General features: G+C 46.5%; 1 protein-coding gene and 2 long non-coding RNA genes across 3 annotated transcripts in view; all 3 read right to left on the bottom strand.

The window, feature by feature from the left end:
- LOC117005041 overlaps window positions 1-10,705 on the bottom strand; it is a 12,287-nt gene extending 1,582 nt beyond the window's left edge. Inside the window, exons 1-3 of the long non-coding RNA XR_004419750.1 lie at window positions 10,323-10,705; window positions 1,844-1,907; window positions 399-535 (exon numbers count right to left, since the gene is read on the bottom strand). This is a non-coding gene — a long non-coding RNA (uncharacterized LOC117005041). The remainder of the gene's footprint in view (window positions 1-398; window positions 536-1,843; window positions 1,908-10,322) is intronic.
- A 76,339-nt stretch (window positions 10,706-87,044) lies between these two features.
- Window positions 87,045-233,760, bottom strand: LOC117005038 (SET-binding protein-like). The gene is given in 5 exon segments (XM_033076262.1): window positions 87,045-87,435; window positions 90,560-94,004; window positions 202,100-202,550; window positions 202,552-202,749; window positions 233,459-233,760. Coding segments are annotated over 4 exon segments (3,963 nt in total). The 5' UTR covers window positions 202,581-202,749; window positions 233,459-233,760; the 3' UTR covers window positions 87,045-87,397.
- A 45,215-nt stretch (window positions 233,761-278,975) lies between these two features.
- On the bottom strand, window positions 278,976-280,742 carry LOC117005081. Its single transcript, XR_004419766.1, has 3 exons — window positions 280,600-280,742; window positions 279,465-280,356; window positions 278,976-279,248 (listed from the first exon to the last, which is right to left on the bottom strand). It is a non-coding gene; the product is annotated as an uncharacterized LOC117005081 (long non-coding RNA).
- Between the last annotated feature and the right edge of the window lie 7,616 nt (window positions 280,743-288,358).

Here is a 288,358-nt window from a genome sequence, read left to right on the forward strand (position 1 = left end):
CTGCAGCATGATGCAACAGATCCACAGTGTTGCCGGGGACACTGTCAAAATGACCCCCTGTAAGGAAGGCACGTGGGTGTTCCCACTGGGCCCAAAGCGTATATTAATCCACTGGATTCTATACTCTTTGGCATGGTGTGGTGGTGACAAGGGGTAAGATACCTTCGTGTAAGGCAGGGACCCCGAAAAACAGCCCCCAATCACAGAGGGAAGGGTTCCTGGGCAGACCATGCAGTGTGACACATGTGGCAGCGCCGCGGGGTGGGTTACATGTGGTCGTGCATGGGTGCGAGAGGCGGCAATGGCAGCAGTACTGTCTGGCCGGCAGAACAAGCGAGACCGCAGTGGGCGTGGTGGGGAGGGAGCCCTACAAATGTCAGTGTGGTGGCAGGGCTTACCCAGTGCCGGTGGTCACGTGGGAAAAGCGGCACACACGCTGTGCGGTGAAGCAATCCCGGTGGCAAGACCACTGTGTCTCCTTTCTCCCGGCCTGGACGTTGGGGAGCAGGAACTGCCACATTTGTCTATGTTTTTACTGCGGAAAGGGTAGATTAACTGTGCAGATTGCTTTTAACATCATGGGAGTGCAGCTTTCTGCTCAGCAAAAAAAAATGTTTTCCCAGATTAGGGAAATTTTGAGTGGTGGAGATGCTATAGTCTCTAAGAAATGATTAGAACACTTTGCTGTCTTGTTGTTGAAATTTCGGATTTTAACATGAAAAATATAAATTCGGTTTTATTTTGGGATGAAATAGGGGATCTATTAACATTAAAAGTGGAAAATGGGGATGAAACAGTCTCTCTGTTTCTCCCGATATTCTTGCAAATTTGGAAACAATTACGTCAGACAAAGGACAACAGACAACAGCAGCAGAGCCCCCTGGATTCCCTGTCCCTGTTTCCAAAACCCTCTACCCTGGAACTGGGGGAGACCCGTGAGTCACCCCAGGAAACGCAGAGCACCCGACTTGGCTGTAGTTGCTCTGGGCCCCCGAGACCCCCCCAGTACCCCGGTTCTGACAATTTTGCACAGGTTGTCAAACTCCCTTGTACCTCTCTATCCCAACTTTTTTCCCTCAAGAACACTGTTCAGAAAACCCTAAAAGTGACTTCCCTCCCCCTCAGGGATACGACCACATGGCTAACGCTGTAGAGGCTGGGGGTCAGATCCAAGATGGCACTGGCAATGTGGCTTGTACCCTGAGGGTTGCAGACCGTGTGGTTGGGTTCTATTACAGCGGCGGTCACGTGTTAGCGCCTTCATCCCACAATCCCTTCTACTGTCTCATCCCTGCCCCCAAACCATTCGCCACCCATAACCCTTTCCTGCCTTTGGCCAACCCACCCCCTCCTTCCTCCAAGTGCCCACCCTGCATGACATCACTCTGCAACCCTGCCCCCATGTGTTGCAATCCTGGTTCCCATGGTTGCCCCTCTCACCCGAGCGGCCTCGCCCCCTCCCCTGCTCTGTTTTCACATGCCTGCCCCAAAGGTTGCTGGGGAAAAAGAGGTGGGGCAGAAGGGGCCCATCCAAACTGCCACAGCTCCAGGGAAGAGGGTGGAGCCCCTGCAAACTCCAGCGCCAATGGGGATGGGGGTGGGGAGGGCCAGGCTCACAGCCCCTGCTGGAAATCCGGTGTCCCCATGGCAGGGGAGGGTGAACCATCCATCCCAGAACCCCAGGAGGGGCAGGGAACCTTGTGTCTCCCAGAATCCCAGGGGAACAGGGGCCAACCCCATCCCAGACCGCAGGGGTTGGGGGGTGGAATGCTTCCTAGCCCCCAGGGGAGTGGAGGAAAAGGGGAATTCACTGCAAGTCAAAACCAGGAAGAAGAAAACATACCCTTAGCTGCTCCTGTTATTTATCTTGGTAGGAAAAATGGCAAGAGAAGTTAGCAGCCTTTGTCCTAGAAAGATAAAAAAGAAATTCGAAAAGTACAAAGAGAATTTAGCAGAAGAAGTGAAATTTTTAAAGGCATGATGAGAACCACTTTTAATTCAAATGAGCAAGTACCAAACAACATCAAGGAACTTTTCCAATGTCTGTTATGCCCCTCAGAGTATGATCTGTGGAAAAGCATGTGGAAAAGATCTTTGAAGATTCTCCTACAAGAGCTTCAGCAAAACTCTGATGATGCAAAAGATGGTGATGATAATGACATTAAGCACAAACATTTATGTTGTGAAAGGGAATTGGCACTGCCCCAAGAAACAAACTTGAGTGTTATCCAAGTCTGTTTTGGATAATATCTGCAATGTTGCAGAAAAAGCTTTTAACCAATTCCCAACGGTGGAAGTCAAGGTTAGTTATGTTAAGATTAAACAGATTGCCTCCAAGAATTTCTTGCAGTTTGTTGATCGCCTTCGCATGCAAGTAGAAAGGCAGGTGCAAGACCCAGTGGTACAAGCTGGATTGATTAAGGAGATGGCTCAGAGGAATGCTAATGAAGCCTGCCGTAGGGTTATACTTTGCCTTCCCATCCAGGCAGCACCTAACCTAGCACATATGATAGAAGTCTGCTCCAGAAAAGCAGAACTATTAAGTGCACGAGAGAGGAATTCAGGACTGGCGCACCAAAAGACTACGGCAACTGTAACACCAGGAGCAACGAAGCAACCAATGTCACCAGAGCAGTTGCAGCATATCACCTGTTTCCAGTGCAAGAAACCAGGACACTTCGCCAGAGACTGTCCACAAAGCCAGAAACAGAAGAAGATCAACAAACAGATAAAACTGAGTTTAGCGCACGTACCCACCATTAACACAATCACGGGCAAAGATATAAATAGAGTGGGCTCCACACTGACAAATGCCTCTTAAAAACAAAGGGGGAGGATGGGATACAGGGTATGGGGTTGCAGGATAAAAAAAAATGTCAAATGTTCAATTAACAAAGTTTGGTAGCATTGTGGTCGTTTTAGGCTTGTGACTACCAAAGGCTTTCATTTCAGGTTAACTGACTAGGCAGTCATGACAGCAGACCTATCAAACAAATTACTGGACGTGATGATATACCACATGGAACTGAACACTGAGTATTTTGTTATTGGGGACACAGTACACACACCCATGGAGACTGAGGTGGCTCCCACAACCTTGAAGGAAAGCATCTCCTGCCTCATTCTTCTGGCACGTTGCTCTCAAAAAACATTTAACCTGGTCGAGGGACAAATCCTCGCCCAGACCATTCCTACCCCAGAGGAGGTCCCAGTAGATGGAAAATCATTTGAAGTCTACTGGGCAGAAGTGGGTGGTGAGGAAAAACCCTCTCTGGCATGCAACCTAACCCATGGATCAGACCGCCTCCATGTGGAGGAGGTACTGGACACAGGGGCAGATGTGACGATCATATCCGAGAGGATGTGGCCATCACACTGGGAATTGCAACCCGTGACTGGAAAAATCCAAGGTGTAGGAGGGATCAAATTGGCAAAGATATCAAAAAGCATTGCGCAAATTGAAGGGTTGGATATAAAATTGGCTAGTGTTCGTCTGTTTGTTACAGATTATAAGTGCCCCCTTGTTGTAACTCTGTACCCAAGATGTATTAAGAATGGTATGTCCCTTAATTCCTGTGACCTCTGTAAATCTATAGACTGTCCCTGTATGCCCCTCTGTTATCTAATTGGCAGGAAGCCAAGTTTCCTTGTCCCCCTCTTTCCTGACCCTAGAAAAGACCCTAGACTTTGGCAAACTTCCTCTTTGCCCTCTGGAAGCCATGAAGAAATAAACCAAGGAAACCCCTGGGAGAAAGAACCTCTTTGTATCTTTTCTCCTGTTTATGTTATCCATCCCAGGCTTGCCTTGCTACAGAATTGCCAGGGAGCAGGGAAGCCTCGGATGCGGTAGCACCCCCTATGAGGGAGAGACACCATGTTCCAGTTGGGAGTCAAAATGATTTTCCCTAAGACTCCCCAGGATTTTTAGAGTTGGGCACTATGGAGTGCCTGACCCAAAAGTTAACGTGGTTGGATGACGCTCCAACATGGGTAGCACAACAGCCATTGATTAAGGAGAAGTTTAAGGCACTTGAAGAGCTTGTAGAGGAGCAATTGGTTAGAGGTCACATAGAAGAGACTACAAGCCCTTGGAATTCCCCAGTGTTTGGAACAAAGAAACCAGGGAACGATAAGTGGAGGTTGCTCCATGACCTCCGAGAAATAAAAAAAGTGATTCAGGACATGGGATCACCCCAACCTGGGATACCTTCCCCAACTATGCTTCCCCCAAACTGGAAACTGGCTGTCCTAGACATCAAAGACTGTTTCCATCCAAATTCCCTTACACCCAGTGGATGTTCCCCGTTTTGCCTTCTAGGTTCCTACTATTAATCAAGAACCTCCAATGAAGCGCTACCACTAGAAGGTATTCCCACAAGGGATGAAGTGCAGTCCCTCCATCTGTCAGTGGTATGTGACCTCATTGCTGTCCCTGGTGCACACTCAAAGAAGGGAGGCCATCATCTTACACTACATGGATGATGTTCTGGTGTGCGCCCCTGATGACACTATACTCCAACACAAACTTGACCTAGTGGTTAAAGTTTAACCTCTGCTGGATTTCAATTGCAGGATGACAAAGTCTAAAGGGTGCCACCTTGGAAGTATCTGGGCTTGGAAATCCCTGCACGGACCATGGTTCCTCAGAAATTGGAAATTACAGTAATTTCACAATTACAAGCCGCACTGATTATAAGCCGCATCTCCGGGTGTCGGCAACATTTCGTTCTTTGTCCATACATAAACCGCACCTGATTATAAGCCACTCTGTCGTTTGCAGCAAGGACCCGCGTGCAACAAAGTTGCCATATAGTAACAGAATCCTGGGATCACGGGGTTTACTGGCTCGGCTCGGGTCGTGCGGGCTTGGTCCGCTCGGGGCTGCAAACGGGGCCAGGTGGTTGCGGGGATGGCAGCACTGAACCCCCCTCCTCTCCCCCGGGCTGTGCTGCCTGAAGGAGAGAACCCCCCACCCACCGCGTTGACGGCACGGAACCCGCCTACACCCACCGTGCAACAGAGTAACCAATTTGTAACAATAGCGCAATCCCAGGTTTTACTGGCAGGTGCTCGACTCCGCACCGTGGCTGCACTTCCGGGGTTAGAAATTTCAGAAATTTTTTAAAATATTAGCCACTCCTTAGTGTAAGCCGCATTTCAGGGGTGGGATCAAAATTTTAGTCAAAATGGTGCGGCTTATAATCGTGAAATTACTGTACTTGTAATCCTAAAACCCTAGCAGATCTCCAATCCTTGTGTGGGTCTTTTAACTGGGTCAGGCCCTGGCTAGGCCTCACTAATGAGGACATAGACCTCCTCTTCAATTTATTGAAGGGGGAGAGAGAGAGGATTTCTCCCAGGGAACTGACTCCAGAGGCAAAGGTTGCATTCAAAAAAGTACAGAATGCTTCGACTGAGAGGCAGGCTTATCATTTCCATTTCAAATTGATTGTCCTGGGAAAGCTGCCACACCTGCACGATTTGATATTCCAGTGGATCGAGGGGCAGAGAGATTTGCTCTTAATCATACAGTGGGTCTTCCTCTCCCACCAAAGATCCAAGACCATCACAAAACCACAAGAACTCATAGCTCAGCTGATTCGGAAGGCAAGGATGAGACTGTATGAGCTTTTCATGTATTCACCTTCCGGTCAAACTCTCTGAGGAGAGAAGGATTTCTTGTGAGATGTTGACAAAGGAGATGTTTGAGCACTTGCTCCAGAGCTATGTCAACCTCCAATTATCTTGGGACAGCTACAGTGGACAAATATCAGTCCATTCCCCATCTCACAAACTGTTCAATGAGGAATTCCACTTCATTCCTCATGAGAAGAGGAGCCGGAGACACCTCAAAACTCTAACAGTGTTCACGGACGCGTCCAGGGCTTCCCACAATTCGGTGATGACTTGGAGAAATCCACAGACTCAGCATTGGGAAGCTGATACTGAGTTTGTGGAGGGATCGCCCCAAGTAGCAGAACTGGCCACAGTGGTAAGAGCTTTTGAGAAGTTCTCAGAGCCAATTAACTTGGTAACTGACTCAGCCTATGTAGCGGGGGTAGTGTCCAGGGCAGAGCAGGCAGTGCTCAAAGACATCGACAATGAGCTACTCTTCAGGTTACTTTCAAAACTAATTTATTTAGTTTCCCATAGAGAACATCCATTTTATGTGATGCATATGAGGTCACACACTGATTTTCCAGGTGAAGTCAAAGAAGGGAATCATCAGGTAGCCCCAGCTGAAAAAGCACGCCTCCCTGACATCTTCCAACAGGCAATGCTGAGCCACCAACAATACCATCAACATGTGCCAGGTCTGATCCATCAGTTCCAGATAACACGGAGTCAAGCTCAGACCATTGTGGCCACCTGTCCCAGTTGCCAACTCCAGGCCATGCCATCACTGGGTATGGGGTTAACCCCCGAGGACTTGGGAGCTGAGAAGTGTGGCAGACAGACATCACACACATTCCCAGTTTTGGTCACCTCAAATATGTACATGGAAGCATTGACACATATTCCGGTGCAGTTTATGCCTCTGCCCACCCAGGAGAAAGGGCTGTGCATGCCAAACAACACCTAGTGCAAGCCTTTTCAGTACTGGGCATCCCTAGGGAAATCAAGACCGACAATGGCTCAGCGTATACATTCTAGGAATTCCTTGAGGTTTTCCAGCAGTGAGGAGTGGAACATAAAACTGGCATCCCCCAACCTTCCACAGGCTAAGGTTTGATTGAGCGTGCCCATCAGATACTCAGGCAAGTCCTGACTAGACACAGCGGTTCAACAGTGTGGATGTCCCCACAAAAAAACTCTGCAAAGCCATGTTTGCAATTACAGTAATTTCACGATTATAAACCGCACCTCATTACAAATCACACTTCTGAGTTTCGGCAACATTTCGTTCTTTGTCCATATATAAACTGCACCAGATTATAAACCGCCCTTTTGTTCGCAGTGAGGATCCGTGTACAACTTTCCCAAAGTTGCCAATTCGTAACAGAATTGCGGGATCGCAGGTTTTACTGGCTCGGCTCGGGGCTAAGCGGGCACCGCTCAGCTCGGGGCTGCTGCAGGCTCGCACTTCTGGGTTGGTAAATTTCTGAAATTCATTCCTATATTGGCCACTCTGGAGTATAAGCCACACTTCCAGGTTAGGATCAAAATTTTAGCCAAAATGGTGCGGTTTATAATTGTGAAATTACTGTAATTTTCTAAGTTGTTCATTAGAAAATATTCGTCCTCCAGTGGTACGTCGCTTTAACAGCAGCAATCAATTTAAGTTGTTCCAGAGTTCACCGATCTTCATTAGGGACACAGAAACTTTGGAGAGCAAGGTCCCTTATGAACTCACTACTTGGGGGCGTGGCTACGCATACGTATCCAACCCCTCAGGCTCAGGTTGGATACCCCAAAAATGGGTACAGTGATTTCACGAATACAAGTCGCACTGAGTATAAACCACATCTCTGGGTGTTGGCAAATATTTCGTTTTTTGTCCATAAATAAGCCGCACCTGAATATAAACCGCTCTGTCGTTCGCAGCGAGGACCCGTGTGCAACAAAGTTGCCAAATAGTAACGGAACCGCAGCAGGGTGGGGTTTACTGGCTCAGCTCAGGCTGTGCAGGCTCGGCCCGCTAGGGGCTGCTGACGGGGCCAGGTGGCCCAGCTCGGTGGGGCCGCTTGACGGGGTCTCTCAGGGCTGGCTACCGCCTCTGGGGTCGCTCGCCCCGGCCCCATTCCCGACGCGGCGGCGGCGGGCGAGCACGGAACACGCCCCGGTCCCGGCGCGGCGGCAGCGGGCGAGCGCGGAGCACGCCCCGCTCCTGGTGCGGTGGCAGAGAGTGGGGGTGGAGCCCCCCGCCTCCTCCCCGAGCCGTGGGGATGTCAACACAGAGCCCCTTGCCTCTCCCCCGCCTGAAGTAGGGAACTCCCCTGCCTCCCTCCCTCCCCCCACGCTGCCAGCGCTGAGCTGGCCCCACCCGCCACGCAACAGAGTAACCAATTTGTAACAATCGCGAAATCCTGGGTTTTACTGGCAGGCGCTCGACTCGGCACCCTGATTGGCACTTCTGGGGTTGTAAATGTCATAAAATTATTCACATATTAACCGCTCCTGAATATTGGCCGCATTTCCGGTTTGAGAGCAAAATCTAAGTCAAAATGGTGCGGCTTGTATTCGTGAAATTACTGTACAACCTTTTCTCCCATAAAATCCAGCTCCAGCAGAAGGGAATGAGAAGCAAGTAGCTGTTGCTTCAAAAAGAAGACATCACTGGAAAGCAGAGAGAAAAACTTTGTAAGATCTGACTACATTCCTGCAGACTTACTGACTTTTATTATTCTTCAAAATAATTTTTTTTTTAGAGAAAAAACCTATCTCCCACTCAAACTTGCATTGAGCCTTATCCAAATTGTCATCCTGTTTGTGCTGAGTAGTCTGACAGCTGCATGGATCGTCCCTCAGCAACACCAAAACATCTGGGTGACTCTGGCACAGACGCTCCAACAAGAAAATATATGCCTATCCACTGCAGCAGTAAGAGACCCTATGTCCACTTGCCTGGTAGGGGATTCATTTCAGGTTGGAGAATATCCAGCCAATTTTGACACACCTATGCCAAACTGTCACGATCCACACAACCTGAGCAGGGGTTGTGATGGTTCGTTTTACCCCAGGGTGCAAAAAACAAACGAGAGGGGACTAAAGTTTTATTCAGCAACAAACAGCAATCCAGTTTATTAAGTGCCAACAACTTAACTTGCTATAGAGGGGAGAGGGAGAGAGATAAAGGAAACAAAGTAAAAGGGGAGAGAGAGAGAGAGAGAGGATGGGGGGGGATAGCTACCAACATATGGGATGTCGTCCTCTGGTCATCTGTCGATGTCTTCCATCCGTGGGAAGAAAGAGATCTCAAAAGTCTCTTCGGAAAGTACAGTAAATTCACGAATACAAGCCGCACTGAGTATAAGCCGCATCTCTGGGTGTTGGTAAATATTTCGGTTTTTGTCCATAAATAAACCGCACCCGAATATAAGCCGCCCTGTCGTTCGCAGCGAGGACCCGCGTGCAATTAGTAACAGAACCGCGGGAGGGCGGGGTTTACTGTCTGAGCTAAGGTTGTGCAGGCTCGGCCCGCTAGGGGCTGCTGACGGGGCCAGGTGGCCCAGCCTGGTGCTGCAGCTCGGGGCCGGTCACCGCTGCCACTGGGCTCGGTCACCCCGGGTCGGCGCTGCCCCGTGGTGGCAGGCAGGGACGAAGCTTCCCCCGCTCCTACGGCAGTGGCGGCGGGCAGGGACGGAGCTTTCCCGCGCCCGTGGTGCCAGCGGTAGGCGCGGACAAAGCACCCCGCCTCCTCCCCGAGCCGCGGCAATGGCTGCGCGGGGCTCCCGTCAGCTCCCCGAGACGCGGCAATGGCGGCGCGAACAAAGCACCCCGCCTCCTCCCCGAGCCGCGGCAATGGCCGCGTGGGGCTCCCGTCAGCTCCCCGAGCCGCGGCAATGGCGGCACGCACTTCCCCCCCGTCCCCGGGCCGCGGCAATGGCAACGCGCACTTCCCCCCACCTCCCCGGGCCGCGGCAATGGCGGTGCAGGGCCCCCGTCGGCTCCCTGAGCTGCGGCAATGGCGGCGCGCCCCCCCCCGTCCTCCCCGGACCGCAGCAATGGCGGCGCAGGGCCCCCGTCGGCTCCCCGGGCCGCGACAATGGCGGCGGGCCCCCCCCCGTCCTCCCCGGACCGCGGCAATGACAACGTGGCCCCCCCTTCTCCTCCCCAGGCCACGGCAATGGCGGCGCAGGGCCCCCGTCGGCTCCCCAGGTCGCGGCAATGGAGGCAATGGTGGTGCCCCCCCCCCCGTCGGCTCCCCGAGCCGCGACAATGGCGGTGCACCCCCCCGCCCCGTCCTCCCCTGGGCTGCAGCAGAGGAGGGAAGAAGAGAGCTCTCCCGCCTCTCTCCCCGCCCCCCGTGCTGCCTGCAGGGAGCCAGGGCAACACAGTAACACTGTAACAATCGCGGAATGCCGGCTTTTACTGGCAGATGCTTGGCTCGGCGCCCTGGTTGGCACATCTGGGGTTGTAAATGTCAGAAAATTATTCACATATTAGCCGCCCCCGAGTATTAGCCGCACTTCCGGGTTTCCACCAAAATTTTTGTCAAATTGTTGCGGCTTGTATTCGTGAAATTACTGTAATCATTTTATTGCCCGTTTCCAAGGCGACTGGCCTCTGGCTAAAATGTGGGGAGATTTATGGACTATTGTGTGTGGGGCCTGTGACTCTGGGAAGCAGATGCAGAAAGTACGACTCTTCCAACCCCGTACCTGCTTGAACGCAGCGTACTGTGACAGTACAGCAACTCCTGTCCAAAGCGAGTGGTGTGGTCCCAGGGTCCCAGAGTCATTTCGATGGTTGTGAGGCAGATCAGGCAATCTGCAGACCGACCTTTACACCATCCCGTATCTCATGGTCATTGTCAGTAGTGCTTCTTCGTGGTGTTGTTCCGAAGTCTTCAGGACTCGTCCGAGTTGGTAGCATATCCCGGAAAAACAGAGACAGGAAGGTGGACAGAATAGAAAAACAGGAAAAAGATAAGGGAAAGAAAAAGAGAAAAAAGAAAACAAACAAATAATCAATTTTCAATAATTCAATTTTTTCATTACATAGAAACAATCAATTTCTGATTTCAAAGAAAATTATCAATTTCAATTAGAAATATAATAAGACTAAACTAATAAATTTTAAATTAATATTCAAAATATATGACAATCAAAAATAATCAATTTTAATCAATATTAAAAAATGCATTACAAACAAAAAATAAGCAATTTTGATTAATATCAAAAAAGCAAGGTAATTAAAATAAGTAATTTTAATTGAAAACATGTTTTATCTTATTTTTAATAAAACAGTTCCCCTTGTGCCAATAACCATAGGGATGTCAACAGTGACTGATTTGTGTATATCCAATGTAGATGTCAACTTTGTCAACTGTTTCATCATTCTCCAATTCATGATGTAAAGCATTGCTGATAAAACAAACCCAGTCAAAATCAAGAGGACAATGATGGGATGACACAATTTGTTTAGGACATCTGTAGCAGTAGGTGACCACCTAAAGAGAGCATCCCACCACCTGTGTTCAGCAGCTCTTTATACTCTTTCCAGAACATGATGTAATTCTTTCACATTGTGATGAACAGTTATTAAGGTTTTTTGTCCGTTTTTCTTAATCCTTTCCAAAATGTCAATTAAGTCTGGATGAAACAGCAATTGTTTTACCAGAGAGAGGTTCATTCCAATGGGAGTAGGCAATAGATGGGGGATCAGTGTGTAACTGGACTGCAGAAGGTGACGAGAGGTAACTGGGGCTGCAAAAGAAAAATCACATCCTGCAATTTTAGTAAAGTTAGAAACACAAAGATTTCAATGATTTTTAGTACTCAGTACTAAATTCTCTTTGAAAACAATATCACAAACAGTTTTTAAGCATGCACACCCATTGCCTCTATACACCAGTACTGTTTCAGGAATTTCGTTTGGATGAATTTCTAAGTTACAGACATTCTGTTCTGTGTCTAAGCAAATATCTTGAGCTCTGATTGTGTTACTTTCACAGATAAACCCCTGTTGTTCCTGGACAATGCAAGTTTCTAAACTGACAGTTTGCCACTTCCCACCAATTTGACGGGCCCATTCTCTATGCTCGAAAGGATAGAGAACAACTCCGTCGTGATTCAGCCCTAAACTAATGATAGGGAATATTGAATGCACTGAAGCATTGTGTACTGTCAGTACAAACGTTGTGGCTGTGTTTGTGCTGGGGTCATAGGTAAAATTTACCAGGTTCCGCCAGGATTGGAATTCTCTTTCAAAATCAGTGGCACTATCCCAAATTATTTTCCAGAATTCAGTAGGAAAAGTGCATTCCTCACCTTCTCTTATAATTGAGGCAGGAACTGATTGCATCCACAATTGAGCCTGGATACAGCTGAGAACCAGAGAAATGTTATTTTTTGTAGCACCAAGTGCATCAATTATTAATATGTGGACATTCATATTTACCTTTTCCCAATTTGGTAATATGTTTGATAACAACCACTGTTGGGTTCCCAAGACTGTTAGGGATGACTGCAGTGGTTGCCATAATTTAGTTAAATCCCCAGTTGTGGTAACCAATTTATTCATTAGTATTTATGAAACAATACTATTCAAAATTCCCAATCCTGTTCTTTTCTACTTTCCTGAATCCTACCTTAATTTCTTCACCAATTGTTCCAGTTAACACTCTAGCCCAGTCATTCTTGTCCCAACCCCAGTCACTTGCACGGTGTACCTCAGAGTCCTGCAGCACCACGGTCGCTAGGTTTGGGCGACGATCTCTGGGGTAGGGTCCTAGAGTACTGGCGTACCTGATGGTTGCTTCAGACCATGGCCACTCAGCTGAGATTTGACCATGGTGATGTGGTAGGATGCAGAGAAGAACCTGAAGTGTTATCATGGTTTATCTGGTTTTCATGTCCCTAGGTGTTCTTTCTGTGAAAAGTAAACACAACAGAGTCTACCACCAAATGGCAGGAGATTAAAATGACAGAACTATCCAGCGGGTGTTTACAGTAATTTCACGATTACAAGCCGCACCGTTTTGACCAAAATTTTCCTCCCACACCAGAAATGCGGCTTACACTCAGGAGTGGCTAATATGTGAATAATTTTCTGACATTTCCAACCCCGGAAGTGCAAACCGAGTCAGTGCAAACTGCCAAGTCGAGCACCTGCCAGTAAAACCCGGCATTTACGCGATTGTTAAAAATTGGTTACTTTGTTGCGCGGCAGGTGGAAACAGGCTCTGTGCAGGCAGCACGGGGGGGGGGAGGTGGGGGAGCTCCCTCCTACTGGCCCCGCGGCCCAGGGGGGAGGCGAGGGCTCCCTCCTGCTGGCCCCGTGGCTCAGGGAGAGGCGGGGGGCTCCCGTCCACACGTACCACTGCTGCCGGGAGCAGGGGGACTCCATCCCCGCCTCTCACCACTGCCACGGGTGCCAGCGGGCTCCGTGCCCCCCTGACATAGCGGCGCAGTGCCGGGCCGGGGCAAGCGAGCCCAGTGGCGACGGCGGCCGGCCCCGAGCTGCCCCACCAAGCGACAGCGCCGAGCTGGATCACCTGACCCCGTCGGCAGCCCCGAACCCTCACGGCCCGAGCCGAACCAGTAAACCCCACCATCCTGCAATTCTGTTACTATTTGGTAACTTTGTTGCACGTGGGTCCTTGCTGCGAATGTCAGAGCGGCTTATAATTGGGTGCGGCTTGTATATGGACAAAGAACGAAGTATTTACCAACACCTGGAGATGTGGTTTATAGTCAGTGCGGCTTGTAATAGTGAAATTACTGTATTCAAAGTTCCTTTCCCATAGCTTTGGTGGCTACCCATGACTTTTTATTCAGGGGGGTTTTCAGCACTAGTGGTACTTCTACAATAGGGAGATCCACTAGAACTGGTTGCCCAGGGTGGTGTGCTGAATTTTTGGGATCATTTTTTCCCTGCAGCATAGGAATTATGCTTGGGGATTTTGGACAAAAGGCAGTTATTTTGGGACATCCATTTATTCCCCATCTATCATTTATACCTTTTACAGTTTTCCATAACCTCAGATCCTAGTCAGCTTCCTGTGGTTAAGGAGTCATTTCAGGAGACCATTTGTCCTTTTTACAATTCTGTTATCTTGGGGATAGTAAGGGGTGTGAAAAATCCATTTTATTCCCTCATCCTTTGCCCAGTCTTGTACTACTTTAGCAGTGAAATGGGACCCGTTATCAGATTGAATTTCTTGCAGCTTTGGGAAAGTTCCAAACCACTCTTGCAATGCCTTAACATTATTATCTCCTGCAGCTCTTTTGAATGCCTCGACTTGGACTAACCCAGATATTATTTCCACTCCTACCAGCACAAAATTTTTATCACTTGATTTTCTGAAAGGACCAATGTAGTCTACCAGCCAAGTATCCCATAAGACTTTGCCCTTTCTCAAGTGCAGAGGGTCATCTTCCAAAGGATGTCTTTCTAGCCATTTGCAACATTGCTTGCAAGTGGATATGCATATTTTACACATTTCCCTGGTGACACGTCAACCATGGGCAAGAGCTTCTTTGTACAAATGTTTTGCACCTGTGTGTTGTCTTTTTACATGCAGCCATTCTAATAGGTGTTCCCAGTCCTCTGTGATTTGGTCCTTTTTAAGGGGGCTTAATCTGACTAATTAATCAACTGCATTGTTCCAGTCCCCAGCTGGATTACCATCTGTCTGGTGAGAAGCTACCCACCCCACAGAAAAATTCCCTTGACTTGCGATATTTAGAATTTCCTACCACTTTTCCTTTTGCCATACTGGAATTCTTTTAACTTCCCAATCATTCTGTTGCCAAAAAGGAAGCCACTCAGTACATCCCTTAAACACGGCATAGGAGTCAGTATAAATGCACACGGGGGAGGTATTCTGCATTTTGCGTTGGAAAACACTCCAAACAGCTATTAGCTCACCAACCTGAGCACTGCCTTCTCCTTCAGTGATAATCCATTCACCGGAGAAAGTATGGAGAGTGACTGCTCTGTATTTCCACTGCTTTTCCTCTCTTTTAGCAGAAGCATCAGTAAACCAAGAATTTGTTGATTGTTCGGGGGAGAAGGGAGGAGTGATTTTAATCAACGAGATGGGTTTGTCTTGGTTGCTAGCCAAACTCTCAGTCTCTTGTATTGCTAGATTTTTTACAGCTCCTTCTGTCACTGAGGTGTTACAGTAATGCTCTATCTGGGCATACCACTTTCTAACTGTGGCCCTCTGGGCCACCCCATCAGGAGGGGGGGTCCCAGTAGTAACCATTTTAATAACTTTGAAAGGGCCTCGCAAGACAATGGTGTCCTGGTTTAAAGGGACAGTATTGCCAGGAAAAGGAAATTCAGGAACTCTCAGGCAAAAAGGTATGGGTTTGGAATAACAGTTCTTTACTGATATATTTACAAGACAAACAAAAACAGCATCAGTTATATGAAAGGACAAAAAAACAGTGACAGAACAGAATGAAACTCAGTCTCAGTCCCTTTTTCCAGTCACAGATGCCCCTCCTCGTTCGCACCGTCCCGATGGAGCAGGATAGGGCAGCCTCTCAGTCGCGGCTGCTGCAGAAGCAGGGGAGCGAGGCGGCAGTGCCATCCCAGGTGGGAGAAGGGTGAGGAAAACACTCTGCTCACCGTGGGCGTCCTAGTTCTCAGAAGCAGGAAGTTTTAGCAGTCCAAGTCCAAGGAAGCCTGATCCCACGACGGAGAAAGCAACCTCTCTCCCCGAGGTTGGTCTGCAAGCTACCAGTGTCCCCCCATCCACCGAAGGACAAAAGCAGCACTCCACTTTCGGCAATCAAGAAAATCAAGGCCCGCCTAACCATCCTTTTGTCTTGAGCACTTAAACAGCTAAAAGGGGAGCCACCCCAGTTAGCTTAACATAATAATGGGAAAAATTTCTAAACCTCCCCCAGCCCACAACAAATGGATTGCTGTCATGCAATTTTTTCAACTTCTATGAGAACCAAGCTAACCACAAAGAGCCCCTTTTCCCAGGTAGTGTGTCTTTTTTCAGCATCTTTAAAGCCACAGGAATAGAAACCAACAGGTCTAGAAGGGCCTTCTGGGCCCTGTTGCCATATATGTACTGACAATCCCAAGATGGCAAACCCCCACTCTACCTGGAAAGGATCAGTGGGGTGAATAGAACCCAGGACCTGATGAGCTGTAGCTTCAAATATCAGCAATTGTAGTGCTTCTTCCTGTGAAGGAGTCCAATCCCATTTTACCCCTTTCCTCAGAAAATCATAAAGAGGTCTAGCAATTATTGAAAAATCTGGGATATGTTTTCTCCAAAACACTAATAATCCTAAAGCTTGTTGGAGATCTTTCCTGGATTCAGGCATTTTAATCTGATCTAAAGAAGTTAAGGTATCAGGTGGAATACATGTCATACTTCCTTTGCACATAATTCCTAAAAACTTCACGAGAGGGCTTCTGAATTTTCTCTGAGGGGATTTGTAAATATTGGGGGTTGGGGGATTTGTTTAGAAATTTTTCCCATTATTATGTTAAACTGGTCAGGGCGGCTCCCCTTTAGCTGTTAAGTGCTCAAGACAAAGGGATGACTGGGTTGGCCTGATTGCTCGATTGCGGAAGGGGGTTTGTGGGGGTGGGGGGGGGATGGTGGAGTGCTGCTTTGTCCTTCCACGGGTGGGGGGACACTCGCAGCTCGCCGACCCGAACTCAGGGAGAGAGGTTGGTTTTTTTTCCGTGGTGAGATCAGGCCCCTGCACTTCGACTGCGAAAGCTTCCTGCTTCTGAGAACAGCACTGAGAACAAGGACACCCACAGTGAGCAAGTTCTTCCCTCACCCTTCTCCCACCTGGGATGGCACTGCCACCTCGCTCCCCCTGCTTCTGCAGCAACCGCGGCTGAGAGGCTGCCTGCCCTGCTCCATCAGGACTGTGCGGATGAGGAGGGACATCTGTGACTGGAAAAAGGGACTGAGACTGAGTTTCGTTCTGTTGTTGCCTTCTCAAGGCGTGGCGACCTGGTTTGGCCTGGCACGGTGACCCAACCACAGGGCCACTCGGTCCAAATGCTCCTGACACCAATGTGGTGGAAAAACAAATGACGTTTATTGAGGGGTCACAAGGGTTCTTATAGCTTGGGTAGTTAGTGTCACTTCCTCCTGCTTACGTCAGCAAGGTACATCCAGGTACAGGGCAGGGGTCTGGCTGCAGAGGGGGTGTGTCCTAACTGACCGTACAACCTGATATCTTCCGCACGCATGTCCCTAACTCTCTACATTTCCCCCCTCTCTCATGATTAGTAAAAATGTGTAAAAGGTAAATGTTATAAAAAATTTCGTGGGTTAGTAAGATTAGTACATAAAATTATAAGTGTGTTAGTAACAGGAATGCTTCAAAGTAATTGTCGGCGTTTGACAAACATAATGTTAACCGCTTCTAAACGCTTTTTAACAAATAGCACTAATTTGTTTAATATGCAAGGTCCGAAGGTTAGTGTTAGTAAGATCATGGCGAATGGGCTTATTAGGGAAGAAATTAGGGAGGTGAGCCATGGGGACCAGTTGAACTATGACTCAAACTGTCTCGGTTGAGCTTCTTTTCTCTTCGGGTTCGCTGGCATCTTGGGTGGTGCCAGGCTGCTTGATGGTTTCTCCCTCTCTTCAGGTAGTGGGGTGCATGGGTTGTGGGGGTGTCTGATGATCTGGTCCTGCAAATAGAATCTCACAACTTTTGTTAGTTTTACTCTGAAGGTTTGGTTTGATAGATTTGAGTGGACACCGCATACCCTCGCCCCGTGAGCACTAGCTTCTGACTTTGTTCTTATTTCCTTAGTTCATTTTTGCTTTGAATTACCTTAGCTTGGTGAAAATCATGATTGTTGATATTTTACAATTCAATTTTAGTGTTTAATATTTTTCAAGAATTTTCCTTTTACACGATAACTTAGGAGAATCTTCTCCGGATAAGATTCTTCATGTTTATCTCAAAGGAAAAGGTTTTAGCTTTTGCAAGGCTAAATCAACTAGTCCAAATTACTTGATTTCAATTTTAACTCAGAAATATTTGAATGTTACAATTTTCTCCCTTTGTCAGCAAGTTTCAACCTGGCCACAATTGAAACAGACTGAGAGGGTTTTGATAGTAAACATTCTTTTGCTTAGCTAATATTCCAGCCTGGTCAGGGCTGAAACATTAGACTAGGCAAAATATTTTTCTATTATATTTTTAGATTAAACTATTACTCAATTTTAATAAGTGGTAGAAAACTATGCAAGTTTAATTTGACTGTGAAATATTTTTCACTAAACCAATTGTCCTGGTTTAGGGCAAATTTAAAAGAAACAAACAAACCAACCCCCCAAGACTCCTCCCCCACCACTGGGTTCGGGAAAGAACTTCCTCAGAGGAATAAAAGTGGAAAAAACCTGTTTATTAATTAAACAAAACACTCCCAACACGAGAGAGGTAAATTAACAACCCCTGATGACAAACAAAAACTTTTTCACCGGTGTAGGAGGGTGACAAGCTCAGGAAAGTCTCTCCTGTAGGTAGCGTTAGTTTCCGGGCAGGATGACTGCTGCAGGTCTCAGCTTTGCAGGGTTCCCGGTGTCCCTCGGTGATCCAAGTCCGGTCCAAACAGGTTTAAAGAGTGTACAGAAAAGAAAAAAGGAAAAGAACAAAGAACAGTCCACAGAAAGAGATGGGACTGCCTAACTAATAAGCAAAAACAAACTAAAGCTAGCAGAAGCAAGCAAAGCAAGCGGAAGCGGTTGGCATGCGGCGGCAGCAAAGCAGCAAAGCGGCAAGCAGCAGAGCCGAGCCAGCAGAACTAGCCTCCCAAGCACAGACATGGGGGAGGGAAGCCAACTGATAAGTAGACTAAACAAACTTTTACTTAAACAGGACACACGATTGGGGATACAGGCCACCATAACGTCACCCCAGGACACCAATTCACATAATTTCGATTCACTAAACTTATAATGTTAAAGAAAGTAATATTTTAAAGTTTTTCTGGATGGCTAATAACATGTAATGCTAGTGCAATGTATACAAACAACATTAACAAACATTGTGGTGCTAGTTTCGACATCTCGAAACCATTTGTCTTCAGGGTCTTGGAGATGGTTGATACCAGCTGGTCTACCTGTCTCGTTGATGGTGCGGCGATCAGGATGCCGTCCATGTACTGCATGACGGTAGCGGTCGGGTTGCTCTGCCGGACTGGTGCTAGAGCTCGGTCTACTGTGATCTGGCAGATGGCAGGGGAGTTGATCATTCCTTGGGGTAACATTCTCCACTGGAAGCGTAGGTTGGACCGTTGGCTGTTCGGAAAGACGATGGAAAAGGCGAACCGCTCCTTGTCGTCCTCGTGCAGGGGAATAGAAAAGAAACAGTCTTTGATGTCGAGCACTGCACAGGGTTGTCCTTTCGGTATCATCGAGTTCATGGGCAGCAAGGTTTGCACGGGGCCCATAGACTGGATTCTCTTGTTCACTTCTTGCAGGTCGTGCAAGAGACGAAAGCCTTCACCGGATCGGTTAGGTATTACGAAGATTGGGGTGTTCCATGGGCTTGTGGAAGGTTCTATATGATTCTTGTGCAGCTCACGGCCAACTAGCTCAAGGAGGGCAGTCATTCGAGGCTTGGACAAGGGCCACTGCTCGATCCACACCGGATCGACTGATTTCCAGGTTAGTTTGATGGGCAGTGGTGGGTATGCGACAGTGACCCTTAGAATAAATTTGTCACCCTAACGTCCAGCAGGGCTAGGGCATCTCTCCCTAACAAGGGTGGGCAATCCGACATAACGTATGTAATAAGGGTGATAGTCCTTCCTGGTCCTCTCTCGGTGCAGAGTGTTATTGCTATCGGCTGGGTGCTTTTGCGGGCTCGGGACAGTCCTCCAACTCCGCCCGCCATGGGGGCTTCTTCGAGCTTCCATGGAAGAGGCCAGCGTATGTCTGGGATGATGGTGATGTCTGATCCTGTGTCCACCCAAAAGGGAAGGCAGATGGTTGAGTCATCGGAGCTGTTGTGGAGACGACACACTGCCCACACGATCAGCGGGTGTTTGCCCACCTTCACGGCGAAGGCCACCCATGGGTCTCGTTCCCACGCTTTCATGACCAAAGCCACCCAGGGGCCTCGCCCCCAGGGAGCTGTTCTTGGTATTCCTGAGGTGCAGACGGGTTTGATTGAACCATTGGCTGGGCGACGAAGTTGGTCATTTCTTGAGGGGGTGGTGGGCATGGAAGCCCTGTGCCCTATTGGGGGTTGCTGTAGCTGGGCCACTTCGTGTTCCAGGAGGGAGGAGGCTGGGTACGACCCGGCTGCCCCCTCCTCGTTTCTCTGTGTCTTGGGTCTGCATTCCTTAGCTAAATGTCCCTTCTCTCCACAAGCCCAGCATGGTCCTCTAAGATTCCCCTGGTGTGGTGGAGCAGCTGCTGGTGGGTGCCCTGACTGGGGGCAATTTGCTGCCACATGGCCTGCCTGGCCACAATTAAAGCATGCCATAACACTGGTTGTTGCAGTGTGAACTGCTGCTTGGATGGGAGCTAGGTGTTCTTCCTTTGCAACATGTCTGATCATGGCAGCAACATTGGACCCAGGTGGCAGTGATCTTAAAATGTCCTTGGTGGCTGAATTGCATTGCTGGCATAGGTAGTCTGCTAGCACAGGACCCTTCGCCTCCGAGGGTAATGTTGAGGAATCCAGTGCTGCCTGAAGGCGGTCCACAAACTGAGTGAAGCTCTCACTCTCACTCTGCTTTATACTGGACCATGGCAATGGCTTGACTATTACTTTAGAAGCAGCACGGATGACTTCTGGGGCAGCACAGGTTGTTGTCATAACCTCATGGGCCCACAGGCCCTCTGCCTGTGCCTGGGGGGTGATCATAGTGGGGTCTGTGCCCATTAGCCTCTGTATGCTGGAGCCATGCAGTGGATGGTCTGCCCCCGTTACCAGGGCTAGCTGTTTTGCACAATTGTCCTCCCATTCCTGTTTAAAAACGATCATCCCCGCCCCATCGAAAATCAGCCTGCACGTCTGTTTGATATCAAAGGGAAGCATATCATCACCTCCAAAAACGCTATCGATGAGTGTGGAAACCATGGCAGAATTAATTCCCCTGTCCGCGATCGCTTTAACAATTGCCTGCACATCTTTCGGGTTTACCGGCGAGTAGGTTCTTTGATTTCCGCCCGCCCCACCCGCGCGGACCGGGAACACCAGCTTGGCAGACGGAGTCCATTCCGCGCAAGCTATCTTTATTTTCCGCCAGTCTGTAAGCGGGGTTCGATCTTTCTCTGATATCCTCTTAACCCATGCAGGAGCGTCGCAGCTAGTGATCTTATATACCGCCGCTCCCTGTTTGTTAAAGCCCGATTCGGTGTCGGACCAATCCTTCGACCAACTCTCCAGTTCGTCCGAGCTCGAGTCAGAGTCCGAGCCGGAAGTCAACTGGCTGGACGCTTCCAGAGAGCCTAGTCGTTTTCTCGGGCTCCGACCCCGCCCCATCTTGCGGGGGTCGGTCCGTTCCCTCCCCCTGGACTCCCTCCGCCTCCTGTTGGGGGAGGTTCTTGCCCTATAAGGACTTGATTTAAAATGAGCGCTGTGATTGGTCTTGGGCGCCTTCTCAGGGGCCGTCCCTCCGCCCCCCTCGCCCGCGCTTGCGCCGTTTGCCGCTCTCCCGGCATTTCTGCCGCCCGCGTCATAGACACGCGGTCTGGCGCCATTTTCAAACCCATATGGAGGCGGTTTTCCCTTTAATTCCGCGACCGTTTCGGGCTCCGATACTATGTCCGCAACCCGCGCCTCCTCCGCGAGCCCCTGCCAAAACCGCGCGCGTTCCCCCCCCTCCGATGGTGAGTCCGGTAGCAGAGGGGGTTCCGGAGTTCCGGAGTCCCCGCGCTCGACCGGGTCTAAGTCTTCCGCGGTTTGCGTTGCAGCCCCGATCTCCAACAGCGGCGTGGCTAATAAACAAGTCTGCGCGGCTTTCCAGGTCTCCCGCTCCTCCCGAGCTTCTCGCAAAGCCTGCATCACCCTCCCCCACGATTTTAGAGTTTTTCCCGAACCCGAGGACATGGTTTCCTCAGCCAGCACCTTTGTGCACTTATCACATATCTCCGGATGGAGAACGTCCACTGGGCTTTCTATAGCCCCCAGCTTAATCAATCTCAGCACTGCGAGAATAAAATCTTTAAGCTTACATTCAATATTCCACTGACTTACGACCTTCGCGATAGCTTCCATGCTCTTTGCTGGTCCGGAGGCATCCCCCTCACCGCTCTAGCCCAGCTGAGCGGCCGCCGGTGCCTCATCCAGGCGAACCCCGAATTCCGGGCGTAGATTCCTCCCGGGTTTCGGCACCAGATGTTGCCTTCTCAAGGCGTGGCGACCTGGTTTGGCCCGGCACGGTGACCCAACCACAGGGCCACTCGGTCCAAATGCTCCTGACACCAATGTGGTGGAAAAACAAATGGCGTTTATTGAGGGGTCAGAAGGGTTCTTATAGCTTGGGTAGTTAGTGTCACTTCCTCCTGCTTACGTCAGCAAGGTACATCCAGGTACAGGGCAGGGGTCTGGCTGCAGAGGGGGTGTGTCCTAACTGACCGTACAGCCCGATATCTTCCGCACGCATGTCCCTAACTCTCTACATTCTGTTCTGTCACTGGTTTTTTTTCTCATAGCTGATGCTGTTTTTGTTTGTCTTGTAAATATATCAGTAAAGAACTGTTATTCCAAACCCATACCTTCTGCCTGAGAGTTCCCGAATTTCCAAATTATAGTAAACAGGGAGGGAGAGGATTTTCACTATCCATTTTTTTTTTTTTTTTTAAAAAGATTCTCGCCATTTCCTTTTCCTGGCAATACTGTCCCTTTAAACCAGGACAGATCTTGGCGCCCGAACGTAAGGTTCGAGGTTAAGAAATAACAACTCTTCAGTTGCCTGAGATTGTCTTTTTGTGTGCTAGCAACATGTGATCCAGCAACATGTGGTCCAGTTTAATCTGGTTTGGACTGCACATGTTCATACATGTATCTCTCCCATTTGCAAACCCTTACATAAACATGAGCCCTATAACTAAGGTTACTGTGGTTGTTATCCAGTTTGCTTTATGGGTTGATAAGGTGAGGAATTCTTGGATTTTTGACTTCCTTTGGAAGGTGGGTACATGGATTCAGGGATACCACACACTAACTGCATGTTTTTGGGGTTACTTTAATAATGGTACCTACTGTGATGGAATAACACCAGGGGAAATTTTCTCCCAACCCTTCACCCAGATTTTTGGGTCTACCCCACCAGTTTTTGAAGGGTTCAGATTTTCTCTGAATGCTAATGATATCATACAGTGGCTGGTGTTACTGATAGGCTTGTCCTATTTAACATTAAGAGATAAGGGGGGATTGAGCTGGATAACAACCCTGATACCTACTCCAGGAAATAGGGATGGTGATGCAGACATTGACCCTGCCCCAGAGACTAGGGATGTTGCCCCAGAGCTTGACCCTGCCCCACAGCCCACCTCAGAAAGGAACCACCCACAGTGGGTGGGGGTTCTAGTGAAGCAGATGAGTAAGATGAGCCAGATGATGGAAGAGTACCTCTCCCCAGCTGGTGAGAAGCCCTGCCATAAAGGGGGAGAATCCAGTGATGCTGTAGTGGAACCCATAGGTGTTACATCTGCCCAGGGTCCAGCTGAATTGCAAGGGCACTCACAGCCAGCAGCAGTTGCCCATGTAGAAACTAGGAAGTCTAAAATGAAAACAAGACACCTAGACAAAGAGGACCAGAGAGGAGGGCCCTCAAAACCAGCAGGGGAGCCAGAGGTTGAAATCATCACTGAGTCCCTGTCTTATGAAAATCTCCGCAATCTGCAGAAAGATATTGCACGAAGGGACCGGGAGGCTTTGACAACTTGGTTGCTTCGGGTCTGACACCTCATGGGTACAGGTGTGCACTTGGATGGTACAGAGGCAAGAAATTTGGGATCCTTGTCCCAGGACTCAGGTGTGGACCAAATATTCGTAAGGGAGCCAGGCCCACTTCCCCTCTGGGAGCGGCTTTTAATGAGTGTAAGAGAGAGGTTTGTCAACAAAGAAAGAATGCAGGAGCACCATCATAGAATGCATTGGAAGACCCTTGAGGAAGGGATCCAACAACTGAGAGAGGTGGAAGTACTGGAGGTACTTTTTGGGAGGGATGGACAGCATGACAATGACCCTGACAAGGTCAGGTGCACAGGGCACATGCTGTGGAATCTGGCAAACCGAGGGCCATCTCAATATACCACCTTCATTGCAATGATTAATGCTGATGAGCACCGAGAAACAGTGAGCTCTGTTGCTAACAGGCTTAGGGATTTTCACAGTATGATGAATGGCATAGTGCAGGCCCAGGTTTCTTCCATGGTCAAGGATTGCATACAGGCAGGGATAAGGGAGGAGATGAAGGAGGTGAGGGGGATGAGAGGTGACATAAGTGAGATGAGGGAGGAGATCAGGAAGATGAAGGTAGCACCAGTGCAAGCCTCATACCCCAAGGTTACAGCCCAACGCCCCCCAGCTAGTGAAAGAGGGTACACCCCATGAACTGACCTATGGTTTTTTCTGCATGACCATGGGGAAGACATGGGAAAATGGGATGGGAAACCCACTTCTGTCCTGGCAGCACGAGTGTGTCAACTCAGGGAGGGAAATGCTAACCAAGGGAGCTACACTAAAGTGAAGGTAGTCTCAACTTCCTATGACCAAGGTGCTGGGCATTACAGAAGGGAGGATGATCTGTCAGACCCACTTGAAGGAACCTCCACTATGTATGTTCAGGAAAGGAATAATAGCCAGGACTACAGGGGTCCTGCCTCTAGCCAGGGAGAGGCACGAGATAACAGAGTCTATTGGATGGCGTGGATCTGATGGCCTGGCACATCAGAACCACAAGAATATAGGGTATTAGTTGATACTGGTCCACAATGCACCCTAATAGCATCAGAACATGTGGGGGAAGAGCGTGTTTCCATTGTTGGGATGATGTGGGGATCACAGGAATTGACTTTGCTGGAAGCTGAGGTGAGCCTGTCTGAGAAGGAGTGGTAGAAACATCCAATTATAACTGACCCAGAGGCTCCGCGCATTCTAGGCATAGACTTTCTTTGGAGCAGCTATTACAAAGACCCAAAGGGATTAAGGTGGGCTTTTCGAATAGCTGCTGTAGCGGTAGAGGGCATTAAGTAGTTGAACACCTTGCCTGGACTGTCAGAAAACCCATCTGCAGTGGGACTTCTGAAGGTGGAAGAGTAACGAGTTCCAATTGCCACAGCAACAGTGCACCGCCAGCAGTACCGGACGAATCGAGATGCCGTGATCCCCATCCACAAGATGATCCGTGAGCTGGAGAGCCAAGGGGTGGTCAGCAAAACCCACTCACCCTTCAACAGTCCCATCTGGTCCGTGCGTAAGTCTGATGGAGAATGGAGACTGACTGTGGACTATCGTGTGTTGAACGAAGCAACTCCACCACTGAGTGCTGCCGTGCCGGACATGCTAGAACTCCAGTACGAGTTGGAGTCTAAGGCAGCAAGGTGGTATGCCACCAGTGACATTGCCAACGCATTTCTCTCCATTCCTCGGGCAGTAGAGTGCAGGCCTCAGTTTGCGTTAACATGGAGGGGTGTGCAGTACACCTGGAATCGTCTGCCCCAGGGGTGGAAACACAACCCCACCATCTGCCATGGACTGATCCAGGTTGCACTGGAAAAGGGTGAAGCGCCAGAACACCTTCAATACATCAATGACATCATTGTGTGGGGGAACACGGCAGTGGAGGTATTTGAGAAAGGAGAAAAGATCATACAGATTCTGCTGAGAACCGGCTTTGCCATTAAAAAGAGCAAAGTCAAAGGACCTGCCCGAGAGATCCAGTTCCAGGGAGTAAAGTGGCAAGATGGACGGTACCAGATCCCCACTGAGGTCATCAATAAGATCACCGCGATGTCTCCACCAACCCACAAGAAGGAAACACAAGCTTTCCTAGGTGCCATAGGCTTTTGGAGAATGCACATTCCCGAGTACAGTCAGATTGTGAACCCTCTCTACCTGGTCACCCGTAAGAAGAATGATTTCCCCTGGGGTGCTGAGTAGCAGCAACAAGCCTTTGCCCAGATCAAGCAGGAGATGGCTCATGCGGTAGCCCTTGGCCCAGTCAGGATGGGACCAGAGGTGAAGAATGTGCTTTACACTGCAACCGGGAACCATGGCTTGTCCTGGAGCCTTTGGCAGAAGGTGCCTGGGGAGACTCGAGGCCGACCTCTGGGATTCTGGAACCGGAGCTACAGAGGGTCTGAAACCAACTACACTCCCACAGAGAAGGAGATCATGGTTGCCTATGAGGGAGTCCAAGCTGCCTCAGAGGTGATTGGGACGGAAGCACAACTCCTTCTGGCACCCTGACTACCAGTGCTGGGGTGGATGTTCAAAGGAAAGGTTTCCTCTACCCACCACACCACCGACACCACATGGAGCAAGTGGATTGCCCTCATCATGCAACGCGCCCGCATTGGAAACCTGAATTGCCCTGGGATTTTGGAGATAATTACAAACTGGTCAGAAGGTGAAAATTTTGGTCTCGCCGATGACGAGGAGCAAGAACAACTGAGCCGGGTTGAGGAAGCCCCATCGTATAACCAACTGCCAGCAGATGAAACATGCTACGCTCTTTTCACCGACGGCTCCTGCCGCATCGGGAGGATGTACCGGAAAAGGAAAGCAGTCGTACGGAGCCCCAAACAACAGGTTGCACAAGCTACCGAAGGAGAAGGTGGATCAAGTCAACTTTCTGAACTCTGAGTTGTTCAGCTAACCCTGGTCATTGCTGAAAGAGAGAAGTGGCCAAAGCTCTCCCTTTATACTGACTCGTGGATGGTAGCCAATGCTTTGTGGGGTTGGTTGGAAAGGTGGAAAAAAAGGTAAACTGGCAACGTAGGGGAAAACCAATCTGGGCTGCTGATGAGTGGAAAGACCTTGCCAGCCAGGTAGAGAAATTACCTGTGAAAGTTCATCATGTGGATACCCATGTCCCCAAGATTCGGGTTAATGAGGAACACTGACACAACGAGCAGGTAGATCAGACCTCAAAGATAGAGGTGTCAAAAAAAGACTTGGATTGGCAACACAAGGGAGAATTGTTCCTTGCTCGATGGGCCCATGATGCCTCAGGTCATCAGGGCAGAGATGCCACGTATAAGTGGGCACGAGACCGAGGGGTGGATCTAACCATGGACAGTATCTCTCAAGTTATCCATGACTGTGATACGTGTGCTGCCATCAAGCAAGCCAAGCGGGTGAAGCCCCTCTGGTATGGTGAGCGTTGGTCCAAATATAAATACGGGAAGGCCTGGCAGATTAACTACATCACACTGCCTCACACCCACCAAGGCAAGCGCTATGTGCTAACCATGGTGGAAGCCACCACTGGATGGTTGGAGACCTACCCTGTGCCCCACGCCACTGCTTGGAACACCATCCTGGGCCTTGAGAAACAGGTCCTTTGGAGGCATGGTACCCCTGAGAGAATTGAGTCAGACAACGGGACTCATTTCAAGAACAACCTCTTAAACAACTGGGCTAGGGAACATGGCATTGAGTGGGTGTACCATATCCCCTGCCATGCACCAGCAGCTGGGAAGGTCGAACAGTGCAATGGCCTGCTTAAAACCACCTTGAAGGCACTTGGTGGGGGGACTTTCAAGAACTGGGAGAGTAATCTACCAAAGGCCACATGGTTAGTGAATACCCGAGGTTCCACTAACCGAGCAGGCCCTGCCCAATCTGAGCTCTTGGGAACACCAGATGCAGATAAGGTTCCAGTGGTACACATGAGAGGTATGCTAGGGAAAACTGTTTGGGTGAATGTTGTAACCCAGTACCCTACTGCTTTAAGAATGGTATGTCCCTTTAACCCTATAACCCCTGCAAGACCGATGGACTGACCCCTGTGATGGGATTGGCAAGAAACCAAGACTGACCCCTCCCCTTTCCTGACCCTTAAAAACCTGAACCCTCCTTGGGACTTCCTCTTTATCCTCCTTCTCTCCCTCTCTGCCCACATGGAAGCCTGGAATAAAACAGAATAATCATCCCTGGGATTAAGAGCCTTGATATCTCATCTGTTCTACATGATACAGCACCCCAGGCCAGCTCTGCAGGATATTTGGGGAACAGGGCGAGGCTAGGGTGCTGTTTCATCTGGCGCCCGGTCCATGGTGTTTTTTTTAATTAAAACCCACGTGAGAGGCTGTGACCCTTAAAGGGTTAAGAAGTCGACGGGAAACCAACTACCCTGCGGGCGAGACTTGCTTTGTAGTAGATCTAGCTTAAGGGGAGGAAATGGACAAACTCATGCAACCCAAGGGTGAGCGATTTCGTAACAGACTACATAGTACAGTTTTTCAGCTCCTTGGCACTTCGCACAGATTGGTAAGTATAAATTTTCCTCCGTGGGGGGGGATTCTGAGGTGCTTTCTCTGTAACATCGAGGTGCCAGGGGTTGGACTGCACAGCATCCGCCCTGGGGGTTTGGAGCTGTGAACAGTCAGAGACGCTGGTGGGGGTGGCGAAGGCAGCCTTGAAGCAGTTTTCGGCCGTGTGTTAAGTAACACGCCAGGCAGCTGATTTCAAAGTGAGGCGCCACATCACCACAACCAGTCAGTCTCTGTGGGGGAGGTGTCAGCTTTGCCGGCAGCTAGTAACCTTCTTTTGCAGTCTCATCTTACTGTGTTTTAACTGTGCATTGTAGTGAGATATTAGAGTAAATTGCTGTGAAAAAATATGGGTACGCAGCAATCTAGTTTGAAACAGAGCGTGGCTTCACAGATTAGAGAACTTTTAAAGATTGCAAATGTGAATATTACTAACAGAAAACTAGAACGCTTTGCTAAGTGGCTGTCTGTGGAAAAATCTGATCTGAATTTGGAAGATATGAATTCGGTTTTATTTTGGAATGAAATTGGAGATTTATTAACTTTAAAAGTCGAAAATGGGGATGAAAAAGCCTCAATATTCCTCCCAATATTTTTGCAAATTAGAAAACTTTTACTTCTAACAGAAAATAACAACCAGCCACAGCAAACTGCCTCAGAGTTCACCAGTTCTTCTATCTGTCCCTCTTCACCTAAGAAATCTGACTCCCCTGTCTCTCTAACTCAGGCTGAGGTTGCATGCAACTCCCAACATGACACCAGCCACATGGCAATAAACTCTTCTTCTTCCCATAACACCCCTTATCCCTTGCTACCACCCTCAAATCCACCCCTAAACTCATCCTGGCTCCTGGGTTTTCAGGGCTGTTCCTACTCTGTTCAGGTTTCGCGATCCCTTCCCCCAAGCTATCAGGCTAGCACAGAGGGGAGTGGGGGTGGGGGTGAGGGTACTGGTTCTACAGGTTCTACACGACCTCCCTCTGAGATAAGGCCCTCTGCGCTCACACCTCAGGACACTGTCTCTGCAGAGGGACACAATCAACAGATAACACAGCCCAGAGCAGAGGGAGGGGTAGTGCCCATCCCTAAAACCCTGGATCTGGAGACTCAGATTCCGTCTGTGGCTCCTGTCATTTATATGGGTAGGAGAAACGGCAGAAGAACATATCAGCCACTAACATACCAAGATAAAAAGGAAATTTGTAAGGTTCAAAGAGAATTTGGCAGACACAGTGAAATGTTTAAAGGAATTTTAAGAGCAACATTTAGTTCTCATGAGATGGTACCCAATGATATTAAGGATTTATTCAGATGTTTGTTATCCCCTTCTGAATTTGATTTATGGGAAAGTATTTGGAAAAGATCATTAAGGGTGCTTTTGCAGGAACTTCAACAAAGCCCAGAAAGTGCAAAAGATGAGGATAATAATGATATTACACAGGAACACCTAACAGGAGAAGGAGAGTACCAAAGCCCTGATAAACAGACACGCTTATTAACTAAATTTGTTTTGGATAAGATCTCTCTAGCAGCAGAAAAAGCTTTCCATCAATTACCTACTGTTGATGTTACAGGTAGTTATGTTAATATTAAACAGTTTCCTTCAGAAAGTTTCTTGCAGTTTCTGGATCGCCTCCGTGCACAGGTGGAGAGACAAGTCTCGGACCCAAGGGTGCAGGCAGAGCTATTGAAGGAGATGGCTCAGAAAAATGCTAATGAATCATGTCGCAGGGTGATACTTAGTCTTCCCTTCGACCCGCCACCTAGCTTAGCACAGATTATAGAAGCCTGCACCAGAAAAGCAGAACTGTTCAGTGCACCAGAGAGAAATCCAGGGCCAGCACAATCAAGGTCTGCAGCAGCTATGACATCAGGACCAAGGAAGCAACCAGTACCACCACAACAACTGCAGCACATCACCTGCTTCCAGTGCAAGAAAACAGGACACTATGCAAGGGACTGCCCATACAACCAGAAACAGAAGAAGACCAACAAACAAAAAAACTAGGTGTACAGCGCGTACCCGCCATATATATCATAACGCGCAAAGATATAAATACTGCGGGTTCCACACGAGAAATCCCTCTCTCTTTAAAACTAAGGGGGAGGGTGGGACAAATGGTATGGGGATTAATGATAGCATTAATGTTAAATATTCAATTAGCAAGGGTTGGACGCCTTTTGGTCGTCTCAATCTTAAGACCACTAAAGGTGTTTATTTTATGTCAACAGAGTGGACAGCGATTACAGTGGACCTGTCTAGCAATTCACTGGACCTGACATTGTTGCATTTGGAACTGCGCTGTGAGTATTTAGTTATGGGGGACACAGCACACACACCCTTGGAGATGGAGTTACTTCCCATATCCAAGAAGGAAAATGTTTCAGGTTTCGTTCTCTTAGCACGCTGCTCTCAACTACCATATTACCTGAACGAGGGGCAAATCCTCGCCCAGGCCATTCCTGTTCCAAGGGAAATCACAGCAGAAGGAAAATCACCTGAAGTCTATTGGACAGAGGTGGTGGGTGAGGAAAAACCCTCTCTGGCATGCAATCTGACCCATGGTTCAGACCATCTCCATGTGGAGGGGGTGCTGGACACAGGGGCAGATGTGACAATCATACCCAAAAGGATGTGGCCGTCACAATGGGAATTGCAACCCGTGGCAGACAAAATCCAAGGTATAGGAGGAATCAAATTGGCAAAAATATCAAAAAGCATCATGCAAATTGAGGGGCCGGATGGAAAAATAGCTAGTGTCCGTCCGTTTGTTACAGACTATAAGTGCCCCCTGTGGGGAAGAGATACCATGTCTCAGTGGGGAATGAAAATGGTAATCCCCAAAAGTCCTCAGGATTTTTAAAGGCGGCCACTGAGGAGCACCCTGCCCACAAATTGACATGGTTAGATGATTCTCCAATCTGGACAGCTCAGTGGTCGATGAGTAAAGAAAAACTAGGCGCTGGAGGAGCTTGCGGCAGAACAATTGGCAAAAGGACATATAGAAGAAACTACAAGCCCTTGGAATTCCCCGGTATTTGTAAATAAGAAACCAGGGAAGGACAAATGGAGATTGTTACATGATCTCCGGGAAATAAACAAAATTATAGCAGACATGGGATCACTTCAACCAGGGATGCCCTCTCCAACGATACTCCCTCAAAATTGGAAATTGGCAGTTTTAGATATTAAGGACTGTTTCTTTCAAATCCCTTTACACCCAGCAGATGCTCCACGGTTTGCCTTCTCTGTTCCTACCATCAACAGAGAAACCCCAATGAAGCGCTACCACTGGAAGGTACTCCCTCAAGGGATGAAGTGTAGTCCCTTCATATGCCAGTGGTATGTGGCCTCATTGCTGTCCAAAGTGCGTGTTCAGAGAAAGGAAGCTATCATCTTACATTATGTAGATGATTTGCTTGTGTGTGCCCCCGATGACTCTATACTCCAACACACGCTTGACCTAGTGGTTAAGGTTTTAACCTCTGCTGGATTTCAATTGCAGGAGGATAAAGTCCAAAGGATGCCACCTTGGAAGTACCTGGGCCTGGAAATCACTGCAAGGACCATTGTTCCTCAGAAATTGGACATTAATTGTAATCCAAAGACCTTAGCAGATCTCCATTCCTTGTGTGGGTCTTTGAATTGGGTTAGACCCTGGCTAGGCCTCACTAATGAGGACCTAGAGCCCCTTTTCAATTTATTGAAGGGGGAGAGAGAGCTGATTTCTCCCAGGGAACTGACCCCAGAGGCAAAAGCTGCAATCGAAAAGGTACAGAAAGCTCTGGCAGAGAGGCAGACTCATCGCTACAAGCCTGAACTGCCTTTCAAATTCATAATTCTGGGAAAACTACCACACTTACACGGTTTGATATTCCAGTGGATCGAGGGGCAGAGAGATGCGCTCTTAATCATAGAGTGGGTCTTCCTCTCCCACCAAAGATCCAAAACCATCACAAAGCCACAAGAACTCATAGCTCAGCTGATTCATAAGGCAAGGATGAGACTGTATGAGCTGGCAGGTTGTGACTTTACATGTATTCACCTTCCAGTCAAACTCTCGGAGGAGAGAAGGATTTCTCCTGAGATGTTGACAAAGGAGATGTTCGAGCACTTGCTCCAGAGCAATGCCAGTCTCCAGTTGTCTCTGGACAGCTACAGTGGACAAATATCAGTCCATGCCCCGTCTCACAAGCTGTTTAAAGAGGACTTCCACCTCATTCCTCTTGAGAAGAGGAGTCGGAGACCACTCAAAGCTCTCACAGTGTTCACAGACGCTTCTGGGACTTCCCACAAGTTGGTGATGACTTGGAGAAATCCTCAGACTCAGCATTGGGTAGTTGATGTTGAGTTTGTGGAGGAATCGCCTCAGGTATCTTAACTGGCTGAAGTGGTAAGAGCTTTTGAGAAGTTCTCAGAGCCAATCAGCTTATGTAGTGGGGGTAGTGTCCAGGGCGGAGCAGGCAGTGCTCAAAGACATCGACAATGAGCAGCTTTTGCGGTTGCTGTCAAAATTAATCTAATTTCTCATAGAGAACATCCGTTCTATGTGATGCATGTGAGGTCACATACCGATTTGCCAGGTGAGATCGCAGAAGGGAATCGTCATGCAGACTCCCTTGCCACCCCAGCTGAAAAAGCACGCCTCCCAGACATCTTCCAACAGGCAAAGCTGAGCCACCAGCAATACCATCAGAATGTGCCAGGTCTGATCCGTCAGTTCAAGCTAACACGGAGTCAGGCTCGAGCCATTGTGGCCACATGTCCCAACTGCCAGCTCCAGGTCATGCCATCGCTAGGTGCAGGGGTCAACCCCCGAGGCCTTGGCAGTTGTGAGGTATGGCAGGCAGACATCACACACATTCCCAGTTTTGGTCACCTCAAATATGTTCATGTAAGCATTGACACATATTCAGGTGCAGTTTATGCCTCTGCCCATGCAGGAGAAAGAGCTGTGCACGCCAAACAACATCTAGTGCAAGCCTTTTCAGTATTGGGGATCCCTAAGGAAATCAAAACAGATAACGGCCCAGCGTATGTGTCCAAGGAGTTCCTGGAATTTATCCAGCAGTGGGGAGTGGAACATAAGACAGGCATCCCCCACTCCCCCACAGGCCAAGCTGTGATGGAGCGTGCCCACCAGACACTCACGTAGGTCCTGGCTAGACAGAGTAGTTCAACTGTGTGGATGTCACCCCAGCAGAAGCTCTGTAAAGCCCTGTTCACTATCAATTTCTTGAACTGTTCATTTGAAAACATGAATCCTCCTGTGGTTCATCATTTTAACAGTGGTAAGCAGTTCAAGTTTTCTCAGCATCCACCAGTTTTGATTAGGGACCCAGAAACCTGGGAAACCAAAGGTCCCTATGAGCTTGTTACTTGGGGGCGTGGTTATGCTCGCATATCCACTCCCTCAGGCCCTCAGTGGATTCCCCAGAAGTAAGTGAAACCTTTTGTCCCCAAACATCCAGCTCCAGCTAAAGGGAACGAGAAGTAAATGGCCGTTGCTTCAAAAAGAAGACACCGCTGAAAAGAAGAAAGAATATATTCATAGAGGACTACCTTCCAGCATATACCAAGACTTTTAAAATATTTAAAAAATATTTGTTTTTCCTTTTAGAGAATGCCTTCCTTCCACTCAACCCCGTGATGAACCCCATCCAAGTTGTCTTCTTTTTAACACTGAAGAGTCTGGCAGCTGCATGGATCGTCGCTCAACCACGTCAAAACATCTGGTTGACCCTGGCAGAGAGACTCCAACAGGAAAACATTTTTCTGCCCACTGCAGCAACAGAAATCCCTATGTCCACCTGCCTGGTAGGAGTTCCCTTGAAGGCTGGAGAATATTCAGCCAGCTTTGACACACAGATGCCCAATGAACTTCCTGAGTCACACACCATCCAATCACACAACCCTTGTCAGCAGCAAGCTCTAATGAGTAAGCATCCCACAGAGGAGTTACTGCCAAGTTTACCCAAAGCAACTCAGGACCCCCAGGAATTAGATTTTTTGAGTTCCTACCCAGCACAATACTGCATTCATTTTATGGTCCTTCCAAAACATTCTGACACCAAAGAGTTCCACAGCATATGTCAATACAGACAGGAATTCAAGACCAAAAGGTGGTGTAATATTCTAAGTCATATTGCTTCAGACAACCCATCTCAATCAAGTCCCAAGAGCCTCCCTAAGGGATTGTTCTTGATTTGTGGATATCAGGCATGGGCAGGGATCCCTTCTTGGCTATTAGGAGGGCCATGCACCTTTGGGCAGTTGTCCCTGTTGGCACGCAACAAAACCTTAATTAGCTATTTGACTCACAAAAACAAATTGGCTAATAAAATCCAAAAAAGAAGTGCAGACAATTTGGACAGAGATTGTGACTCTGAAATTTTTCGTTGGGCCAAGTCAAAAAGAATTGCTGTATCCCTGTTCCTTCCATGGGTTGCAGTAACCAAAGTTCTGGGTGAATTGGGCCACCTAGAGTGTTGGGTAGCCAAACAGGCAAATTTGACATCCATTGCCATCAGTTCCTTCCTAGAAGACAAGGAAATTACAGTAAATTCACGAATACAAGCCGCACTGAGTATAAGCCGCATCTCTGGGTGTTGGCAAATATTTCGGTTTTTGTCCATAAACAAACTGTACCTGAATATAAGCCGCTCTGTCGTTCACAGCGAGGACCCGCATGCAACAAAGTTACCAAATACTAACAGAACCGCGGCATGGCAGGGGGTTTACTGGCTCAACTAAGGTTGTGCAGGCTCGGCCCGCTAGGGGCTGCTGACGGGGCCAGGTGACCCAGCCCCGCCGCGGCGCTGGCCGGGCACGGAGCACCCCCTGCTCCCGCCACGGTGGCGGAGGGCAGGGGCAGAGCACCCCCCCTCCTCCCCAGACCGCGGCAATGATGGCGCGGGCCCCCGTCGGCTCCCCGGGCCTCGGCAATGACGGCGCAGGGCCCCCGGTGGCTCCCCGGACCGCGGCAATGGCAGCGCATCCCCCCCCCGTCCTCCCCGGGCCGCGGCAATGATGGCGCGGCCCCCCCTCTCCTCCCCGGGCCGCGGCAATGGCGGCGCAGGGCCCCCGTCAGCTCCCCGAACCGCGGCAATGGCGGCGCGCCCCCCCCCCCCCCCCGTCCTCCCTGAGCCGTGGCAATGGCGGCGTGCCCCCCCCCCCGTCTTCCCCGAGTTGCGGCAATGGCGATGCACCCCCCTCCGTCCTCCCTGAGCTGCAGCAATGGCGGGGCAGCCCCCCCCGCTCCTCTCCGAGCCTCGGCAATGGCGGCGCAGGGTCCCCCCGTCTCTCCCCTGGACTGTGGCAGAGGAGGGAAGAAGGAGTTCTCCTGCCTCTCTCCCCGCCCCCCGTGCTGCCTGCAGGGAGCCAGGGCAACAGAGTAACACTGTAACAATTGCGGAATGCCGACTTTTACTGGCAGATGCTTGGCTCGGCACCCTGGTTGGCACATCTGGGGTTGTAAATGTCAGAAAATTATTCACAGATTAGCCACCCCCAACTATTAGCCGCACTTCCGGGTTTCCACCAAAATTTTTGTCAAATTGCTGCGGCTTGTATTCATGAAATTACTGTACTAGGCAGGCCACACTCCAAAACCATGCTGCCTTAGATTTTCTCCTGTATTTCACTATTTTAGATATATTGAAAATGGCAGATTCCTTGTCCCCTGTAAATGTCCTGTGGTTTGATCCCCCTCCCCTTCTGGCCATGATTAGCTGGCAGGGATCCAATTTTTCCCAGTACCCCTCCTTTATCCTAGAAAAGACCTCTGTTCTCTGATCTCGCTTTCTTTGCCCCCCTGCAAATCACGAAGAAATAAACCTGGGAAATCCCCCAGGGGAGAAAAGAGTCTCTTTTTGTTATCTTTTACTCTGTCCATGCTGGGTCAGAGACTTCTTCCTGGGAACTGAGCTAGTCCCATTAGGTTAGGCCATGCAGGAGAATTGAAAGGGAAATGAGCATTAATTGTTACTCCTTCGTCTCCCAAGTCCTGTATAACTGATTTGATCCCTTCTTTGGCACCAGAGCAAAGAGGGTATTTTTTTACATTACTGATTTTGCTGAACGCCAGAGGAGGGGCGACTTGAAGCAGTCTAACTTTAAGGCGTGGTGTACCAAAAGACCAAAGACAACCCTCTTCATCTTCCCACTACCTTCCAGCAAAAAGATTCATTCCTAATAAATTGTTTGGAATATCTCCAATTGCCAATTTGATAAGTAACTGATTCTCCTCTCTGGGCAATAAGATTTTTACAAAAGCAATGTCCATAACTTCTGTGGTTCCTAAAGCATTGAGAACAAAACACCGTTTCCTATTTGGAAAAATTCCACATTTCTGAGCAGTTATACTTGTTAATGCTGAAATTTGGGCTCCAGTGTCAACTACAAAAGTAATAAGTTCCCGTTTAGGACCTACTATTGCTATTATTAATAAATCTCCATTTTCAGGATTTCAGGTGAGTGATCTCAGAAACAAGCAATCACCCCCGCCCCTCTGCCCACCTAAGAGAGATGAAGATTTTAGTTTCTCTGTTTCTGGAGGTTTTTTGGCACCAGTCCCGTAAGTTGAGATGAAGAATGCTTTGGCTCAGCGCCCGGAACCTATGAAGGACAATGCTTTGACTCAGCACCCAGAACCTGTGGAGGAGAATGCTTTGACTCAACGGTAAAATTCTGTAAAACTGGGGGAGCGCTAGGCTGGACAGTAGGATTTGATACAGTGGACATTGGGCATTGCCAATTTAAAACTATTTTTGTCATCTTATGCAGTGGTAAACCATTCATGACTTCTTTGGGGACCCCTTTCTTTGTCCCCACACTCCACCAATATTGTCTGGGAGGGATTTCTTTCACCTTTTCTGATTTAACGTGGGCAGGAGAGTACTATCTGACTCCCTTTGTTTTTTTCTACTTTTTCCTCAGGATACTTTACAGGTTCATATTTTCTACTATAATTTAGTAGTTTTTCTGCAACTTCGCTCCATGTCCAAACTTTATGGTCACTGGCAGGTGAACAACATTGTGAACCTGAAGGCTACTGAAAAGGAGTATTATAGGGAGAAGAGTCAATAGAACTAAGAGGTTTGCTTGCATTCCCCAAAAAACTTATTAAGTCTATCTACAGGGGAAATGGCTGCAATGGTTTCTTGAAGATTTGCTATGGGTTTAAGTGATTCAGGGAGACCACGAATTAAGGGGGTCATAAATTCTGGATTTTACCAGTAATTGCATATGTGATTCAGAGTCAATAATAAATTTTCTTTCATGTATCATTTGCAAGCAGGCAGCTTTTTGGATGTTTTCTAGGAGCTGGTTGGAGGTACCAGTTGAAGCTACAGGGTCTCCTCTTTCCAAGGGGTTAAACCCCCCTGCCCAATAAGTTGCATGCTGAGTTAAGGACCATGGGAAGCATTTATCTCCTGCTGTCAAGAAAACTCCATAGCTCCAGTACCCACTAGTTTCTTGTTCTGATAGTTGAATATGATCTCCCCCAGTGAGAGACACTCGAAATACGTATTCTGTCTCAGACTCATGGGGGAGTCGCTTTTTTAACTTAGCTAACTCAGTAGTGGTGTATGGGGTTTCTTTAGAGGATATATGTGGGTCAGTATCCTCATGATTGAGAAAATTGTATTGTGTTTTATTTACAGGTCTCAATCTAGGGCAACAATATTCTCTACAATTTTTCATCAAAGTTAGTTCCTTTTGAGGATAGATTCGATTAATATGAACAATTTCCTTCTCCTCTGTTTCTTGCGGTGAATCAGTATGTTTTAAAGCATAGATGTGTTCCCTTTTTAGGGCAGATCTTAAAGATCTCATCCCTCAAAATGTGATTGTCACTCCTCTCTTCATTTAATTGTTTTTGTAAAATTTCCACTAAATTTTGTAGAGAGTCAATAACTGTTTCTTCCTGATTCCTTTGTTGAAGGCGAGTTTCTATAGCTGTTGTAAGACAGGCTCCCAAAACTGAGCAGAGAATGGTCTTATTTCTGCCCAGTTTGAATTTTGTCTCATGTTGCAAAGAGTGTATTCTATCAATCACATTTTCTAGATTAAACCAGTTATTGTGTGCCCGCTCTTTCCCCCCTTTTGGATGGTTTGACATTATATTTAGCTAACAAAGTGTAAAATGCAGCTTTATCTTTTGCACTATGATTTTCACTCATTTACGAGAAAGGAATGTAAAGTTACCCTAGGAAACAAATGTCTTGAGTCAAACACACAGCCTTCGCTGTGTTCAGTCTCTTACTTCCCTGGGTGAGAGAAGAAACTTAAGTTACACACACATACTCAGCTGTGCAGGACCCTGTCTTCAGGGAAAGTCAGTATTATACACACACACAAAACTTGCACAGTCACCCCTCAATCTGAGAGGAATAGCACAGGTTGTGCAGCGCCCTTCCTGACTTCAAGGACGGTCAGTATAACACACTCATATATGACCAGCGCAGAACCCCCCCCTTACTTTGGCGGGAAGTTAATATTACACTCAAACAAGAATAGAGAACGAGAACAACACAGTCGTGCCTTTTGCACCCAGAGATCTTTTGTGAATTTCTGAAGACAGAACCCTCAAATTAGTGTAGAGATGTTTTTTCAATTAGGCGTGTGTAGTTTGTGGGAAATCTGAAATGTCCCCCTTGCTTTCTAGGCAAAGCTCACCCCTTTCGAGGTGACCAGTTAGGTGCAGCTGGAGCAAAATGTCCTTCCCCTGTTACAGACTACACACAGCCTAGCAACCCTTCTGTCTGTCAGAAATCCTGCCGACTACGCCATTTGAAATGTCACAATCCGCACAACCTGAACGGGGGTCGTGATGGTTTGTTTGACCCCAGGGTGCAAAAGACAAACGAGAGAGGACTAAAGTTTTATTCAGCAACAAGCAACAATGCAGTTTATTAAGTGCCAACAACTTAGCTTGCTATAGAGGGGAGAGGGAGAGAGATAAAGGAAACAAAGTAAAAGGGGAGAGACAGAGAGAGAGGATGGGGGGGGATAGCTACCAACAGATGGGATGTCATCCTCAGGTCATCCGTCGATGTCTTCCATCCGTGGGGAGAAAGAAATCTCAAAAGTCTCTTCAGATAGTAATCATTTTATTGTCCGTTTCCAAGGCGAGTGGCCTCTGGCCAAAATGTGGGGAGATTTATGGACTATTGTGTGTGGGACCTGTGACTCTGGGAAGCAGATGCAGAAAGTATGGCTCTTCTAGCCCCGTACCTGCTCAAACACAGGGTACTGTGACAGTACAGCACACACACCTGTACACAGTCCCTTGGCAAGCATCCATCTTGGTCAGGCCAGCAACTCCTGTCCAAAGCGAGTGGTGTGGTCCCAGGGTCCCAGAGTCATTTCGATGGTCATGAGGCAGATCAGGCAATCTTCAGACCAACCTTTACACTAACCCAGGTTCCAAGTCACACAACATCCAACAACGCCAAAATCGTCGGCGGTGGTCTGTAATGATTAAGAACCTCATAGAGGAGTGGCTACCAAATTTGCCCAAATCAGCTCAGGAACCCCAAAAATCACAGCTGTTGGGTTCCTCCCTGGCACCATACTGCATTCACTTTACCTTCAGCCTATTATCTAGCACTAAAGCCTTTCACAACATACTGCAATATTGGGAAGAATTCACTGCCAAAAGGTGATTTAATATTCTGAGCCATGTTGCAGCAGACAATCCCTACCATTCAAGTCCCAAAAACCTCCCTAAGGGTCTATTCTAAATTTGCAGAGACCAGGCACGGGCAAGAATCCCTTCTTGACTATTAGGAGGGCCATGTACCTTTGGGCGGTTGTCCCTGTTAGCACCCAATGAAACCTTAATTGGCAAATGGACTCATAAAAACAATTTGACCAACAAAATTCAAAAGAGAAGTGTTGATGATTTTGACTCAAATTGAAATTCTGAAATTTTTCATTGGACCAAGTCAAAAAGGGTTACTGTGTCCCTGCTCCTTCCATGGGTCACAGTAGCCAAAACCCTAGGTGAATTGGGCCACCTAGAGTGCTGGGTGGTCAAACAGGCAAATTTGACATCCATCGCCATCAGCTCCCTCCTAGAAGACGAGGAAATTACCAGGCAGGTCACACTCCAAAATAGTGCAGCCATAGACTTCCTCCTGCTACTGCATGGACACGAGTGACAGGAATTTGAAGGATTTTGTTACATGAACCTGACCTCAAATGCTCCCAACATCCACGCAACCCTCCATGAAATGAATAACTTGATCGGACAAGTGAAGCAAGAATCCTAGGATTGGTTCAGTGGACTGATCAAAGGGTGGGGACTCACGGGGTGGTGGACTTCAATTGTTAAAACAATTCTGTTGCTTTTTTGTTTTTCTTTTTCTTATAGTGTTAACATTTGGAATTCTACGTTGTTTTATTTTCAAAACCATTAACGATCTAATTCCTACTACCTCAGAAGTCAACCACATAGAGTTGGTAAACCAAAAGCAGTCTAACTTGCCCGCAAATCATAATGATGAGTAAATCCATATTCTGAATCAGAATAAATGCAAGGCCTTTCTTTTAACTTTATTAAACAAAAAAGGGGGAGATGTTGTATTGCACTAAGTTATGGGTTTGTATTTTGCACTGAAAATGGTTTGCTCTGTATTCCCCCCTGGGTTTATGGTGTTGGTTCAGCCCTCCCTTTGCCCCTCTCCACTGGCAAAATCTCATTGGTTATGGTTCAGTTTTTCCCCTCCCCTCTGCCTGAGTTTAAAATTCCCTGCCATGCCTTTGTTCCACCTCTCTCTTCTCTGGGAATCCATTCAGTAATAAACTGCTGGACTCTATCCCAGGAAGGGGAGCCTCCTTATCTTTTGCCTTTGTCCATGTGGGTTCTACACTTTCCTCTCGTCCAGAGATAGTCAGAGGGACCGGAGAGAAGAGATCGACCCATAGTCTGATACAACAGGCTACCCTGAGATTAACCCATCCCTCGTGGAGTTGCCTTACTCCAATGGAAATCCCTGTGCGGTTAATTCCCTCGACGCAGAGTTCCTATGCCGAGAGCAAGCATCAGGCTTGCTTCCTGCCCAAAATGGTGATACAGTATTCTAGTGCTGGCAAAAATGCAGGGAAGCCACAATGAAAGAAGGCAACTTGGCAGTTGTTGCTGCCTGCCTAGTTATATATGCACCAAATCAACACCCAGCATACAGAGAGTTAGATTATAAAGTGGTTAAAGAACTGAGGATGCTAGTAAAAGAAAGTGGCATATCGTCCCATCACACCCTAAGCTACCTAGAGTCCATGAGTACCGCATGCGTCCTCATACATGATGAAATTTATCTTAACAGTGAAACAGTTCACATTCTGGCTCACCGATTACCATGAGCTATGTACAACCCAGGTGGAAGTGCTGCAGGACAGAAATCCACCTATTGTCGTTGTGCAGATGACTGGAGAGGGTGCTTTCACAATCCCTACAGTGTAGGCAGGCTACCTGCATGATGTGTATGATATCATCGCTTGCCTAGCTCTGCAAGCACTGTGCTGACTCCCAGGGACAGGTACCGACTCTAACATGTCATTTGATAAGATTCTACACGGTCCAGCAGACTAATTTGTGCAGTTCCTGGACATAATACAAGATGTGCTCTCCCAGGAAGTCGATAATGATGAAACCATAGTTATTCTTTTGTGGCAGCTTACTTTCACAAATACGAAGACTTTAGAAAAGCATTGCTTGCTGTTCGTTGTTGTAACCCAATACCTTACTGTTTTGGGAATGGTATGTCCCTTTAGCCCTGTGACCCCTGCAGGACCGGTGGACTGGCCCCTGCGGTGGGATTGGCTTGAGGCCGGGGCTGACCCCTCCCCTTTCCTGACCCTTAAAAACCTGTGCCCCGGTTTGGAACTTCCTCTCTTTTATCCTACTCTCCCGCTCTGACCACATGGAAGCCTAAGAATAAAGCAGAATACCAACCCTGGGAGATAGAGCCTCTAATATCCTTCTGTTCTACATGAAACAGCATCCAAGGCCAGCTCTGCAGGTAATTAAGGAGCAGGAAGGCCCATAGGGTGCAGTTTCAGTTACCGCCCGGAACGTGGTGCTTTTTAAATTAAAACCCACGTGAGAGGCTGTGACCCTTAGAAGGGTTAGGAAGCCAACGGGAAGTCAACTGCCCTGTGGGCGAAACTTGCTTTCTAGCAGGTCTAGCTTACAGGGGGGGAATCTACAACTCATCCAGCCCAAGGGTGAGTAGATTTCGGAACAGATTACAAAGTACAGTTCTTCAGCTCCTCGGTACTTCGCAGAGAGTGGTAAGTATAAATTTTCCTCCGTGGGGAGGGGGATTTTGAGGTGCTTTCTCTGTAAAATCGAGGTGCGGGGGGCTGGGCTGCACAGTGTCCTCCCTGGGGGTTTTGGAGCTGTATGCAGCCAGAGACACTGGTGGGGGTAGCAAGGCCGCCTTGAAACAGTTTCTGCCGTGTGTACAGTATCACGCCAGACAGCTGATTTCAAAGAGAGGCGTCGTTTTTGCTGCAGCCTGTGATTCTCTGTGGGGGGAGGTGCCAGTTTAGCCGGCAACTAGCAACCTTCTCTTACTGTGTTTTAACTGTGCTTTGTAGTGAGATATTAGAGTAAATTGCTGTGACAAATATGGGTACACAGCAATCTACTTTGCAACAGAGCGTGGCTTCACAAATTAGAGAACTTTTAAAAATTGCAAATGTGATTATTACTAACAGAGAACTACATAGGTTTGCTAGGTGGCTGTCTGTAGAAAAATCAGATCTTAATTTGGAAGATATGAATTCGGTTTTGTTTTGGAATGAAATTGGAGATTTATTAACTTTAAAAGTCGAACATGGAGATAAAAAAGCCTTAATGTTCATCCCTATATTTTTGCAAATTAGAAAACTTTTACTTCAAACAGAAAATAACAGCCAGCCACAGCAAACTGCTTCAGAGTCAACCAGTTCTTGTATCTGTCCCTCTACATGTGTTATTCCCTCTTCACCTAAGAAATCTGACTCCTCTGTCTCTCTAACTCATGCTGACACCCACGTGTCTTTTACTACTGAGGCTGAAAGCAGACCCCAAAATGGCTCCAGCCACATGGCATTAAACTCTTCTTCTTCCCATAATACTCCTTCTCCCTTGATAACACCCTCAGACCTCTCTCCAAACTCATCCTGGCCCCTGAGTATTCAGGGCAATTCTCACTCTATTAAGGTTTTGCCATCCCTTCCCCCAAGCTATCAGGCTAGCACAGAGGGGGGTGGGGGTGGGTGTGGAAGAACTGGTTCTACAGGTTTTACACAACCTCCTTCTAAGATAAGGGCCTTGGCCTCGGCACCGCCCATCACTCAGGACACTGTCCCGGTGGAGGCACATTATCAACAGATAACACAGCCCAGAATACAGCCCATCCCTAAAACCCTCGATCTGGAAACTCAGATACCATCTGTGGCTCCTGTCAGTTATATGGGTAAGAGAAATGGCAGGAGAACATATCAGCCACTACCATACCAAGATAAAAAGGAAATTTGTAAGATTAAAAGAGAATTTGGCAGACACAGTGAAATGTTTAAAGGATTTTTAAGAGCAACATTTAGTTCTCATGAGATGGTACCTAATGATATTAAGGATTTATTCAGATGTTTACTTTCAGCTTCGGAATTTGATTTGTGGGAAAGTATTTGGAAAAGATCTTTAAGAGTACTTTTGCAGGAACTACAACAAAGCCCAGAAAGTGCAAAAGATGAGGATAATAATGATATTACACAGGAACACCTAACAGGAGAAGGAGAGTACCAAAGCCCTGATAAACAGACACGCTTATTAACTAAATTTGTTTTGGATAAGATCTCTCTAGCAGCAGAAAAAGCTTTCCATCAATTACCTACTGTTGATGTTACAGGTAGTTATGTTAATATTAAACAGTTTCCTTCAGAAAGTTTCTTGCAGTTTCTGGATCGCCTCCGTGCACAGGTGGAGAGACAAGTCTCGGACCCAAAGGTGCAGGCAGAGCTACTAAAGGAGATGGCTCAGAAAAATGCTAATGAATCATGTCGCAGGGTGATACTTAGTCTTCCCCTCGACCCACCACCTAGCTTAGCACAGATGATAGAAGCCTGCACCAGAAAAGCAGAACTGTTCAGTGCACCAGAGAGGAATCCAGGACCAGCACACTCACGATCTGCAGCAGCTATGACACCAGGACCAAGGAAGCAGTCGGTACCACCACAGCAGCTGCAGCACATCACCTGCTTCCAGTGCAAGAAAACAGGACACTATGCAAGGGACTGCCCACACAGCCAGAAACAGAAGAAGACCAACAAACAAAAAAACTAGGTGTACAGCGCGTACCCGCCATATATACCATAACGCGCAAAGATATAAATACTGCGGGTTCCACACGGGAAAAAACCTCTCTCTTTAAAACTAAGGGGGAGGACGGGACAAATGGTGTGGGGGTTAATGATAGCATAAATGTTAAATATTCAATTGGCAAGGGTTGGACGCCTTTTGGTCGTCTCAATCTTAAGACCACTAAAGGTGTTTGTTTTATGTCAACAGAGTGGACAGCAATTACAGTGGATCTGTCTAGCACTTCACTGGACCTGACGCTGTTGCATTTGGAACTGCGCTGTGAGTATTTAGTTATGGGGGACACAGCACACACACCTTTGGAGATGGAATTACTTCCATTATCCAAGAAGGAAAATGTCTCAGGTTTCGTTCTCTTAGCACGCTGCTCACAACCACCTTATTACCTGAACGAGGGGCAAATCCTCGCCCAGGCCATTCCTGTTCCAAAGGAAATCACAGCAGAAGGAAAATCACCTGAAGTCTATTGGGCAGAGGTGGTGGGTGAGGAAAAACCCTCTCTGGCATGCAATCTGACCCATGGTTCAGACCATCTCCATGTGGAGGGGGTACTGGACACAGGGGCAGATGTGACGATCATACCCGAAAGGATGTGGCCGTCACAATGGGAATTGCAACCCGTGGCAGGCAAAATCCAAGGTATAGGGGGAATCAAATTGGCAAAAATATCAAAAAGCATCGTGCAAATTGAGGGGCCGGATGGAAAAATAGCTAGTGTCCGTCCGTTTGTTACAGACTATAAGTGCCCCCTGTGGGGAAGAGATACCATGTCTCAGTGGGGAATGAAAATGGTAATTCCCAAAAGTTCTCAGGATTTTTAAAGGCAGCCACTGAGGAGCGCCCTGCCCACAAATTGACATGGTTAGATGATTCTCCAATCTGGACAGCTCAGTGGTCGATGAGTAAAGAAAAACTTAAGGCGCTGGAGGAGCTTGTAGCAGAACAATTGGCAAAAGGACACATAGAAGAAACTACAAGTCCTTGGAATTCCCCGGTATTTGTAATTAAGAAACCAGGGAAGGACAAATGGAGATTGTTACATGATCTCCGGGAAATAAACAAAATTATAGCAGACATGGGATCACTTCAACCAGGGATGCCCTCTCCAACGATACTCCCTCAAAATTGGAAATTGGCAGTTTTAGATATTAAGGACTGTTTCTTTCAAATCCCTTTACACCCAGCAGATGCTCCACGGTTTGCCTTCTCTGTTCCTACCATCAACAGAGAAGCCCCAATGAAGCGCTACCACTGGAAAGTGCTCCCTCAAGGGATGAAGTGTAGTCCTTTCATATGCCAGTGGTATGTGGCCTCATTGCTGTCCCCAGTGCGTGCTCGGAGAAAGGAAGCTATCATCCTATATTATGTAGATGACTTGCTTGTGTGTGCCCCCGATGACTCTATACTCCAACACACGCTTGACCTAGTGGTTAAGGTTTTAACCTCTGCTGGATTTCAATTACAGGAGGATAAAGTCCAAAGGATGCCACCTTGGAAGTACCTGGGCCTGGAAATCACTTCAAGGACCATTGTTCCTCAGAAATTGGACATTAATTGTAACCCAAAGATCTTAGCAGATCTCCATTCCTTGTGTGGGTCTTTGAATTGGGTTAGGCCCTGGCTAGGCCTCACTAATGAGGACCTAGAGCCCCTTTTCAATTTATTGAAGGGGGAGAGAGAGCTGATTTCTCCCAGGGAACTGACTCCAGAGGCAAAAACTGCAATCGAAAAGGTACAGAAAGCTCTGGCAGAGAGGCAGACTCATCGCTACAAGCCTGAACTGCCTTTCAAATTCATAATTCTGGGAAAACTACCACACTTACACGGTTTGATATTCCAATGGATCGAGGGGCAGAGAGATTCGCTCTTAATCATAGCGTGGGTCTTCCTCTCCCACCAAAGATCCAAAACCATCACAAAGCCACAAGAACTCATAGCTCAGCTGATTCATAAGGCAAGGATGAGACTGTATGAGCTGGCAGGTTGTGACTTCACATGTATTCACCTTCCAGTCAAACTCTCTGAGGAGGGAAGGAACTCTCCTGAGAGGCTGACAAAGGAGATGTTCGAGCACTTGCTCCAGAGCAATGCCAGTCTCCAGTTGTCTCTGGACAGCTACAGTGGACAAATATCAGTCCATGCCCCGTCTCACAATCTGTTCAATGAGGAATTCCACCTCATTCCTCGTGAGAAAAAAAGTCGGAGACCACTCAAAGCTCTCACAGTGTTCACAGACGCTTCTGGGGCTTCCCACAAGTTGGTGATGACTTGGAGAAATCCTCAGACTCAGCATTGGGAAGCTGATGTTGAGTTTGTGGAGGGTTCGCCTCAGGTAGCTGAACTGGCTGCAGTGGTAAGAGCTTTTGAGAAGTTCTCAGAGCCAATCAACTTGGTAACAGACTCAGCTTATGTAGTGGGGGTAGTGTCCAGGGCGGAGCAGGCAGTGCTCAAAGACATCGACAATGAGCAGCTTTTCAGGTTGCTGTCAAAACTAATCTATCTGATTTCTCATAGAGAACATCCGTTCTATGTGATGCATGTGAGGTCACACACTGATTTGCCAGGTGAGATCGCAGAAGGGAATCGTCAGGCAGACTCCCTTGCCACCCCAGCAGAACAAGCACGCCTCCCAGACATCTTCCAACAGGCAAAGCTGAGCCACTAGCAATACCATCAGAATGTGCCAGGTCTGATCCGTAAGTTCAAGCTAACACGGAGTCAGGCTCGAGCCATTGTGGCCACATGTCCCAACTGCCAGCTCCAGGCCATGCCATCACTAGGTGCAGGGGTTAACCCCCAAGGCCTTGGCAGCTGTGAGGTGTGGCAGACAGACATCACACACATTCCCAGTTTTGGTTGCCTCAAATATGTTCATGTAAGCATTGACACATATTCAGGTGCGGTTTATGCCTCTGCCCATGCAGGAGAAAGAGCTGTGCATGCCAAACAACACCTAGTGCAAGCTTTTTCAGTATTGGGGATCCCTAAGGAAATCAAAACAGATAATGGCCCAGCGTATGTGTCCAAGGAGTTCCTGGAATTTGTCCAGCAGTGGGGAGTGGAACATAAAACCGGCATCCCCCACTCCCCCACAGGCCAAGCTGTGATTGAGCGTGCACATCAGACGCTCAAGCAGGTTCTGGCTAGACAGAGCAATTCAACTGTGTGGATGTCTCCACAGCAGAAGCTGTGCAAAGCCCTGTTCACTATCAATTTCTTGAACTGTTCATTTGAAAACATGAATCCTCCTGTGGTTCGTCATTTTAACAGTGACAAACAGTTCAAGCTGTCTGAGCATCCACCAGTTTTGATTAGGGATCCAGAAACCTGGGAAACCAAAGGTCCCTATGAGCTTGTTACCTGGGGACGTGGTTATGCGTGCGTAACCACTCCCTCAGGCCCTTAGTGGATTCCCCAGAAATGGGTGAAGCCTTATGTCCCTAAACAACCAGCTCCAGCTGAGGAGGAAGAGAAGCAAGTCGCAGTTGCTTCGAAAAGAAGACGCCGCCGGAGAGGAGAGAGAACTGACACAGAAGACAACCTTCCGGCAGACTCAGAGACTTTTAACACGTTTTAAAATGTTTGTTTTCCTTTTAACAACCTAATACCTTTCTCTCTTCTTTTAAACAAAAAAAGGGTGAGATGTTGTAACCCAATACCTTACTGTTTTGGGAATGGTATGTCCCTTTAGCCCTGTGACCCCTGCAGGACCAGTGGACTGGCCCCTGCGGTGGGATTGGCTTGAGGCCGGGGCTGACCCTTCCCCTTTCCTGACCCTTAAAAACCTGTGCCCCGGTTTGGAACTTCCTCTCTTTTATCCTGCTCTCCCGCTCTGACCACATGGAAGCCTAAGAATAAAGCAGAATACCAACCCTGGGAGATAGAGCCTCTAATATCCTTCTGTTCTACATGAAACAGCATCCAAGGCCAGCTCTGCAGGTAATTAAGGAGCAGGAAGGCCCATAGGGTGCTGTTTCAGTTCGTAACCCTCATATTTGTGATATAGTAGATATGGTTAGAGCATGCCAGAATGTGGGAACTGCCGCTCATAATGCTAACTCTCTGGCAGCGACTTTGACTGCTCACCTTCGGATTTTGGACACGTGGGGCGGGGGGGATGTTTCAAACGCAGTTTGGTGGATCATTTTGAAAAGGATTGCCCTCAACAAAGGGACAGGATAAAAATATCACCTAGATATTTTCCCCAGTGTGGAAAAGGGAGACATTGGGCTACTAACTGCCACTCCCTGTGCCCTGTAAAAGGGAAGACTACACAACCGGGAAACTTCCAGCTGGGGGCGGATCTGCATGCCGTGGAGAATCAAAGAAATGCAAGGCAAAACATTTGGCAAGTGAGCTACTGCCTGCAACTGCAGGCAGTGCAGGGTTGGACCTTGCCTCCAGAGAATCAGTAACGCTTATGACATCTTCAGTACACCTGATTCCTACTGGAGTGTGGGGATCCCTTAGTAATAATATCTATGCCTTGCTAATAGGGTGTTCCTCTGGTACTAAACTGGGGTTTTTTGTGCTAACAGGAGTTGTAAGCTTTTATCTTGTCTCTGGTAGGTGTTTTACCAGGACCTGAGAGTGCTAATATCGATCAACAAACTCCCAGCAGCTTACATTAGCTATCAGAGAGAGACCGGAGGCCCTTGACATGACGCGTTCCACAAGAATTTTTATTTCATGAGAAGGGTTGTTGAGCAGGGATCCCCAGAGACAAAGGGAGACAGTCATATTTATAGGTTCAAAGGGGATTGAAACTACAGACAATAGAAAGTTATATAAAGGGCAGCATCCAATCTAAGTCAAAAGTTCTAAAGGTGAACTGACCAATTACAGTAATTTCACGAATACAAGCCGCACCAATTTGACCAAAATTTTGGTGGAAACCCGGAAGTGCGGCTAATATTCCGGGGCGGCTAATCTATTAACAAAATTCTAAAAGCTGCCAACACGGAAGTGAGAGCCCGCGGCAGCCCCAAGCCAAGCTGGAGCCCGGCCGGCCCCGGCAGAGGTGGGAAAGCCTGGCAGAGGCGGGGCCAGCAGTGTCGGGGGCGGGCGGCAGAGCCTGAGCCAGCAGGGCGGGGGAGCCCGGGAGAACTGGGGCTAGCAGCGCAGGGGAGCATGGCAGAAGCAGGAAGGCCGGCGGGTGGGGCTGCCTGGCAGCGGGGGAAGCCCAGCAGAATCGGGGCCAGCAGCGTCGGGGAGCCCGGCGGTGCGGGGGCCTGCAGTGCCGGCCAGGGCGAGTAAACGCGGCGGCGGTGCAGACGGGAGGGGGCGGCCGGCGAGCCTGGTGGCGGCGGCGGCAGCCCTGCCGGCGGGGCGAGCGAAAGCGGCGCTCGCGAAAGCGCCGCCGCGAGCCGCGAGCCGCGAACCGCGAGCCGCGAACCGCGAGCCGCGAGCCGCGAGCCGCGAACCGCGAGCCGCGAGCCGCGAGCCGCGAGCCGCGAAAGCGCCGCCGCGAGCCGCGAACCGCGAGCCGCGAAAGCGCCGCCGCGAGCCGCGAACCGCGAGCCGCGAACCGCGAGCCGCGAGCCGCGAGCCGCGAGCCGCGAGCCGCGAACCGCGAGCCGCGAACCGCGAGCCGCGAAAGCGCCGCTGCGAGCCGCGAGCCGCGAGCCGCGAGCCGCGAACCGCGAGCCGCGAAAGCGCCACCGCGAGCCGCGAAAGCGCCGCGGCGCGGGCGCGGCGCTCGCGAGGCGCGGCGCGGGGCGAGCGAAAGCGGCAGCGGGGCGGACGGCGAGCCCGGCGGCGGCAGCCCTGCCAGCCGGGCGAGCGAACGCGGCAGCGGGGCGGTGCTGACGGGAGAGGGGGGCCAGCGAGCCCGGCGGCGGCGGCAGCACCACCCGGCCAGCCCCGCCGAGCCGTGGCGCTGAGCTGGGCCACCCGGCCCCGTCGGCAACCATGAGCGGGCCGAGCCTGCCTGGCCCCGCCCCGAGCCAGTAAAGCCCGCTATGCCGCGATCCTCTTACTAATTGGCCAATTTGTGAAAGCTGCGCACGGATTCTCGCGACGAACGAAAGTGCGGCTAATATTCGGGGTGCGGCTTATCTATTGACAAAGACAGCAACATTGTCGAGGCACCGGGGGTGCGGCTTATAATCCGTGCGGCTTGTATTCGTGAAACTACTGTACACTAATTTCTAACCAATTATCTTCCAAAGTGATAGGAGAGTGACCAAATTCTTAAGGAATTCAGTTCAGCCTTGGTATCTAGGAGACCTTATCTTTTAAACTAAATGCCAGGGGCCAGGAGCAGACAATTTGGGGGGAATTGTATCATCCATAAGGAGTTATTGATTTGAATTATGCTATGGACTCCCGTGCCACCCTGCTTTATATCTGCAGGTCAACGTATTATTCCTTTTTCCAACAAAACCCCTAGTGTCAAGGGTAAACGTGGCACAAATAACTTTGGTAGCACAGGTCAGCCACAGTTTTTCTGGACAAGATCTACTAAAACAACTCAACCAATTTTGACACGTAGTATAGATGGCAAAAAATTTAAAGGGCTTGTTGATACTGGAGCTGATATCTCATTAAAAGCAGTGAATGGCCTAGTGATCGGCCCACAATCATCCCCACATCAACCCTAATTGGGATGGGAGGAATGCAGCACCATAGACAGAATGCTCACCTCCGGCTTGTCCTTGGCTCTGATGGGCAAACTGCCCAGATTGCCCCATTTATTGCCTCTATACCATGCACATTATGGGGAAGAGATGTTCTGGGACAATTTGGAACAACCGTGCAAATAGGCTCGACCTCACCAGAAAACCTTTTTCATAGGGACCACTGATCAACCATTCCAAAACCAAATACTGGACATATGTAAGCTCCCATGGCGGACTGAAGACTCTGTGTGGGTTGACCAATGGCCCCTACAAAAGGGATAGCTACTAAATCTCAAACAGTTTGTGGAAGAACAATTGTCCTTAGGCCATATCCGTCCATCTTCTAGCCCCTGGAACACTCCTCTATTCTGTATACCTAAACAAAATGGCAAGTGGCGATTATTGCAGGATTTACAGGCAGTAAATGCAGTGATTGAACCTATGGGTGCTCTGCAACCTGGGCTTCCATCACCAACAGTGATTCTCCTCAATTGGCCCTCAGTTATTTTAGACCTAAAAGAATATTTTTTGCCATCCTTTTACATCCTGATGATGTACCTTGGTTTGCTTTTCCTGCGCCTACCTTGAATCATGCAGAAGCAATGAAGAGATTTCATTGGACAGTGTTGCCACAAGGCATGTGTAACCACCCAGCTATATGCCAAAGGGTAGTTGATCTTGCCCTACAGCCTGTCCATTGTAAAATTCTTGCTGCAACCATATATCATTATATGGATGACATTTTACTTGCAGTTCACAATCAATCCATCTTATGTTCTATTCAGGTAGCTGTCATGCAGGCAAGTCAAAATGCCAGATCAATTGTGGCACCTGAAAAGGTGCAGCATGAGTCCCCGTGGCATTATCTGGGGTGAAGAGTTACTCCATATACCACCAGCCCTCAGCCTTTAAGGTTTTTTGTAAAAGACACCCTAACTTTAAATTAATTACAGTAATTTCACGACCATAAGGCGCACCGGACTATAAGGCGCACCCGCCGGGAGTTGGCAAAATTCGCAACTTTGTAGATCAGATAAGGCGCACCGGACTATAGGGCGCACTTTTTTTTTGCAGCGAGGCTCCGCCCCCAGCTCCCTCCGCGCGGTTGCTGGCCGAGGCCCCGCCTCAACCCGGCAGTCATTGGCCCCCGGGCCCGCCTGTACCTGGCAGGGGCGGTGCCGCGGGGCCCCAGGCCCGCCTGCATCCGGCGGGGCCGGGGCATGGCCGCCACCCCTCCGTGCTGCCTCTCCGGGGCCGGGCTATGGCCGCCGCCCCTCCGTGCTGCCTCTCCGGGGCCGGGCTATGGCCGCCGCCCCTCCGTGCTGCCTCTCCGGGGCCGGGCTATGGCCGCCGCCCCTCCGTGCTGCCTCTCCAGGGCCGGGCTATGGCCGCCGCCCCTCCGTGCTGCCTGCACGGGGCCGGTGGGTGCCTGTGGAGGGGCGGCTCCGCCTGCACGGGGCCCGGGGGGGTGCCTCTGGACGGGCCATCCCGCTTGCACGGGGCCCGGGCGTGCCTCTGGAGGGACGGCTCCGCTTGCACGGGGCCGGGGGGTGCCTCTAGAGGGGCGGCTCCGCCTGCACGGGGCCGGGGCGTGCCTCTGGAGGGGTGGCTCCGCCTGCACAGGGCCCGGGCGTGCCTCTGGAGGGACGGCTCCGCCTCCACGGGGCCGGGGGGTGCTTCTAGAGGGGCCGTCCCGCCTGCACGGGGCCGGGGGGTGCCTCTGGACGGGCCGTCCCGCTTGCACGGGGCCGGGGGGTGCCTCTAGAGGGGCCGTCCCGCTTGCACGGGGCTGGGGGGTGCCTCTAGAGGGGCCGTCCCGCTTGCATGGGGCTGGGGGGTGCCTCTGGAGGGACGGCTCCGCCTGTACGGGGCCGGGGCGTGCCTGTGTAGGGGCGGCTCCGCCTGCACGGGGCCGGGGCGTGCCTCTGGAGGGACGGCTCCGCCTCCACGGGGCCGGGGGGTGCTTCTAGAGGGGCCGTCCCGCCTGCACGGGGCCGGGGGGTGCCTCTGGAGGGGCGGCTCCGCCTCCACGGGGCCGGTGGGTGCCTGTGGAGGGGCGGTTCCACCTGCACGGGGCCGGGGCGTGCCTCTGGAGGGGCGGCTCCGCCTCCACGGGGCTGGAGGGTGCCTGTGGAGGGGCGGCTCCGCCTCCACGGGGCCGGGGGGTGCCTGTGGAGGGGCGGCTCCACCTCCACGGGGCTGGGGGGTGCCTCTGGAGGGACGGTTCCGCCTGCACGGGGCCGGGGGGTGCCTCTGGATGGGCGGCTTCGCCTGCACGGGGCCGGGGGGTGCTTCTAGAGGGGCCGTCCCGCCTGCACGGGGCCGGGGTGTGCCTCTGGAGGGACGGCTCCGCCTGCACGGGGCCGGGGCGTGCCTCTGGAGGGACGGCTCCGCCTGCACGGGGCTGGGGCGTGCCTCTGGAGGGGCGGCTCCGCCTCCACAGGGCCGGGGCGTGCCCGCCCCTGCTCCGCCCCACCTCCACCTGGCAGCCATGGCCCTGCCGGCTCCCCCCGTGGCTCGCAGCTCGCACTTCCGGGTAGGCAATTTTTTTGAACTTTGTCCATCAGATAAGGCGCACCGGACTATAAGGCGCACTTCCGGGTTCCAGGGAAAATTTTAGTCAAAAGGGTGCGCCTTATAGTCGTGAAATTACTGTACATAATTTGCTAGGTTCTTTGAATTGTCTGTGTCCTGTTTTGGGTCTATCTACAGAACTTTTACACCCTTTATTTGACTTACTCGGAGGAAACCTCCAACTGCATTCGCTTCGACAGCTGACCCCAGAACTTAAAGTGCCCTTGCACACTGTGCTCAAGCACTAGAAAATCAACAGAATTGGAGGTGGGACCCTGATAAATCTGTGTACTTTGCCATAATTGCTAGCAAGTTTTAACCTTTTGCTATTCTGTTTCAATGCTTTGTTAATGATAAAGACCCTTTACATGTATTGGAATGGTTACTCTTACCTCACACAGCAACAAAGACTGAGTGGACTGTTAATGATATGTTTTCATATTTAGTTAAGAAAGGCAGAGAGTTACTACTAACTGCTGCAGCATGACCCCTGTCAACGGACCAACTGTTTTTACAGATGCATCCAGCAAAACCAACAAAGCTGCAGTGGTTTAGTGTGGGAGATGACTGTCCAGTGGCATAAGAGGGTATTAATGTTAAAGGACACTTCCATGTAAATTTTAGAATTGGCTACTGTTTGATATGCTTTTCAGTTATTTTCACAGGAACCACTTAAATTCATAACTGATTCCTCATATGCTGCCAATGTTGCATTCAGTTAAGAATCTTCTTATTTAAAGCATGTTAATAACCATCTTTTTTTACAGAGTTGAGAACGTTGTGGACTTTAATTAAGAGCCAGCAGCATGATTTTTATGTGTTATATGTTCACTCCCACACAGGTTTACCTGGCCCTATTGCAGAAGGTAACAACTATGCAGATATCACTGTGATGACAGGTGTGGTACCAAATACTTTTGCACAGGCCCAGTTATCTCACAACTTTTTCCATCAGAATGCTCATTCTCTTTGCAAGCAATTTCAATTTTCCTCCTTACAGTCTCGAGATATCCTGTTGTCTTGTCCCCCCGTCATGGGATTGCTCCTGCTCCTTCAGCAGAAGACACTAACCCCCGAGGTTTAATTGCTAATTCCATTTGGCAAACCGATGTCACTCATATCCCAGAGTTTGGTCGTTTAAAATATTTTAATGTATCTATTGACACCTATTCTCATTTTCTAATGGCAACTGCTCACACTGGAGGGAAGGCCCGTGATGCTATCCAGCATTGGCTCACCTGTTTTGCCATTCTGGGCTTTCCCGACACCACCAAAACAGACAATGGACCTGCCTACACCTCAGACCGAGTTTATAACTTCTTGCAGCAATGGGGTGTGTCTCACAACATGGGCATTCCCCACTCCTCCACAGGGCAAGCTATTGTTGAGTGTGCCCATAGGACTCAAAGGCCATGCTTAAAAAAAAAAAAAGAGGGAGAGTTGGAGTGTCCTCACGATAGACTAGGCAAAATCGGGACAAGATGGGACAGACTGCATGCGAGAGACAGTATTCCTTCAACACAAAGGCTTGTCCAAGACCTCAAGTAATGGTAAAGGACTTAGTAACTGGACAATGGAAAGGACCCCTGGACTTACAGTAATTTCACGACCATAAGACGCACCGGACTATAAGGTGCACCCCCCGGGAGTCGGCAAATTTCGCAACTTTGTAGATCATATAAAGCGCACTGGACTATAAGGTGCACTTTTTTTTGCAGTGAGGAGCCACGCGGCCCGCAACAAAGTAACAAATTACTGGCAGGTGTTCAATTTGCAAACATTTTTCAAAGATTGGTGTAGCCTTTAAACGCAACCCCAGGCGTCCTCCCCGTGCAACGGGCCCCGGCACTCCCGCCCACCCCCAGATCCGTCTGGCACGGATCAAGGTTCCCACCGCGCGGTCGCGCTGCATCCCCATTTGCACCTGGCTGGCAGTGGCAGCGCTTCTCCCCGCTTTCCCGTGGCGGCGGTCGCGCTGCTTCTCTCCACTTCCCCAGGGTTACACTGCTTTTTGCTGCTTTTCGGTGGCTACGCCGGCGGCGGTCATGCCACCTCTGGCCGCCTCTGGCTGCTTTTCCGCTGTGGTACCGGCGGCAGCAGTGGCCGTACCGCCTCTGGTCGCTTATCCGCGGCGGTGCCAGTGGCGGCGTCGGCCGTGCCGCCTCTGGCTGCCTCTGGCCGCTTTTCTGTGGCGGTGCCGGCGGCGGCATAGGCCGTACCACCTCTGGTCACCTCTGACCGCCTCTGGCCGCTTTTCCGCAGCGGTGCCGGCAGCGACCATGCCGTCTCTGGTTGCATTTCCGCGGCCGCAGGGGTGGCACTGCCACCGCCCCCGTTTTCCCCCGGCCACCCGGGCCGTGCCACCGCTGCTCCGATGCCGCTGCCGAGCGGGGTCTGCTCAGGGGTGTTGCAGGCTCGCACTTCTCATTCCCCCCGCGCCCAGAGTGGCGTCGCCCAGCTTCTTGTTCCGCCTGTCCTGGACTGGGGCTGGCGGTAGCTCCCTCCCTCCCCTCGCGGCTCCTGCCATCTGCGGCAGCCTGCTCCTGCCCCTCCCTCGCGACTCGGTGCTCCCGCGGCATCGCCCCAAAAACATGCAGTTAATGTGTGGTATCCCTGAATCCATGTCCCCGCCTTCCAAAGGAAGTCAAAAATCCATTAATTCCTCACCTTATCAACCCATAAAGCAAACTGGATAACAGCCACAGTAGCCTTAGTTATAGGGCCCATGTTTATGTAAGGGTTTGCAAATGGGAGAGATACATGTATGAACACGTGCAGTCCAAACCAGATTAAACTGGACCACATGTTGCTGGACCACATGTTGCTAGCACACAAAAAGACAATCTCAGGCAACTGAAGAACTGTTATTTCTTAACCTCGAGCCTGACATTGGGGCGCCAAGATCTGTCCTGGTTTAAAGGGACAGTATTGCCAGGAAAAGGAAAAGGCGAGAGATTTAGAAAAAAAAAAAAAAAAAAAAAAGGATAGTGAAAATCCCCTCCCTCCCAGTTTACTATAATTTTGAAATTCAGGAACTCTCAGGCAAAAGGTATGGGTTTGGAATAACAGTTCTTTACTGATATATTTACAAGACAAACAAAAACAGCATCAACTATGAGAAAAAAAACAGTGACAGAACAGAACGAAACTCATTCTCAGTCCCTTTTTCCAGTCATAGATGCCCCTCCTCGTCCGCACAGTCCGGATGGAACAGGCAGGCAGCCTCTCAGTCGCGGCTGTTGCAGATGCAGGGGAGCAAGGCACTAGCGCCGTCCCAGGTGGGAGAAGGGTGAGGAAAGAACTTGCTCACCTTGGGCATCCTGGTTCTCAGCATTGTTCTCAGAAGCAGGAAGCTTTAGCAGTCCGAGTCCAGGGGCCTGATCTCACCACGGAGAAAAAAACCAACCTCTCTCCCCGAGTTCGACCGGCGAACTGCGAGTGTCCCCCCCACCTGCCGAAGGACAAAGCAACACTCCACCTTCCGTAATGGAGCCATCGGGTTAGCCCAACTATCCCTTTGTCTTGAGCACTTAATGACTAAAAGGGGAGCCGCCCCGGCCAGCTTAACATAATAATGGGAAAAATTTCTAAAACTCCCCCAACCCACAACAATCTCTGTTTATTTCTTTCTTGTACTGTAATAGAACTTCCTTGTCTCACCCTGCTGGTTGTGCTCCATCTTATTTTCTCCCCTTTCCCAGTGGGAAAGGGAGTGATAGAGTAACTGAGTGGGCACCTAGCACCCAGTCGAGGTCAAACCACTTCAAGCAGTTTGTCTTTTTTTGCAAGAACTTGCTCACCTGACTTAGCTAAACTTCTAATAGATTTTAATATGCTTCTAGTGTGGGAGGAAACGTTAAACACTGCTTACTGTTAGTTAGAATTACATACCCAAATGCCATAACTCTATCCAGAGTTCCCAGGCATCTAGCTGCATTACTATCTGCCACAGCACACTATATCATAAATAAAATCTTCCTTATCTCCTACTTTAGGCATCATATCATGATGCAGTGTAGGAGCCAATGAATGCTGGATTTGAAAAATGCATTCAGTGTTTTAGACTGCGGTGAATTCCTTTAAAATGAGATCAGGCAACAAGCATTAATTTGAGTGCAATATCTTTCATTGCTCTTATTTACTGAGATGTCTCCCTAGATCAAATCAATTACAACAGTGTACTGACAGCAACTGATACTGTTGGAAATTTTATAACTTTCTTACACTCTCTAGTTTTAAGTACAGTAATTTCACGATTATAAACCACACCATTTTGACTAAAGTTTTGGTCCGTACCCAGAAGTGCGTCTTGTATTCCAGAGTGGCTTATATATGAATGATGTTCAGAAATTTTCAAACCTGGAAGTGAGAGTCCGCAGCAACCCTGAGCCGAGCCGGAGTCCACATGGCCCCGGTGATGGGGCAGCGCTGTCGATCTGAGCCCATGATATTTCTCTGTATTTTTCTCGGTGTTTTCACTTTTGTGCGGGTGCGCGGCTCCCCGCCCACCCGCGTGGCCAAGTGGCTGCCCTGCTCTCCGCCCGCCCAAGTGGCTGCCCGGTTGCACGGCTGAGCGACTGTTTAAAGGCAACGCAGATCTGTTGGAAATGCTTGCAAAATGACCACACTATTGTTAATATCTTTTTCCGCTCGTAAATAAAACTTGCAGGGTACGCTGCTGCAGCTATTGTCTGTATCTTTTTTCGCTTGGAAATAATGTTTCCAAGGTCCGCACCTGCCAGTAAATCCCGCGATCCTGCGATTCTGTTACTAATTGGCAACTTTGTGAACGTTTGCTGCAAACGAAAGTGCGGCTTATAATCACGTGCGGCTTATATATTGACAAAGACCTAAACGTTGCTGACACCCAGAAGTGTGGCTTACAATCAGGTGTGACTTATAATCGTGAAATTACTGTAACTTTTAGTCATGGGATTGCTCACCTTTGCCAAGGGGGAGGGAAGTTGAGCTCTGTTGTCAATTTAATCTTTAAACCACCAAAACTTTGAGTCTCCCTGGTCATAGTCTGATAAGTTTCAATAAACAAAAATGGAGTTTGGGAGGTCTGGGATTTTAAAATTCATATGTTGGGAATATCCAGAACATATGGAGGAGATGATAAACACATTACCCCCTGGTAAATTTGGAGACATCCTGTCTGAAAGAAGAATGATAAGGGAACCAAAGAATGGGGACCAAATTAGCATTAAAACTAAGGGATGGAAGAACTGTGTAATGTAGAACCAATGAACAAGAATTTCTTTGTTTTCTATAAATGTATAAATATACAAAAAGTCTTGTGAGGGGCATGTGTAGTTGGAATGATTTTCACTGCACATCCTGCCCAGAATAAACTAGTGCCTGACTCAATAACATCTCAAAGATAGCATTGAAGAGTTTTATTTCTTCCTGAGTTCAGTGACAATATCTGCCTAGAATCTCAGAGAGGCATACCTTTAACAAATGCCTCCGGTTTCTGTATGCCACATCTCTACTGTTCAGCCTGTTCTTCTGGAAATATAGAAGTTAAAGTTTTCCAATGTGCTTGGCTGGGTCAGAAGCTCTTTTGGGCAGGCGTGCACAGGCACACATATTGACTGTCCTGCTAGCAGTAAACTTGACCCCATTGCGTCAAAGGAGATGTGCTATTGTCCTTGGGTGCACTTCTGGAGGGCACCTGTGGAGTGTAAACAACCACTCTGAGATGAGGTGGGAAACTTGTTCAAAGCAGTTTTGAGATTTTGTTAAAAAGTAAAACAGGAAATCTGCAAGAATCTAGATTTAACTCATTTTTTAACTTGTTGCTTTCCCATATGTGTGTGTTTGTTTGTTTTAATAGAAAAAATTATAAATATATGAATGATAAACATTCTGCAACTGACCTTGTACCAGTTTTGGTGTATGCCCAAGGTTTAACTGATGCAGACAAGACTTCAGGCAGCAAAGAGAATCTGGAGTAGTCTGGGGAGTTTTTTGTTTTCTTTTTTAAGCAAACCAAGCAACTCAAAGGGTGTGTGAACTTAACTAAGTGCTCTTTATGACAACTAATTATAACTGGCACAGAAAACAGTGCTGAATATTGCTCCCTTTCCTGCCTAACCTGGTTGAAAGGACAGCTCTGCTATCTGGAGACACTCAGTCCAGCTGCTTGGAGGCAGAGAAAGGACCACTGAGTTGCTTTTGAAATCAGTGAAAAGGACAATATAAACATCAGTGGGGTGAGGAACATCAGCACACTCCTGCCTGACCAACATGTTGTCCCTCACATGCAATGCCGTTATCATTGCTGAGGGCATCTGATGACCTTGTCCCTTCCATCATCAACCTTTCCTCAGGTAAGTGTGAAAACCATAAAAGTTGGATTTACAGTTTTAGTAATGTGGGTCCTCCCCAACCCTGAAAAAGCTATGGTAGAACTATCAAATTGTCTCAGGAGCCCAGAAATGGGAAAGTTATCATTACTGGTCTAATGGCAGAAAAAACTATCAGTAGAAACGCAAACTACTGAGCTTTGTGGTTCATTGCTGATTCACATTCCATGACACAGCTTAGCAAACTCTAGACATGTCCACAACTGTTTCTAGTTCTATATAACACTGTGTTTGAGTCAGATTCTGTGATGAGATATATTGTTGTCATTCACAAGTAACCAAACTAAGACAAGTGAGTTAGTGATAGGTATAATAAAATTGATTGAGCTATATCTTTCAATCACAATCAACCAGACAACTTCTTCACAATTTACTCCCAAATTTTTTAAGCTGCCTATGTGTGCTGCACAAAGCACCAGCAAGACTTTTGCTGCTGCTCCAGCATCACTCCATCATCAGCATTTTGATTTGGTTTTCTGTCATTGTTCTTGAAGATTGAATGTCAACCATTGACCGATGGCTTGATATCTCATTAGCAAATTACTCTGAGCCATCTAATCCTGTTTGTTATAGATAATAACCGAATCAAGCTGAATTAAATAGTAAAACAGCAATTTTTATTTTTGCGACCGAAAATACAGTCCTGGGAAGCCACAAGCGAAAACAAAAGTACCGAGCCCGGGAAATAGGTGCTGGGTGACACACACGCTGATCTGACCTCTATTGCATCAGATCTCCCTGTGTTCACACCGCCATCCCGGGGAGCCCAGCTTTTATACAGTTTTTCTGGCCTGAGGCGAGAGTTTCCTTTGTTTCTGCTGCAGATTCTCATATTTAGATTAAATCCTTTTTCTGGTACTGCCCTGGACAAAGGTCCTTCCTGCGTGTTGATGAAGTTTGTGTCTGCTCCGCATTGTTGTGTAATTTTCCTTGGGAGTGCTTACGGAAGCAGCAGAGGTGATCGGCTGTCTGATATGTGGTACTTAACAGTCTTTTATAGATGATTTTTTCCCGTTTCAGTGTCTCGTAGAGGGGTGCCCCCAACATCCCACAGTCAGATCTTGGCAAGGTAAAGAAAACAGGCTGAATTATCCCCAAAGTACATGACCCCTTCCATGACACACATACCTAATCATGTATCGTAATATCATAACTCATTCACCCGAAAATAAGCCACAAATACTGACTTTTGTTTTCCCCCTACCCACACCGAGCGATTGCATTGTCCACAAGTGGGAAGAGGTGTTTGATTGGCATTTCTCTTCTGGATATAGTGAGCAAATGTCTCTGACTGCCCTTTCCCATGTCTTGCCTTGAGATCATAGCATATCATTTTCTTTCTCCATTTACACTTCACATACTGAGTGTCGTTAAAGGTACAGTACTCCTCCTTTCCTTTATGGGTACAGTTGGCCAGGACAGAGTGAATTGGGGTGCTAATTAGTGGGCATGCCCCACACTGATTGTTACGGCTTTGTGCTGCAGGGCTTGCAGAATTCCTTGGGTATGCGTTAATCGGTGGGAACATGACTAGATTCAGGCTCACCAGGATTCCCCATAGGCATACCTCTCTGTCTCTGCCTACGCCCACTAGTTTGCTGCTAGCGGCTAGGGAAACCATCTTCTTGGCAACAGAGGTATTCTTCAGGGGACCAATGCAAAGTCCGAGCTGCATATTGCCTCTTAAAGACATCCCACCTTGATAATTTTATCGTGTCCGTCCAACAAGGTACCTTATTTGTTCTCCGGCACCCTACTCTTAAAATTTCAGTTCTGCAATTTAGTTTCCCACTAATCCCGTGTTGGTATAAGAGAAACCACTCTATAGAATCTACTTCAACGATATTCAATTCACTGGCAAGTACTAGAATTTGGTCAGCCAGAGACAACCCTTTTCAAAACACTTAGTACAGAGTCCTCTAGGTTGGATCCCTCGTACACAATGTGTAACCCAAATTCCACGATAGATCTGGCACCTGAAATGAACAAAAGGAAAACACCTGCACCCGGAAGCTATACACCGTATTCAATCTAGGTTGCTTATTGGCTTGTTCGGCACAATTTTATCTTGAGGTCTCCAGGGGAGGAAGCCACTTTCCACTTGGGTGTTTCCTCGGTTCTCTCTATCTTTTTCACTCTGGAGGCGTGTGTCCAGCCTTTTTCTGCTGACCGGACTGCTGTGTCTGTGGTTAAAAGGACAAGAAAAGGACCTTCCCAGTGAGGAGAGAGAGAAACCTCTTTCCAGGTTTTAATGAGGATTTGATTTCCCGGCTGTATTTTGTGTATGGCGAACCCCAAAGGAGCATTTTGTGTGACAATTCTCTGTTTTCGCAATTCTTGTAAATTTTTATTTATTGTTATCAAGTAGGATTGTATTTGTTTATTTTTGGATGTTCCACTGGCATCCCATGATCATACGGCATCTCATATAACATTTCAAAAGGAGATAGCCTTGTCTCAGAGTGAGACATTATCTTAATATTTAATAATGTTAAGGGGAGGCATTTTGGCCAGGACATTAATTTTGATAGTTGAGCCTTTAAGGTCTGATTCATTTTCTCAACTTGTTCAGAATTCTGGGGATTCCATGGTGTATGATATTCCTACCGAATTCCTAGGGCTTCAGCCAGTTGTTTAATAACCTTCGAGGTGAAATGTGTTCCTTGGTCTGAGTCTATATAGTTGATTATACCATACCGGGAGATGATTTCTTCCAGAAGAAATTTAGATACTGTCTGGGTTGTAGCCCTCGAGCTTGGGTAAGCTTCTACCCAATGAGTTAGTTTGTCTACTAGTACTAGCAAGAATTTATACCTCCCAACCTTTGGTAATTCAGTGAAATCCACTTGGATTCTTTCAAATGGACGATAGACTATAGGGCTACTACCCCAAATTACCTGTCGTGTCCTGGCTTTGTTAACCTTTTTGCATATCAGGCACCCCTGGACTTCTTGTTTAGCTAATTCATAAATCTCCTTACACCCGAAGAATTTCAGAAATTGTTCTGCCAGAGTCTGTGATCTCCAATGTGTTTGCAAATGTAGTCTTTTTAGAATTTTTCTGGTATAATTCTTAGATATTAGTTTTTTTCCCATCTGGTAATTTCCACTTACCTTCTTCTAATGTACCTCTTACATTTTGTATTCTTTAATCTCTCTTTGGAAGGGACAAGGAGGACATCCCTGAGTTCCGCTTTTCCCGAATTCTGGGGTACTTACAGTTAGTAGTACTGCACTTTTTACTTTCTTATCTGCTAAATTGTTTGTTTTAATGTGAAATTGCATTCCCGTTTGATGTCCCTTCACATGCAAGACCAAGATTGCCTCTGGTTCCCGGACAGCCTCTAAGATATGCTTTATTATTTCTCCATGGACTAGTCCCTGTCCCCAAGTATTTATTAGTTGTTTTACTTCCCAAATTTTTCAAAAGTATGAACTACCCCAAAGGCATATTTTGAGTTTGTAAATATCGTTCCTCTCTTTCCTTTTAATCTTTTTTTTAATGTCTGTAAAACTGCATACAATTCACATGCTTGAGCTGACCAACTCGCATTGAGGGGTTCTGATTTAAATACTTCCCCTGTTTTCCCATCTATGTTTGCATATCCCGATTTTCTCTTCATGAAACTTCTTCTCCACCTCTACACAGACACTCTCTGCTCCCACAGGGACACTCTGCTGCAGCCAGAGTGATCCAAAGGACACTACATCCTCTCCCAGGTCCAAACATCTCATTTCTGATCTCTGCCCCCCCCAGATCCTTTCCTGGGTCATTTTTTTTTACCCTACCAAAATGTACATTTCTTCTCAACTTAAATAGGTTCTCCCCCTCTCTATCAGACACTGCATCCCAGGGCCAGTCACTGTCTTGTTACAGTTTAAACACCGCTCCTCCCCCACCGGTGCTCTCAGCGGCACAGGGTCAGGGCATCCCGCAACCTCGAAGGGACCAGTGATCACTGCCACTCATGCTCGGACGCTGAGTCCTCGCAGCCCTTCAGCCTCCCCCAACCCCCACAGACCACGCTCCCGGACCCGCACCTCTGTGCTCGGTCTGGCTGTTCATTCTCTCACTCATATCTTTGCACACTCTCCCTTCCACCAACCCTGCCGTAACACACAGACACCACTTGCCCCCGCTGCCGCTGTCGATACACCCTCCCGATCGCCTTTACTGCCCGCCCCCCCCCACTCTGGAAGTGGAGGACACAGGGGACTTGCAGCTGCACCTCCCCTTCCCCAAATCTCTATGCAATAATTGATTAATTTTTCTTTAGACTTATTTCTCTTATCGGGACTCCCATCCCAGTGTTCTATTATCCAACCCAGAGGGCTGTCCTTTGTTATTTCGGGCAACTTACCTTTTTTATTTTTTTTTTTTAATCTTTTTCGGTTTCTCCAGGGTTTTTCTGGTGTTTGTTCTTTTTCTGTTCTATTTCTTTTACAAATAAAAATCCCAAGCTACCTTAGTATACCTTTTTTGCCGTGTTTCACGCCGGGACCTTCCGAATCTGAGAAGTATTGAACTGCAGTTTAAACTTTATTTATTTCAATTTTTCCAATCTACTCACCTCACACAGAGAACCGTTCCGTGGAGCTTTTCGAAAGGAGACGAGTTCTCTTTTCCTGGACTTGAACTAGCCCCTGACCGAAAGTTTACCAGTTTTCCAAATCCTAGGAAATGTACCTCCCTCCCGATCCCCCCATGACCGACCCCCAAAACACCCTTAGTTTTAGGCTTGACATGCGAGAAAATGTTTTTACACGTAACGTTCGCTTCCCCCTCAAATGACCACGTCCCTCGCGGGATGGTGGAACTGCGATTTCAGGGTCTGCACTCACTCTGTGATCAGATCACGTCTCACTCGCGCTCAGTCACACCTCACTCAACCACGCAATACTTACGGTTCTTTTTCCTGCGTGGATTCTTCGTGCACGTTGAGTTTTATGAGTGAAACAAAGTTACCGCGGTTATCCGAGAGCTCTGGGCCCATTTCCCCCCTTTTCGATTGTGGTTTCTGGTTTTAGTTCGGGTTCCTGACTGGTTCTGGGGAGTTTCCCAATCCCGCCAGGTTACTGAAGTCAGTGAGGCGCCTCCTGGATGGAAAGCAGGTCCCCCCAAACCCCAAATCAGGATCGCGTCGGGGTCACCAGATTGTTATAGATAATAACCGAATCAAGTTGAATTAAATAGTAAAACAGCAATTTTTATTTTTGCGACCGAAAATACAGTCCTGGGAAGCCACAAGCGAAAACAAAAGTACCGAGCCCGGGAAATCGGTGCTTAGTGACACACACGCTGATCTGACCTCTATTGCATCAGATCTCCCTGTGTTCACACCGCCATCCCGGGGAGCCCAGCTTTTATACAGTTTTTCTGACCTGAGGCGAGAGTTTCCTTTGTTTCTGTTGCAGATTCTCATATTTAGATTAAATCCTTTTTCTGGTACTGCCCTGGACAAAGGTCCTTCCTGCGTGTTGATGAAGTTTGTGTCTGCTCCGCATTGTTGTGTAATTTTCCTTGGGAGTGCTTACGGAAGCAACGGAGGTGATCGACTGTCTGATATGTGGTACTTAACAGTCTTTTATCGATGATCTTTTCCCATCCCTTGTCAAGATCACCGGGCTATGTCTGTTGATATGCTAATTACGGCCTTTGTCTATGGTCCCGGTTTCTTGGTGTTTAAGAGGTTCTTTTTATTTTATTTTATTTTATACAACCTTCTTATATTATGTAACCAGGAATTATACCAACATATATTACACTGCCCTTGCTTGACAATTAACTCTGCATTGCACATACTCGTGAAAACTCCTGAAATCAGCATGCGAAAACTTCGTCAGACTCAGTGCTGCTGCAAAAACCTATGGGGATATATGCCCAGGTGCATGTTTTCATTGACAAATCACTAATGATTCTTATTATGAGTCCTTGGGTCTTTTCAAGTCATTGATGTTGTGTAATATCTCCCCCATGGAGAGTCAAAGATTTCCTTTCCTTTCCCACCCCTCCCCTCAGCCCTTCATCTATAGGGGAATTATTCTGCCTGTATTCTCAGTGAAACCTTAAAACAGGACATTCCTACTTCAGTAATTTCACGACTATAAGGCGCACCCTTGTGACTAAAATTTTCCCTCGAACCCGGAAGTGCACCTTATAGTCTGGTGCGCCTTATCTGATGGACAAAGTTGCAAAATTTGCCAAACTGGAAGTGTGAACTGTGAGCCGTGGGGGGAGCCGGAAGTGCGACGGCAACCGACTGGGGGCGGGCCCGGAGGCCTGCGGCACCGCCCCTGCCTGGTGGAGGTGGGCTAGGGGGCCCGTGGCACCGCCCCTCTCGGGTCCAGGCAGTCCCGGGGGTCCATGGCTACCAGGTGAAGACGGGCTAGGGGGCCCGTGGCACTCCCCTTCCCAGGTCCAGGCAGTCCCGGGGACCCATGACCGCCTGGTCCAGGGGGGCCCGGTGGCTTGTGGCACCGCCCCTGCCGGGTGGAGGAGGGCCCGGGGGTCAATGGCTGCCAGGTTGAGGCGGGGCCTTGGTCAGCAACCACGCGGGGTGAGCTGGGGGCGGGGCCTCACTGCAAAAAAAAAAGTGTGCCTTATAGTCCGGTGCGCCTTATCTGATCTACAAAGATGCAAATTTGGCCGACTCCAGGGGGGTGCGCCTTATAGTCCGATGCGCCTTATGGTTGTGAAATTACTGTACTTTTGTTGTTCAGCATCATAAAAATGGTTGTTTTACTATTTTAATTCGGCTTAATTTGCTTATTGTCTATAACAATAGGACAGGATATAGGTTGCTCTGAGTGCATTATGATTCTTCTCATCAACAGATATCTTGAACTCAGTTTTTCCTATGCCCAGATTTAAGTCACATCGAACAGCAGGTTTATAGCAAAGACACAGTCATTGCTTTGTTCTTCCATGCATCTGAACAGACCTCTTGCCTTGTACCTAGATTATCAGTGCCTTTCAGCAAGAACTGCATGTAGTCCAGAGCTATAGCACACATTTTTCCTTCCAACTCTTCTTAAACCGCCACTTATACAAGTATCTAGGCTGTGCACTGTCAAAATCTTAAACAACCCTCTTCCTCCAAGCTAAGAAAATCTCTATAAATGCTGAAATGAGACTGTTTTGGGCACCCAGCAGGTCAGGCACAGCCACGAGAATTCCAGCTTGTCCCCACTGAAACCACAGATGGGACTTCCCAACCCCATGCTCTCTTTTTGCCTGTAGCAGGTTGAACTTGGTTAAGTGCCAGGTACCCACTCAGTTGCTTTATCACTCCTTTTCCCACTGCAACAAGGGAGAGAATAAGATGGAGCACAACCAGCGGGGTGATATAAGGCAGTTTCATTATAGTACAAGAAATGAGCAGTGATCTGCACGCGCAAAAGCTAAAGAGGGGAAAAAAGTCAGTCTCTCCTTCCCATCAGCAGTGATGTTCGGACACTTCCTGGGAAACAGGGCTTCAGCATGAATAATGGGTCGTCCGGAAGGCAAACACTGAAAACTCACGAATGCCCCCTTCCTCCTGCCTCCCTTAGTTTACATATCTGAGTTGATGTCATATGGCATGGCATGGCATGGCATGGCATGGCATGGCATGGCATGGCATAGAATATCCCTTTGGATAATTTGGGTCAGTTGGTCTGGTTGTGTACCCTCCCAGGATCTTGCCCACTCCTATTCCCTTTGGTGGGGGAAGGAATGTCAGAGGAACAGCACTGCTCAACAGTAGCCAAAACACTGACCTGTTCTCAACATCCCTCCAGCTACTAATGTAAAGCACAGCACCATAAGGATGGTGAACTTTGCCTCAGTCAGACCTAAGAAATGCCTCAATAGATACTTAACTCCAAAAGTCACCCTTACAAACTTCAATAGAGTGATGCCTGTTTTATACCAGGCTGAGACGAGAATCTGGCTGTGATTCTTTATTGCCTTTTAAAGCCAAGACCCCAGGAGAAGCCAACTGTGCCTGACGTGAAGCTACTGCAAAACCAAGGTGGAATCTACACAACTCCATAAGCTAGCAGTGGTCTGAATAAAAATTTCAAACAAGACATTATGGTATTTTCCATAAAGAGCAAAAATAAATAGCTGGGATCCACCAAGTTGCAAAGCAAGAACTGTTTGACTGTTGGACAGAGAGTAAATTAGAAGGCAGAAATCAGGCAGAGTGCTAGGGGGGTTGCAACATTCCCTAAAAGCAAAGGGATCACAGCATTTAATTTGCTTAATTAATCACTGGTCCAAAAGACTTTCTACTGAGCCTCAGGCAAAGCAATAAACATACAATCATTAGGAGAAGGAATAAAAGGCTGGTTAGGTGGTAAATGCTCCAGCTCCATCTCCCTTTCCAACTTCCCTTTCGCTTCTTCTCTCCTTGGTAAGTGCTAAAATTGGAAGTAACACAGTAAAGCAAGCAGCAGCATTAAAACAACAACAACAACAACATCCACTGTATTTCAAATGCCTTAGTCAAAACACTTTCAAGGAAAGCTTTGACTCACTTTCCCCATAATTTTTGCCATCCCTTAAAAGTCTGTTCCTCTGAGAAATGCTGAAGGCATGTCTGAGGTTACAATACAGGATGTGGTAAAAGGTATCTATTCTATCACCATCTGTTGAGGGTGGGGGCAGTGATCCTAATCTCCGTGGGAGATATTCTGCTAATGGACCATCCATCGAAACCAGCTGGGGCATTGTTCTTTATCTTTTCACAACCCATCCTTCCTCCAGGGAGGTATCTTCTGCTAATGACTCATTGAATCCCACTGTGTGACTGATAAAATTACTTCATCCCATTGGAAGTTGCTCCAGCCAGGGGGAAGAGCTCAACATTTTTTACCAAGACAAAACAGAGATTTTGGGACACTAAGGTAACTCCTTTTTTCACTGAACTCCAGAGGGAAATGGGACTCCTCCACATCACCGCTGGACCTCAGGAGGTAAACTGCACCTTCTACAGGACCACTGTTTCAACTGAACCACATCTGTCACTACAAGAGGACTGCAGACATCATTTACAGTAATTTCACGATTACAAGCCGCACTGACTATAAGCCGCATCTCCAGGTGTTGGCAAATACTTTGTTCTTTGTCCATACACAAGCCGCACCCAATTATAAGCCGCTCTGTCGTTCGCAGCGAGGACCCGCGTGGAACAAAGTTGCCAAATAGTAACAGAATCGCGGGATGGCAGAGTTTACCAGTTCGGTTCGGGTCGTGAGGGCTCGGGGCTGTTGACAGGGCCAGGTGGCCCAGCTTAGCACTGCCGCTCAGCGGGGCCACTCGGGACCGGCCACCGCCGCCGCTGGGCTCGCTAGCCCCAGCACGGCGCTGCGCCGTCGCAGGCAGAGGGGCAAGGAGCCCGCCGGCACCCGCAGCGGTGGTGGGAGGCAGGGATGGAGCCCCCAAGCTCCCGCGGCGATGACGGTGGGCACGGGAGCCCCCCGCCTCCCCCTGAGCTGCGGGGTCAGCAGGAGGGAGCCACCCGCCTTCCCCCCGGGCCGTGGGGATGGCAGTACGGAGCCCCCCTGCCTCCCCCGGGCTGCGCTGCCTGAAGGAGGGAGTTCCCCCACCTTCCCCCCCGCCCCCCGCGCTGCCTGCGCGGAGCCCGTTTCCACCCGCGGAGCAAGAGTGTAACCAATTTGTAACAATCACGCAATGCCGGCTTTTACTGACAGGTGCTCGACTCAGCACCTCGGATTGCACTTCTGGTGTTGGAAATGTGAGAAAATTATTCACATATTAGCCGCTCCTGAGTGTAAGCCGCATTTCCGTTGTGGGAGTAAAATTTTAGTCAAAATGGTGCGGCTTGTAATCGTGAAATTACTGTAATCGAACTGCTACAAACACCCTGCCTGACGGGGTGTCAGGTTGTACTCTGACTTTGTCAGGGTTTGGGGTTTGTTGCTTTGTAGTACTGTATTTCTATTTTAATTTCCCTAGTAAAGAACTGTTATTCCTAATTCCCATATCTTTTCCTGAGAGCCGTTTGATTTCAAAATTATAATAATTTGGAAGGAGGGGGGTTTACATTCTCCATTTCAAAGAGAGTTTTCTGCCTTTCTTAGCAGACACCTGTCCTCCAAACCAGGACAGATTTTGGCACCCAACGTGGGAAAAGCCAGGGCATCGAGAGATAAAAGGAATAACAGTTCTTGAGTAACCTAATTTTTTGTGTGCTGATACAGAAACCTCATTAGGTGGCAATATGTTGTCTAGTTTACCCTGCTTTGGGTGGCACGTGGTTGTGGCTGTATTTCTCCCATTTGCAGGCCCTTATCTCAACATGGGCCCTATAACTAAGGTTACTGTGGCTGTTATCCAGTTTGCTTTATGGGTTAATAAGGTGAGGAATTCATGGATTTTTAACTTCCTTTAGAAGGTGGGTACATGGATTCAGGGCTATCACACACTAACTGCATATTTTTGGGGTTACTTTAATAATGGTACCTACTGTGAGGGAATGACACCAGGGGAAATTTTCTCCCAAACCTTCACCCAGATTTTTGGGTCTACCCCACCAGTTCTGGAAGGGTTCAAATCTCCTCTAAACGCTAATAATCTTATACAGTGGCTGGTATTACTCATAGGTTTGTCCTATTTAACATTTAGAGATAAGATGGGGATTGAGCTGGATAACAACCCTGATACCTACTCCAGGAAATAGGGATGGTGCTGCAGACATTGACCCTGCCCCAGAAACTAGGGATGCTGCCCCAGAGCCTGACCCTGCCCCACAGCCCACCTCAGAAAGGAACCACCAGGAGTGGGTAGGGGTTCTAGTAAAGGAGACTGGCCAGATGCTGAAAAAGTACCTTTCCCCAGCTGGTGAGAAACCCTCCCCCTGCCCTAAAAAGGGAGAATCCAATGATGCTGCAGTGGAATCTACTAACGTTACATCAGTCCAGGTTCCAACTAAACCACAAGCACACTCAGAGCCAGCAGCAGTCGACCCTGTGGAGACTAGAAAGTCTAAGGCAAAAACAAAGTACCCAGACAATAAGGATAATAAAGGAGGGCCCTCACAACCAGGAGGGGAACCAGAGGTTGAGATTGTCACTGAGTCCCTGTAGTATGAAAGTCTTCGCAATCAGCGAAAAGACATTGTACGACGGGGCCGTGCGACTTTTACAATTTGGTTACTTTGGGTCTGGGAACTTATCGGTAAAGGTGTGCAACTGGATGGTACTGAGGCAAGGAATTTGGGACCTTTGACCCAGGACTCAGGTGTAGATCAGGAATTCGTAAGAGAGACAGACCCCCTTTCCCTCTGGGAGCGGTTTTTAATGAGTGTGAGAGAGAGGTTTGTCCACAGGGAAAGAATGCAGGAGCACCACCATAGAATGCGCTGGAAGACCCTTGAAGAAGGGATCCAACAACTGATGGAAGTGGCAGTACTGGAGGTAATCTTTGGGAGGGGTGCACAGCATGACAATGATCCTGACAAGGTCAGGTGCTCAAAGCAGATGTTGTGGAATCTGGCAAACCTGGGGTCATCTCAATGCACCACCTTCATTGCAACGATTAATGCCGACAACTGCCAAGAAACAGTGGGTTCTGTTGCTAACAAGCTCAGAAATTTTGAGAGCACGATCAATGGCCCTATGCAGGTTCATGTCTCTGCTGTGGTTAAAGGACTCAAAGAGGAGTTTAAGGAGGAGATGAGAGGGATGTAAGAGGAGATGAGGAAAATCAATGCAGCACCAATGCGAGTCACAGGCCCCAAAGTCGGAACCCAATGCCCCCCAAGCTAGGGAGAGAGGGTACACCCCATGAGCTGATCTGTGGTTCTTTTTATGGACCATGGGGAAGACATGGGAAAATGGGATGGGAAACCCACTTCTGTCCTGGCAGCACGGGTGCGTCAACTCAGGGAAGGAAACACTAACCAAGGGAAGTCTACTAAAATAAAAGTAGTTTCAACCTCCCATGACCAAGGTGCTGAGCATTACAGAAGGGAGGATGATCTGTCAGACCCACTTGAAGGAATCTCTACTATTTATGCCCAGGAAAAGGAAATAATCAGGGCTAGAGGGGCCCTGTGTCTAGCCAGGGAGAGGCATGGGAAAACAGGGTCTATTGGACGGTGTGGATCCTATGGCCTGGCACATCAGAGCCACAAAAACTTAGGGCGTTAGTTGATACTGGCTTACAGTGTACCCTAATACCATCAGGACATGTGGGGGAATAACCTGTTTCCATTGTTGGGATGATGGGGGGATCACAGAAATTGACTTTGCTGGAAGTTGAGGTGAATCTGACTGGGAAGGGGTGGCAGAAACATCCGATTGTAACTGGTCCAGAGGCTCCAACGATTTTAGGCATAGACTTCCTCCGGAGCAGCTATTACAAAGACCCAAAGGAACTCAGGTGGACTTTTGGAATACCTACTGTAGCAGTAGAGGGCATTAAGCAGTTGAACACTTTGCCTGGACTGTCAGAAAACCCTCTGCAATGGAACTCCTGAAGGTGGAAGAGCAACAAGTGCCAACTGCCACCTCAACAGTGCACCACCGGCAGTACCGGACAAATCGAGATGCCGTGATCCCCATCCACAAGATGATCCGTGAGCTGGAGAGCCAAGGGGTGGTCAGCAAAACCCACTCACCCTTCAACAACCCCATCTGGTCTGTGCACAAGTCTGATAGAGAATGGAAATTGACTGTGGACTATTGTGCACTGAATGAAGTGACTATACCGCTGAACACTGCCGTGCCGGACATGCTAGAACTCCAGTATGAGTTGGAGTCCAAGGCATCAAAGTGATATGCCACCATTGACATTGCCAATGCCTTTTTCTCCATTCCTCTAGCAGCAGAGTGCAGGCCTCAGTTTGCTTTCACCTGGAGGGGCGTGCAGTACACCTGGAATCGTCTGCCCCAGGGGTGGAAATATAGCCCCACCATCTGCCATGGACTGATCCAGGCTGTACTGGAAAAGGGTGAAGCTCCAGAGCACCTACAATACATCGATGATATCATTGTGTGGGGCAACATGGCAGTGGAAGTATTTGAGAAAGGAGAAAAGATCATCCAGATTCTGCTGAGAGCTGGCTTTGCCATTATAAAGAGCAAAGTCAAAGGACCTGCCAGAGAGATCCAGTTCCTGGGAGTAAAGTGACAAGATGGACCGCGCCAGATCCCCACTGATGTCATCAATAAGATCACCGTAATGTCTCTACCAACCAGCAAGAAGGAAACACAAGCTTTCCTAGGTGCCATAGGCTTTTGGAGAATGCACATTCCCGAGTACAGTCAGATTGTGAACCCTCTCTACCTGGTCACCCGTAAGAAGAACGATTTCCACTGGGGTGCTGAGCAGTAGCAAGCCTTTGCCCAGATCAAGCAAGAGATCGCTCATGCAGTAACCCTTGGCGCAGTCAGGACGGGACCAGAGGTGAAGAATGTGCTTTACACGGCAGCTGGGAACCATGGCCTGCCCTGGAACCTTTAGCAGAGGGTGCCTGGAGAAACTCGAGGGCGACTTCTGGGATTCTGGAGTTGAAGCTATAGAGGGTCCGAAACCAACTACACTACCACAGAAAAGGAGATCTTGGCTGCCTATGAAGGAATCCAAGCTGCCTCAGACGCGACTGGCACAGAAGCACAACTCCTCCTGGCACCCCGACTACCAGTGTTGAGGTGAATGTTCAAAGGAAAGTTTCCCTCTACCCACCACGCCACCGACACCACATGGACCAAGTGGATTGCCCACATCACACAACGCGCCCGTATTGGAAATCAGAATGGCCCTGGGATTTTGGAGATAATTATGCACTGGCCAGAAGGTGAAAACTTTGGTCTCACTGACGAAGAGGAGCAGGAACAAGTGACCCAGGCTGACAAAACCCCACCGTATAACCAACTGCCAGCAGATGAAACACGCTACCCTCTTTTCACCGACGGTTCCTGCCGCATCATGGGGATGAACCGGAAGTGGAAAGCAGCCATATGGAGCCCCACACTACAGGTTGTACTAGCTACCAATGGAGAAACTGGATCAAGTCAACTTGCCAAAATCAAAGCTGTTCAGTTGGCCTTGGAAATTGCTGAGAAAAGTGGTAAAAGCTCTGCCTTTATACTGACTCTTGGATGGTAGCCAATGCTCTGTGGGATTTCTTGGAAAGGTGGAAAAAGGGTAACTGGCAACATAGGGGAAAACCAATCTGGGCTACTGAAGAGTGGAAAGACCTTGCCACCTGGGTAGAGAAGCTACCTGTGATAGTTTGTTATATGGATACCCATGTCCCAAAGAGTTGAGCTAATGAGGAGCATCGACACAACGAGCAAGTAGATCAGGTCTCAAGGATAGAGGTGTCAAAAATAGACTTAGATTGGCAACACAAGTGAGAATTGTTCCTGGTTCAATGGGCCCATGATGCCTCAGGTCATCAGGGCAAAGACATCACGTGTAAGTGGTCACAAGACTGAGGGGTGGCTGTAACCATGGACAGTATTTCTCAAGTTATCCATGACTGTGATACGTGAGCTACCATCAAGGAGGCCAAGCGGGTGAAACCTCTCTGGCATGGTGGGCGTTGGTCTAAATATAAATACGGGGAGGCCTGGCAGATTGACTACATCACACTGCCTCAAACCCGCCAAGGCAGGCGCTACGTGCTGACCATGGTGGAATCTGCCCCCAGATTGTTGGAGACCTACACTGTGCCTCACGCCACTGCCCGAAACACCATCTTGGGCCTTGAGAAACAGGTCCTTTAGAGGCATGGTACCCCTGAGAGAATTGAGTCAGACAACGGGACCCATTTTAAGAAATGGCTTTATCAACACCTGGGCCCAAGAACATGGCATTGAATGGATATATCATATCCCTTACCATCCACGAGCTGCCGGGAAAGTTGAACGGTGCAATGGCCTGCTTAAGACCACACTGAAAGCACTTGGTGGGGGAACCTTCAAGCATTGTGAAACTATCTTAGCAAAAACCACCTAGATGGTCAACACCTGAGGGTCCATCAGTCGAGTTGGTCCTGCCCAGACTGAACCCTTGCACACAGTGGATGGAGATAAAGTCCATGTAGTACATATGAAAGGTATTTTAGGAAAGACTGTTTGGATTAGTCCCACCACAAGCAAAGACAAAGCCATCTGTGGGATTGTTTTTGCTCAAAGACCTGGTTACACTTGGTAGGTAATGCAGAAAGATTGAGAAACCCATTGTGTACCACAGGGAAACCTAATCTTAAGTGAGAACTGTGTGTAAGGTGTCATTATGCAGATGGTAATAGAATAAGGGGTGGATAATATCTGGGGTTACAATACAGGATGTGATAAAAGGTATCTATTCTATCACCATCTGTTGAGGGTGGGGGCAGTGATCCTAATCTCCGTGGGAGATATTCTGCTAATGGACCATCCATCGAAACCAGCTGAGGCATTGTTCTTTATCTTTTCACAACCCATCCTTCCTCCAGGGAGGTATCTTCTGCTAATGACTCATTGAGTCCCACTGTGTGACTGATAAAATTACTTCATCCCATTGGAAGTTGCTCCAGCCAGGGGGAAGAGCTCAACATTTCTTACCAAGACAAAACAGAGATTTTGGGACACTAAGGTAGCTCCTTTTTCCACTGAACTCCAGAGGGAAACGTGATTCCTTCACATCACCACTGGACCTCCGGAGGGAAACTGCACCTTCTACAGGACCACTGCTTTAACTGAACCACATCTGTCACTACAAGAGGACTGCAACCATCATTTATCGGACTACTACCAACACCCAGACTGACGGGGTGTCAGGTTGTACTCTGTCAGGGTTTGGGGTTTGTTCCTTTGTAGTACTATATTTCTATTTTAATTTCCCTAGTAAAGAACTGTTATTCCTAATTCCCATATCTTTTCCTGAGAGCCGCTTGATTTCAAAATTATAATAATTTGGAAGGAGGGGGGGTTTACATTCTCCATTTCAAAGAGAGGCTTCGGTCTTTCTTAGCAGACACCTTTCCTCCAAACTAGGTCAGGGCAGAATGGAGCAACAGACTTCAGCAATGCTTTTGACACTCTCCCATAATGTCCTAGTAGGTAAACTCAGGAAATGTGGGTTAGATGAATGGACAGCAAGGTGGATCAAGAACTGGCTGAAGGGCAGAGTTCAGAGGGCCATGATCCGGGGAGTAGAATCCAGTTGGAAACCTGTAGTCACTGGCGTTCCCTACGGATCAATACTGGCTCCAACCTTATTCAACTTATCAATGATCTGGACAAAGGAATAGAATGCACACTTAGAAAGTTTGTGAAGATGTGAAACTGAAAGGAATGGCTGATACACCTGAAGGCTGTTCTTCCATTCAGCAGGGCCTTCATAGGCTGGAGTCTTGGATGTAGAGAAACCTAATGATGTTCTACAAGGGCAAGTGTAGGGTCCTGCACCTTGGGAGGAATAACCCCAAGTATCAGTAAGAGATTGGGGACTGACCTACTAGAGAACAGCTCTGCTGAGAAGCACCTGGGAGTCTTGGTGGATGACAAGTTGACTATGAGCTGGCAGTGTGCCCTTGTGACCAGGAGGGCCAATGGTATCTTGGGGAGCATTGAGAAGAGTGTGGCCAGCAAAACAAGGGAGGTGATCCTCTCCCTCTCCTTGGCCCTAGTGAGGCCATATCTGGAGCACTGTGTTCACTTCCAGTTTCCACAGTTCAAGAACAAGAAGGAGCTACTGGAGAGGGTCCAGCAGAGGCCACAAAAATGATGAGGGGCCTGGAGCATTTCTCTTATGAGGAGAGACTGTGGGAGATGGGGAAAAGATGAGAGGATAGGAGAGGAGAGGAGAGGAGAGGAGAGGAGAGGAGAGGAGAGGAGAGGAGAGGAGAGGAGAGGAGAGGAGAGGAGAGGAGAGGAGAGGAGAGGAGAGGAGAGGAGAGGAGAGGAGAGAAGAGAAGAGAAGAGAAGAGAAGAGAAGAGAAGAGAAGAGAAGAGAAGAGAAGAGAAGAGAAGAGAAGAGAAGAGAAGAGAAGAGAAGAGAAGAGAAGAGAAGAGGAGAAGAGGAGATCTCATAAATGCATATAAATATCTCCAAGACAGGTGCCCAGAGGATGGTGACAGACCCTCTTCAGTGGTGCCCAGTGACAGGATGAAGAACAACGACCATAAACTAAAACAGAAGAAGTTTCACCTCAACATGCAGAAGAACTTTACATTGAGGATGGGAGAGCACTAGAACAGGCTGCCCAAGGTGGTGGTGAAGTCTCCCACTCTGGAGACATTCAAAATCCACCTGAACGAGTTCCTGTGTCACCTGCCCTAGGTGACACTGTGTCTTAGTGTTAGTGGTTAATTTTCCTTTCTTTAGTTCCTTCTTTCCTATAGAATTCCCCCCATTACTTGCTAAGAAACATTGACTACTGGGCCCTTACAGGTACTTAAGAAAACAAAGAACTAGCCAAGCTCAGGGAGAAAGAGACCATCTAGTTGCATTTTCTCTCATCTGGGCAGTTTCTCTTCCAGAGACAGACATACCACGAGATTTTGGCCAGGTAAAAGAAGGTTGGGGTAGCTGCTAATGCTCTCGTTCTGTGGCTTCAGAGGAAGATGCTCAGAGCTGCTTTTGCTTAAGCAAAATAATTTGCCATGACCCAGCCCAGAGCTGCTGCTGCTTCTTCTTCTTCTTCTTCTTCTTCTTCTTCTTCTTCTTCTTCTTCTTCTTCTTCTTCTTCTTCTTCTTCTTCTTCTTCTTCTTCTGTGGGGTTTGTCTCTGTTCATGAGAGCAACCACTGAACCAAGACCTTATTATTACCTATCTCACAAAAAGAGGGACCTATCACCATCTACTTGTTTGCCCAAGATCCCAAACTCACCTCTCTCAAAGTTGGGCCACTGCTGCCCCACCCAAGTCGTTTCTCAAGCACTGCTCTAAGTTTCTCTAAGCTGTAGCCCCACACCACCTTGCTCTGCCAGGACATCCCACAGTTCCAGCTACCGCCATGGAGCTCTCTAATACATCTTTTCCACCAGACCGGGATTTTTACTCATTCCTACTGTTCCAGCTGGGTGCTCCTCAGAGTCCTGCAGGGGCACTGGGGTCGACTGCCCCAGGGTTTTGTGAAGCAAAGCCTCTCCTCCATCCTTTCCCATCTTGGCTGAGAAGGCTGTCAAAGGGTCCCTGGTTCTGTTTGTTGTCAATGTCATAATTGTTGTTGTGTATTTGCCTTGTTATACATACTAGTAAAGAAATGTTATTCCTATCCTCATATCTTTGTCTGAGAGTCCCTTAATTTCAAAATTATAATAATTCGGAAGGAGGGGGTTTACATTTTCCATTCCAAGGGAGGTTCCTGCCTTCCCTAGCAGACATCTGTCTTTCAAACCAAGACACTTAGGTTATGACATAAGATGTAACCAAAAGTATGTATTCTATTACCATCTGTTAAAACCAGGTGGGGCAGTGTTCTTTATCTCTTCCATGACCCATCCTCCCTCAAGGGGGATATCTTATGTTAATGGACCATTGAGTCTCACTGCATGACTCATAAAATTACAACATCCCATTGTGAGATACTCCACTCAGGGGGAGAAACCAAATATTCCTACTGGGATATAATCTGATACTTGGAACACCACAAGCAACCTTTTTCCACTGGATTCCCAGAAGAAGACTTGACCCTTCTATACCACCACTGGACCTTCAGAGGAAGACCACACCCTTCTACAGGATCACTGCTTTAACAGAACCACATCTATCACTCCAAGAGGACTGCAGCCACCATTTAATTGACTGCTACCAACACCCTGACTGATGGGGTGTCAGGTTGTATTCTGACTCTGTCAGTGTTTTTGTATTATTTATACTATTGCAATTATTTAAATTTTCCTATTAAGTCGTAGTTCTGACTTGGAGTCTCTCAATAGTTTACTTTCAAACTAGTACACCCCGCCTTGGCAGATGATCTCCAGTGGTCCCTTCCAACCCTAAAAATTCTGTGACTGTGATTCTGTGAACAGTCATGCTAGCTTGGCCTCATCTCTCCAGGTCTGGCATAAGACTTAGTGGAAAATAAGAAGAGTGAAGTCGCCATGTGTAGTCAAAAGGCAATCAAAAGAGACTTCAAGGCCTTGGGATGGTTGGTGAGGGAATCAGGGGTGCAGGTTATTTTTTCCTCTATTCTTCTAGTGGCAGGCAGTGACATTGAAAGGGACAGATAGACACAGTCTATTAATACATGGCTCCATGACTGGTGTCACCACCAAATTTTTTGTTTCTTGGATAATGGGATGGCCTACATGGTACCAGGCTTGCTGAATTCAGATGGAATTCACCTTTCTCAATGGGAGAAGAGGGTCTTTGATCAAGAGCTTACCAGGTTTATTGATAGACCTTTAAACTAGCTATGACAATGTGGTGGTTTGTATTATTTTTTTTTTTTTTTGTAAGGAAGGAAAGGGGGAGGATATCATCAGTTTTAACAGTGATAAAGTGTGGGATGACATGCTGTTCCACTAATATCAGTGGCCAGAGCCAGAAAGAGATGCCCAGAGCCTGGAAAGGTATCACAGGTCAGCAGGAGAGTACCTGAAAGACAGCACAAAGGAATTCCAACCACTCTAGACAGAAGGTCAGCTTCATTGCGGGCCCAGTTTAAATGCTTCTATGTCAATGCACACAACATGGGGAATAAACAGAAAGAATTAGACACATGCACATGCCTTCAGGGCTACAACTTTATTGGCATCATGGAAATGTGGTGGGATGACTCCTATAACTGGAGTGTTGGAATAGAGGGATACAGGCTCTTTAGGAAGGACAGGCAGGGGAGATGAGGAGGTAATGTTGTCTACTATATCAATGACCAACTGAAGTGTATGGAGCTCCACCTGGGGATGGATGAGAAGCCAACTGAGAGCTTATGGGTCAGGATTATAGGGAGGACAGGGGATTTTATAGTGGGGGTCTGCTACAGGCTACCCAATCAGGAAGGCCCTCTACAGACAGATAGGAGTAACCTCACATTCACAAGCCCTGGTCTTCATGGGGGACTTCAACCATCTTGACATCTCTTGGAGGGACAGCACAGCAGGGCACAAGCAATCCAGATTACTGGAATGTGTTGATGACAACTTCCTTCTGAAAGTGATAGAGCAGCCAAAGAGGATAGGTGCTATGCAGGACCTTGTTCTCACCAGAAGGAGGGGCTTGTGGGGAATGTGAAGCTCGAGGGCAGCCTGGGCTGCAGCGACCATGAAGTGGTGGAGTTTGAGATCCTTAGGACAATGAGGAGGACATGAAGAAAGCTCACTACTCTAGACTTCAGGAGAGAAGACTTTGGCCTCTTCAGAGATCTCCTTGGTAGAGTGCCATGTGATTGAGTCCTGAAGGGAAGAGGGGCCCAGGAAAGCTGGATGATATTCAAGGATTGTCTCCACACTCAAGTGCAACGCATCCTTACTAAGACTAAATCATGGAAGAACACCAGGAGACCTGCATGGATGAACAAGGAGTTCCTGGAAAAACTTAAACACAAACAGGTAGCTCACAGACAGTGGAAGTAGGGAAAGGTAGCCCAGGAAGAATACGGAGAAATTGTCTGAAGAGCCAGGGATCTGGTTAGGAAAGCTAAAGCACTGGCAGAAGCAAATCTGGCCAAGGACATCGAAAGCAACAAAAAAAGCTTCTATAGGTACATCAGTGATAAAAGAAAAACTAGGAAAATGTGAGTCCTCTCAGGAAGGATATAGCAGACTTGGTTACCCAGGACATGAAGTCTGAGGTACTCAATTACATTTTTGCCTCAGTCTTCACCAGCAAGTGCTCTGACCACAGCATCCAAGTTGCAGAAGATGAAGGCAGGTATTGGGAAAATGGAAAGCCGCCCACTGTAGGAGAAGACCAGGTTCAAGACCATATAAAGAACCTGAAGATGCACAAGTCCATGGGACTTGATGAGATACATCCAGAAATCCTGAGGGAATTGGATGAGTGTGGATGATACAATTCCCCCAAAGCTGTCTGCCCCAGGCCCCTGGCATGTAGTTTAATAGATAAGGTCTCCTAGATACCAAGGTTGAAGTGAATTCCTTAAGAATTCAGTCACTCTCCTATTACTTTAGAAGGTAATTGGCTAGGAATTAGTTTGTGTAATTGGTTAGTTCACCTTTAGAACTTTTGACTTAGATTGGATGCTGTCCTTTGTATAACTTTCTATTGGTTGTAATTTCAATCCCCTTTGAACCTATAAATATGACTGTCCCCCTTTGTCTCGGGGGATCCCTGCTTGACCACCCTTCTCATGAAATAAAGATTCTTGTAGAACGCTTCATGTAAGGGCTTCCGGTCTTTCTCTGCTGGCTAAGTGAACTGTTGAGAGGTCGCTGATCGATATCAGTACTCTCCAGTCCTGGTAAAAGATCTACCAGAGGCAAGAAAACAGTTCACAGATGAGGAAGTGGCTAAGCCACTATCCATCATAATTGGAAAGTCATGGCAGTCCAGTGAAGTTCCCACTGACTGGAAAAAGGGAATCATAGCCCTCATTTTTAAAAAGGGAAATAAGGAAGACCCAGGGAACTACGGGCCTTTCAGTCTTACCTCAGTGCCTAGAGAAATCATAGAGCAGATTCTCCTGTAAAGTTTGCTAAAGCACATAGAAAATAATGAGGTGATTGGTGACAACCAACAAGGCTTCACTAAAGGCAAATCATGCCTGACAAATTTGGTGACCTTCTACAATGGGGTAAGAGCACTGGTGAGTGATGGAAGGGCAACAGGCATCATGTACCTGGACTTGTGCAAAGCATTTGACATTGTCCTGTATGACATCCTTGTCTCTAAACTGGAGATATATGGATTTGACAGATGGACTACTCTGTGGATAAAGAATTAGCTGGATGGTCTCACTCAAAGAGTTGCAGTCAACAGCTCGATGTCCAGGTGAAGAGCACTGACAAGTGTTCCTCAGAGGTCAGTATTGGGACCAGCACTTTTTAGCGTCTTTCTTGGTGACATGGACAGCGGGATCAAGTGCACCCTCAGAGAGTTTACCAACAACACCAAGCTGTGTGGTGCAGTCAACACACTGGAGGGAAGGGCTGGCATCCAGAGGGACCTTGACAGGTTTGAGAGATGGGACTGTGCAAGCCTCATGAAGTTCAACAAAACCAAGCACAAGGTCCTGCATCTGGGTCAGGGAAATCCCAAGCATAAGTACAGACTTGGCAGAGAATGGATTCAGAACAGCCCTGGGGAGAAAGATTTGAGGGTATTTGTGGATGAGAAGCTCAACATGACCTGGAAGTGTGCACTTGCAGCCCAGAAAGCCAACTGCATCCTGGGATGTGGCAAAAGTAGCGTGACCAGCAGGTCAACGGAAGTGATTCTGCCCCTTCTACTCTGCTCTTGTGAGACCCCACTTGGAATACTGCATCCAGTTCTGGAGTTCTCAGCATAAGAAGGACATGGATCTGTTGGAGAGAGTCCAGAGGACACCATGAAGATGATCAGAAGGCTGGAAAACTTCTCCTATGAAGACAGGCTGAGAGAGTTGGGGTTGTTCAACCTGGAGAAGAGAAGGCTTCGGGGAGACCTTAGAGTACCTTCCACTAACAAAAGAGGACTTACAAGAAGGCTAGAGAGGGACTTTTGACAAAGGTGTGTAGTGATAGGACAAGGGGAATGGCCTAAAGCTGAAGGACGGCAGGTTTAGATTAGATATTGGGAAGAAATTTTTGACTGTATGGGTGGTAAGGCACTGGCACAGATTGCCCAGAGAAATTGTGGATACCCCCATCCCTGGCAGTGCTCAAAGGCCAGGTTGGATGGGACTCTAAGCAACCTGGTCTAGTGGAAGGTGTCTCTGCCCATGGCAGAGGGGTTGGAACTAGATGATCTTTAAGGTCCTTTCCAACCCAAACCATTCTAGGATTCCAGGATTCTATGATTCTAAAACTGTGAAACTGTGGGTGATTAAGGCTTTGTGACTAATAGTCCAGAACTGCATATGCTGTTTCTTAAAAGAAACTCCAAAACCGCCCCCCCCGAAACCAAAACAAAACTCATGGTGACTTTGCCAATATTTCACCATATTTGGTTTTGCCTACAGCAACTCCTGTTTCAAATTGCACTAATGCATTTGGCCTTCTGAGAGCAAATGAACCAGATATTTATTCAGTGTTGTGTGGCAATAGCCCTTTCCAGAAGGAAACTGAGATATGGAGGGTAGTTTTGTCAAGGAAGAAATCTCGTCTGGATAAATGACACTTCTCAGCAGAGCATGGCTATTTATATGTGTGTTTGTACTGACATCAGATAAATGATGTTCATTCATCTGATTGTCACTTCTCCCTTCTTCCAGTATTCCTCCAACTCTCCCTTTGGAAGGTCTAATCACCCAATGTAAGGCTATTAAGAGGAATGTGATGGTTTGAAGGTAAACCAGTGGGAAATTAACCCTCCACACAAATACCTTGCAAGAGATTTTAAGTCAGATAATGCAAAGATTATAATAAATGCAACGATACAGAAAATCTGTCTTAAAACTACAGAGTACAACCTAGCCCCTGTTGGTCGGGGTGGTGGTCACAATCAGATTAAGCAGTGGTTGCAGTGTTGTTCAAGTGATGGTTGTGGTCTTCTTGAAAGCTGTGGTCCTGTGGAAATTTGAGTCCTCCTCTGGATGCCCAGTGGTGGTGTTGGTGGTGGTGTCCCAAGTCCCCAAACCTTGAGATTATATAAGGTGGTGTTCAGGTAGTATCTTCCCCAGGGTGGGCAGTTTCACAGTGGAGTAATGTAATCCTAGGAGTCATAGGATATTTTGGGGAGTTCTTACTGGCTTGGGTCATTACAGTTTCTCATTATGCTGCTGAGCCATTATGACCCATTAACCGAGATGGCCCCCTCAGAGTGGGTGTAACTCTGTTGGTGCTGCCCTAGAGTGAATTGTCATTTGTGAAGATAGAGACACTACTCCACCCTTAACAGTTCATCAAAAGGTGATGTAGATGGTGTTAGAATATATACTTTGGTAATATTCCACATTGTAACACAGGACAAGGAACAAGAGCTCTTTTAAAATAAAGATGTTGGAAAATAACTTTTAAAAATGCACATGCATTTGTACATTTCATAAGTGTGACGCGCATATGTTTGCATGCACGACACAGTGCTAGGAAACAGTCATATGCATTAACATTGCACATTTAACCCCAAGAGGTCCTAAGAGATGCAAAATAAGTCAAAGTTCACAAGACTCACTAATGAATGGTCAGTGATAGTCCAAGTTGGTGCAGTACAGGGAGTGGACTTTTGCTGTGGCCAACCAATGTAGTTGGTGGCACTGCCTCAATGGGACACTTCACTCTTGGTACAGGTTTCTTGTGGCAGGACTGTGTGGCAGGACTTTCCCCCCTACCACAGAAGAACTTTTCTGTTCAGTCCATCAGCTGGCGTGATAGCTCTGGGCATTCTCCCCCTCACATGCATTGGTGAGATAACCCAGGTTGGACATGTCATAGTGAGTTATCTATGGCGCCAGAGGGGTGCAATCCCTAGCTGACAATAAACATCTTGCCTTGAGAACAAGATGTAGGGAGATAAGCTGAAATTTCACTTTACAAGCCATAAAAGCTACACAAAATTTTCACAAAGCAGAAGTCTTCTGCACGCACCATGGAAACGTGCAGGGTTTCTCATCAAAGTTTGGACACATCTTTGTGGTTACTTTCCTGGGAATTGAGTGAAAGGGTTCTATGTGTACTCCACCATCAATTTGGTGGTAAGTTACATTGACTCATAACCTATAGTATTTCTTCACTAGCTGTAATATAGGTACCTTTTATTGTGCACTGTATTTTTAGCTACTAAAAGTTCTTTTTGTTTATCCTGTGTAGTAAATAAGTCTGTATAAAGTATTCTGTCTGGTAATCTTGTGTCTATTCAACAAATAATTTATTTTATAATAGTGCAAATCAGCCATTCTTAAGAACTTGTGAGACTGTGATATATGTTATAAAGTAATTCGTGTTTTGTGAAAGATAAATCATGTTTGTAGAAATAAAGAATTTAATAAAGGAACTTTAGGTATGCTGAGCCCCAGAGAGGAGAAAGATTGCTTCACCGGATTCCAGTGCTACCACAATTAGCAAGTTAATAGAACCAGCCCCAACAGAGGTAACTCGTTATGGGACAGTCCAGGAAACTCCCTTGTCATGAGGACTTGATAATTGCCACCAATCAAGATGACCAGGGTCCTCAGGAGAACCTACATTTCAATATCCAGTTCCAGTAAACCAAAATCTGCACACATCAAAATTCCTCGCTGTGCCAAAACTCTTTTTTTCCAGTCCACTGTGGAGAAAGGAAACTAGATGAATATGGGAGTCCACAGCAAAAACAAAGGGACTTTTGCCCCAGACCAGAAAAACTGTATAAAAGCGGAGTGCCCAAAATGGCATTTGTGAACACAAGGGGATCTGATGCGATAGAGGTCAGATCAACATGTGGGTGCACCCAGCACCGAACCCGGGTTCAGTGTTGTCTTTTTGGTTGTGGCTTCCCAGAACTGTATTTTCGGTTGGAAAAATAAAAATAGTTGTTTTAATATTTTTAATTTGGTTCAATTCGTTTATTACCTATAACAAGACCCATCTGGGGTGCAGGCCACATCAAACAGAGCTACTGCCAGAAATCTGAGTCAAGGGCAGGACTTGTCTAAACTCTCACTCCATTTGTAAGACTGCAACCAGTTCCTCCAGAAAGTAAGAGGGAGAACTCTTCCCTTGATAGCCTGATATTTCTAGATTGTAAAATCATACATAGGCCTTAAGGTTATATGATAGGACTGTTTTCTACCATATGCACGACCACTACATAGCACCAGAGAACACAGAACTTTTAAAAAATGGTTAAATGCTGTTAGAACACAAATAAATTTTAAAAATAGCAACAATTCAATAGCACCTGCACCAGAACACTACATTGAAACAAACTGCAATTCTTGAATGCCTAAGAGCACTAAATGGTTCTCTTGAACCTTGTATCACAGATATCTCCACTGAATGTAGGTGGATTTGCTCCATATTTCATCTCCAGCAACATACAATGAAGTTGCAAACGGTATTACTGAGCATACCAAGATATTCACTCAGTAAAGATAACACTAAAGTTGTGATATAAATCTATTTTCAGCTTTCATCTAAATATTTAGGGTGTCGCCTCTTATCTCTGTTTAATTTTTATATTGTGAAAGATGACAAATATCAAATTAAAAGAGCAATTAAACTATGGAAGTGGTTTCCCAGGACAAAGCTATACCATCTTAAAGGACTTTTTTCTTTTATCTTTTATTTTCTGATTAGTCAATCACTGTTTAACCACCACACAGAAATGTAAGGTGAATTAGCAGAAAGAAGGTCAGGATTATAATGCGAAAGTTTAATTCCCCCCTCAGTGAGAACTGGTCAATGGTTATGGCTAGACTCAAGTGTGGACCTATGTCGGGAATCCCAGTGAAGGTCAAAGGCAGAGAGGATAAAAATCTGCACTGAGATCTTAGACAGTGTCATGGTTTAAAAAGTATAGTAATTTCATTATTACAAGCTGCACCTGATTATAAGCCGCACTTCTGGGTACCGGCAATGTTTAGGTCTTTGTTCACATATAAACCGCACCGGATTATAAGCCGCACTTTCGTTTGTAGCGAACTTTCACAAAGTTGCCAATTAGTAACAGAATCGCGGCATCGCGGGGTTTACTGGCAGGTGCCGACCTTGGAAACGTTATTTCCAAGCAAAAATAGATACAGACAAGAGCTGCGGCAGTGTACCCTGCAAGTTTTATTTACAAGCGGAAAATGACACAAACAATAGTGTGGTCATTTTGCAAGCATTTCCAACAGATCCACGTTGCCTTTAAACAGTCACTTGGTTGTGCGGGCAGGCAGGTGGGCGACCAAGCTCCGAGCGGGGCAACTCATCTGCGCGAGTCTGGTCACACCACTCATCCGCGCCAGCACGGCCAGCCGCACAGCCGCACAAGACTGAAAACACCGAAAAAAATACAGAGAAATATCACGCACTTTGATCAAACTTTTAAACAGCTTCATTTTTCATTCACCAGTCGCTTCATCAGCGGTTTCATCTTCCATGAAACCTTTGAACTCTTTGTCCTCCGTATTGGAAATCAGCAGTTGGGCTATGGAGGCATCCAGCAAACCCAAACCCCCATTGCCTGTATCTTCACCGTCAAGAGTCATCAGTTTCGGTACTCTCGATGGCATTGCTGGTCAGTCCAGGAACGATGTCGACCATCGCGAACCCTTAGATCATAGTTTTGGCTGTTACTTTACCCCAGGCATCCAGTATCCACTGGCAGACAGTAGCATAACTTGTTCGGTGCAGCCTCCCGGTGTTCGTGTAGGAATGTTCTCCTTCAACCATCCAGTTTTCCCACATAAGTCGCAGTTTCACCTTGAAGGAACGAATAATGCTTATGTCCAGTGGTTGCACTTCTTTGGTCAAACCACCCGGTATTACAGTAAGCTCTGAGTTCATCTTTTTCACCATGGCTTTCATACTTTCGGTTTTGTGCGTACACATGGAATCGAAAATCAGCAGTGCCGGTAACTGATTAAAGAACCTATCCGGTCTACGAGCATAAACTTCCATTAGCCAAGTCCTCATTATCTGTTCATCCATCCAGCCTTTTGGATTCACTGCAACAACTATTCCCTTTGGAAATTTGTCTTTAGGCAACATTTTTCTATTAAAGATTGCCAGTGGGGGGTAATTTCTGCCCATTTGGCGAAATGCCAAGGACGACTGTAAATGATGTCTTTTAGTTCCCCGTGGTTCTTATCGGAACAGTCGATGTTCCGGTTTGCTCCACGGTTCACGTCAGCGGCGTATCGAATATCAGGAGGACTTCGTCCATGTTGATTATGCAATGTGGCTGTATATTTTTTTCAGAGATCTTACTTTTTCAGTAACTCCGGAAGGTGGTTAAGTTTTCCTCGTAGTCCATTGGCAACTGTTGAGACATCGTCATTCTTGTACGGATAGAGAGCTGCCGTCGTTTCATGAAACGGGAGCACCAAGATGGTCCTGCTTTAAATTCTTCGATATGCAATTAATTTGCAATCGCTTTGGCTTGTATCTGAATGGTAACAATGGATAAACTTCGACCACCTGCTCTTTGCTCAGAAATCCAGCGGTGAAGTCTGTCTTCCAGCCCTGGCCACCTTGCTTTTCTGCCTCGGAAACTCTTCTTTGTCTTTTTTGTAAGATGAAGTTTGTCTTCCTGCTGTCTCCATCTGCATACCATGGATTCATTAATTTTGAATTGTTTAGTTGCAGAATATTCCCACATTCTTTTGCATAGTCGATTGCTTTCAATTTAAACTCGACGTCGTACGCTAGTCTCCTCTCCGTAGCCATGCCGAGGTAATTCACCCCAATAACACCCCTCACCCTGCCCGTAATGCCGTCATCCATAGGCAGGCAATAAGCTGTTCTCTGATTGGTTCATCATCGGAACAATGGGAAATCATCTATTTCAACCCATTTTTGCTCGGGACAGGACTGGCACGGTACAAGGTAAGGGCAGACCTCAGATTTTCCTTCATATATTGACCGCTCCAGATTACTAGCCGCACTTCCAGGTTGGGACTGAAACTTTAGTCAAAATGATGCGGCTAATAATCGTGAAATTACTGTATTTTTAAAAGTTTAAACAGTAAATCTGATGGAGTTCTTACTGCAAGTTCTACCACACCATCTTATGTTTTTATCGGCATGGACAATAAACTGAAGGAAAATAATATGAAATGGTCTTTTTTTTATTAATTATATTTCCAAGTAAGCCTGATGGGGATCATGCCTCTACTTTGGAAAAATACTTTTGGGTTCAGCAGTGCTGAGAATTTTGACAATTTGTTGCATCTAAGTGAAATATATTAAATTGGAAGTAAATGTTTAGCAAACATCTGTTCAAAATGCAAAAAGGTTACAAATCCAAATGTCATCAAACTGTGAAATCATGAACCTCCACTAAAAGACCGATAAATAGCCTTGTTAAAAATTTTGAAGACTTTTAACCCTTGTCTTCTAGGACACAACTTCCTTAATGCAATAGATAATGGAGTATTTGATGGAGAATATTTTTGTTACTTGTCAGGCATGTAGTAACCCTGATACAACTAGTGTCTGAATTCAGTCTCTTTTCCAATATGTTTCAGTGTCTCATTTCTGGGTGTCACAATTGGTCTGATATAATACAGTGTCACGAATGAGAATCTTTTCATTGGGTAAGCTCTCATTTAGACTGTTTTTCATTGCTATAGTCCAGATACTGGTCTCAGTGAAGGAAATGGAAATGTCTAGGTGGCTTAAGCCTGAGCAGTCTTTAGAACTCAGTTACAAGTAAAAAAAATCAACTTTGGAGCCTTACTTTAGTGGGTTATAAAAATTCTCAGCTGATTCTCTTTTCATTTTGGAGGCTATGAATTATGGTTTCTTTTCGTTTTTTAGCACATCACAATGTCATCCACCACTGGTTGGTTCAGTAAAGCTCAGCCTTTTCCAGAACCTAGTGTGAAATCTGCTTAGTGATAAATACCTGATGATGCAGGAGCTCTGGGCTTGCTTCCAAGATAAATTCATTTATATTGCAGCAAAACATCTGCGTCTGTGTCATCACAAAAGCAGGTCCCTTTTGTAAAGTACAATTCAGTCTCTCAGACAAGATTCAGATTCCTTATTCTGCCCCTCTGCAGGAGACGACCAGGTGTCCTTAGCATCTGAAAGAAGTTTCTTTGTTCTTCATCTACCTAGCTTATATATCCAAGTCATGAGACCTAAAACTCTTCAGTCAGTTGGTGAGGGTTTATTGCTTCCATTACACCAGTCCCTTCCCATAGACACTCAGTGCTCAGGATAATTACTTTACATGACACCTGCCAACTGGAAGGGACAGATTTACACTGGTATTGTACCCAGGATCTCCATATATTCACCACAGCCATCACCGTGATGGATCCCTCTGGATCAACAGTACACCACAGTGATGGGTCATGGAACAGTCATGGGACACAGACCCAGCTCCACAACTTCCCATGCATCTGGTTCTTCTCATCAACACATGGTTTTTGTATGCTTTGTGAGCCAGAGCAGAGAGTCTTCATTCTGTACTGTGGTTGTTCTCCCAAAGGTTGGGCAATGACTACCACCCCACAAGAGTAGACACCAGTTAGAGGGATATCTACCTTGCCAACAGGTATTATAATTTATGCTGTTGCAGAATGTAATGGTAAGATTTTTTGCAGAAGCTCAACAGGCTATGAGAGATAGGTGAAGGCAGGACAAATATTCCAAAAAATGTTGAGCAACAACTCAAAGACTTTTAAAGGTTTTGGCTTAAGGTATGCACAACTTTCTTGATGATGCCCCCAGAGTCTGTATGCAGACTGGAAGTCAATTACAAGAAGCCAGAGAAGTTATTGACTCATAAATATATTTGGTGTAAATGGAAAGTCCCTCTTTGTTTGGCATTGAAATTTAAATGCAGTAAGGTAAAATAGAATAAAACAAAGTTTACCTGAAGAAGCTGAAGAATCATAAGTACTTCCGTTCTTCTTATTTGTCCTGAAGGGCTGAATGTCCTTTCCCCTGTAAGTTCCAAACCCTTCAAAGCTTCTTCTTTTATTCTCCCTTGCATCATTTTCCTGCTTCTCACTTGAGGAATTCATTTCACCAAACATGCCCAGGGACTCCGACCTTCCATTACTCTCAGTATTACCAGAGTATCTCTTTGTGCAAGAGTCAACGGGATCATTGCTTGAATCACTATTATCTTTACTCTGTGTCCACTGCTGGGCATCAGGAAGTGATAACATAGACAGTGTATCCGCTTCAAAGTTACTCTTTGAGCCTTTGTGTCTCGTTTCACAATGCTGGTGCTTCTGCTTCTTGTGTTTTCTTTTCTCATTGAACAAGAAGTCTTCATCTGAGGTGCTTAGCCTTTCATTGATTGCATGGCTGGGGAAGTCAGTGGACTTGCTAGCAAAGAGACCACTCAGATCTTCATGTGGCCCCAATATCTGCTCATCCTTATGCTTGTACTTATGTTTGTGTTTCCTTTTAAGTCGGCCACTTGAAAGGCTTGTTCCTCCAACCTTTGGAGGAGCCAAAGAGGACTTCATGTTTCCAAGACCCATAGGGGCCTGTTGGTGCATTCCATGTTTTGCTTCATGTTTGGCAGTGGTAGACATCTTCATATGAGAGCTTGCATGGAATTGGAGTGGGGGCACAGTAGGTCTCATAAATGGGGAAGGTGCTCCAAGCGTGTGAGACAGGTACAGAGGAGCAGGATACTGACCATAGTAACCAAGATTCATCATAGGCATTGATGTGTAAGGCATTCCATAGGGTGCATAGTAACTCCCACTGGGAATAGGGTAACCGAACCCTTGTAAAAAAGGCACCTTTGTCATGGTGTCATTGGTTTGGGCAGGTCTACCACGCTTCTTCTTAGACTTTATATCAGAGGTCTTGCAAAGATAGAGCAATGGGTCATACTGGATATATGACACAGGGTAGTAGTGATCAAAATTAATCCTGAAGATGCTGGGATATGGATTTTCATGATAAAATGTATAACTTTTACGGGAAATCCTGAACATTTGAAACTTATTGATGAGTTCCTCAAGGTCTGCCTGGAGGTCATCTCTGTTCTGCAGACTTTTCCTTTCCTTCTTGTGCTTTGGCTTTTTAATATCCCCATGAAAGAGAAAGCTATCCACAATGAGATGTTTCTGCCACTGACCATGCCTGTTCTTTATGCTGGTGTCAGATGGGATAGCCTCTGGATTGCACAGGGTGCAGAAATCAAAGGAGTATCTCCGGTGAGATTCTGAGCTTTTCTCACCTTGGTCAGAGGTACTGTTGTTGTCTGTACCTATCCCACTGTCGCTTGGTATGGTTTCCTCACTGTGAGACTTGTTCACTGGAGACAGCGTGACTTCTTTCAGAGAACCTATTTCACAGAGGTGAGAAGGTGAATTAGCCATTAGCCGGGGTGGAGACAGCTTCCAAGTTTTACTGTGCATTCCTTTCTGTGTTTTTGTAGGAAGAGCACTGATAGGTGGAAGATTTGGCATAGTTTTTAACTCTGAAAAATTAGTTTCAGTGCTTGCAGGGCTGAGGTTGTCATTAATCCCCACTAACTGTGTTGAAAGTGGATGAATAGCTGCTGGTGATGATGCCACAAGTGACTGCAGGTTGGAAGGCACTGCTGGATTTTCTGGTTGGTTGGAAACAGGCCTTGAGTGCTTGATGGCTGTCTTAGGTTTTTCTGGTTGAGGCTGCAGTTCTGCCCTTGGCTTTCTGCCCCGTTTTTTACCAATGTAGATAGTCCCCCTCTTGCTGACATTGATCAGCTTCCCTAGCCTGGCATCAATGGTGGTTGGCCCAGCACTAGATGGTGGTTGGACTTTTGCTTTCAGAGCTATGCTGCTGGAGCAGGAGGACAAGATCTGATTGAGAATGATTTTCCTCTTGAGGGTTTTCATTTTATTAATGGTCTTGATGGTCTTCTTATCTAAGACCCCAAGTTTTCCGACCCTTTTATGAAACTTGAGTTCACTGATGGACTTGTCCTCTCCTGGAACTATCTGGGTCAACTTGGGCAGATTCCTTCTCCTCTTCCTTTTATTTGTTCCTGGTAATTCGTGATTGATTGGACTCACTGGGCTGGTGGAGGTTCCCTCATGAATGGTTTCAACAGTGAGCAAAGACTGTTTCTTTGGTCGTCCTCTTTTTTTCTTGGCAGGTGTGATCACAGTAAGACTATCTGTATTGGTATAAAGAGGGCTGGATGGTGTGATGGGATAGGCTGAAGGAGGCTCCACCATCAGTTTCTCAGATGTTGTCATGGAGGTCTCCTGAAGGATAGATTTAGGTTGGCTACAGGTCCATTGCCACTTAACTGCATGTTTGGGATGCTGGATCTCAGATAATTTGTTGGTTGTGGGAAGATCAGTGGATATGAGAGTGGATGTCACAGATACAGATTTTCTGAATCTGGTGGCACAGTTGGGGGAGGCTTTGTCAGTGAACAGACCACTGTCAATAGCTACTAAGGGGGACTCATTTTCAATCACTTTTCCTGTCTTTGTGGCTCGAAGATCTTTTGTACTCCCCTCTGGCTGAGAGCTAGTCCTGTTTGTTACTTCACTGCTCATAGCAAGTCCAGAAGGTAGGCTTTTCTCCTGGATAGTTTTCTCTATGAAAGATTTTGTGGAGTGCCTTTTTCTCCTTTTGTGGTCAGATGTATCTGTTGTCAGAGACTTTATTGGGATAGTAATTTGTATGTGACTGATGTCACTTTCACAACTGCTAGCAGAAATGGGATTCTGAATTAAGGGTAATGTATCCAACACACTGTCCATTGAATAAGACACCTTTTTACCTTCCATGCTGTCATGGGATGTGCTGTCAAATGCTTTCTGAGCACTTTTTATGCATTTGATGTTTTTGGTTTGGATGGCTTGACTTAGCAAGTTGTTTTTGCAGGACTTCTTCTTTGTACTCTTGGTGGGCTGATTGGGGGCTTCCAGTTGCACACCTCCCTCTTGATCTCCAAGAGGCAAAAGCCCATTGCACTCAGAGGCACTGTTCAGCTGGGCAGCCCCGCTGATGCTGTTGGGTGATGGGACTGCACTACAAATGGCAAACTCTTTACTACCAGCTGACAGTTGCCTCCATGTGTAGCTGACGCAGGACTTTTTTGCCTGGAATTTGCTGAAGGAAACTCCTGGCTCCAGAGTGGAGACCTTGATAGCACTAACTGCTTCTCTACTGGGTTCTGTGTTAACAAAGCAACTTTGAGAAGTGGATCCATTATCAGAGCTTGCTGACCAGTCAAGATGGTCCTGATTGCCACATTTCATCTGGTGCTTTGATTTTAAGGTGTCACTGGTGAAGTCTTGTTGGAGACCTGGATCATAGTGCAGAGCAGAATGTTTTTGTGGTCTGTCATAAACCTGGAAGGTAGCAGAAAATAAACAGAAAGAAAAAAATTAGTTTATCAGTGCATTTATAACCCCTGGTTGCAGCTCTTTATTTTGTACAGTGAATGACAACTCTTCTTAACCAATGTTCTTGTAAGGGTTAGAAACCTTTACAGAGTCTTATATTTCAGCCAAATTTGCATTTAGATCCATGCACTGTAAACAAGTTTTATTTGGTTTTCCCACTCTAAAAAAAATTTAAATATTTCTATAAATGCAAAATTCCTAAGGAAACATATTTCACTGATTTTTAATTTAAAGCACAAATAAAATCACAGAATAAATTAGGTTGGAAAAGACCTCTGAGATCATTGAGTCCAACCTATGACCAAACACCACCATCTCAACTAGGCCATGGCACTAAGTGCCACATGCAGTCTGTCCTTAAAGACCTCCAGGGCTGGTGACTCCACCACCTCCCTGCGCAGCCCATTCCAATATCTAATGAAAATTCTTCCTAATGTCTAACCTAAACCTTCCCTGGTGCAGCTTGAGGCTATGTGGTCTCATCATGTTGCTGGTTGCCTGGGAGAAGAGGCTGATCCCCACCTGGCTACAACCTCCTTTCAGGTAATCATAAAGAGTACAAATATTCCCTTTCAATGGATGGATGCTGCAACTCAGCCTCCTGGTGAGAATTCCTTTTTCCTAAAAAATAATCCTTCACAGAACTTGAGGTTCAACAACAGCAATTAAGTTCATTGTTTTAAACAAGAAGAATGCAAAATTTTCTCTGAAGATGCTAACAAGAGGAAAACCCATAGGTCCACTTTGCTATGAAGCCAGAATCTGCAAAGATTTACTTGCCTAAATTTCCCCACAAACTTAGTGCTAAAATCATATGCAGAGCATCAAATGTGTGAGGCACACTTGGCAGGTTCAAGATTTGCTTTACTCTCTTTCCATTTTAATAATCTGCTATTTGCAATGTTGGTGAGAGGTGTTTTCAATATTATTTCAAATCTTCTGACAAGAGCTCTTCAAGCCACAGGGGTTATGGCAAGGGCAGATTTATCCTAAAGACTGCTTGTAGCAGGACATTCCCTACCAAAGGAGGGCTTATCTGTTCTGCCTATCAACTGGCGTGATAGCTCAGGACATCTTCCCCCTCACATATCTGTCTGGTAGTGAGTTATCTCTGACACCACGTAGGTGGTAGTCCTAGCTGACAATAAACATCTTGCCTTCAGACCAGATTGAAGGGACATAAGCTATAACGTTGACTGGGGTTGTAGGTGGAGAAAGACACATCATGACCCTCTGTGATCCATGTGACAAAAGCCTCTTTATTGTTCTGCATTGTCCTTAAATAGAGGATCTGAATTTCCCGGGCATACACATGATTGCTTACAGTCCCAGTCACTCATTTCCATGGTCAGTGATAAATCTGCACTTAGGGTTCAATAGATTGGTTGGGATTCTCTGTATTTGTTCAAATCCATCCTATCATCACTCACCCAGGTACCTGCCTACTTACAGGTTGGTTGAGTGTGCTGGTTATGCATCGAAGGCACCTGGGGGGAGGGCATACTCAGAAGTTTTTCTCCCTGAGAACTTCCTCTGTGAATTGATGGGACCAATTGGAGGTTGGTTTAGTTGTTGACAGCCTGAGAAACCAATTAGAGAAGTTAGTTTGCTTCCATGAATCCACATTTTAAAGCAAGTAAATCCTGGGGAAAGCTCTCTTGGCTTCCAGCCTTGAACAGGTAACTGGGAGCTGGCCTCCCACCTGGCCCACGGGCCTAGGCCAGGCCAGGGCTCTGCTGAAGTACTGGCCCCTTGCTCCTTCCTGGGAAGCTCATTGGGTCCTGTTTCGGTGGGGTGGTTGGGCCCCCTTCAATGGGGGCTGAGCCCTTCCTGGGGAGCCTGCCAAACCCCACCTCAGCAGAGCGACTGGGCTTCCTCCCCAGTGTGGCCTTGCCCCCTTTCCCGGTGGAGGCCACCGGTCCTTTTTCCCAGCAGTGCCGTCAGACCATGTTGGCTGGAGGCTATATCGCCGCCAGGAGTAACCATGCGGCGGATACCAAAACTGGGAGTGGCCACCACAATCCTGGACCAGGAGTAGTCACGTGACTAAGACTGCGCAGCCAAAAATTGGCACAGCCGGAGACAACGGCGGGTGGTTGCAGCTATCCGGGCATGACTCGCAATGGACTTTGCTTAGCTGTTTCTAGGCAGCCATTTCTGACTGAAAGACACTTCACTTTACAAACTATAAAAGCTACACAAAATACACAAAACAGAAGTCTTCTGCACATTTTCCCTGGAAACATGTAGGGCTTTTCCCTGAAACTGGGACGCTACTTCACAGTTACTCTTTCAGAAGTTGGGTGAAAGGACTCTATGTGTACTCCATCATCAATATGGTGGCAAGTTACATTGATTCCTAATCTATACTATTTCTTTGCTAGCTATAATACAGGTACTTTTATGTTGTACACTGTTTTATGTAAATCTACTAGTAGTTCTTTGTTTTAACCTGTGTAGTATGTACAGTAATTTCACGACCATAAGGCGCACCGGACTATAAGGTGCATCCCCCGGGAGTCGGCAAAATTCGCAACTTTGTAGATCAGATAAGGCGCACCAGACTATAGGGTGCACTTATTTTTTGCAGCGAGGCTCCGCCCCCAGCTCCCTCCGCGCGGTTGCTGGATGAGGCCCCACCTCAAGCCGGCAGCCATTGGCCCCCAGGCCCGCCTGTATCCGGTGGGGTCGGGGCATGGCCGCCATCCCTCCGTGACACCTCACCGGGGCCAGGCTGTGGCCACCGCCCCTCCGTGCTGCCTCCACGGGGCCGAGGGGTGCCTGTAGAGGGGCCGTGCCACCTCCACGGGGCCAGGGCGTGCCTGTAGAGGGGCCGTGTTGCCTCCACAGGGCCAGGGCGTGCCTCTGGAGGGGCAACTCCACCTCCACGGGGCCAGGGCGTGCCTCTGGAGGGGCGGCTCCGCCTGCACAGGGCCAGGGCGTGCCTCTGGAAGGGCCGTGCCGCCTCCACGAGGCCAGGGCGTGCCTCTGGAGGGGCCGTGCCACCTCCACGGGGCCGGAGGGTGCCTGTGTAGGGGCTGTGCCGCCTCACCGGGGCCGGGGGGTGCCTGTGTAGGGGCCGTGCCGCCTCACTGGGGTCAGGGCGTGCCTGTAGAGGGGCCGTGCTGCCTCCACAGGGCCAGGGCGTGCCTCTGGAGGGGCAACTCCACCTCCACGGGGCCAGGGCGTGCCTCTGGAGGGGCAGCTCTGCCTCCACGGGGCCGGGGCGTGCCCGCCGCCACTCTGCCCTGCCTCCACCTGGTAGCCACGGCCCTGCCGGCTCCCCCCGTGGCTCGCAGCTCTCACTTCCGGGTAGGCAAATTTTTTGAACTTTGTCCATCAGATAAGGCGCACCAGACTATAAGGCGCACTTCCAGGTTCCGGGGAAAATTTTAGTCAAAAGGGTGCGCCTTATAGTCGTGAAATTACTGTAACTCTGTTTAAAGTCTTCTGTCTGTCAATCTCCTGTCTATTCAATAAATAGCTCATTTTATAATAGACCAGATTTGCCATTTTTAAGAACTTGTGAGACAGGGTGGTTTAGATGGGGATGGCCTGAATTTAAGCTGCTGTCAAAAATCTGAACCTAGGGCAGGGCTTGCCTGACTCTTTTGCTCAATTCATAACACTGTTGCAGAGCAAAAGAAAGTTCCTTTTTTTCTTGCTGGGCCTCCTTCAGCTGAAGAAATTATGTTTGTAACAGCTGTAACCTTTTGAGAAGTCTCTTAAAGTAGAAACAATTTTTTTCTTTTGCTTTCCTTAACTGACCTTTTCTAGTAATTTGTTTTCTTCTGTTACATTTAGGAGCTTTTTTTGGTAAAGCTCTGGATCAAACTGTACAAGTGATTTTGTACAACTAGTGCTGCAGACAACTGTTCTAAGCAAACTGTAATGACACCGTTCAGAATGCCGTTATTTGGGCATGATGGGAGACTTAAATGTGAAACCAAGAAAAGAGTAGAAAACAACTAAGTATATGTATTTATGCAAACACTGATACAATTAAGTTTCTCCCAGTAGCGTTACATTAGATCCCTGTTCAGGCTGTTTGCAACAAAAGTTTTGGGGCAGGGAGGCTGTCAACATAAGATGATTTTGACCTGGTAAATTAGATGTTCCCAGTTCTGAGCAACTTCAGAGGGATTTGAAAAGGGTTAAACACTCCCAAGCCCATGGTGCATTATCTAGTGGCCACTAAGCATACATGTAATTGGGAAATTGATGTTGCGATATCCTTCATGAGCATATAAAAATGGGCATGTGACTTTTCTGGTTATTGGCAATAATGATGAAGGTGTTCTGGTCCATCATCTGAGGAATATTCAGGGATTCTAAAATCCTGTGGATAGTTCAGCTGTTGTACACATTCACCTGCCATGCTCAGGGAAAAGAGATTTCCAAGAATTGTGGAGTGAGAAAATGAAAGCATGCAGCTGCAGTGAAGCTGCAGATGTTGCAAGCAAGGGACACATGGCTTCTCCAGCCTGAGAAAAAAGCCAAAAGCATAAACAGCCCTCAGGGAATGAATCACTCCTTGTTCCTCCTCCTCGCAGTGACTTCCTGCATGTGAGCCACATAGCATACAGTGGCCATGATGCCCTCTTTCAGAAAATGGATCCCATCTGTGCCCATGTCCTTGGGACGAGGCATGGGAGGGTTCAAAATGAAACCAGCAGCACTGTCACTGGAGTTTGATAGCTTGTTCTTACTTTAATTTTTTTCAGCTGACTGCAAAGCCCCTGAGTTTCCTTTTGCCTCAGCCATTTGGGGCTTCTCCTGCCCCCTGACCGTTAGGCTGGGTGTGCTGTCATCTGGCCATGAGAAGATGAGTGGGAGGTGACTGTTCCCTGGTGTGGTTCCATGGGGATGGAGGTGGGTGCTGTCCACCCAAGCCTCACATGAAACATCATCTTCCCAAGGTACCATGATTTGTGAAGTGGAAAAGCTCTGGAAATGCTATGCTGAGGCCTCTCATGGCCCCCATGACCCACACCAAGACAGGACCAGGCTGTTTCTGCACAGATCTTGGTCTTACAGCTGCAGTTAAAGGAACTCCTTACACTCATGCTATTTCCAAAATGCTGAGCCATGAAACTAAATTATCTGAAAAATTTAATTTGGAAGAGAAAAAAAAAAAAAACCAAAAACAAAAAAAACCAAGAGAGTTATAGCAGTTAGGGAAAACAACTTGGCAACACCCCAGTCCCTTCAAGTCCACAAAACACACAGAGATCTAAAGGGAGCATTGTAAGAATATGTGAGAGGAACAACTATGCAGACACCAAGGTTAGTGGAGAAGGAGGGGGAGGAGGTGTTCCAGGCACCAGAGCTGGGATTCCTCTGAAGCTCATGGTGAAGACCATGGTAAAGACCATAGTGAAGCAGCTGTGCCCCTGCAGCCCATGGAGATCCACGAGGATGCAGAGATCCACCTCCGGCCTGTGGAGGAGCCCCACACCGGAGCAGGTAGATGATCGAGCATACGTTGTGATCCCAAGGGGGAGACTCATGGAGAGAGGAGCCCTTGATGGAGCAGCCTGTCCTTGAAGGACTGCACCCTGTCCTTGAAGGACTGCACCCCATGGAAGAGTGGCCCATGCTGCAGCAGTTTGGGGAGGACTGTCAATTGTGAGATGGACTCACCCTGGAGAAGTTTGTGGACAACTGTCTCCCATGGGAGAGGCCCTCAAAGTGCAGCAGGAAAACAACTCCTTTCCCTGAGCAAAAGGGAGAAACCACCAGTGATGAACTGAACAGAACCCCCAATCCCTGTCTCCTTATGCTGTTGGAGTTGGAGGTAGAGCTGGGAAGGAGGGGGGGGGGGGGAAGGTGTTTTTAAGATTTATTTTACTTCTCATTATCTTGTTCTGATTTTGTTAGTAATAAATTCAGTTAATATCTCCAATTTGACTCTTTTTTTCCCGTGATGGTATTTGGTGAGTGATCTCTCCTGGTCCTTGTCTCAACCCATGAACCCTTTGTTATATTTTCCTTCCATTGTCCAGCTGTGGAGGGGAGCGAGAGAGCAGCTTTTGTGGGCATCTGGCATCCAGTCAGCATCAACCCACTACAGACAGTGATGTGGATTGAGAACTAGCTGAACATCAGATTCCAGAGGGTTGTAATCAGTGGCACAGGGTCTAGTTGGAGGCCTGTCTCTAGTGGTATCCCCCAATGTTCAATACTCGCCCATTATTGTTTAACTTGTTCACCAATGACTTGGATAAATGAAACATAATATTAGAAAAATTAGATTTTAGTTAAACTTAAATAGTTGATTGATCGTCTGTCATCTTATGTTTGCTCAGCTGTGCTTACAATGGGAAAAGACGAAACTGGTAGGTAGGCCTGAAGAAGCACGAACAATCACAACCAGAAACCCATTCTTTGAAAAATTGGAATATCCCCAGAAATCATTTGTATTGTCATTAATAGAAAAGGGTCGAAAGTTCAGGGTGAGGAAGACTCGCCTTACTTCCTCCTTTTAGGACCCCTCCTCACAAAAACGACCCCAGACTTAATTTAGGAAGCCATTTACGCATACTTAATAGCTATTCAAGCTAATTATCATAGGAAGCAGGGAATGGGAGGGGCTGGTATTAGGAATATGTATTTGTCTGAATCTTTTGTCAGTAAATAGACTCTGTGATCATCTGTGATTTTGCAGTGTGTATTAGGGGGCTACCCCACGCTGCTGCCCAGCGCTGAATAAACATACCCTTTCTAACTTTAAATTGTTAGAGAGTCTTTTGTCCATCACAGTTGAGTATCGATATTAGACCAATACTCATATTTTGGTAAATCATAAAGGGGTAGATGCCTCCTCAGCAGCAAGTTCACTGATGACACACAGCTGAGAAGAGTGGCCAATACCCCAGAGTACTGTGTAGGCCTTTAGAAGGACCCCAACAGGTTGGAGAGATGGGCAGAGAAGAATATTCTGAAATTCAACAAAGGCAAATGCAAGGTCCTGCACCTGGGGAAGAATAACCCCAGGAACCAGCACAGGCTGGGGTCTGACCTGCTGGAAAGCAGCTCTGCAGAGAAGGACCTGGGAGTCCTGATGGACAACAAGCTGTCCATGAGCCAGCAGTATGCCCTTGTGCCTAAGAAGGCAAATGGTATCATGGGGTGCATTAGGAAGAGCATTGCCAGCAGGTCAAGGGAGGTGATCCTGCTACTCTACTCAGCCCTGGACGGGCCACATCTGGAGTGATGTGTCCAGTTCTGGGCTCCTCAATATAAGATAGACATGGAGCTCCTGGAGCAAGTCGATTAGAGGGCTATAAAGATGATCAAGGGACTGGAGCATCTCTTATGAGGAAAGGCTGAGGGACCTGGGGCTGTTCAACCTTGAGAAGAGATGGCTGAGAGGGGACCTCATCAGTGTGCATAAATATCTGAAAGGAGGGTGTTAAGAGGATGGAGCCAGGCTCTTCTTGGTGATGCCAATCACTGGGATACGAAGCAACAGGAAGAAACTGATTCACAGGAAGTTCCACCTGAATATGAGGAAGAACTTCTTTACTGTGCAGGTGACCATGCACTGGAACAGGTTGCCCAAAGAGGTTGTGGAGTCTCCCTCATCAGAGATATATATGAATCATCTGGACAGAATCCTGTGCCATGTGCTCTGGGATGATCCTGCTCAAGCAGGGAGGTTGGACCAGAAGACCCACTGTGGTCCCTTCTGACCTGACCCATTCTGTGACTGTGATTCTGTCTTGTCAAGGGGTTGTTGACTTGAATAGAGCTCCTGTGGCAGTGCAGCCAAGACCAGCATCAAGAATAGTGAGTTTTTCATGGAAATGGAAATAGTTACCTTTATTTACCTTTTGGTTTATGAGACCCTAAAAATACTTCAAACTTCAGTGCCTGCCTCTGTAGTTTGCCCTTTTATTAAATGGAATTTTCTTCAGCAGCCATCTATTTTGCACTGGGAGTCTGTTCTTTCTTTTTTTGTGAAAGTAGAAACATAAATCAACAGCTCACCAGACTTGGTCAATATTTCTCTTCATATTCAGTTTACTGGATGTGTTTAGCAGGTAATAATATCTTTCCTTTAAAGAAAATGAAATACACATAAAGAAGCTAAAAGCTTTTGTAACTGCAAAGAACCTTGAGAAATGTGATTAAGCACATGCTAAGCCTTAGACTAAAAAATAAAGTTTGAATCCTCCTATTGGGTCTGGCTGAGCTGGAGTTCATTTTTCCTTAGCAACCCTCACAGTGCTGTGCTTTGTATTGGGAGCTGGAAAGGTATTGATAACACACCAGTGTTTTGGCTACTGCTAAGCAAGGCTGTCTCTCAACGGTCCCCCCTCACATCAAGGGGTTGGGAGTGGGCAAGATGCTGTATAAGCTCCTGTGCAGGACACAGAGTTTGTCAGCTGCACTGCTTATCTCTTTATTTTGCTGAGTTTCAGAGCATATTAGCACAACTGATGGCTCTGTGCTTTGCCCTTACACTGATGGCCTCATTATGCTGGGGGAGCTATTTTTGAGGACAATGAAAGAATACACCTCCCTCTCCCTGCCCAAGATTGATGTGAATGCTTATCGTCAGAGACTAAAACGGTTCATACCTTAAACATTGTTATGAAGGAGTTTTTCTCATTATAGCAAAAACTGTATATAGAAGCTACAACCACAGAAGCCCGTCTGTCCTTGAAGATGCCTGGCTGTAATTTGGACTGTGAGTTAAGGCACCTAGATAAGATAAAGGGGATACTATTGTTCAATCATCTCAGGTCTAGGGAGAAGTAAACAAGGCTGAGGGAAAAGAATGTATTCACAAGAAAGCCAAATCCAGCAGAAAATCATCCCTGGCTGGATTTGGGCTGGGAGAGACCACAGCCCACAGAGGCCAGGTTTACACAGACTCCCCCTGAACTGAGGTGGGAGGATGAGGTTTTGGGTGTGTGGTGCAACCTCTGGTCAGAGACACTGAACACCCATTCTCCCTTATATAAACTGGCCCAGCTGTAAAACCCCCAACATGATAGGCCACATCCACAGGACATTAACGTGGGAGGCAGCTGAGGGGGTGTTATAATCCACCAAAAACCCTCTGAAGTGCTCCCCAGACTCATTCCTGAGGTCTTGCACCACAGGACTGCATGTGATGCAAAGTGATGCAACAGACAGAGTCTACTGCAAGAGACTGTGTCAAACTGCCCCCTTTCCCTCAGGGGGGAGGTACCTGGGCATTCCCACCTGGCTACTATGAACACTGAATACAGTAATTTCATGAATACAAGCCGCACGGACTATAAGCCACATCTCTGGGTGTTGGGAAACATTTCGTTCTTTGTCCGTAAATAAGCTGCACCTGAGTATAAGCCGCTCTGTCATTCGCAGTGAGGACCAGTGTGCAACAAAGTTGCCAATTAGTAACAGAATCGCGGCATGGCGGGGTTTACTGGCTCGGCTCTGACTGTGCAGGTTCGGCCCGCTCGGGGCTGCCGACGGGGCCAGGTGGCCCAGCCCATCGCTGCCGCTCGATGGGGTCGCTCAGGGCCAGCCGCCGCCTCTGGGCTCGCTCGCCCTGGCCTGGCGCTACCCCATGGTGGCAGGAAGGGATGGAGACCCCCCGCTCCCGCGGCGGCGGGCGAGAACGGAGCCCCTCGCCTCCTCCCCGTGTGGTGGCGATGGCGGCACGGGGCCCCCACCGCCTCCCCGAGCCACGGTGATGGTGGCACGGGGCCCCCGCCGCCTCCTCGAGCCGTGGCGATGGTGGTACGGGGCCCCCGCCTTCCCCCCAGGTCGCGGCGATGGTGGTACGGGGCCCCCGCCTTCCCCCCAGGTCGCGGCGATGGTGGCACGGGGCCCCCCGTCTCTCCCCCGGGCTGCGGTAGAGGAGGGAAGGAGAGAGCTCTCCCGCCTCTCTCCCCACCCCCCGTGCTGCCTGCAGGGAGCCAGGCTCCACCCGCGGTGCAACAGAGTAACAATTTGTAACAATCGCGAAATGCCGACTTTTACTGGTAGGTGCTCAGCTCGGCACCCTGGCTGGCACTTCTGAGGTTGTAAATGTCAGAAAATTATTCACATATTAGCCGCTCCTGAGTATAAACCGCATTTCCGGTGTGGGAGCAAAATTTTAGTCAAAATGGTGCGGCTTGTATTCGTGAAACTACTGTACTATGCTTTTTGGGGGGACCTTCACCACCAAGAAGACCAGCTGGAGAGGATCATCAAGACGCCAGTGGGATCCACAGAGTGGTGATATTTTCTTTTTTCTGTCTCTGTCACTCTTCTGTTGCCCCATCTCTTTTCTGCTTCTTTCTTTCTTTCTCTTCCTTTCTCTCTGTCATATTTACTCTCAAATAAAACCCATACTATTGACTTTGGCATATGGTCTCATTTGCATCTTAATTCGGGCACAGACATTTCTAATAACTTTAAAAAACAGACTGAAACACTTCTACAATGCAGTCTCTCATGGTCTTGGCTCATCCTTATGTAAGCTGTTTAGCATTGTGTCTTGGAGTGACTGTATGATACTATATCTGCTATCATCTGCTTTATGCCCAGATATGGGTCCTTTAAATTTAATCTGGGTCTGAGGGGGGGGGAACCGGTGAAATTCCTTCAGTTGTCTGTGTTCAAGCATAGATATTCCCCCAGATCTTTCTCAGGAGAGAGACGGAGAGTTGCATTCTTTGCTTTTAGCTAGCTTCTTTTCTGTTAGCTGAGGAAAGAAGTTTTTCCAGGCACTGTGACTTCTGGAACTGTTCAGCTTTGCTACGGTCTGAAACACTTGAACATTGCCAGGAGCCCCATGCTGCGGCCCTGCGGGGGAGGCTGCAGGGACAGCGCATCCTGGCTCCAGACCTCAGGAGAAGCCGAGCAGGACTCTAAAATCCAACAGCTTTCTCCACAATGAGAAGGTTTTATTATCTAACATTATTCATTCTTTTTTCCTGTACCTACGTGCAGTCTGTTTGTTAAATAAACCTTTTTTTTTTCACTCTCCTCCAAAAAATTCCTTTCGAACCAGTGGAAACCTGACTTTGCAGCAAAGGGGACACCCTTTCTGGATGTTTCCTACTAATTTGTCTCAAACTGAGACATACTGCTAATAATATTAGCTAATACTATTAGCACACTATGGGGTTTGTGGAATCTAGTGTCATCCTGGTGTAAGAGAAAACAAACTTTAGAGGAGGAGATATTGAAATATGCCCTGATGCATCCAGTTCCTGGGTGGCAAGGTGTGTAGAAGGACTGGAGCAGGTTCCTAGGGTGATTATCACCTCCCATTACCTGGGACTTCACACCTGAGCAGGCAATCAACCTTGACAAACTGATGTGACATCTGATAGAAGGGTGCATTGCCTACCCCAATGAAAACCAGCAGCTTCTCACCCTGTACTGAGGCCTCTATCTGTGAAAGGATGGGGGGATAGTAGTTAATGAAAATGTGTATTTGGTATAGAGATGGTTTGAGGGTTTAGTTTAAGTTGTATGTGTGGGTAAGAAGGGATTCCAGTAATGAGAAATAAATAAAATTGAAGAGTTAGAAGATATATAAATTATGTAGGATCTGAGTATGATGCAAATGGTATGGAATAAGGGGTGGAGATAGTGTTGGGTCTGACTGAGATAGTTATTTTTTCCTTAGCAGTCCTCACAGTGCTGTGCTTTGCATTGGTAGCAGGAAAGGTGTTGAGAACACACCAGTGTTTTGGCTACTGCTGAGGAATGCTGGCACAGCATCAGTGCTGTCTCTCAACAGTCCCCCTTCATCAAGGGGCTGGAAGTGAGCAGGATCCTGGGAGGGGACACAACTATGCTAGATGATCCAAATTACTCAAAGGGTTATTCCATACCATATGACACCAGCTCAGCTATAAAAGCTAAGGGAAGGAGGAGGAAGAGCATTTGTTATTTCCAGTGTTTGCCTTCTGGACCAACTGCTCCATGTGCTGAAGCCCTGCTTCCTGGGAGGTAGTGAACATTGTTTGCTGATGTGAAGTAGAGCTTTTTTCTCCCTTTGCCTATGTGCATGCAAACTTTTGATTTTGCTTACTTTAGTAAACTGCCTTATTCTAACCTACCAGTTGTTTTCCATCTTATTTTCTCTCCCCTTTCCCACTGAGGAGTGACAGAGTGGTTTGGTGGGCACCTGGCATCCAGCCAAGATCAACCCACTACATAGCAGGATACAATTTGAATGCCAAACTCATGAGTTTCAGTCCTCAATTTTGGCAACGGTGGGTAGACCCATGAGCAGGATACATTCCATACACTGGCAACTGAAGAGCAATGGTCAAAGAACAGATAAGTTATTTACACTATCTAATTACAGTAATTTCACGAATATAAAGTGCACCGGATTATAAGGCGCACCTCCGGGAGTGGGCAAATTTCACAACTTTGTACATTATATAAGGTGCACTGGACTATAAGGCGCACTTTTTTTTTGCAGTGAGGAGCTGCGCCGCACACAACAAAGTAACGAATTACTGACAGGTGCTCAATTTGCAAAGATTTTTCACAGATTGGCATAGCCTTTAAATGCAGCCCCAGGCACCCTCCCCGTGCCGTGGGCCGCGGCACTCCCGCCCACCCCCGGTGCCAGCTGGCACGGTTCACGGCTCCTGGCTCCCACCATGCGGCCATGGGTCCTGGCTTCCCCTGCCCGACAGCCTTGGCTGCTGCGGGCCCAGGCACTCCCGCCCGGCGCTGGCTGGCCCCCATGGCCTCCACGACCAGCACCGGCTTCCCCCCCGCGCCCGGGCTGTGCCGTGATGCCGTAAACGCAAACCATGCCGCAATCCTGCCAGCCCGTGCCACCCCAACACTGCCCCCACACTCCGGGAGCCCCGTGCCGCGGCAACCACGGCACCGTGGTAGCCCCGTGCCACAGGACCCATGGCCACCCTGAGCCATCCTGGAAGTGGGATCCGCGGTCCTCCCGAGCTGCGGCAGCCCCGGCGCTGCGGGAGCCCCATGCCTGGGGTTCCCATGGCGCCGGGGTTCCCATGGCGTCAGGGCTCCCGTGGCACCGGGGCTGCCGTGGTACAGGGTGGCCGCGGTTCCCACTTCCGGGATGGCAAATTTCCGAACTTTGTACATTATATAAGGCTCACCGGACTATAAGGTGCACTTCCGGGTTCGGGCCAAAATTTTAGTCAAAAGGGTGCGCCTTATAGTCGTGAAATTACTGTACATCTGCCTTGCCAGACCCCTGTAACCCTGTACCTGCACTTCTTTTAACAGTTTTATTTTGGCATGCAGCCCTTGTAGCTGAGGAGATGGGACTCTATCAGTTCCATGATGAGCAGCACTCTACTCTGCAAGTAGTACCCAGCAGCAGAATCCATCACTCAGGCACTCTTTTCATTTAACTACTGGATGTCTTATTTTGCCCTCCCTTTCCCTTGCCTGAGCTTCTGTCTATATCAACATGCTGCTTCCAATTCCAATCCAAAAAATGGAAGGACATGCCATCAGCCAAATCAAGAGCTTAGGAAAATAAGGTAATAGTAATAGAATTAGAGAAACCAGTCTTCTGAAAAGAATCTACTTACAAGAGATGACCCCCTCCTGCTCCAAATACATGTTTTTGAAGAGATAACACATACACCTTTTTGAGAATCTGGTTTGCAAATCAAAGTTAATACTACAATGCCCCCTCTAAATCATTTGGAGAATCATCTGTGTAATGGCTCCTCAAGTGTAATTCCCTATTAAGAGGCTTTATCTGGAGAGATAAGCAGCTGGTTCCCATGTCACTAATTGTTGCCTGCTGTGATTTTAAAACATCTGCACCATTGTGTTTTTCATTTTCATATTCTAATCACCCTGAAACTTGAAAAAAGTACATAAATGTTTCTGTGGGTTAATTAGTACACAGTCTCCTTGTAGAGACAATTTAAAGCCAGTCAGAACCTCAATCAGCAAGTTTGTTTTAAAAATTAATAGCATTGGGAGCATTTGTGGGGGTTTGTATCCACAGTAACATATCAGAGTGTGCTCGGGGGACATACCATCGTTTGTTATCTTTTTCATAGGAAAAGAGAAAAGAAAAGAAAAGAAAAGAAAAGAAAAGAAAAGAAAAGAAAAGAAAAGAAAAGAAAAGAAAAGAAAAGAAAAGAAAAGAAAAGAAAAGAAAAGAGAAGAGAAAAGAAAAGAAAAGAAAAGAAAAGAAAAGAAAAGAAAAGAAAAGAAAAGAAAAGAGAAAAGGAGAAAAGAACTTTCATAAACTAATAATGTCACTTAGAGTCTTGGTAAGTGCTTACTTTAATCTGAGGGCAACCCCTAACTCTCAAGCGAGACTAAATCTCATCAAAATACCAAGTAATACCTCTGTGTGGTCTAGGAACTTGTAAGCCTTTTTTGGTAGCAATTTTGGCAACCAGGAACTAGCATCTCATTGGAAATCCATGGGGTGAACCTGTGACTGCTTGAACATATGTGGGCATTTAGTCTGCTTGTCACCTGGGTTGGCAAGATGCTGGGTTGCCAGGTGTTGTGTCCAAGGCATGCAAAGGTTATTAGCTCAGGCACAGCACTCTGCTATAGCAACGATATTGCATGTAAAGTGGGCCTTCCTTGTAACCAGTCAGGTCAGAGGAAAGGCAGGCCTGAATTCATACCTGCTTTAACTTAGGCTTATACTTGAAAGTACTTTATACAATGCTGATAACAGAACATTGTTGCCTAGGAAAAGGTCAACCTTAGATTTTTCCAAACAGAATAAATAAATCTGGCAGCACTGAGTGGAAAATGCAGCAGGTACCTGCCTTCTGAAAAATCAGACTTTATTTTGGTCCTTCACAAGGACCTCCTAAAAATTCACGAAGCTTCAGGTGATTTGTTTCTCTTGAAAATCTTTCTCTTCAATTTCTGCATCCTAGACATGCATGAACACATTACTGGGGAAGAAAACCCTTGAAAAGTAATAAAAAACCTGAGATTACTAGCTTCAATACATGAATAAATAATCCTGGCTCAACTCATACTTCTGCTCAAAATTGAGTTTTTCTTCTTGTGTTCCAGTGGGCAGCTGCAAACATATAATGGTTTGACACTGGTCAAATACTGGGCACCCATGAAAGCTGTTCGCTCACCCGCTCTTGCTCTCAGTTGGGCAGAGGAGAGGGGAAAAAAAAAATGAAGGGCTCATGAGTCAAGGACCAGGAGAAAACACTCTGAGGGCAAAACAGGTTCAAATGTAAAGGTTTAAAGTACAGTAAATTCACGAATACAAGCCGCACTGACTATAAGCCGCATCTCTGGGTGTTGGCAAATATTTCGGTTTTTGTCCATAAATAAGCCGCACCCGAATATAAGCCGCTCTGTCGTTCGCAGCGAGGACCCACGTGCAATTAGTAACAGAACCGCGGGAGGGCGGGGTTTACTGGCTGAGCTAAGGCTGTGCAGGCTCAGCCCGCTAGGGGCTGCTGACGGGGCCAGGTGGCCCAGTCCGGTGCTGCCGCTCGGGGCCGGCCGTCGCTGCCACTGGGCTCGGGGCCGACTGCTGCCGCTGCCACTGGGCTTGGTCACCCCGGGTCGGCGCTGGCCTGCGGTGGCAGGCAGGGACGGAGCTTCCCCCGCTCCTACGGCAGCGGCGGCGGGCAGGGACGGAGCTTTCCCGCGCCCATGGTGCCGGCGGCGGGCGCGGACAAAGCATCCCGCCTCCTCCCCGAGCCGCGGCAATGGCGGTGCCCCCCCCCCCCGTCCTCCCCGAACCGCGGCAATGGCGGCGCGCCCCCCCACCCGTCCTCCCCTGGGCTGCGGCAGAGGAGGAAAGAGAACTCTCCCGCCTCTCTCCCCGCCCCCCGTGCTGCCTGCAGGGAGCCAGGGCAACACAGTAACACTGTAACAATCGTGGAATGCCGGCTTTTACTGGCAGGTGCTTGGCTCGGCGCCCTGGCTGGCACGTCTGGGGTTGTAAATGTCAGAAAATTATTCACATATTAGCCGCCCCCGACTATTAGCCGCACTTCCGGGTTTCCACCAAAATTTTTGTCAAATTGCTGTGGCTCGTATTCGTGAAATTACTGTACATTTATTATTAACAGAGTCAGAGGAGTATAATGAGAAGTAAAATAAACCCTTAAAACACCTTTTTTTCTCCCTCAACCCCTCCCTCCTTCCCACCAACAGTGCAGGGAGACAGGGCGTGGAGATTTTGGTCAGTTCATCACTCAAGATCTTCCTCAGGGAGAGGAGTCTTTCCTGTGCTATGCCATGAGGTCCCTCCCACAGGAGACAGTTTTCCGTGAACTGCTCCAGCGTGAATCTAATCTCGCAAGTAGCAGTCCTGCCAAAACTGCTGCAACGTGAGTCCCTCCCATGGGCAAACAGTCTTTCCAAAACTGTTGAGGTGTGGGTCACTCGTCCAATGAGTGCAGTCTTCTTCTAGAAGACTGCTCTTCATCACAGGCTACTCTAGTTTGGAATCAAGGACCCTCTTTATCTCTGGAAGCAGGGGCCCTCTCTCTCCGTTCAGGTGTTCCACTGCATCAACTTTCTCTGACATCCACCTGCTCCAGCGTGAGCGCTTCTCCCACGGGCTCAGTGGATCTTTGCATCCCCTGTGGACTTCATGGGCTGCAGGGGGACAGCATGCTTTACCATGGTTCTCACCACAGCCTGCAGAGGAATCTCATCTCTGACACTTGGAGCACCTTTTCCCCCTCTTTTTCCACTGACCTTGGTACCGCCATGTTGTTCTACTTCACGTGTCCTCACTTCCTCCTCTTCTCTGATTAGAAGAAAAACTGCTGCCTGTAGATACCATTGCCAACAAGTTCTACTAATTCAAAGATTCTTTCAGGATCTCGCGATGCCAAGAGATTGATCTTGTCTAGGTTCCACATTGGGGAGTTGTTTGCCATGCTTCTACTGCCAGCCAGGCAGCCCTGCCACCACTGCGTGGGCAGTGGCAGCCGCTGCAGTACCGGCGCTATTTAAGGCCTCGCTTCATGTGGGGGGCCAGGAAGGCGAAGCTGCCCTTCTGCCCGCAATGTGGCTAACTAGTGATGCCTTGGGTTTTAGCTTTTATATTTTTCAGATTCTCTGCTGCTTAGTGTATAACTCTGAAACTTCATATTAGGTGTTAGTAAGTTCTCTTCACAGGGTAGTTAGAAAAAACAATCCCTGCCTAGCTAGATAATCAAGGACAACCGGTACCAAAAAGCATAGAAAATGGCAAGAGAAAGGGGGCAAGACAGGGGGTTGAGACTTCATGGCCCGGGGCTGTGGTTGGACAATTGACCCCAATATGTAGATGAACCAAAACTTATAAAAGTGTAAAAACTCGGGACCAGGATCCATCTTGGATTTGATTTGGATGTAGCCCTGGCTGGGCTCTTCCACTGCCCAAAGTGTACCCTTTCAATAAGCACCTATTTTATTCCTTTTGCTCTGTCTAGTCTCTGTTCCAGGTTCGCCTCTCCAGGCATCACTAGGGGGGCCCAAGTAGGCAAGGCTCACTGCAGGCTGTACCAAGATGGCGCCTCGCCACCTCTGGAAAAAAACTGCCCATGCACTGTTTTGATTTTCTTCTTAAATATGTCATCACAGAGGTGTTACCAACCTCTCTAATTGGACCAGCAGCATGTCTATTTTCAGAGCCATCGAAGATTGGCTCTGTCAGATATGGTGGAAGCTTCTAGCAGCTTAACACAGAAGCCACTTTCTGTGGCCCTGCCCTGCTACCAAAAAAACAGGCTATGCCAAATCAACACAAAACCGCTCACTTGAAGACTCTAATCAGAAATCGAGGTTGGAGATATTTCACATCTTTTGGTGATTGCACTGAGCCTTCCTGGGGTAGAATTACACTGCAAATAAAATATGTCAAGTGGAGAAAACACCAGGTTCAGGAGAACGTAACTCTGGCCTGATGACTTAAAGGTCGGTTCATAATTGCAAATGTCTGAAATTGTTTTAGGAATTTCTTTAGATCCTCAGTGACTCTAACCAGGAAGGAGGGAACACAAAACAGCACATGACACTTGCTGGATGTACAAACAACAGTAGTGTCTTCTGAGAAGCCCCACTGAATCTAGTTATAAACTGATGCAGGGACTTTAATACCAAATAAAATACTAATGGAAAACAGGTCAGAAGGCACTAACATAAAATTCATTACTATCATCCCAAAACAGGGGATTTTCCAGAGCAGTTTGTCAAATTTATAACTCCTAGAGTTCACTCCTTCTCCAGCTCACAGTCTTCAGTAGTACAACGCCAACACTACCACACTCACAGGAGTGTGGATCATTCATTTGTCATCAAGAGAGGCAGGAATCGACACAAAACTGCAGGGGAACTATGTGAGAGCAAGATACAGCATGGGTAAGAGTGGGTTAATTAAAAGTAAACCATCACCTATTTGTTCCCCTTCACCAAACACAAACATCAAAGACAGTGGTGCAAGTCTCATACAAATCAGGAGGATACTCACTGAAGCTGTTGGAGGTCTTTCTAGATTTGCACTTCCACTGCTATGTAACTCTGACTCCCCTGAGATATTTGTGAGAGTTAATACAGAGAAACTGAAGTTCAGGTTTTTGGATTATAACTGTTTTGAGAACACCTATCTAAAGCACTTATCCTAAAGGAAAAGACAAAGGAATGCACAGAGATTACTGAAGCATGAAAGATGCTCATGTAGTTGCAAACAGTTATTTTTCATGCATTCCTGGTAAAGTGTTGAGATTTGTGAAATAATTCAGAAATTCTGAAATCTATTCCAAATTAATTTCGCTACCAGCTTCAAACTGGATGATTTTCATACTGTTTCAATCTTCCACTGGATTTCAGACACTTCTATTTTTCACATACAGGGATTGAGTATTTTATTTAGGCAAATTGCAACAACATGTTGACTTTATAAAGGTAGGATTTGGAATTGCAGGTTGATCTGCTCCTTACTAGTGGGATAGACCTATTTCTGCACATATTTTCTTTATCAAATGTTTAAACAACCTTGCTCTTCTCAGGGTTTGTATTAGGCACTCAGTCTGGGAAAACTCAAAGGAATGGGATTTTTCTGTTATCTCCAACAAAGAGCCCATCACCTCTGACATAACAGTGCAGTTTAAATATCATGTTATTATGCACTTTGTGCAACCTGTTTAGGCAGCTGGAAGAGAACAATTGGGCACCAGCTAAGGTGGACTACAATGGCACTCAGACAATTTTGCCTATTCATCTGCTGAGGAAACCCTGGTTTGGTCCTTGTTTGGTCTCAGGCTGGTGCAAAGGTTTTACAGAAGCATTTCAGATTATGTCTGGAGAAGCCAGGGCTCACAGAGCAAAAAGCCCTTGGTAAACTGCATGCATTCACTTGTTCAAAGGCCTTGCTAATGAACTTAACACCAGGAATGATACAAAGACTTTATTATTCATATAGAAAGCCTACTTCCATCCCTTAAGAAGTGGTATAGTTCCATTGAGTTTGACTTATTCTTCCCAGTGTGTAACCATGATATTTCACATCCAGGATTCTGTCTCATCCTGCTCTTCCAAGTTACTCTGTAATTTCAAGTTGTAGAGGGAAATGCATATCTGCACAGTGACTTGGCCCAAATCAAACAGCAGAAGAATCCTGAGATGTAGATGCAGAAATGCATGCAGTAAGGGGTATCAGGAATAGTGTGGCCAGCAGGACCAGGGAGGTCATTCTTCCCCTGTACTTGGCACTGGTGAGGCTGCACCTTGAGTACTGTGTCCAGTTCTGCGCCCTGCAGTTTAGGAAGGATGCTGAGATGCTTGAGCGCATCCAGAGGAGGACTACAAGGCTGGTGAGGAGCTTGGAACACAAGCCCTATGAGGAACGATTGAGGGAGTTGAGTTTGTTCAACCTGGAGAAAAGGAGACTTAGGGGTGACCTTATCACTCTCTACAACTTCCTGAAAGGTGGTTGTAGTCAGGTAGGGATGGGTCTCTCTCCAGGCAGCAACTGACAGAATGAGAGGACACAGTCTTAAACTGCACCAACGGAAATATAGGTTGGATATTAGGAAGAAGTTTTTCATGGAAAGAATAATAAAGTTCTATAATGGTCTGCCTGGGGAGGTGGTGGAGTCACCATCACTGGATGTGTTTAAAAAAAGACTGGATGTGGCACTCAGTGCCATAGTCTAGTTGAGGTGTTAGGGCATGGGTTTGACTCGATGATCTTGAAGGTCTCTTCCAACCTAGTGATTCTGTGATTCTATATTCATCTTTTAAAGGTATGTGGTGTTGTCTATGATGTTAATGCTTCAGCATCTCTCAGATTACTAAATTGGAAATGAGGATGTAAGTAGCTGTGCACCTTTAAGTTTCTCCTATATTTTTTTAAAAGCCTGCAATACTTAATTTTCATTGAAATATTTATTTTATCCTTAATTTATTATAGGAATTGGGATGTTACCCTAAATACAGGAACAGGCAAAATATAAATGGCTTTTTTATTAAGGCCAGTTATTCTTTCCACTGCAGTTAAAGAATTTTATTACAAATTGAGTCCTTAAATGTCAAGGAGATGCTGGATTCACCTGAAAACAGGCATTTAGAGAAGCAATAAAAACTGTTTACTGTAGTCAGTTAGCTTATCATTCTTTTAGCATGCACTTCATTGAGCAGTTAGTGACTGCCAGATTAATTCTTTCAAAGCATCCTGATTTCAGCTAAGGTCTAGCATGGAGTATTGCATGTGCAACAGCATTAGCAAAAAGTCCAAATATCTGCCAAAACATCTATCTGGCACAGCTGGGTTAAAGCTAATGAAAGTTTTCAGGACAAGTCAAATATACAGTGTCTTCCAACTTCCCTGAATCAAGTTGAGTCCTGTACCATAAATTCAGAGAGACCATTGCTTGTGCCTTAAGCAAATTCACCCTGTAAAAAATGAATTTAGTGCTCTGCAGTAAAATGTGGGAGGTTTCTTCCCTTTGAAAAATCTGCCTAAAAGGGGTCATACATGGCCCATTTCTGGCTCAAGTGGGTACATACCGGAAAGCCACTGCACTCTATGCAAAAGCCAGCAAATGTTGTGGAGTGTACCATCCAGAGATGGGATGTGTTGTGGACTCTCTTAAAAAACTGGTCTCAGATCAGACTACCAAGTGTGATTCCTCCTTTGTTTTCACCAATGAAATTGCTGTCTTCTGACAGAAGGGAATAGGAGTACACTCATCTTCCCTTGCATTGCATGCAGTCCTAACTGTCCAAGCAGGCATGCAGTGAAACCTGCCCCATCTGCAAAAGGCTGCAGTGGAGTTTCAGAAGCTTTATCATCAGTTTTCCTGTAACCCATGCCTTTTTTTCACCTCTGTTGGCAGATGAAAAGTGATCCCTCTCCCCTTTACCCCAGAACTGACAGCAACCCTAGGAGGTAATAACTGGGGACATTTTCTGCACATGTTGAAGATGTTGAAAACATGGAAGATTGTTGTAACCCAGTACCTTACTGCTTTAAGAATGGTATGTCCCTTTAACCCTGTAACCCCTGCAAGACCAATGGACTGACCCCTGCGATGGGATTGGCCTGAAGCCAAGGCTGACCCCGCCCCTTTCCTGACCCATAGAAAAACCTGTACCCGGGTCTGGACTTTCTCTTTTTATCCTCCTCTCCCGCTCTGCTCACATGGAAGCCTAAGAATAAAACAGAATATCAACCCTGGGATAAAGAGCCTCTAATATCTCGACCGTTCTACATGAAACAGCATCCCAGGCCAGCTCTGCAGGGTATTTGGGAGCAGGCGAGGCACAGGGTGCTGTTTCAGAAGATGTCTCTCTTCTGGGCAGTTGTTCATACCCTTGTGACATAGTTGTTGAAGATTTTAGTCTTCAGTAGGGTGATTTTTGTTTAACACCCTGACAGAGACTGAAATCTTATAGTTTGTGGCTGAAACACTGAAGAGCTGCACCACCGAAGTCCTCCTTGAATGGGCCCCGATTCAAACCTTGGACTGTGAGTTAAACTGCCTAGGAAAACTTGAGATAAGATAAGGTGATACTTCTGTTCAATCATCTCAGGTCTGAAAAACAATGGATAAGGCTGGGAGAGCATCCATGGGAGGGTCAAGACCAGCAGCTGTCCTGAAAATCATACCTCACTGGCTTTGGGGTGGGGGAGGCCATATCCCTCAAGCTTATCTCCTGCTGCCAGATTTGCACAGACCTCCCATCCCCCCAAGGGGGGAGGAGGAGGAGGGTCTTGGGTGTATGGCACAACCTCTAGTCAGAGGCTGTGAACACCCATCATCCATTGCACAAACTGGCTCAGCTGTGAAACTCCCTCCAGAAAGCCACATTCACAGGACATTCACTTGAGGGGCAGTTGAGGGGGTGTCACAGTCCATCAAAGACCCTGAAGCACTCCCCAGACTTATTCTTGAGGTCTTGCACCAGAGCACTGCATATGATGCAAAATGATGCAACTGATCCATTCTTGCAAGAGACAGTGGAAAACTTGCCCTCCCCAGGGGACGCATCTGGGCGTTTCCACCTGGCCCAAACATTTATTAACCCATTGAATTCTATGCCTTTTGGTGACGGACCCTCACTACCAAGAAGACCAGATGGAGAGGATCAACGAGACATTATTGGGACCCACGGAGGGGTGATATAGTTCTTAATCTGTCTCTGTCACTCTTCCTGTCCCCTCCAAGTCTTTTTCTATTTCTTTCTTTTTCTTTCTCTGTCTGTAACTGTTAAAAAAAATATATAATTTTTTTGGTATCAACATTTAACATTGTTTGGTTTCAATCATGTTTTGGGAAATATTCAAACCTGAAGTTTCTATCCACAGTCCACAGAGACTTCACTTTGCTCCTCTGTAATTAGCAGATCGTTACATTTATTTGGCATCCCTGGACACAATTCCCTTAAAACAAGTGTTGGTTCCATAAAATTGATGAATTGCTAATTTTTATGATAGAACATATTGTGGTAGAGAAACAAAGTAAGGTACTTTTCTGATTTCTTATTTGCTTGTTTAAGTAAGTGCACATTGTAACTTTGCTTTTTGATGAAATCTATGCAAGGTACCCCTCAAAAGTGAGGCATTTTACTATGGTTAATTGTTTGAAATAAGGTGCTCCTGAGGCATAAGGAGTGGGACACTGGAAAATAATTTAAACCAGATATCCCTCAGGAGAAAACCAGTCTTATGTGTGTGTTTGTGAAGTAACTTTGTATAAAATTTAAACAAGGTACCTTTCCAGGGTGAAGAAGTGAAATTTGGAAATTAGCTGAAACTTACACAAGGAACCCTCTGGAAAAGAATCACACCACTTTTGCGATGTAACTTTGTGAAAAATTTTTCTAGGGAGAAAGAGGTGAAATTTAGAAATTAACTTACACAAGGTACCCTCTGGAAAAATCTGCCCCATTTTTTGTGGTAACATAAAACATAATGCAGAAGCTTTGGTCAATTTGTTGGATAAATTTGGTGCCTAGCCATCTTTTTCAGGAATGGTGAAAGATAGATATACAGTATTTAGCTAAGAAACTTAATAATATTGAATTTTATAAGGAGCTGTATTGAAATTAATGAAGAAATTTGCGTTTCTGTGACTTTGCTATCTTAGTTTTTATAATCTTGTTGCTTTAGCTGCTTTTAGTTCTAGTTAATGGATAACTTTATTTTAATAAAATAAAATAGATATTATGGGAAAGAACAGGGAGTAATTCAGATTTAGACACTGATGAATGTGTCGCACCTGTGGTAAAAAAAGCATCTATATGCCAGAAGTTTCAGTCAAAAGAGTATTGTTCAAAATAATTGTGGAATTATTTGCTTTCACTGGTATGTGTTGACTTTTGAAAATTATTATTAATCTCAACAATTTTTATGTAATACAATTTTTAATCGCTTCTAAATGTTTATGATATAGTATAATGTGTCAGCTACTGTGGCCAGTGCCCTGGCCATGTATATCTTATCTAGGCATTAGTGTGATAAATATATATTGCAGTTTAGGCTTTCTTTCAAAATATTGAAATAGCAACTATGTTAGCTCTTGTAGGATGCTTTTATTTTTTCTAACTAACCAACAATAGAGATATAGATACGTTTGTGGAAATTGCTTAAAACTGTCTGTATGAGTAGATAACATTGAAGGAACTACACAGATAACATCGGGAAAAGGATGTGGAAAATCTCCTGCTACTGACTTTGCAGTTATCAATAATTCCCTGTCTATTGTTGTGAGGAAGTGGCATACACATTGTGAGGAAATGGCATATACATTGTAAGGAAACAATATACACCATATATGACTCCCCAAAATAAAATCTACACTATTGAATGACATGTCAAGGGTTGAACAAAGCTACAAGAATTCCCAGAAAAAGTAAAAGACATAGGAATGTTTGAGTATGTATAACCTTACTGTCTTGGCTTGCAAAGCAGGATGTAACCAAAATTATGTATTCTATCACCATCTGTTGAAACCAGGTGGGACAGTGATCCTTATCTCCAGAGAGGGTTATCTTTTGTTAATAGACCATCTGCTAAAACCAAGTGGGGCAGTGTTCTTTATCTTTTCCATAACCCATTCTTCTTCCAGGAAGATATTGGCTGTTAATGGGCCATTGAGTCCCAATGTATGACTGATAAAATTACATCGTCCCATTGTGAGATACTCCACCCAGCGGGAGGAGCCAAGCATTTCCTACGTAGATAAAATCGGAGATTTGGAACATCAGGGCAGCCCTTTTCCACAGGATTCCAGAGGAAAATGAGATCTTCTACGTCATCACTGGACTTTCAGATGGAAACTGCACCCTTCTACAGGACCACTGTTTCAGCTGAACCACATCTGTCACTCTAGGAGGACTTCAGTCACGATTTAATCGGACTACTACCAACACCATGACTGACAGGGTGTCAGGTTGTATTCTGACTCTGTCAGTGTTTTGGGTTTGTTTTTTCTGTAATACTCTATTTCTATTTTAATTTTTCCTAGTAAAGAACTGTTATTACTATTCCCATATCTTTGCCTGAGAGCCCCTTAATTTCAAAATTATAATAATTCAGTGAGAGGGGGTTTACATTGTCCATTTCAAGAAAGGCTCCTGCCTTTCTTAACAAACACCTGTCTTTCAAAGCAAAGCGACTACTAATATGTATGTAATCAGTGTACTGAAAAAAGTATATAAGAAAATTGTTGTAAGCTAACAGTATGGTCCTTGCAATTTGCCGGGCACCTCAGTGCTGGATATTGTTCCTTTTATCCCTTATTAAATCTTTAAAAAATTTAAAGGATAATGTGTGTTTCTCACAGTATTGTTTTTGATGCCTTAGGATTTTAGCTTTTGTATTTTTAAAAATCCTGTACTGCTTTAGTGTATAACTTTAAAACTCCATATAGAGTGTTAGGTACTGTCTTCACATTTTGGTCATACAAAACAATTCCTCTTGATCTGAAGCTCAAGGACACCTTACTGTCTCAGGCCCTGAAAGTATAAACAAAAGTGAGTTGGGGAAAGCAAACTGGAGGTATATGGCTTCATTACCTGAAGCTGTAATTTGAGGATTAACCCCTGATATGTAAATGGACCAAACTTATATCTGTCTGAAAAACTTGTGGCCATCTTCTATCTTGGGAGGTTTCTGACTGCCCAAGGTGTACCTATTGAAGACCTTTAATAAATATCCACTTTTATTCTCTTAATCTTGTCTGTGCTCTGTTCTAGGTAGCCACTCCAAGGCATCATTTTAACTAGAGGAGCCTTGGAGTTATTTTATAACTAGAGATTAAGTAGATGTCTAAATAAGAAATTAGAAGGATAAAATAATAAATGGGACACTACAAGAAGAAAAAGAGTATGCATGAGGCTTGAAAGGTCATCTGGAGGATGGCATGATGAAGATGATGATAAAGTAAAAGGAGATATCCCCCCATCCCTCCTCAAAACTACCAGAAAAACAGCAAGAAGGAATATAATACATCTGCATGTTACAAAATAGTAGGCTGAACTCAAAAGATGGGGGATAAAAGTTGCAGTGTATATAAACCCCTGTAAGTCCTTGTTTCATTGGACACCCTTGGTGAATAAATAATCACTTGTCCCTGATACTGGTCAGTGTCGTTATTAGGGATGTTACTTCAACAACTCCTAAGTTGTTGAAATTTAAACCTTATGGTTATCATTTAAACCTTTTGGTTACCTTTAATTCAATGGATGGGCACAAAATATTTGGTGTAATATCCAAGTGATTGTTGCTCAAATGTCTACCCTGTTGGCAGGGACAAGAGTCGAAAAAAGTTTCAGGCAGAGGCATGACTTGATGCCAAACTTGATCATGTCCAAAGGCTTCACACAGAGCTTTGGAATGCAAATGAGAGAGAATTTTACTGGAAGAACTGGAATGTAGAACCTGTAACATTCTCTGAAATGTGGTCTTGTAACTCACCTTTTGCTGTGTTCAGTGGAGTAGTTGAGACAATGTTAACAAAACTTCTGATAAAGAAGAGTTTACACTGAAATCTGATAACAAAGAAGTAGCACTTCAACCCTTAATTCAAACTGGTGAGGGTCAGCAAACTGCTACTAAAACAGTGCCAGGTATGGCTACTGAAATATTAAAATCTGGTCATAAATCAGGTGAAACTGAAATCCAGTCAATATCAGTGCAGGGGGATGCTGAGCAGCTGAGCAGATGGCAAAGTGAAAATCAATGGAGTAAAAGGAGAAAGTATTATCTGCAAAACTGATAAAGTTATTTAATGGTTCCAGGGTGAGAAGCAAAAGCCTGCTAAAAACCTTAAAAAAAACCTAGCTCAAGTGGCTAAAGGACTCCTTATTTCACAGGCTTTGGCATTTGTCAAACTTTTACAAGTACAGTAATTTCACAATTACAAGCCGCACCTGATTATAAGCCACACATCCAGATGTCGGCAACTTTTCGTTCTTTGTCCATATATAAGCTGCACCGGATTATTAGCCGCACTTTCCTTCACGTGCACCTTTCACAAAGTTGCCAATTAGTAACAGAATTGCGTGATCATGGGGTTTACTGGCTCGCCCCGCTCAGGGCAGCCGCCAGGGAGTGGTCCCGACCCCGCTCGCCGCTGCCACCGGGAAGCGGGGGAGCGGCGTGCCCGGTCGTCTCTGTGCTTGCCAGGGGCGGGCTGCGCCGCTGCTGCCGACCTTGCCCGGGCTGGGCAGCGCCACTGTGCTTGCCGGGGACAGGCAGCGCTGCTGCTGCACCGCTGCTGCGCCGCCGCCCGGAGTTGGGCATACTCCGGCTCGGCTCGGGGCTGCTGCGGGGTCCCACTTCCGGATTGGGAAATTTCCGAAATTTCTTCATATATAAGCCGCTCCTGAATGTAAACTGCATTTCAGGGTTGGGAGCTAAATTTTAGTCAAAATGGTGCGGCTTATAATCGTGAAATTACTGTAGTCTCACTCCTTCCATAGAACATGAAATTAATCATAGGAGACCCCATTGAAAAGCTGCAGGAAGTAACACAAGCAGTGCAGCAAGCACTTAATAAAGTTAAAACTCCACCTAAAAAATATCAAGTTGATGTATGTTATAGATGGGTAATGTGATGGTTGGCTTTCATGATTAAGAGATGAATATTATGAGTATGTTAAGAGAAGTTTTGTAGATGTATAGTTATGCTATAATAATATGTCCTCCCATAGTCCTCTTTCCCCTCCCCCTTGTAATAGCCTTGGTAATCAAGCACTTGGGGAGGGCCAGCTTGTTACTAGGAGGCATGGCATAATGACACCTGACCTCCAATCAAGATATAAGAAAGTAATATCCAACAATGGAGGTCAGAAAAAGAGTTGATTTACAAGACTTTTGGAGGGGCTAAAGGTATAAAAAGCAGAGCATCCCTTTTGTAAATTACCACATGGCTGCCAGCCACTGGAACTCTCAGTGCTGCTTTTTCTCCTTATTCAGTCTTTTGTTGTATTTTTGTTAAGGTTTAATAAACCTTTGACATTCTAAAAGTGAGCATCATTTCTCACATGTAATTTTACAACTTGATTCATTCAGGCATTGCCTGGGAATTTTGTGGAGTTTTTTTTTTTCTTTTTTTAGGAATGTCAACCCCTGCACTGGAGATCAGAAGAACAAGTTTGGGAGTGGGGGAACTGCCAGCAGATTTACACCTAGATGTGGCAATCATTTTTCACCTAGTCTATGTCACCCTTGTGATAGATTGTGGTGTTTTTTTCTTTCCGTTTTATAATCGATCTGTAGTTGGCTAAATTTTCACTTTTCTTTTATAGGAACCTACCAACAGATGAGATGGAGCTGTGTGGGAACCAATGAAACTTTAAATTGCCACCATAATTGCTTGTATTGCCAGTTTGTTAAGGTTTGTGATTTGTTTTGGTTTTTGTGACTTGTTGGAAGACCAAATATTAGTCAAAATATTTTATGTATTGTTAAGTTTGATTTTTTTTTTGTCAAGTTTGTTTTATCTTTTTACAGAAAAAAAATGTTGTGGCAAAAGGTCTCATGGATGTATAATTTGTCTCAATTTTATCCTGGGAGTTGGTACAAGAATTTATACATATATGAAAGCATACAAATATGTATTAACCTTCTCAGTTCTGCCTTGGAAGGCTCTAAAATTATTATAATTTGGCTAATTTTTTCAGAGTTAATAATTAGTGAACTAAAGAATCCTAACAGAACACAAGAAAATGTTACATGAAAAATGGTTGCGTTCCCCTTCCTAAACTGGGCGGGACAGCCATTAATTGCAAATAGAATATGGATAAAACACAAAACAGCCTTCTATCAACTCTCAAGCCAACCAAATATTCCCACCTGAACATCTCTGATGTGCTATTGAATTTCCTGCCATATGACCTAGGAAAATATTTTAAATTTACATCACTTCTTTTAATTATGTTAATTAGTGTGATGACCCTAGCACATTCTGCACCAAACATGCTCCTTAGTTGTGGGTGCAAAATGTGATAAAGGCAATTTGCCCACTAAAATTTAAAAAAAGAAAGTTATTGGGGTAATACAACTAGATTTGAAAGGGAATTATTTAAATTTTAATCCTACCAATAATAAAGACACAGTTTCTGTTTTGTGTCAAGATTAAATTACAACAGTGCTATAATCTAGTCCCTGGAAAATAGAACATAGCCCTGATGCAAAGATATGTTTACATGAGAACCTTTAGTATGAAAATGTTTTTGTATGGGAATTTTGTATGGTAAAAATTAATCTTTCAGGATGTGTAGAATTACCCAGTGGAACAAGAACGTTACCTATATAATTCTTCAAACTAAATGTGGATGTGGTTGAGAGAAAAACCTGTTTTAAAGCCTTTGAAGTATGTCAACACATATCCTCAAGAAACTCATGCACATTTGTTCCTGTGTGCAAAGTTAACCAATTGTACTATGGGAGCTGAGAATCCTCTTGAAATTTGATTGATTGACACATGTCAATATGTGTATCTACTGAGGATACCCCCCATAGGATTTAAAAATTAAGACCCGCTGTGTAATTCTATGGCTAATTTCAAAACATATTAAACCAATGTTCAAGAGATACAGTATTGTGGAATCCCTTCTACCCACTACCCATCAAAGAACACTGATTCTTGGGATTTGCTGGGTGGACAAACTTAGTAATAAGGATTAAATTGATGGCTTCAATGATTTACATTTTTTATAATTAAGATAGCTATTGTACACTATATGGTTACTTGAATGATTACTTCTGGTTCTTCTGTCTTTTTTCCTACTAACCACTGTAACATCCCTGCAGATAACCCATAAACTGAAGGAAAAGACAATTACTACTATGTTTAAGCCACAAGGTGGAATGTCAGACACTAAAATGTTATACTTCATGGCTTAAACATTGATGTGAAAAACTGCACCATCAAAGCCTACCTTGATATTAAAAAGGGAAAAACAAGTGATGCACAATGTAATTTCTCACCACCTGCTGACTGATGCCAGACCCCTCTTCCTTGAACCGAGATCTGCCTCCCTTCTGGGTAACTCTACCCAGTTAATATACTGGGCATGATGTTCTATGGTGTGGAATATCCCTTTGGTCAGTTCAGATCACCTGTTCCAGCTATGCTCCCTCCCAGTTTCTTTTGCCTACCTCCTCATGACCAGAGCAGGAGACAACGAAAAAAGTCCTTCACTTAGGACAAACATGACTTTGCAAAAACACAAAATATTAGTGAGTTAACAATACCATTCTCATTCCAAATCCAAAACACAGCACTGTAACAGCTACTGAGAAGAAAATAACTCTACCCTAGCTGAAACCAGGAAAATCCCTCATCTCTCCTTCCTCCCCTCCCTCCTCAGCTATGGCAAAATCCCCTTTACCAATAAACCTCCAGCTCAACAGCAGGTTTTATTTAGTGTGCTATAAAAACAGTACTTTCTCAGATCATAAAAGGGACTCAACTGGACGGCATCATTTGGATGAGGTGAGTTTTCTGATTGAGTGACTGTCTCTTCTAAATGCCAGTATCCCACTACTGGTATTTATGTATATAAAAAAATTGCAATCCTCTGTTTTATTAAGTGTGAATCTCCAGAAGAAACACTTTGGGGAGCTGAAACCAAGGTTTAATTGTCCCTTGATTTTATACTTTCAAAACTTTCTCAATCATTTTCACAACCAACAGCATCAGGCGTCCTGGTTACAGGGGAAGACTGCCAGTTTAGCACTGTGGGTGTAACCAAACTCTGTATTCTACACCTCTCTGTCATTTCTGATGAACTGTCAATGATGGATCGTTTGCAGTAGTTGCCCAGTGCACACCTGACACCTCAAGCTATAAGCTGAGTGTTAAATGAGATAAGGGAGAAGAGGAAAACCCTGCAAGGCAGGGTAGTGTTTCCTTTTGTTCACACCAATGACTCAGCTGTGATAACTCCCTCTCTGCTAATGGGCCATAACGGGCTCAATGGCATCAGCAGAATAGGCAACTGCAATGACTTACAGTAATTACATCATTCCATTGTGAAACCCCACCCTGGGGGAGGTACTGAGCATTCCCACCCGAACCTGAGTGTATATGATCTTAGGGTTTGGGGACTTGGGACACCACCACCACCATTTGACGGATCCAGAGGAGGACCAGAACTTCCACAGGACCACCACTTTTGGTTGCAACCATCACTTCAACAAGACTGTAACCACCACTTGATAGGACTGTGACCATCACCCTGAGCAACAGGATGCCAAGTTGTACTCTTTGTGGATTTAAGCCAGTTCTTTCTGTATAATTGAATTTATTGTAATCTTTCTATTAAATTGTAACTACAATCTGAAATCTCTCTTAAGGTAATTGAGTGGGGTTCATTTCTCCTGCTGGTTTACTTTCAAACCAGCACACCAGGTTAACTACAGTTCTAGTAAGGTACAGCAGCATTTCTCAAAGGCCCCCACTAACTTTAGATTTCTCTTCTACACAGGTAAATCGACAGCAGCACAGATCAGGAACAAGGAAGGCAGGGAACAGTGGTCTAGAAACAGATATTGCAAAGCCCCCCAAGCACAGCTTTGTGCTTAAATGACTTTCCAAACTTCTCTAGTTCCTCACCTAAAAAATCGGGGATAAGTTTCAGGTCTTTCACCCATGAGGTTGAGTAGGCAGGTAGAAAGCCTTTAATATAAATTCATGTCTGGGATTAACATCCAAAACAGCCAAAGCTTATAACTCTCCTGCATCAAAATTTCACTTATCATATGATGAGGATCTCATCTAGTGCAACCCTTAAAATCTTGGACTTATGCAGAAATTCAGTGATTTCTATGCACATGCTTCCCTTAGGAATGAAGGCATCAAGCCCAGGCAGAGCAATGGTGTGGTACCATCAACATTTCAGAGCATTGCCCTTGTTCTAGTAACTCAGAGAAGTACATTTCTTTGCTCTACACATGTTGACAAAGCAGAAGCATTCCCAGTGCTGACTGTGTGCTTGAGGTGAGCAACTATAATAGTACTGATGCCATACCTACAGTTCCCTATCCAAGCGGCTTGGCACACAGAATAAATCAAAAGCAGGAAGTACACATTTCAAACCTCACAGTGCATTTGTATATCAAGAAGGGAGAAAAATCATGCCTCTTTCTTATAAAAATGTACTTATTCTGGAGTATTGATATTGGAAGAGTTGGCAGAAGATAAGTATTTCCAAGAGCTACTTGAGGTGAGAGAGGGAGGTTGGCTAAAGCACAGGTGAACCTGGTGTTACAAGCATCTGAGATACACACAAAAGGGACTAAAAATATATAGGGACAAGAGTGTCACAGAAAGTACTTCAGTTTAGCAGATATCCCATGTTTGAAGCCAAAACTAGAAAAACTGAGATGAGAAACATGGACCACGTTTGAAGTTCCTTTTAAATCAAGGTTGGGTGTTTTCCTAACTCAAGCATTTGGGTACAACAATTTGACTTGTAACAGGGATACATTTAGGCAAATCCCTTGTTACGAGTTGTCCTGGTTTGGAGGACAGGTGTCTGCTAAGAAAGGCAGGAGCCTCTCTTTGAAATGGAGAATGTAAACCCCCTCCCTCCAAATTATTATAATTTTGAAAACAAGTGGCTCTCAGGCAAAGATATGGGAATTAGGAATAACAGTTCTTTACTAGGGAAATTAAAATAGAAATACAATACTACAAAGCACAAAACCCAAACACTGACAAAGTCAGAATACAACCTGACACCCCGTCAGTCAGGGTGTTGGTAGGAGTCCAAGTAAATGGTGGCTGCAGTCCTCTTGCAGTGACAGATGTGGTTCAGTTGAAGCAGTGGTCTTGTATAATGGTGCAGTTTGCCTCCAGAGGTCCAGTGATGATGTGGAAAAGTCCAGTTTTCCTCTGGAGTCCAGTGGAAAAAGGGGCTACCTTAGTGTCCTAAAATCTCATTTTTTATCTTGGTAAAAAAAGGCTTGGCTCTTCCCCCTGGCTGAAGCATCTCCCAATGGAATGAAGTAATTTTATCAGTCATACAGTGAGACTCAATGGGCCATTAGCAGAAAATACAGTAATTTCACGACCATAAGGCGCACCGGACTATAAGGCGCACCCCCAGGAGTCGCAAATTTCGCAACTTTGCAGATCAGATAAGGTGCACCGGACTATAAGGCGTACCTTTTTTTTTTCGTAGCGAGGCTCTGCCCCCAGCTCCCGCCGTGCGGTTGCTGGTCAAGGCCCCGCCCCAACCCGGCAGCCATTGGCCCCCGGGCCCGCCTGTATCCGCCACTCCGTGCGGCATCCCTGGAGCCAGAAAATGCCCGCCGCCGCTCCGTGCGGTGTCCCCGGGACCGGAAAATGCCCGCCGCCGCTCCGTGTGGCGTCCCCGGGGCCGGAAAAGGCCCACCGCCACTCCGTGCGGCGTCCCCGGGGCCCTGCTGCTCCGGGAGTTCCCTGGTGCTCCGGGTGCCCCGATGCCAGCGGGCTCAGCCCGCGCCGCCACTGCCCTGATTCCAGCGGCTTTCCCACCCTGCACGGCGGCCGCCCTGATGCTGGCAGGCCCCCCTCGCGGAGCCTGTCTCCCCTCACATCCTGACGCTGCTACGGGACACCTCTCCCCTCACAGCCCGGCACAGCCCCGCGGGGCCATTCCCTCCTCACAGCCTGGCACAGCCCCGTGGGGCCATTCACTCCTCACAGCCCGGCACAGCCCTGCGGGGCCATTCCCTCCTCACAGCCCAGCACAGCCCTGCGGGGCCATTCCTTCCTCACAGCCCGGCATGGGCCCGCGGGGCCACTCCCCCTCACAGCCCAGCCCTGCTGCAGGGCCACTCCCCTTCGCGGCTCGCACTTCCGGTTTGGCAAATTTTGCCACTTTGTCCATCAGATAAGGCGCACCGGACTATAAGGCGCACTTCCGGTTTCGGGGGAAAATTTTAGTCAAAAGGGTGCGCCTTATAGTCATGAAATTACTGTAACTCTCTGGAGGAAGGATGAGTTGAGAAAAGGTAAAGAACAAGGCCTCTCCTGGTTTCAATGGATGGCCCATTAGCAGAATATCTCCCACAGAGATAAGGATCTCTGCCCGACCTGGTCTCAACAGATGGTGATAGAATAGATACTTTTGGTCACACATGTATTGCAACCCAAGACATTATCCACTCCTTATTTTATTACCATCTGCATAATGACACCTTATACACAGTTTTCACTTAAAATTAGGTTTCCCTGCAGTAAACAATGGATTTCTCCATCTTTCTGCATTACCCACCAAGTGTAACCAGGTCCTTGTGCAAAGACAATCCCACTGATGTATTTGCCCTTGCCTGAGGTGGGACTAATCCAAACAGTCTTTCCTAAAATACCTTTCATGCATACCACAGGGACTTTATCTCCATCCACTGTGTGCAAGGGTTCAGACTGGGCAGGACCAGCTTGATTGATGGACCCTCGGGTGTTGACCATCCAGGTGGCCTTTGCTAAATTCGTTTCCCAATTCTTGAAGGTTTCCCCCCAAGTCCTTTAGAGTGGTCTTAAGTAGCCCATTGTTACCGTGCGCAGTTCCTAGAGCGGTGATAGTCACAGTAACAAGGTAACTTTCTTACACGAGCAAGAAAGAGCATTTATTGAAAGAAATAATGGATTTAAATAGTGTACATCGTGGAAAACAATCTACAGACATTTCATTGGACAGAGGAGAAGACACCCCTTTAGAAACCCAGTCCGTGAGGCTAGTCATGTACACCACAGGTGTTATATCTTTGTTTTGGCTTTGTGTCCTTGAAGAGCCTGAGAGCAAAGCTCATCCAGCCTGGGAAAAAATCCTGGTTGCTTTCTTGGTTCCTAGGCCGACATCTCACCATTTTAGTTTTAAAAAGAAAGAAAGAGAAGTGCTCGTAATTCTCTGCAGGGCCCTTTGCAAAAAAGAACGAACACAACTCAGGAGGCCTGAGGACATCTTGAGTGACAGGGACCTGGTGTTTTCCTCTGCATGAAAACCCATCACCAAGTGAATTACAACAGTGAGAAATTCACCACTAAGTAATAATTCTAATACAATAGTGAAAACTGCCACCATTCACCAGAACACGTATTAACAGTTCGAACATGAACAGATGAATGTCCATTCCTGCTTCTAGAGGGATCATCCGGTCACTGTTGTCATTTGGTCGGTGTTTGGTGAATTGGCCAGTATGTGAAAGCTGAAGTGATCACACTCTGCCCCTGTCGTGACAGACCAGGACAGACAGCTTGCAGGTCAGCAGCAAGGACCTAGACGTGTCTCAGGTGAAGCCTGTAATGAGACAAAGGTGATTCACAATAGGATTATTTGGATCTTTTATTTCTCTTTTTTCCAATCTCGCTGAATTGTCAGCAATTCTTTTGCCCATCACAGGAATGAGACCAGCCCTGGCTGCTCCCCCTTCTGAAACGAAAGCAAAGCCATCGCTGCAGTCAGCAGAGGCTGGGAGTGACGAAGGAGCTGGAAACATCGATGGGGCGGGTCCGTTCACACAAGCAAGCATGTCTCCTCTGGCTGGTGAGGTGGTCGCCGAAGAGAGCAAGGCTTCCAGGCGAACGAGCTAGGGATCTGGGGGGAGAAGAAACGACAGCCCCGCCTCTGCCGGACCAGAGAACGGGGGCCGAAACTCCGAGATCGGAGAAGAGGGAGGAGCCGGCACCGCCCCATTCTCTGGGGTGGGTGGCGCCGACGGCTCCCTCTCAGCAGGCGTCTCCGCAGATGGCCAGGCCGGCACAACCATCGTCAGGGGGTGGCACCGCCCCAGCAGGCGGATCGAGCGACGTCACCGGCACCGCGGAGGGACGGGCTGGTGCCACCTCCTCCTTGGCAGCGAGCGGGGAGGTCCCCGCCGGCTGCTGGGTCGGGAGGCTGCCCCCAGCCCGTGCTGCCAGCCGAGCGCGGCGACCGAGTGCCGGCACTGTCGAGCCGTCCGGAGGTGGGGGGGTTGCCCCCGCCGTGCCCGGGCCACCCGCCAGCGGCGACTGCCGCGGCGCGGGCGCCTTGGGCGGAGCCGTTAAAGCTTCTAGCACGGCACACATGGCTTCCACGGCGCTTGCCAGCCGCCTGACGAGCTTGGCAGAGACAGGCGCAGGCAGAGGGGACGGGCCTCCGCCAGCCAGCAACGGTCGCGAGCCCGCACCCCCCAGGGACGCGGCTGCCGCGAGCGCGATCATTTCAGCCACTGTCTGACCAGCAACGGCCGCGAGTGTGGTGGCGGCGGCAGCATCAGCCCCCGTCTCCACCAGCGCGAGCGGCCCCGCTCCGCCGGGCGTGGGGACAGCTCTCCGCGGACCCGTCCCCACCCCTCCAGGCGCAGGGGAGGCCCCGCGCGGCTCCGCTTCAGCCGCGAAAGCAGTTCAAAGGAGGGCCCCGCGCCGCCAGCCGCTCCCTAAACAAAGGGAGCGCTTCCCGTCTCGCCGCCGCCCTGCTGAGATCAGCCGCAGCGACGGTGCTGGGGATCTGGCAGGCAGGGACCGATCCCATCCCCGCACGCCCGGACCCAGAAGCGGTTCTCGTAGCGGAGAGCCGGGCACGCGCGGGGAAACCCGTCACGGTCTCCCGCAGAGGCACAGAGCACAGGCGGCTCCGCTTGGGACCGAGTGCAAATGGCCGCGGGGGTGGGTCATCCTCCGCGCCGCAAATGGGGAAGTTTTGAGAGCGAAAAATTCCAGTGCAGTTCAAGTCTGTAAAAGCGTCTCTCAGAACTGAGAGTGCATCCTGTCGCTCTCGGGAATTCTGAGCTCCCATGTCTAAAGGGAGAACTCCTTCCCAGCAAAAGCTAGGAATTCCCCACTCCAAAAATGAACCAAAGAGCTTTTAAGCTGATAGCTCTTATGTTACCTCTCTCGGTGGGAGAGGAGACAACCGACGATGCCCGCGGATGTCCCGTCCTGCTGCTGTCAGGGGGGGTCCGCAGTGTCCCAGATAGCTCTGACTCTGGCAGTTCCTTGGCTCTGGTCCTGGCCCCAGGTTCACAGTCCTGGTTTTCTGGGTTTCAGTCTGCACGATGCAACTCTGGCTAGGTCCAACTAGCACGGGCCATACCCCAGTTAAGACAGGCCTCGGTAGGTCCGTCCCAGTTTTGCAGGCTGTTCAGCTCCGAGCTTATCCCGGTGCTGTTTGTCGGTCAGAGATCTCAGTCCACTCAAGTAGCTATCTCAGTGGACACCTCCATTTGTTACCATTTCAGTGGAACCACCATTTGTTACTGTGCGCGATTCCTGGAGCGGTGATAGTCACAGTAACAAGGCAACTTTCTTACACGAGCAAGAAAGAGCAAGAAAGAGCAAGAAAGAGCATTTATGGAAAGAAATAATGGATTTAAATAGTGTACGTTGTGGAAAACAATTTACAGAGATTTCATTGGACAGAGGAGAAGACACCCCTTTAGAAACCCAGTCCATGAGGCTAATCATGTACGCCATAGGTGTTATATCTTTGTTTTGGCTTTGTGTCCTTGAAGAGCCTGAGAGCAAAGCTCATCCAGCCTGGGAAAGAATCCTGGTTGCTTTCTTGGTTCTGAGGCCGACAGCCCATTGCATCGTTCAACTTTCCCGGCAGCTGGTGCATGGTAAGGGATATGATAAATCCATTCAATGTCATGTTCTCTGGCCCAGGTATTGATAAGTCCGTTTTTGAAATGAGTCCTATTGTCTGACTCAATTCTCTCAGGGGTACCATGCCTCCAAAGGACCTGTTTTTCCAAGCCCTGGATGCGGTTCCGAGCAGTGGCGTGAGAGACTGGGTAGGTCTCTAACCATCCGGTGGTGACTTCCACCACGGTCAGCACGTAGCACTTCCCTTGGTGGGTTTCAGGTAGTGTGATGTAGTCAATCTGCTAGGCCTCCCCGTACTTATAGTTGGACCAACACCCACCATACCAGAGAGGCTTGACCCACTTTGCTTGCTTCATGGCAGAACACATCTCACAGTCATGGATAACCTGAGAAAAACTGTCCATGGTTAGATCCACTCCTCGGTCTCGTGCCCACTTTTAAATGGCGTCTCTGCCCTGATGACCAGAGGCATCATGGACCCATCGAGCCAGGAACAATTTTCCCTTGTGTTGCAAATCTAAGTCTATCTGTGACACCTGTATATGTGCAGCCTGATCTACCTGCTCGTTGTGTTGGTGCTCCTCATTAGCCCGACTCTTTGGGACATGGACATCCACATGATGAACTTTCACAGGTAGCTTGTCTACCCGGGTGGCAATGTCTTTCCACTCATCAGCAGCCCAGATTGGTTTTCCCCTACGTTGCCAGTTGGCAGTTGGTTATATGGTGGGACTTCATCAACCCGGGTCACTTGTTCCTGCTCCTCTTCGTCAGTGAGACCAAAATTTTCACTTTCTAGCCAGTTCGTAATTATCTCTAAAATCCCAGAGAGATTCAGGTTTCCAATGCGGGTGCGTTGCGTGATGAGGGCAATCCACTTGCTCAATGTGGTGTCAGTGGCGTGGTGGGTAGAGGGAACCCTTACTTTGAACATCCACTCCAGCACTGGTAGTCGAGATGCCAGGAGGAATTGTGTTTCTGTGCCAATCACCTCTGAGGAAGCTTAAACTCCTTCATAGGCAGCAAAGATCTCTCTCTCTGTGGGAGTGTATTTGGCTTCAGACCCTCTGTAACTTTGGCTCCGGATTCCCAGTGGCTGACCTGGAGTTTCACCAGGCATCTTCTGCCAAAGGCTCCAGGATAGGCCATGGTTCCCGGATGCAGAATAAAGCACATTTTTTACCTCTGGTCCTGTCCTGACTGGACCAAGGGCTACCGCATGAGCGATCTCCTGCTTGATCTGGGCAAAGGCTTGCTGCTGCTCAGCACCCCAGTGGAAATCGTTCTTCTTACAGGTGACCAGGTAGAGAGGGCTCACAATCTGACTCTACTCGGGAATGTGCATTCTCCAAAAGCCTATGGCACCTAGGAAAGCTTGTGTTTCCTTCTTGTTGGTTGGTGGAGACATCGCAGTGATCTTATTGATGACATCAGTGGGGATCCGGCGCCGTCCATCTTGCCATTTTACTCCCAGGAACTGGATCTCTCGGGCAGGTCCTTTGACTTTGCTCTTTTTAATGGCAAAGCCGGCTCTCAGCAGAATCTGGATGATCTTTTCTCCTTTCTCAAATACCTCCACTGCCGTGTTCCCCCACACAATGATGCCATCGATGCATTGCAGGTGTTCTGGAGTTTCACCCTTTTCCAGTGCAGCCTGGATCAATCCATGACAGATGGTGGGGCTGTGTTTCCACCCCTGGGGCAGACGATTCCAGGTATACTGCATGCCCATCCAAGTGAAAGCAAACTGAGGCCTGCACTCTGCTGCTAGAGGAATGGAGAAAAATGAGTTCGCAATGTCAATGGTGGCATATCACCTTGCTGTCTTGGACTCCAACTCATACTGGAGTTCCAGCATGTCCGGCACGGCAGCACTCAGCGGTGGAGTCACTCCATTCAATGCACGATAGTCCACAGTCAGTCTCCATTCTCCATCAGACTTGCGCACGGGCCAGATGGGGCTGTTGAAGGGTGAGTGGGTTTTACTGACCTCCCCTTGGCTCTCCAGCTCACAGATCATCTTGTGCATGGGGATCACGGCATCTCGATTCGTCCGGTACTGCCGGCGGTGCACTGGTGAGGTGGCAATTGGCACTTGTTACTCTTGCACTTTCACAAGTCCTACTGCAGATGGGTTTTCAGACAGTCCAGGCACGGTATTCGACTGCTTAATGCCCTGTACAACTACAGCAGCTATTCCAAAAGCCCACCTGAATCCCTTTGGGTCTTTATAAAAACCGCTCCTGAGAAAGTCTATGCCTAGAATGCACGGTGCCTCTGAGCCATTTAGATTTGAATGTTTCTGCCACTCCTTCCCAGTCAGGCTCACCTCAGCTTCCAGCAAAGTCAATTCCTGTGATCCCCCCATCACCTCAACAATGGAAACACGCTCTTCCCCCACATGTGCTGATGGTATTAGGGTGCATTGTGAACCAGTATCAACTAATACCCTATATTCCTGTGGCTCTGATGTGCAAGGCCATCGGATCCACACCATCCAATAGACTCTGTTATCCCGTGCCTCTCCCTGGCTAGAGGCAGGGCCCCTCTAGCCCTGACTATTATTCCTTTCCTCGACATGCATAGTGGAGGTTCCTTCAAGTGGGTCTGACAGATTATCCTCCCTTCTGTAATGCCCAGCACCTTGGTCATGGGAAGTTGAGGCTACCTTCACTTTAGTGTACCTCCCTCGGTTAGCATTTCCCTCCCTGAGTTGGCGCACCCGTGCTACCAAGACAGAAGTGGGTTTCCCATCCCATTTTCCCATGTCTACCCCATGGTTATGCAGAAAAAAACATAGGTCAGCTCGTGGGGTGTACCCTCTTTCAGTAGCTGGGAGGCGTTGGGCTGTAACCTTGGGGTATGAGGCTCGCACTGGTGCTACCTTGATCTTCCTGATCTCCTCCCTCATCTCACTTATGTCACCTCTCATCCCCCTCACCTCCTTCATCTCCTCCCTTATCCCTGCCTGTATGCAATCCTTGACCATGGCAGAAACCTGGGCCTGAATTGTGCCATTCATCATACTGTGAAAATCCCTAAGCTTGTTAGCAACAGAACTCACTGTTTCTCAGTGTTCATCAGCATTAATCATTGCAATGAAGGTGGTATATTGAGATGGCCCTCGGTTTGCCAGATTCTGCAGTATGTGCCCTGTGCACCTGACCTTGTCAGGGTCATTGTCATGCTGTCCATCCCTCCCAAAGAGTACCTCCAGTACTGCCACTTCTCTCAGCTTTTGAATTCCTTCCTCAAGGGTTTTCTAGTGCATTCTATGATGGTGCTCCTGCATTCTTTCTTTGTTGACAAACCTCTCTCTTACACTCATTAAAAGTCGCTCCCAGAGGGGAAGTGGGCCTGGCTCCCTTATGAATATCTGGTCCACACCTGAGTCCTGGGACAAGGATCCCAAATTCCTTGCCTCTGTACCATCCATGTGCACACCTGTACCCATAAGGTCCCAGACCCAAAGTAACCCAGTTGTCAAAGCCTCCCGGCCCCGTTGTGCAATATCTTTCCGCAGATTGCAGAGATTTTCATAAGACAGGGACTCAGTGATGATTTCAACCTCTGGCTCTCCTGCTGGTTGTGAGGGCCCTCCTCTCTGGTCCTCTTTGTCTAGGTGCCTTGTTTTCATTTTAGACTTCCTAGTTTCCACAGGGGCGACTGCTGCTGTCTGTGAGTGCCCTTGCAATTCAGCTGGAACCTTGGCAGATGTAACATCTATGGGTTCCACTGCACTATCCCTGGATTCTCCCTCTTTAAGGCAGGGTTTCTCACCAGCTGGGGAGAGGTACTCCTTCATCATCTGGCCTATCTCCTTCACTAGAACCCCTACTTACTCCTGGTGGCTCCTTTCTGAGGTGGGCTGTGAGGCAGGGTCAGGCTCTGTGGCAGCATCCCTAGTCTCTGGGGCAGGGTCAATGTCTGCAGCACCATCCCTATTTCCTGGAGTAGGTATCAGGGTTGTTATCCAGCTTAATCCCCCTTTATCTCTAAATGTTAAGTAAGCCAAGCCTATTAGTAACACCAGCCACTGTATGATATCATTAGCATTCAGAGGAGATTTGAACCCTTCAAAAACTGGTGAGGTAGACTCAAAAATCTGGGTGAAGTCTTGGGAGAAAATTTCCCCTGGTGTTATTCCCTCACAGTAGGTGCCATTGTTAAAGTAACCCCAAAAACATGCAGTTAGTGTGTGGTATCCCTGAATCCATGTACCCGCCTTCCAAAGGAAGTTAAAAATCCATTAATTCCTCACTTTGTTAACCCATAAAGCAAGTTGGATAACAGTCACAGTAGCCTTGGTTATATGACCCATGTTTATGTAAGGGCCTGCAAATGGGAGAGATACATGTATGAACACGTGCAGCCCAAACCAGATTAAACTGGACCACATGTTGCTAGCACAAAAAAAAGACAATCTTAGGCAACTGAAGAACTGTTATTTCTTTTTTCTCTGCCCCACGTTGGGTGCCAAGATCTGTCCTGGTTTAAAGGGACAGTATTGCTAGAAAAAAAAAGGCGAGAGTTTTTTCTCAAAATGGATAGTGAAAAATTCCTTCCCTTCCAGTTTACTATAATTTTGAAATTAAGGAACTTTTAGGCAAAAGATATGGGTTTGGAATAACAGTTCTTTACTGATATATCTACAAGACAACCAAAAAGAACATCTACTATGAAAAAAAAATCAGTGACAGAACAAACAAAACTCAGTCTCAGTCTCTTTTTCCAGTCACAGATGCCCTCTTCTTCCGCACAGTCCTGATGGAGCAGGGCAGGCAGCTTCTCCGTCGCGGCTGCTGCAGGAGCAGGCGTGCGAGGCAGCAGCGGCCATTCCAGGTGGGAGAAAGGGTGAAGGAAAGAACTCTGCTCACCGTGGACGTCCAAGTTCTCAGTGCTGTTTTCAGAAGCAGGAAGCTTTAGCAGTCGGAGTGCAGGGCGTGGTCCCACCACAGAGAAAAGGAACCTCTCTCCTCCGCGTTCGGGCTGGCGAGAGCAAGTGCCTGCCCCCCGCTGGAAGGACAAAGCAGCCCCCGACCATTCACCTCTCAAACCCCCCTTCACAATCGAACCATCGAGCCAGCCCAGCTATCCCTTTGTCTTGAGCACTTAACAGCTAAATGGGAGCCGCCCGGCCAGCTTAACATAATAATGGGGAAAATTTCTCTACAGAGGGAAAGAGTAAAAAACTCCTTCAGCCCCCAACAAAGCCAAAGGGATTGCAAATGAATTGCATGTCGAATAATCCGTACAAGGATGACGGTGTCTCAGCAGTTGCCGGCAGACTATGAGGAAAAGTTAGCCACCTTCCAGAGTTACTGCAAAAGTAAGATCTCTGAAAAAAATATACAGCCACATTGAATAATCAACATGGACCAAGTCCCCCTGACATTCGATATGCCGCTGACACGAACCGTGGAACAAACCGGAACATCGATGGTACCGATAAGAACCACAGGGAACGAAAAGACATCGTTTAGTCGTCCTCGGCGTTTCATTAAATGGGCAGAAATTACCCTCAATGGTAATCTTTAAAAGAAAAATGTTGCCTAAAGAAAAATTTCCAGATGGAATAGTTGTTGCAGTGAATCCAAAAGACTGGATGGATGAACAGATAATGAGGACTTGGCTAACAGAAGTTTATGCTCGCAGACCAGATGGCTTCTTTCATCCGTTGCTGGCACTGCTGATTTTCGATTCCATGCATGCCCACAAAACTGAAAGCATGAAAGCCATGGTTAAAAAGATGAACTCAGAGTTTGCTGTAATACTGGGTGGTTTGACCAAAGAAGTGCAACCACTGGACATAAGTGTTATTCGTTCCTTCAAGGCGAAACTGTGACTTCTGTGGGAAAACTGGATGGTGGAAGGAAATCACTCCTTCACAAAGACAAGGAGGCTATGCCAGGCAAGTTATGCTACTGTCTGCCAGTGGATACTGGATGCCTGGGGTAAAGTAACCGCCACAACTATCATCCGAGGGTTGGCGAGGGTCAACATAATTCCTGGACTGACCATCGAGAGTACCTAAACTGATGACTGACAGTGAAGATACGGGCGATACGGGTTTGGGTTTGCTGGATGCTGCCATTGCCCTACTGCTGATTTCTGATATGGAGGACGAAGAGTTCGAAGGTTTCATGGAAGATGAAACTGCTGATGAAGCGGCTGATGAATGAAAAATTAAGCTGTTTAAAAGTTTGATCAACGTGCATGATATTCCTCTGTGGTTTTTTCGGTGTTTTCAGTCTTGTGCAGCTGCACGGCTGAGCGGCTGCACGGCTGAGCGGCTGCACGGCTGAGCGTCTGTTTAAAGGCAACGCAGATCCATTGGAAATGCTTGAAAAATGACCACACTATTGTTCGTATCTCTTTCCGCTTGTAGATAAAGCTTGCAGGATACACTGTCGCAGCTATTGTCTGTATCTTTTTTCGCTTGGAAATAATGTTTCCAAGGTTGGCACCTGCCAGTAAACCCTGCGATCCCGCTATTCTGTTACTAATTGGCAACTTTGTGAAATTTGCACGTGGATCCTCGCTGCGAATGAAAGTGCGACTTATAATCCAGTGCAGTTTATATATGGACAAAGAACAAAAAGTTACTGACACCCGGAAGTGCGGTTAATAATCAGGTGCGGCTTATACTCGTGAAATTACTGTATATAGATAAGAATTAATTACCATGCAGAAGCTGCACTGTTTTTACTACATGGATAGACTTTAAACTAAAGTAAAAAAACTTCTAGAGAGAATTATGTGAGAGTGGGGAAAAATTATCTCTAAAGGCATCCTAACTCACAGACTTGTGTGTAATCTAGGTATTATATGACTTACTATTGTAATATTACATTGATAAAACATGGAGTGTTGCCCTGGCAGAAAATCTATACTGGTTTATATAGACCAGTCCTCCAAATGCTACCTGCAAAAAACACTATATGTCTTAGATACGAATAAAACTTTGACAACTGATGGCTAATATAAGTGATTGTTTAAAGCTAACTTGCATTTTCTGAATGATCTCGTCTATTTTCCAATTTTTTTTTATCTATAAAGTGAATATAAAGCCAATTATGAAAGGACCAGAAAACCTGGATGCTGAAATCCTCTCCCAGGTCGGCATCAGGTGATACAGCACAGTTGAGCAAGTCAGAAGGTGCTTCCCAACTTTCAAGTTGAACATCTCCAACAGCAAAGGAGCAAGCCTTTTCTCATCTCCATTCAAAATAGAAATAAACCTAAATTTTAATTTTCTGGTTATTGGGACAGTGACAGCAGGAGAAACCAGACTCCTACCTCTATGCAGAGCAACAAGCACTACTCAGTTAATAACCTTGATATGCAAATCTCCATGTTCTAATACAAATTGTCCCTCAACAATCTAATTTTACCCACAAAAATAATAAAAACTGCAAAATCTGATTAAACAGTTTTCATAACCTTTATAGACATCAAGCCAACACTCCTAAAAGCTCCCTTATGATGACTGTGAGAAACAGAACTGATTTGTCTTTGAGGAGCAGCACAAGTTTGAAACTTCTTAAGTCCCAGTTTTTATTCAAAGGCTTCACTTCAGTGTTTTAGCCATTTATTTGATTCACACTTCTTTTAAGTTTTCCAGTCCAGCCCTTGGACTAGATTAAGTGTCCTTGTTTTCTGGGAGCAGAAGAATATTTTCCTACAACTTTTCCAGTTTACAACATTTAAAAACTTAGCCCAAGTCTTTGGCCTTTTTAAACATTGTTCATCAGCATCTGGTCAATGTCTGGCTTGCCTGGATCCCCAAAATTACCAATAGCATCACAACAGGGGACCTTTTTTAAGTTCCAATTTTGTATTTTGCAGCTCAACTACATTTCAGCTATGCAAAATATGCAGTAATTTGAATGTATAATTGGAGCTTTTGTTAGCAAGCAAGGGCTGTTACACTGAAGATAAATGGAACAACTGAATTAATAGACCTGTGCAAGCTTCAACAGAGGCTAACTGCAGTCAAAATGTAAGTATTGCTATCCACTACTTTTTAAGCCACTGCATCCCAATACAAATTTATTATAATGATTATTCCAGACATGAAATCCATTTGTTCATACTACCTTTTCAAGCTTAGCTCCTCCAAGTTTAGCTTATACGTTAGAATAATTTACCCAGGAAAGAATTAAACCAGTGTTTGTTTTATGTGAATGATCAAAATGCTATATTTCAAACTGCTTTGGGGATACTTCTCTGTCTATTTGTTTCTTGAAGTAGGAAGAAGGATACTATTTCCACCACACCAATTTAACTGTGATTTGTAGCAACAAAAATATTTCTAGTTACAGTACATGGATGACAATGGCAACAATTAAATGGCTCAAGCATACTCTTGAGTCTTCTACTTGCTAAAGTATCAGAAGGAGAAAATTTCTTCCATAAACAGTCTTGTAGTAGTTTCTGCCCCTGGAAAAGACAGCATGAAACTGACAGGCAAGCCTTGATTACACATGATTGGAGCATTTTTTGGACCAAAAGACACCAGACAATATGATCAACATGTAGGTAACAAAATACTGAATGGAGCCATTACAGCAGCTCCAACTTCAGTTTGGGATCTGGCCAAAATCAGCTTCCAGGTAGTCTGGACTTTCAGTGAGTTAATCAGTCCATGCATTTACCAAAGACTTACCATTTAAGAAATCTATGTGTTGCACTGGCACAAGTGAATGCCATTGTTATTGTGTGACAGTAATATGACAGTAGAGAGAATATTCTTAGACTTCTGTACTGAAAAAGTAGCATAACCCAGGTGAGTTTCCCAGGCCTATTCACTAAGTCTCAACTCTTCAGGTTGGGAGGTTTCATCTACTGCTGCATAATTATGTGTTATTGTTGCATATAGGTAAAACCTTATAAAAGGAAGACCTTGTAAAATCATGGCTCAGGTCTGTTATTCCAGCTAAGTAGAAAAGGTATGGGAAAGTGACTGAGCTGAATTAGAGGTAGAAAAACAACTTATATAACCATTGCATGTTCACATCGTGGTGTATGGTGGTTGGTTGAGTTATGTTTGTTAAGATTTAAAACTATGTAACTGATAAAGGCCTAACTGCTTAAAAAGACTGGGGTTTTGCAATAAAGTGGCTCTCATTTGCACCTGCCTGAGGACTCTGCATCTCTTTGGACCCTCATTCACAATGTGGAAGATCAACCTACAACAAAGAGCAGACCATGACTGAGATTGAAGCTCCACAGACCCAAGGAGTGGCCTCAGGTAGCAGATCCCGGCAGTGGCCCCAGGCAGAGGATCCCAGCAGCAGACCCAGGCGACAGACACAGACACTCCGAGCAACCCTCACCTTTACCTCACGAACTCTAAGTACGCACATTCATCACTTTAATATGAGCAATGGGATAGATCATGGGAACAAAGATCTCAGTTGAGCAAAAGCAGACCCTAGAGAATTTACAGCGGCTTTTACAACAACAGCAGAACAGAGACATTCCCAATGCTAAATTACTTGATTTGCTGGGTTGGATTTCCATGCATGTAAAAGACTTCCCCTCAGCCAGCATTTTTCAACTAGACACCTGGCAGGGAGTAGGACAAAAATTTTTTGAAGTTGCGAGTGCAGGCACTTCACAACTTGGGGAATTATTATAGCAACTCTTAAAGAAACTCACATAGAATCATGTTCTCAGTTGCCCTTAGAGGCCACCTCCCCTGGATCGCCGGCTCCACTGGTACCGGCTTCCCATCGTGAGGCCCATTTGCAGAATGCCTCCCCCACATCAGTTTCTGCAGGATGCTGCAGCTCCTCCACTGCCCACCCCCACCGCCACTTCTTGGCTACCTACTCTCCTCCTGCAGTAACTCTCTCGTTACCTGCCCCGCCCCCCCCCCCCCCCCACCCCACCACAGCACAATTTTTTCCCGCAACTGCTTCACAAGTGGCATCTCCCTGGGCGTGCATTACCCCTCCGGGCACGTTTGCCCCTTCCGACTCTTCCAAATCCCCAGCCCATGGTTGGCCCTTTGGCCTGCATCAGTCCCCCGGGCACAGTCGCCCCCCTGGCTCTTCCCCACCCCCTCTGGGGCCCCCATGCGATGCAGCGCCTCACCCCCGCCTTCTGCCTAATACTTGCCAAGACCCGCTGGCTGCCTCTGTGACCATGCCACCCCCTGAGGAGATGATTACAGTAATTTCACGACCATAAGGCACACCGGACTATAAGACGCACCCCCTGGGAGTCAGTAAACATCGCAACTTTGTAGATCATATAAGGTGCACCAGACTATAAGGCGCATTTTTTTTTGCAGCAAAGATCCATGCCGGGCGCAACAAAGTAACTAATTAGTAATGGAATCCTGCAATCGTGGAGTTTACTGGCATGTGCTCAAATTGGAAACATTTTAACAGATTGGTGTAGCCTTTAAATGCAGCTCCAAGCGCCCTCCCTGTGCATGGGCCCTGGCACTCCCGCTCGCCCCCGACTGGCGAGGTCGGGCTCGGAGAAGCCACGGCTCACACCTCGGGGTTGCTGCAGTTCAGGGCGGCTCGGGGCCGCCCGTGGCTCGGGGTAGCACAGCGCTGCCCGCTCCCTCTCTCCCTGTGCTGCTCCTGCTGGCCGGGGGCTGCCCGCTCCTGCCTCCCCTCACGGCTCAGCGTTCCAGTGGTGTCGCCCCCCCTCGCGGCTTGGCTCACGGCTTGCACTTTTTTTTTGCAGCAAGGAGCTGCACCGCGTGCAACAAAGTAACGAATAACTGGCAGGTACTCAGTTTGCAAACATTTTTCACAGATTGGCGTAGTCTTTAAATGCAGCCGCAGGTGCTCGCCCTGTGCCGCAGGCCCAGGCACTCCCGCCCGGCATTGGCTGGCGCAACTCGGCTTGCGACTCGGTCGCCATGGCCGCTGGCGGTTTCTTCCCCCCATGCCCGGGCTGCAGTCGGTGCTGCCACCACCCGCGACTCCTCATTCCCCCTGCGACCGGCGCTGCCCGGTGGCTCCTCGTTCTCCCCTTGCCTGGCGTTTCCCAGTGGCTCCACGTTCCCCCTGTACCTGGCGCTGCCTGGTGGCTCCTCGTTCCCCCCAGGCCCGGGCCTCCGGGGGCCCTCCAGCCACCGCCCCCGAGATGGATGCTGAGGATCCGCTGTGCTGGAGGCTGGAGAGGAAAAAAGAGACTCCAGGCCTTCCCGGGAGCAGTGCCAGGTGAATCTCTCAAAAGCAGGTTACTCCCAGTGCTGCTGTCCTCCTCAGTCCGCCCAACTGCTTCCTTCCCCTCACACACAGGCAGGTCAGAGGGACCAGGCTAGGACTGGGCACACATCCAGTGTGCCCACTCCTCCCCTCTCCGAGCCCTCAGGATGCCTCCCAGCCAGCCCCGGGCGATGTGCCGCGGCCCTGCCCTCCAGGGAAAGGCAGTTCGCACCCCACAGGAGCTCATGGACACGTAGATTCCTCCCATAGTGGGAGAGGCACCTGGAAAGACACTTTTCCCTCTCAGGAACGGGGTCCGCCTGCCCTGGGTTGTGTCACTTCCCCCGGTTCCTTCAAGGGCGGAGGCTTCTCCGTGCGGTCCCCAGGGCCTGTGACCTCGCCGCCCTCGGGAATCCCCACGGACATGCAAGGAGCTGGCGGGGATGTCAGCCAACACGTACTTACTGGCCAGCTGGATCCCTCTAACAGTCCTGCAAGTCTCTCCTAAAGCGGGGAGACGTTAGGGTGAGATTTAGTGGCGCTTGCACCAGAAGAAGGGTGGGAGTGATGCGTAGGGGAGATCTATTCTCCCACAGTCACATCTCCCCCTCCATCCCCGGTTGTCCTGTGTCTCCCCTCCACCCCGCGCATCTGGTCCGGCTGGGTTCAGCAGAGTGGGCTGTGGGTAGCCCCTCGGTGGAGGTTGTGTGAAAGGAGGATCGCCCTGGCTGACTCTTCCTCCCCTGCAAGCGCCTCTATTTGAGCTTTGCAAAGTTGAGGGCAAGCAGGCATCCGAGGTGAGGCGTGCGTGTTGGTTGTGCCCCCCATCCCAGCTTGGACAGGCAGACATTCATACAGACAGACACACGCACACGCGCGGACACACAGACACGCACACTGCATCCTGCCCTGTGCTGCGAGCGGGTGCGAGCCCGGAGGCAATCCTGGAGAACAACCTTTCCCTGTTGCTGCTGCCGGCTCCCTCAGGGCTGGACCCAGGGAGCTGCGTCGGGGAACAAACTTCTCCCAAAGGGCTGAACTCACCGGCCTGGTGCCTGCAGCTGGAGCCGGCCTCCGGCTTGGCAGGCAGGGGTCAGGTGTCTTGGAACAAGTGCGGCCCAGGGGGAGACTGGCTGGACTGGGAGACCGGCCGCGGCCCCGCCGGCCCGGGCACTGCGGCCCTGCCTGCCCCTATCAGCCATGGCCCCGCCTGCCCGTGTTGGCTGCGGCCCTGTTGGCCTCACCTGCCTGTGCCGGCCGTGGCCCCGCTTGCTCTGCTTGCCCCTATCAGCCACGGCCAGCTGACCCCGCCTGCCCCTATCAGCTATGGCCCCGCCAGCCCCGGCACCGCGGTCCCGCGGCTGGGGGGGCGGCGCAGGGCAGGGCCGCCCTCGACTCAGGGCAGCGCGGGGCCACCCGCTCCCTCCCTCCCCGTGCGGCTCCTGCTGGCCAGGGGCTGCCCGGTCCCGCCCCCCCCGGCGGCTCAGCTCACGGTTTGCACTTCCAGGTTGTCAAATTTCACAACTTTGTACATTATATAAGGCGCACTGGACTACAAGGCACACTTCCGGGTTCGGACCAAAATTTTAGTCAAAAGAGTGCCACTTATAGTCGTGAAATTACTGTACCTCGGACAACTATCCTGAATCAGTCTGTCCTTCAGACCCGGCACCCATAAGTAACAGCCAAGTGATACAGTCATACTCTACATCATACTCTACATGGAATCAGGACTGAGACCCCTCAGTTATTACTGCGTTCCCAGTTATCTATGAACAAGTTTGACCAGTAGCTTACAAAGACGCAGACTACACTATTGTGAGAGAATTGAGGAGACTGGCCCAGGAAAGTGGTATGTCTTCTGAACATGTTATAGCTTACTTAGAGAACTTAAGCACTGCCTATGTTTTCACACCTGCTGATTGGAAAAACATAATGAAAATGATCTTAACTATGACACAATATATGGTTTGGTTCTTAGATTACCATAAGTACTGCATGGCTCAGGCATATTTTGGATGGATATTAACAGAACAGCAACTAACTTTCAAGCCCACAGTCAGCACACTGCATGATTCACAATAGTTACTGGGAGCAATTAGCTGGGTCATAAATCAGGCATTCCTATGCTCATTTGAAGGGAAAACCCTGAGCCTTATCTGCAGAAGCTATTTGAGAATTAGATATAATTAGCACATGAAACTCCACTGTAAAAACAGACAGAATTGTGCTAGCTTTGCCTGTTCACTTACCTTTTTATCACACAGTTTTAATAAGGTAATTTTATTGCGAATTTTTTGCCGTGAAAAAACATGTGACAGCATTTTGGATAGGTGCAGTTATTTAGTGATTCAAGTGTAGTTATTTTTCCTTGCCATGTATAAATTGAAATTGGACTTGACATCAAAACAGTGTAAGTACATGGATGGACCACAAGTGCAGTAAACAGTAGCTCACTCCTTTAGAATCATCTGAAACCATGATTTTGTAGCTGTTTATATACAAGTGTCAGTCTTACACACCCACTGGCCTAACCAAGCTACTTGTGCAAAACTCATGACAGTATTATATAACTAGATTCTTGCTGTTTTAGCATTAAATATGTATATCTCATTACCTTTAGTAGTCCAAACTCAGATCTACTGCACTGGCAATCTCAAAAAGCTGTCTTACCATCTGTGAACTGAGCAGGTTGGAAGTGCAATTTACCAAGATATACGTTATTGTCATTTTTCTGAGTAAAGTTGCACTTTGAAATGCCCTGGCAAAGTTATGCTTGCACCAGAAAAGTCCTGACTATGACTGGGTATTTTCAATAATATTTGCACTTACCATGAGCTATTCTCAAAACTAAATGATATAAAATCACATTTGCCACACCTTTACAATCGCTCCAGTAAATCCATGTTGCTGCTATTTCATTCACAAATCAGTTGTTTGCCTACATATTGTTCACTGATGTTTAACTGTTGTATGACAAGTTTTCAGTAGCTTTCTTGTAACAATGGAGTCAAAATGAGTTAAATTCTGTTTATCTGGAACATTTAAAGGAACACTCTCAACTCTGACTTTAATTTTGTTAAATTTAAGTGATGTTAATTTTCAGTTCTGTTATGTTTCAATTCTCTATAGTTTAAGTGATGTTAATGTTCAGTTCTGTTAAGTTTAAATATTGTTAAGTTTAAGTGCTGTTAGGTTTATGTTCTGTCAATTTGAAGTTCTGTTACATTTAAGTTTTGCTGAGTTTAGGTTCTTTTAAATTTAAGTTCTGCTAAGGTTAAATTCTATTGAGTTAATTTCTGTTAAGAATAATTTCTGTCAAGTTTAAGTGTTGTCAAGTTTAAGCGAGGTTAAGTGTTGCTCAGCCTAAGTTCTGTTAAGTTCTATTAAGATAAATTTCTGTTTAGTTTCAGTAATGTAAATTTTAAGTTCTGTTAGGTGTACTTTCTGTTACATTTAAGTAACCTTAAGTTTCAGTGAAGTTCTCTTGAAATATGTTCTTTTAAATTACAAGATACAATGCTTTTGTTATAGAGATGAGTGACATGAAGTTTGAAGTTATGTTGAAATCTGCTCATTTAAATTACATGATACACTTTTGTTATAGAGATAAGATGGAATTGACTGAAATAATTATGGTGAAGAGTTTGGTAAGCAACTGTTTAAGAATATAAGATTATAAGTTGTGCAAAAATATGTGAAGATGCAGTTTATTAGACCCTTAATTTAATCGAAGATTCTATGGGTATAAATGTTCTGTACTGGTCAATTAAAATAATTATTTATAATAATCTTTGCTGTTTTATCTTTCATAGGTAGCATAGAAGAGTGAGCAACAATTCAAAATTATAGCTGTTATTAATTGTAAGCTGTTTAGTGCTTTCTTACTTGCTTTTATTCTGCTTTAATGTCATGTATACATGGATGTGTGGAAAAATATTATCTTGACTTCTTAGGACAGTTACTGTTGCTGTATTAATGATTCTGAATGTGTTGTTAATGTCATAGTATGAATTCACTGACCTTTTTATAACGGGCATTAACCATACCATATTATCTGAGGTTACATATATGCACTCCTTTGGTTATTTTCAGTTTGTTCATGGTACCATTTACTACTTAGTTAAAGATAAATTACAAAGCTGATTGCTTTACAAACTTTCACATACTGTTGTGTAGCTATCTGCAAAACAGGTATAATTGTAAGAAAATTTCCTAACTCTTATTACAGTAATTTCACGAATACAAGCCGCACCATTTTGACTAAGATTTTGCTCCCAAACCGGAAATGCGGCTAATACTCAGGAGTGGCTAATATGTGAATAATTTTCTGACATTTACAAGCTCAGAAGTGCCAGCCAGAGTGCTGAGCCGAGCAACTGCCAGTAAAAACCGGCATTTTGCGATTGTTACAAATTGTTACTCTGTTGCGCCGCGGGTGGAGCTAGCTCCCTGCAGGCAGCATGGGGGGCGGGGAGAGAGGCGGGAGAGCTCTCTCCTTCCCTCCTCTACCGCAGCCCGGGGGAGAGACGGGGGGGCCCCGTGCCACCATTGCCGCAGCCCGGGGGGAAGGCGGGGGCCCCGTGCCTCCATTGCCGCGGCTCGGGGAGGTGGCGGGGCCACGTGCCACCATTGCTGCGGTTCGGGGAGGAGGCGGGGTGCTCCGTCCCCGCCCGCCGCCGCGGGAGCGGGGGGGGCTCCATCCCTGCCTGCCACCACGGGGCAGCGCCGGGCCGTGGTGACCGAGCCCAGTGGCAGCGGCAGCTGGGCCACCTGGCCCTGTCGGCAGCCCCAAGTGGGCCGAGCCTGCACAGCCTTAGCTGAGCCAGTAAACCCTGCCCTGCCACGGTTCTGTTACTAATTGGCAACTTTGTTGCACACGGGTCCTCGCTGCAAACGACAGAGTGGCTTATACTCCGGTGCGGATTGTATTCGTGAAATTACTGTACTTAGAGGCTTCCTTGTATGACGTGTTAAGGAGACCCAATTAAGGCCTTGGCTCTGGCCAAGCCCTGACCCTTGCTGGTCAGATGTATGCCAACAGACTCAGGTGTTTCTGCACTAAAAATGTACTCAGGTCACTTTGACTTGCTGATTTTGGCTTATACGGGCTGGACTGCCTTTCAAGGTAAACTTCAAAACTTTCCCTGGGAATGGTTCTCCAGGTCCTCACTGTGAAACAGGACTTGTCAGCTAATGCAGACTGGGTAATGGTACAGTATTTAGGGAATTGAAGATGTATCATTCTAAAGTGTCAACTGGGGACATGGCTGGAGACAAATGACACATCCCTCTGTGATTTATGTGAAAAAAAGCCCATTTACTGTTCTGTTCCCCTCTTAAATAGGGAGTTTCAATTTCTTGTATCATGACAGCTGTTTGGTTAGGAGTTCAGACTGCTCAGCTCTCTGACCAATGGGTGTCTGCAGCATAGGATGGAATGTCATTCAGTGAAATCCCTGTCTGAGTTTGAATATATCCTATCATTGTTTACTTAGGGGCCTGTTTACTGAACTAAGCTAATTGAACTGAATCTCTTATTTATGGTTGAATTAATTGCCTAGCTACAAGTCAGTTTGTGCTGTGACAATTCCCTATTTATTTTTTATTAAAAAAATATGCAACTTGTTCTCTGTCATTTTACTTGCACTGGCCCTTTGTAGGTAAGATGACATAGACAGCATGAGATTAATTTAAATGAGGCTTTTTACCTACAGTAATTTCACGATTATAAGCCGCACCTGATTATAACCCACACTTCCGGGGTGTCGGACACGTTTCGTTCTTCGTCCATATATAAACCACACCAGATTATAAGCCACACTTTCATTCGCAGCTAGGATGCTGGTGCAACAAAGTAACCAATTTGTAACAATCACGCAATCGCAGGTTTTACTGGCAGGTGCTCAATTCGCTAGTTCCGCTCCCTCCGCCATGCCGGCGGGAGAGCCCGCCTTCCCCCAGGCCGGGGTGCTGGCGGGACGGAGTCCAGCCCACCTTCCCCTGAGCCGCGGTGCCAGCAGGACGGGGTCAAGCCCACCTTCCCCCGGGCCGGGGTACCAGTGGGACGGGGCCAAGCCCCCCTTTTCCCGTGCCGCGCTGCCGGAGGGATGAAGCCCAGCCCGCCTCCCCCTGCCATGCAACAGAGTAACCAATTTGTAACAATCGCGCGATCGCGTGTTTTACTGGTTGGTGCTCAATTCGCGAACTCGGCTCAGCCCACGGCGCACACTTCAGGGTTGGGAAATTTCTGAAATTGTTCATATATTGGCCACGCCAGAGTACAAGCCGCACTTCCGGGTTTGGACCAAAATTTTAGTCAAAATGGTGCAGCTTATAATTGTGAAATTACAGTAATTTCACGAATACAAGCCGCACCAATTTGACTAAGATTTTGCTCCTAAACCGGAAATGCGGCTAATAATCAGGAGCGGCTAATACAACCTCAGAAGTGCCTGCCAGAGTGCTGAGCCGAGCAGCTGCAAAGTCGGCATTTTGCGATTGTTACAAATCGCTACTCTGTTGCACCGCGGGTGGAGCCTGGCTGCCTGCAGGGAGCACGGGGGGCGGGGAGAGAGGCGGGAGAGCTCTCTTTCCTCCTCTGCCACAGCCCAGGGGAGAGACGGGGGGGGGGCACCGCCATTGCTGCAGCTCGGGGAGGAGAGGGGGGACCCGGGCCGCCCCTACCGCGGCCCAGGGAGCGGGGGGGAAGCCCGCGCCGCCATTGCCGCGGCCCGGGGAGGAGAGGGGGGACCCGGGCCGCCCCTACCGCGGCCCGGGGAGGGGGGGGGAAGCCCGCGCCGCCATTGCTGCGGCCCGGGGAGGGGGGGAGAAGCCCGCGCCGCCATTGCTGCGGCCCGGGGAGGGGGGGAGAAGCCCGCGCCGCCAGTGCTGCGGCTCGGGGAGCCGACAGGAGCTCCGCGCAAGCCATTGCTGTGGCCCGGGGAGCCGACGGGAGCCCCGCGCAGCCATTGCCGCGGCCCGGGGAGGGAGGGGGAAGCCCGCGCCGCCATTGCCGTGGCCCGGGGAGGGGGGGGAAGCGCGCGCCGCCATTACTGTGGCCCGGGGAGCCGACGGGAGCCCCGCGCAGCCATTGCCGTGGCTCGGGGAGCCGACAGGGTGCTTTGTCCCTGCCCGCCGCCGCCGCGGCAGGAGCGGGGAAACTCCGTCCCTGCCCGCCGCCAGCGCCACGGGCGCGGGAAAGCTCCGTCCCCCCCCGCCGCCGCTGCCGTAGGAGCGGGGGAAGCTCCGTCCCTGCCTGCCACCGCGGGGCAGCGCCGACCCAGGGTGACCGAGCCCAGTGGCAGCGGCGGCCAGCCCCGAGCGGCAGCACCGTGCTGGCCCACCTGGCCCCGTCAGCGGCCCCTAGCGGGCCGAGCCTGCACAGCCTTAGCTCAGCCAGTAAACCCCGCCCTCTCGCGGTTCTGTTACTAATTGCATGCGGGTCCTCGCTGCGAACGACAAAGCGGCTTATATTCGTGTGCGGCTTATCTATGGACAAAAACCGAAATATTTGCCAACACCCAGAGATGCGGCTTATAATCAGTGCGGCTTGTATTCGTTAATTTACTGTACTGTAATTTAATAAACTTATCTGTCCCAGTTGGTGATGTGTTCCATGTATCACTGAAGCTGCAGTACTTCGGTTCAGGAGCTGTCAGGCGAACCCACTACCTTTTGGCCTAGTATATCACAATTTAACTGCTGAAAGTTACAAATTAGCTTTAACTTAACTCTATAAACAAGTAAATATTTAACCTCTTAAACTGAAATTATAACTTTGTGCATAGAAATATTCAACTTTAGAACTGAGAAAAACCTAAGAGAAACAAACAGTTTGTAAGCAGGAAAAAACAATTTGTAAACAAATAAATCTTAAAGTAAACTGTTGTTTTAAAATCCTGTAATTCTGTGAGGTAGGCGAACAAGTTGTTTCAATCATTGTTCTGCACATGGCTCCACCATGTCCATTGAGATGCTATTAGGAGGATGTTTTCTGTGGTTCCAGGCAGGACAAATACATTTGACAGGTATCTACAGTGTCCCAGTGTCCGTGGAAACACATGCATATTTCCACCCCTAGGTAATAAGATCGCAAGGGCCTCCCCATGTGTTGGTGAGGAGGTCTCTCACCATTACCTTAGGCTTGGGCAGCTGAACATCACAGGATGATTGTAGTGATAGGAAGTGATTTAAAATGACTAGGTTCTGGGACTTTTCTATTATTCTCAAATGATTTAGTGTATAGACAGCTTTAGCTATCCTGCTTTGTGGGGTCTTACCACACATTCCTCCCTTTTGTTTTTCAAGTTTATGTATTAAAGTGTCATGTGCTCTTTCTGCGATGGTCTGTCCTATTGCTAATTTGGGAATACCACTGTGGCATGACACACCCCAAAGCTGTAGGAAATGTCTTGTTTTCTGTGAAATGTATGTGGGACCACTGTCTGTTTTGATGGTACGGGGAATACCTAAAGCAGTAAAGGCAGAGCGCCAATGTGCAATGGCATCTTGACTTTTTTCTTCTGTGTGTACTGTAGCCCATATTGCTGAGGAAAAGGTATCAATTGAGACATGTACATATTTTAGACAGTCAAATTTAGGGATATGTGTTACATCAGTTTGCCAGATCTGTAAAGCATGCAGTCTACGAGGGTTTACTCCAATCTGCAGTGGAGCAGTGTGGCCTTGGCAGTCAGCACAGGTGTTAACAATGTTACGAGCCTCTGTGTTTGACAGCTGGAGTTGCCTCTGTAATGCTCAAACACCTTGGTGGAAGAAATCATGTGATGTCTTTGCTTGTGCTAGCATATCTGGTTGTGGTGCTGTCCAAGCAGGGCTAGCCAGCAAATCTGCTCTGGTGTTGTCCTCTGTGATGAAACCTGGTAAATTTGTGTGACTCTTAATGTTTAATATATAATAAGGGCAAGTTTTGGCTTGGATAGTAAGGCACAGAGTTTTTAGTAAATTAAATAGTTCTGCATTATTAATTTCCTTTAATAGTGTTCGGTCTAATCTCTGTGTGATATCAGCTACATATGCAGCATCAGTTACAACATTTAGAGGAGTGTGGGGAAAATGTTGGAAAGCTATAACTACAGTCCGTAGCTCTACTATTTGAGGTGATCTACTTTCATATCCTTCTAACGTTTGCCACTTACCTACCTCTTTCCATGTTACAATGGCTTTTCTTGTTTTCCCAGAGCCATCAGCAGACACTGTAACACCTTTTAAGGGTGTGCAGCTATTCAGAGGTTCTAGAGACAGCACAGTTTCCTCACTTAATTTCAGCAATCTATGGCTTGGTAGACAATAAGTAATTTGACATGAAAATTCTTGCAAGGCACTTTGCAAGGCTGTGCAATTAGCTAAACACCATTCGAACTGTTATTGTGTCACAGGAATAATGATTTTTGAAGGATCTCTAGAATTCAATTGTAAACACCTGTGATGACATTTGATAATTAATTGTCTAATAAGTTCAAAGACAGTGGATCCCATCTTTTTAGGCTGATGAGGTAAAAACATCCATTCTAGTATGTGCAAAGGATCAAGCCAGTGGGAATTCCACTGCCCAATAATGCCAGTAGGATGAAAATCAACAATGAGAATAAATACAGTGATACACACCTCTGGGCGTATCTGGTGGACTCGTCTGTTTTTTATAGCTTGTTCTACTGTTCCGAGAACAGCTTTTGCATCTGGATTTAATTTTCTGGGAGAAGTTAACTCAGGATCACCTTTTAGGAGGTCAAATAAAGGTGCTAATTGTGAGTTAGTCAACGCCAAATATTGTCTGACTCAGTTGATAGTACCCAAACGTTTCTGTGCATCATTTAGAGTTTCAATCTTAGTTGAAAATTGAATAGTTTGTGGCTGTATAGTCTGATTCATTATTTTGAGTCCCATATATTTTCAGGGTACTTGCTGATGCACCTTCTCTGGTGCTGCCTGCAGCCCAAATATTTTTAATGCTTGTAACAGGCTTGGCTGAATTTGTGAAAGTTCTTTTTTTGTTTGGGTTGCTACTAAAATATCGTCCATATAATGGTAGCAGCATGCTGCTGGAAATTGTTCTCTCACAGATGAGAGTGCTTGTGCTACATACCACTGACAGATCATAAGATTGTTTTTCATGCCCTGCAGAAGAACACGTCATTGATAACGTTGCACTGGTGCAGCATTATTAATGGAGAGCACTGTGAAAGTAAACTTTGGGGTATCATCTGGGTGCAATGGAATAGTGAAAAAATATTTCAAGTCCACAATCAGAATGCCTTAGGAGGCAGGTATTATTGTAGAAGATGGTATACTAGGTTGCAAAGCACCTCTGCTCTCTATTACAGAATTAATTTTTCTCAGATCATGGAGTAACTTCCACTTACTCGATTTCTTTTTTATTACAAATACTAGAGTGTTCTAAGGGTTCATAGATGGTTTTATGTTTCCTTGAACCAGTTGTTCCTGTACCAGGGTTTTGAGGGTGTGTAATTTCTCTTTCTCGAGGGGCTTCTGTGGTACCCACACTGGCCGAGTTGTAAGCCATTTTAGAGCAAATGTGGGACGCTTTACACCCTCTAATATAGTGGGCCCTGTTAAAAATTTGTCCCCACCTGGATTCCCTATGCAAACAAAACATCCCCTCCCATAAGTTCATATATTCAACTATAATGTATGGCCAAATTCAGCAGTTTGGCCTTCATGATTTTTGATCAATATAGGATTGTCACTTAAGTAGCTCTGTGGGATCCCTCTCAGGTGAGCAACAGCAGAACCTGCAAGTGTAATAGGCCACGATGAAGGCCATTTGTGGGCAGAAATGATAGTGACGTCTGATCTTGTGTTAATCATCCTCTTGATTCTTATCTGCAAAGGCTTAGCACTAGGCATTGTAACAGTACACTCTGTAATAGGTCTTTGATCCCCTAAAACCTGAGTCTAGTATACCTGGGTCTGTCCTGTTGATCTGAAGTCTTGGTCTCCTTGCTCCCTGGAATCTGCTTTGGGGGCAGAAGGCTTAAAAAGGATAAGTTGAGCAATTTTGGTTTTGGCAGGGATAGTCACGGGTGGAGTAGGCGTTGACACCATGGCTTGTATTTGTCCTGTAAAATTTTCATCTATAACAGCGGGGTACACAAAGATACCTTGCAGGGTGACACTGGATCTCCCTATAAGGAGGGCATTCAGTCCTTTCCCTATGGGTCCCTGGGCCTTGAGAGGGACTTTATCTACCTGTAATGAGTTCATGGTTATTGGGATTGAGGTGTAAATATCCATGCCTGCTGATCCTCTTGTCCTTGCTGAGCTGGTCACACAGGTTTGTACTGGAGGGTGGGAAAATACTTGTGTCGTCACATGTTTCTTCTTCACGTTTGGCTTCTTATTTCCCTGGTCTTTAAGAAGTTGTCCGTAAATATGATATTTTGATTTGCATGTCTGGGTTTTCTACATTGGTTGCAGCTTGAATTTACACTACTCTGTCTTTGAACTGTCCTCTGTGGGATGGACTTTTTGGGACAGTTCACCTTCAAGTGACTTTGTTGTTTACATTTGTAGCAATGGGGTGCCAGTTTTACCACAGATGCAATAGAATTAGCTAACAATCTATGTTATATGATCTAGTTCTAACCTTAGCACACACATTTATTATTTCTTCTAGGGATGGATTCTTTTTAGGTAATGCATCTATAACCTTTCTACAGTCCTTGTTTGCATTATCTTGTGCTAGTTGCAGCACTGATTCCTTGTTTTGCTGTTTGCAATTTGTTTTTCCATGGCATCCTGCAAATGTTCTATGAACTGCATATATAATTTGTTGTGGTTTTGTCTTATGCCTGAATATATTTGGGTTGGCACAGACAGGTTTGTCATCTTATTTAGGGCTCGCATCCCTAATTCTTTTACGTGGGCTAGTATTAAGGAGTTCAAGCGAGCTTGGGTTTGTGGATCCTCCATGGGGGGGTAGTCCCATGAGTTGTGAGATTCTTGCCCCAAAGCATGGGTCCTGCTGTGAAATTCTTGAATTTTTCAGTCTTTGGTCCTCTGAATCTGATGTCCAGGCTGATTCAAACACCATAGATTGCACTGGAGTACAGAGTAATTTTGCAATTTGCTTTAAATCATAGGGTGTCAGTTCAGTAGTAGTTATAAATCGAAGCATATTTGCAAAAGCAGGGGACCCCAACACATGTTTAGCAGCCAGTTGGTGTAATTCTGAGAGAATTTGCCAATTAAATGGTATATATTTATCAGGAGTGGTTCCATTACCTCGTATCACTGGGAATGCCCTAATTGTCGTCCCTCCCCCTTTTTTGCCAGTCCTCTTGTAATGATGAAGACATAGGCACAGAAATTAGTTCAGCTCCCTGTACATCCTCATTTTCTATCGCCTTTTGCTTTACCTCCATCCAGAAGATAACTGGGTCACAAGTGAGGATGGTATCCGATTGAATGGGATCATCAATGGGGCTTGAGCTGATGCTGGCACTACTGTGAGTGCTTCCTCTCAGGGGTTGGTAGCAGGGTGGAGACTTGTGTTGCCTCTGTGGGTGTCATGTGTGTCCATCAGCAATGTGGTTCCTTGGGGTTGTTCCAGTCTCGGTTGCAGATGGGATGAGGCTGTAGGAGTTCTGGCAACAGCAGGAGTGGGGCTAAGGTTGGTAGTAGGAGTGTGGTCCGGTGCCCTGGTGTTGGTATTTCTTGGTTCTGGTGCATTTCTCGGAGTGACGTAGGCTCGGTATCCAGGAACCTGTAGTGACATCTCATCAGGACTCGCATCCGTGCGGCAGCAGAAGGTAGGTGTGGCCATCGGAGGCGGAGCTATAGGTGTGGCTTGGCAGCCAAGCCAATCAACTCTAGGTAGGAGTGGTATGGGCGTTTCCATGGTGATGAGGGTTGTGGTCGGCTTTGGTGCGAGGGGAGAGGGGGCGGTCCTGGGGGCTACATGACATGGCAGTGAGGCCCTGAGGTGATTCTCCAACATGGCGGTTTGGGGGTGGTGCAGGGTGTTCCAACCCAGCACAGCAGCTTGGCTGAGCCGGCATAGGGCGTTCCAGCCCTGTGCAGTATCAGCCCCGTGGTACGGGCTCTTCTCTGCTAGCTGTTGTGGATTCACTGCTTGGTGGAGCCTCTCCGGCGGCTGTGGGCTGGTTGCACTCGCTGCTGGGTATGAGCCCGCCGCCCCTTCACATGCTGGGTTGTCCCTCTCAGCACTGCCACCCACCGGATTTACTGCACATGGAGGAATTGCGCAAGCTACCATGCTCCCACCTGCCAGGGTTCGGCTGCGTCCCCCCAGACCCGCCACCCACCTGGGTCTGGCTACCACCCTCCTTTCAACTTCGCAAATTGGATTTTATCTGTTTTAGCAATTTCAAGATGAGACTCCAAGGTCTTAAAATTTTAACTGCACTTTGATCACCTTTTAAAGTGGCATCTATAATAGATGTTTCTCAGTCCATGTCCAGTTGTTCATGTCTAATGCAGTCTCTTTAGTTGGTTCCATTGCCTGGTTTTTTGTTCATGATATTACGTCTAAAAGAGTTTCTTCTTCATTATTTATATCCCACTCCTTTAGAAATTCAGTCCATACCTTAATGGCTGGGTGCTGCTCCATGGACAGTACAGTAATTTCATGATTACAAGCCACACGGAGTATAAGCCGCATTTCCGGTGTATCGGCAAAGTTCATGTCTTTGTCAATAAACAAGCCATACCCAATTATTAGCCGCACTTTGTTCGCGGCGCACTTTCACAAAGTCGTCATTTAGTAACAGAATCGCAGGATTGCCGGGGCTTACTGGCAGGTGCTGACCTTGGAAACATTATTTCCAAGTGAAAAAAGACACAGACAATAGCTGTGTCAGCGTACCCTGCAAGTTTTATTTACAAGCCGAAAAAGACATGAACAATAGTGTGGTCATTTTGCGAGCATTCCCAACGGATCCACGCTGCCTTTAAACAGCCTCTCAGCCGCGCGGGTAGGCAGCTGAGCTCCGAGCGGAGTCGCTCCTCCATGCCAGCCCAGACATCCCCCCCATCCACGCGAGTACGGCCTGGTCCAGCCCCTCTCCTGATCTGTGCCTGCCCAGCCCCCCTGCTCATCCATGCCAGCCCAGCCACCCCACCCAATCCGCATGAGCATGGCCCGGTCCGGCCCCTCCCCTGATCCGCACCTGCCCAGTCCCCCCGCTCATCCACGCCGGCCCAGCCACCCCCCCCAATCCGCGCGAGCACGGCCCGGCCGGCCCCTCCCTTGATCCACGCCTGCCCAGTTGCACAAGACTGAAAACACTTTAAAAAGTACAGAGAAATATCACACACTTTTATCAAACTGCTGAGGTAACTTGCTGAGGTAACTCACCGTGATAATACCCCCCGCCCCTCAGTAAAGCCATCATCCACAGGCAGGCAATAAGCTGTTCTCTGATTGGTTCATCGTTGGAACACCGGGAAACCATGGATTTTAAACCATTTTTGCTTGGGACAGGACCGGTACGGTACCAGGTAAGGGCAGATGTCACATTTTTGTTAATATATTAGCCGCCCCGGATTACTAGCTGCACTTCCAGGTTTCCACCAAAACTTTGGTCAAAATGGTGCAGCTTGTAATCGTGAAATTACTGTAATCAGTCCATATCTTCGGTTTTTCTTTTGGTTTTCAGCTTTTCCATTTCTCCAGTTCTTACAACATTATATTTTTTCAGCTTTATGGCTTCTCTGGTTGAATTGTTGCACCTTTTCACTGCTGGTTTGGCGGGTCTCCACGCATACTCTAATTTTTTCCAGCTTTTCTCTGGTTTGGTAGTTCTAACGCAGTTTCAGTCTCCCCTGCTCCATGCGCAGAATATGCCTAAATCAGATTACATCAGGGTCACCAGATAAAGCAGTGACTGGGGACATGGTTGGAGAGAAAGAACACGTCTCTCTGTGATTTATGTGAAAAAAAGCCCATTTATTGTTCTGTTCCCCTCTAAATAAGGGGTTTCAATTTCTTGGATCATGACAGCTGATTGGTTAGGAGTTCAGACTGCTCAGCTCTCTGACCAATGGGTGTCTGCAGCTTAGGATGGAACGTCATCGGGTAAAATCCCTGTTTGAGTCTAAATATATCCTATAATTGTTTACTTAGGGGCCTGTTTATTGAACTAGGCTAATTGAACTGAATCTCTTATTTATGGCCAAATTAATTGCCTAGCTACAAGCCAGCTTGTGCTGTGACATTGTTCTAAATCACCATCATATCTCTCGTGTGCTACTGATTATGTGTATTAGCATGCTTATTTCTGCTAAGTGTGAATTTATTGCTTTACCACATGTATTGTTTTACTTTTATGTTGCCTTCATGTTCATAGTGAGAAATGGGCATGTTGTCAAAAAAACAAAGAAGGGGGAATATGGCTCCTCAAGAGCATTTAGAGAATGCGGTATTTACACTAGAATTTTTGAAAGCAGGTCATCAATTTTGATCCCCAGCAGAGTGATACTGCTCTGAAGATCTGCATGTGCAGAACCAATTACGAAAAGTTTTTACATAAGGATCCACAACTGGTTATGCAATGGCAAGGCCTAGCTGATTTACTAACCTAGGAGAGAAGTGATGAACCTAGGAGAGAAGGTATGGATGTGTTTTGTCACCAACAGATCTCAAAGGGTTACCTGCTCATCTGGACAAACATCAGTCACCGCAAACGAGATTAACTTCTGCGCTGTGGCTCCAAACGTTTGAGTTCTAATCCTGACTCTTTGTTTGTGTCTTTTGCTCTTTAATTTTGGGTATCAGAATGGGTTCTGTATCCTCTTGTGAATATGATAATAGTATTCCAAGAGATGGCCCTCTGGGGTTGAAAAATTGGGCGAATTTAACCAGGGAAGAGTCTATGCTTTTAAAACCTAGGCTTATTAAACTCTCAGAGAAAATGTGGCAAACATATTGTTGTGGGTTGGCGAGGTTTAGAAATTTTTCCCATTATTATGTTAAGCTAGCCGGGATGGCTCTCCTATTAGCCGTTAAGAGCTGGAGATAAAGGACTGCTGAAGCAATGATGGCCCATTAGGGAAAGGTGGAGTCCTGCTTTTGTGTTCCGCAAGTAAGAGGACACTGGGGGTAGGAGAACACACAGCTCGCCGGCCGAACTCGAGGAGAGAGGTTCTTTTTCTCCTGTTGGGATCAGGCTTCTTGGATTTGGACTGCTAAAGCTTCCTGCTTCCTCTGAACAACTGGGAACTGGGACACCCACGGTGAGCAGAGTTTCCTTCCTCACCCTTTTCTTCCACCTGGGGCGGGTGAGGTCACCTGGCCCCCTCCCCTGCCCCTGCAGCAGCCGCGACTAAGAAGCCGCCCGCCCTGGTCCATCGGAGAGCCATCGGTGACTGACAAAGGGACTGGGACTGAATTCCATTCTGTTCTGTCACTGGTTTTCTTTTTTTTCTTTCGTATAGCTGATGCTGTTTTTGTTTGTCTTGTAAATATTTCAGTAAAGAACTGTTATTCCCAACCTATACCTTTTTTGTGCCTGCGAGTTCCTGAATTCCCTTTTCCTGGCAATACCGTCCCTTTAAACCGGGACACATATGAACTAGATAATGGAGAAATATCCTAAATTTTGGAGTTTAGACCAAAAATTAATATCAAGTTTAATATCCTGCATATGCGGGGACAGATTTCTTGAAGAGTTACAGTATGCCCGGCTTTTTACGGTATTAGCATGTGAGTAGAACCTAGATAAAAAGAAAGAACATATATTGGTCTTAAAAGGTAAAAAGAAAGAGACAACTTTCAGTAGCATATATAAAAAGACAGAGGAGGCAGAGATGGACCTGGTTGCGCCTGCCATGAGGACAGGACCGGTCCCGGCTGCACTAGGTGCAGTAGGCGCGGGCTCAGACCAGGGCATGGCCCCTCCTCTGGCACCGCTGCAAAGGGGGGCAAGGGGAGGCGCAGCTCAGGCAGGGCCCCGGTCAGAGAAGGAGGAGAAAGACGGGCCTTGACAGTAATGGACACCACCCCCGCCGCCATCTCCGGCACCTCCCCGAGAGGAGGAGCTGGGGGGTAATGCCTTCTGCCGAGAGGAGGGGCCGGGGGGCAGGGCCTTTTACAAAGAAGGCAGAGAGGGAACCTTCCATATGGTGAGTGGTGCCTCCTCCGTTCTCAGGCCTATTAGATACCATAGCAACCCCGAAGGCCAGGGAGCTGCCTCAGAAGATGACATCATCTCACATCGCAGACACACAGCCCGGGAGTGACATGACTATAGGTCTTGCATGATGCTTTCTAGGATTGGGGCTAGCTGAGGTAGACTCTTTGCTACAACAGTCAGACAGCTCTTACTCAAATGGCTCTGAGGAGGAAGAAAGGGATGATGAAATGGACGAGATTATTTCTGCCTTAAACAGGCCGAGGAGGGAAAGGATAGCAAGAAAAGCCCTCAGAGAACGTAGCCCAATTGCTCACCATACTAGATCAAAAAGGGAGAAAGAAAGAGAACCAATTTTGCAAGCCCCCTTATGACAAGCAGTCAGTAATCAGGGGGTGATACACGCGAAATTTCCATACTCCCTTACAGAGTTAGAGCAGTGGAAAACTACCGTGGGGAAATATAAAGAGAACCCAGATAAAGAGGCTGTTATAAGTGCATGACATATTATTGGCTTTTCAGAACTATTGGGATAAATGCTATATGTATAATGTTAAAATAGCTTTTCTGTATGAATATAAGTTCTTTTCTTCTACTAGCAAAAATTAGACATTAGTTTTTTAGAGATAGTCTGCTTAAACTACCCGCCTAGTTGAGATAACAGCCCGTGAACATGTGATGGGGCCCTGCAGCTGACATGACAGCTATCAACACTCACCAGCTGCAAAAGGCCAGGACCACCACCCAAATTAAAAAATGGTAAGAAGAGGATTAAAACCACAAACCAAGAAACACGCATGCTCTAAAAAGGCGGACCCAAGGAGTAGCCATGCTAAACAGTTCCCAAAAATTTTTACTATACATGGGGGACTATGAATATGCAACAAGTTGATGTATTGTAAAGTGTATTTAAAAGGGCGTTCCCGAAGCAACCATGTGCTCTTGGAAGCTTGCTAAGCACCCAGCCGTTTTAACCCTTTGCTTTATGTGTGTCTCCTATTGTATTTTTATTAAAACTTTTAAATTTTACCAAAACAGTAAAACGTGTTTTTCACAATTGGGGGCTCATCTGGGAGAAACACCTCGCCTCCAAGACTCCAGGGGTCCCAAAGCGGGGGGGCGTGCCCCAGCAGATTTCAGCGGCCTTGTTTCGCTTCCCCTGGTGTGGATTGGGGGTTTGCAGGTCAGACAACCCGAAGGACAAGAAGGAGACAGTAAAGCAAAAAGAAAAAGGAGAAAAGGCTCCCTAAGAGGCCGGCAGTAGCCTCACAATTCTAAGTGCATGAAAGCCTAGACAAGAAAAAGGATTGTAAGTAATTGTTCAGGGGGGTGGATCGGAGGGGGACGAGTAGTATGTGTCTGAGACGCGGGCTGGTTGCCCCAAACCTGCAAAGCGAGTGAGGAGTTTCTGAGTGCTGCAGTTGTCACGTGTCGCGAGGCATTCAGTCAGCGAGGAAACGAAGCGAAAGAAAAAAGAGTGAAGGAATCCCCCCCAGGGGTAATTGGGACTGGGTCCCGGGTGAGGGGTTGAGGGAGGAAGCTGAGAGTTTCCTGGCACAATCCACAGAGAAACATTAAAAAAAGTGAGGGCCCCAAAAAAAAGCTGCCAAGTTGAGGGGAAATCCAAGAGCATCTGGGCTTTAAAGAGCTGCCAGGTTGAGGACCCCAAGAAACTTAGGCTTTAAAATTTTATACCCATGAGTAAATATTAACAACTGACTTAAAAAGTAAGAGGTACCTTATTTTTGGGTTTGTGTCTTGTTTTGAGTGGGGAAAAGAGTGAGAAAAAGGAAATAAATAAAAACGAGTGAGTGTAAATGAATGAAAGTGAATGTAGTATAGATTGTTGATCTTAATTTTATTTTAAGTGAAGTGAAATAACACTGTTATGTGGGGAGAGAGGAGTAATATTCCAGTGTTGAGGAAGCAGGAAAAAGGCCAGGGGTGAATAGATAAAATTCTGAAAAATGAGACAAAAAATAGTAAAATTGGCTCAGAAGAAAAAGGGGGTAAAAGGGTGCCAGCAGAGATACCTGAAAATAGCCCTCTGAGAATTATGTTAGCTAATTGGGATGCTGACCCTTCTACAAGAGAAAAGGAAGAAGTAAAAATGATCCAGTTTTGTATGATAGAATGGGCAAAACCAGAAATAAGATCTGACCATGTTCATTAGCCCAGATATGGCTCTTTTGAAGCTTGGATTTGCCAGGCTTTAAACAAATTTGTGAATTCAAAAGAACCGGTTAACCCAGAAGAAGGAAAATATGCTGCATGCTAGATAAGGGGAAAAGAGCCACCGGAAGTAAAAGTTTATAAAATATCAGAAAAGAAAAAAAGAAACGGAAACCCTCTAAATATGTTGCCCCCTCCACTCCTGCCTGCTCCCGCACCATTCGGGGCTATGCCACTCGCCCCAGCCCCGGAGTACCCCCTTGCTCCAGCCCTGAAATTCCCGTTTGTCCCGGCCCCGTTCGGTCTCCCGGCACCACCGGCCGCGCTGGGTCCCCCGGCAGCCCCAGCCACACTGCGTCTTCCGCCAGCGCTGGCCGTTCCTCCTGCTATAGCCCCCGCCCCAACCACCACGCTAGCAGCGTCAGCGGCTCCACTCCCACCTGCCTATCCCACAGCCACCCCAGCCACCACGCTAGCAGCGTGCCCCGTCGGCGGTTCCAGTAGCAGTCCCCCCCTACACCCCCCTCCCCATCCTCGGAGAACTCAGTCTCGCCTGCCTCTGTCACTGTTCCCTTAGAAACGACTGCCTCAGCTGCCCAAGACGCCTCTTCTCTTAAAGGGGAAGCGCCATACCAAAATACAAGAAGTTCCGTTAAACGGCAGACTTCCTCTAATACTTCCCCGAAACTAGAAAAGAGGGATATAAGGCATAGTAAACAAAAAGATTGGAGAGAAAAAATTCATTTATTCCCACTACGAGAAGTTCCTATGAAAGGAGGGAGAACAGGTTTTGTTAACTACCCTTTAACTTGTTCAGAAGTTAGAGAATTTAAAAAGAAAATTAAAGGATTATTAGAAGATCCCATAGATACAGCTGAACAATTAAGTCAATTTTTAAGCCCAAATATTTTTACTTGGGAAGAGATGCAATCAATAATGACAATAATATTTTCCCCAGAGGAGAGACAGATGATTAGAAATGCTGGAATAAAGATTTGAGAAAAGGAAAACCAGCAGAGACCACTGGGGGATCAGAAAATACCAATAGCACCTCCTAATTGGAATCAAAATGAGGAGTCAGGGAGACAGCATATGAATAATTATCGTAATTTGATAATCAAAGGAATAAAGGAGGCAGTACTCCGGAGGCAAAATGTCAAAAAGGCTTTTAAAACACAGGAAGAAAAAGATGAAAAACCAAAAGAATGATTGGAACGTCTTCGGAAAAGTATGAAACAATATTCTGAAATAGATCCTGATACAATACCATGACAGACTCTATTAAGAGTTATTTTTGTCACTCATGCCTGGCCAAATATTAGAAAAAAGCTAAAAAAAATAGAAGACGGGCATGATAAATCATTAAATGAATTATTAAGAGAAGCTCAAAAAGTTTATGTCCGGAGAGATGAAGAAAAAGCCAAAATAGACATAAAAGCTATGGTAGCCACTATGAGTGTCTTAGATTACAATACAGGGTGTGATAAAAGGTATCTATTCTATCACCATCTGTTGAGGGTGGGGGCAGTGATCCTTATCTCCGTGGGTGATATTCTGCTAATGGGCTATCCATTGAAACCAGGCAGAGGTTTGTTCTTTATCTTTTCACAACTCATCCTCCCTCCAGAAAGTAATTTTCTGCTAATGGCCCATTGAGCCCCACTGTGTGACTGATAAAATTGCTTCATCCCCTTGGAAGTTGCTCCAGCCAGGGGGAAGGGCCCAACATTTCTTACCAAGATAAAACAGAGGTTTTGAGACACTAAGCTAGCTCCTTCTCCACTGGACTCCAGAGGGAAGCTGAATTTTCTCCACATCACCGCTGGACCTCCGGAAGGAAACTGCACCTTCTACAAGACCACTGCTTCAATTTAACCACATCTATCACTACAAAAGGACTGCAGCCACGATTTAATCGAACTGCTGCCAACACCCTGCCTGACGGGTTGCAGGTTGTACTCTTTTGTCAGGGCTTAGGGTCTGTTTCTTTGTAGTATTGTATTTCTATTTTAATTTACCTAGTAAAGAACTGTTATTTCTAATTCCCATATCTTTGCCTGAAGACCGTTTAATTTCAAAATAATAATTTAGAAAGAAGGGATTTACATTAACCATTGCAGAGAGGCTCCTGCCTTTCTTAGCAGACACCTGTCCTCCAAACTAAGACAATGAGAGAAAGTAATTTCCAAAAAATTCTGAAGCCCCCAAACATCACTTTTAAACAATCAGGTCTTAAAGGAAAAAACAAAACCCCAGTACAAGCAACATCTCAGGAGTACTCTAATGCCTGTTTTTACTGTGAGAAGGAGGACCACTTCATGAAAGAGTGTCCCCACCAAAAAAGGAACCAGAAAATCTACCAGGAGATGGGCTCAGAAGAGGAATAGAGAAGTCATAGGCTCTATTTCCTGGGGGAAAAATACCATCTAAAGCCTGTGATAACTTTAAAAGTGGTTCCCCAGGGGGAAGAATTAAAATTTGTGGTTGACACAGGGGTAGAAAGAACCTGCCTGTTAAAAACCCTAAAAAGTTGCAATATAAGTAAAGACACTGCAAAAGTAACAAGAGCAAAAAGGGAAGAGTTCACAGTGCCCATCATTAAAGATGTAATAATTGAAGAGGAAACCAAAATTTGTCTGAGAGATGTTTTGTTGGTTCCTGGGGCAGGCAGCAACTTAGGGAGAAATTTACATGTAAAGCAAGGAATAGGGGTGATACCAGAAGAAGGGAGAATGAAAGCTAAAATTTTAAAACTTAACAAAGAGGATGAGAATAAAATAAATAAAGAAGTGTGGACTGGGGAAGGAAATGGGGAGGGGCTGGATATTGACCCCATAAGGGTTACAATTAAGAGAGAAGAATGTCCCATACGTGTACGTCAGTACCCTATATCCTTAGAAGGGCGAGAAGGATTAAAACCGGTAATAGAGAGACTAATAAAAGATGGGACATTAAAACCTTGTATGTCTCCTCATAATACCCCTATTCTGCCAGTAAAAAAACCTGATGGAAAATATGAATTAGTATAAGAGTTACAAAAGGTTAACAAGAAAACTCGGACTCATTATCCTGTGGTACCCAACCCTTATATCCTTCTGAGTAAAGTCCCACCCCAGCATCAGTGGTTTAGTGTGGTGGACCTCAAAGATGCTTTCTGAGCATACCCATTAGCAGAAGAAAGCTGGGATATTTTTGCTTTAAATAAAAAATCCAAAAACTGGGAAAAAGCAGCAACTAAGGTGGACAAAATTACCATTGAGTTTTACAAAATCTCCAAACTGATTTGGACAAGCTTTAGAAACAATATTACAAACCATCCCCACTCCTCCTAGAATACAAATTATCCAATATGTAAATGATCTTTTATTATCTGGAGAAGTTGAAGTTAAAGTTAGGGAGGCTACCATAAAACTTTTGAATTTTCTCGGGGAAAAGGGATTAAAAGTATCAAAAAGAAAACTGCAATTTGTGGAATCAGAAGTAAAGTATCTTGGGCATTTAATAAGAAGGGTAGCAGAAAGCTAAATCCCAAAAGAATTGCAAAAATTTTGTCTCTTCCTCCTCCCTCTTCAAAAAAGAAAATTAGAAAGCTACTTGAATTATTGGGCTATTGTAGAATATGAATTGAAGGGTACACACAGATAGTAAAGTTTTTGTATGGAAAATTGACTGAGGGAGATAATGTAACATGGACCAGAGAAGATGATAGTAAATTAGAAGAACTAAAGTTAAAATTAGCCTCAGTACCGGCTTTAAGCTTATCCTCATTGAAAAAAACCTTTTCATTTGTACGTGAATGTGGAAAATGGAGTAGCTCATAGAGTTCTGACTCAAGAATGAGGAGGAGTGAAAAGACCAGTTGTCAATTTATCAAAAATGTCAAATCCAGTAAACCATAGCTGGCCAGTATGTATCCAAGCTACAGCAGCCACTGCTATTCTTGTGAAGAAAAGCCATAAGCTTACTTTTAGAAGTAAACTAATTGTGTGTACACCCCATGCAGTCCAAAATGTGTTAAATCAGAAAGGGAAAAAATAGTTAACAGATTCTAGAATGTTAAAATATGAAGCAATTTTAATAAACAGGGACGATTTAACATTAGAAATAAATAAAAGTTTAAACCCAGCTCAATTTCTATATAGAAAACCAAAAAGTAATCTGACACATAATTGTTTAGAAATTATCCAATACCAAAAAAGATTTGAGAAGATCTAACTGAACAGGCCCTCTTAGAAGGGGAAAGAATATATGTTGATGGTTCCTCCAGATGCTTAAAAGAAAAAAGGATGTCAGAATATGCTTTAATTGATGGAAACAATATGCAAACTATCAAAAAAGGAAAACTACCTTCCAATTGGTTAGCTCAAACCTGTGAATTATATGCTCTAAAAAGAACATTGGAATATTTAAAACATAAAAAAGGAACCATATATACTGACTCAAAATATGCTTTTGAAGTAGTACACACTTTCGGAAAAATCTGGGACAAAAGGGATTTACTCAATTCAAAAGGAAACAGTGAAACACTAATCTTAAAGAAATTAGGATTTTAGTTAAAAGTTAGAAGAAACTGGGCTTGAGATAGTTACCTGAAACTTAAATAATTGATTGCCTGTCAATTTATGTTTACTTAACTGTGCTTGCAATGGGAGAAGATGAAACTAGTAGGTAGGTCCAAAGAACACAAACAATTGCAACCAGAAACTCATTCTTTGCAAAACTGGAGTTGCCCCAAAAGCCATTTGTATTGTCATTAAGAGAAAAGGTCAGGACTAGGAAGACTCACCTTACTTCCTCCTTTTAAGACCCCTCCGCATAAAAACTACCCCAGACTTAATTCAAGAAGCCAACCACGCATGCTTAATAGCTATTCAATCTAATTACCATAGGAAGCAGGGGATGGGAGGGGCTGGTATTATGAGTATGTATTTGTTTAAACATTTTGTCAATAAATAGACTCTGTGACCACCTGTAATTTCACAGTGCATATTAGGGGGCTACCCCACGCTGCTGCCCAGCGCTGAATAAACATACCCTTTCTAACTTTAAATTGTTAGAGTCTTTTGTCCATCACAGTTGAGTATTGGTATTAGACCAATACTCATCTTTTGGCAAATCAAAGAGATTAAAACATAAAGGCCTAATTTTGGAAGTTTTAGAGGCATTAAAATTGCCTGAGGAAATAGCTATGGTACAGATCAAGAGACATCAGAATGGAATGACTTCAGAAATAAGGGGAAATAACTTAGCAGATCAAGAAGCTAAAGATGCAGCAGAAAATGGGGTCGAGAAGTGTAGCAAGAAAAGCCTGGGATGGATATCATGAACAGGATAAAAGATACAAAGAGGTTTTTTCTCCCAGGGTTTTCCTTGGTTTATTTCTTCATGGCTTCCAGGGGACAAAGAGGAAGTTTCCCAAAGTCTGGGGTCTTTTCTAGGGTCAGGAAAGGGGAGGGGAAACTTGGTTTCCTGCCAATAGGATAACAGAGGGGTCAGTCCATAGATTTTACAGGGGTTACAGGAATTAAGGGACATACCATTCTTAATACATCTTGGGTACAGGGTTACAACAGAGAAGGTTCTGCTAATTTTAACCCCAAAAAGGAAAAAATTAGAAAATCCAAAATTCAGTGAAGCAGAAGAAAAGGAATTAAGCAGGATAGGGGGAAAGTTAGATGAATCCGGGAAATAAAAACTTCCTGATAGCAAACAATTACTTAATGAAGCACTTACTAAAAAAATATTAAAAGATATACATCCAAAGACTCATTGGAGTACTCAAACTCTGTGTAATCACTTCCTAAGGAATTACGAGTGTATTGAGATTTTTGGATTAGCAAAACAAGTACAGTAATTTCACGACCATAAGGCGCACCGGACTATAAGGTGCACCCCCCGGGAGTCGGCAAATTTTGCAACTTTGCAGATCAGATAAGGCGCACCGGACTATAAGGTGCACTTCCGGTTTCGGGGGAAAATTTTAGTCAAAAGGGTGTGCCTTATAGTCGTGAAATTACTGTAATTGAAAGATGTATAATTTGTCAAAAGGTAAATAAAAAGTTAATGAGAAAAACAACCATTAGAGGCTGTGAGTTCACACTCCAACCATTTCAAAGTATTCAAGCAGACTTCACTAAACTTCCCCAAGTACAGAGATGGAATTTTTTTTAGTAATAACAGACCATCTAACTCATTGAGTAAAAGCTGTTCCCACTGTCAGAGCAACAGCTAATGTAGTCTGTAAAACCCTTTTAGAACAAATTATTCCCAGATATAGAATGGTTAATAAAATAAACTCAGAAGAACACATTTTACATCAAAAATCCTACAGCAAATAGTTCAAACCATGAAAATAAAGTAGAAATTACATACCCCATAGAATCCACAAAGTTCAAGTCGAGTAAAAAGAATGAACCAAACTTTAAAGAGAACCCTAACAAAATTAATAATTGAAACCCAGATGTCATAGGTAAAATGTTTACCTTTAGCTTTATTAAGAATCCGAACACAACCTAAGTCTGATCTAGGAGTGTCGCCTTATGAAATGATGTTTGAATTACCCTTTCTGACCACCCAACATAAAACTGCCACCTCTAAAGTAAAAGAAAAAAAGTGTTAAAGAATATGTCAACACAATTGCAAAAACCCTTGAAAATTTACAGTCAAAAGGAATAATCCCTCAAATCCACAATATCCAGCCAAGAAAATGGGTACTAGTAAAAGCATGGAAAGAACAGTCTTTAACCCCACAGTCAGAAAGCCCTTTTCAAGTACTGCTGACAACTGAGGCTGCTATCCAGACCAAAGAAGGCAAGTGAATCCACACCAGCAAAATCAATGGACCTGTGAAGAAACCTAAGGAGTAGACTATAACATGTGAACCTAGTGACACCAAATTACAGTAATTTCACGACCATAAGGCGCACCGGACTATGAGGTGCACCCCCTCCGGAGTCGGCAAAATTCGCAACTTTGTAGATCAGATAAGGCGCACTGGACTATAAGGTTCACTTTTTTTTTTGCAGTGAGGCTCCGCCCCCAGCTCACCCCGCGCGGTTGCTGGCCAAGGCCCAGCCTCAACCCGGCAGCCATTGGCCCCTGGGCCTGCCTCCACCCGGCAGGGGCGGTGCCGCGGGCCCCCTGGCCCGCCTCAACCCGGTAGCCATGGGCTCCCGGGACTGCCTGGACCCGGGAAGGGGGGTGCCGCGGGACCCCTAGCCCACATTCACCTGGCAGCCATGGGCTCCCAGGACTGCCTGGACCCGGGAATGGGGGTGCCGTGGGCCCCCTGGCCCCCCTGGACCCGGCAGCCATGGGCTCCCGGGACTGCCTGGATCTGGGAAGGGGGGTGTTGCGGGCCCCTTAGCCCACGCTCACCCGGTAACCATGGGCTCCCGGGACTGCCTGGACCCGGGAAGGCGGGTGCCGCAGGCCACCGGGCCCGCATTCACCTGGCAGCCATGGGCTCCCGGGACTGCCTGGACCCGGGAAGGGGAGTGCTGCGGGCCTCCTGGGCGGCATTCACCCGGCAGCCATGGGCCCCCGGGACTGCCTGGACCCGAGAGGGGCGGTACCACGGGCCCTCTGGCCCACCTCCACCCGGCAGGGGTGGTACCGCGGGCCTCCGGGCTCGCCCCCAGCCGGTTGCCATGGCACTTCCGGCTCCCCCCACGGCTCACAGCTCACACTTCCTGTTTGGCAAATTTCGCAACTTTGTACATCAGATAATGCGCCCCGGTCTATAAGACGCACTTCTGTGTTCGAGGGAAAATTTTAGTCACAAGGGTGCGCCTTATAGTCGTGAAATTACTGTAACTCTTAAGCGAAGACCAGTTAGTAACAAATTGGGAGGACCCAAATAACAACTTCCATCAATGCCACACAGTATATCCTGTATAAGTCATTCTAAATACTGGACATATTCACTAAATTAAGTGTAAAGGTCGAAATTGTAAAAAAACTGATGTTGTAATACATACAATTAACAGTCTCATTATAGGAAGTTCTGAATACCAAATCTTGTCCCTATCCAAAAACAAAACTAAGAACCACTAAAATAACAACTTTATTTCATAGATGGGAGTTACTAATGCCTGTTGACTGAGAAATACCTAACCAAGGAAACAGTAAAAATCTGCAGCTAAGGAGTGTCAAAAACAACAAGTGACAAGGAAATAGAAGGCAAGACCAGATTAGCCTCTGTATCTGCCACTAAAAAAATCATAACATCTGCTGTGGGCTGCAACCCCATAGGCATAGGAGGTAGAAGTATAAATCATACTGAACCTCTATTATTCCTTTTTCTGACACTCAATTTCTGCCTTTTCCCTGTTGGGACATTAGTAAAACCGTGTTACAAATGTTACCGGAAGCTGTACATAGAAAGACACCGAGGTTCTTTCCTTATTACACATACCCATGTCAACAGTCATTTTTATGACCCATCCAAATTAAGTACAGTAATTTCATGACTATAAGGCGCACCGGATTATAAGGCGCACCTCGAGGAGTCGGCAAAATTCCGAACTTTGTCCATATATAAGGCGCACCAGACTATAAGGTGCACCTATTTTGCAGCGAGGATCCACACCACACGCAACAAAGTAACGAATTAGAAACGGAATCCCGCGATCTTGGAGTTTACTGGCAGGTGCTCAACTTGCAAACATTTTTCACAGATTGGTGTAACCTTTAAAAGCAGCTCCAATGTCCTCCCCGTGAGCGGGCCCCGGCACTCCCGCCTGCCTCCAACTGGCGAGGTGGGGCTCGGGGCGGCCCGGCTCGGGGCGGCCACGGCTCACACCTTGGGTTTGTTGCGGTTCAGGGTGGTTGAGGGTCACGACAGCTCGGGGCGGTTTGGGGTAGTTCGAGGTTGTCCGTGGTTCGGGGCAGCTTGGAGTTGCCCGCGGCTCGGGGTCGCACGAGGCTGCCCGCTCCCTCACTCCCCGTGTGGCTCCTGCTGGCCAGGGGCTGCCTGTGGCTGCCCAGTCCCTCCCTCCCCGCACGACTCCTGCTGGCCAGAGGTTGCCTGCTCCCTCCCTCCCCGCGCAACTCCTGAGGCCGGGGCTGCCTGCCGCTGCCCAGTCACTACCTCCCCACGCAGCTCCTGTTGACCAGGGGCTACCCGCTCCCTCCCTCCCCACATGGCTCCTGCTGGTCGGGGGCTGCCCACTCCCTCCCACCCCGCGTGGCTCCTGCTTGCTAGGGGCTGCCCGCTCCCTCCCTCCCCACGTGGTTCCTGCTGGCCGGGGGCTGCCTGTTCCCTCCCACCCTGCGCGGCTCCTCTTGCCCCCCTCGCGGCTCGGCACTCCCGTGGCACAGCCCCCCCCTCGCAGTTCGGCTCACGGTTCGCACTTCTGGGTTGGCAAATTTCGCAACTTTGTTCATATATAAGATGCACCGGACTATAAGGCGCACTTCCAGGTTCAAACCAAAATTTTAGTCAAAAGGATGTGCCTTATAGTCGTGAAATTACCGTACCTGTGAACAAAATAAATTAAAAAAAAATCTAATAGCAGAAAACCTCAGAATAAGCAATAACCAATTGGAAAGTAAATGACCATGAGGAGAAAAATAAATTTGTTTCACATATATCATTGACAGTAAGGCCCAAGATTTGGCAAAAGAACAATTAGTAAATATAAAAAGAATATTGCTCAATCCAAATGACTTATAAAAAGAAAGACAGGGGTGTTGTTATAAGTGCATGACATATTATTGGCTTTTCGCAACTATTGGGATAAATGCAATCTGTATAATGTTAAAATAGTTTTTCTGTATGAATAGAAGTTCTTTTCTTCTAATAGCAAAAGTTAGACATTAGTTTTTTAGAGATAGTCTGCTTAAACTATCCACCTAGTTGAGATAACAGCCCATGAAGGTGTAATGGGGCCTTGTAGCTGACACGACAACTATCAACACTCACCAGCTGCAAAAGGTCAGGACCACCACCCAAATTAAAAGATGATAAGAAGAGGATTGAAACCACAAACCAAAAAACACGCATGCTCTAAAAAGGTAGACCCAAAGAGTAGCCATGCTAAACAGTTCCCAAACATTTTTACTATACATAAGAAACTATGAATATGCAACAAGTTAATGTATTGTAAAGTGTATTTAAAAGAGTGTTCCCGAAGCAACTGAAGTAACCAAGCAACCATGTGCTCTTGGTAGCTTGCTAAGCACCCGGTCGTTTTCACCCTTTGCTTTATGTGTGTCTCCTATCGTCTTTTTATTAAACCTTTTAAATTTTACCAAAACAGTAAAATGTGTTTTTCACAGTGGCAAAATTAGTAGAATGGGCTATTAACTCACAAAACCCTGACTGGGCCAATTAAAACTCTATGTTCCATACATTACTTGATCCCACTGAGAGAAAAATGGTCAATAAAGCCATCACAACATCAGTGGAGGGGAGCATAGCCAGTGGACTGCTTTAAGGCACTGTCACTCAGATATTCCCCCTTGAGAATCCTGGATGGGATTCAAATATACCAGAACATATGGAGAGGCTAAAACGATATCAAAGTCTCATGGTATATGGGTTAAAACATGGTGTACCTAAAGCTATAAATTGGTCAAAGTTTTACGAAGTGAGACAAAATTATGATGAATCACCTTCTGATTTTTTAAACAGGTTAAGAGAAACCACTATCAAATATACTGATCTAGATCCTGAATCAACTGATGGTAAAGCACATCTGGTTTTGTTGTTTATGGGTCAGGCTTCAAATGATATAAGAAAGAAGCTGCAAAAGATGGAGGGAGTCCAAGATATGGATAAACTGCTAGAACTTGCCTGGAAGGTGTTTTGAGATAGGGGTCCAACTGAAAGAGTTAAATCCCAATCTGGTAAGAAGGCAACTCAGGAAAAGTCATCCAACAAAGTTTCCCCTACAGAGAAGGACCAGTGTGCATACTGTAAAATGTGGAGACATTGGAAAAAGGACTTTCCAGCGTTAAAAGAAAAATCCTCAGTTCCCCAACTCCCAGTAGTACAAACCTCAAGTGGTTCAGGTTCCAAGTGATGGCAACCGAGGGCTATTCCCCCAGCAGAGCCCTTGGTTATAACCAAGCTGGGAAAAGATGACACTGAGTTTTTGGTAGATACAGGAGTAGCGTATTCTGTGTTAAATACCTTAGAAGGGAAACTGAGTCACGATACTGTATATGTTATTGGGGTGACTAGGGTAAGTGAAACACGGCCTTTCTTTCAACCTTTAAAATTTAAACTGAGGAAGCATTGGGTAACCCATCAATTGCTTGCCTGACTCCTCTAAACCATTTTTGGGGAGGGACTTGCTAGAAAAATTGGAAGCAGAGATTAAATTCAAAAAGGGAAAGGGTGCATAAGTTATAATTCCTGAATCTAAATTTGTCACAGTTGCTGCACTTTTTATACAGCAAAAATGCAGTGAAATCCCCGCTGAAGTGGAAAATGTGGTCAGTCTAATAGTGTGGGTCAGTGATATCCCAGGAAGATCCAAACCGGCAGAACCAGTGAGTACTACACTCAAACCAGGAGCCACACCGGTAAGGCAAAAACAGTACCCTTTAAAATTAGAGAATCGTAAGGGATTGGTATCTATAACTGAAAAATTCCTACAACATGGTCTGTTAGTGCAATGTGAGTCCAATGTGGGTGTATGCTCAGTGAATTGGGAAGGACTAGTGATAAGGAAAAAAATAAAGGTACAGTATTCTAGACCTCTAACAGATGATAAAGAAGAAAGCAAATAGAACCTTGCAACCAAGATATTTCCCTGTGGAGGAAACTAATACCCTAACAGGGCCTCCCTGGGAAATTATCCCTTAGATAAGAAAAACTACTTACTTAGAATGACTAATGCTAGAAATATGTTAGACCCTTGCTTATCTTTCTAAAAGATGATTGACTAGAATTGAATCCTTTCTGCAATTGGTTATTTTACACCTAAAACTTTTATGTAGTTGGATAGCTTTCAATCCGGTACCCTATTGGTCCTATTTTCAAGTCATCCTAACCCTATAAAAATCCCTGTAGCACCCCATGTATTTGGACTGCTGCCTGACCCCCTTCACAGAAGCAATAAACCCTGTGGAATCGTCGGTGTGACTTTCTCAATCTCTTCATAGCTGGCTTTGAGGCCTTGCAAGTGAAGATGATATCACAAAAAGATCTGACTGCCTAGACTTAGGCATTGCTTGCAGACCTTGTGGCTGAAGCCTGCCTGAAGCAGCCAGGAGAATTTGTTCCTTAAGGAACATTGTATCTGGGCCTGTTGAAGCAGCCTGGGGCAAAACCCTAACACCTCACAGCCACAATTCCCTGCCTTTTGTTCCTGCAGGGTTCATTATTACCCCAAAGTCTTTAAATGTTTTTCTTTAAAAATACTGGATCATGTTATTGCATATAGGAGTAGAGGATTCTCTATAACTTGTGCTCTGGAGAAAGTGTAGAGGATGAGAAGTCTGACCTTAATGATTTGTACAGCCAGAAACCCTTTCAAAACTGGTGCTCTCTTGGTTTAAAAATAGCAGTCAAGACATGAAATGGGAAAGAAAAAAATATTAAAATCATATTTTCTCAGAAGGCTTCATCCTCATTCACAATAAGAGAAAGAGCAGGCTCCTTTCTAGTTCTTTCAACCCCAAAGAATCGTTAAAATCTCAGAGATGATATCTCCATACTCCTCGCTGAAGGTGACCAGAGGGACAGACCCTCCTGTTGAGTGCACAGATGGAGCACACATGGATCATCTTTTTTGGTCCAGGATGGAAAAGGGCTTTTGAAGAATGCTGATGGAAATGTAAATTTTGCCTTCAAAAACAAAACTCAGGAGGTGTGAGCTCAAAAGGGAGGGTCCCATGCCAAATTTTAAATAGCACAAAAATGCAACTGGAAAGGAGTGAGGGAAGAACAGAGGGATGGAGGATGGCAATAGATGAAGACCAGGGCAAAATATACAAAGTATAAATATTCCTCACAGTTTTGACTGTAACTGCTCGTATCATCCCTTCACTGTTTATAAATCAACACAACCCCAGTGACATTGGAGAGTTGTGCAAACAGGTGCTGACAGGAGAAATGTGTCCAGACCAGTCCCACATTTCCCTTTGGGGCTGGATCTACAACCCTGGCTGGCCAGTAGCAGGATGCCCATGGAAGTAGCAGCACCAGGCAGAAGAGTCCAGAAGAGTTCCCTGACCTAAAAGGAGCATCAGCGCAGGAACAACATCAATCCAACTGCTGAGCAGCACGTTCTGTCCTGGTTGTCGGACACAGACCTGTGTACGTTACTGCGCATTCTGTATTTAGCCCCTGATGTAACTAATGTCAATAATATTCCATTAGGGCAGCTGGTCCTAACTCTCAAATAGGCTTTCCTATGCCAGCTCCACCTACGCATGTCAAAAATCTGGACATATACATCAATAAAAACTTTTTGTGTTTATATACACAGTGGAACAGTTTTGAATAGAAAATATATTACTGTTAGCATAGTTTAACAGTCTGATATATAACAGCAGCAGTACTTTTTTTACAAGATACATTGATTCTTCCTGTCCAGGGATAAGCTTAAAGAGTTTAAGCTTCATTGCAAGTCAATATTGGCCTTTTCCTTTTTAGGGTATGTTTCTGAATTGGAGCATTCTTTCTCCCTGCTTCGGTTTAAAGGTTGTCTGAAGGGTTTTGTAGTGTTTTCTGGGAAGGAAAGCATGTGTATGTAATAGAAGAATCACATTGCAAGTCCCATACTTGAGCATATAAAAAGTTTGCATCTGGTGTTTTGCATTACTCAAATAAGGGCTTGCATCAAAGTGATTACCAAGATAAAGAAAAATTAAAGGCACAGACCTGAAATCATTAATGGGGGAGAGAGAAGAAATCTCATATAACTTCTGCAAAAGATCCATCCATCCATCCATTCATCCTTCTATCCTTCTATCCTTCTATCCTTCTATGTGATGATGTACATAGTGAAAATTCCCCAAATACATTCAAACTAAAAAAGAATTCTCTAAAAGATACACGCTTCAAGAAATATTCAAATAGTACAACTTAGACCCGAAGTTAATACTGCCTGTGTTCAATCCCTTGATCTCCATCACATGTGCTAAAAGGGCAGAGAACCTTTGTGCAAATTTCTGAGTAACTATAAATATTTCTTCCACTAGCAAGGTACATTAGGGAACAAAAAATTATGACTCGGGAGTCTGCAGACATGTTGCCAAGCCAGCCAGTTATTAAGCTAAGTCTATTGTCAACTGATACCTATCTAATAGTTTTTAAGAAATGAACAAATGTTTCTTCATTTTTAAATTTAAAAAAATAAATTAAACACTATAAAGGATGTGATTTAACCAGTATATGATTGTCTCAGATTGGAGACAATTTTAGGAGAAAAACTCTCTGGAATGAAAGTTTTGTCTAAAGAAAAGGGGTTTTGGCACTCCTCTCCCACCTATACTAAAGGAATTTCTTGGATGAAAGAGAAAAAACCTCTTTATTTTACAATGTGCCTGCAGGACATAGGGGAAAAAAACCAAACTGTTAAATACTGAACCTCCTCGCTATGGAGAAAGTTGGTGGATTTAGAGCTCTCACGAGGTCTGTAGCTGGGATGCGATGTCCTGCGGCAACCCGCCAGTCCGTGGCATCCGACTCCGACCAAAGCTAAGCCGAACAGTTCCAGAAGAAGCCACAGAATTCACTGGAGGATTGCTACTGCAGTCCCAGAAAAACTTCTTGCCTCAGTTAACAAAACCCAAGCTAGCTAAAAGTAAAAATGTAACTCCCTGCCGCAGAGTTGAGCACCTGAGGGAGTGAGTGCCTGAACACAACACCGTGCCAGAATTCCCCTGGCTCCCACCCTTCCCCTCAAACCCATCTTAAAGCTACAGGACCCATCTCAGGGCATAAAGCAGATGATAGGGGAATAGAGTACTATAAAGACACCACAAGACATTCCACCTCTTATTCCATATCATCAGCTTAATGCCCAAACTAATATATTTCAATTCTAAATACACACATTTATACATATATATATATATGTATAGCTATGTACAAATACTGGCAGTGACATTCAGCAAGAAATGGTATATAGGCATTCCAACATTACAGTAATTTCATGATTACAAGTCGCTCTGTTGTTCACAGCAAGGACCCGCGTGCAACAAAGTTGCGAATTTGTAACAGAATCGCGGGATTGTGGGGTTCACTGGCTTGGCTCAGGGCCGGGCGGGCTTGGTCCGCTCAGGGCTGCCGACAGGGCCAGATGGCCCAGTTCGGCGCTGCCGCTTGGCGACAGGCGGGAACGGAGCCCGTCGGCACCTGCAGTGGCAGGCGGAGATGGAGTCCCCCCGCTCCCACGGTGGCAGGCAGGCATGGTGCCCCCTGCCTCTGCCCCGGGCCACGGGGTGGGCAGGAGGGAGCCCAGACCCCCCTGCCTCCCCCCCCCCCCCCATGCTGCCAGCACGGAGTCCACCTCCACCCGCCGTGCAACAGAGTAACCAATTAGTAACAATCGCGCAATCCCGGGTTTTACTGGCAGGTGCTCGGATCGGCACCCTGGCTGGCGCTTCCGGGGTTGGAAATTTCCAAACTTTTTTCATATATTAGCCGCTCCTGAGTGTAAGTTGCATTTTCGGGGTGGGAGCAAAATTTTAGTCAAAATGGTGCAGCTTATAATCGTGAAATTACTGTACATGTGATTCTCACCCAACATCAAATCACCTTGAGGGACACAACGTGTTTCTCTATCCCTCTGCATTACCCACCATGTGCAACCTGGTTCCTGAGCAAACACAACCCCACAGATGGGTTTGTCTTTACTCGAGGCAGAATTAATCCAGTCTTCCCTAACAGACCTCTAACATACTACTGGGACCTTGTCTTCATCTGCTGTATGCAGGGGCTCAGATTGGGTAGAGCCTGCTCAGTTAGTGGAGCCTCAGGTATTAAGTAACCAGGTGGCCTTTGCTAAATGTAGCTCCCAATTTTTAAAAGTTCCCCCACACAGTGCTTTCAAGGTGGTTTTTAACAATCTATTCCACTGTTCCTCTTTGCCTGCAGCTAGTGCATCATAAGGGATATGGTAAACCCACTCAATGCCATGTTCCCTAACCCAGGTGTTTATAAGTCTGTTCTTGAAATGAGTCCTGTTGTCTGACAATTCTCAGGGGTACCATGCCTCCAAAGGACTTGCTTTTCAAGGCCCAGGATGGTGTTACAAGTAGTAGCATGAGGCACAGGGTAGGTCTCCAGCCAACCCAAGGTAACTTCTACCATTGTGAGCACGTAGCGCTTGCCTTGACTGGTTCGAGGCATTGTGTGATGAGGGCAGTCCATTTGCTCCATGTGGTATCAGTGGGTAGAGGGAAACTTTGCTTTGAACATCCTCACCAGCACTGATAGTCAGGGTGCCAGGAGGCGTTGTGCTTCAGTGTCTATTACAGTAATTTCACGAATACAAGCCGCACCATTTTGACTAAAATTTTGCTCCCACACCGGAAATGCGGCTAACACTCAGGAGCGGCTAATATGTGAATAATTTTCTGACATTTCCAAGCCCAGAAGTGGAAACCGAGGTGCCAAGTCGAGCAACTGGTCAGTAAAAGCCGGCATTTCGCTATTGTTACAAATTGTTACTCTGTTGGGCTGCGGGTGGAGCTAGCTCCCTGCAGGCAGCACGGGGGGTGGGGGGAGAGGTAGGGGAGCTCCCTCCTTCCCTCCTCTCCCGCAGCCCGGGGTAGAGATGGGGGGGCCCCGTGTTGCCATCCCCGCGGCCCGTGGGGTAAGCGGGGGGCTCCTTCCCTCGCCTGCCGCGGCAGGAGCAGGTAGGCTCCGTCCCCACCTGCCACCGCCTCGGGAGCTCGGGTGCTCCGTCCCTGCCTGCCACCACGGGGCAGCGCCGGGCTGGGGTGACTGAGCCCAGTGGCAGTGGTGGTCAGCCCTGAGCGGCCCCGCCGGGCGGCAGCGCCGAGCTGGGCCGAGCCTGCACAGCCTTAGTCAAGCCAGTAAACCCCCACCATGCCGCGATTCTGTTACTATTTGGCAACTTTGTTGCACGCGGGTCCTCGCTGCGAAAGACAGAGCGGCTTATACTCAGGTGCGGCTTATTTATGGACAAAGAACTAAATATTTGCCAACACCCAGAGATGCGGTTTATAGTCCGTGCAGTTTGTATTCGTGAAATTACTGTACCTCTGAGGTGGTTTGTACTTTTTCATAGGTTGCCAGGATTTCCTTCGCTGTGGGAGTATAGTTGGCTTTGAATTCTCTGTAACTTCAGCTCCAGATATCCCAGTGGTCAACCCCGAATCTTGCCAGGCACCTTCTGCCAGACTCCAGGACAGGCCATGGCTCCCAGCTGCAGAGTAAAGCATGTTCTTCACTTCTGGTCCTGTCCTGACTGGACCAAGGGCTACCGCATGAGCGATCTCCTGCTTGATCTGAGCGAAGGCTTACTGCTTTTCATGACCTCAGTGGAAATCGTTCTTTTTGCGGGTAACCAGGTAGAGAGGCCTCGCAATCTGGATGTACTCAGGAATGTGCATTTTCCAAAAGCCTGTGGCATCTAGGAAAGCTTGCGTTTCGGTCTTGTTGATTGGTGGAGACATTGCTGTCATCTTGTTGATGACCGCGGTGGGAATCTGATGCTGTCCATCTTGCCACTTCACTCCCAGGAACTGGATCTCTTGAGCATGTCCTTTGACTTTGCTCTTTTGGATGGCGAAGTCACCTTCCAAGAGAATCTGGATGATTTTCTCTCCTTAAACACTTCTGCTGCTGTGTTCCCCCACACAATGATGTCATTGATGTACTGCAGATGTTCTGGATCCTCACCCTTTTCCAGTGCAGTCTGAATCAGTCCATGGCAGATGGTGGGACCGTGCTTCTGCAACTGGGGTAGCCGGTTCCAGGTGTACTGCACTCCCCTCCAGGTGAAGGCAAACTGAGGCCTGTACTCTGCTGCTAGAGGAATGGAGAAAAATGCATTGGCAATGTCAGTGGTGGCATACCATTTTGCTACCTTGGACTCCAGGTTGTACGGGAGTTCCAGCATGTCCGGCATGGCAGTGCTCAGGGGTGGAGTCACTTCATTCAAGGCACAATAGTCTACAGTCAATTTCTATTTTCTGTTAGACTTGCACACAAGCTAAAAAGGGCTGTTGAAGGGTGAGTGGACCTTACTTGGCTCTCCAGCTCATGGATCATCTTGTGGATGGGAATCACAGCATCTCGATTTGTCCAGTACTGCCAGTGGTGCACTGTCGAGGTGGTTATTGGTACTTGCTACTCTTTCCCCTTCAGACGTCCTACTGCAAAAGGGTTGTCTGATAGTCTAGGAAAGGTGTTCAATTGCTTAATGCCCTCTGTCTCTACAGCTACTATCCCAAATGCCCACTTGAGTCCTTTTGGTCTTTGAAATATCTGCTCCAGAGGAAGTCTATGCCCAGAATGCACGGCACCTTTGGGCCAGTTACAATGGAATGTTTCTTCCACTCATTTCTAGTCAGGTTCACCTCAACTTCCAACAGGATCAACTCCTGCAATGCACCTGTCACGCTGTAAGGGTCAGTCCGAAGACTGCCTGATCTGCCTCTGTCTTTCTCTCTCTCTCTCTCCCTCTCTACTTCGTCATCTTTCTATCTCTCTCTCTCTCACCATTACCCCAAAACTGAATTGTTTGCCCTTAATAAACTGCTTTGCTGCTTGCTGCTGAACAAAACCTTAGTCTCTTGCTGTTGTCTTTTGCACCCCGCAGTCGAACAAACCATCGCGACCCCCGCTCAGGTTGTGTGGACTGTGACATTAAATGGCGTAGTCGGCAGGAATTTTGAATAGCATTGAGTCAGAAATAGTGATGGATAAATTGACTATAACATTTCTTTAGCTCTTAGTTGTATCCAGGCTCAATTGTGGATGCAATCAGTTGTTGCCTCTATTACAAGAGGAGGCGAGGAAGGTACTTTTCCTACTGAAATTTGGAGAATAATCTGGGATAGTGCCACTAACTCTGAAAGAAAATTCCAATCCTGGTGGAACTTGCTAAGTTTTACCTATGACCCCAGCACAAACATAGTCACAGCCTTTTTGTACTGATGATACGCAACGCTTCAGTGCATTCAATATTCCCTATCATTGCATTAGGGCTGAATCACGATGGAGCTGTTCTCTATCCTTTGAGCATAGAGAATGGGTCCGTCAAATTGGTGGGAAGTGGCAAACTGTTAATTTGGAAAATTGCATTGTCCGGGAACAACGAGAGTTTATCTGTGAAAGTAATGCAATCAGAGCTCAAGATATTTGCTTAGACACAGAACAGAATGATTGTAACTTTGAAAATCATGCAAATGGAATTCCTTGAAACAGTACTGCTATAGATATATTTAGGCAATAGGTGTGCATGCTTAAAAACTGCTTGTAACAGTTTTTTGGTTTTTGTTTTTTGTTTTAGTAGTGAGTACAGAAAATTATTCAAATCTTTGTGTCTGTAACTTTACTAAAATTGCAAGGTGTGATTTTTGCTTTTGTAAAACCTGTTATTGATTAAAATTGCTTATTTTTTGTTTGTGCAGCATTTTTGAATATTAATTAAAATTGATTATTCTTGATTGTCTTATATTTTGAATATTAATTTTAAATAGCTTCATTTAGTCATATTATATTTTGAACATTGATCAAAATTGATTATTTTAGTTGCATTGTGTTTTTATTGAAACTACAGTAATTTCACGAATACAAGTCGCAGCAATTTGACAAAAATTTTGGTGGAAACTCGGAAGTGCGGTTAATAGTCGGGGGCGGCTAATATGTGAATAATTTTCTGACATTTACAACCCCAGACGTGCCAGCCAGGGCGCCGAGCCAAGCACCTGCCAGTAAAAGCCGGCATTCCGCGATTTTTACAGTGTTACTGTGTTGCCCTGGCTCCCTGCAGGCAACACGGAGAGCGGGGAGAGAGGCGGGAGAGCTCTCTTCTTCCCTCCTCTGCCGCAGCCCAGGGGAGGACGGGGGAGGGGCGCGCCGCCATTGCCGTGGTTCGGGGAGGAGGGGGTAAAGCGCCGCCATTGCCGTGGCCCGGGGAGGAGGGGGGGGCCCTGCGCCGCCATTGCCGCGGCCCGGGGAGCCGACGGGGGCCCTGCGCCACCATTGCCACGGTCCGGGGAGGACGGGGTGGGGGGCGCGCCGCCATTGCCGCGGCCCGGGGAGGAGGGGGGGTGCTCTGCCCCCGCCCTCCACCGTCGTGGAGGGAGCAGGGGGTACTCCGTGCCTGGCCAGCGCCGCGGCGTGAGCGGGGCGCTCTCTCCGTGCCCGGCCAGCGCCACAGCGTGAGCGGGGCGCTCTCTCCGTACCCGGCCGGCGCCGCGGCGGGAGTAGGGTCGGGGCGAGGGAACCCAGAGGCAGCGGCCAGCCCCAAGTGGCAGCGCCGGGCTGGGCCACCTGACCCTGTCAGTAGCCCCTAGCGGACCGAGCCTGCACAGCCTTAGTTGAGCCAGTAAATCCCCCGCCATGCCACGGTTCTGTTAGTATTTGGCAACTTTGTTGCATGCGGGTCCTCGCTGCGAACGACAGAGCGGCTTATATTCAGGTGCGGCTTATTTATGGACAAAAACCGAAATATTTGCCAACACCCAGAGATGCGGCTTGTATTCGTGAATTTACTGTAATCATTTTGTCTGTAATCAGAAATTGTTTCTATGTAATGAAAAACAATTGAATAATTGAAAATTGATAATTTGTTTGTTTTCTTTTCCCTCTTTTTTCTTTTCCTTATCTTCTTCCTACTTTTCTATTCTGTCCACCTTCCTGTCTCTATTTTTCTGGGATGTGCTACCAACTCGGACGAGTCCTGAAGACTTTGGAACACCACGAAGAAGCGCTCCTGACAATGATCATGAGTCACGGGGTGGTGTAAGGGTCGGTCTGAAGATTACCTGATCTGCCTCACAATCATTGTCAGAGACTGAGACTCTGAGACCCCTACCACTTACTCTGGGCAGGAGCTGCTGGGCCTGGCTAGGGTGGATGCTTGCCAATGGACTGTGTCGGGTGTGTGCTGTACTGTCACGGTACAATGGACTCGGGCAGGTACGGGGCTAGAACAGCCGTACTTTCTGCACCTGATTCTTGAAGCCATGGTCCTCTGAACACAATAGTCCATAAATCTCCCCACCTTTTGGTCAGCGGCCCCTCGCCTTGAAATGGACTATAAAATTATTACTCTCCGAAGAAACCTTTGAGACTTCTTTCTCCCCACAGATGGAAGACATTGCTGGATGATCCGAGGACGTCCCATCTGTTGGTAGCTATTCCCGCTATTCTCTCTCTTTCTGTCTCTCTCTCTGGTTCTGTTCCTCTGTCTCTGTCCCTCTGTCTCTGTCCCTCTCTCTGTTCCTCTGTCTCTGTCCTTCTGTCTCTTTCTCTTTCTCTGTCTCTTTCAGTCTCTGTCTCCGTCCCTACTTTGTCATCTTTTTATCTCTCTCCTTCTCACCATTACCCCAAAACTGAATTGTTTGCCCCCAATAAACTGCTTTGCTGTTTGCTGCTGAACAAAACCTTAGTCTCTTGTTGTTGTCTTTTGCACCCCGCGGTCAAATGAACCATCATGACCCCTGCTCAGGTTGTGCGGACCGTGACACGCCAGCAATAGAAACAGGTTCAGCCCCCACATCTCAATGGGATTAGTGTGCACTGCGCATCACAGTTGACCAAGGCCTCGTATTTTTGTGATTCTGATGTGCCAGGCCAACAAATCCACACAGTCCAAAAGACATCTGTCCTGGTTTAGAGGACAGTATTGCCAGGAAATAAAAGACAAGAGCTTTTTTCCAAAATGGAGAGTGAAAATCCCCTCCCTCCCAGTTTACTATAATTTTGGAAATTAAGGGGGCTCTCAGGCAAAAAGATATGGATTTAGGAATAGCAGTTCTTTACTGATAAATCTACAAGACGAACAAGAACAACATCAGCTATGAAAAATCAGTGGCAAAACAGAACCAAACTCAGTTTCAGTCCTTTTTTCCTAGTCACAGATGCCCTCCTCCTCCGCACGGTCCCGGTGGAGCGGGGTGGCCCCCCTCTTAGTCGCAGCAGCAGCCGGAGTAGACAGGCGGTGCGGCAGGGCGATCCCAGGTGGGAGAAGGGTGAAGGAAAAAACTCCGCTCACCGTTTGGGTCCCATTTCTCAGTGCCGTTCTCAGAAGCAGGAAGCTTTAGCAGTGCCGGAGTGCAGGGCAGTTCCCACCTCGGAGAAAAAGAACCTCTCTCCTCCACGTTCAGGCCGTCGAGAGAGAGCGTCCTCTTGGAAGGACAAAGCAATTCACGGCCATCCATCTCCACCCCTCTCTTTTGTCTTGATCAATCAGAAGTCAAGGGAGTTGCCCGGCCAGGTTTCTTTAACATGATAATGGCAAAAATTTGTCCACGGAGGGAAAGAGTAAAAACTCTCCCAACCCCCAACAACATGGTTTTCCCCAGCCTCTAACTGGCTAGAGGCAGGGTCCCTCTAGTCCTAGTTATCATTCCCTCCCTGGGCATACATTCTAAAGGTTCCTTCAAGGGGATTGGGCACATCATCTTCTTTTCCATTATGCCTTGCAGCTTGGCTATGAGTAACTGGAGTTACTTCAATTCTGGTGAAACTTCCTCTCTGAGTATTGCCCTCTTTCAGTTCACACACCCATGCTGCCAGGGCAGCAGTGGGTTTTCCATCCCACCTCGTCATGTTTCCCCCACAGTCACACAGGAAGAACCACAGCTCAGCTCGTGGAGTGTACCCTCTCTCCCTATCTGGGGGACATCTGCTTCTGATAACAGAACCTCTGGTCTGTACCAACGAGATTTGGAGAAGGTCCTCTTTAATCTCCTTCCTGAGTTTCTGGTGAGTCTCCTCAATCCTATCTTCTTTTTTTCTGTATGTGCTCTGACAGCCTTTTTTCCACAGCTGAGATTCTTGTATGCACAGTATCTGCATATCCCCGGAGCTTCTTCATCATAGCAATCACAATGTCATCCCCCTCATTCTACTTCATCATTGTTAAAGCAGAGGCATATTCTTGTGCCCCAAGTCATACAAGTTTTAGCCACATCACTGGTGTACATTTTACCATGTGTGGATTCTTAATTGTTTGGTCATCTGAGAAAACCATCTCTACCACCATCAGCCGCACCATTTTGACTAAAATTTTGGTCCCAACCTGGAAGTGCAGCTTACACTCAGGAGCAGCCAATATATGGATGAGGTTCAGAAATTTGTCAACCCAGAAGTGCGAGCCCGCAGTAACTCCGAGCCAAACCGGAGCCTGCCCAGCCCCTGCAGGGGGGGGTGCGATGCGGCCGATCCAAGCCTGCCCGGCCCCGACAATGGGGAAGCGCCGATCCGAGCCCGCACAGCCCTGGTGGCGAGCCAGTAAACCCCGCGATCGCGCGATTCTGTTACTAATTGGCAACTTTGTGAAAGTTGCGCGAGCATCCTCGCTGCGAACAAAAGTGCGGCTTATAATCCAATATGGCTTACATACGGACGAAGAATGAAACGCTGTCAACAAACAGAAGTGCAGCTTATAATCAGGTGTGGCTTATAGTAGTTAAATTACTGTAATTTGTATTGGTCCATTTGTCTTTGCTGGTACTTTTATTTTTCAATAGATTCCTGCAACAATTAAACAATGTTGCTCCCACACCTACTTTGGCAGAAATCAAAGAGTGTGGTAAGTTTGGTCCTATTTTCTACTGGTACCTGACAGGTATCAAAGAGCTAGATGGAGACGAAAGAGGGTTTTTCTTTCCGCTGCTCTTTTCAAAAGGGCTTTGTTCCAGATTTCCATATACAGTAAATTCACGAATACAAGCCGCGCTGAGTATAAGCCGCATCTCTGGGTGTTGGCAAATATTTCGGTTTTTGTCCATAAATAAGCCGCACCCGAATATAAGCCGCTCTGTCGTTCGCAGCGAGGACCCGCGTGCAATTAGTAACAGAACCGCGGGAGGGCGGGGTTTACTGGCTGAGCTAAGGCTGTGCAGGCTCGGCCCGCTAGGGGCTGCTGACTGGGTCAGATGGCCCAGCCCGGCGCTGCGGCTCGGGGCCGGTCGCCACTGCCACTGGGCTCGGTCACCCCGGGTCGGCGCTGCCCCGCGGTGGCAGGCAGGGATGGAGTTTTCCCGCGCCCGTGGCGCCGGCGGCGGGCGCGGACAAAGCACCCCGCCTCCTCCCCGAGCAGCGGCAATGGCTGCGCGGGGCTCCCGTCGGCTCCCCGAGCCGCGGCAATGGCAGCGCCCCATCCCCGTCGGCCCCCGGGCGGCGGCAATGGCGGCGCGCGCTTCCCCCCCCTCCCCAGGCCGCGGCAATGTCTGCGCAGGGCTCCCGTCGACTCCCGGAGCCGTGGCAACGGCGGCGCCCCACCCCCGTCGACTCCCCGGGCCACGGCAATGACGGCGCGCACTTCCCCCGTCGGCTCCCCGGGCCGCGGCAATGGCTGCGCGGGGCTCCCGTCGGCTCCCGGAACCGCGGCAACGGCGGCGCTTTACCCCCGTCCTCCCCGGGCCGCGGCAATGACGGCGCGCCCCCCCACCGATCCTCCCCTGGGCTGTGGCAGAGGAGGGAAGAAGAGAGCTCTCCCGCCTCTCTCCCCGCCCCCCGTGCTGCCTGCAGGGAGCCAGGGCAACATGGTAACACTGTAACAATTGCGAAATGCCGGCTTTTACTGGCAGGTGCTTGGCTCGGCGCCCTGGCTGGCACGTCTGGGGTTGTAAATGTCAGAAAATTATTCATATATTAGCCGCCCCCGACTATTAGCCGCACTTCCGGGTTTCCACCAAAATTTTTGTCAAATTGCTGCGGCTTGTATTCATGAAATTACTGTAGTCAATGAAAACCTTTTAAAAAGTAATTAAGGTTTATTTTGGTGGGTGGGAGGATTGAGGAGATTGGTTTCAATACAGTACTTGAATGATTGTGTTTTTGCGGAAACAATGGTGACATTCATTGATAGTGCTGCCTTACCTTCGTAAAAAGAACCTCTTCTGCTAGGAAAATCAGAATAATTATTACAGTAATTTCACGACTATAAAGGGGCACCCTTTTGACTAAAATTTTGATCCGAACCCGGAAGTGCGCCTTATACTCTGGAGCACCTTACATATGGACAAAGTTCTGAAATTTGCCAACCCGGAAGTGCGAGCTGTGAGCCGCTACAAAGAAACAAATCTCAAACACTGACAAAGTGTCTTGGGTTACAATACAGGATTTCATCAAAGTATCTATTCTATCACTCTCTGTTGTGACCAGGTGGGGCAGTGATCCTTATCTCCGTGGGATATACTCTGCTAATGGACCATCCATTGAAACCAGTAGGGCATTGTTCTTTATCTTTGCACCCCACATCCTTCCTCCAGGGAGTTATCTTCTGCTAATGGCCCGATGAGTCCCACTGTGTGACTGATAAAATTACTTTATCCCATTGAGAGTTGCTCCAGCCAGGGGGGAGAGTCAAACCTTTCTTGCCTAGATAAAAACTGAAATTCTAGGACACCGAGTAGCCCTTTCTCTACTGGACTCTAGGAAAAAAATGAGATTTCTCCACATCACTACTAGACCTCTGGAAGGAAACTGCACCTTCTACGAGACCACTGCTTCAACTAAACCACATCTGTCACTGCAAGAAGACTGCAGCCACTATTTAATCAAACTGCTACCAACACCCTGCCTGACAGGTTTTACTCTAACTTTGCCAGGGTTTGCAGTTTGTTTCTTTGTAGTACTGTGCTTCTATTTTAATTTCTCTAGTAAAGAACTGTGATTCCTAATTCCCATATCTTTACTTGAGAGCCCCTTGATTTCAAAATTATAATAATTTGGAGGGAGGGAGTTTACATTCTCCATTTCAAAGAGAGGCTCCTGCCTTTCTTAGTAAACACCTGTCCTCCAAACTAAGACACAAAGTCAGAGCACAACCTGACACCCCGTCAGGGTGACACCCGTCAGTCAGGGTGTTGGTAGCAGTCCCATTTAATGGTGGCTACAGTCTTCCTGCAGTGACAGATGTGGTTTAGTTGAAGCAGTGGTCTTGTAGAAGCGTGCAGCCTCCCTCCGAAGGTCCAGTGATGATCTGGAAAAAAAGTCTGGTTTTACACTGGAGTCCAGGGAAAAGAGGGCAACTTGGTGTCCCAGAATTTCAGTTTTTATCTAGGTAGGAAAGGTTGGACTCTCCCCCCTGGCTGGAGCAACTCCCAATGGGATGAAGTAATTTTATCAGTCACACAGTGGGACTCAATGGGCCATTAGCAGAAGCTAACTCCCTGGAGGAAGGATGGGGGTGCAAAGATAAAGAACAATGCCCTACTGGTTTCAATGGATGGCCCATTAGCAGAGTATCTCCCACGGAGATAAGGATCACTGCCCCACCTGGTCACAACAGATGGTGATAGAATAGATACTTTGATCACATCCTGTATTGTAACCCAAGACAACACGGTTGGCGTGATTGTTACTAATTCATCCTCGCTGCAAAAAAAGTGCGCCTTATAGTCCGGTGCGCGTTATATATGGACAAAGTTCAGAAATTTGCTGACCCTCGGAGGTGCACCTTATAGTCGTGAAATTACTGTAATTAAACTACTGTCTTCTCAAGGCAAATATTTATTGACAAAAGTGGAAGAAGATAGATAGATAGATAGATAGATAGATAGATAGATAGATAGATAGATAGATAGATAGATAATCTCAGGCCTGCCATCTCCAGTCTAGCGACATGGAGAGAGAAACTGGACTTCTCGCAACTTTGTGCACAAGGTGACCAGTGCTGCATGCCTCATCTCAACTGCATAGTATTTCTTCAAGGAATCCAGAAATCCTCAAAAAAAGGTGGTTGGTTCAAGGTCTACTTGGTAGAACTGGAGTCCCACAGAACTAAGCTCATCTGCAGTTTTGTCAGTTGTTGAACACTGCTGCAACCATTTGAATAGACCTTAAAATGTTATCTTTGCAAGAACTGCACGTGCATTAGGTTATACTGGGATCTACCTATGTTTATAAAAGAAAATTAAGCAGACAAATAAACACCAGAGAGATTATTTCAACCTCAGCACTGAATTCAGCCCTTGGAAAGAGGCAAACTGTCGTGAGGCTTCAGGGGAAAAGAGGACACTCAAATGATGCCGAATAAGCCCACTGGAGAAGTTGCCTATTTTATTTCTGGAACATCGACCATGTGCTGTTGTAACCCAATACCCTACTGCTTTAAGAATGGTACATCCCTTTAACCCTGTAACCCCTACAAGACCAATGGATTGACCCCTGCAAAGAGATTGGCCTGAAGCCAAGGCTGACCTCTCCCCTTTCCTGACCGAGAGAAAAACCCTGAGCCCACGTGTGGACTCTCTCTCTTTATCCCCATCTCTCGCTCTGACCACATGGAAGCCTAAGAATAAAGCAGAATACCAACCCTGGGAGATAGAGCCTCTAATATCTTTCTGTTTTACATGAAACAGCATCCAAGGCCAGCTCTGCAGGTATTTGGGGAGCAGGCCAGGCCCCAAAGGGTGCTGTTTCAATGTGCATCTATTTTTAACTTTGAACCGAGTTCCTCTGCCTCCTGTCAGAAGTCCTGTGCCATGTGCCGGTGCAACAAGAGCAGTGGTCCAGCCATGCCCTAATAGCTATTCCTTCTTAACAAAGAGGCACTTAGGTAAAGGATGAGGTTACTCTTGGAGGGGTCATGATTAATAATGATTAATCTGATTCTTGCCAACATGAACTGGATCCACCATCCACAAAGTAATTACTCTGAAGTATGGATACCATTTCCAGAGGAGGCATACATTTGTCATATTGAAACCAAAAACAAACATGGAAGGACAGTAGGAGCTGACTTCTCAATAACACTTAAGCTCACATGAGCCACCAGAAAAGTTAAGCAAATATACAAAAGAAATTTTTTAAAAAAAGTGGATAAGATCAGTTAAACACTGATGAGTCACCTATCTTTTGGGACAAAAAAAGGGAAAACAAATAAAAGTAAACCCTGAGAAGGCAGAGCTTCATATGCTAAGGATATGAAGCGCTTCGCTACCTCTGGTTCTCAACCTTATGCATACTTCTAATATGCACATTATTTGCCCACCAACACATTTTCCCCCTGATTTTAAATGACATTTTTGCTTTCCTCAGAAAGTACACAATTGAAATCTCTCCTCAGGAACCATCTTTCCTACTTTATACTGATATAAAACTTAGCACAAGGAAATTCTAGTCCAAGATTGCCCTTCTTAAGGAATGATGAACCTCAAATAATAAGCAACATTATAATAATTTATGAGGAGGTATAAATTAATGGGAAACTAATAACCATCCTAAAGAGCATAAATGAACCTTACAATTACAGTAGGATGTTTATTATGCAAAGACTTGTTTCTGGGCCTTGGAGCATAGATGAATTTCACTCCCACAAAGCACTCAAACAAGTGCCAATTGGGCCAGTGGCAGACAAGGGTTTTGCTGCCAAGATGTGGCCTCATTTGGGAACTCGTCTCAGTCATCCTGCTTCACCAACCCAAAGCTTCATCAAGACCATCAGTGGAGCAAAAGACTCTAGTTCTTCAGTGGACTCAGCTGTATTCCCTTTGAGGTTTTCAAAGCTTTTGTGGGATTTATATTGCACTGTTTAGCCTTCCACCTCATCTTGTAGAGATTGATTTTGACTGGGAGGCCAGACAACATAGACCACCAGTCCCTCTCCTGCTCTGGTGCAAATCAGGCAGGAAGGTTTTGTTCCTTGTGACTATTGTGAAATCCCAGCCCCATGTGAGCCTGTTTGGATTTCTGCACTTGACAGGGATCTGGTCAGGTTTTACACACGGGTGATATGTACCTTTTTTATGTCAGACCTGGGGAAACAGATCTCAGGTAGAGGAACTTAAGATGCCATCCCTTCTAGAGGCACACTGGAGAAATGCCAGTAAATTAAATCCTTAGCAATGGGGTCATGACTTGGTTCAGCTGGGAATTTTCAATGGTAGGGCAGTGTTGCTTAGGACTTTTTTCCAGTTTTCAAATTGACTTGAAAGAATGAAAAAAACCTCTTTGCAAAGCATCACCTTTCACAAAAATTCAGCTGAAAAGCAGCTGGTCAGACCAAATCCTTTAAATAGCTAGTGGTATAGAATCCACATACTTATTTGTGCATACATTCATGAAAATAAAAACGAAGTTGCATTTTCACACAACTTTATAGATGTATCACAGGAAAACATCAAAACAAAAAAAAAAAAAAAAAAAAAAGTCCCCAACAACAATAATAAAGGTAAATCCTTTATAAATCTGAGACAGGACATAGGAGGGGGTAAAACTCTGCAAACAAAACAATCCAATGCAGTGTTTTTCCCCTTCATAAACTGAAAAATTTGTTCCAAAAAGAATGCTTCTTTGGTTTTCTGGCAATTAGTGTCCTGAAGATTAACCTACAATCATCAGCGTTTGCCCTTCCCAGCCAATATCACCATAGAACTCTGTGTTTATCTACAAGGCCCAGGGAATAATTTATAAGCTGAGTTGAGATCTGACATTCACAGACAAATGTTCCCCACTGTCACCCACTCTCCTGAACTAGCTTCCTCCCATCCACCTCCTGTCCCCTGAAATATAGACAGGACCCTGCCAGGACATGAAAAATGAGCTTAACAGCCTCCGGAGCAAGTATTTGACCAATGGTTTATGCTGATACAGCAAGAAAGAGTTACTAAGATGGTGTGTTGGTTTGTCTTAATTTATTGTTTGGTAAGAAAGGAAAGGAACCAGTTATGAAAGTAATTCCCCGTAAGGACCTTGGCAACTTCCTTTAGACCTGACAAAAACCAGTCAGTGACTGATTTTGAATATTGACATGTTGTCACACCAATGAAAAAGTTAGATGCACCTTTGTGAACACACATGCAAAGATGAACAAACCCCGGGAATATCTCTTTTTTCTTCCGCCTGAGTACAGGAAACAGGTTAGCCAGCCGGAGGGCTGCTGCAGGTCTGGGCCAGACCCATGCACCTGGCGGGGCCGAGCCGAGTCAGGTTCTGCCTCTGTTGCAGTGCTGGCAGGGCCGGGTTACCCCCCGCCTCCTCCCAGCATAGCCAGGCAGGCCTGTGGCGTGGTTAGAATGCTGCCGCTGCTAACAGCTCACCAACATTGAGCCCTGCCCCACTGCCGGCCTGGACCGGGCCTGCTCTGCTGCCTACCAGGCAGGGGGAGGGAAGACCATCAGCCCTTGTCTGGAATTGAATGCAGCAAAAGCCAGAAAACAGCCATGTAGTCAGAGTAGCCACCACTGTTTCTCACTGGGCCCCTGCTATCCTGGCCCAGGTCCTCCAGCCCAGCCGCTGAAAATCTCTCCATCATAAACAGCTCCAGCCAACACCCAGCAGGGATCATATGACCATCTGCAGGCTTCAGTCAAGATATTAACTCTTTCAGTGCACAGATAAGACCTGCCGACCTTCAATTGTCAAGAAATTGAGAGGAAAGTGACAGAGTGAAGACATACAGAAACAATATGAAGACACTAAGGTCAGTGAAGTAGAAGGTCCCAGACTGGAGGGATTGAGGACATACCTCATTCTTGTGCTGAAATCCTCATGTAAGGGTAAGGGGAAGACATGATTGATACATCAGACTCTTTATCCCTGTAAATCATTGAGAAGTATGGGGTGGTTGAAGCGTTCAAATTGTAGATATGAGCAAAGGCATTAATGCTAAAGCAAGCAGATACTGAAGTAGCTGTGATCCCAAGAGAAGCCTGAACAAAGAGAGAGAAGCGTGATGAAAACCCTTTGCCTCCAGGGAAAGAAGACGACGACCTCTGTTCCCAGACATGAACATGATCTCAGAGTTAGATGAAGAAAACCTTTGCTTTCTGAACTGCTCATCCTTACAAAATAGTACCCCATAAGTTGACATGGCCCTCGAAAACAGTTGTGGGGAAAGCTGTGAGTTGAAGGGAGAGACTATTACACAGTGATCAGATTTCCATTTTCCCAGGCAGCTGATTCACTGTGACCTTGAAGCCACGAGAGAACTGTTTTCTTATGGAGAAGTCTCCATAGACTGATGAGACTTCTCTCCCTAAATGAAGTGAAGAAAGGTTACAGTAATTTCACGAATACAAGCCGCACGGAGTATAAGCCACATCTCTGGGTGTTGGCAAATATTTCGTTCTTTGTCCATAAATAAGTCACACCTGAGTATAAGCCGCTCTGTCGTTCACAGCGAGGACCTGCGTGCAACAAAGTTGCCAAATAGTAACAGACCTGCAGCAGGGCGGGATTTACTGGCTCAGCTCGGGCTGTGCAGGTTCGGCCCACTCGGGGCTGTCGACGGGGCTAGGTGGCCCAGCCCGGCGCTGTCGCTCGGCGGGGCCACTCGGGGCCAGCCGCCGCTACCACTGGGCTTGGTCACCACGGCCCGGTGCTGCCCCATGGTGGCAGGCAGGGACGGAGTCCCCCCTCTCCCGCGGCGGCGGCGGCGGGCGGGGACAGAGTACCCCGCATCCTCCCCGAGCCGCGGCAATGGCGGCGCGGGGCCCCCGCCGCCTCCCCGAACCGCGGCAATGGCGGCGCGGGGCCCCCCCATCTCTCCCCCGGGCTGCGGCAGAGGAGGGAAGGAGAGAGTTCTCCCTCCTCTCTCCCCGCCCCCCGTGCTGCCTGCAGGGAGCCAGGCTCCACCCGCGGCGCAACAGAGTAACAATTTGTAACAATCGCAAAATGCCGGCTTTGCAGTTGCTCGACTCGGCACTCTGGTTGGCACTTCTGAGGTTGTAAATGTCAGAAAATTATTCACATATTAGCCGCTCCTGAGTATTAGCCGCATTTCCGGTTTGGGAGCAAAATCTTAGTCAAAATGGTGCGGCTTGTATTCTGGAAATTACTGTATTTTAGAGATGGTAAGCTGACTGATTTGTTTCTGTACATTGTCAATGTGAAAAAAAGAGGATGTGGGGGAGAAGAAGAGTTTTGAAGGTTTTATTCTGATTCTTATTTTTTCTTTTAGTTTCTGTAAAGTTTTTCTTTATGTCTTGGGTTACAATACATAGTGTGATAAAAGGTCTATTCAATCACCATCTGTTGAGGGTGGGGGTGGTGATGCTTATCTCCGTGGGAGATGTTCTGCTAATGGCCCATCCATTGAAACCAGGCAGGGTATTGTTCTTTATCTTTTCACAACTCACCCTTCCTCCAGGGAGGTTTCTTCTGCTAATGGTCCATTGAGTCCCACTGTGTGACTGATAAAATTACTTCATCCCCTTGGAAGTTGCTCCAGCCAGGGGGAAGGGCCCAACATTTCCTACCAAGATAAAAGAGAGGTTTTGGGACACTAAGCTAGTCCCTTCTCCACTGGACTCCAGAGGGAAGCTGGATTTTCCCCACATCATCACTGGACCTCCGGAAGGAAACTGCACCTTCTACAGGACCACTGCTTCAACTGAATCACATCTGTCACTACAAAAAGACTACAGCCACCATTTAATCGAACTGCTATCAACACCCTGCCTGACGGGGTGTCAGGTTGTACTCTGAATTTGTCAGAGTTTGGGGTCTGCTTCTTTGTAGTATTGTATTTCCATTTTAATTTCCCTAGTAAAGAACCGTTATTCTTAATTCCCATATCTTTGCCTGAAAGCCGTTTGATTTCAAAATTATAATAATTTGGAGGGAGGGGGTTTATATTCTCCATTTTCAAAGAGAGGTTCCTGCCTTTCTCAGCAGACACCTGTCCTCCAAACTAGGACAGATTTTGGCGCCCAACGTTGGGCTCGAGGGCATCGAGAGATAAAAGGAATAACAGTTCTTGAGTAACCTAATTTTTTGTGTGCTGATACAGAAACCTCATTAGGTGGCAATATGTTGTCTAGTTTACCCTGCTTTGGGTGGCATGGGGTTGTGGTTGTATTTCTCCCATTTGCAGGCCCTTATCTAAACATGGGCCCTATAACTAAGGCTGCAGTGGTCGTTATCCAGTTTTCTTTATGGGTTAACAAAGTGAGGAATTCATGGATTTTTAACTTCCTTTGGAAGGCGGGTACATGGATTCAGGGCTATCACACACTCACTGTACATTTTTGGGGTTACTCTAATAATGGTACTTACTGTGAGGGAATGACACCAGGGGAAATTTTCTCCCAAGACTTCACCCAGATTTTTGGGTCTACCCCACCACTTTTTGAAGGGTTGAAATCTCCTCTAAATGCTAATGATATTATACAGTGGCTGGTGGTACTGATAGGCTTGTCCTATTTAACATTTAGAGATAAGGGGCGATTGAGCTGGATAACAACCCTGATACCTACTCCAGGAAATAATGATGGTGCTGCAGACATTGACCCTGCCCCAGAAACTAGGGATGCTACCCCAGAGCCTGACCCTGCCCCACAGCCCACCTCAGAAAGGAACCACCCAGAGTGAATGGGGGTTCTAGTGAAAGAGATAGGCCAGATGTTAAAGGAGTACCTCTCCCCAGTTGGTGAGAGACCCTCCCCCTGCCCTAAAAAGGGAGAATCCAATGATGCTGCAGTGGAATCTACTAACGTTACATCAGTCCAGGTTCCAACTAAACCACAAGCACACTCAGAGCCAGCAGCAGTCGACCCTGTGGAGACTAGAAAGTCTAAGGCAAAAACAAAGTACCCTAGACAATAAGGATAATAAAGGAGGGCCCTCACAACCAGCAGGGGAACCAGAGGTTGAGATTGTCACTGAGTCCCTGTCGTATGAAAGTCTCCGTAATCTGTGAAAAGACATTGTACGACGGGGTCGTGAGGCTTTTACAACTTGGTTACTTCGGGTCTGGGACCTTATGGGTGCAGGTGTGCAACTGGATGGTACTGAGGCAAGGAATTTGGGACCTTTGACCCAGGACTCAGGTGTAGATCAGGTATTTGTAAGAGAGACAGGCCCCCTTTCCCTCTGGGAACGGCTTTTAATGAGTGTGAGAGAGAGGTTCGTCCACAGGGAAAGAATGCAGGAGCATCACCATAGAATGTGTTGGAAGACCCTTGAGGAAGGGATCCAACAGCTGAGAGAAGTGGCAGTATTGAAGGTACTTTTTGGGAGAGGTGGACAGCATGACAATGACCCTGACAAGGTCAGGTGCACAGGGCAGATGCTGTGGAATCTGGCAAACCTGGGGCCATCTCAATACACTACATTCATTGCAATGATTAATGCTGACAACAACCAAGAAACAGTGGGTTCTGTTGCTAACAAGCTCAGAAATTTTGAGAGCATGATCAATGGCCCAATGCAGGCTCATGTCTCTGCTGTGGTTAAGGAACTCAAAGAAGAGTTTAAGGAGGAGATGAGGGAGATAAGGTAGAGGTAAGGAAGGTCAATGCAGCACCAGTGCGAGTCACAGACGCCAAAGTCAGAGCCCAATGCCTCCCAGCTAGGGAGAGAGGGTACACCCCACGAGCTGATTTGTGGTTCTTTTTGTGTGACCATGGGGGGGACATGGGAAAATGGGATGGGAAACCCACTTCTGTCCAGGCAGCACGGGTGCGTCAACTCAGGGAAGGAAACACAAACCAAGGGAGGTCTACTAAAGTGAAGGTATCCTCAACCTCCCATAATCAAGGTGCAGGGTATTACAGAAGAGAGGTTAATCTGTCAGATCCACTTGAAGGAACCTCTACTATGTATGCCCAAGAAGGAAATAATAACCAGTGCTAGAGGGGCCCTGCCTCTAGCCAGGGAGAGGCATGGGATAACAGGGTCTATTGGACGGTGTGGATCCGATGGCCCGGCACAAAAACACAGGGCGTTAGTTGATACTGGTTCACAGTGTACTCTGATACCATCAGGACATGTGGGGGAAGAACCTGTTTCCATTGTTGGGGTGACGGGAGGATCACAGGAATTGACTTTGCTGGAGGGTGAGGTGAACTTGACTGGGAAGGGGTGGCAGAAGCTTCCAGTGGTGACTGGCGCAGAGGCACTGTGCATTTTAGGCATAGACTTCCTCTGGAGTAGCTATTACAAAGACTCAAAGGGATACAGATGGGCTTTTGGAATAGCTGCTGCAGCAGTAGAGGGCATTAAGTAGTTGAACACTTTGCCTGGACTGTCAGAAAACCCATCTGCAGTGGGACTCCTGAAGGTGGAAGAGCTACAAGTGCCAATTGCCACCTCACCAGTGCACCGCCAGCAGTACCGAACGAATCGAAATGACGTGATCCCCATCCACAAGATGATCCGTGAGCTGGAGAGCCAAGGAGTGGTCAGTAAATCCCATTCACCCTTCAACAGCCCTATCTGGCCTGTGCGCAAGTCTGATGGAGAATGGAGATTGACTGTGGACTATCGTACGTTGAACGAAGTGACACCACCGCTGAGCGCTGCTGTGTCGGACATGCTGGACCTCCAGTATGAGCTGGAGTCCAAGGTAGCAAGGTGGTATGCCACCATTGACATTGCCAAGGCCTTTTTCTCCATTCCTCTAGCAGCAGAGTGCAGGCCTCAGTTTGATTTCACCTGGAGGTGCGTGCAGTATACCTGGAATCGTCTGCCCCAGGGGTGGAAACACAGCCCCACCATCTGCCATGGACTGATCCAGGTTGCACTGGAAAAGGGTGAAGCTCCAGAACACCTTCAATACATCGATGACATCATTGTGTGGGGCAACACGGCAGTGGCGGTATTTGAGAAAGGAGAGAAAATCATCCATGTTCTGCTGGGAGCCGGCTTTGCCATTAAAAAGAGCAAATTCAAAGGACCTGCACGAGAGATCCAGTTCCTGGGAGTAAAGTGGCAAGATAGACAGCACCAGATCCCCACTGAGGTCATCAGTAAGATCACCGCGATGTCTCCACCAACCAGCAAAAAGGAAACACAAGCTTTCCTAGGTGTCATAGGCTTTTGGAGAATGCACATTCCTGAGTACAGTCAGATTGTGAGCCCTCTCTACCTGGTCACCTGTAAGAAGAACGATTTCCTCTGGGGTGCTGAGCAACAGTAAGCCTTTGCCCAGAACAAGCATGAGATCGCTCATGTGGTAGCCCTTGGCCCAGTCAGGATGGGACCAGAGGTGAAGAATGTGCTTTATTCTGCAGCTGGGAACCATGGTCTGTCCTGGAGCCTTTGGCAGAGGGTGCCTGGAGAGACTTGAGGCCGACCTCTGGGATTCTGGAGCTGAAGCTACAGAGGGTCTGAAGCCAATTACACTCAGAGAAGGAGATCTTGGCTGCCTATGAAGGAGTCCAAGCTGCCTCAGAGGTGATTGGGACGGAAGCACAACTCCTCCTGGCACCCTGACTACCAGTGATGGGGTGGATGTTCAAAGGAAAGGTTCCCTCTACTCACCACACCACTGACACCACATGGAGCAAGTGGATTGCCCTCATCTCGCAACGCGCCCGCATCGGAAACCCGAATCGCCCTGGGATTTTGGAGATATCTTTGCCTGAGAGTCGTTTGATTTCAAAATTATAATAATTTGGAGGGAGGGGGTTTTTATTCTCCATTTTCAAAGAGAGGTTCCTGCTTTTCTCAGCAGACACCTGTCCTCCAAACTAGTACACTTTACATCCTTCAAAGTTTGAGCCTGCTTTGCCTCCCTCCTAATCCTGTCTCACAGCAGGAAATGACTGAATAATTCTAGTGGGTGCACTGGCAATTTGGTCAGCACTAAAGCCACCACATAAATTGGTGCATTGGCCAGGAAATCTCTAAATAGTGAACCAAAATCACTAAAAATGTCAATGCATCACTGGATACCAAAAATTAAATTTCAGAAAGCAACAAAATGCAAAGAAGAATTTGCCACTGTCCAAGAAAATATAAAAGAGAATGGGAAATTTTTTTTCCTCCAAAAATTATTTCATACTCTTTAATTAAAATATTGCCATCAATAAGTTTTAGGTCCTCTTCCCAGGGTTTGTTTGAGATAGTGTTTTGTAAAATCTCTCTGCAATCAAGATGTTTCTATTTCATTTCTAATCTCTACTACAAGCAATTTAATGCTGCTGTAGGCCTGTTGTAAATCAAAAAATATTCAACTAGAGTACAGATAAAAAAATTAAAATTGGTAAAAGTATTAATTTCTAAATTAATTTTCTTCTTATGTGTTAGAACCTCAATGTGAGACAATTAAGCTTGTATTTGAGAGAATGGGAAGCTATTCTTTAAAAGACAAGTAATATGCATCCTTGTCTCGATGGTCAGCTGATATAATAGATCATGACAATGAACTTATGTCAAAAATACTAATTTAAAGAAAAACATAAATGAAAAACTCAATCCTACAAAACATTTATAAGCGTCACCAACGTTCTCCACAACAGAACCCACTGCAGGAGAGACAGATGGATAAATAGATCTGTTCTTAGATCTCAGACATTAACAAAACAAGGTTCAGAGACATTATTAAACAGGGTTGATGAACATGCATGCTGAAAATGAAAAACATTTTTCCTCCTGAGGGTTCATCTCTTTTCCCATCACTAAATTATTGGTAATTCCTGGAGCTTTGTGGACACTGAATCTGCTTCAGGTCTATACCTGGTCACAGGTTGATCACAAGATAGATTAGAAAGCAAAGTTATTTGATATTTCAGATCATCTGCTTCACTCTGCCACATTTAACATTGGCTGGTCCAATATTTATAAAATGTTTCTTTAGCTACAAAGCCAGAAGGTCATAATAATTGAAAATTTTGACAGGGACAAACTTGGCTAGTCTGAATAAGTGTAAAATTATAGGAGGTAGGAAGAGACCACCAGCTGGCTGTCATTCAGAGCACAGTCCACCTCACTTGCAATTACTGAACCCTAGAAGTGGTCCCACCTGTCACAGTACAAGCTGGCTTGTTACTGGGCAACCAATTTGGCCATATATGTGAAAAGCAGCCTGGCCAGATAGCCAGGCCTCCAGGGAACAGGGATAGGACAAGATTTGGAACCAGACAGGGATTTGACCCAATGGGTTCCTGCCTGGGCTGCAGAGGCTATTGGTCAGAAAGCTGGGAAGCCTGAACTTTGAACCAATCACAAGTGCTTGCCGAGGGACATTAAGAAGGGTATTTAAGGTGAGGTTAAGAACAATAAAGTGCTTTTTGTCGCATGGATCACAGACTGCCTGTGTCTCTGTCTTGGACCCAGCACTGTCCACATTACACCACCAAGGTCAATATAACCAGAAACCCATCACGCAATAGGTGAGCAACTGGCTCATGGGTTAGGCACAAAAAGTTATAGTGACTGGGGTGACATCAGGCTGGCAACCTGTCCCAAGTGGGGTTCCGCAGGGCTCCATCCTCAGCCCTGTGTTCTGCAACATCTTCGTAAATGACTTGGACACAGAACTGGAAGGGATATTGAGTAAGTTTGTGGATGATACAAAACTAAGAGGAGCTGTTGACTCTCTCAGAAGCAGAGACACCCTGCAGAGAGACCTTGACAAATTCTAGGACTGGGCAATCACCAACCATATGAAGTTCAACAAGGGAAAGTGCTGGATTCTACACCTGGGATGGGCCAGCTCTGGATGTACGTACAGACTGTTGAATGAGATGCTGGAAAGCTGTGCTGCAGAAAGAAACCTGGAGATCCTGGTCAATGGAAAGTTGAATTTGAGTCAGCAGTGCCCCAGCAACCAGGTGGGCAAACAGTGTCTTGGGGTACATCAGGCATGGCATTGCCAGTCAGTCAAGCAAAGGTGATTGTCCTGCTTTGCTCTGCTCTGCACTTGTGTGGCCTCACCCTGGATATTGTGTGCAGTTTGGGGCACCACAATATTAGAAAGATATAACAGTTCTTTACTAGTATGTATAACAAGGCAAAAAAAACAACAACTATGGAATTAATAACAAACAGAACCGGGGACCCTGTGACAGCCTTCTCGGCCGAGACGGGAAGGATGGAGGAGAGGCTTTGCTTCACAAAGCCCTGGGGCAGTCTATCCCAGTGCCCCTGCAGGACTCTGAAGAGCACTAAGTTGGAACAGCAGGAATGAGCAAAAGATCCCGGGCTGGAACTGCGGGACATTCTGGCAGGCCAGGGGGTGTGGGGCTACAGCGTAGAGAAAATCAGAGCAGTGCAGAAGAAGCAGTGGGCAGTGGTGGCCCGGCTCCGAGCAGGGCAGGGAGGGAGAGATGGGCTCAGGATTCTTAGTGAGGTAGGTGTTAATAAGGTCCCAGGGCAGTGGCTGCTCTCATGAGCAGAGGCCTCACAAAGGAAAGGAGAAGGAGAAGGAGAAGGAGGAGAAGGAGAAGGAGAAGGAGAAGGAGAAGGAGAAGGAGAAGGAGAAGGAGAAAAGGAGAAGGAGAAAAGGAGAAGGAGAAGGAGAAGGAGAAGGAGAAGGAGAAGGAGAAGGAGAAGGAGAAGGAGAAGGAGAAGGAGAAGGAGAAGGAGAAGGAGAAGGGCTGGGTTATGGAGAATTCCTTTCCCCAAGAAAGAACAGCGAGCATCCCCCCAGAAGCTGCAGATCGAGAGCTATCAGCTGCCCCAGCCCTCCTTTTACCTGGGCCCAGACAAACCTTTTTTTTCTCAAGTACCCATAAGTACCAGCAGTCAATGTTTCCCAGCAACTCATGGGAAAAATTCTATAGGTAAGAAGGAACAAAAGAAAGAAACCTAGCCCCCAACACTCACACAATGCTGTCATCCCAATTAATGAAGCCCTTTGCCGGTAGACAGGAAATGGATTCAGTTGTTCACAATGCACGTTCTTGTATTTTAAAAATTCGCCTGAAAGCTTTAACTGCCAAAAGACTCAAGAATTAGCACTCAGGCACAAAGCTGTTTAGAAGTGGGCTCCTTCAGTTACCACTCATGCAATTATTAATCTTAAACTTCAATTGCACACAAAAATAGAAGAATCCTGGCTGAACTTCTGATCCCTTCTGAATTGGTTAATCTCAAGGATAGTTCAAGATCATCCCCACAGTGTATGCAGCAACGCAGGATGGCACCCACTCTGTGTTACTTCCTGCATGGCCAAGCAAGGCTTTGCAAACCTTGCAAAGGTTGTCTTGGACACAAACTGTTTGAACAGGTTTAATCCCCTCCTCTCCCTCTGCTGTCAGGAGAAAGGGAAAATACAGGAAAGAAGAAGACTTACCTTCTTTCTGGAGTGTGATCTGTCCTCCTCTTTAGCTGCCTTGCTATTTTTACCAACTCGAGAAAACTTCTTCTCCCCAGACTTCTTGATGGTGATTTTGATCTCAGGAGGGCAAATATAGTTCTCAAAGTTCTTTGGGGGCTTCTTAGCTCTCTTGGTGGTCTGGATCTTTAGTTTTAAACTCCCCTCTGTAAAGTTAGCCTCCTTGATGGAAAATTCCTGCTCCTCCAGGCCGTATCCCACCACCCATTTCTCGCTGTCTGCATTGGAAGTGGAATCCACATCTCTCCCAGAACACAGCTCATCCTCTTCCTCAGGCTCCAGTCTCTTGCCACTCACCAGGATCCCTTTCTCTGAGCCTGCCACAGGCAGCATTGTCTCCTTCACAAAGCAGGAGGCAGACAGAGGCTTCACAGAGGTAACAGCAGCTCGCAGAAAGTCTGCCTTACCACGAACTGCCCAGAGTCTCTCTGGGGTCCATAGCAATACTGAAACACCCTGGAGTTTTATCAGAGGGAAGGGGAGCACAGGAGGGGATGAGGAAAGCAAGGGCAGGTACGATCCAAGGGAACAAATGGTAACTGTCCACCAAATTCAATGTCCTAGTCACCCAAAGGCTGCAAGGAGCTCAGAAGACACCAGATCTGGCACTGTTAAAAAAAATAGAAGAAAAAAAGGAAATTAGCATGGGCACATGTATCAAACGCAAGTGTGGAGCTGACTGAAACAGGACACAGAGGACGCTTGGGTTTCCCCAGCATCTCAAGGACTTTCCTTGAAGCAAAATGGGAATCAAGGCTTGCCAGCATTTCTGGGGACTGGATCTGGTATCACAAAGAAAGGAACCATAACCACGTGTATTGCTAAATTGATGAAAATTATATATATATATATATATATATATATGTTATCTAAGTGTAAATGCCTTCAACTCAACTTAGGAAATAAATGAGGGGACAACCAGCTTTCCAGACCCATAAACCCTTGTTGCTTCTAAGTGCTTGCTGTCACAGGGTTTTTCAGAAGGGAAAAAAATAGAAGATGCTTGCCTTGGGTTAAACAACACCCAATGATCAGAGCACAGAAAACATGGTGCTGCCCTATGAATCAGTGTCTTAGGTTACAATGCAGGATGTAGCCAAAAGTACAGTAATTTCATGCATATAAGGTGCACCCTTTTGACTAAAATTTTGGTCCGAACCCGGAAGTGCACCTTACACCCCACAGCGCCTTATTTATGGACAAAGTTTGGAAATTTGCCAACCCGGAAGTGCGAGCCCGCAGCAGCCCCGAGCAGAACCAAGCCCACTCAGACCCGAGCTGGGCCGGGGCCACTGCTGGCAGCCACGGGGGAGCCGGGCCGGGGCCAGCCGACCCCGAGCCAAGCCAGTAAACCCCACGATCACGCAATTCCGTTACTAATTTGTTACTTTGTTGCGCCCGAATCCTCGCTGAAAAAAAAAAGTGCACCTTATATGCTGGTGAGCCTTATATATGGACAAAGTTCGGAAAATTGCCGACACTTGGAAGTGCACCTTATACTCCGGTGTGCCTTATACTTGTCCATATATAAGCCGCAACTGATTATAAGCCGCACTTCGGGTTCTGACCAAAATTTTAGTCAAAATGGTGCGGCTTATAATCGTGAAATTACTGTAATTGTGCTCTAGGGGACACACTCACCCGACTATGTTCGTCGGAGGAAGACGTCCGGGGGCTGCGACCTACCACCCCCTTGCCATCCCAATGCGGAGGAGCCATGTTCGCCGCTGCCAGCCGCTGCACTGCTGTTTTTTCCCTGATCCAGCCTGCCATCTCTGGACCCCAGCTGAGCGCCACACTCCACACAGTGAGCAGGGGGAGTCTCTCCTCTATCTTTCTCCCTCATGGGCCGCCGCTGCCATTGTTCCTTCCCTCAACAGCTGCGTGAGACCTGCCCTGCTCCACCACCACTGGGACTGAGAGCAGGGAGACAGCATCTGCGGCCGAGAAGGACTGGAACTGAGTTATAGTGTTCTGTCGTGTCACTAATTTTCACAGCTGATATTGTTTTCATTCGTCTTGTAGATATATTAGTAAAGAACTGTTATTCCTAAACCCATACCTTTGCCTGAGAGCCCCTTAATTTCCAAATTATAATAAATTGGATGGAGGGGATTTTCACTCTCCATTTCAGGAGGAGCTCCTGCCTTTTCTTGGCAGTACCTGTCCTCCAAACCAGGACAAAAGTAGACATAATACTTACCATGGCTTTTGCATTAAGTGCAGGAGCAACCACATTAATAACAAGCAAGTGATGGTTAGATGAACACAAGCAAGGCAGGTTCAGCTGCCCAGCATTTGTACTGCTCCTCTGATCTGCTCAAGCACTGGGAGCACCAGCAGAGAGCTTGGAGCAATATTAAGAGGTGCTGCCCAAATCCCATATCCACTAATCCCAGATATGCCTGTAGCTACTGAGACTGCTTTTGTTTTATCCACAGAGTCCAAAATGCCTTAAGATGAAAAAGAAAAACAAAATCTATTGAACAGTTCCAAATGAGGGGAGACTGAGACATGAGTCTGAGATGTCACAGCGAATGTGGAGTTCCCATCTTCCATCTTCTCAAACACCACATCTATCATGTTGCTTCTGGATTTCATGTTCTCTCATGGGGCATACAGTTAAATCCCTAAACTCCACAAAATATTAGAAATCCTGGAAACCTCTTTAGACTTGATCCTTTTAAAACCGTTCACTACAAAGGACTGGAGACTATACAGCAGCATTTAATGATGAGAGATCACCTTTAACTTCAAAGACTCCCGAGTTGCTTCCATGATTATATATGCCACTGCTGAAATGCAGCTGCCTCTGGGGCAGAGGCCAATGGACAACCCACATTACACACGAGGGAAAGTTTTGGAAACTTGCTTTTATGAGAAATGTCTGTGAAACTTCAGAATTCATCATGAAACATAAAAACCCCATCAGCCTGGCATGCAGCAAAATGCACTAAACTCATTTAACTCACATTAGGAGTACAAAAATGCCCCAACATATTTCTTCATTATTGCTTTCCAAAACCATAGGCATTTCGAGCATGATTGTGGTCACAGTCCACGCACTGCCAGATCACCAGCAGCACAGGTTTGACACAGATAAGGAATGGGCATTTGATCACATTTCTATGGAATAGACAAGTGCATAAGATGAGGATTAAGCCTTTCTTCATGCTAACTTAAAGGCAGTTCCAGAAAATGGGTAAAACTTGTGAGCCATAAAGCCAGTGTGGTGCAGACAAATGACATAGTATGATGCAATACAAAGTCTGCTGGGATAAAATTAATTCACAGCTAATTTTTTTGAACAAATTTGAATCAGGAAAATGAGTTTATACTGAATCAGTATCATGCACAAGTAGCATATTTAATCTGCTGCCCAGAGCCTGGGAGCTAGATTTATTGCATTTTTGGACCACAGACTTAGTTACTTCCTGTGGTCATGATACTCTGAAAGAACAACCCAACTTTGTTAGGGGGCTAAAAAATGACTGTGACAGCTATTTTCTGTCCACAGTATAGATCCCATAGGAAACACCCTCTCCCTTTCACCCTCCTTGCATCAGTCAGGGTAGAAACAAGTCAGAAGGACTTTCCCTTTCATCAAAAGAAATGAACATTATCTTTTCATAAAGGATCAGAGCTGGCCTGGTGATATTCAAATCCCAACCAGGCACAACCCTGAGCATCCTGCCCTAGGTGACCCTGTGCTAAGTAGCATGGTGGACAATCTCCAGGGGCCTTTCCAATCCAAGCTATTCTGCGCTTCTGTGACATGTTATTTGGCCTCTATCTCCAGTGTTGGGCAAATTGGTCCCTCCGCTCTTGTAATTCACTATTTTGGTTTATATTTTGCAATGAAATGGTTTCTCCTGTGGCTGTAATCTGGGGTTCCTCCACCCCTTGCTGAGGTTTGAAAAATCCCCGCCTTTCCATGCTCGCTATTTTTTCCCCTGGAACTCATTTGGGAATAAAGCCTTGGATTATTGTCGGCAGTTTGGCAGTGCTCGGCTCACAAAAGTGGCAGCAGATGGTGTGAGCTGAGCAGCATGGGTGGCCCCAATCGGTGATGTACCGCGCAACAGCAGCGCCAAAGCCATGATTTGGCGTGCCTGCATTTTAAAGCAGCACCCGATTCAAGTTGCGGCAATGCAGGTGGCACTGGCACTGCGCTAGACCATCAGCGTTCTGATCTGCGGTAACACAGACTCATTGGCGAGGCATAGCGGCTGTGTGGCCCTGTAATAAGGGTAAAACATAGTTTGTTCATCAAACTTAGTATAAGTTTTTTTTTACACAGTCTTAAAAACTTAGTTTCTTTTTACTAACAAAACTCTGTTTACTAACAAAGCTTAGTTTGTGGGTTAATAAAGTAAAAGCTTTAAGTTGTTTAAACTATATAGCTTTAGAAGTTCATTTATTTTTGCTACTCATAACTAGGGCCCAAAGCTTATCAAACAGGGAATAGATAAGAATGTAGAGCAATTATCCCTGACCATATATGGTAAAGTTATTTCAAGTTTACCAGGACAGCGAGACCGGAGATCCAGCCTCCCCCAACCACCTGGAGGAACACTACCTAGCAATAAGACCACAAATGCAAACAAAGAAGCTGAAAGAGATAACAAATCCAAGAAATGGAATCCAGATAAAAGGGGCTGGAAGAAAAAGAAGCGTGTGAATTGCTGGAGAAAAACGGAATTGTAACGGTTTTTCTCAGCAGCACCCAGATCTGTTTGCTCACTTGTTATTGCTTGCTCTAATTATAATAAATTATCTTTAATTGACTACTACCGATTCGCTTCAAAATTTATCACAATTTGGTGCCGTGACTCGGATCACGGTGTGTGAGGGGAAAGGGACCCTCGAGGAGGCACCCCACCCGGAGTTAAGGTGGCCCCAGGGTGGTCTCCTTTATCCCCCACCTCGACCAACGAACCTAAATTCAATAACAAGTGAGAGGAAAGGTCGGCAACCCCTTAATCTTTGTGCATAGGCCCATGCGAAGAAAGACACAGACGTGAGTATATATTGAAAACGGGAAACCGTCCGGTCGGGGTGGGTACCCCGGAATGTAACGTGTGAGACGTCTTGAAGAGACGAAGCAAGTGAGGACCCCAGAGTAGTGCGGTTCCTACGATCCCGCGAGGGACTAGGCCACAAAACGGGGGAAGTGCTTTTTGTGTGTGTGTGACTGAAGGCATTCCAGAAGATGGGACAAAGGAAGAGAAAGGCCTTTGATCCCATGGGGAAGGGAGGTCGTATTCAACTTCCCCTCATTCCTCCAGATAGTCCATTAGGATTGATGATTAAACACTGGAATGACTTCCCGTCCCGAAAGGGGAAGGATAGAGCAAAAATGATTCATTATTGTATGGAAGTTTGGGGAGGACAGAAAATAAGAGCAGATAATATTTACTGGTCGGTGTTTGGATCATCGGAGGATTGGATCTGTCAGACTTTAAATTTATATGTTAATTCCAAAGAACCCTTTAGTCGGGAAGAAAGAGAATATGCAGTTCTATGGGTAGCAAATGAAGCTAGAGTTCGGCCGTTCGTTTTGAACGAGATGGAAAAGAAAAAGAAGAATAGGGACGATAAGGAATATTCTGAATATTCTCCACTTCCTTATCAACTGCCTCCACTAGATGGAGCTCCTGCCCTACCGCCAGATCCTCCTGTGAACTCAATCTACCCAGCTTTGACATCTTCAGACCCAGAAATGGAATTAGGATTGGGGTCTGGACCGAATTCGCCGGTAGAAATTAGAAGGATTACCCGGAGTCAGTTGAGGGGGAGACAGGATAACATCCGGTTATTTCCACTAAAGGAAGTTCCCATGGGAATGATCCTGAATCCCAATGCAGGACAGGTGGGGCAGCCTGCACAGATCCCAGGGGTGGGCTATATAGCTTCGCCCCTGAATTTGGGGGACGTGAGGGACTTTAAGAAGGAGATGGGGCATCTCCTAGAGGATCCCTCAGGAGTTGGAGATCGGTTAGATCAGTTTTTGGGGCCTAACATATATACTTGGGATGAATTGCAAGCTATCCTGAGCATATTATTCACCCCAGAAGAACGGAGAATGATTCAGACAGCGGGAATGAGAATCTGGGACAGAGATCATCAGGCAGGCCCACAGGCAGATGTTAAGTGGCCTATACAAAAGCCCAACTGGGATAATCAGAACCCAGAACATCAGGTTCACATGGCAGATTTGAGAGCAATGATAATCCAAGGGGTTAAGGAGTCGGTTCCCAGGAGGAGAAATGTGGGGAAAGCCGTCAGTGAACAATAGAAGCAAGAGGAAAATCCTACTGAATGGTTGGAGAGGCTAAAGAAAAGTTTTCAACTATATTCCGGAGTGGACCCTAATTCGGAGATAGGACAGGCTTTACTCAAAACGCAGTTTGCAGCTAAATCGTGGCCGGATATTAGAAAGAAGTTGGAGAAACAGGATGATTGGTAGGATAAGGGACTGGATGAATTGCTGAAAGAGGCTCAGAGGGTGTATATTAGAAGGCCTGAGGAAGTGGAGAAGAGGTAAGATGAGAGACACAAGCGACAGATGAGAATAATGGTGGTTGCTATCTAGGAGGGACAAAGGAAAACACTCCCTAAGCGGAATGAGGTTTCTGGTTCTCGAGGAAGGGAAACAGCGGGGAGAGGAGAAAAGGACTGAGGGGTGGTATGTTATTATTGTGGAAAGAAAGGACACATGAGGAGGGAATGTAGGAGAAGGAGAGAGGATGAGAAACAATTTAGTGATTAGGGGTGTAAGGGGCTCTATTTATTGGGGACCAGAGTGGAAACAGAGCCCTTGATAAAACTTAAAGTAGGTACCCAAGGGGAGGTGTACGAGTTTCTTGTGGATTCCGGGACTGAAAGGTCAACAATCCAGACCCTTCCCCAAGGTTGCAAAATCTCAGCAGAAATGGTACAGGTAATTGGAGCTAAAGGTGAACCTTTCAGGGTTCCTGTGATTAAAGATGTTTTGATTGAAACACAATCCAAGATAGATATAGGATCTCTGTTGTTAGTCCCAGAGGCAGATTATAACCTGCTGGGGAGAGATCTGATGGTCCAATTGGGAGTTGGATTGGAAATTATAGAAAATAAGTTAACTATTAGGCTATGTCCACTGCGGACAGTGGACAAAGAACAAATAAACCCTGAAGTGTGGTATACACCTGATCAGGCTGGGAAATTAGATATTGAACCTTTTGAAGTAAACATTAAGGATCCGGACCTTCCAACTGAAGTAAAACAATACCCCTTGTCCAAGGAGGGTAGGCAGGGACTAAAGCCTGAAATTAACAGGTTGTTACAACAAGGGTTATTAGAACCCTGTATGTCACCTTTCAATACACCGATACTGCCTGTTAAAAAGGCAGATGGAAGTTATAGGCTTGTCCATGACCTCAGGGAAATTAATAAAAGGACTATTGAAAGATTTCCAGTGGTAGCTAATCCACACACACTGCTAAGCCAACTGGGACCAGAGGACAAATTCTATAGCGTAATAGATCTTAAAGATGCATTCTGGGCCTGCCCCCTTAAGGAAACCTCCAGGAATTATTTTGCTTTTGAATGGGAAGATCCAGATACCCATAGAAAACAGCAACTCAGATGGACAGTACTCCCGCAGGGGTTTACAGAATCCCCCAACTTATTTGGTCAGGTCCTAGAGCAAATTTTACAGGATTATCAACCTGAAAAGGGGACGACTCTAGTGCAATATGTGGATGACTTGCTAATTGCGGGAAAAGAAGAAGAGTCAGTAAGGAGAGGAAGTATAGCTCTTCTAAATTTCTTGGCTCAGAAGGGACTGAAAGTGTCCAAGTCTAAATTGCAGTTTGTGGAGAGGGAAGTAAAATATCTGGGACATCAGTTAACTAAAGGGACTAAGAAACTGGACCCCGAGAGGGTCCAGGGAATTCTCTCTTTATCATTGCCAAGAAATAAAAGGCATATTAGACAATTATCGGGACTCCTTGGTTATTGCAGACAGTGGATAGAAAATTTTAGTGGAAAAACAAAGTTCCTACATGACAAGCTTAGTAAGGAGGGATTATTAAAGTGGTCCAAAGAGGTTGAAGATCGATTGGAAGAATTAAAGGGTGAATTGGCAAATGCATCCGTGTTGAGCCTTCCCGATTTGAAAAGACCCTTTTGTTTATTTATTAATGTGGAACAAGGGGTGGCTTACGGAGTCTTGGTTCAAGACTGGGCCGGAAGCAAGAAACCAGTAGTATATCTATCAAAATTCCTAGACCCAGTCAGTAGGGGGTGGCCCACCTGTTTGCAGGCAGTGGTGGCAGCAGCATTACTGGTGGAAGATGTGGGAAAAATTACATTTGGGGGAGAGATCCAGGTAAAATCACCTCACAATATTAGGGGAGTTTTGCAACAAAAGGCAGAAAAATGGATCACAGATGCTCAGCTTTTGAAATATGAGGGTATTTTGCTAGAATCTCCGAAGTTGAAATTGGAGGTAACGTCAATACAGAACCCTGCTCAGTTTCTGTATGGAGAGCCTTTAACAGAAAACACACGAGTGCCTTCGGCAAATAGAGGAACAGACAAAAATTCGGCCAGATTTGGAGGAAGAAGAATTAGAAGATGGGAACACACTATTTGTAGATGGCTCGTCACGAGTAATTGAAGGCAGGAGACGGTCTGTGTATGCAATAATAGAAGGAAAGACATTGTCTGTAATAGAATCTGGGCCTTTAAGTCCCAGCTGGTCGGCCCAAGCATGTGAACTTTATGCAGTATTAAGGGCTTTGGAGTTGTTAAAGGGAAAAGCAGGAACAATTTACACAGACTCAAAATATGCTTATGGGGTTGTGCATACCTTTGGCAAGATATGGGAAGAAAGAGGCTTAATCAATTCCCGGGGAAAGGTTTAATACACGAGAAACTCATAAGGGAAATCCTAAAAGCCATCAAATACCCTAAGGAAATAGCAGTAGTTCATGTGAAAGGGCATCAGAAGGGGGTAGGAATGGTAACTAGAGGAAATAACCCGGCAGATCTGGAAGCCAAAGCAGCAGCCTTGAGAAAAGGACCAAAAACTAAACAGGTGGCAACTAAAAGAGAGGACTGTGCAACTTGTGGGAAGGATTTAGAAGACCCCTGTTATGGGTGTTGGAAGGCTTTTGGGGTAGATGCTATACAGTGTGCTTGTGACACTCCCTCTAAGACCAGATGCTGGCATCACGGCCCAAAATATATTCTCTCCTTCACAATCCAAGAAAAAGAGAAGTTGAGACAGATGGGGATTAGGGAAAATGAGGCAAGGAAGTGGGTACTACCAGATGGACAGGAAATGCTTCCGAAATCTCTTGCGCTCAGAATACTACAAAATATACATGATAAAACACATTGGGGTACACAAGCCTTAGTAGACAAGTTTGCTATTAAATACATGTGCATTGGGGTGCATGATTTGGCAAAACAAATTACTCAACGTTGTTTAACTTGTCAAAAAGTTAACAGAAGACAAATGAGAAAACAGCTCCCGGGCAAGCGGCCACTGGCACATAGGCCTTTTTCTCACACACAAGTTGATTTCACAGAACTCCCAAAGGTGGACAGATACAAATACCTATTAGTTCTAGTAGATCACTTGACACATTATGTGGAAGCATTTCCTGTAGCCAGAGCTACGGCTCAGGTGGTAGTCAGAAAAATCCTGGAAGAAATAATTCCCAGATATGGGCTAATAGAGACCATTGACTCTGATCAAGGACCTCACTTCACATCAAAAGTGATTAAAGAGGTGTTCTCAGCCTTGGACATAGTATGGCAATATCACACTCCTTGACATCCTCAGAGCTCTGGAAGGGTGGAACGAATGAATGGGGAACTAAAGAAACACCTCACTAAATTAATGTTAGAAACTAAAATGTCATGGGTAAAGTGTCTGCCGCTGGCTTTGCTAAACATTCGCACCCAACCCCAAACAGATGTGGGAATCTTCTCTTTTGAAATGCTGTATGGGGTTCCCTATGATATTGAGGTTCCTGGGGATCATCTGATGTTAGAAAATGACCAAATAAAAGGGTATATCATACAGCTAATGAACTGGAGGAAGGAACTCCATAAGAAGGGGTTAACAGTGCAAAGACTGCCCTTAGATGTGGCAATCCATCAACCTAAGCCTGGAGATAAGGTACTAATTAAATCCTGTAAAGAAACCTCTTCAACTCCTCGTTGGTAGGGCCCTTATGTTGTACTGCTCACTACAGAAACTTTGATCCGGACAGCAGAGAAGGGGTGGATGCACGCCAGCCGAGTGAAAGGACCTGTTGAAGCTGACAACCCGTCGAGAGTAGGGGGCGACCCCGAAAATCTGAAACTCGGGATCACTTGAACTTAATTGACTCATGAACTCGGTATTGGCTATTCAAATAGCTCAGAGGGGAGAGAGAAACAGATACCCCTATCCGCTGGTTAGAGATTACATTATATATTGTGGAACCAAGGGATGCAACTGTTACCCATTTGTGTGTTTTGTCTGTAAGGTTTGCCAGGAACGGTGGTGGGTCCATTGCCATAAAGGGAAACCACCAGTTGGGGTGTGTAGAGAATGTTATAGAAAGGAAAGGAAACAGACGGAAGCTGCTTTGAGGATTGGAGAAATTTTTGGGAAGTGGGAAAAAGGATCCTCTGAATGGTGGGAAATATTTACTAAAGGAGTAAATCTGGAGAACTTCTGTTTCCACTCAAACGAGCCTTCCCCTTTCGTAGCTCATCTGGTAAAGAGTTGCTGTCAGCACAGAGTACCGAGAGTTCCCTGCAATGCGCCTCCTGTAAAGGACAGGAATTGGGAACAATACCGGGTGAGGTAGGAGTTGAGAGACGCGATAGCGAATACTCCGGCTGCCGAGAAGATGGTACACCCCGCGGCTCGAGGCAACCGAGTTGGCAGGCAAGGCAGAGGAGGGAAAGCAGGGGTACTTACCCAGTCGAGCCAGACAGGTTCCAGATGTTCCAACAACTACCAGCTGACTATTGAGCCTTACCAAGGAGCAATTGGTGAAGGAAAGGGGAAAAGCGGAAACAGGAATCAATTGAGAACATCCAAGGGACAACAGGGTAGAGGAAAATTGAATACTGGGCGATTCGGACTCCACCCTTGTTGGCAAACTATCTTAGTACATATAATTTTGTGGGGACAAGGGTCGTCGGAGGTGATAGATCACCAGTCTTTTAAATGGACACTAGCACGAGCTGATGGTGAAATACTCCAAGAATGGGTAGGGTCAGGATCCCCCAGTTTTCACCTTACAGGATGTCAGTTAATTCCCACTAAACCATGTTCGTACAAGTGGTTTTATATGTGTCCTGCTTCAAATCCTGGTAAAAGCTATTGTAACTATCCAGGAGAATACTTCTGTGGGTACTGGGGATGTGAAACTATTGCACCTGCTTGGATTGGGAAAAAGGGAAAGGATAAATTCTTACAGGTAGCATATGGTCCTAGCGGGTGTACACCCCCTTCAAGTAAAGTACCTGAAGATGACTGGGATGATAGTTGGATGACGGACCTTTGTCAGTATATTTACATAAACATATCAAATCCCACTGACCAAGGGTGGATAGTAGGGAAAACATGGGGTGTTAGGTTCTGGGAGTCCGGTTCAGACCGAGGAAGTATGTTTACTATTCAGAAACAGCCTGTACCCCAAATCTCACAAGCAGTAGGCCTAACTCCGTACTCAGTAACTCCATAATCCTTATAACTAGGCCTCCTGAAGTGATTATTCAAGCTACTGATTTGCCCAAAAAGATAAATGATACTGGAAATCTAGAGAGTGAGCTTCCGACAAATCCCCTCTGGGACTTACTAAAAGGCGTTTACTCTATGCTGAACAGAACCAATCCGGAAATCACTGAACACTGTTGGTTATGCTATGATTTAAGACCCCCATTTTACGAAGCAATAGGCATACCAGAGAGGTTCCAGTTGTCCAATTTAACAAACCCACCAGAGTGCAGTTGGGGAGAGACTAAATCATCAGGTATCACACTTACAAGCGTGAAGGGAAGAGGAAAATGTATAGGAAATGTGCCTCCTTCCTCAATGTCCCTCTGTTCATCAAGAACTCGCAACATTCAGAGGCAATCTAAATGGATAATCCCAGTAAATAATACAAAGTGGATCTGCTCGAAAAGCGGTCTAACCCCTTGTCTCTCTAAGGATCTCTTAAATGAAACTGCAGAGTACTGTGTTCAGGTAATGATAATCCCCCGCATCATTTACCATCCGGAAGAATTTGTGTATAATTACCAAATGATTCCCTCACACTATATGCAGCGGAGGGAACCTCTTACTGCACTCACAGTTGCTGCTATGATGATAATGGGAGGAGCAGGAGTAGGAACTGGGGTGGCTTCCTTAGTAAATCAACACAAGGAATTCGGTGTTTTAAGGAAAGCAGTAGACGAGGATTTAGCACGAATACAAAAGTCCATATCTGACCTGACTACCTCGTTAAACTCACTTGCGGAAGTCACATTGCAAAACCGAAGAGGATTAGATCTACTCTTTTTACAGCAGGGGGGACTGTGTGCTGCCCTTAAGGAAGAATGCTGTATTTTTGTAAATAAAACGGATGTAATTAGGGATACTATGGCACAATTGAGGGAAGGTCTTGAGAAGAGGAAGAGAGAACGGGAAATGCAGCAAAGCTGGTATGAATCTTGGTACAATGCCTCCCCCTGGCTAACCATGTTGTTGTCTACAATACCGGGTCCAGTAATATTGATGGTTTTAACACTCACTTTTGGTCCTTGTATTTTCAACAAAGTAATTGAACTAGTGAAAAGCAGACTGGAAGCAGTTCATCTAATGTTAATTCAGGTAAAATATGAACCTGTAAGAAGAGACCCAGAGGTATGGGAAGAAACAACTTTGAGTCAGGAGGTATTAAAAAGATTTGATGAACAAAATGGATAAAAAGGAGGAAATTGTAATAAGGGTAAAACATAGTTTGTTCATCAAACTTAGTATAAGTTTTTTTTTACACAGCCTTAAAAACTTAGTTTCTTTTTACTAACAAAACTCTGTTTACTAACAAAGCTTAGTTTGTGGGCTAATAAAGAGCTTTAAGTTGCTTAAACTATATAGCTTTAGAAGTTCATTTATTTTTGCTACTCATTATAACTAGGGCCCAAAGCTTATCAAACAGAATAGATAAGAATGTAGAGTAATTATCCCTGACCATATATGGCAAAGTTATTTCAAGTTTACCAGGACAGCGAGACCAGAGATCCAGCCTCCCCCAACCACCTGGAGGAACACTACCTAGCAATAAGACCACAAATGCAAACAAAGAAGCTGAAAGAGATAACAAATCCAAGAAATGGAATCCAGATAAAAGGGACTGGAAGAAAAAGAAGCGTGTGAATTGCTGGAGAAAAACGGAATTGTAACGATTTTTCTCAGCAGCACCCAGATCTGTTTGCTCACTTGTTATTGTTTGCTCTAATTATAATAAATTATCTTTAATTGACTACTGCCGATTCGCTTCAAAATTTATCACAGCCCCTTCTTCCAACCCGGGGTTGGGAGGGGGAACAACTGCCTATTTGCGTTTTTACTGCAAAAAAGGATAGATAGTTTACGCAGTTGCTTTTAACATCAAGATGGGCTGTCAGCTTTCTGCGCAACAAAGAAGCTTATATTCCCAAATTCGGGGAATCATAGATAGTGGAAATGTTAAAACTTCTAACAAACGGTTAAAGCAATTTGTGTGCTGGCTGTCTATTCCGTTCCCTCAGTTTACCCTGCAGAATGTAAATTCTAGCTCTTCTTGGGACAAAATTGGATATCTTTTAACATCTAAAATGGAAAATGGAGACGAAACAGTATCTCAGTTCCTCCCGATATTCCTGCTAATTCGCAAAGAATTGATTAAGAGAGAACTGAATGGACAGCCACAGGAAACCCCTCTGACTTCCCCTACACTTTCTACCCCTCGTCCCTCTGCCCCTGAACTGGAGAGGACACACAGGTCACCCCAAAATGTGCAGGAAGCCTGGCAGAGCCACAGTGTCCCTGGCCCCGTGAGTCCCCCCCAGTACCCTGGCTCTGACAATTTTGCACAGGTTGTCAGAGAATCTTCCTTATATCCCTCTACCCCAGCTGTTTTCCCCAAAGAACAGTGTTCTGGCAGCTTTAAAGGTGACTTCCCACCTCAGAGCACTGGCCGCATGGCCAAGCCTGAGGGGGCCGGGAGCCATGTGGCTGAGATCCAAGATGGCGTTGGCCATGTGGCTGATCCCCTGGGGGTGGCAGGCTGGGTGGAGAGGGTCCACAATGGCGGGTGCCACGTGTTTGCTTCTTTCAACAACCCCTTTCACCCTCTCATCCCTGCCCCCAACCCTTTCCCCTCCCACAACCCATTCCTGCCCTTGGCTGCCCCGCCCCCTCCCTCCTCCAAGTGCCCGCCCTGCATGATGTCACCCTGCAACCCCACCCCCATGTGTTGTAATCCTGGTTCCCACAGTTGCCCCTCCCACCCGAGCGGCTCAGCCCCCTCCCCTGCTCTGGTTTCCCATGCCTGCCCTCAGGGTTGCTGCAGAAATGGGGGCAGGGGAGAAGGGGCCTGCCCACTGAGCTACTGCAAGAGCAGGGCGAGGGGTGGACCCCCTGCGGGCTCCAGCGCTGGTGGAGATGTCCCACCTCACAGCCCCTGCGGGGGAGGCGGTACCCCAAGCCCTGTTCCCCATGGAGGTGGAGGTAGGGGAGGGGGTGGCTTGTCTTTCGGTCCCTGCGAGGCTGGGTGTAGGGAAGGGGGAATTCTCCCTCCAGATTCCCGAGGAGGGAGAGTGAGCCCCTGCCCGGTCCCAGTGGCAAGGAGGGGTGAGCAGCCTCCAAGGCCCGGCGGACAGAGGGGAAGGTGGCCAGCACCTCCCGGGACCCCGGGGCGTGGGAGGGGGGCAGCACCTCCTGGGACCCTGGGGGAGCCAGCCGCTTCCAGGACCCCACAGGGTGGGGGGTAGATTGCCTCCTAGCTCCCAGGGGAGTGGAAGCACGGGGGGATCCCCTGGAGGTCGGAACCAGGAAGAGGAAAACATAGCCTCAGCTGCTCCTGTTATTTATATTGGTAGGAAAAATGGCAAGAGAAGTTATCAACCTTTGTCCTATCAAGACAAAAAAGATCTCAAAAAGCATTGTGCAAATTGAGGGGCCGGATGGAAAATTGGCTAGTGTCCATCCGTTTGTTACAGACTATAAGTGCCCCCTATGGGGAGAGACACCGTGTCCCAGTGGGGAGTCAAATTGATTATCCCTAAGACTCCCCACAATTTTTAGAGGCAGCCACTGTGGAGCGCCCTACCCACAAGTTAACGTGGCTGGACGACACCTTTAAATGGGTAGTACAGTGGCCATTAAGTAAGGAGAAGCTTAAGGTGCTCAAGGAGCTCATAGAGGAGCAATTGGCCAAAGGCACATAGAAGAGACAACCAGCCCTTGGAACTCCCCAGTCTTTGTAATAAAGAAACCAGGGAAGGATAAATGGAGGCTGCTCCACAACCTCCGGGAAATAAACAAAGTGATTGGGGACATGGGGTCACTCCAACCTGGAATGCCTTCTCCAATGATGCTTCCCCGAAATTCGCAATTGACTGTCCTGGACATCAAGGACTGTTTCTTTCAAATTCCTTTACACCCAGAGGATGCTCCACGGTTTCCCTTCTCTTTTCCCACCAACAATCGAGAAGCCCCAATGAAGCGCTACCACTGAAAAGTACTAAAGTATTCCCGCAAGGGATGAAGTGCAGTCTCTCCATCTGCCAGTGGTGTGTGGCTTCTTTGCTGTCCCCTGTGTGCACGCAAAAAAGGGAAGCCATCATCTTACACTACATGGCTGATGTGCTACTGTGTGCCCCCAATGACTCTATACTCCAACACACACTTGACCTAGTGGTTAAAGTTTTAACCTCTGCTGGGTTTCAATTGCAGGAGGATAAAGTCCAAAGGATGCCACCTTGGAAGTATCTGGGCTTGGAAATCACTGCATGGACCGTTGTTCCACAGAAACTGGAAATCGATTGTGATCCCAAAACCCTAGCAGATCTCCATTCCTTGTGTGGGTCTTTGAACTGGGTCAGGCCCTGGCTAGGCCTCACCAATGAGGACCTAGACCCCCTCCTCAATTTATTGAAGGGGGAGACAGAGCTGGTTTCTCTCAGGGATGGCTACCCCAGAAGTGGGTGAAACCTTTTGTCCCCAAATATCCAACTCCACCAGAATGGGACAACAAGCACGTGGCCATTGCTTCAAAAAGAAGATGCTGCCAGAAAGAGGAGAAAAAAATCTTCCTAAGATGTGACTACACTCTGGCAGACACAGAGACTTTTAACATGCTTTAAAAATGTTTGTTTTTTCCTTTTAGAGAAAACCTACCTCCCACTCAACCTCGTGAACCCGATGCCTTTTAACTTTGTTAAACAAAAAATGGGGAGATGCTGTAATTCACTATTTTGGTTTATATTTTGCACTGAAATGGTTTCTCCTGTGGTTCCCCCATGGTCTGTTATATGGTTTAACCCTCCCCCTTCCTTTTTTCCCCCTGGCCAGACCTGACTGGCTGTAATCTGGGTTTCTTCTGCCCCTTCCTGAGGTTTGAAAAATCCCTGCCTTTTCATGCTCACTCTCTTTTCCCCCTGGAACTCATTCGGGAATAAAGGCTTGGATTATCCTGGGAAGAAGAGCCTCCTTGGTCTTTTGCTTTGTCCATGCTGAATCTCCCTCATCTCTGACCTGGAGCTAGCCGAGGCAGGTCGGAGAGTGGGGAGGGAATTCCAGCACTCCTCTAAATGACAATTTTAAACAGACTACTAAAATCCCCATTTATAAGATATACTTGGATATAGACACATGCAAATTACATGTGGGTATACGGATGTCATCTGGTATTTTATCTTTTTTCTTTAATACATTTTTTCTGTATTTTTTACAGATATATTTGTAGCTCTCTAGTCTTTTATTGTAGCTTAGCTTAAGTATTTTCCTAGGCAGAAAGATGAAACAAATTCCAGGACCCATATGCTATGTTGGTTGTCCTTAGAAACCAAGGTTGAAACTAGCTCTTTGAGACATATTTTTATAAACAGGGCCTAGTCCTCATCTGAAGGGCAGAGAATTTAGAAGATGCTAGAGCCGGGGGGGAATTGCTTCATCAGGCATTTCTAATTGGGGTGCTCTTGTCAGATATGCTAATTTGGAAAATCTATAAAAATTCTACACGCATCACAGGGGTGTGCATCGTCGGTGTTTTCCACCTAATGGACTGTGCACCTAAGCATCCTTATATAAAGGTACCCCTTTTTATCACCCTGACTTCTGTCTGGCTCATATTTCTAGGACCAGAGAAAAAGGCATCAATAAAACAAATAAAGTATGAGATCTTCAACTTATGAGAATAATTACAAATGGAATGGCCATATGGAAATTCTTGTAATCCACAGATTACCTAAAAAATAGCTAAATAAAGCATGTGATTCATTAAAAAGGTGAATTAGAATAAGAAAGGTGGTTCGTTTCCACACAGTCCTACTGCCTCTAACACTGCTTTTGTTTCAGTTCTTCTACCTCTGCCTCTGATTTTGCATGGGTGTATTGGGTTTGCATGGTCTGTTTTTTGGTATTGAGGGGCCACAGAGGTGGCTTCTGTGAGAAGCTGCTAGAAGCTTCCACAACATCTGTCAAAACCAATCCCTGATGGGTCCAAAGATGGAAGTGCTGCTGGCCAGAGCTGGGCCAATTAGAAATGGTGGTAATGCCACTGTGATAACAAATTCAAGAGGAAATTAAAACAAAAGTTGTTGCACAGTTTTAATTCCAGCCAGAGAAGAGTAGAGTAAGAATATGTGAGACAACTATGTAGACACCAAGGTCAGTGGGAAAGCAGGGGGAGAGGATGGTCCAGGTGCCAGAGCTGAGATTCTTCTGCTGGCCATGGTGAAGACCATGGTAAAGACCACGGTAAAGCAGGCTGTCCCTTCTGCAGCCCAGGGAGGTTCACTGGAGATGCAGAGGTCCACCTGCAGCCCATGGGGGAGGAGCCCACACTGGAGCCAGTGGATGCCTGGGAGGAGGCTGTGATTCTGTGGGAGACCCATTGGAAGAGGGGCCCTGCTTCCAAACTGGAGGAACCTGTCCTTGGAGGACTGCATCCCGTGGAAGAACAACCCACGCTGAAGCACTTTTGGGAGGAAGATTGCCTGTGGCATGGACTCGTGTCAGTAGTTTGCAGAGATCTCTTGTTTGTGAGATGGAGACATATTGGAGACATTCACAGAGAACTGTCTCCTGTGGGAGGGACCCCATGGTACAGCAGGGGAACAATTCCTCTCTCTGAGCAGCGGGAGAAGCCCATAACCCCCATTCCCTGCCTCATTGTGCCACTGGGAAGGAGAGAGGGTATTTTTAAGGGCTTATTTTACTTCTCATTATCCCGCTCTGGTTTTGTTAGTAATAAATTCACCTTATATCTCTATGTTGAGCCAGTTTTGCTCTTAATGGTATTTAATGAGTGATCTCAGTCCTTACCTCAACTCATGAACCCTTTGTTAAATTTTCTCCCCTCTGTCCAGCTGCAGAGGGGAGTGAGTGAGTGGCTTTCGTGGGTGCCTGGCATCCAGCCAGTGTCAACCCACGACAATGGGTTTTGTGAGGACCTCCTCTGAAGGGAAAGGATGCAAGGTCATACAGATGTGGTCTTATCCACATGAAAGCAAGGAGCAAGGATTAATGGTAGTTGCCAGAACAGCATAAATGTAATCTTCACTTGTTTCCATTGGTTTTCCCTGAGTCTAAGTTCTACCAGCCTCCTGTACCTCCACCAGTGTGACTAACACTGATAACTCTGCATCAGCGTGCCTAAGCCTGTCAAAGAGTCAAGAAAAGACACACTGGAGGGGAAAAGACATGATAAAACAAAGATCTCTCACAGCCAGATGAAGCTACAAGCATCCACCCCAAGATCAAGAGACAAATAAATGAGTGTCCAAGCATATTCACAATTATGGATGCATGCGTGTACATTGCACACATGTATTTCTCTTTTCAACATATAGACATTAAGAGTAGATTATGGAATCATATTTGACTCTGTAATTAGGCTTTAACTTCCATAATTAGATCAGATAATCATCTTTCTATGTAACTATTGTACAGGCCTGATGGGAGGGCCAACTGAATGATTAAACCACTAACACAGCCGTAAAACACAAGGTCCATAAAAGTAAGACTGCCCAAGGTACAGCTGTAACAACAGCCAGTGTAGCAAAGCACCCATCTGCAGGAGGAGAGATGCCCATCGTGTTGCCCAAGAACTTTTACAAGCTCCTGCCTAAGAACTGTGTCAAGATTTTGTAAATCTACTCACTCCCAACCTAAAGTTGTATCTGGGTGTCAAGAGAGTACAGTCATCAGACCTGTAAACACCATCTCATGTTTACTTCTTGTCTCTAAAGGACCAACCTCCTCCCACCTGCACCCTCTGAGACAAACAGTGCTGTAGATTGCTCTAAAGCTGGACTCAGTTCGCTGGATTTACAACTCTGAATCAAGGAATAGTGTTTAATCCTAATGACATCAAGAGTCAGCATGTCATTTTTACCCATTAACCTTGTGAAGATTTGGCCTCCAGGAAACTAGAAAGCAGAATGATGTGCCAACTGTGCTCCAGATCATTGCAACACAAAAAACGAAGCCAAGAGATTTGCCTACATCAAGTCAACACCAGGTTGATGAGCTCCCAGACCAAGCATCATCACTCTTGGTGTGATGTATAATCAAAGATGACTCTTGAGACAATCTGAGAGAATATCCCAAGCACTCTGCTGAGTGCAGCAGTGTGTACCACTACAAGGAAAATCTTATTTGTTTAACAACAACCATAAAACTCTTTGGGGGAAAGTGTCAACATGCACTGAAGGGGATGTAAATGCTTACTTTGCTCTAGGCAACTCTTGCCAAGCACACCATCCTGGAGGTAGTGGCAACTATGCCAGGCTACAAATGGAAAGTTTTTGGGTGTTTAGGGAAAGGTTACTGGCACAGAGATCAGCCACAGAAACTAAAATCCCAAGCAATTCCATCATCTGTGTTAACAAATTTTCCTAGATTGGCTCTGCTATTGAGCTGCCCCTGAGCTGCCATCAGACAGTAGCCCCCTTCTAACACCATCATGGTAGGGAAATAATCTCTCCTTCTTCCTCTGATCAAAGATTTCCTTCTGCACCCTGAAATGTGTGGAAAATGACTTCTCTGTATAAATCATTAACAAGAGGTTTGTTTTTATTCACTGCTACTGCCACAGGATTCCTCATTTCTCCTTTTTTTTTCTTTCTCTGTTATTTCATTTTCACTTGCACAAGTGCCAAATGCACCAGCTTTCCCTCCCTTTTGGAAAAAACAAATAAATAAATAAAATAAAACAAAACAACACATCTGATAGAGAATGTACCAGGTCTTGGCTCAGCATCCATTCCTCAGAGCCATAAATGATGGCACAAGGAGGACAAAATAGGCTTCGATCCAGGATCTAACCTGTTCCCAATTTAGAGGCTGTACAAACAATGCATCCCATGTTATTCCATTCTGCATGCTTCAAATGATACTAGGAGTAAGAAAGGGTGGATTTTGTCCATGCACGCTTGTACTTGCTGAGAAAGCAGTGGTGTTTTGCTTGGTGCTGTATAATATACTGAGCATCTCCAGCATCAAGGAGGGACTGTCGCCGTACGGCTAGGAAGCGGCGAAAAGAACACAGCAACATGACACTTCTTGAGGCGAAGAAGAGTACTTTATTACAAAGTCTGCTTATATTTATAAGATGAAACGCAGGGCTCAGACAGGACAGTAGCTCATTGGGTAACAAGAGAAACACCCCATGTCACGTCGCTCACATACTGTTCAATGATCAACACCAGGTGCCTATCTATGTTATTGAATTCTCTGAAGAAACTTTCTCCTGGGAAAGAATCAGAGCTGATCGCAGCCTGGGAAAAATCCAAATGGAATTTTTCCTAGGCCTCTGACAGTGCTCACAGGGAACTGTGGGAAAGCAGTGTGTATAAAGGGCAAACAAGAAGGGCAATAATTTGAGGTATTTACAGGAAGGCATTGAGGCTGCTTTGCCTTGTAGAATGTATCAGTGTTCTGAATTTGAGGGAAGGGAGAGCATCTAGGTCAGCAACCCAAGAAATGTCCTTGAATCCTCATGTATTGGAGAAGAAAAAGCAATAGGCAAAAGCAGCACAGGACACAGGCTGGATGTGCACAGGGCGAAGAGCAGCCCATGGTGCTGGGACAGTTGATGCCTTAGGATTTTAGCTTTTATATTTTTCAAATCCTATACTGCTTTAGTGTATAACTCTAAAACTCCATATAGACTGTTATCTACTGTATTCACATTTTGGTCAGACAAAACAATTCCTCTAGGCCTGAAGCTCAAGGACACCTTACTGTCTCAGGCCCCAAAAGTATAAACAAAAGCGAGTTTGAGGGGAGCAAACTGGGGTAATACGACTTCATTACTTGACGCTGTAATTGGAGGATTAACTCCTGATATGTTGATACACAGGACTCCTTTAAACACAGGACTCCTTTCACATATGAAACATAGAACTCCTTTAACATAAGTGCTTTAGTATAGACTAATAAAAGTTGGATGTTGGTTGCTATGCTTGACTGCAACTGCTTTTGCAAGACAAGAAACCTAGCCCTGGAAGGGGCTATGATAAATGAATAGGAGATGCTGCGCCTAACACTAAGAGTTCTTGGAAAAACAAACCTGTGAAGACTAGGATGATAAAGGAATGGAACGTGAGCTAATGGGTTTGGATAATCGCTTGTCTACAGAGCAAGGGCCTAAGCCCCTATGGGCTAAGCGATAAGGAGGAAGACACACACTAACTGCCATTTTAATTACAAATAGAAGAACTCTCACAAAAGGGTAGAAAAATGTAATAGGAGAATAGGAATATAATCAATAAACAATTATAAATTAAGTATAACTAATATAGTAACAAAGTGTGTAATAGTAGGATTAAGTGTGTATTAACAAAATAGATGTGATAAATGTATTTAGTGTGCTGTGTTTGCAACTCTAAGATAAGGAAACCGCAAATCATGTAAGACCCCTTAGGACTGTGACTTAAGATAAGTGACCAAAACAAGGGCAGATTATGAACTTGTAAACGTGTAATGACGAACTTGCAAACATATTAAAAAACCTCTGTAAAATGACCATGGCAGACACACACATGGAGGTGTTAACCCCTGTGTGTTCCCGGCCTGGCCAATAAAGGTGTGCTTTACTTTACAGTACCTTGCTGTGGAGTAGATTCCTTTGAATCAATGTAAAGAGTCCAAACTTATATCTGTCTGAAAAACTTGAGACCATCGTCCATTTTGGGTGTAACCCCTTGGGGAGGATTCATCTGTCCTTAATGTACCTGAAGGTCCTTCATTCAATATATCTGCTTTTATCTTTTAATTTTGTCTGGTCTCTATCTCCAGTAAGCCCTAATTAGGCATCAGTTCCCCTTCCTCCAAAGAGAGAGGACTGCTGAACACTCAAGGTAATCAAATCACACATGCTGAACAAATACTTGACCTCTTGGAGAGCATCAGAAAACCCACAGAAGTAGTTATCATGCACTCTAGGGATCATTGAAAAGGAAAAACCACTCCAGAATTGGGAAATCAGCAAGAGGAATTGCAGAAAAAGGTTTTTTTGCAGTAATTCCACAAAAAGAGATTGATCTGTCAGGGTTTACCCCAAAGTATGATCAGGCAGACCACAAACTAATTAAGTTCCTTGAGGCTGAAATCACAAAAAGTGGATGGGCTGTTTCAACAGCAAATCAGGTTGTAGTCCCACCCTTGATCCTGTTGGGTGGAATGTCCTGGGGTGATGATATGGTGGCTTGTATCCCCAATCGTGTGTTCTGCTTAAGCGAAAGTCTGTTTTGTCTACTTATCAGTTGGCTCCTCTCCCCCATGTCTGTACTGGGGAGGCTGGCTCTGCTGGCTCAGGCTGGCTCGGGCTGCTAGCTGGCTTGGCTCGCTCGCTTTGCTTTGACTTAGTTTTGCTTCACTTGCTAGCTTTAGTTTTGCTTTTGCTTATTAGTTAGGCAGTCCAATCTCTTTCCCTGGACTGTTTTTTGTTCTTTCCCCCCTTTCCTTTCTGTATACTTTCTGAACCTGTTTGGACCAGACCTGGAACACCGAGGAACACCGGGACCCTGCAATTGAGATCTGCAGCAGCCATACCCAGCGCTGGAGACTGACACTACCCGCAGGAGAGATTTTCTGAGTTTGTCACCCTCTCACACCAGTCAAAGAGTTTTTTTGTCATCCGGGGTTGCTCATTTTCTTCTCTTGTGTTGGGGAGTGTTTGGTTTGATTAATAAACAGGTTTTTTCCACTTTTTCCTCTGAGGAAATTCTTCCTGAACCCAGTGGTGGGGGAGGAGTCTTGGAGGGTTTGTTTTTTTCCTGGGGGCTCCTCTTGGAGGTTTTCCCTAAATTTGCCCTAAACTAGGACAAATATTTGGCGCCCAATTGTAGGGCAAGAGAAAGTGGAAAAAACTTTGTTCTAATAATGTTGTTTGAATTTATAATGTCTCTTGGGGTGGAGGCCTGCATGTATTTTTGCTCTTTAGGGTTTTCTGAGGTCTTAATACCTCTGTGGTCCCTAGGTTTATTTTCTCATCCAGAAATAGCTCCGGTGTTTTCCCTAATATGCAGTTTCTGTAGCAGAGGGGCAATGACCAGAATATCCATCGGACTGGGCTTGGTTGTAATGGCTTGTAGGAGGTTTGTAAAGATGCTGGAGTCTGTTCCAGGAATGTATGGTTCATGGTTATGGTTATGTGCCCAGTTTGTTAGAGGAGAAGCAGGGGATGAGGCTTTTCAGCCTTTGTTTTCCTTCCTCTCCCCTGGATTTTTTACATCCCTATTAGAGTATGTTCAGTTTCCCCTGAATGCTAAAGAGACCATCTTTCTGCTGTTTAATCTAGTAACCTTGCTTTATACAGTATGCAGCTTCTATAGGATAAGAGCTGAGATTTCTAGAGGGGCTGATGAGACTCCTGATTTAGGACTAGAGCCAAGTGTGAGGAATCCTGAGTGGTGTGGGAAATGGGAGGATATAGGCTAAATCTTGAAGGAATTTTCTGACCCTATAGTCTGGGACTTTCCACCTGAACAAATTCAGAACCCAGATGAGGTGGTAAAATACCTGAAAAAGAAGTGCCATGATAACTCCAAGGAGGAAAAGATCATTGCAGTGAGCTGGTCCCTGGCATATGCTTATCGCACCCTGCTAGACACTGTAGGGCAGCAGGCAGAGGAAAGGGGACAGGGAGATAAATCAACCACTATCCCAGTCACTCAGGCTGCAGCCAACACCCCAGGCTCGAGGCCAGCATCTAAACCAGACAGTAAGCCTCAACCAATGGCTGTTGCTACTAGCACGAGAAGTGGGAAGTCCACAGACAAGACCAATCGACCAGTGGATGATGATGATGATGATGCAGGAGAAGGACCCTCAGTGCCTCCTGACATAAAACCAGGAGTCCAAGAAACTGGTACAAGATCAGAGGCCAATATTTCCCTAAAGGACCTCCGTGGTCTAAGAAAGGATTACACTCGACGACCTGATGAGTCTATAATTAGTTGGTTGGTCCATCTTTGGGATGCTGCAGGTGAGGCTACAATTCTGGACGGCACTGAAGCGAGGCATTTGGGATCCCTGTCACATGATCCTGTCATCGACCAAGGAATGATGAGGGGGACTAACCCTCACAGCCTCTGGGCACAGGTCCTGGACAGTGTAGCACAAAGATACCTGTGTGCAGATGATCTTTATATGCAGCAGACACAGTGGAAGACTATAGAACAAGGGATCCAATGCCTGAGAGAAATGGCAGTGGCAGAGATTATCTTCTCAGATGACATAACAACTAGGAATCCAGACTTGGTACCATGTACATCTGTGATGTGGCGAAAACTTGTGTGACTTGGGCCACATGAATACGCTTCTGCTCTAGCAATAATGAAACGGGATGAGACGGATGAGACCGTGCTCGATATGGCGAAGAAGCTCCGAGCATATGCAGATGCTGTACATGGTCCAACACATGCCAGAATCGCAACTGTGGAAACACGTCTGCAGAAATTAGAAGACAAGATAGAGGAGAATCATAAGAGACTCAGGGATGAGATTAAGAAGGACCTTCTCCAAATCTCGGCTGCACCAATTAGAGGCCCTGGTATCCAACGCAGACGTTCCCCTGATGGGGAGAGAAGGTACACCCCACGAGCTGAGCTGTGGTTCTTCCTGCATGATAGTGGAGAAAACATGAGGAGATGGGATGGAAAATCTACTGCTGCTCTGGCAAAATGGGTGCGTGAATTGAAGGAAGGCAAGACTCAAAGAAGAAGTTCCACCAAAAGGAGAGCAGTTCCAGTTACCTGTAGCCAAATTGCCAAGTATGATGATGATGATGACATATCCAATCCCCTTGAAGGAACCTCCAAGACATGTGCCCAAGGGAAGAAGGATAAACAGGCTTAGAGGGGCCCTGCCTCTAGCCAGGGTGAGGCGAGGGAAAATAGTGTTCTCTGGACTGTGTGGATTCATTGGCCTGGCACATCGGAACCACAAAGGTATAAAGTTTTGGTTGATACTGGTGCACAATGTACATTAGTTCCATCAAGATATGTGGGGGCAGAATCTGTCTTTATTGCTGGCGTGACAGGTGGATCACAGGACTTTACCTTGGTGGAAGCTGAAGTGAGTCTGACTGGAAAGGAATGGAAAAAACACCCTATTGTGACTGGCCCAGAGGCCCCATGCATTTTAGGCATAGATTACCTCCCAAGGGGGTATTTTAAAGACCCAAAAGGATTCAGGTGGGCATTTGGGATAGCAGTTGTGGTGACAGAGGGCATCCAGCAATTGAACACCTTACCTGGACTGTCCAAGAATCCAACTACAGTAGGACTTCTGAAGGGAGAAGAGCAAAAGGTACCAATTGCCACTTCAACAGTGCATCGCCGAGAATATAGAACAACTCGAGATGCTGTAGTTCCCATCCATAAGATGATCCGAGAGCTGGAGAACCAAGGGGTGGTCAGCAAAACCCACTCACCCTTCAACAGCCCCATTTGGCCTGTGCGTAAATCTGAAGGGGAATGGAGATTGACAGTAGATTATCGTGCATTGAATGAAGTGACTCCACCACTTAGTGCTGCTGTGCCGGACATGTTGGAACTGCAGTACGAGCTGGAATCCAAGGCAGCAAAGTGGTACACCACTATTGATATCGCCAATGCATTTTTCTCCATTCCTCTGGCAGCAGAATGCAGGCCTCAGTTTGCCTTTACATGGAGGGGTGTGCAGTACACCTGGAACCGACTGCCCCAGGGGTGGAAACACAGCCCCACCATCTGCCATGGACTGATCCAGGCTGCACTAGAAAAGGGTGAGGCTCCAGAACATCTACAATATATTGATGATATCATTGTGTGGGGGAACACAGCAGCAGAAGTGTTTGAGAAAGGAGAGAAAATCATCTGAATCCTCCTGGAAGCCGACTTTGCCATCAAGAAGAGTAAAGTTAAGGGACCTGCTCGGGAGATCCAGTTCCTGGGAGTGAAGTGGCAAGATGGACGGCATCAGATTCCTACTGATGTCATCGACAAAATCACAGCTATGTCCGCACCAACCAACAAGAAGGAGACACAAGCTTTCTTAGGTGCTATAGGTTTTGGAGGATGCACATTCCTGAGTACAGCCAGATTGTGAACCCTCTCTACCTGGTTACCCTCAAGAAGAATGATTTCCATTGGGGTCCTGAGAAACAACAAGCTTTTGCCCAGATAAAGCAAGAAATTGCTCATGCTGTAGCCCTTGGCCCAGTCAGGACAGGACCAGATGTAAAGAATGTACTCTACTCTGCAGCTGGGAGTCATGGTTTGTCCTGGAGCCTGTGGCAGAAGGCGCCTGATGAGACTCGAGGCCGACCTCTGGGATTCTGGGGTCGGAGCTGCAGGGGGTCTGAAGGTAGCTACACCCCAACAGAGAAGGAAATCTTGGCCGCCTATGGAGTCCAAACTGCCTCAGAGGTGATCGGCATGGAAGCACAACTCCTCCTGGCACCCTCACTACCAGTGCTGGGGTGGATGTTCAAAGGAAAGGTTCCCTCCACCCACCATGCCACCAGTGCTACATGGAGCAAGTGAGATGGAAGAATTATGTACATGTTGAAGGTTTGAGCAAGTGAGATGGAAGTATTTAATTGATGAAGTTTTTACATGGTGTTTAGTAGTGGACTCACGATATGGAGATATGGGGTGGAATGTCCTGGGGTGATGATATGGTGGCTTGTATCCCCAATCGTGTGTTCTATTTAAGCGAAAGTCTGTTTTGTCTACTTATCAGTTGGCTCCCCTCCCCCATCGTCTGTGCTTGAGAGGCTAGCTCTGCTGGCTCAGGCTGGCTCGGGCTGCTAGCGGGCTTTGCTCACTCACTTTGCTTTGACTTAGTTTTGCTTCACTTGCTAGCTTTAGTTTTGTTTTTGTTTATTAGTTAGGCAGTCCAATATCTTTCCCTGGACTGTTTTTTTGTTCTTTTCCCCCTTTCCTTTCTGTATACCTTCTGAACCTGTTTGGACCAGACCTGGAACACCGAGGAACACCGGGACCCTGCAATTTGAGATCTGCAGCAGTCATACCCAGCGCCGGAGACTGACACTACCCGCAGGAGAGATTTTCTGAGTTTGTCACCCTCTCACACCAGTGAAAGAGTTTTTTTGTCATCCGGGGTTGCTCATTTTCTTCTCTTGTGTTGGGGAGTGTTTGGTTTGATTAATAAACAGGTTTTTTCCACTTTTTCCTCTGAGGAAATTCTTCCTGAACCCGGTGGTGGGGGAGGAGTCTTGGGAGGTTTGGGTTTTTTTTCCTGGGGGCTCCTCTTGGAGGTTTTCCCTAAATTTGCCCTAAACTAGGACAGGTGGGATAATACTTTTCATCATGCTAATCTTCTCCCTACTGATAAGGCTCACGTGCAAGACTCTTTTTCCCCTCCAGTGGGGCAGGAGGGGGTAGGTAATGGTGCTTTTGCACATAGGCCTGAAGGCCTACTCATCCCTTCTGATAAGGCATTAACTGGTTCAACTATTCAGACATGAGAAACAGCAGTCATGTCTTAGAAGAGGTCATAAACCATCAAGGACCCCTGAAGTGCCCCCAGACTCACCAGAGAACTGCACATGATCCACAGTAATTTCACAATTACAAGCCGCACCTGATTATAAGCCACACGTCCAGGTGTCGGCAAGTTTTTGTTCTTTGTCCATATATAAGCCGCACCGGATTACTAGTCGCACTTTCATTCGCAGCGAAGATCCGCATGCACCTTTCACAAAGTTGCCAATTAGTAACAGAATCGCGTGATCACGGGGTTTACTGGCTCGCCCCGCTCAGGGCGGCCGCTAGTGAGTGGTCCCAGCCCTGCTCGCCGCTGCCGCTGGGAAGCGGTAGAGCGGCGTGCTCGGCCGCTGCCGCCTCTCTTGCCGGGGGCTGGGCAGCACCGCCACCGCCGCGCTTGCCAGGGGCGGGCAGCACCACTGCCGCCGCGCTTGCTGGGGGTGGGCAGTGCCGCCGCACTTGCCAGGGGAGGGCAGCGCTGCTGCCACTGTGCTTGCCGGGGGCGGGCAGCGCCGCCACTGCGCTGTCGCCCGGGGCCGGGCAGGCTCCAGCTAGGTTCGGGGTTGCTGCAGACTCCCACTTCCAGGTTGGGAAATTTCCGAAATTTGTTCATATATAAGCCTCTCCTGAATGTAAGCCGCATTTCTGGATTGGGAGCTAAATTTTAGTCAAAATGGTGCGGCTTATAATCGTGAAATTACTGTACTGGAAATTATACTTAGCAAACTCAGTAGAGAAACCCAGTAAATATGAAGTTGAGTTAAATAGCTCAGTTATCATCCTTATTAATAATAAATCATGGCCACTGTTTCTTTTATTTGCCAACAACTAACATAGTTAATAGCTCTGCACACACTTAACGCACCATTTTATTACATTTCAGAGAGTGCATCCTCCTAAAATTATAATGCGCTAATAATCTATACTAGCCTTTTTGGAAGGAATCAAAGAGTTCAAACTATTTGAAATAACATCAGCAAAAAAATTGTCATCTCCATCCCTAGTCGCAGAGAAAACAGATGTTTTCTTGGCTCAGTTACTTCTCAATAGATTTCTGGTTTCAATTAAAACTTTGAGTCTGAGAAGCTTAAAAAAAAGCCAAAACAATCAAGAGATGGAAGAGAAGTCTCCATTCACTAAGTGTTTCAGCTTTTTATATTTTTTTCCCTTGTTTTTACATAACCCTTCCAAGTTAAGAGCAGAGATTAAAGTACAGTTCCATTGTTTGGAGAGGTTTTTCTCTTTTCGGCTAAAAAACAAATGGAAATGAAAAAAATTTCTCCTTCAAGTAGAAGTAGCTTCTGATGAGGGGAACAATCTAAATGAAGGACAAGGAAGTGCAGAAAGGTGTGTGTGAAGCAGGTACTTGCACATTTTCCCATTAACATGCTCCATCCCTGGAAGTGTTCAAGGCATGATTGGACAGGGTTTGGAGCAACCAGATTTAGTGGAAGGTGTCCCTGCCCATGTCAGGTGTGTCAGAACAAGGTAGTCTTTAAGGTTCCTTCCAACCCAAACCATTATATGATTCTATGATTCCCTAATAGGCATTTTTTTTTTGTTGTCTATAATAAAAGGTCCTGGACATCAGTTTCTTCAGGTTCATGCTCTCACTGATGAACTTTGGCAGATGACAGCTGATTATATCATTACTGTAGCCTGCAACAAGATAACCCTGGCTGCAGGGGCTGTGGGATCAAGAATTGTTTCTATTTGGCCCATCATATTCCACACGGGATTGAATTTGTTAGCAGCGCTTTCCCCCGCAGTCCTCTTGTCAATACCAAGAGGTTCAGATGCTCTCCCTGTCTGAGGTTTATTTGAAGCGGAAACGAATCGGAAATGCTTCTCTCAACTGCCCTTTGGAGACATAAATACAGCAGGCAGAAGCAGGGGCAGCGGCAGCGAAGGGACCTACAATGCCCGGTGGAATACACACAGTCACACATATACACAGTCATAATTACAATCACACTGACACACACCAAGCAGGAAGGGCGGTAGGGACCCGATTTCCCGGTGTCCTCCCGGGGAACCTGGCGAGGAAGGGGTTTGAGTGTGAGTTCTCGGCAGGAGCCTTGCACCAGGGCTTGGGTTAACAATAGTCGCCAGCGGCTGCAGGCTGCGTTTGCCTTCGTTCCCCCTCAAATCGCTACCTCCCCGATAATATCGGCGATATTCAGACTAAAATACCACTTTCACCCGGAAGGGGAGGGAGGGACACCGGGAGCCCGAGGGAGACAATCACCGACTTCTTAATAATCATTATTAAGCCATCGAGAGGGGGGAGGGACCTGCATTGCTAATTACTCCTCCCCTTCTCCACAACCATGCCTCCCCCCTACACTTCTTTGCTCTCCCAAATCGTCGATTTTCGGGGCTATGTGTCCTTTTAATGTCAAAATGAGCCGGGGCACCCCGGGCAGAGGAGGTCCCCCTCCTCCCCCCAGTACCGCCGCAGAGCCCCACGGACATACACACACACAAATCCCCGTAAAGCTACAGTGTTGCTCTCTAGCTGCAATTTACGAAGAGAGAGGATGGTTGTGTCCCCCACAGTTTCCACACGCACACACATAGCTGCCACCTACACATATAAACACATATAGGCTATGAAAGGGGGCGGGAGGGATAAGGAGAAGGATAAGGGGGGATAACTACGATATGCAAACTCCTAAAAAAATTACACTCCCTTTCCAGTACCACGGTCTTAACCCCCTCTCGCTCACACACACACACACACAAACACACACCCATCCAACAGGAACAAAGCATGGGGATGGAAGAGGTCAGAGGAGGAGAGGACTTGCATGCATTGCACAGAGAAGGAATATTCCCCCCTCCCCCCGAAAAACTAAATAAAGCCCTTTCCGCGCCATTGCAAAGTCACATGAAAGAAAAGACATTAACTTTTGCATGCAGAAGGTAAAAAGGAGGGGGAAGGGCGAAGGAAAAGGAGAGAGGGGGACCTTCATGCAATCCCGATCATCAAGACAGACCTTTACTCGATGACTCAGGTTTTTTGTTGCTTTTGTTTGCTTGTTTGTTTTTTGTTTTTCCTTTACTAACCCATATCCCCAAAACGGCAGCGGGGGCTTCTTAGCAGCTTCCTCTTCTTCTTTCCTCCTCTTCCTCCTCCTCCTACTTCTTCTCTCTTCTCTTTTAGATCTCGGTTCCAATCCCTCGCCACAGCCCCCAAAGGTGCTTTTGTTGCTTGTGTTGCGGCAAACCCATGGCGGTGTTCATCTGTCAGATGGGGATGAGGGGAGCGCCCGGCCCCGCAGCGCATGCAGAGCGAGGAGGGCGGGGGGAGGAGGAAGGCACTGAGGAGAGGGAGATGGACGGACAGACAGATGGATAGATAGCTCGAGAGATAAATGATAGATAGAGAGAGATAAACAGAACGAGATAGAGCAAGAAAAGGAAGGGGGGGTGGGGGGAATGGCGTCTTGGAAAGCCGGAATCCCGGAATAAATCAACACGGAACACCACGAACAGTCCCGGCTAATTTTAGCATGCTCAAAAAAAAAAAAAAAGCGGGGGTGAGTAGGAGAAGAAGGAGGAGGGGAGGTGGAAGAAAGGTAGAGGGAGGGAAAAAAAAGGCCAGGAAAAAAAAATCAGTGCACTGGATAAAATCTTGGACCTGAAATCGATGGATGGATCTTCTCTCTTTCTTTTCTTTTCTTTTCTTTTCTTTTCTTTTCTTTTCTTTTCTTTTCTTTTCTTTTCTTTTCTTTTCTTTTCTTTTCTTTTCTTTTCTTTTCTTTTCTTTTCTTTTCTTTTCTTTTCTTTTCTTTTCTTTTCTTTTTCTTTCTGTTTGGTGGTGGTGGTTGTTTGAGAGCCTTTGTAAGGGGGGCGAGGTGGGGAGAGCTTTTACGGTTTTACTTTTCCCAGCGAGTTTTCTCCGGGACGGGAAGGGCGAAGGGGAGGCGGGGAAAAGAACACCCTCTTCTCCTGAGGGGGAGGGGGTCGGTGGTCGGTGCTACACACACACACACAAGTCCCGTCCTTTTCCCTGGGAAAGGGTGCACCTGAGAGTGCCTTTTTGTTCCCCGGCTGGATTTCTTTCATTTTGTCTTTTGATCTGGTTCCCCCCGCTGTCCCTCTCTCCCTCTCCCCCTCTCTCCCTCCCTTCAAGGGGCAGTGATTTGGTTAACCAGATCTGAGGGGCTGATGTTTCAGTTTCTTTCCTCCTCTCTCCTCTCTCGCTCGCTACCGGATTCCTGCAGCATTGAGAGGGGGGAGGGAGAGAATAAATGGTAATGATAAGGCGTGTGCACGAGCGCACAGTGTGGCTGCAATGCTCAGTCCTAGGTTAATGAACTCAACAGTGCAACTACCTGACAACAGCAGTGCTGATGGAGGCAGGGGAAAATAGAATCATGGAATCAGAGAGAAGTTTGGGTTGGAAGGAACCTTAAAGACCATCTAGTCCCAATCCCCCTGCCATGAGCAGGGACACCTTCCACTAGACCAGGTTGCTCAAAGCCCCATCCAACTTGGCCTTGAACACTTCTAGGGATGGGGCATCCACAGATTCTCTGGGTAACCTGTTTTAGTGACTCACCACCCTCACAGTAAAAAATGTCTTCCCTATATCTAATCTAAACCTGTCCTCTGTCAGTTTAAAACCATTCCCCCTTGTCTTGTCACTCCACGCCCTTGTCCAAAGTCCCTCTCCAGGTCTATTTTAGTCCCTTTACGTACTGGAAGGTGCTCTAATGTCTCCTTAGAACCTTCTCTTCCCCAGTCTGAACAACCCCAACTCTCAACCTGTGCTCACAGGAAAAAAAATGTGTAGCAACAAATCTATGGCAGAGATCCCAGTCTAACACCAGCTGGGTAGGAGAGTTTTGTGTGCCTCAAGAGATGCCACCATAGCCCTTATCTAACCCTAAACCTACTCAATAAATTTGGTATGTGCCCTCAACCTCATTGATTTTTCTCATGCTTTCTGGCAAAAGATCCTAGATAAAACCCACACCAAACCATTATTTCCTTTTGGACCTCTCCACATGGCCAACATCTGTCGTGATGCCTTGTCCTAGTTTGGAGGACAGGTGTCTACTAAGAAAGGCCGGAACCTCTCTTTGAAATGGAGAATGTAAACCCCCTCCCTCCAAATTATTATAACTTTGAAATCAAACGGCTCTCAGGCAAAGATATGGGAATTAGGAATAACAGTTCTTTACTAGGGAAATTAAAATAGAAATACAGTACTACAAAGAAACAAACCCCAAGCCCTGACAAAGTCAGAGTACAACCTGACACTCCGTCAGGCAGGGTGGTGGTAGCAGTCCTATTAAATGGTGGCTGTAGTCCTTTTGTAGTGACAGATGTGATTCAGTTGAAGCAGTGATCCTGTAGAAGGTGCAGTTTCCTTCCGGAGGAAATCCAGCTTCCCTCTGGAGTCCAGTGGAGAAAGGAGTTACCTTAGTGTCTCAAGACCTCTGTTTTATCTTGGTAAGAAATGTTGGACTCTTCCCCCTGTCTAGAGCAACTTCCAATGGGATGAAGCAATTTTATCAGTCACACAGTGGGACTCAATGGACCATTAGCAGAAAATAACTCCCTGGAAGAAGGATGGGTTGTGAAAAGACAAAGAACAATGCCCCACCTGGTTTCAATGGATGGTCCATTAGCAGAATATCTTCCATGGAGATAAGGATCACTGCCCTCACCCTCAAGAGATGGTGATAGAATAGATACCTTTTATTACATCCTGTATTGTAACCCCCAGACATGCCTACAAATCCCAAACTCGTGATCTTGGCTAGAGGCAACAGGCTGTACCCATCTTTCTCTTGTGGTCCTTTCCCACTTCACCAATAAGAGAAAACAAATACAGTAATTTCACTACTATAAGGCACACCTTTTTGACTAAATTTTTGGCCCGAACCTGAAAGTGCACCTTATAGTCTGGTGCGCCTTGTATATGGACAAAGTTCGGAAATTTGCCAACCCGGAAGTGTGAGCCGCGAGCCACGGGGGGAGCCGGCAGGGCCGCGGTTGCTGGGTGGAGGCGGGCCCAAGGCGCCGGGGCTGCCGGGTGGGCCTCGGCCAACGGATCCTCGCTGCAAAAAAAAAACGTGCACCCTATAGTCCGGTGCGCCTTATATACTGGCAAATGTTCGGAAATTTGCCGGTACCAGGAAGTGCGCTTTATAATCCAGTGTGCCTTATAGTCGTGAAATTACTGTAAGTAATATACACAAAAAACCCCAATGATGAACAGATCAACCCCACTCCCACCTCAAACAAATACTCAACTAAAAAACTTTAGAATTGGAAATCTTACACTGAAAAATCAGTGCTTTGACATGGAACAGAGGCTTGTTTGTTTAAATTAAATCACCTGACTGGAGCTACACTGTCATTTTGTATGTGAATGAAGCAAAAAAAGAAATAGCTTCAACATTTCTTCTGAGAGATGCCAGTGTCATCTTCTTGTGAAGAACTTTGCTTTTGAAAACTTTTGGCAAGTAAACTCTGTGTGCCAAAGAGCTCCATTGACCATTGTCTTCCTCCTTGGAATAAGTCGACACATGGTTATTGTCTTGATTGATTTAACAGTGAAAACCAAATTATGGACCCAAATGTTAAAAAAAAAAAAAAAAAGGAAAATAGAAAGAAAAAAACACTTTTCATTTTCTTTTGTTAGAAAATAGTATTTTGTTTATATGTAATAAATTTGGGATAAAAAGTGCATTGTGAGGCTTTGCTTTTTTCATCTCGTATTTCTTTTCTTCTGGAGAGTATACATATGCATACACAAATGTATTTAAGCAGCCTACTTAAATAATTTCAAACCAAGAAGTTCAATTTGGGAAGCAATTGAGATAATGAGTTATTTAACACTCACTTTGAAAACATAGGGGACTCTAAAGAAATAATAATTTTAAAAGCCTCAAATCTACTAAAGGAAGTTTTTGATTGACCCAAAGGTTTTTTTAGGTCTGTCTTATGTAGAAATGCAAAGAAAAAAATCACACCTGATTACCTGTAGACCTTAAACTTTGAAAATACCCATCAGGATAAATTTCATATGTAGAAAATGACCCGTTCCTTTGAGTGGTCACCTTGTAGGATGTGTGCACAAATCATTGTGGATCAGGGTTGACATCAAAGATTTTCTTGCTGTACTGATTTCAGCTGAGGTAATTTTCTTCCCAGTGGCTGGTATAGGACTGTATTTTGGATTTGTTCTGAACACGGGGTTGATAATATAGAGATATTTTTGTAATTGCTGAGCAGGGCTTACATAGAGACAAGGCCTTTTCTGCTTTTCGTACTGCCATGCTGGCAAGGGAGCTGGGTGTGCTTGAAAGGTTGTGAGGAGACACAGCTGGGACAGGTGATCCCAAGTGACCAAAAGGATGTTCCAGACCATATGACATCAGGCTCAGTATATAAGGTTGAGGGAAGAAGGAGGAACAGGGAGGACGTTTGGAGTGATGGTGTTTGTCTTCCCAAGTGACTGTTATGCATGATGGGGCATTGTGCTCCTGGAGATGACTGAACACCTGCCTGCCCATGGGAAGCTGTGAATTAAATGCTTGTTTTGCTTTACTTGTGTGCGTGGTTTTTACTTTCTCTATTAAATGGTCTTTATCTCAACCCATGTATTTTCCAGCTTTTACTCTTCTGATTCTCTCCCCAATCCCACTGGTGGGGGAGTGAGCGAGTGGCTGTGTGGGCTTGACTACTGACTGGGGTTAAGCCATGATGGGTTTGTCTTCTAGATCTAGAATTTTTTTCTTTTAAAAAAATCTCTTCCCTCTGCTGTGTGTTGGGGACTTCATACAGTGTAAGTGCATAATCTCAAAAAAAAAATATTTCTTCTCTTTTCACCTAAAAAGTTAGTTCGACTCCTGAAGCAAATGTGAGATGAGTTTCCTATTTATGTCTAACAATCTGCATGTAACCTTGACTGCATGAGTGTTACAAACGAGTATTTGAAATCACTTTTAAAATCACTGGCAAGGGTATGAGAAAAAGTCAGATTTAATACTAAGCGACAAAGCACAATGAAGTTCATTGGCAAGATTCACTCTCCTACTTATGGGACAGTTAAAGCACAACAAGGGAAAACAAGCAACAACAAAACAAAAAAAAATCCAGTCCATCAAAACAAAATGCACGTGTGCGTGTTTGTGTGAAAAGGACAGTGAGGGCAAGGATAAAAAGGAACACAGCCTAAAAGCTTAACAGCACTCCAACAGTACTTTAACCTAACTTATACCTTAAACCTAACAAAGGAACAACACTTAACTTCTACCTAACTTAATTTATAACTTAACCTTAACTATTTAACAGAGAAATAACACCTACAGTAATTTCACAACTATAAGGCGCACCCTTTTGACTAAAATTTCCCCCCGAAGCTGGAAGTGCACCTTATAGTCCAGTGCGCCTTATCTGATGTACAAAGTTCGGAAATTTGCGAACCTGGAAGTGCGAGCTGTGAGCTGAACTGGGACCCGCGGGAGCTGTGGTCATGCGGAGCGAGTCGAGAACCACGGGAACTGTGGCCGCCGACCGGGAGAAGCGGGAGGAAGTGGTACGGCTGCAGGGAAGCGCCAAGAAGCGCCACAGGAAAGCGCCGAGAAGCGGCGAGAAAGTGCCCTGGGAAAGCGCCGAAAAGCGGTGAAAAAGTGGCAAAAAAGTGCTGCGGAAAAGGGGCGAAAAAGCTCCACGGGAAACACTGAGAAGCGGTGCCACTGCCGGTCGGGGGGAAGCCGGGACGCAGCGCAGTCGCGCGGTGGGAACCGAGAGCCAGGAGCCGTGCCAACTGGCATCGGGGGCGGGCGGGAGTGCCGGGGCCCGCTGCACGGGGACGGCGCCTGGGGCTGCGTTTAAAGTCTACACCGATCTTTGAAAAATGTTTGCAAATTGAGCACCTGCCAGCAATTCGTTACTTTGTTGCGCACCGCCCGGCTCCTCGCTGCAGAAAAAAAGTGCGCCTTATAGTCCGGTGCGCCTTATATGATCAACAAAGTTGCGAAAGTTGCCGACTCCTGGGGGGGTGCGCCTTATAGTCCGGTGCGCCTTATGGTCATGAAATTACTGTAATAGCATATAACCTAACTTACAGTTATAACTTCGAAGTTATACTTAGCAACTTAACAGAAGAACAACAGTTAGTAACACTTGGCTTATAACTTACATTTAACAGGTTATCCAAAGAACAACACTTAGCGACTTTTAAGTAAGTATATAACTTAACCTTACTTACAGGCCTAACTTAGATATCCAAGGTACTTAAACATCTAAGAAAGCAGTATTTCTCTCAGATTTGCTATATATAGCATATGCACAGATGCATGCACACAGACAGAGTCAGTGCCTACAAGGTACCTGTGAAAAATTCCACTGAAGTGTTTTCTCCTGGTCCTTATCTCAACTTGTGAAGCCTTCATTAACTTTTTTTCCTCTCCTCTGTCTAGTTGTGGCAGGGGAGGGTGAGTGAGCGACTCTTATGGGTGTCTGGCTTGGGGCCAGCGTCAAACCATGACATAGGGTTACAAGAGAGTAGGCTTTAGTCATAACAATGTTTCATCCTGGACATAGTTTGGGTCTACACTTTATTTGGAAGTGTGAGAACAGGAATGTTATACCATTCAGACTAATAAAATATTTTCCAAGGTTGTTCATAGGGAAAACAGGTACTCATTAGACAACAGCAGTTCCTGGGAGTAAGACAGTGTTTCTGATAAGCTCGGGAAGAGCTGAACCCATGTGTTGTTTTCAAGGTTGAGGCCTAATGAGCATTTCTCAGATGACACTGAGGCCTGTAAAGGATGAAAGGGGAATGCACCACCACAATGAAACAGGCAGATGTTTTATAATGAAGACCACAAGCCTGTTATTTTACTATAAATAGCATATTGACTTAAATTCATGTATAAGTCTTTCTAGGTTCAAGGTATGAACTAATGTTATCCAGAATTATGGAGTGATTTGTAAGTCCATGTGAAAGAAAATAATTATCCTGCAAGGCCCTCTGTCAAACACTGGTAACACCTTATATGATTCAAAAATGAAAACAGATTACCAAAGACAGCCATCTAAAATTGGTTTAATTGTTGAAATCAGACCAGTTTCTTTCTATGTTTTAGTTTCTCAGTTGTCTAGTACACTTCAGAACTTTATATAGATGATATTGCCTATATATCCATCCATCCATGTATCTATCAATCTATGCATCCATCTATCTATCTATTGATTTCAGAAACCAAGTAAGCATATCACAGATTCAAAAAATATGCTGAGTTGGAAGGGATTCACCAGGATCATTGAGTCCAACTCCTGGCCCTGCACAGGACCATCACCAAGAGTTGCACCATGTGCCTGAGAGTGTTATCCAAATGCTTCTTGAACTCTGACAGACTTGCTTCTTGGACCACTTCCCTGGAGAACCTGTTCCTGTGCCAAATCATCCTCTAGGTGAAGAACCTTTTCCTAATATCCAACCCAAACCTCCTATGACACAACTTCAGACTATTCCCTCAGGTAATGTCACTGGTCACAAGAGAGAAGAGATCAGTGTCTGCCCCTCCTCTTCCCCAAACAAGTGTGCTAGTTTAAAAACAAACTAGTGGAAGACTCCAAGTCAGAACTACAATTTAATAGGAAAATTAAAATAAAGGCAGAAAACACTGGCTTAAACTGACAGTCAGGATGCAACCTGTCCTGGGGTGACTTTGTGATGTTGAATTGTATCCCCATTTGCCTGTTTAGCCCAGAAATAAATTTTGTACCTTTAAGGCTGGATTTGAGAGTGAAGAGGGGAAAGGATAAGTGGTGGAATGTCTGAGGCAGTTGTTTTCAAACACAGAGATAGGAATTTAATTGCTTCGCCTCCTGGACTGTGTCACTGTGGTGGACAGCAAGAGAGAGTTCTCCTTTGCTTTTGCTTAGTTTTTGACTAACTGAAGCAGAGAAGTTCCCTGGACAGTTTTTCTTATTTTTCTTTTTTTCCTGGACATATTTGAACCTGCTCTGGACTGGGGACCCAGGGGAGCACCGGGAGCTTGCACCTGTGGCCCACTGGGGCCTGGCCTGGGCACTGGCATTTTCCGCCGCTGGAGAGACTGATAACAGACTGAACTGAACTACCACCCACCAGAGAGAGACTTTCTGAATTTGTCATCTCTTCAGAGTGGTGAGAGGTTTTGTTGTTTGGTATTGCTCGTTTTTTGTGCTTGGCAGTGCTTTGCCTGTTGAATAAACAGTTTTTTTCCACTTCTCTCCAAGGAAATTTCTTCCCGAACCAGTTGGGGGAGAGGGGCCTTTGGAGGTTTTCTCCCAAATTTGTCCTAAGCCAGGACAAACCTGGCACTCTGTTGTGCTACTGTATCCGAGGTTTACCCCGCACTCTTGTAACTTTAGCGAGGTAAGCCTGGGACAATAGCATGAATGAACTAGGGGTAAAAGATATAAAGAGGTTCTTTCTCCCAGGGGTTTCCTTGGTTTATTTCTTCATGGTTTCCAGGGGGCAAAGAGGAAGTTTCCCAAGCACAGGAGTCTTTTGTAGGGTCAGGAAAAAGGGTGGGGAAACTTAGCTTCCTGCCAATATGGTAGCAGAAGGATCAGTCCATAGATTTTACAGGGTCCACAGGAATCAAGGGACATACCATTCTTAATACATCTTGGGTACAGGGTTACAACACTGTTGGTCAGGGTGGTGGCAGCAGTCCCATTAAATAGTGGCTGCAGTCCTGTTGGAGTGATAGATATGGTTATGTTGAAGTGGCGATCCTGTAGAAGGGTCTGGTCTTCCTTTGAAAGTCCAATGGTGGTGATGTAGCTCTTGTCCTCTGAGAATCCAGTAGGTGAGGCTGCTTGTGGTGTTCCAAATCTCAGATTATATCCAGGTAGGAATGTGTCCTGGTTTGCAATGCAGGATGTAACCAAAAGTATATATTCTATCATCATCTGTTAAAACCAGGTGGGGCAGTGTTCTTTATCTTTTCCAAGACCCATCCTTCCTCCAGGGAGGTATGTTCTCTTAATGGGCCATTGAGTCCCACTCCATGACTGATAAAATTACATCATCCCATCTTCCACCATGAGGGAGGAGTCAAGAATTTCCTACCTAGATAAAATCTGAGATTTGGAACATCAGAGCAGTCTTTTTCCACTTGATTCCCAGAGGAATACCAGACCCTTCTACATCATCATTGGACCTTCAGAGGAAAACTGCAACCTTCTATAGGACCACTGCTTCAACAGAACCATATCTATCACTCCAGGAGGACTGAAGTCACCATTTAATCGGACTGCTACCAACACCCTGACCAAAAGGGTGTCAAGTAGTATTCTGACTCCCATCAGTGTTTTGTTTTTTTGTATTACTGTATTTTTATTTTAATTTTCCTAGTAAAGAACTGTTATTCCTGTTCCCATAACTTTGCCTAAGAGCTTCCTAATTTCAAAATTATACTAATTTGGAGGGAGAAGGTTTACATTTTCCATTTCAAGAGAGGTTCCTGCCTTCCTTAGCTGACACCTGTCTTTCAAACCAAGACAGAATGCTTGGTTCCTCCCCCTGGGCCGAGCATCTCACAATGGGATGATATAATTTTATGAGTCATGCAGTGACACTTGATGATCTATTAGCAGAAGACAGTCCCTGGAGGGAGTTGTCAGGAATGAGTCATGGAAGAGGTAAAGAACCCTGCCCCACCTGTTTTTAACAGTTTATGATGATCCCTTAAGTTTTAAGTTTTATATTTTTCAAATCAGTACTGCTTTAGTGTATAACTCTAAAACTCCATAACCTGTCAGCTACTGTTCTCCCATTTTATTCAGACAAAACAATTTCTCTTTAGGCCTGAAACTCAAGGATACCTTATTTTCTCAGGCCCCAAAAAAATGTAAACAACAGTGAAGTGGGGGGGAGCAAACTGGGGGAACGGGACTTAGCTACCTGAAGCTGCAATTGGACAATTACCTCTGATATACAAAAAGACCAAACTTATATCTGTCAGAAAAATCTGTGACGGTTGTCCATCTTGCGTATAGTCTCTGCGAGGCTCCTGCACTGCCCAAGGTGTACCATTTGAAGCTCTTTCAATGAATACCTATTTTTAACTCTGTCTACCCTCTGTTCTAGGTAACCTCTCCAAGCATCAATGATGACGGTAATAGAATATATGCTTTTGGTTGCATCTTACATTGTAGCATAAGACAAAAAGGAAGTTTTAGACTCCAGTGAGGTCTTCGCTCAGTCTCTTCTTGTCCAGACCAACTGACCTCAACCACTGATCATACGGTTTCCCTCAAGGCTCCTCACCGTCTTTGTTGTCCTCCTTTGCACAATCCCTAATTGCTTAACATCTTTCTTATATTGTGGTGCACAAAACCACACAGAATATCCAGGGTGAGACTGCACCAGTGCAGAGCAGAACGGAACAATCACCTCCCTTGCCCAGCTGGCAATGCTGTGCCTGTTGGACACCAGGACACTTGTCCCTCCTGTCTACCAGTGATTTCGGGAATTAGGACTTGACACAAATTGCAGAGAGCATGTTTTATTGCCAGCTGGGACATATGGGGGGATATTTCCTCTAAACTATGTGTACCTGTTAAGACAGGTTTCAGGTATAAATACGCATTGATCCCACAAGCCCACACCTCTTTGCCTGCCCATCTTTGCCTTCTCATGCTTTGTATTATAATTAGCTGCCATGCCTCCTGGTGGTCATGTTTGGTGGTCTTTGGGATGAAGGCCACATGTTTTCCTCAGTGATCGCTGTTTGACCTCTTCTTCTGGGCAAGTGCAGTGGAGGTCTGGCTCTTCTTTAGATCAACCTGTCTCACTCAAAACCACCCGTCTGGTCCTGGCTGGTTTCTGGAGCCACAGGTTTTTGCTTTGTCGGGTTTGTACAATACCTAGGTCTTGCTTTGCTGAGTTTTCATGATGTATCTTATTTTAATGTTTTTTCCTAGCAACTAAGTTTCTATGTGGTTTGTTACATACTGTTTCTGCTATGTGTTTTAGTTCCCCTCCACCTGTTTAGGTATATTATAGGTTTTCAAAATTTTGAATTTTCAAAACCATGTGTTCCCCATCTCACTAGGGCACTGCTGGCTCAAATTCAACTTTCTGTTGACCAAAATCCTGAGGTTCCTTTCTGCAGCACTGCTTTCCAGTTTCCAGAGACAAGTTAAGGGAAAAAACACTCTGGAATGAGTGTTTCCTGAAAAAAAAAAGGGGGGGGGGGGGGGTTCAGGCAATCCAATAAGAAATAAATACAAATAGATGAAAGTGCAAAAAAAACCCCAACTGTTTATTGACCGAGTGCACACACAACATGGGAAAAAAAGGTAAATAAATGCTAGATATTGAACTGTCACACCTTTCACCATCACCACCCCCCCCCCCCACCAACCAGAAAAAACCCTACAAAATGACAGGGAAAGAAAAGAAAACCACAATGGCAGGTGTTATAAATGACAATGTAGTGGTTGGCTTTCGCTATTATGTATAAGCTTTTGCAAATTATTATTAATCAAAACGATTTTTATGTAGTACAGTTTGCATTCACTTTTTAATTGTTTTTGATATAGTATGATTTGTCAGCTTTTGTGACCAATGCCCTGGTCATGTGTAGCTGATATATGTATTAGTTTGATAAACATATATTTTAGTTTAGGCTTTTGCAAAATATTAAATAGAGACTATGTAATGTTAACTTTTGCTGAATGCTTTTATTTTTGTAACTAACTGACAATAGTGAGAATAACTTAGATAAGTTTATGAAAATAGCTAAAACTGTCTGTATGATTAGATAACATTGAAGAAACCACACAGATAACATCAAAAGAAAGGATGCGAAAAGGATTTCTGCCACTGACCCTGCGGCTATCAATAAGTCCCTGTTTGTAGTTGTGAGGAAATAGCATGCAGGTTCTGAGGAAATGGCATATACATTGTGAAGAAATGACATACACGACTCCCAGAAATCAAATCTACACTATTGCATGACGGGTCAAGGGTCAAACAAAGCTAAAGAATTCCTGGAACATGTAAAATAACTCAAAAGAGTGTTTGAACATGTATAATCTTAATGAATATACATTTAATCAGTGCTGTAGCAATGTATTTGAACAGCTTGGGCCACAGCGTGTACCAGGTGTGCCAGCCAAGCCATTTTTAGTTATCCTTATCAAACACTCTTGAATTCATCAAGGCTGCTGAAACATACATTGTGCTAAATGGGGAAAGAAGAAGCTGAAAAACAGAATACCAAGATTGCAAGAACTAAGATAAAGAAAGGTGGTGAAGCACTGGACTGTAACCAATTATAATTCCTGCAAGGTGTGTGCAGAGCTCATGGACAAGATAGAGGCACAAATCAAGTAATGTATGATCACATGGACAGTAGTTTTAGAATATATGTCAGGCATAATGTAAACAATAAAGTGACTTCTGCTTAATCACATCGGTTAGTTGTTCTTAAGTCCTTTGTTCCTGCAAAGTGCAATGAAAAAGTATATAAAGAAAGTTGTTATACCTGACGTGCTTTTGGCAGTTTGCCAAGCACCCCAGCACTGGATATTGTCCCTTTTATCCCTTATTAAACTTTTTTTTGCCTTGTTTCTCACAGCAGGTAACTTGGTGGGAAGAAAGATTGCATTGGTTTCTGTCTCGGGAAAAAACTAAAAAAAAAGATTCACATAGCAACTCAGGCAAACGGATGGGAACCTGGTGACTCTGGTGTTGGTCCCCTCTTCACAGCAAATGAAGAAGGTGGGCTTGGTGTGCTTTTCTCCCACTGGCTTGGCTTTTCTGAGGTGTGCGGGCAAAACAGCCGCCCCTTGCCTTTCCCGCCTGTCCCGACCAATGCTTCTCCCGCCAGTCATTCACTCTGATCTCAGACCAAAGCCAAACCATCCAATTCATTTTGAAAAAGCCACTGAAGGATTGTTGCTGCAGCATTTCCAAAGGCAGGGTAGGGAAAAACAACCCTTCTGCCTGGGTTAACAAAAAGAAAAAAAAAACAAACTATTGAGAGAAAAGATGTGTGCTATTGTCTTTACAAATAATTTGATGGGTGAAAGTATGGGCGTTAACATCTTTGAAATGGGTCTTAATGTTTCTACAGACTTTGGGCAACAGGTTCTTTGCAAAGCCCAGACAGCTTGGCTCCTGAAACAGACAACGGTCTGCACAAGGCTGAACTTCGAACTTTGGGGCAAAATGACAGGTTCAAGGGGGCAATATGTGGTAGGTGGTTTGGGAAGGCTGTATCTTCCTAGTACCTCAGCCAATGGGGAGAGGAAGAGGGCAACATGCATTCGGGACTTAAGATAAAAGGGAGGCTGCATCCCTCTGAAACCTCGAGAGATTAAACCCCTCAGGTGTCTGCCCCAGTGGACTCTCTCCCTTTATTCAAATAAACTTGAAGAACTCCTCTGTCTCCTTTTTGGACATAAACCTCTGGCATTTCTGGATTTTTCTGACACTAGTCAAGCAAAAAAAAGCAGACCGCATGGCATGCCAGATTCTTCAGGAGTGAGGCTTTGAAAAAGCCTGTCAAAGAACCCCCAGGCTCCCCACTCCTCGTGGACCCACCTTAAAGCTATAGCAACCATATTTGAGCATAAAACACACAATCAGGAAATAGACTACTCATCATAGAATTACCACAAGACATGTACACACATCCGGGGTTGCCCCATGCCAGGTGCAGAGTGCAGCACTTGCCCTTGTTGAACTTCATGCGGTTGGTGATTGCCCAGTTCCTGAGTTGCTTTGGGCAAATTTGGTAGCCACTCCTCTACGGGATTCTTTATCATTACAGCCCGACACCACCGATTTTGGTGTTGTCAGATGCTGTATGACTCAGGAACTGGGTTAGGCATAGGTGTGTCAAAGTTGGATGAATATTTTCCAACTTGCAATGGAATCCCAACTAGGCAGATAGACATAGGGTCTCTTTGTGCTGCAGTGGACAGGCATATATTTTCTTGTTGCAGCGTCGGTGCCAGGGTCACCCAGATGTTTTGGCATGGCTGAGGGATGGTCTGTCGCTATCACGTGAGGGAAAGCAATGACAGCAACACAGGACTTCTTCAGAGGAGAGAGCCGTTTATAAACTGAAAGCACGGACATATTTATAATGAGGATCGCAAAGCTCAGGCAGGACAGAAAATTATTGGACAGAATAGGAAAACTATCTCTGTCGTGTACTCGCAGAACATTTACTCGCAATACAACAGGTGTTCAATCTATGTTTTTCTTTTCCTGCCTGGGAATGTCCGCAGCCCCAGAGTTGTGTATTCAAAACAACCTGGGAAGGTTTTAGTTCCCAAGAGAAACTAAAGCTGTGTGCTTGCTACAGCCTGAGAGAATCACGGCTGGAAATTTTCCTAGACCCTATACAGCTGCCACAATGGTCCATGGAGCTGTCAGACAGGATGACAACTTTGAAGGGGCTCATCGCGAGGTTGCCTCTTTCCAGTGGTGTCTTCTTTTTGAAGCAACGGCTACTTGCTTCTCGTCCCCTTCAGGTGGAGCTGGATTTTTGGGGACAAAAGGTTTTACTCAGTTTTGTGGTATCCAACGTGGACCTGAGCGGGGGGCTATGCCACGCCCCCAGGTAGTCAGTTCATAAGGGCCCTTGGTCTCCCAAGTTTCTGGGTCCTTAATTAGGAATGGTGGACACAGTAACAACTTAAAGTAATTACTGCTGTTAAAGTGACAGACCACCGGAGGACTCATATTTTCAAATGAACAATTTAGAAAATTACTTGTAAACATGGTCTTGCAGAGTTTTTGTTGTGGTGACATCCCCACTGTTGAACCGCTTCATCTAGCCAGGACTTGCTTGAGTGTCTGATGGGCACACTCCATCACACTTTGGCCTGTGGGGGAGTGAGGGATACTGGTTTTATGTTCCACTCCCCACTGCTGGACAAACTCTAGGAACTCCTTTGATGCATACTCTGGGCTGTTGTTGGTCTTAATTTCCCTAGGGATCCCCAGAATTGAAAAGGTTTGCACTAGGTGTTTTTTGGCATGCACAGCCCTTTCTCCTGCGTGGGCAGAGGCAAAAACCACACCTGAATATGTGTCAATGCTTCCATGTACAAACATTAGGCGACTGAAATTGGGAACGTGTGTAATGTCTGTCTGCCACACTTCACAGCTCCCAAGGTCTTGGGGGTTAACCCCAATACCCAGCGATAGCATGGCCTGGAGCTGGCAACTGGGACAGGAAGCCACAATGGCTTCAGCCTGACTCCGTGTTAGTTGGAACTGAAGGATCATACCTGGCACATTCTGATGATATTGCTGGTGACTCAGTTTTGCCTGTTGGAACATGTCAGGGAGGTGTACCCTTTCATCTGGGGTGGCAAGGGAGTCTCCTTTATGATTCCCTTCTGCGATTTCACTTAGCAAATCTGTATGTGACCTTACTTGCATCACACAGAACAGATGTTCTCTATGGGAAATTAAATAAATTAGTTTTGAAAGCAACCTGAAGAGATGTTTGTTCTTGATGTCTTTGAGAACTGCCTGCCAGGCCCTGGACACTACCCTCTCCACGTAGGTTGAGTCAGTTACCAAATTAATTGGCTCCGAAAACTTCTCAAAGGCTCTCACTACTGCAACCAGTTCAATGACCTGGGGTGACCCCTCCACAAACTCAACATCAGTTTCCCAATGCTGAGTCTGGGGATTTCTCCAAGTCATCACTGACTTTTGGGACACCCCAGACATGTCAGTGAACACTGTGAGAGCTTTGAGTGGCCTACAGAGGTGGAATTCCTCATTAAAAAAATTGTGAGATGGGGTGTGGACGGATATTTGTCCACTGTAGCTGTCCAGAGATAATTGGAGGTTGGCATTGCTCTGGAGCAGGTGCTCGAACACCTCTTTGGTCAACCTCTCGGGAGAGTTCTTTCCCTTCTCAGAAAGTTTGACCAGGAGGTGAATACACGCAAAGTCACAACCAGCCAGCTCACGCAGTCTTACCCTGGCTTTCCGGATCAGCTAAACCATCAGCTCTAGATTCTTGGGAATGGTCTTGGATCATAGGTGGGAGAGGAAAACCCACTGTATGATTAAGAGTGAATCGTTCTGCCCTTCAATCCATTGAAATATCATACCTCATACCATGCAAGTGTGGCAGCTTTCCAAGGACAATGAATTTGAAAGGCAGCTCAGACTGATAACGATGAGCCTACTTCCCAGAAAAAGCCTTCTGTGCTTTTTTGATTGTGCCTCTGGGGTCAGTTCCTTGGGAGAAACCAGCTCTCTCCCCCCCTTCGATAAATTGAAAACCGGATCTAGATCCTGATTGGTGAGGTCTAGCCAGGACGTGACCCAGTTCAAAGAACCACACAAGGAATGGAGATCCGCTAGGGTTTTGGAATCACTATTGGTTTCCAATTTCTGCAGAACAATGGTCCTTGCAGTGATCTCCAAGCCCAGGTACAGTAATTTCACGATTATAAGCCGCATCATTTTGACTAAAATTTTGCTCCCAAACCGGAAGTGCGGCTTCCATTCAGGAGCAGCTTATATATGAAAAAATTTTGGAAATTTCCCAACCTGGAAGTCTGAGCCAGTAGCAGCCCCGAGTCAAGGTGGAGACCGCATGACCCCGGGCAGCGGGGCAGTGGCAGCGCAGCAGCAGTGCTGCCCGGGCCCGGGGGGCGCGGCGGCTGCATCGACTGGGCACGCTCCTCTCCCTCCTCCCGGTGGCACCGGCCGGGCAAACCCCTCTCCTGCTTCCCAGCAGCAGCGGTCGGGCACACCGCTCCCCTGCCTCCCGGTGGCAGTGGCGAGTGGGGCCAGGACCACTCCCTGGTGGCCGTCCTGAGCAGGACCAAACCAGTAAACCCCGTGATCCCGCGATTCTGTTACTAATTGGCAACTTTGTGAAATGAAAGTGCAACTTACAATCCAGTGTGGTTTATATATGGAGGAAAAACGAAATGTTGCTGACACCCCAGAAGTGTGGCTTATAATCGGTGCAGCTTGTAATCGTGAAATTACTGTAATTCTATGGTAGCACCCTTTCAACTTTGTCTTCCTGCAGTTAGAATCCAGTAGAGGTTAAAAATTTAACTACTAGACAAGAGTGTTGGAGCATAGAGTCATCACCCATGTAGTGGAGGATGACAGCTTCCCTTCTTTGGGAGTGCACCAGGGACAGCAATGAGACCATGTACCACTGGCAGATGGAAGAACTGCACTTCATCCCTTGCGGCAGTACTTTCCAGTGGTAGCGCTTCATTGGAGCTTCTCGATTGATAGCAGGAACCGAGAAGGTAAACCGTGGGGCATCTTCTGGGTGTAGGGAATGTGGAAGAAACGGTCTTTGATGTCCAGGACAACCAATTGCCAATTTTGGGGTAGCATCATTGGGGAAGGTATCCCAGGTTGGAGTGACCCCATGTACTCAATTACTTTGTTTGTTTCCCAAAGGTCATGGAGGAGCCACCACTTATCCTTCCCTGGTTTCTTTATTACAAAGACCGGGGAATTCCAAGGGCTGGTTGTCTCTTCTATGTGGTCCTTTGCCAATTGCTCCTCCATGAGCTCCTCGAGTGCCTTAAGGTTTTCCTTACTCAATGACCACTGTGGTACCCAAATTGGAGTGTCATCCAGCCACATTAACTTGTGGGTAGGGTGCTCTACAGTGGCCGCCTCTAAAAGTCTTGGTGAGTCTCAGGGATAACTAATTTGACCCCCCACTGGGACATGGTGTCTCTCCCCACAGGAGGCACATATAGTCTGTAACAAACGGATGGACACTAGCCTATTTTCTGTCCAACCCCACAATTTGTATGATGTTTTTTGAGATTTTCACCAATTTGACCCCTCCTACACCTTGGATTTTGCCTACCACGGGTCGCAATTCCCAATGTGACGGCCACATCCTCTCAGGTATGATCGTCACATCTGCCCCCTTGTCAAGCAACCCTTCCACGTGGAAATGGTCTGATACACAGGTCAGGTTGCATCCCATAGTGGGTTTGTCCTCGCCTGGGCAAGGATTTGCCCCTTGGCTAAATAGAAGAGTTGCTGAGGACAGTGTGCCAGGAGAATAAGGTGAGTTATGCTTCCCTTGATGGTCATGGGAACCACCTCAATCTCCATGGGTGTGTGTGCGGTGTCCCCACTAATAAAATACTGTCTAGTCCCATGTGGTTTATCGTCACATCCAGTAAGTTGTCCGGCAGGTCCACTCCAATGACTTTCCAACTGGTAGACCTGAGAAGAAAGGTTTTGGTCGTCACGTGCCTGAAATGCCCGTGAGGCTGCCAAACTTTGCTAAGCAAACATTTCTCATTTTCTTTATGGTTTTGCAGTTGTCTTGGGTTGCAATACAGCATGTGACCAAAAGTATGTATTCTATCACTATCTGTTGAGACCAGGTGGGGCAGTGTTCTTTATCTTTTCATAACCCATCCTTCCTCCAGGAAAATATCATCTGCTAATGGCCCATTGAGTCCCACTGTATTACTGATAAAATTACATCATCCCATTGTGAGATGCTCCAGCCAGGGGGAGGAGCCAAGCCTTTCCTTCCAAGATAAAAAGTGAGATTTGAAACAGCAAGGTAGCCCTTTTTTTCCACTGGATGTCAGAGGAAAACTGGACCTTTCCAGACGATCACTGGACCTTTGGAGGAAAACTGTGCCCTTTTACAGGACCACTGCTTCAGCTGAACCGCATCTGTCACTCCAGGGAGACTGCAGCCACCATGAAATTAGACTGCTACCAACGCCCTGAGTGACAGGGTGCCAGGTTGTATTCTGACTCTGTTGGGTGTTTTGGGTTTGTTCTTTGTAGTACTTACTGTATTTCTATTTTAATTTTCATAGTAAATAACTGTTATTCCTATTCCCATATCTTTTCCTGAAAACCCCTAAATTTCAAAATTATAATAATTTGGAGACAGGGGGTTTACAGTCTCCATTTCAAAGAGAGGCTCCTGCCTTTCTTATCAGACATCTGTCCTCAAAACCAAGACAGCAGCTCTTTAGTACAATTTTCATTTTTCTTTTCCTGCTCTCCCTCACCCTGCTTCCCTTCCTCTGCCTTTTTTGTTAACAGAGATGCTTTCCCCACTGTGGAGCCTGCTGCACGTACATTTATGTCAGAGGTGGGTCCGTGCTCTGGTCCTAGTTTTTTTTGTTTTGGTCGTTCCTTCTTTCTGATTTTTCTTCTTCTTTTGCTGACTTTGTGGATAGTCTCTGGCAAAGTGTCCTGGCTTCTGACACTGGAAACAGATGACATGTTGAAGCTGCTCTAGGGACATTGGTTACCTCTTTACTCCTGGTGTTAAAGCTGTTGCAGTCTTTGGGTTTGCCAGTCCCAGCTTCCTCTCTTGTGTACCGAACAGTTCTACTTTCTTGGCACACGCTTCTATCACCTATGCTAGAGTAGGCGGAGGATCGATAGGCAGTCCTAGGATCACCCTGCGACAGGCTTCGTTGGCATTCCACTGAGCCATCTCCTTAATTAATGTTGCCTGTTCCACCAGGTCTTCCACTTGCCTCTCTACTTGTGCACAAAGTCAGTCGACAAACAGCAAAAAAATCTGAGGCATACTATTTAATATTAATATAACTACCCTTAGCTTTGACTGTTGGTAACTGGTTAAAAACTTTTTCTGCAGCTCTACAGATCTTATCTAAAATGAATTTGGATAACACCCGAGTTTGGTTCTCTGCGTTAACCCAGTCCCTCTCACCGCATAAATGTTCATAGGTGATTTCATTCCCATCAGCACTTTTCATGCCCTGGGAGCTTTGCTGAAGTTCCCCTAGGAGTCCCTTCAGAGATCTTTTTCACATGTTCTCCCACAGATCAATCTCTGAGGGGGTTAAGAGACACCGGAAAATATCTCGGAGGTTGACTGGGACTAACTTATGTGAGTTCAAGGTAGTTCACATCATCCCTTTAAAGATCTCACCGTCTCAGCCAAATTCCCTTTTGGTTTTGCAATTTTTTTTATTTCAGTAGTAGAAAGGTTGATAACTTTTATTTCCATTTCTCCTACCAGAATATATGACAGGAGCGACTGAGGGTATGGCTTCCTCTTCCTGGTTCTGACCCCTGGGTTCCTGATCCCCAGGGTCCCCCCCCACCCCCACCCCCGTGGGGACCAAAAGGCAGGCAGCCCCTCCTCTGCCCCCACCCTCATGGCAACCCTGAGGCGGGGAGTGGGAAACCGGAACAGCAGAGGGGGTGGAGCCACCTAGGAGCGAGGAGCAACCGTGGGAACCAGGATTACAACACATGGTGGCGGGGTTGCAGGATGACGTCATGCAGGGCAGGAACATGGAGGAGAGAGGGGGAGAGGCATCCAGTGGGAAGAACAGGTTGAGGGATGGGAAAGGGTTTGGGGCTAGGACGAGGGGGTAAAAGGGATTGTGCGAAGAAGAAAGGTAGGATGAAGGGCCTGCCATGTGACCAGTGCCATTTTGGATCCCCACCACGAGGCCGGCAGCACCCTGGGGCTCAGCCACGTGGCTGGCGTCATATTGAATTTCAACCACGCGACAGGTACTTTGTGGATGGGGGGGTCATCTTTAAAGATAACAGAACAGTGAATTTGAGGTGCAACAACTGGGGTATCGGGGTGCAGGGAAGGTTCTCTGTCAGTCTGCACACTACTTCCAGAGCCAGGGTACTGATTGGAGCATGTGGGGCCAGGGAAACAGCGTGTATGCCAGGTACCCTGCATCTTTTGGGATGCCCCACATGTTCCCTCCAGTTCAGGGGCAGAGGGTATAGGAGAAGAGATAGGGGAGGTCAGGGGAGTCTGTTTTGGCTGTCCTTTCATTTCCCTCTTAATTAATTCCTTGCGAATTTTAAGGAACAACGGGAGGAACTTAGGTACTGTATCATCTCCCTGTTCCACTTCTAATGTTAATAGGTCTCCAATTTTGTCCCAAGAAGAGATATAATCTACATTCTGCAGGATGAACTGAGGGAACTGAAGAGATAGCCAGCAAACAAACTGCTTTAATAGTTTCTTAGAAATTGTAACATTACCTTGAAATAGAGAAATTCAGATTTAAGAATTAAATATTTAGAAAGATTTTGATTGAAAAGGGGACTGACGAAACTATAGTGTCAGCTATAATTTATGGTGCTTGCAAAACAGGAAGAGCAGCCAAGCTGCAGGATGAAGTTGGCAGATTAAAATAGAAGAACAAAGACCCACAGGATGAGGGGGTCCCTGGGAAGAGAAAACTGATACTGAAGTCTGGAAATTGACCAAAGGACTAAGAAGAGAGCATGTGCAGGAATACAAGGTGAAAAGTTCAAACTGGGAGGAAGACTCCTTACTTCATCTAAGACCCTCGAAGACCACCAGAGCGACCCAAAAAGGAACAATGCGCAGTCGAAAAGAGGCGTGAAACTAATTTCCATATGAAGCGGGGATAGGCAATGAGTATGTATTAGGCGAATTGTATATTCCTAGTTTGTAGAGAATAAAAGGTGAGGCGCAGGTCGCCAAAGGTGTGCATGCTTTTGGAGGAGCGATCCCCCATGCACCCAGCGCTGAATAAATACATACCTACTCTTATAACTTATTTCTGTGAGTTACAGAGTGCTTTCCGCGCATCATTTTGGCGAGCCAGTCAGGAGAATCTCTGTCCGGCTGCAGGAGCGGTCGAGGAGCGGATTCCCTGGCGCGCCCTGGGACTTTCCTGGAGGGACCCCGAACCTCGGCTCGCTCACTGCGGGGACAGACAACGACCTGCTGGCATTGCGGATAAAACGGTATGTATTAAATATCTAGAACAGGGCTGCTGGTAAGTCGTGCAGAGACGTCTGACGCACAGTACAGTCCCTTGGGCTTGCAAGCAGCCGGCCGAGGGGGGGTCGGAGACAGAGGGAGAGGGATCGATCCCGGCCGATAGTGCGGCCGATGGAGGGGTCTCACTAAGCTGATAGAGCAGCCCGCTAGCGACTCTGGGGGTGGGTCGAGTGAACCCTTGTTTTTGCTGCTATATTGTGTGACTGTTAAGTCTGGGCATGTCGAGTTGTGGAGTGTGTCAGTGAGTGAATGAACGATTGAGACATACCTCTGGTATGACGTGAGTGCGGAGTTCTATCCGCAGTTCCGACCTCGGGCGACTGAGGCAGCCGGAGAAAAGCAAAGCGACTGGGGTCAGCGTGGAGTGAGTGCAAGTGTGGAATTTGAAATCCTGAAGCTAGCATGGGAAGTTACATTGGGTGCCTGTGATTTAGGGTTGTGTGTGTAGTAAGACAACTGGGAAAGAATAGTAAAACTGTATGAGGAAAAAGTTTGGGTGAAAACAAGACAAGACAAAAGGGAGAAGATAATGGGAACTGGACAAAGTAGATAAATCCCTAGGGCTAGTCCATTAGGCTGTATTATTGCGCATTGGAAAGACCTTTCTGGACAAGGAGGCACAGAAAGCAAAAGAGACCTTATTAAATTCTGTAAAAACTGGTGGCCTTTATACAAACTGGATGAGGGAGCGAAGTGGCCACCCAGTGGAACTTTGGACTATGACACACTATTACAGCTCATGCTGTTTCTCAGGAGAGAAGGGAAGTGGACAGAGGTAGCTTATGCAGATATGTTTTTCTCTCTTAGGAATCACCCCGAATGGCAGAGGGATTGTGGGCTCAGGGCTCCATCTGACCCTCTGGTTTTGACCCTAGAAAAGGAGAATAAGACTAAGAGAGGAAAACTTAAGCGGTGTTGTTCAGGATGTAGCATAGGGCAAAGGTGCACAAAATCTGATAAGGTTTACCAGACTGTGGCCCAGGAACAAGATCTGGCAGATGATTTGCTCAGGTCTCCCCACATAAGACAGGGAGGGGATGAGGATGAGGATGCAGACTCAAAGGCACCAACAGCCCCAGTCCATTCGTCCCCTCCAATCGCACACTGGACTAGACAACAGAAACCCATAATACAGGCACCTCTGTGAGAGGCAGTGGGACCAGAGGGAGAAAGGATATTAGTTAAATCTCCCTTCTCCTCAATTGACTTGGAGGCATGGGAAAAGGTTGCTAAAAATTACCGAAGTGATCCAGTTAACACTGCTAACCGTCTGCGATATATAATAAAACAACATAATCCAGATTGAAACGATATACAGTTATTATTGGATGCACTGAGACAGAAAGACAATTAATTATAAAAACGGCAGGGGATTTGGCAGAAGATTTTTATAGAATCCAACAATTGGATGTTAAAGAATATTTCCCACTCCAAAATCCACAGTGGGACCCAAACAGATCAGCAGAATTGAAAAAGTTGGAAAGCTATCGGGAGTGGATTGCAAAGGGGATGGAAAAGGCCATTCCCAAAACTATAAATTGGTCAGCATTGTATGAAATTAAACAAAGGCCCTCTGAGTCACCAACCGAATTCCTCGATCGATTAAGGGATGCAATGCGCCGCCATACACCACTGGATCCTGGGTCTGACATAGGGATACAGTAGCTAGTCAGTTTATTCCTGGGGCAATCTACGGGTGACATAAGGCGTAAAATTCAAAAGATAGGGGGGCAGAAGGGAGGAATTTAGAGACTCTGGTGGATGAGGCATGGAGAGTTTTTAGTAACAGAGAAGAAGGAAAGAGGGGGCTGGTAGCTGTCGTAAGTGAGAGGGAGAGAGGAAGACGTGGACGGGGACCACCTAGACAAGGCCCATCCCAGTTGGGCAGAGACCAGTGTGCGATCTGTAAGAAATATGGCCACTGGAAAGATAAGTGCCCAGAACTGTTGTAACCCAATACCCTACTGCTTTAAGAATGGTATGTCCCTTTAACCCTGTAACTCCTACAAGACCAATGGATTGACCCCTGCGATGGGATTGGCCTGAAGCCAAGGCTGACCCCTCCCCTTTCCTGACCCATAGAAAACCCTGAGCCCACGTGTGGACTCGCTCTCTTTATCCCCATCTCCCGCTCTGACCACATGGAAGCCTAAGAATAAAGCAGAATACCAACCCTGGGAGAAAGAGCCTCTAATATCTTTCTGTTTTACATGAAACAGCATCCAAGGTCAGCTCTGCAGGTATTTGGGGAGCAGACCAGGCCCCAGGGTGCTGTTTCAGTTGGCGCCCGGAACGTGGTCTTTTTTTAATTAAAATCCACGTGAGAGGCTGTGCCCTTAGAGGGTTAAAAAGCCGACGGGAAGCCCAACTACCCTGCGGGCGAAACTTGCTTTCTAGCAGGTCTAGCTTAAGGGGACGAAACCGGTAAACCATTCAGCAATAGGGTGGTCGGTTTTCAGGAACAGTTACAAAGAACAGTTCTTCAGCTCCTCGGTACTTCGCAGAGAGTGGTAAGTATAAATTTTCCTCCGTGGGGAGGGGGATTTTGAGGTGCTTCCTCTGTAACATCAAGGTACGGGGGGCTGGGCTGCACAGCGTCCTCCCTGGGGGTTTGGAGCTGTATGCAGCCGGAGACACTGGTGGGGGTAGCAAGGCCACCTTGAAACAGTTTCTGCCGTGTGTACAGTATCACGCCAGACAGCTGATTTCAAAGAGAGGCGCCGTTTTTGCTGCAGCCTGTGATTCTCTGTGGGGGGGGGTGCCAGCTTAGCCGGCAGCTAGTAACCTTCTCTACTGTGTTTTAACTGTGCTTTGTAGTGAGATATTAGAGTAAATTGCTGTGAAAAATATGGGTACACAGCAATCTACTTTGCAACAGAGCGTGGTTTCAAAAATTAGAGAACTTTTAAAAATTGCAAATGTGATTATTACTAACAGAGAACTACATAGGTTTGCTAGGTGGCTGTCTGTAGAGAGATCTGATCTTAATTTGGCAGATATGAATTCGGTTTTCTTTTGGAATGAAATTGGAGATTTATTAACTTTAAAAGTCGAACATGGGGAAAAAAAAGCCTTAATGTTCATCCCAATATTTTTGCAAATTAGAAAACTGTTACTTCAAACAGGAAATAACAGGCAGCCACAGCAAACTGCTTCAGAGTCAACCAGTTCTTGTATCTGTCCCTCTACATGTGTTGTTCCCTCTTCACCTCAGAAATCTGACTCCTCTGTCTCTCTAACTCATGCTGACAGTCACATGTCTTTTACTACTGAGGCTGAAAGCAGACCCCAACATGGCTCCAGCCACATGGCATTAAACTCTTCTTCTTCCCATAATACTCCTTCTCCCTTGCTAACACCCTCAGACCCCTCTCCAAACTCATCCTCGCCTCTGGGTATTCAGGACTGTTCTCCATCTACCCGAGCTTTGCCATCCCCTCCCCCAAGCTATCAGGCTACCACAGAGGGGGGTGGGAGTGGGTGTGGGAGGACTGGTTCTACAGCTTCTACACAACCTCCCTCTGAGATAAGGGCCTCGGCCTCGGCACCGCCCATCGCTCAGGACACTGTCCCGGTGGAGGCACATTATCAACAGATAACACAGCCCAGAGCAGAGGGAGGAATACAGCCCATCCCTAAAACCCCGATCCTGGAAACTCAGATACCGTCTGTGGCTCCTGTCATTTATATGGGTAAGAGAAATGGCAGGAGAACATATCAGCCACTACCATACCAAGATAAAAAGGAAATTTGTAAGGTTCAAAGAGAATTTGGCAGACACAGTGAAATGTTTAAAGGATTTTTAAGAGCAACATTTAGTTCTCATGAGATGGTACCTAATGATATTAAGGATTTATTCAGATGTTTACTTTCAGCTTCGGAATTCGAATTGTGGGAAAGTATTTGGAAAAGATCTTTAAGAGTACTTTTGCAGGAACTACAACAAAGCCCAGAAAGTGCAAAAGATGAGGATGATAATGATATTACACAGGAACACCTAACAGGAGAGGGACAATTTGAAAACCCTGATAAACAGGCACGTTTATTAACTAAATTTGTTTTGGATAAGATCTCTCTAGCAGCAGAAAAAGCTTTCCATCAATTACCTACTGCTGAAGTTACAGGTAGTTATGTTAATATTAAACAGTTTCCTTCAGAAAGTTTCTTGCAGTTTCTGGATCGCCTCCGTGCACAGGTGGAGAGACAAGTCTCGGACCCAAAGGTGCAGGCAGAGCTATTGAAGGAGATGGCTCAGAAAAACGCTAATGAATCATGTCGCAGGGTCATACTTAGTCTTCCCCTCGACCCACCACCTAGCTTAGCACAGATGATAGAAGCCTGCACCAGAAAAGCAGAACAGTTCAGTGCACCAGAGAGGAATCCAGGACCAGCACACTCACGATCTGCAGCAGCTATGACACCAGGACCAAGGAAGCAACCGGTACCACCACAGCAGCTGTAGCACATCACCTGCTTCCAGTGCAAGAAAACTGGACACTATGCAAGGGATTGCCCACACAGCCAGAAACAGAAGAAAACCAACAAACAAAAAAACTAGGTGTACAGCGCGTGCCCGCCATAAATACCATAACGCGCAAAGATATAAATACTGCGGGTTCCACACGGGAAAAAACCTCTCTCTTTAAAACTAAGGGGGAGGACGGGACAAATGGTGTGGGGGTTAATGATAGCATTAATGTTAAATATTCAATTGGCAAGGGTTGGACGCCTTTTGGTCGTCTCAATCTTAAGACCACTAAAGGTGTTTGTTTTATGTCAACAGAGTGGACAGCAATTACAGTGGATCTGTCTAGCACTTCACTGGACCTGACGCTGTTGCATTTGGAACTGCGCTGTGAGTATTTAGTTATGGGGGACACAGCACACACACCCTTGGAGATGGAATTACAGTAGTTTCACGAATACAAGCCGCACGGATTATAAGCCGCACCCCCGGTGCCTCGACAATGTTGCTGTCTTTGTCAATAGATAAGCCGCACCCCGAATATTAGCCGCACTTTCGTTCGTAGCGAGAATCCGTGCGCAGCTTTCACAAATTGGCCAATTAGCAACAGGATCGCGGCATAGCGGGCTTTACTGGCTCGGGGCGGGGCCAGGCAGGCTCGGCCCGCTCATGGTTGCCGATAGGGGTGGATGGCCCGGCTCGGCGCTACGGCTTGGCTGGGCCGGCCGGGCGGTGTTGCTGCCGCCGCCGCCGCCAGGCTCCCTGCTCCCATCTGCACTGCCACTGCTGCGTTTGCTTGCCCTGCGGGCGGTGCTGCTGCCGCCGCCGCTGCCAGACTCCCTGGCTCCCCGCTCCCGTCTGCACCGCCGCTGCCATGTTGGCTCGCCCTGGCCGGCACTGCTGGCCGCCGCACCGCCGGGCTCCCCCACGCTGCTAGCCCCGGTTCCCCTGGGCTCCCGTGCACTGCCAGCCCTGCTTCTAGGGGGCTTTTCCCTGCCGCCGGGCAGCCCCGCGCCGCCGGGCTTCCTGCTTCTACTATCCTATCCTATGCAATGTGGCTCCCGTGCACTGCCAGCCCTGCTTCTAGGGGGCTTTTCCCCGCCGCCGGGCTTCCTGCTTCTGCTATCTTCCCCTATGCAGTCGGGCTCCCCTGCACTGCTAGCCCCAGTTCTCCCGGGCTTCCCCGCCCTGCTGGCCCGGGCTCTGCCGCCCTCCCTGCCCCGCCCTGCTGGCTCAGGCTCTGCCGCCCGCCCCCCACACTGCTGGCCCCGCCTCTGCCAGGCTTTCCCACCTCTGCCGGGGCCGGCCGGGCTCCAGCTTGGCTTGGGGCTGCCGCGGGCTCTCACTTCCGTGTTGGCAGCTTTTAGAATTTTGTTAATGTATTAGCCGCCCCGGAATATTGGCCGCACGTCCGGGTTTCCACCAAAATTTTGGTCAAATTGGTGCGGCTTGTATTCGTGAAATTACTGTACTTCCATTATCCAAGAAGGAAAATGTCTCAGGTTTCGTTCTCTTAGCACGCTGCTCACAACCACCGTATTACCTGAACGAGGGGCTAATCCTCGCCCAGGCCATCCCTGTTCCAAAGGAAATCACAGCAGAAGGAAAATCACCTGAAGTCTATTGGGCAGAGGTGGTGGGTGAGGAAAAACCCTCTCTGGCATGCAATCTGACCCATGGTTCAGACCATCTCCATGTGGAGGGGGTGCTGGACACAGGGGCAGATGTGACGATCATACCCGAAAGGATGTGGCCGTCACAATGGGAATTGCAACCCGTGGCAGGCAAAATCCAAGGTATAGGGGGAATCAAATTGGCAAAAATATCAAAAAGCATCGTGCAAATTGAGGGGCCGGATGGAAAAATAGCTAGTGTCCGTCCGTTTGTTACAGACTATAAGTGCCCCCTGTGGGGAAGAGATACCATGTCTCAGTGGGGAATGAAAATGGCGATCCCCAAAAATTCTCAGGATTTTTAAAGGCGGCCACTGAGGAGCGCCCTGCCCACAAATTGACATGGTTAGATGATTCTCCAATCTGGACAGCTCAGTGGTCGATGAGTAAAGAAAAACTCAAGGCGCTGGAGGAACTTGTAGCAGAGCAATTGGCAAAAGGACACATAGAAGAAACTACAAGTCCTTGGAATTCCCCGGTATTTGTAATTAAGAAACCAGGGAAGGACAAATGGAGATTGTTACATGATCTCCGGGAAATAAACAAAATTATAGCAGACATGGGATCACTTCAACCAGGGATGCCCTCTCCAACGATGTTCCCTCAAAATTGGAAATTGGCAGTTTTAGATATTAAAGACTTTTTCTTTCAAATCCCTTTACACCCAGCAGATGCTCCACGGTTTGCCTTCTCTGTTCCTACCATCAACAGAGAAGCCCCAATGAAGCGCTACCACTGGAAAGTGCTCCCTCAAGGGATGAAGTGTAGTACTTTCATATGCCAGTGGTATGTGGCCTCATTGCTGTCTCCAGTGCGTGCTCAGAGAAAGGAAGCTATCATCCTACATTATGTAGATGATTTGCTTGTGTGTGCCCCTGATGACTCTATACTCCAACACACGCTTGACCTAGTGGTTAAGGTTTTAACCTCTGCTGGATTTCAATTGCAGGAGGATAAAGTCCAAAGGATGCCACCTTGGAAGTACCTGGGCCTGGAAATCACTGCAAGGACCATTGTTCCTCAGAAATTGGACATTAATTGTAACCCAAAGACCTTAGCAGATCTCCATTCCTTGTGTGGGTCTTTGAATTGGGTTAGGCCCTGGCTAGGCCTCACAAATGAGGACCTAGAGCCCCTTTTCAATTTATTGAAGGGGGAGAGAGAGCTGATTTCTCCCAGGGAACTGACCCCAGAGGCAAAAGCTGCAATCGAAAAGGTACAGAAAGTTCTAGCAGAGAGGCAGGCTCATCGCTACAAGCCTGAACTGCCTTTCAAATTCATAATTCTGGGAAAACTATCACACTTACACGGTTTGATATTCCAGTGGATCGAGGGGCAGAGAGATTCGCTCTTAATCATAGAGTGGGTCTTCCTCTCCCACCAAAGATCCAAAACCATCACAAAACCACAAGAACTCATAGCTCAGCTGATTCGTAAGGCAAGGATGAGACTGTATGAGCTGGCAGGTTGTGACTTCACATGTATTCACCTTCCAGTCAAACTCTCTGAGGAGGGAAGGAACTCTCCTGAGAGGCTGACAAAGGAGATGTTCGAGCACTTGCTCCAGAGCAATGCCAGTCTCCAGTTGTCTCTGGACAGCTACAGTGGACAAATATCAGTCCATGCCCCGTCTCACAAGCTGTTCAATGAGGAATTCCACCTCATTCCTTGTGAGAAAAGGAGTCGGAGACCACTCAAAGCTCTCACAGTGTTCACAGACGCTTCTGGGGCTTCCCACAAGTCGGTGATGACTTTGAGAAGTTCTCAGAACCAATCAACTTGGTAACAGACTCAGCTTATGTAGCGGGAGTAGTGTCCAGGGCGGAGCAGGCAGTGCTCAAAGAGGTTGACAATGAGCTGCTTTTCAGGTTGCTGTCAAAACTAATCTATCTAATTTCTCATAGAGAACATCCGTTCTATGTGATGCATGTGAGGTCACACACCGATTTGCCAGGTGAGATCGCAGAAGGGAATCGTCAGGCAGACTCCCTTGCCACCCCAGCAGAACAAGCACACCTCCCAGACATCTTCCAACAGGCAAAGCTGAGCCACCAGCAATACCATCAGAATGTGCCAGGTCTGATCCGTCAGTTCAAGCTAACACGGAGTCAGGCTCGAGCCATTGTGACCACCTGTCCCAGCTGCCAGCTCCAGGCCATGCCATCGCTAGGTGCAGGGGTTAACCCTCGAGGCCTTGGCAACTGTGAGGTGTGGCAGACAGACATCACACACATTCCCACTTTTGGTCGCCTCAAATATGTTCATGTAAGCATTGACACATATTCAGGTGCGGTTTATGCCTCTGCCCATGCAGGAGAAAGAGCTGTGCATGCCAAACAACACCTAGTGCAAGCTTTTTCAGTATTGGGGATCCCTAAGGAAATCAAAACAGATAATGGCCCAGCGTATGTGTCCAAGGAGTTCCTGGAATTTGTCCAGCAGTGGGGAGTGGAACATAAGACAGGCATCCCCCACTCCCCCACAGACCAAGCTGTGATTGAGCGTGCACATCAGACGCTCAAGCATGTTCTGGCTAGACAGAGTAATTCAACTGTGTGGATGTCTCCACAGCAGAAGCTGTGTAAAGCCCTGTTCACTATCAATTTCTTGAACTGTTCATTTGAAAACATGAATCCTCCTGTGGTTCGTCATTTTAACAGTGGCAAACAGTTCAAGCTGTCTCAGCATCCACCAGTTTTGATTAGGGATCCAGAAACCTGGGAAACCAAAGGTCCCTATGAGCTTGTTACCTGGGGACGTGGTTATGCGTGCGTATCCACTCCCTCAGGCCCTCGGTGGATTCCCCAGAAATGGGTGAAGCCTTATGTCCCCAAACAACCAGCTCCAACTGAAGAGGAAGAGAAGCAAGTCGCAGTTGCTTCAAAAAGAAGACGCCGCCGGAGAGGAGAGAGAACTGACACAGAAGACGACCTCCCGGCAGACTTAGAGACTTTTAACATGTTTTAAAATGTTTGTTTTCTTTTTAGAGAATACCTCCCTTCCACTCAACTCGTGATGAACCCTATCCAAGTTGTCATCCTGTTAACACTGAACAGTCAGGCAGCTGCATGGATCGTCCCTCAGCCGCGTCAAAACGTCTGGGTGACCCTGGCAAAGACACTCCAACAGGAAAACATATGCCTGTCCTCGGCAGCAGCAGAAAATCCTATGTCCACCTGCCTGGTAGGAGTTCCCTTGAAAGCTGGAGAATATTCAGCCAGTTTTGCAATGGAGATGCACAATGAAATTCCCGGGATACACACAATTTCAGTATACAAAACTAATAGGCAGCAAACAGAAGAGAACCCTATAGAGGAACTGCTGCCCAATTTGCCAAAAGCAGCTCAGGAACCTCAGGAATTAGAGCTGTTAGGTTCCTATCCAGCACAATACTGCATTCAGCTTGTAATTTATCCAAAACCTTCTGACACCAAAGAGTTCCACAATGTAATACAATATAGAGAGGAATTCACAACCAAAAAGTGGTGCAGGGTTTTAAGTCACCTTGCAGCAAACTCCCCATCTCTCACAAGTCCCAAAAGCCTCCCTAAGGGGTTGTTCTTGATTTGTGGAGATCGGGCATGGGCAGGAATTCCCTCTAAGCTTTTAGGAGGACCATGTACCTTTGGGCGGTTGTCCCTGTTGGCACCCAATGAAACCTTAATTAAAGATTGGACTCATAAAAACAAATCAGTAAATAAAATCCAAAAGAGAAGTGCGAACAATTTGGACAAAGATTGTGACTCTGAAATTTTCCATTGGGCCAAATCTAAAAGAGTTGCTGTATCCCTGTTTCTTCCATGGGCAGCAGCAGCCAAGGCTCTGGGTGAATTGGGCCACCTAGAGTGTTGGGTAGTCAAACAGGCAAATTTGACATCCACTGCCATCAGCTCCCTCCTAGAAGACGAACAAATTACCAGGTAGGCCACACTCCAAAATCGTGCTGCCATAGATTTTTCTCCTGCTGCTACATGGACATGAGTGCCAGGAATTTGAAGGACTTTGCTACATGAACCTGACCTCGAAAGCTCCTAATGTAAATGCTGCCCTCCGAGACATGAAAACCTTGATCGGACAAGTGAAGCAAGATTCTGAAGACTGGTTCAACGAACTGTTCAAGGGCTGGGGATTCACGGGGTGGTGGACTTCAATAGTTAAAACTATTTTGTTACTCTTTGTTATTCTTTTCCTTGTAATACTGGCATTTGGAATCCTTCGTCACTTGGATCTCAAGACCATTAGTGGTCTCATGCCTTCTGTTGCCATGGTAAATTACATAGAGATGAAAACCCTGAAACAATCTAAAGCCCCTACTAACCCCAAGTGGTGGGAAAGATCTTAAGTTGTATCCAGAATAACCTTCTCTCTTCTTTAAAACAAAAAAAGGGTGAGATGTTGTAACCCAATACCCTACTGCTTTAAGAATGGTACATCCCTTTAACCCTGTAACCCCTACAAGACCAATGGATTGACCCCTGCAATGGGATTGGCCTGAAGCCAAGGCTGACCCCTCCCCTTTCCTGACCCATAGAAAACCCTGAGCCCACGTGTGGACTCGCTCTCTTTATCCCCATCTCCCGCTCTGACCACATGGAAGCCTAAGAATAAAGTAGAATACCAACCCTGGGAGAAAGAGCCTCTAATATCTTTCTGTTTTACATGAAACAACATCCAAGGCCAACTCTGCAGGTATTTGGGGAGCAGGCCAGGCCCTAGGGTGCAGTTTCACAGAACGAAGACGTGGTGGCCCTCAGGAAAAGGGTAAAATAATTGCACATGTGAATGAAGACTGAGGAGGACCGGTAGATCGCACCCCAGGAGATCCACTGGTTATAAAATTGAAACTGGGGGAAAAAGGGAAAGAGGTGGAATTTCTGGTTGACACAGGGGCAACATATTCAGCTTTAAATAAAACTTTGACACCTGTGGGAGAGGATTATGCTACGGTAATAGGAGCAACTGGCCAACCTGAAAAAGCATATTTTTGTAAACCATTAAAATATAGGTTTGGAAAGCAATGGGGTATTCATAAATTTCTATACCTCCCCAGATCCCCAAAACATCTTTTGGGGAGAGACCTGTTAGAACAATTACAAGTAACTTAAATTTAAAAATGGGGAGGTTATTCTGGAGGTAAATGATGAACAGTACATAGAGGCATTAAGTTTAATGTTAACAGCCATTCAAATAGAGAAAGAAATTAGTGAAGAAATAATGAATCAAGTGTTCCCTGGAGTGTGGGCTTCTAATGTGCCAGGGAGGGCGAAAAATGCACCTCCTATAGTAATTAAATTAAAGGAAGGAAAACAACCAGTTAGAATTAAACAGTACCCCTTGAAAAGGGAGGACAAGGAAGGAATTAGCCCGATAGTTGAAAACTTTTTACAATTAGGGTTGTTAAAAGAATGTCAATCTGAGTTTAATACTCCCATCTTACCGGTCCGAAAACCTGATGGGTCATATCGAATAGTACAGGATCTAAGGGCAGTTAACAAATCACTGAAGATCTGTATCCTGTGGTAGCAAATCCATACACTTTGCTAACGTGCCTAACACCAGAGCTAACTTGGTTTACTGTTCTAGACTTGAAAGATGCCTTCTTTTGCCTCCCTCTCCATGAGGACAGCCAGAAAATCTTTGCATTTGAATGGGAAAACCCTAAAAGTGGACGCAAATCCCAGCTCACATGGACGGTGTTGCCTCAGGGATTTAAAAACTCTCCTACCCTGTTTGGGGAACAACTTGCCAAAGACCTGGAATCCTGGGAGGCTCCCCCAGAAGAAGGAAAGCTATTGCAGTACGTGGATGATATCCTCATAGCCACCCAGACAAAAGAGGCATGTGCAGCCTGGACGGTAAGCCTCCTAAACTTTCTAGGACTTCAGGGATACAGGGTATCAAAGAAAAAGGCCCAGGTAGTGAAGCAAAAGGTAATCTATCTGGGTTATGAAATTAGTGCGGGACAACGGACGCTAGGGCAAGACCGCAAGGAAGCGATCTGCCAAGTCCCGAAACCTCAAACAGTAAAGGAACTCCGAACATTCTTAGGAATGACAGGATGGTGTAGGCTGTGGATACACAGCTATGGGTTACTTGTAAAACCTCTGTATGTGCTCATTACGAACGGGAACAGAGAACTCCAGTGGACAAAAGAAGCCACACGGGCCTTTCACCAGCTGAAAAAGGCTCTAATGTCAGCTCCGGCTCTCGGACTCCCAGATGTGAGTAAACCATTCTTTCTGTTTTCCCATGAGAAACAGGGAATTGCCCTGGGGATACTGGCCCAGGATCTAGGCCCATACCGGAGAGCAGTTGCTTACTTCTCTAAGCAACTGGATGCAACAGCCAAGGGATGACCAGGATGCCTCAGAGCCGTTGCAGCAGTGGTGCTGAATATTCAAGAGGCACGCAAATTCACCTTGGGCCAGAAAATTACTGTGTTAGTGTCTCACACAGTGTCTGCGGTCCTGGAAGTGAAGGGTGGGCACTGGCTCTCCCCACAAAGGTTCCTGAAATACCAAGCCATCATGGTAGAACAAGATGATGTAGAAATAATTGTGACTAACATTATCAACCCAGCTTCTTTTCTTAGTGGAAATCAAGGGGATCCAGTACACCACGACTGCCTGGAGACCATCGAAGCTACCTATTCTAGCCGCCCAGATCTGAAGGACACCCCTTTGGATGACACAGAAACCTGGTTCACTGATGGAAGCAGCTACGTCGTCAGTGGAAAGTGACATACTGGGTATGCAGTTACCACCTGCAAAGAGGTGATAGAGTCTGGACCCTTGCCAACAGATACCTCTGCACAAAAGGCTGAAATAATTGCTTTAACCCGCGCCCTAGAGATCGCAAAGGGAAAGAAAATAAACATTTATACAGACTCAAGATATGCATTTGGAGTTGTACATGCACATGGAGCCATCTGGAAAGAGAGGGGACTGTTAAACTCACAAGGGAAAAATATCAAACATGCACAGGAAATACTACGACTACTGGAAACAGTTCAGCTACCTGAGCAGGTAGCAATTATGCACATTAAGGCACACCAGAAAGTGAGCTCAGAATTGGAGGAAGGAAACGAGCTGGCGGACAGAGAGGCAAAAGAAGCAGCAAGAGGTGAGGTGACAATTGAAGGAACTTTAATTCCAGATGGACAGGTCTCCCTTGAAGGTAAGCCAGTATATACCAAAAAGGATAGAGAACTAATTAAGGATCAAGGAGGAACCTATAACCAAGAGGGATGGGCTGTTACTGCAGAAGGGACAATAGTCATCCCTTCTCACCTGTTATGGTCATTAGTAAGGGAAGAGCACCAGAAAACACGCTGGGGAGTAGATGCTCTGTATAATTATCTAATTGAAAAGATTGCTGCCAGAGGTTTATTCTCTACTGTAGTTCAGGTAACCCGGCAGTGCGACATTTGCCTCCAAACCAAACCCAAGAATACCCCCAAACCAAAACTTGGTCAAATTGGAAAAGGCCATGGGCCTGGACAACAGTGGCAAATTGACTTTTCAGAACTCCCAAGAAAAGGGGGGTATCGATATTTGCTGGTGTTAACAGATACCTTTTCAGGGTGGCCAGAGGCTTTCCCCACCAGAACTGCCAAAGCCCGGGAGGTAACCAAGGTATTGTTACAAGAGATAATCCCACGCTTCGGAGTTCCAGCCACAATATCTTCAGATAGAGGGCCACACTTTATTTCAAAAATAGTACAACAAATCAGTCGTCACTTGGGCATAGACTGGGAGCTCCATACTCCATATCATCCCCAGTCAAGTGGCCAAGTTGAAAAAATGAATCATTTAATTAAGCAACAAATTGTGAGATTAGGACAAGAAACTAATTTACCTTGGCCTCAGTCTCTCCCACTGGCATTGCTGCGGATCCGAACCAAGCCTAGAGCCAAAGAAAAACTAAGTCCCTTTGAAATGCTTTATGGGAGACCATATGGAGTGCAAAAGGGATTGTCTACCCAAGTGGGGGAAGAGAGGTTGACTGATTATATGATAGCCCTAAGTAAGCAACTCAGAAAAATTGAGAAACATGTGGCTGAAACTCGGGGCAGAGGGCTGGATAGACCAGTGCATGACATACAACCTGGGGATTATGTATATGTTAAGTCTCTTACAGAGAAAACTTTGGAGCCACAGTGGGAAGGACCATTCCAGGTGCTCCTCACCACCTTCACTGCAGTTAAGATCAAGGAACAGAGTGCCTGGATTCACCACTCTCGAGTGAAAAAGGCTCCAGAAGCCCCTTGGAAAGTAACATTGGGTGACAATGAACTGAAATTAAAACTTACTCGAGCAAAATGAATACATTGCGATCGGGAGTATTCAGTAATTTAGCTTGCAGATATTTTATCAATAGAATTGTTTTATTTGTTTTGCTTGTAATCATAAGTGTGATCCAAGAATTGGAAAGTGCCTCTAGTCAGAATGAAGCTGAGTGGCCTTGGTCCTGAGCTTTCATTCAGTACACTGGATCCATGGGAAAGCATTCTGATATAAAAGATTTAAACCTATCAACTGTGGTTGTACATGGAAACCAGGTATATGAAAGGCATGAATGGCAAAATCAAGGGCTGTGGTTCCTTCAAGGGACTATAGGAGAAGTAATCGAAGTAGGATGTCGGATGGTTAATGGGACTAAACATAAGAAAGCAAAACAAATTACTGTTTCAACTTCTCCTACAAACAGCGACCCGGAAGTCTGCAGTCGTCCAAGTAAATTAGATTGTTGGTGTAATTTTACATTAGTACAAACTGTGTATGTGGTTTGCCTTTGGTATCACGATTCTATTGGGCTTACATTCAAATTTAAAATAAATGTTATAACTGTTGCAACAACTGAATCGGCTGTGACCCAAGCCCAAACCACCCTACCTAAAATTGAACCCAAAATTTATGAAGTTGGTCCCTATGTAATAAGGAATACGGGCCAACAACAACTGCTATTTAACCCAGAGTGGTCTCTCAAACGTGTTGAATTGCTAATGCAAACTAACATCTCTGAAATTCAGCCAGCCTGCTCCTCTTTCCTAAAAACATCCTTTGAAGGCTGGGCAACATGGTTACAAAAGCGAGTACACTTTAGGGGCAGAATGCAAAGAGATTTAACTGGAATATTAGGAACAGGATTGGGACTTTTAAACGAAATAGATTCAGAAATATTAATGAATAAGTTAACCACTGCAACAAGTGATCTGAGAAAGCTAGATCAGCCCCTACGATCCTCTTTATTAGCACTAGGAACTAGCCAGTGGCAGATCTCTAAAGTATTGCCAAGGTGGGAAAAAGTTACGGACCAAGACCATGAGTTAATAATAAAGGCACTTAATATGGCCCAGGACAATGTGTCATTGGCTCTCAGTTGCATACAGGCACAATTATGGATGCAATCAACGGTTGCTTTAGTAATAAGGGAAGGAAGTGAAGGTGCTTTTCCAATTGAAATTAGGAAAATTGTCTGGGACAATGCAAACAATTTAGAAAGAAAACTTCAATCCTGGTGGACTCTTGTAAATTTTACCTATGACCCTATCACTGAAATGGCTACTGCTTTTGTGCTTACTATACGTAATGCCATGATTTACACTATCCACCCTATTATTGCATTAGGATTAAATCATGAGAGGGCAGTGCTCTATCCCTCGGAGCACAGAGCATGGGCCCGGATGATGAATGGGAAATGGCAAACTGTAAATTTAGAATCTTGTGCTACAAGGGAACAACTAGGGTTTATCTGTGAGAGTAACACAATTGATGCACAAGATATATGTCTGGATACTGAGCAAAGTATTTGCCACTTTGAGATTCATCCAGATACTAGTCAGGAGACTGTGCTTGTATATATTGGCTTAGGCTGTGTATGTTTAAGAACTGCTTGTGCTTCTGTAGAAATAGATGATAATGTAATCTTATCCACTAAGAACCATTCTAACCTTTGTATTTGTAGTTTTGTTAAGATAGTTAGATGTGACTTTTCATATGTGGCACCAGTTACATCCCACCAGTTGATAAGATCTAATTACACAATATATCATAGATTATCACCTACACCCATTGGAATGAATCTTACATTAGTAAGGCAACTAATGAAACACCAAGACCTGACAGAAATCCTGAAAGAAATTCAGGAAAATGGGCAAAAGACTCTGGTTACTGTCTACCACGATATAAAAGAGATAAGCAAAGTGTTACAAAGAGTAAAACAGGATGCAACTCATCACTGGTGGGATGCACTCTTTGGATGGTCACCAACTGCAACTGGGATTCTGAACACGCTTTGCCACCCTATCATTGTCATGCTGATATTAGTAGGTGTAAGTCTGGTGCTGTCTATTGGAATACTTGTTTGGAACTGGAGGATGTTAAAGCGAATAGTGGCACTGACTTCCCTAGTGACAGTATATGGTAATGTAATGAGGGATACATACCGAGAGGGGCAAGCCGTGAAGTTAGACTGGAAAAGAGACAAGTATCAATATTAAGTAAAAGAATTTACTAATTTTCCAGAAAAGGGGGGACTGAAATAGAGAAATTCAGATTTAAGAATTAAATATTTAGAAAGATTTTGATTGAAAAGGGGACTGACGAAACTATAGTGTCAACTATAATTTATGGTGCTTGCAAAACAGGAAGAGCAGCCAAGCTGCAGGATGAAGTTGGCAGATTAAAATAGAAGAACAAAGACCCACAGGATGAGGGGGTCCCTGGGAAGAGAAAACTGATACTGAAGTCCGGAAATTGACCAAAGGACTAAGAAGAGAGCATGTGCAGGAATACAAGGTGAAAAGTTCAAACTGGGAGGAAGACTCCTTACTTCATCTAAGACCCTCGAAGACCACCAGAGCGACCCAAAAAGGAACAATGCGCAGTCGAAAAGAGGCGTGAAACTAATTTCCATATGAAGTGGGGATAGGCAATGAGTATGTATTAGGCGAATTGTATATTCCTAGTTTGTAGAGAATAAAAGGTGAGGCGCAGGTCGCCAAAGGTGTGCATGCTTTTGGAGGAGCGATCCCCCATGCACCCAGCGCTGAATAAATACATACCTACTCTTATAACTTATTTCTGTGAGTTATAGAGTGCTTTCCGCGCATCAACCTCCACCTAGGGTTTTCTGAACTTGGGAATATATGCTCCTTTGTTGTGTAGAAAGCTGAGAGCCCATCCTGGTATTAAAGGCAAAATACGCAATCTAATCTACCTTTCTTTGCAGTAAAAAATACAACTACAGCCAGCTGTTTTTTCCTCCTCCCAACCCCGGGTTTGCAGGAGCGGTCATGCTCCAGTGAACAGCGCTACTTTTAAATCTGCAACTGGCCGCTGGTGCTGCTACCTCGCTCCGGTGCCGCCCTCCTCCTCCCGCCTCCCACTGCAACCGGGGGCAACTACAGGGTCCCCGCTAACCATGAGGAGTACTCACCCATGCGGACCCTCTTCTGGGGACCTCAACTCTCTGAAAGTTGCTGCAAAGAGAGTCCTTTGTCCGGACTGACCTGTCCTGGGCTTCAGATAGGCTACCGGTCCGTCTTTGTCGGTGGTTGCTGCACAAAAAGCAGCCCCTGCTGCCAAAGTAGCAGAACAGTCCAAAAGGTTTATAATCCACATGTGGAATTCCAACCGCTGCATGGGGTCTCGGAGGTTGCGGAGGCCCGTCACATTTGGGCTCCATCTGTGAGTTTTTTTCTTCTCTCTGGTCCCTCTGGCTAGCTCCGGACCAGGGGAGAATGTGGAACCCACGTGGACAAAGGTAAAAGACAAAGTAGGCTCCCTTTCCTGGGACAGAGTACAGCAGTTTATTCCTGAACGGATTCCAAGGGAAGAGAGAGCCCGAACAAAGCATGGCAGGGAATTTTAAACTGAGACAGAGAGGAGAGGGGAAAAACTGAACCATAACCAATGAGATCCCACCAGCAGGGAGGGGCGAAGGGAGGGCTGAACCAACACCGCAGACCTGAAGGAATGCAGAACAAAGCATTCAGTGTAATATACAAACAATAACTTAGTACAATACAACATATCACCACAGGACTTGCTTTTCAAGGCCCAAGGTGGTGTTTCGGGCAGTGGCAAGAGGCACAAGGCATGTCTGCAGCCATCCAATGGTTGTTTCCATCATTGTCAGCACATAGCGCTTGCCTTAGCAAGTTTGCAGGTGTGTGATGTTATTAATCTGCCAGGCCTCTCCATATTTATATTTTGACCATTGGCCCCCATACCACAGGGGCTTTACCTGCTTAGTCTGCTTGTTCACAGTACACATCTCACAATCATGGATAACCTGGGGAATGGTGTCCCTGTTTAAGTGTTGGCAATTGAGAGACAGAGGCATTCCGAGTTGTGATCAGAAGTCAAATTTATTCAGTATAGAGGCATTTTTATAGGGTTTTACCTGTATGGTACTTATATAGGGTTCTGCTTTTGGCAACACTTTTTCATTGGTTGTGCATTCTTCATTGGTTACACATTCTTCATGACATCACGTCATCTGGTAACATTATCTTATCACAAAGTTTCTTAGTCACTTCTTGCCCAGGGAGGATTTAACTGTGTCTCTCCCACAGTTTCTGCTGATCAGGCCTAAGATATCAGGCCCCCTTTATCAGTTCCATTGTACTCTCTGTTTTATTCCACTATACCTCCCCCTATATTTTCAATTAAAAATACACTCTTAAATGACTTGTCTGTTAATTTTTGCACACACTGTAAAATACAAGGAATTACTATATCAATATATAATATAGTGCCTAATACATATAAGCCTATTTTAAGTAAATTTCTTATCTATCCACCAAGTCCTTAAGTCTTTTAGTCATCACACAGTTGCTGATGAGGTTTTCTCACAGATATCCTCAGAGGGCAAAATCACGAATCTTCAGAGGTCAGTGTCAGGGTTGGATGGCAATTAGGTAATTTTTCTTCTCTCTGGGCCTTATTCTTTTTGGAGGTGATCAATGTTCGTTTAGACAAGCAGGTAACTACAGTAATTTCACGATTAAAAGCCGCACCATTTTGACTAAAATTTTGCTCCCAAACCAGAAATGCGGCTTACATTCAGGAGCGGCTTATATATGAACAAATTTTGGAAATTTCCCAACCCGGAAGTCCGAGTCAGCAGCAGCCCCGAGCCGAGTTGGAGCCCGCCCTGCCCCAGGCGGCAGAGCAGTGGTGGCGCAGCGGCGGTGCTGCCCGGGCCCAGGGGGCGCAGCGGCGCTCCACGGCCCTGGGGGGTGCAGCAGTGGCAGCGGTTGGGCACGCCCCTCTCCCTCTTCCCGGCAGCAGCAACCGGGCATGCCACTCTCCCTCTTCCCGACAGCACCGGCTGGGCACACTGCTCTCCCTCTTCCCAGCAGCACCAACTGGGAACACCCCTCTCCTTCTTCCCGGCAGCACCGGTCGGGCACGTCCCTGTCCCACTTCCCGGTGGCATTGGTCGGGGACACCCCTCTCCGTCTTCCCAGCGGCAGCAGTCGGGCATGCCCCTCTCCCACTTCCTAGTGGCATTGGCCGGGGACACCCCTCTCCCTCTTCCTGATGGCACTGGCCAGGCACGCCCCTCTCCCTCTTCCTGATAGCACCGGCTGGGCATGCCCCTCTCCCTCTTCCCGGTGGCAGCAGCAAGCAGGGCTGGGACCCCTCCCTGGCAACCGCCCTGAGCAGGGCTGAGCCAGTAAACCCCGTGATTCTGCGATTCTGTTACTAATTGGCAACTTTGTGAAAGTTGCACGCGGATCCTCGCTGCGAACGAAAGTGCGGCTAATAATACGGTGTGGCTTATATATGGACAAAGACCTAAACATTGCCGACACCCAGACCTGCGGTTTATAATCAGGTGCAGCATGTAATCGTGAAATTACTGTACTTGTGACCTGTTGGTGATAAAACACATGCGTACTTTCTCCCTAGGTTAATAAATCAGTTAGACTTTATCATTGTACACTCAGTTAAAGATCTTTACATAGAAACTTTTAGAAATTGCCTCTGCACATGAAAATCTTCAAAGTTGTATTGCTCTGCCAGGGATTAAATTTTATTTGATTTGATTTAATTTGATTTGCTTTTAAAAATTTTTAGTGTAAATATTAGTGTAAATGTTCTTGAGGACCCATACTCCCCCGGTAAGATTTTCCAAGTTCAATCCAAAAAGAGTTCCAGTTGTTATAGGTCCAAATTCAGCAAGTCAAAATGACCTGAGTACAGTTTTGGTGCAGAAAATACTTGGGTTTGTTGGCATACTTCCCGACCAGGTAAGGCTAGGACTTGACCAGGGTCCAGGCCTTAACTGGAAGAGTCTCCCTAATATATTCTAAAACCCTCTCAGTAATAGTAGCTAGGAAAGTTTCTTAAAATTATACATGCCTTGTAAATAGCTATACAATCATATGTAAAGGATTATAAAGCAGTTGGTTTTGTCATTTATCCTTAGCTAAGTAGTAATAAAGAAAAAAAACCACAGCTTACAACTAATAACAGTCATAATATGGAATTGTTACTCATTCTTCAGTGCTATGTATAAAAATAAAACAGCAGGCGTTCTTATTTCTGTAACAAAATAGCTATATCTCATAATTTAAATGAGAAAATTTCAACAAAAATTCATTCAGGCTTTATGTCATTCATTTGTATAGGAAAAGAATTGTATCTTATAATTTAAACAAATATATTTCAACAAAGCTTAAAATCAATTTCACTGAAGCTTCACTGAAATGTAACAGAAAGTATTCCAAAGAGAACTTAAAGTTAACATCACTAAGACTTAACAGAAATTGCTCTTAACAGAAATTAACTTATTTAGACTCTATCATTACAAAAAAGGTTACTGGAAATTTGTAATACAACAGAGTTTAACATGCAAGTTAACAACTGTATTGAGATAGTAGCAACATGATTTTACTGTAGGAATTAAACTGCTGCAGCTTTTTAAGATTACTTGTATGATAGAGTTGAGTTTGACCTAATAAAAGTAATGGAATATAAATATTGAAGGCTAAAACAACAAGAATGAGTTTTACACAAGTAACTTGGTAAGGTTAGTGGGTGTGTAAGACTGATACTTGCATACAAACAGTTACAAAGTTAGGGGTTCTTGATCAACCTAAACCGGTTTTTCTGTTTTCCAGGTTAAAGTGTCATGCTCCTTAATGGTCCTCATTAAAAATCTGATTCAATTCTAAAACCCCATTGGGAGAGAACATCCCTTCCCCATAGTACCATCGGCACTGGTAATACAGTTTGACTGATGCAAGGTGTCCCTCGGGGTCTTTCATCTGTATCAAGTGGCGGCTTTGATAGCTACAGCTGCTTCCCCCAATGCCTGAAAGCGCCTGGGGTACTTCAGACAGGGGCCATTGTAAGGGTCATTTAGCTTGAGAGATAACTGCAATGTCAACCCCTGTGTCTATGAGATCGACAAGTGTTATCTTTTGTCCTTTTAATGTCAGGGTATATTGCCATGTGGGACATTGTTCTGATATAGGTTGTACCCAGAACACTTGGGGTCTTCCCATAGACCCAAGACCCCCTTTTCACTTTACATCTGTGAAAGGTAAGCTCATGGTTTGGGGAAGTAAAATCAATTGAGCTATTATAGTTCCTTGGGGAATAGTGCAAGGCAGGAAGGTGTCCAGGCCATGATCATAATATCATTATCAGAGTCAGAGTCTATATTCCCATGTCCTGGTTAAGAGGACAGGTACTGCCAGAAAAAAGGCAGGAGCTTTTCCTAAAATGGAGAGTGAAAATCCCCTCCCTCCCAGTTTACTATAATTTAGAAATTAAGGGGTTCTCAGGCAAAGGTATGGGTTTAGGAATAACAGTTCTTTACTGATATATCTACAAGACAAACAAGAACAATATCAGCTATGAAACAATCAGCGACAGAACAAAACTCAGTCCCTTTTCCAGTCACGGACACTCTTCTCATACTGTGAAAATCCCTAAGTTTGTTAGCAACAGAGTTCACTGTTTCTCGGTGTTCATCAGCATTAATCATTGCAATAAAGGTGGTATACTGATATGGCCCTAGGTTTGCCAGATTCCACAGCATGTGCCCTGTGCACCTGACCTTGTCAGGGTCATTGTCATGCTGTCCATCCCTCCCAAAGAGTACCTCCAATACTGCCACTTCTCTCAGCTCTTGAATTCCTTCCTCAAGGGTCTTCCAGTGCATTCTATTGTGGTGCTCCTGCATTCTTTCTTTGTTAACAAACCTCTCTCACACTCATTAAAAGCCGCTCCCAGAGGGGAAGTGGGCCTGGCTCCCTTACGAATATCTGGTCCACACCTGAGTCCTGGGACAAGGATCCCAAATTCCTTGCCTCTGTACCATCCAAGTGCACACCTGTACCCATAAGGTCCCAGACCCGAAGTAACCAAGTTGTCAAAGCCTCCCAGCCCCGTCGTGCAATATCTTTCCGCAGATTACGGAGATTTTCATAAGACAGGGACACAGTGATGATTTCAACCTCTGGCTCCCCTGCTGGTTGTGAGGGCCCTCCTCTCTGGTCCTCCTTGTCTAGGTTCCTTGTTTTCATCTTAGATTTTCTAGTTTCCACAGGGGGTGACTGCTGCTGGCTGTGTGTGCCCTTGCAATTCAGCTGGAACCAGGGCAGATGTAACACCTATGGGTTCCACTGCAGCATCACTGGATTCTCCCCTTTTAAGGCAGGGTTTCTCATCAGCTGGGGAAAGGTACTCCTTCATCATCTGGCTCATCTCCTTCACTAGAAAACCCACCCACTCCGGGTGGTTCCTCTCTGAGGTGGGCTGTGGGGCATGGTCGGGCTCTGGGGCAGCATCCCTAGTCTCTGGGGCAGGGTCAATGTCTGCAGCATCATCCCTATTTCCTGGAGTAGGCATCAGGGTTGTTATCCAGTTCAATTCCCATTTATCTCTAAATGTTAAATAGAACAAGCCTATCAATAACACCAGCCACTGTATGACATCATTAGCATTTAAAGGAGATTTCAACCCTTCAAAAACTGGTGGGATAGACCCAAAAATCTGGGTGAAGGGTTGGGAGAAAATTTTCCCTGGTGTTATTCCATCACAGTAGGTACCATTATTAAAGTAACCCCAAAAATATGCAGCTAGTGTGTGATATCCCAGAATCCATGTACCTGCCTTCCAAAGGAAGTTAAAAATCCATGAATTCCTCACCTTATCAACCCATAAAACAAGCTGGACAACAGCCACAGTAGCCTTAGTTATAGGGCCCATGTTTAGATAAGGGGTTGCAAATGGGAGAGATATATGTGAATAGGTGCAGCCAAAACCAGGTTAAACTGGACAACATGTTGTTAGCACACAAAAAAACAACCTTAGGCAACTGAAGAACTATTATTCCTTTTTTACCCTCTTTTCAATGCCTTCAGGCCCCACGTTTTTTGGGCGCCAAGATCTGTCTTGTTTTAGAGGACAGGTACTGCCAGAAAAAAGGCAGGAGCTTTTCCTAAAACGGAGAGTGAAAATCCCCTCCCTCCCAATTTACTATAATTTAGAAATTAAGGGGCTCTCAGGCAAAGGTATGGGTTTAGGAATAACAGTTCTTTACTGATATATCTACAAGACAAACAAGAACAACATCAGCTATGAAAAAAATCAGCGACAAAACAGAACAAAACTCAGTCCCTTTTCCAGTCACGGGCACTCTTCTCCGCACTGTCCTGGTGGAGAGTGGGGCGGGCCCCTCGCAGCCGTGGCAGCAGCAGCAGCGGAGGTGGAGACGACAGGGCTGTGTCCCAGGTGGGAAGAGGGTGAAGGAAGTCTCTGCTCACCGTTTGGGTCCCGGTTCTCATCGCTGTTCTCAGAAGCAGGAGGCTGCAGCAGGGCCGGGCTGCAGGGCAGATCCGACTGCAGAGAAAAAACCTCTCTCCTCCTCGTTCTGACAGGCAAGAGAGTGTCCCCCTGGAAGGACAAAGAAACCCACGGCCATCTCTTTTTTCTTGAGCAATTAAAAGCTAAGGGAGTCGCCCTGGCTAGCTTCCTTAGCATGATAATGAGAAAAATTCTCCACCTCCACCAAGGGAAAGAGTAAAAACCTCCCAACCCCCAACATCCCAGGGAGAACAAACAGTCCCATCAAAGAAGTGGATGACCAACCTAAAAGCAATGCATGCATACCTTGCCCTGGTGGTCTGAAAACTCCTGTGGGAAGCAAATGAACAGATGAATTAAGCAATGTTACTGTGTGGGAGGTTGTCAGGTCCAGTCCAGTGCTTCCTGGTGTGGCGGGTTGTAAATAGGCGATGGTCTGGCAAATGCTGCTTGTGGTAGCTGCTCTGAGGCTTGCTGCTGTCCGCTCTGGTTTGCATGCCCCACAAATTGCACAAGCAAAGCTTCTAACCCCTTTTTTCAACTGAGCATCAAAAATGGCATACTGAATTTGGGTTAATAATAAGTTCACCAGTCCCTTTAAATCATGAGGGGTCATGAGTTGACAATATATACCATAAAAGATTAGCAAAATAGAGAGATCCCAGCCATATCTATTGCTGTGCAGTGTAGTTCCCACTGTGGGTTGCTTCCCCTGGCACCGTGAAACGACTGGCATGATTATTTTTGCTGTGATATCAAAATCCCCTTTACTTGGGAGCCTTTTCCTTTAATTGCATCCAGTTTTCGTGCGGGTGAGGAGGGAATAGGTCAGGCTTAGCATCTGGATCTACTTGTCCTGGGTTGAAGGAGACCCCTCCTCCTCACTGCTGGAGCTGCAGTCAGCAATATAGGCTGCTAACGACTATAAGGCTGGATGCCTTCTCCTCCTTTGACTGAGTGGAGGAGGGGTTGATAGCTGTGGTTGCTCTTCAGTATCAGGGGCACCAGTTTCAAGCAGGCAGGGAGAGTCAGTGGAGCAGGGGGCCGGCAGCATCTGCAGAAGACACAGCCTGAGACTGCTCTTGCTTTTTTAATGTCTCAAAAATCACCCTCCAAGACAGAAGCATGCGCATTGCCGGTTCATGTCCCGTAGTAGCTAAATCATAGGGCTTAACTCCCACATTATCCCAAACAGCAGCTGTAAAAATAGAGAGGGTCAGTGACATCAGTGTAATATATGTTGTTATAATTCGTATTTATATAATATAAGAAGGTTGTATGAAATAAAATAAAATAAAAAGGAACCACTGCCACCAGCACCCAGAGTCATAGACAAAGGCCTTAATTAGCATATCAACAAACCTAGCTCAATGATCCTGAAATCACTCAACAACCGAACAGGAAAAGATCATTGATAAAGAATATATCAAGTACCACATACCAGACAGCCAGGAGGTTCCTGGGAGTTCCCCCATATCAATGCTAGTTCCCGTAAATCCAATCACCTCCACCAGGAAAAATTGCATTCCAAAGCTTCGGTTCCCGTAAGCGGGAGCCAGCACTCCCAAGGGAAATTACACCTCAATACGGAGCAGACACAGCCCTCATCAGGATTCATCGACGCACAGGAAGGACCTTTTGTCCAGGGCAGCACCAGAAAAAGGATTTAATCTAAATATGAGAATCTGCAGCAGAAACAAAGGAAACTCTCGCCTCAGGCCAGAAAAACTGTATAAAGCTGGACTCTCCGAGATGGCAATGTGTGAACACGGGGGGGGGTCTGATGCGGTAGAGGTCAGATCAGCATGTGTGTCCACCCAGTGCCAACCCCGGGCTCGGCGCTGTCGTATTTTCGCTTGTGGCTTCCCAGGACCGTATTTTCGGTTGCAAAAATAAAAATTGCTGTTTTGCTATTTAATTCTACTTGATTCGGTTATTAACTATAATATCAGGATACTTAACGGCCACCCATTTAAGAATCAGTTTCAAGTCCAGTTTTGGCGAGGATTTGCCATGCTTCGCAAGCAGAGAAAGCATTAGTTCAAAAATGCCTCTCTCTTCTTTTGATATATTTTTTCCCAAGTTCCCCCTGGCTCAGCTCCTTCTCCGTGGAGGGATTGTTCTGGGCCCACTCCTGGTTCTCTTAGCAGCACTTCCAGTTCCAAGGGGCTCACTGATTGCAGCACAGATAGACTGTTCCTTGCTCCTCACACGGAGCTACAAATTATTGGCGATTGAACGATGGGGACATTCCAAGTTGTGATCAGAAGCCAAATTTATTCAGTATAGAGGCGTTTTTATAGGGTTTTTCCTGTATGGTACTTATATAGGGTTCTGCTTTTGGTAACAATTTTTCATTGGTTACACATTCTTCATGGCACCACGTCACCTGGTATTATCTTATCACAAAGTTTCTTAGTCACTTCTTGCCCAAGGAGCATTTAACTGTGTCTATCTCTCCCACAGTTTCTGCTGATCAGGCCTAAGATATCAGACCCCTTTATCAGTTGCATTGTACTCTCTGTTTTATTCCACCATATTTAAGTCTACCCCTTGAGCCCATCTGGATGGCACATCTCCTGATGACCCGAGGTGTCAGGGGCATACCAAGAAAGAAACAAGTCTCCCTTGTGTTGCCATTCCAAATCTACCTGTCCGTTGTGATGTTCTTCAGTAGCCTGACTCTTGGGTATGTGTGCATGCACATGATGGACTTTTACAGCCAACTTCTCTACCCAGGCAGTGATGTCTTGCCACAATTAAGCAGTCTTTATGGGTTTCCCTCTTATGCTGGTTTTGCAATAATTGTTTTTTGGTGAAGAGGGAAAAAGTCAGCCATGAAAGTGATTCTCTGTGAGGAGCTGCTAGCAGCTTCCTCCATGCCTGGCAAAACCAATCGCTGGCTAGCTCTGAGAATTGGCACACTGCTAAGCTAATTAGAAAAGCTGGTAATGCCTCTGACATATTTAAGAATGAAAAAAACCGCTGGAAGCTCTCTTTCTCCCTGTTCTGTACAGGGGAGTGGGGGGGCCATCTGAGTCCCCATCCTGGTGTCATGAGCAATCATGAGGCCAGGGAGGTGCCACGAAGCTGCAGTTATCTTGCATTGCTCACAATGGACTTCATTTACGTAGCTACTTTTAACCAGTCATGCTGCGGACAGAAAGACAAAAGCAGTAGCAGTTTTTCTTTTTTCAGTGTCCCACATGAAGAAAAGGTGTGGAGTGGAGCTGGCAGCTTGCGCAGTGCCGGCGGAGACCACATAACCAATAGAGGGAGAAGCAGAGCGAGCAATTCCCCGACTGCAGAGCCTACACAAGATCAACCTTTCAGCGCTGCAGAACTCTAAAAAAACTGTTTCAACTGATAGAACTTGAAAATAAATGAACCTGCGAACACCAATTCTCACCCAAGTCAGAGAAAAGGAAAAAAGTGAGGACATATGAAAAGAACAATATGGCGACACTAAGGTTGTTGAAAAAGAGGGAGGGGAAGGAGGAGATGCTCCGAATGTCAGAGCTAAGATTCTTCTGCAAGTTGTGATGAGGACTGTAATACAACAAACTGTTTCCCTGTAATTAATGAAGTGCATGGGGGATGCAGCATTCATCTGCAGCCCATGAGAAAAAGACGTCGTGCTGAAACGTGAGTGCTGAAAAGCTGTGATCTGGTGAGAGGCTTGAACAAAGAGAAAGAAAACCCTCACTTTCAGAGACAGAGGAAGAGGACTCTTGCTTTCATACTAGAACAACTCATCCTTAAAAACTGCACCCCATAAACTAAATGGTCCATGAAAAGCAGTTGTGGGAAGACTGCAAGCCATGGGAGAGACTTCATGTTCCAAGCAGGTAGCAGGGGGACTGTTAGCCATGAAAATTAAAACCAGGTTGGAAAAGTGGACAGAGAATGTTGTAATTCACTGTTCTAGATGCACTGAAAATGGTTTATCCCTAAACCCCTGTGGTCTGTCCCATGGTGTAACCCCTTCGTTCCCCTTTCCCCTCTGGCCAGACCTGGTTAGCTAGAGTCCAAATCCCTCTGCCCCCTCACCGAGGTTTGAATATCCCCCACGTCTCCTGTATCTGGTCTCTTTTTCTCCTGGAAGCCCTCCAGAATAAATCTTGGAATATATTCCTGAGAAGAAGAGCCTCTTTTGGTCTTTTGCCTCATTCATGCAGGAATCTAGGGCTTCCTCCTGGTACTGAGCTAGCTAGGAGCAGGAGGAAGACTCAGGATATCTTTGCAATTGGCGTTAGCAACGTGGGGCTTTCATGCAAATTAGAGAGCCCTATGCGCAGCTGGGAGTCCCTTTTCAGGGATTCAGTGAGCCATTTGGACTGTCCAATTACCTTAAATTGCTCTGAGCTGCTTTTTGTGCAGCCAGGAGGCTTAAGGACAAAATTGGCAACTCGCTTTTGCGCTAGGCAAGTAGATTTCTGAACAAGGACCCTCCACAGAGTCACAGATGCCGGCGCCCGCAGGAGAGGGGTGAGTTTACCTTCGTGCTAGGCAGAGACCCAGAAAAAATGTCCCCAGTTACGGCGGGGAGGGTCCCCGGAACATCATGTGGCGGGACACGTGCGGTTACCTAAGCGGAGGTGAGTCACATGTGCTCACCCATGTGACTGCAGCGACGCGTGGACAGTGCATGACTCGGTGGGCGCAGCTTGGAGGCATGTGGTGCGACTCCACGGCGTGGGCGCAGCTCCACTCCGCAGTGCGGCGACTCCGCGGTTCGGATTCACAGTGCCGCTTTCAGAAGTGGCGCAGGCAGCAGCAGTGCGGCTTTTCGTCGGCGGGATCGGCAGCAGTGCCATCTGACCTCCTGGGCATGCGGTCCTGCGGCGGGCGCAGTGCGGGGGGAACCCAGAAGCGGCGGTGGAGTGGCAGGACTTTCCCTGTGCCAGCGCCGACCGGGAAAAAAACGGCAGTGACACAGCCTGGCGGCGTGTGTGCTGCCTCTCCATTCTTTCGACTAGGGGTCGGGAAATGACAACAGCCGCCTTTTTCTGTGTTTTAACTGTGGATTGGGGTAGATAAACGGGGCAGATTGCTTTAAAACATCATGGGCGCACAGCTTTCTGCTCAGAAAAAGAGTTTATTTTCCCAGTTCAGGGAAATATTGAGTGCTGGAGATGTTATCGTCTCTAAGAAATGGTTAGAACATTTTGCCTGCTGGTTATCTGTTAAAATTTTGGATTTTAACATGCAAAATATAAATTCGGTTTTATTTTGGAATTAAATAGGGGATCTATTAACACTGAAAGTGGAAAATGGGGATGAAACAGTCTATTTGTTCATCCCAATACTCTTGCAAATTCAGAAACAATTACAGTAATTTCACGCATATAAGGCGCACCCTTTTGACTAAAATTTTGGTCCAAACCCGGAAGTGTGCCTTATACCCCGGAGTGCCTTATATATGGACAAAGTTCGGAAATTTACCAACCCGGAAGTGCGAGCCCACAGCAGCCCCGAGCCGAGTCGAGCCCGCCCGGCCCCGAGCCGAGCCAGTAAACCCCACAATCGCACAATTCCGTTACTAATTCATTACTTTGTTGCACGTGGATCCTCGCTGGAAAAAAAAGGGGGCCTTATACGCCAGTGCACCTTATATATGGACAAAGTTCCGAAATTTGCCAACACCCGGAAAGTGCACCTTATACTCCGGTGCGCCTTATACTCGTGAAATTACTGTACTTCAGACGGATAACAACAGAAAGCAGCAGCAGAACCCCCCAGATTCCCTTTCCCTTTTTCCCCTCACCCTGTACCCTGGAATTGGGGGGAACCTGCAGGTCACCCTAGGACACACAGAGCACCCAGCTTGGCCGTAGCTGCTCTGGACCCCTGAGCCCCCCCAGTACCCCGGTTCTCACAATTTTGTGCAGGTTGTCAGAGAAACCTCCCTGTACCCCTCTCTCCCAACTGTTTTCCCTCAGGAATCCTGTTCAGAAAGCCCTAAAAGTGACTTCCCTTAACTCCAAGGCACCAGCTACGTGGCTAAGCCTGAGGAGGTTGGGGGCCAGATCCAAGATGGCCCTGGTCACATGCCTTGTCCCCTGGGGATTGCAGACTGCATGGTGGGGTTCCAATATGGCAACAGCCACATGTTACCTCCTTCATCCCACAATCCCTTCTACTCTCTCGTTTCTGCCCTCAACCCTTTCCCCTCCCAAAACCCTTTCCTGCCTTTGGCCACCCCGCCTCCTCATTCCTCCAAATGCCCGCCCTGCATGGTGTCACTTTGCAACCCCGCCCCCATGTGTTGCAATACTGGTTCCCACGGTTCCCCTTCCCACCCAAGCGGTCCTGCCTCCTCCCCTGCTCCAGTTTCACATGCCTGCCCCCACGGTTGCTGCGGAAATAAGGACGGGGGAGAAGTGGCTCTTAATCCAAGCTGCCGCAGCTCTGGGGAAGAGGCTGGAGCCCCTGCAGGCTCCAGTGCTGGTGGGGATGAGAGTGGGGAGGGCCCAGCTCACAGCCCCTGCGGGGAAGACGGTGTCCCTGCGGCGAGGGATGGTGAACAGCCCCCTGGGCCCAGCGGGACAGGTCGGGGTCCAATCCACCACGGAACCCCAGGGGGAAGGAGGAGCCCTTCCTGCCCCTAAACTCCAGGGGAAGGGGGGCCAGCCTCATCCTGGACCCCAGGGAATGGGGGGTGGAATGCTTCCTAGCCCCCAGAAGAGTGGAGAAAAAAGGGAATTCACTGGAAGTCAAAACCAGGAAGAACACATACCCTAAGCTGCTCCTGTTGTTCATCTTGGAAGGAAAAATGGCAAGAGAAGTTACCAGCCTTGGTACTTCTGCAGAAGCAGTGAAATTTTTAAAGGAATGATGACAGCTACTTTTAATTAAAATGAGCTTGTACCAAACGATATCAAGGACCTTTTCAGATGTCTGTTAACTCCCTCGGAGTATGATCTCTGGGAAAGCATGTGGAAAAAATCTTTGAGGGTGCTTCTGCAAGAGTTTTAACAAAGCTCTGAGGATGCAAAGGATGGTGATGACAATGATATTACACATGAACACTTATGTGGTGAGGGGAATTGGCATTGCCCCAAGAAACAAACACAAGTGTTATCCAAATCTGTTTTGGATAACATCTACAATGTTGCAGAAAAGGTTTTTAATAAATTACCAACAGTTGAAGTCAAAGGTAGTTATGTTAACATTAAACAGTTTGCCTCCGTGAATTTCTTGCAATTTGTAGATCGTCTTCGCTTAAAAGTGGAAATACAGGTTCCAGACCCAGTGGTACAAGCCAAATTGATTAAAGAGATGGCTCAGTGGAATGATAATGAAGCCTGCCGCAGGGTTATACTTAACTTTCCCCTCAAGCCAGCACCCACTCTCGCACAGATGACAGAAACCTGCACCAGAAAAGTAGAACTCTTCGATGCACATGAGAGGAATCTAGGACTGGCACACCCAAAGACTGCGGCAGCTGTAACACCAGGAGCAAGGAAGCAACCAATGTCACCAGAGCAGCTGCTGCATATCATCTGCTTCCAGGGCAAAAAGCCAGGACACTTGGCCAGAGAATGTCCACAAAGCCAGAAACAGAAGAAAATCAACAAACAAAAAAACTGAGTCTAGAACACGTACCTGCCATTAACACAATCACGCACAAAGATATAAATACAGCGGGCTGCACACTGGCAAAAGACTCTTAAAAAAAGGGGGGGAGGATGGGATAGAGGGTGTGGGGATGCAGGGTAACAAAACTGCCAAATGTTCAATTACCAAAGTTTGGCAGCCCCATGGCCATTTTAGGCTCGTGACTACCAAAGGCTTTCATTTCAGGTCTACTGACTGGACAGTCATTAGAGTGGACCTGCCAAACAACTTACTGGACATCACGATACACGACATGGAACTGGACACTGAGTATTTTGTTATTGGGGACATAGCACACACATCCCTGGAGATTGAGGTGGTTCCCATGACCATCAAGGGAAGAGTAACCTGCCTCATTCTCCTAGCACGCTGCCCTCAACCACCATTCTACCTGGTCGAGGGGCAAATCCTCGCCCAGGTCATTCCCATTCCAGCAGAGGTCCCAGAAGATGGAAAATCACCTGAAGTCTACTGGGCAGAAGTGGTGGGTGAGGAAAAACCCTCTATGGCATGCAACCTAAACCGTGGATCAGACCACCTCCATTTGGAAGGGGGGCTTGAAACAGGGGCAGATGTGATGATCATACCTGAGAGAATGTGGTCGTCACAGTAAAATCGCAACCCGTGGATGGCAAAATCCAAGGTGTAGGAGGGGTCAAATTGGCAAAGATATCAAAAAACATCATGCAAATTCAAATTGAAGGGCCAGATGGAAAATTGGCTACTGACCATCAGTTTGTTACAGACTATAAGTGCCCCCCATGGGGGAGAGACACCATGTCCCAGTGGGGAATCAAAAGGATTATCCCTAAGACTCCCCAGGATTTTTAAAGGTGACCAATGTGGAACACCCTACCCAAAAGCTAACATGGTTGGACGACACTCCAATTTGGGTACCACAGTGGTCGATGAGTAAGGAGAAACTTAAGGTACTTGAGGAGCTTGTATAGGAGCATTTGGCTAAAGACCACATAGAAGAAACTACAAGCCCTTGGAATTCCCCAGTGCATGTAATAAAGAAACCAGGGAAGGATAAGTGGAGATTGCTTCATGACCTCCAGGAGATAAACAAAATAATTGCGGACATGGGATCATTCCAACCTGGGATGCCTTCCCCAATGACGCTTTCTCAAAATTGGAAATTGGCTCTCCAGGACATCAAGGACTGTTTCTTTCAAATTCCCTTACACCCAGAGGATGCTCCATGGTTTGCCTTCTTGGTTCCTAATATCAATCAAGAAGCCCCAATAAAGCGCTACCACTGGAAGGTACTCCCACAAGGGATGAAGTGCAGTCCCTCCATCTGCCAGTGGTATGTGGCCTCATTGCTGCCCTCGGTGCGTGCTCAGAGAAGGGAGGTCATCATCTTACACTACATGGTTGATGTGACGCTGTGTGCCCCCGATGACTTTATAGTCCAGCACACACTTGACCTAGTGGTTAAGGTTTTAACCTCTGCTGGATTTCAATTGCAGGAGGATAAAGTCCAAAGGATGCCACCTTGGAAGTACCTGGGCTTGGAGATCACTGCAAGGACCATTGTTCCTCAGAAATTGGACGTTAATTGTAATCAAAAAAAC

The sequence above is a fragment of the Catharus ustulatus genome, chromosome W, assembly GCF_009819885.2.
Source record: "Catharus ustulatus isolate bCatUst1 chromosome W, bCatUst1.pri.v2, whole genome shotgun sequence".
Taxonomy (NCBI): Eukaryota; Metazoa; Chordata; class Aves; order Passeriformes; family Turdidae; genus Catharus; species Catharus ustulatus.